This window comes from Equus asinus, chromosome 16 (assembly GCF_041296235.1).
Source record: "Equus asinus isolate D_3611 breed Donkey chromosome 16, EquAss-T2T_v2, whole genome shotgun sequence".
NCBI classification, from domain to species: domain Eukaryota; kingdom Metazoa; phylum Chordata; class Mammalia; order Perissodactyla; family Equidae; genus Equus; species Equus asinus.
Genome location: NC_091805.1, coordinates 46,101,572 through 46,349,820, shown reverse-complemented (window position 1 = coordinate 46,349,820; position 248,249 = coordinate 46,101,572). Strand labels below are relative to the sequence as shown.

Sequence of the window (248,249 nt, the reverse complement as noted above, 5' to 3'; positions counted from 1 at the left end):
TGCACAGACTTTGGCACCCTGCCTGAGGCTAACGCCTCCCCAACTCCCAACTCCCTGCTCAGTCTCTGATTCTGCTCTGGACCGCAGCTGCTCTCCATCTCTGATACAGACACTTACATTGTTGATCACAATTAATGGCTTCTAGGTTGAATTTTGGGGGAAGAGAAAGGAAAGGGAAAGAAGAAGAGCTCGGTGACTATTTTTAGCATTTATCAGTCGTAACAGATAATGTTGACTGCCTTCCCAATAACCATTCTTCCCACATCTTTTGTTACTTGCAGCCAAAAGAATTCTAGCGGCCCAGCTGGCCTTCCTGATGCCCCTCTTTCAGCATACAGCCTGCTTCTTTCTCAGAGCCTTCCAGGGCTTTTCCTGCTCTTCTCTTCCCCATCCCTAACCACACAATTAGCCACATCTCCACAGAACTCGATCTCTTTTCTCATAGTTTTGAGGCAGTGATATTCTTTCTCTTATCCAAGGCTCATCTACCTATCTGTGCTCTACATCCTATTTTCTCCCACATTCTTAGGGAGTCTGCTTTGTTAAAAAGTTTCCTTTCTTTCCTTTATTTTCACAATCTGGATTATTATTAGTTCTTTCCTTTAAGCAGAAACCTGGTCAAGTCTCTCCTTTTTTATTATTTTATTTTATTTTATTTTATTTATTTATTTATTTTAAAGATTTTTATTTTTTCTCCCCAAAGCCCCCTGGTACATAGCTGTATATTCTTTGTTGTGGGTCCTTCTGGTTGTGGCATGTGGGACGCTGCCTCAGCGTGGTTTGATGAGCAGTGCCATGTCTGCGCCCAGCATTCGAACCAACGAAACACTGGGCCGCCTGCAGCGGAGCGTGCGAACTTAACCACTCGGCCACTGGGCTAGCCCCCTCTCCCTTTTTATAAATAAAATAAATCCTCCTCTGAGCATTTGGATGAGGAGTATCATAAAACATTTAATATGTGCAAATTTTTCAATCCAATAATTTCACTTCTAAAAATCACCTATTAATTTATCAAATATTTATGAACACCTATGTGCCAGGCACTATGAATAAAATGGTAACCAGAAACAGATATCATTGCTGCTCTTGTGGAGCTTCATGAGAGTGACAGATAATCAGATAATCACACTAATGAAGGAATTACTGCAAATTGAGACTTTAATGATAAAAGGAAATATTAGGTACTTATGTTTGCTAGTCCCTATTCCAAACTCTTTCCCTGTATTAATTTAATCAGAAAACAACTTACCATATGCACTATAATACATATGTAGTTTTATTATCTCCATCACTATTATACCCACTTGCGGATAATGAAACTGAGGCAGAGAGAAGTTAAATAATTTGTCCAAGGTCACACAGCCAATAAGTGATAGAGCTGGAGTTCAAACCAGATAGTCTGGCCCTTGCTTAACCATTATACTATACTGCTTCTCACAAGTAGCTATGAAGGAAAGAAACAGGAATCTGTGAGAACACGTAACAAAGAAAACTGATCTAGATATGAGCTCTCTGAGGAAGGACAGTTTGAGCTGAGATCAAAGTTTGAGTGGGCATTAACTCTGCAAAGTGGGTGGTGGCGGTGGTGGTGGTAGGGAAAATGATTCAACTAGAGGACAGAATGTGCAAAGGCCCTGAGGCAAGAAGTAGCATGGTACAGTGAAGAAAGTGAAAGGCCAGTGTAGCTAGAATGTAGAAAGCAAGGGGAAAGTAGGACATTGTGTGGCTAGAGAGGCCATCTAGGCCAGATGATATAGAGTTTTATAGGCCCTTAAGGCTTTTGTTTTTCATCCTAAGAACAAGGGAAAGATATGGAGACGAGGGTTGGAGGAGCAGGGATCAGTTTCCCTTTGAAAAGATCACTCTTACTGCGGTTTAGACAATGGATTGCAGGGGAGTCACAGTGCATGCAGAGATGAGGGTGGTGGTATCTTGAAGGTGGTAAGTTGATTTAGGGTGGTGACAGTGGAAATGGAGACAAATGGAGGGATTTGGAGAAACATCTAGGAAGTCAAATTGACAGGACTAGGTAATAGATTGGATATGAAGAAGAAGAAGTTTCAGGTTTCGAGGATGACCCTCTCCTATATCCAATCTGTCAGTAAAATCAGTTAATTCATCTTCTAAATATCTCTCTTTCTAGTGCAAATAAATGAACAGTAACACCATTCATTGAGATACGGAATGTGGAAGAATAGGAGGTTTGGGAGAAGATTACTGAATCTTGGAGATGCTGAGTTTGGGGTGCCTTTGAGACATTTACGTGGAGTCAGTTGGCAAGATGGGTCTGGACTTCAAAGAATAGACCTGGGCTGGCTGAAGTTATATAGTTTTCTTTGGTGTGTGTGAGGAAGATTTGCCCTGAGCTAACATCTGTGCTAATCTTCCTCTACTTTGTATGTGGGATGCCTCCACAGCATGGCTGATGAGTGGAGGTCTGCACCTGGGATCCAAACTTGAGAGTTATTGTATGGATGGCAAATGAAGCTGTAGCATGGATGGATTTGCCTAGGGAAAGAAAATTCATTAAGAGGGTCTAGAGTTGGTATTTCAGAAAGTTCAATACTGAATAAGTCTGAGTGCAGTAAAGGGCAACTTAGTAGGCCTGGATCATTCAAACAAAGGCCTGTCTTTAGAACTGGCCCTTGACTGACTCCTGGGAGATAACTTCTGAGCCCTTGGAATATTCCACCTAATAAGAAGAGTGGTTTGTATGCCTGAGACCTTGGGACACACTGTATCACTTTGATAAACAGTTTATGCCAACAATGTGATTTATGATGAACACCTGTTTTAGTGTGCCTGAGGCCTTGGACCATGCTGTATCAGTTTGACCTCTGTGGGCTGGAGTCTGAGTAGCTGAGGTCAGTTTTGTGTGTGCTCCATGCCTATGGGACAGACCTCCAATAAACACCCTGTATGCCAAGACTTGGGTGAACTTCCCTGTCTGACAACACTTCACGCATGTTGTCACACATCATTGCTGGGAGAATTAATGCCTGTGCAACTCCACTGGGAGAGGACACCTGGAACCTCGTGCTTGTTTTCTCCTGGACTTTTCTTCTCGCACCTTTTCCCTTTGCTGATTTTAATCTGTATCATTTCACTGTAATAAACCATAACCATGAGTATCACAGCTTTTCTGAGTCCTGTGAGTTCTTTCAGTCGGTCTTGGGGACCCTGACACAGTCTGTAAAAGAGAAACAGCAGTTCAAGAGGTAGGAGGAAAACCAGGAGAGTGTGGTGTCATGAAAGCCAATGAAGTAAGTGATTCCAGAAAGGGGAACGGTGTTAAATCCCACAGAGAAGACAAGTAAGGTTAGGGATAAAATATGTCCACTGGATTGAAAACCTGGAGGTCACTGATGACTGTAGCAAGAGCTGTTTTAGTACAGTGATGGGAGTGGAAGCCGGGCCACTCTTTCAGAGTGGATTGAGGAATGAGTGTGATGTGAGGAAACAGAGACCTTTAGAGAAAAAAACAGAGATTTGAAAAAAAGATTGCACGTTAATTGTACTTTTTATTTACAGTAGCAAAATACATCACACACAATCTAGATATCTAATAACCTAATAGGAACCCTTCAAATTTATATATTAAAAACTTTTACCATGAGTATGCTTGTTGAATCAGCAATTCTATTTTTAGGAATAACCACAAGAAATAAATATAGACATGCAAAGATTTATTCATCACATTTGTCACGGTATTGTTTATAATAGCTAAAAAGTGAAAACAACCTTATTATGTAACGACAGCCAATACATTAAAGTACACTCACATAATGAAGTCTACTTATTGTCTAAAATGGGACGTATCTTATTGCTTGCAAGAATTAGAGATAATGTGCGTGAAAGCACTTTATAAATTGTAAACTCCTGTTGAAATGTCATGTTTATTATTGGGATTACCAGTGTGCCACTGGAAGGTCTTAGAACATAGAAAAAGCCAATAGTTAGCAATTAGACTCAGAACTCTGCCATCTGTCCCTCTTTTCTTGGTACTAGTTAGTGGTTCTCAAACTTACACAGACAACACAGCACCTGGAAGTCAAAGTGCACTTTGCACAATACCATGAAATGCTGAGAAGTGAACTTTGTTTTTCCTATGATTTTGGTTTTAATTATCTTAAGCCTTATGATCACACAATTTACAAATTTGTGCTGATGGTATATCTTCTCTAATCCTTCTAATAAGTTGGCAAAAGCACCATTACCAATCACACATATATAGGAGTTCTACAGTTTTATGTGTTTTTGAATAGCTGTTTAAAGACAATCCTGAAGGATAACTTAGTCTTTAGATAGTAAAGCTTTCAAAAACAAAGTTTAACTTGCTATTGTATCTTGTCATGCTTACTTTTAAAAGCATGTGACCGTACAATGTTCTTTGATATTATACACATACCAGACTAAAATGCCTTTCATCAAGTAAAAGGCAACATTTTAGATGCAGGAAACTTTAATTGGCATAGTTAAGACCAAAAAGATAAAGTGGACATTGCTACCTTATCTTCAGCCCTTTAACAGTCTAACGAACACAAATTGGAACATGGGTGAGTCTTGGTCAGTTCTATGAGACAAGTGAAGGGATTTCCTCAGTTTTTAAATATATTCATATAACCAGTATATAAATCTAAATATAAAACCAATCTCCTACAGTTTTGAGATGGCATTTACCTCTTTGTGAAAAGCAGAACATTACTAATCAAGTCTAATCATATCTTAAGGGGGAAACAATCATAGGACTTGCTGAACCAGAATTACTATCAAAATTCAAAAAGCTGATTGTATTAATTTAACCACAAGCCAATCTTATTTAAATCAGGACTCTCCACCAAAAATATTCTATCAGCCATTCATGATATGAACTCTTGTGTATGAGATCAATTTAAATATGTTACACATAAAAGAAGTTGAGACATTTCAGTTTTGTAAGAAGAAAGGCAGCGGCCAACTATTACTCATTAGCAGCTTTTTTGAGATAAGCTTGACAGCTGCTCTTTCTGCCTTCTTAATGCCAGTGAAGATCATTTCTGTCCTACGGATGTACTTCTTGGGGTTCTCCAAACACACCTCGCCCCAGCTGATGCCTTTCTTTTTGTCGGAGGCAGTGTAAGAGAATCCAGGGGCCTCACCCGTCTTTCACCCAAACAGACCATGGAGATTTCTTGTGCTTGCCTCCATTTTCCACGGTGTAGTATTGGGCACACTTTGGGACAAAAATCTTGCCCTTCTCAGCATCACCTATTTTTATTTCACTCTTTCAACAGGAGCATTAGGAAGGCCCCTGCTCCAAAGCCAGACGTCCCACCAAATCCAAAGACATGCTAAGTCCAAGGTACATGTGCCTATGTACCCATGTTCAGAGAAGTGAACTTTAAATCACAAAAAATGTCACCTTTATACGCCCTGGCCTCACCCACTCATGAGTGCAATTATAGCACATTAACAGAAATGCCCGGGGCCGGCCCCGTGGCCAAGTGCTTAAGTCTCGGACATGGCACCACTCATCAAGCCATGCTGAGGCAGCATTCAACATGCCACAACTAGAAGGACCCACAACTAAAAATACACAACTATGTACCGGGGGGCTTTGGGGAGAAAAAGGAAAAATAAAATCTTTAAAAAAAAAATTAAAAAAAAAAAGAAATGCCCCAAATCTCAACTGCAGCTCAGCATTCTTCTGCTCCTGCTATTGACCATGGTTGCTCTGTGCAAGAGTTGCAGAACTGGCCTTTGCAAATCTTCACGTTACTCTTGGGCTACTGCCTCACTGTTGCCAACCCCTGCGCCCAGCCGATGGATTATGCTTTCACCACTGCTCTCCTATTTATGTCACTCACTTCCAGTGCTTTCTCTTTTCTGGACAACTGGAAAGTTCCTTCACTTCTAGTTACCAGCAATTTTGGGGGGAGGGAGGGAGGTTCTCCATAGCAGAGCTGCTAGGCACCTACTGATAGCTCTCTCCTTTCTTTCAGAACTGTGTTTTTCTCATAACACTTGGGCAAGAAGCTCAGGGGTAAAAGGTAGCCTAGTCTGGGGAATGCCTGGACACAGCCTTTACCAGTACCTGCTGCTCCTTTCAGCCTATAGCATGATTCCTCTTTTTGAGATTTTTCTCCGAGATACCTTTGTTTCTCCCTTCAGGGACCTTTGAGTCTACTTTTACATTCATTTCATGTTTACCATGCACCAGGCACTGTTAGCACTTTACAAATATTTAATTGTCAAACAACCTCGAGGTAGGTCCTACTAGTAACAAACACCCTTTTACAAATGAGGAAACCGAGGCAAGTTAAGTAACTTACCCCAAACCACACAGCTAGCTGTTGGTGGAACCAGGCTTCAAACTAGGCATTTTGGCTCCAGGGCACAGATTCCATCTTCTTGCTCTGCACTCTCTCCATCAGACAGATCTGTGCATATCATATCTCAGCCTCACTAATGATTTCAGTCTCTCCTGCAAGATTTCTGGGCTCCCATGCAAATCAAGGATGTAGCTGAGTATCAGTTTCAACGTCCCCAAATATTCCATGACAGTTTAATTCCAGGCACTGCCTTTTCAGAGCACACAAATTTCACGGGAGGGCAATTTCCTCTCTATAAAATTACACAGTTTTCAAAAACACACTTTTATACTAGATTTTAATAAAGGCAAATGGCAGCTCCCATCAAAAGGTTAAGAAAAATTCAAGGAAGCAAAACTTTTTGTTGAGAAATTCAGCTCATTAACTTATTTTTTTCAAGTGAATTTGGAGACAAGTCTTGATTTTCTCTTTATTATATACACTCCATATTTTTCACCACCTGCACAGATACCATCTGGCCCAATCAACCATTATTATTTCCTTGGCTGAAATATTTTTGTATTAGCAGCCTAACTGGTCTTCCTTCTTCCACTCTGACTTCCAACAAGCGACTTCTCCAGAAAGTGTCCACAGTGACTCTTTTTACGACTTTGAGTCTTTGTTCAAACTCATCTCAGACTTTCCATCTCACTCAGCATCTTAAAACTGAGGTATGAGTACTCTTTGGGTACCCCAGTGGAGAAAATTTTTCCAAGACTACACAAGTAAGGATAGTTTTAAGGGAATTAACTATATATACATAAACTAATCATATATACACGTATACACGCATAGTTTTTTTTTTTAAAGATTGGCACCTGAACTAACATCTGTTGCCAATCTTTTTTTCTTCTTCTTCTTGTTCTCCCCAAACCCCACCAGTACATAGTTGCATATTCTAGTTGCCGGTCCTTCTGGTTGTGCTATGTGGGATGCTGCCTCAGCATGGCTTGATGAGTTGCACCATGTCCATGCCCAGGATCCAAACAGGCAAAACCCTGGGCCACCAAAGCGGAGCTCGAGAACTTAACCACCAGGCCTTGGTGTGGGCCCCTGCACAGTTTTTTAATTCAGTGCTTACATTTATAAAAATGAAAAGCGGAATTGATACAAGACCCTATCTCTTCCTAGTAATGTTATATATACCCACGATCCAGGTCTATATAAACTAATTAAAAAAAAAATTACCAGTCATTTCATTACGACATTCCCAATAACACTCCTTTTCAAGTTTAATATTTATTTAACAAACTATAACCTTTTTTTTTTTTTTGAGGAAGATTAGCCCTGAGCTAACTGCTGCCAATCTTCCTTTTTCTGCTGAGGAAGACTGGCAGTGAGCTAACAGCCATGCCCATCTTCCTCTACTTTATATGTGGAATGCCTGCCACAGCATGGCTTTTGCCAAGAGGTGCCATGTCCGCACCCTGGATCCGAACCAGCGAACCCTGGGCTACCGAAAATCGCAACATGTGAACTTAACCGCTGCGCCACCAGCTGGCCCTATAACTTTTTTTTGATTATGTACTTTTAAAATGGACAATAGCGTTTGTTAAACCACTTTAGTGTTTACTTTTCCACTGGGTAGATTTAAAATGATGTAACAATTTAAAAGTCAGTATTGCAAACTGTCAGAAATTGCATGTTTTGCAACTATACTCACGATGAAAAATTTGAGAGTCAATTGACAACGTTTGAGGGTTGAAAGTTTTTCAAACTTCTTTTCAAGGGCACAAAAGCTAAAAAAAATTGAAGACCATTTCTGTGTATACCTGGCCCCCTTAATTCTCTTATCTCATGCTCTACTACGCTTCGCCTTGTGCAAGCCACTCCAGCCACACTGACTCCTTACTGCTCACAAACCAAGAATCCTTCTGTCTCAGACTCTTTATACTTAGTTTGTTCCTTTTTCTGGGAACACTCTACTTTCTACAGGAGAGCCACAAGGCTTCTTCACCTATAACAGAGGGCTTCCTCAATCATCTTTAATCTCTTCTACTCTTATTTTTTCTTCATTGCATTTATTACTCTCTGGCATATGTTTATCAATCTTCCTCCATTACATTGTAAACTCCTTCAAGGCAAGGATCTCTTTTGTTCTCTGCTAGCGTCTCTAAAACACTACCTGACACATAGTAACAGGTTAATACTTTTGAACGAATAAGTGATAAACGTTTCGAGGTGGCTTACTTTAAGGACTTAGCTCAAAGAATAACAGTTTCTTGGGAAAACAGAAGACGAAAGCACTTCATGATCCTCACATTAAAACAGCTGTTGCGCTACATAAAAATCGCGAGTACTTGTTTTTCAAATGAAGACAATCCTTTCGGAAAACTTCTACTGCCGATATTGTCATGGCATTTGTAACTCAACTCACGAAAGGACACAAAGTGGGACTCTCAGGACATAATACTGGTTAGATCCGCGGCTCCCCAAAGTGACGCACATCAGAATCAGCTGAGGCGACTTGTCAACATCCCGCAGCCTCTCCCCCACTTCCTGATACAGGTCTGGGGTGTGGCCCCAGCACCACTGCTTTGAAAAAGCTCCTAAGTTGATTGGTTTTCTGATACGTAGCAACGTCTGAGAATCAATCACCTTAAAATGCTAAAAATAGCTGTTCAAGAGTTTCTTCCTCACCCGGCCTTTTCAGCCTATTTCTGGTAGGCTCCCAGCTTAAAAAAATACAACCTGCTGCATTGCTCCCTATGGCACAACCGCCCAAAGGAACGCGAGTCCCGGAAACCCTCCTGGGAGGTCTGCACCTCCGAGGCAGGAGGCTCAGCCGTCCGACCGCGCGGCAACTTAGGTTTCCGCGGAGACGCGCCCGCCTCTGGGGACGGCGCCGTCCGGAGACGCTTGCTCGGCAGGAACCGGCGCCGGCCTCCTATCCTTCCACACTTTCCCGCTTTTCTCCCCGCACCACCGCTGCCTCCGAGCTCGGAACCACCTCTGGCCTTAAAAGCTCACTGCGAGCTGAACTGCCTCGACGCGAACGCAACGCGTCGGCCCCGGAGGTCGGGAGGGGCGGCAAGGACGCCACCGCGCCCCCAGTTCCCGCCTCCCTCCAGGGGACGTCCGTGCGTGCGTGCGTGCGCGCGCCGCGCCCGCCCTGCTTCAACCGCGCGACGCGAGGGCGGGGGCGCCGCGTGCGCGCGCGCTCTCGTTCGTTTGCTCGGCTGCTCGCTCTCGGCGGCAGCTCTCGCTGCGGTTGCGGCTGGGGCTGGGGGCGGTGGCGGCGGCGCGGGCGGCGGGCGGCGCGGGGCGGTCCGGCGGGTTCAAAGAGGAAAACATGGCGGAAAACAAAGGCGGCGGCGAGGCTGAGAGCGGCGGCGGGGGCAGCGGCAGCGCGCCGGTAACTGCCGGGGCCGCCGGGCCCGCGGCGCAGGAGGCGGAGCCGCCTCTCGCCGCGGTGCTGGTGGAGGAGGAGGAGGAGGAAGGCGGCAGGGCCGGCGCGGAGAGCGGCGCGGCCGGGCCCGACGACGGGGGGGTGGCCGCGGCCTCCTCGGGCTCGGCCCCGGCTGCCTCAGCCCCTGCGGCCTCAGTGGGCCCTGGAGTTCCCGGGGGGGCGGTATCGACGCCGGCCCCAGCTGCAGCCTCGGCTCCCGCTCCAGGTCCTTCGGCGGGGCCGCCTCCTGGACCGCCAGCCTCTCTCCTGGACACCTGCGCCGTGTGTCAGCAGAGCTTGCAGAGCCGGCGTGAGGCGGAGCCCAAGCTGCTGCCCTGTCTTCACTCCTTTTGCCTGCGCTGTCTGCCCGAGCCGGAGCGCCAGCTCAGCGTGCCCATTCCGGGGGGCAGCAACGGCGACATCCAGCAAGGTGAGCGGGAGGCCCGGCCCCAGGTGGGCCGAGGAGGAGCTGGGGATGGAGGTGCTCGGGCCCGGGGCTGCCCGGACCGGCGCGATCCTGAGGGGTCTAAGGTGAAAGATACGGCCCCTGGGACAGTTTCCAGAGAAGCCGGACCGCCGGAGCTATGGGGAGGGTTAAGGGAAGGGTGCCGGCTGCGAGAGACTGGGGGAGGGGACACCGGCTGCGAGGGAGGTTTATGATGTGCGGAAACGGACGGAGAAGGCGTGGACTCCGGCCGAGGGCAGGTTCGGGAGCTGACAGACCGGGACTGTGAGAGAAGAGGGGGTCTGGAAACCGCTTGTGAGAAGCGTTTTGGGAGGGAAGGCCTGGAGCCGGGAGAGGTGTTGAGGAGGGAGTAGGTCAGGGATGAGGGCTGTGAGGATGACTTGCCCTAGAGGGAGAGGACTTCGTCTGTTCAAGCCTAGGGGAAAGAAGGACTAGGGATTAAATAGAGGACGATAAAGGGCACTGGAGAGTTTGGGGCTAAGACAAGGCGTCTGGTAGAAAGTAATTTTAAGATGACATTGGGAAGGAGGAACTCTGGAAACGAAAATAGCTGTGAGGGGCTTGCATGATTAGGGAAAAATCCCAAGGTCTGGGGGTGAAGGAGAAATGAACTTTGAAGGGAATTGGGAGTTAGGGAGAGCTGGGCATGAATTTCAGTTAATTGTACATTAATGAGCCCGTAGTGTTCCTGACACTTTGCTACAATTGGATAAAATACTCAATGAGGGGCTCATTCACAGTCTGATATCTGGGAGCAAATATATAACATAGAGCATTGGAGGTGGGTACTTGGTACAGTGGTTGTGGCGCAGTCAGGAGGAGATTAGAGAAACTTCACTGAAGAGGAAACCGTTGAGCAGGTTTCTTGAAGGGTGAGTAGCTCACTGGGTTGGAGAGTATTCAGGGCACAGGACACCTCACACATACATCCCTTGAGCTAATGGATGTGGAAGAGGATTGGTGGAAATTAGGTTGGTTTGATGGGCTGAGTAGGTAAGGGGTCTGCAATCTCTTATCTGAAACCCTTGACCAGGTGTGTTTCAGACTTCAGAATAGTTGGAAATTTTTCTTTTTCCTGATAAGGTCTCTAATACTCCAGTGGGATCTGAGTTAACAGCTCATTGTCAAACACATTAACATTTCTGCAGTGAAACTTAGGAATGTCACACTAATGGGCTGGATAACAAATAGCCGCCTTTCAGGGTGGGTTTTGTTGCAAACATTAAAAAACTTTAAAGTTTCAAGGCTTTTGAATTTCGGAACTGCAAGTAAGGAATTGTGGACCTATAGTAAGGAGTTTGAGATTCATCCTGTACAAGAATGTATCTTGTGCAGTGTAGACTAAAGGGAGTCCCTGAAGGACTTTTATATCAAGAGGATAAAAGGATCACATTTGTGATCTAGAAAGATCACTTGGGGCATTTTGAAGGGTAAGGGAAGGCAAGGCTGGAGGCAGGACCAATTAGGAGAATCTTGGCAATAATTTAGGTGAGAAATTAGCATTTGGAATGGGTGGTAAAGGACTGATATCAGGTATTAAAGAAGGAAGCCTTTTGGTATGGGGACAGGTATGGATTTTGTGAGATGTCTTTGAGTTTGGATCTCTACTTTATCACTTCCTATTTTTGACATGGACAGATTAATTTTTCTTAGCCTCAGTTTTCTCATTTGTGAAACAAGGACAAAATTACCTACCTCATAGGGTTTATTGATAGAATGAAATGTGTAAAGTGACATACGTGATAGTTGTTAATGAAATGGAAGCTAGTTTATTATTAATAGTAACTAATTGTAAGTAGCCATGGGAATGGAGATGGGGGTGCCATTGAGATTGGTCAGGGAAACAAACATGTCTAGGCTGAGTTCCAGGTTTCTTGTTTGGTGGATGGCAGTGCTATTAATGCAAATAAAAGCATTCAGGCACAGAAGCAGGTGAGTGTGTGTGGTGGAGGGAGGGTAGAATGGTGTCAGTTTTGGATGTTTTGGGTTTGAAGTGTTATTGAGACATGCAGGTAAGACTGTTAAGAATAAGGATTTGATTGATGGGGAAAATACTAAGTGATAATGGGTGTATAGAGGGTAGATAATGGGTGTATAACTAACTGCTCATGGCCTCATGAGTATAGTAAGACATGTGGGATTCACTGTTCTTGTGGGAACCTGGATTAAGTGAGAGATTTAGAGGGAACACAAGATGAAAATTGTGTTTGATGTGGCTCAGGGTCTGAGGTTATGAAACTGGCTCTCTGATATTTATGCAGGGGAGGGAATAATAGTCTGTAAATTCTGTCTTCATTTCTTCATCCTTTGTTTTTGAACTAGGAAAAGTAAGTAGATGGGACTAAATACTGTCAGTCTGAATGTAATATTGCTTTCTGACCAGTATCTAAAACAAATTAAGTCTGGAAGCCACCATGTTTTTAGGCAGGGAGTCTGGAAAATAATTTGTTAGTATTAACTACTGTATATATTCTTTACTTTGCTGTTTAAAAAAGCAAGCATGCTTTTCTGGAAGGAACACTGGATTTGGGGTCAGGGGGCATGGTTCTGCCACTTGTTTTCTGGTTCCTTCAGGTTCGTAATGTTTCTGTCCTTCAATTTCTTTCTCTCTAAAATGTAGGTAATAGTCCTTCACTTATACCTCAGTAAGTCAAATTAAATAATGAATGTGAAATGCTTTCATAAACTGTGAAATGCTTTGCAAATGCAACGTATTATTGAACAACCTGTGATTCCATGTCTGGTCTGGGGAACCATAGCTGGTAGTTTATCCACCATCCTAAGTGTTTCTGAAACAACGACAGGTACATTACTCTCCCTCCTAACTGGGCTGTCTTCTTTTCCTCTAACACACCAAAGTTATTCACACCTTTTAGCTGTTCCCTCTAGATTGATGGTTCTCCAAGTGTGGTTTTTGGACTAGCAGTATCAGCATCATCTGTGATCTTGTTAGGAATGCAAATTTTTGGGCCCCACTCCAGACCTGACCAGCAGTCTGTCTTAACAAGTCCTCCAGGTGATTTTGATGTACAGTAAGTTTGAGAACCACTGTTCTTAAGAGTTCCTCGCTTCAAATATTGGCTCCTCAGAAAGGCCTTCTCTGACCTCTCTTTTTAAAGGCTTTATTTTTTAGAGCAGTTTTAGGTTTATAGCAAAGTTAAAGAGGAAGACGTGGAGATTTTCCATATATTCCCTGCCCCTACAAATGCATAGTCTTCCCCATTATCAATATTCCCTACCAGAGTGGTATATTTGTTATAACTGATGGACTTGCATTGACACATCATAATCACTCAAAGTCTGTGGTTGACATTAGGGTTCACTCTTAGTGTTATACATTCTCTGGGTTTGGACAAATGTATAATGATATATCCATCATTATAAAATCATACGGAGTATTTTCACCACCATAAAAATCTTGGGGCTGCTACTCTTTTTAAAGTAGTCCTCCAGGGGCTGGCTGGTGGCATAGTGGTTAAGTTCAGTGTGCTGCTCTTTGGCAGCCTGGAGTTTGCAGGTTCACATCAGGCACAGACCTACACATCACTCATCAAGCCATGCTATGGCAGTGTCCCACATACAAAATAGAGGAACATTGGCATAGATGTTAGCTCGGGGCTATTCTTCCTCACCAAACAAACAAATAAATAAAGTAGTCCTTGAGGTCACTCTCTGACGTAACACTTTTTTTTTTCCATAGGACAGCTAAAATCCAGAATGTTTACTTGTTTTTTTTTACTTATTTTTCTTGTTTCCTCCTAGAATATTGTAGAGTGAATGTTCAATAAATAGCTTTTGAATGAATAAGAGTCACCTGGAGAACTTTTTAAATTCCATTTTGGGAGTTTGAGAGACCCTCTTTTGGGGATGACACTGGGAATCTGCTTTTTAAACTATTATCTCACATGATTCTGATTCTGGTACCTATCACCCTGAGAAATAGGGATTTAAGTATTTTGAGGAGAAAGACTGATTTACTGTTGGAGTATTTGGAAGATCAAAATAGATAAACTAGTTTATATTTGTTGAATCTCACTAGTGAGCTTTTTAAAGCACTTTTGTGAGTTTTAAAGTTCTGTTTCAAGTTGAGTGAGAACAGTTATCATTAGTGGGTGTGTGTAAATCTATAATGTATCAATAAAAATACAATTTGTATTGATGTATCTGAAGAAACTGTCAAACTCTTGAAGGAGTTGAGACTTTGTAGTAGGGCATATCTGAGACAGCATGGTGATGTGGATGAAGAACTGGATTGGGAGTAACTTGCACAGGGTTCTGCTATTAATAAGTTATGTCTCCTTGGGCAAGGCACCTCGACAGCTTTTCCAGGTGTGCTAGTGCCGAGTTCCTAGCCTGTAAAATTCTATGATTCTATTGTCTTTTACGCTAACTTTTTACAACTACATAAATTTCATATTCTTATCATTTGTGGGGAATGATGGAAGAATCAACATGGAAAAATGATTCTTGTCTTCAACTTACTGTGAAAAGTCTGAGATGGCAGCTGTCATGTGGTAAGTGAGAGGCAGTACCTCTGGGTGCAGTGTGAAGAGCACCTCCTCATACTGGTTCTGTCTCTGCCATCACTGAGCATGGTGAGTCGCTCTGGGGAGTCTTCTGTTTGAGCCCTTGGAAGTTCTTGCCCCAGGAGTACATATACTGCATGGTAGTTTGCTAGTTCTGCATGTGGCTTATCTGTTTGGGGATTTTTTAGGCCCTACTTTCTCTAATGCCCTATTTGATATAAACAAGCTTGAGTTTTTTTTTTTTTTTTTTTAAAGATTTTATTTTTTCCTTTTTCCTCCCCAAAGCCCCCCGGTACGTAGTTGTATAGTCTTCGTTGTGGGTCCTTCTAGTTGTGGCATGTGGGACGCTGCCTCAGTGTGGCTTGATGAGCAGTGCCATGTCTGCGCCCAGGATTCGAACCAACGAAACACTGGGCCGCCTGCAGCGGAGCGTGCGAACTTAACCACTGGGCCACGGGGCCAGCCCCTACAAGCTTGAGTTTTTGAATGATAATATAGTCGTCAGCAGCCGGTCGTTAAAGATGTATCAAAGAAAACACTTTTTAACAACTTGTAGCATTGTGGTTGGTTAAATGCACACAATTCAGGAGTCATACTACCTGAATTCGTGTTTAAGCTCCACCCTTTACTACTTGAATGACTATGGATAAATTACTTAAGATCTATAAATTAAGGGTAATAACTATACCTACTTCATAGTGTTATTGTGTTTATTAAATGAGTTAATACATTGTAAAGTGCTTCATATAGTGCCTGGCATGTGGTATGCTCCCAATAAATTGTAGTACAGTCCTCCCTCAGTATCTGCGGGGGATTGGTTACAGGAACCCCCGTAGATACCAAAATCTGTGGATGCTGAAGTCCCTTCATATAAAATGGTGTAGTACAGTGAATACAGTCAGTTCTCTGTATCTGTGTGTGTTGCATCTACCGATACTGAGGGCTGACTGGACTATTTCTGTTGTCTTCCGGTTGTCCCCCATTGTCTTTGTTACTACCTCTATCTCACAGTCTCACAGTAAGCAGAAAGAAGAGGCAAGAAGGTAAATTGTTGGTGTTCTTCTAGGGTTTTCTGACATCTAATGATGTACAGCACACCTGACAAGGTGATTTGCATTCCAAACCTCTCCAGCTACCAAAAAATTATAATGTAAGAATTTGTAAACTGATGTTCTGAATCCTAAGTCTTTACAAGTTTTAGTATCTGTACATCAGATATTTTAGTTAGGAGAATCTAATTGCTTTTTGTTTCTTCATATGTATTCCTCTCAGCAGACCCTAAATAAGAATGCTTTAAAGTAGTGAATCTCAGAGAACCCTGGGGGGATCGTCCCTGAGACCCTTTCAGGCGTTGGCAAAATTAAAACTGTTTTCACAATAAGACTAATTCATTATTTGCCTATTCATTGTTCTGACATTTATATTAATGATGGAAAAGCAATGTTGTGTAAAACTGCTGGCACCTTAGCAGAAATAGTGCCTTCAAACCATGCTAAAAGTCATTGTATCTTTACCACCACACTTAGGGTAAAAACAAAAATAACACCAAAAAAACCCATGCTAGTTTCACTTTGTGTCCTTGATGAAGCTGTAAAAAATTTTGTTATTAAATCTTGCTCCTTGGAGCAGGCCTGGTGGCATAGTGGTTAAATTCATGCACTCTGCTTCGGCAGCCTGGGGTTCGTGGGTTCAGATCCTGGACGTGGACCCACACACTGTTTATCAAGCCATGCTGTGGTTGGCGTCCCACATATAAAATAGAGGAAGATGGGCCCTGATGTTAGCTCAGGGCCCATCTTCCTCAGCAAAAAGAGGAGGATTGGTGGAGGTTGTTAGGTCAGGGCTAATCTTCCTCACCAAAAAAAAAAAAAAACAACAAAAAACCCCAAAAACCTTGATCCTTCATATTCTGTGTGATGAAATGAGAAGTGTGCATAAAGTGCTTCTGCAGACTGAAGTGCAAGAAAAAAAATATTTGTGCAGTTGTTTGAATTCCAAGCTGAATTAGCTGCCTTTTTTCATGGAAAATAATTTTTATGTGAAAGAATGATTAACGAACAGTGGTTTCCAGGCATAAGTATTTGGCAGCCATTTTCTCAAAAATGGATAAGTTGAACCTGTCACTTCAAGGAAAACAACTGACGTTGTATGTTGCCAGTGATAAAAACTGAGCTTTTAAATGAAAATTAGAATTTTGGAAAACTTGTTTCTGCCACCATGAGCTTGACAGCTTCTCAATATTTAAAGACTTTTCTGATGAGATTGGTAGTGATAGTAACACTTTTTTTTTTTTTGCTGAGGAATATTCACCCTGAGCTAACATCTGTTGCCAGTCTTCCTCTTTTTTTGCTTGAGGAATGTTCACCCTGAGCTGACGTCTGTGCCAGTCTCACTCTATTTTGTATGTGGGTCACTGCCACAGCATGTCTACTGATGAGGGGAGTAGGTCTGTGCCCGGGAGTGTGCTGAACTTAATCACTAGGCCACAGAGCTGGCCTCTAACATTTTTTTTTATGTTGTGCAATGAAATGTCAACATTTGGAAGATCTACATAGTGAATTAGTGTTTTCCAAATGACTGATGCATGATATTACAAAATCATGCATAGGCAAAACATTCAAAGTCAAAATAGACCAACAGATTTTTAAAAAAATTTTTTTTCCCTTTTTCTCCCAAAGTCCCCCAGTACATAATTGTGTATTTTTAGTTGTGGGTCCTTCTAGTTGTCGCATGTGAGATGCCACCTCAGCATGGCTTGGTGAGCAGTGCCGTGTCTGCACCCAGGATTCGAACTGGCGAAACCCCAGGCTGCTGAAGCAGAGCACATGAACTTAACCTCTCTGCCACAGGGCTGGCCCCAGACCAATAGATTTTAATGTAAAGGAGTAGTAAAAGTTCATCAACACAGTTTGACATTCCACAGTACAATTGATGTTTAGAAAATAGGTACACTTTTTACATTTTTGTATTATATCAAAGAAGAATATCCACACAGTTGTCTGAAATGGCTATTAATATACTCTTCCCTTTTGTTAAATACTTAGCTGTATGAGGGCAGGTTTTCTTCATCTTCTTCAGACAAAATAACCTGTCATAACAGATTAAATGCAAAAGCATATATTCAGCCATCTTCTATTAAACTAGACATTAAAGAGATTTTAAAAATGTAAAAATAGTGCCATTCTTTACTAAAACTTTTTGTTTTGGAAAATATAGTTATTTCTGATAAAAATGTTATTTAAACATGTGATGAGTTTATTTTTATTTTTTTGAGGAAGATTAGCCCTGAGCTAACATCTGCTGCCAATCCTCCTCCTTTTTTTTTTTCTGCTGAGGAAGACTGGCCCTGAGATAACATCTGTGCCCATCTTCCTCTGCTTCATATGTGGGACACCTGCCTCAGCATGGCTTGCTAAGCGGCACCATGTCTGCATCCGGGATCTGAACCAGCGAGCCCCAGGCTGCTTAAGGGGAATGTGCAAACTTAACTGCTGTGCCACCGGGCCGGCCCCATGATGAATTTATTTTTAAATGAATTAATAAAATATTTAATTCTAGTAAAACTAAACTGTTAACAATTATTTGTTATAATATTAATAAAATTTTTGAAATTCTCAGTTTTTATTTCTAATATAGTACATATTGATGGATAAAACCCATCTAAACAAAAGCTCTTTGAGGTCCTCAATAATTAGGAGTACAAGAGGGATTCTGAGACTAAAAAGTTTGAGACCTGCTCTCTTAAAGGGACAATAAGAAAATGATAATGTAGAGTCATTGAGAAGAATATCAGACCATGGAATAGTAGAAGATAGCAGATTCATACATTTAATAGTCTTTCCTTTTGGAGTTCCCATCACAGTTCTTAAAGAGCTTGCCCCCAGTAGGATGTAAAGATGAAAAACGTACTTAGTAATTGAAGTTAACCTTTTGTAAATAGCTCACTGTGAGTCTACTGATATCCCCCCCCCCCCCCAATTTATAACTGGTTGAGTTCTGTCACTTTACTTTCCTGAGGTCAAGTTCGGAGGTTGGGCTCATGGTGTTAGATAGATACATTAACCTGTGTCTCTTCTGTGGCCACAAACTGTACCTCTGTCCCTAAGTCGGCTTCTAGAATGGACCTTGATCCCAGGGGGAAGTGGGGAAAAAAAACAAGAATGAATGAACATAAATGCATCATTTGTACAAAAATATTTGAAGCCTATGCCTCAATGATGGGTAAATTGCATGAATTTTGTGGTACTAATGAATACTTTTCAAATGCTTATTATATGTGATTTGTGTTGCTCCTTCTATGAATTACTTCTCCAGATGTCTTCTATTTTTCTTTAGCTTGCTTACATTTTTTTGATTACATTCTTTGATTTATAAGAATTCTTTTTTTTTTAAGATTTTATTCTTTTCGTTTTTCTTCCCCAAATCCCCCAGTACATGGTTGTGTATTTTTTTAGTTGTGGGTCCTTCTAGTTGTGACATATGGGATGCTGCCTCAGCATGGCCTGATGAGTGGTGCCATGTCCACACCCAGGACTCGAACTGGCAAAACCCTGGGCTGCTGAAGCAGAGCACATGAACTTAACCCCTCAGCCACAGGGCCGGCCCTATAAGAATTCTTGATAAGTTCTGTATACTGATTCTTTGTTGGTTATGTAAATTGAAGAATTCTTTTTTTTTGTTTTTTTAAGATTTTATTTTTTTCCTTTTTCTCCCCAAAGCCCCCTGGTACATAGTTGTATATTCTTCATTGTGGGTCCTTCTAGTTGTGGCATGTGGGACGCTGCCTCAGCGTGGTGTGATGAGCAGTGCCATGTCCGCACCACGGATTCGAACCAATGAAACACTGGGCCGCCTGCAGCGGAGCGTGCAAACTTAACCACTTGGCCACAGGCCCAGCCCCTGAAGAATTATTCTGAGCCTACTGTGACTTTGTATGGTAGCCAGCCTCCAAGATGGCCCCAAGTGTTCCTCTCTCCTGGTATTCATACCCTCCTATAGTCTCTACCCACAGTGATTCAGGGCTAGTCTGGGTGACCAAGAGAATACAGCAGAATTAACATGACTTCTGAGGCTAGGTCATTAAAGGCATACAGCTTTCTCCTTACTCTTTGGATCCCTTGCTCTGGGCGAAAACAACTGCCACTCTAGCAGTCCTGTAAAAGAGACCCATGTGGAGAAGAGCTGAGGCCTTCTGCCAGCATTCAGCACCAACTTGCCAGCCATGTGAATGAGCCACTTTGAAGGTGGATTTTCCAGCATGGTCAGGCTTTCGATGACTGAAGTCCTGGCTGACATCAGACTGCAACCTCATTAGAGGCACAGAGCCAGAACTGCTTGCCAGGTTACTCCCAAATTCCTGACTCAAACTGTGAGAGATAATAAGTTGTTATTGTTGTTTTAAGCCATCAAGTTTTGGGGTAATTTGTTACAAAGCAATAGAAAACTAATACACTTGACTTTTTCTTTTACTCTTTAGGAAGCTGTCTTTTCATATATGAGAGGTTTTTTTTTTAAATCAGTTTCCCCACCCCATTTTATTTAATAAAATAGGGCTTTATGCTTATTATAAAGTTATAGTAAACTTTGTCATTTATTAAGATATTCTAATTCCCTTCAACATATACCTTGTTCATCTTCGAGATTATCTTGACTGATCTTGAATCTTTGCTCTTATACATTTTAGAATTGTGAAAGTTCATTTAAAAAAGTTGTCAGCATTTTTGTGTTGAATACATTTTGCTTTGAATATATAGATTAATTTGGGAGAAAATGCTATTTTTACAATGTGACGTTTGCCTCTTCACAATGTATACCTTTCCATTTGCTTAAATCTTGTGTTATTGAATATTATAGTTTTTTTTTCCTGGAAAAGTCTTGCACATCTTTTATGAGTTATTCCTATATGCTTTATGTTTGCTTTTACTATTAATGGTTTTCTTTAAATTATATTTAGCCCTTTGCTTGGTTTTTTTGTTTTTCATTTTACTTGTTTTTTTCCTCCCCAAAGCCAAAGTGCATAGTTGAATATCCTAGTTGTAAGTCTGTCTAGTTCTTCTATGTGAGCCACTGCCACAGCATGGTAACTGATGGATGGTGTGTTTCTTTTGACCAGGAAACGAACCCAGGCCACTGAAGTGATGAGAGCCCCGAACTTTAACCACTAGGCTGTCAGGGCTGGCTCTCATTTTACTTTTTCTGTTTTAAATATCTAAAATACACTGATTTTATATTTATATTTGATAATTCTCTTATCCGAAGTTCTTGAGGTCTTATTTTGCTACTACTTGCTTCTGCCTACTCTTATTTTTGGGGGGCGGGGGGAGAAGATTAGCCCTGAGCTAATGTCTGCCACCAATCCTCCTCTTTTTGGTGAGGAAGATTGGCCCTGAGCTAACATCTGTGCCCATCCTCCTCTGCTTTATATGTGGGATGCCTGCCGCAGCGTGGCTTGACAAGCAGTGTGTAGGTTCACACCTGGGATCTGAACCGGTGGACCTGAGACCGCCGAAGCGGAATGTGCGAACTTACCCACCTGGCCGGCCCCTACCTACTCTTGATCATAGTAGATGGTGTCTTCCAGTGTTTTAAAGTTTTGGATTGTGGTTTGTTTACCAGGGCTTTATCCATGAATCCTACCTAAGACCCGGTTTGCAGAACAAGCCTCCAAAGAGTATTTTGCTTTTGCTTTTTGTCAGGTGCCACCAACGCAGAATTGCTGAAGTTAATCTTTAGTTCAGTGTTTCTTAGAACTTGGAGATATTGATTTATTGTTTACTTTATGGACTGACTTGTATTTAGGAATTCTCAGGAGAAAATTTTTTTCCTCATTCTGAACCCAGGTAGTGACAGTTTTTATGCTATTGGTCAGATTTATTTTTAAAAAATTTTGCTATCGTTATTATTATTTGCTTGTGCACCCTTCTGACTGAGAATGTAATCCTTCAAGCCCACTTTACGAAGAGTCTTGCTTCTAATACTTTATGTAGGCCCTAGGCTCCCATGTCTTCCCTGCTTTTTGTTTACTTCCTTGTTTGTGTGTCCTAAGAGTTACTGAGTAAACTTGATGAGCCTTTGCATTTTTGAAGTTCTCTTTATTTTATTCTTCTGCTTAAATGGTATCTTGACTGGATAGGGAATTCTAGGTTAAAAATCATTTTTCCTCAGAACTTTGAAGGTATCTCTTCCAGTGTCTTAAAGAAATCAGTGTTGCTCATGCTAGTCTGATTTTGCTCCTTTGTGTACAACCCTGGTTGGTTTTGTTTTTTTATATACCTCTTCCTGCAACCCTTTAATATCTCTTTGTTCTTGTTCTGAAATATAGTGATGTGCCTGTATTGATTTTTCCCCCTTTCATTGTTTAAAAAACTTGTTTGTGCTTTGTCTGTTACATCTTGTAATCTTCATTTAGAGTAACGAAAATTTAGACTTAAAAGTTTTTTTTTTATGAGGTACCCCTTCCTTCATGCCCCACCACACACATTCTTTTTTGGAACTGTTACTGTTTGGATGTTGGCCCACCTGGGTTCATATTCTCTCTTGTCTTTTCTGTTTTCCTTTTCCTTGTTTTCTTATTTAATTGACAGTCTGAAAGATTTCCTTGCCTTTATTTTCTAATCTTTTTTTTGGATTGTTTTTATTTTAATCTCTTTTTGTCTCAGAGCCTTCCTAAACAGTTTTCTTGGTTCTCTTCCTACTTGAGTGAGGCAGTACAATTCTTATTGAGGGTTCTGTTCTTGTTAATTGTTGGACTTCACTTTAGATCAAGGGTTGGCAAACTAAGGCCCATGGGCCAAATCTAGCCTAGTGCCTGGTTTTATGTGACTTGTGAGCTAAGAATGATTTTTACTTTTTTTTTAACTGAGGAAGATTCACCCTGAGCTAACATCTGTTGCCAGTCTTCTTCTTTATGTTTGTGAGCCACCACTACAGCATGGCTACTGATGAGTGGTGTAGGTCTGCACCTGGGAACTGAACCTGGGCTGCCAAAGCAGAGTGCGCCGAACTTAACCACTAGGCTGCTAGGGCTGGCCCAATTTTTAAATTTTTAAATGGTTGGAAAAAAATCAAAGGAAGAATACTTCTTGACATTAAAATTATATAAAATTCACATTTGTTTTCATAAAGAAAATTTTTGGAACACAGCTATGCCCATTTGTTTATGTATTGTCTATGATTGCTTTCATACCACAATGGCAAAATGAGTAGTTGTGCCAAAGACTGTATGTGGTACTCATTGCTTCGCACTGCTTTTTGGTGCACTACAAATTGCAGTGATGCAGTTATAACTTGATAAGCTATGTATGGCTTTAGCATGACATTTACGAAAATATTTTAATTACCAGTGCATACCTGTCATTTCAAACAAGAAAAGAAAAGTGGATTTCAAGTGTCACACTTTTAAATCACAGTGAAGTGTGGGTTATTTCATTTTGAATTAGATGGCAAAGTGTTTATTATGCACTTTTACTATAGTTCTGCTGAAAGAGGACAACATACGTGGACAGTACCAGACTAAGCACTGATCATGATATTCCCAACTCACAGGAAACCTACGGACAGGAATTAGAAAATTTAAAATGGAATATCTTATCCCAGCAGAATTTCTTAAAAATAAAAAAAAAGTGAAACCAAGGTAAGTTTCTAAGTGGTTCATTCATTAGCCAGGCAAGGAAAGCCCTTTATTGATGGCGACTTAATTAAATCCTCCCAGTTAAGCAAAATGTTATCTCCCAAAAAGAATTCCAAATTCTTAGTAGTAGACCTGTATTGCAAAAAACTTTACTAAATTGTCTTTATTATTACTATATTTTGATTTTTGTGAATAAAAATTGTGGAAATCTGTTTTCATTTGTTATGTACCTACCTACATAATATCCTTGATATTGTGTCTTTGTCTGCAAAGCTGAAGATATTTACTGTGCCTTCTGATGTCCCACCTTGGGATTTGGTGGGAAGTATTGTGCATCAGTTACGAGTCAGGTTTCAAAGAGTGTAATTTGTACAGCTGGACCTGTTGTTCATGATGGATTTGGAAGAATGAGAATTTCCAGATTTCTTCTAACATCACAAATGACTGCCAGAATAAGAATTTTAGACCACTCTAGCCTGTCATCCCGTTTGTGTTTATTAATAGAATGCTAATATTCAAATTATGCAGCAGATTTCTTTTCCAGTCTGAGGAATGGCTAAAAAGTAATCCTCATATAATAAATACTTATGCAAAAAAAATTAGTGTTACTCAAAAGATCTCTCCCAGTTTTTCATTGGGAATAGAGCAGATAGGGTAGGGTTTTCACAATCGTTTAACTGTGTTACTCTGTTTGTGAGCCTGAAGAGTTTGAAGACTTGAAAGTAATGATTAAGAGAGAACACTGCATTTCAGTTGTACTCTTGAAATATGAAATTTTGCCCTTTCAGGACATTTGGTTCTGTCCAAAATGTCCTTGGAAACATTTGGTCCACGCCAAGGGGTGCTTGATATTTGATCCTGTCCAAAATGTCTATGGAGACATTTGGTCCTTGCCAGAAAGGTCCTTGAAATTTGGTCCTGTCCAAAATGTCCATGGAGACATTTGGTCCATGATTTGTTAAGTAGTACAAACATTTAACTTCGTTCGAATTTTATTTATGTTATTTTTAGTGTAATTTTTGATGAATTTTGGATTTCACATTTATTCTTAGTCTTCCTCATCATGAAGTTCAGGGTTACTCTTAAGTCATGAGCAATTGCTCTCAAATAAATATCAACTTGATTGTTATATCTGTTAACAATTTTGGTTATAGAAATTTGATTTTGTCAGGATTGTTGTGAAGTTGGTGGCTGTATTTGAGTGTGACTACTAAGAACCTGGCTGATAACTTGTTCATTGCTTTGCTGTTTGTCTTTTAACACTGCAGTAAATCTCCAGATTAAATCATCCAAACTAAAGGATGATGCGCTATCATCAGCTTTGAAATTTGCTATGCCAGCCTTCCCCTGTGGTGTTTATCCTGTGATCACCATTCAATACTGATATATAAACATTCCAAGATTCAAGTGGAAATCTTGGAGCTTCTGGTCTTCTTCTACCTCTGTCATGCCTTCCATGGACATACACTCTCTCAACATAATTCATTATGTCATCTAAATTTTCTTCTACATTCTCCACAAGGTACTCAAAAATTTTATTTACATCTTCCAAAGGCACAAATTGAAGTCCAAACAATGTGGACGCACACTTCCAGGTGTTACTTTCCATTGTCATATACTTGCATGTTAGACCCTAAGAAGATGTTTTTTTGCCACAGTGACTGTAAAAAGTGAAACGAGCATCCCTTTAATTGTGCATTTGGTGGGAGGTGTCGAATCACATTCATATTTGCAGTCTTGAAATCTGTCATACACAATGGAGGGTTAATGTCAAGATTTCTTTCCCCTGCAAATGCAAGTACTTTCCTGTATATATATCTTACAGATATGTAACTTTTTATTGTCAGTGCATAAAGCAGTGACATAGTATAACCCAGTGCTACACTGTGTACAGTAAATAACTGAGGGAATTGTGTTGGTGCTGTCTTGAAGGTGCCATCACTGAGTAATGTGATACTGGCAATTAAATATTGAATATTGTTATAAGTTGTGTAAATAAGAATTCTTTCATCATCTTGAGCACTGGAATTGTGCATAAGAAATGATTGTCTGTGTCTGGTCACTCTCTACTCCTCTGCCATTTCAATTCCATGCAGTGAAGTTGGGTTTGAAGGTTGATGTCTGTTTTGAATTGTATTTACTTGCCTCTTGAATGAGTTTCTCTCTGGTCGAATTAACAGGACCTTATCATCATGAGTATAACAGAGAGTTCTTCGAAGTACCTGTGATTGTGTTGCATTTGGTTCTTCTTCTGTGTGTCGTTTTAACCTGTTCAGGGTTTTCCTTTTCCCCTTCAACATCAACATTGTGCTGATGTTTTTCTCTCCCATCTTGAATGATAGTAGTGTTATCCAAATCCTGATTAGTTGTACATTGGGTATTGCAGATTCTCCTCTCTTCACAGTGCTAGTACCTTTTACTCTTATCTCTGTTAAAGGAATGGAAATGGTAAGAAAAACCATTGTAATATAGCACTAACTTTTCCTTTTTTGAGTATACTATTTTTGCCATATTTCGCTGAGAATTTTCAAATGAAGATGTCATATTGACAAGCAACAGAAGAAGGCTTATTTATTTTTTTGTAGCTGTCTGACCACTGGTTGCTGGTTACTGGTAGGGGAAACCTTACTAATGTCTTTTAGATTCAGCACCCTTACTGATGTCTTTTAGGTTTGGCTGAGTTGGATCAGCCAGTAGGTAGGTACCAGCCAAGGGCGTGGTCCACACCAATTGACAGGTAAGTGTGGGAGTCACACCCACTAACACTTCTCCAAATAGTGGCAGGCGCTTCTTATGGTCTACTGTGACCATACCTCTATAGGACATTGATTCAAGGGAAGCATCACCTATTAAGCCTGGGTGATGGGATAGTTTTATGGGATTTATTTAGATGCCTGGTATCACCCTCATGGTGGCTGTTACACCCGACCGCTATGTGGTAGGAGAGCCACATCTGTTTTGTGAGATGCTCTGTAAAGTGTTTGTGTTAATGCGTTCACTGCCCTTTTTACATAGTGGCTTGAGTAAGCTCTTCCTTTCAAACTCTACCCTTATTCAATGACCCAGCTGCATCTAACCCAAAGTCCAGTGACATATTAAGGCACCATCTATCATCAGATCCCTTCCTTAACTTGTCCTCTCTGCACTTCTGTAACTGTAGGACTTTTCCTCGATATGCATAGTTAATATAAATCCTACTCTTCTGCAAGATTTGAACCCCGACCCATCTACGTAACCCCGTGTGCCATTACCAGCTGGGCTACCGAGGCAGGAAGGGTTATTATTGAAAGTACAGCTACAACACAACTATTGGAACAATAAAACATGATAGTAGTTTTTATGTGTTAATCCTGTAGACCACAAGTGTAAATAAATGTTATGGGCTCTTGGAATCCAGGGATGTTTTCTATGTGTGGATGTTTTGGACAGTATCAGATATCAAGGACCATTTAGCAGGGACTAAATATGCTCATGGTCATTTTTGATAGGACCAAATATCAAGAGTCTTTTGGTGTAGACCAAATCTCTCTGTGGATGTTTTAGACAGGACCAAATTTCTGCTAATCAAATTCTGCTTCGTGTTCAACATCACCTTCGTGTGTTGTGAGGTATATAAAATGGATATATGAAATGAACCTTAAGCCATTGAATTTTACTGAAGAGATAAGACTCACATTATTAGAGAATAGCATGACATTTTATAATAAATTAATAATCAAATGTTCATTGAAATATGGTCAGAAGTAGACAGTCATGGCCGAAATTCACTATTTCTGCTCTTAACCTTGGTTTGGAGGTGTTGATCCCTCTTTTTCATGGCGTATTATTATATGATTGATTTTGGCTCTTATTCCTTTAGCTGTAATCCAGGCTGTTTTAACATTGATTCAGTTTTCTCTTTCTCTGTTTTCCAACCCCAGTTTATGTTGTATGGTTTCAAGGTAAGGTATCTTAATTAGTAACATCAGGAAAGAATTAGATGTGGACAAGTTTATTTGAATCTGACTAGACTTTGTGTTTCTTATCTGTAAAATAACATCAGCTTCAAGTTGAGACTTTTTCATGTTATCTTACTTGCTTATAAAAATCATCGCAGGTAATATTATCCTCAAATCTTTTTTCATTTTAAACAAACAAGGCCACTGAAGCAGAGAGGTAAAATTATGCTTAAGTCTGGCTTTCCCGTATGGAGATAATAGCACAGCCTCACATAGATGCCTTCAGAGGCTAGACAGGTAACTAGTGTAAGACATATGGGGTATCAAAGCTTGCCCAGCCTAAAAGCAGTAAAACTTAAATTAAAAAAATACTCCATCCTGGTCAAATAATACCAGATAGGCTGCCAGTTTTCTGCCTTGGTCCTAATTCAGAATCTGATTAGTCACTTTTGAGTTGGTTATAATTAGTTTGACTGATTGTGTAATTTTAAAAGCTTGAGTTTACTGAAAAACTTAGGTAAACTTTCCCCTTTAGAGTGTTTCAGTAAGCTATATTGTAATATTTTAATAAGAATTAAACATCATTAGCATGATCAGCATTGCTTTTACTATCTAGTTAGATAGACAAGAAACAAATGCAAGAGAGTTTTCAAATTACGAATTGTTTAGTCAAATTTGGTAAGTAGAGTGAAATGCTTGAATAAATGGTGGTTAGCAGGTTCACAGTAGACTATTTAACCTATGACATGGGTGCTTTCAGAATTTTACTAATTCTGTTCTAAACCAAGTTATAATATGCTTCTGGAATTTACCTACCTGTTCTTCCCACCTCTAAAAACACTCAAGTTTTTACATGTTCAAAATGGTGTTAGATGAGTGGTTCTCAGTTGATGTGTCACAGTAGCATGTTGCAGTTGAGCTCTTCACAGATCTACTGCCAAATTTTGAACAGTGTGTCAAATTTATTTTTGTTACAATTGTGCATTTGATACCTGTGAGATCTACTGTTGAGTCCAGTGGGTCATTTAATGTGGCATAAAACATAATGCAACTTGATCAGGTTACTTATCCTTGCAGAATCTGGGGATAAAGTCAATCTGATGCAAAAGAAACTTGTATGAAAACTTTGCCTTTTCAGTAGAGTGCATGGTCAAGGTGGTGAACACATTTATTCATACAGAGTAGTTTTGTGATGGGAGGCTAAAATATAGGTATATTTTTATTGATAATGTGTAATTTTTAAAGTAAATGTTTATCAAAATACACATAAATAAAAGTGTAAAAATCCGAAGGATATAGTTGAATGAATATGCATAAAGTAAACACACTTGTAAATCCAGCAACCAGAATGAGAAACAGTATGTTACTAGCACCCTGTAAGCTGTCTTTCTGTCCCCTTCCAGTCACTACCTATGATCTTTGCTTCTACCATAGGTTCATTTTGCCTGTTTGTGAGCTTGATTTAAATGGAATTAAACAGTTGTGTACTACTTTGTCACTGGATACTTTTGCTTAACATTGTGAAATTATTTGTGTTGCTTGTGATTATAGTGTGTTCATTCTCTTCACAGCATTTGTTGTATGAGTATACTAAAGTTTATCCATTCAAATGTTGATGGACATTTGAGTTGTTTATACTTTTTTACCATTATGAATGTTAGATAAGCTTTATTCGGGCATTTATAGTGTTGTTGGAGTTATAATGCTATTGACTTGAATCACTGTTAACGAACCAAGAATATATATTGTGTGTTTGAACAGAAATACATAATAAACAAGGTTGTATATTGATTTGTTGATGAAAATGTTGTGACCAGAGGCTCGAAGGAACCTAACCCTATATTTTCCTTAGTGTATCCACTAATTCTTTTTTTTAAAGCAACTTTATAGAACATAACTATTGTGAATAATGAGACCTGACCTTATGCAAATGCAAATAAAATAATTTTTCTCTTTTATGTAAATGGCGACGTTTAATTTAGTCATTTAAAAATGTATCTTGGAGATACTATTTGTCTTTTCTGAAATCTATTTGATCTGATAATAGAATCACTCTTTAAAAAATATATAAGAATTGAGATATGATTCATAAACCATGTAACTCACACATTTGAAGTTTACAGTTCAGTGGTTTTTAATATATTCACAGAGTTGTGCAGCCATTCACCACAGTCAATTTTAGAACATTTTCATCACCCCAGAAAGAAACCTTGTACCCAGTAGTGGTCACTCACCACTTATCCTTGGTACCCTCTCCCAGACCTAGACAACTGCTGAACTATTTTCTGTCTCTGTAGATTTGCCTATTCTAGACATTTCATATAAATGAGATCATAGAATATGTGGTCTCTTTGTGACTGGCTTCTTTCATTTAGCACAAACTTTTCAAAGGTCATACTTGCTGTAGCATGTGTCAGTGCATCATTCTTTTTAGGCTTGAATAATATTCCACTTTATGGCTATACTACATTTTGTTTCTTCATCCAGTTGATGGACATTTGAGTTGTTTTTCCTTTTTTCTTTTTTGACTATTATGAATAGTGCTGTTATGAACATTTTTGGACAAGTTTTTGCATGAACATATGTTTTCATTTTTCTTGTATATATATTTAGGAGTGGACTTTCTGGGTTGTATAGTAACTATATTTAATCTTTTGAGGAACTGCCAAACTGTTTTCAAAGTGGCTATACCATTTTACATTCCCATCAGCAATGTGTATGAGGGTTCCAATTTTTCCATAATCTTGCTAACAGTTGTTATTGTGTCTTTTTTATTAGCGCCATCCTGATGAGTGTGAAGTAGTATCTCATTGTGGTTTTAATTTACGTTTTCCTGAGGGCTAGTGATGTTGAGCATCTTGTCATGTGTTTATTGTATTTGTGTATTTTCTTTAAAGAAGTGTCTGTTCAGACTTTTGCCCATTTTTTAATTGGGTTATTTGACGTTATTAAGTTGTCAGTTTTTTTGGTATATTTGAGATAGTAGATCGTTATATCTCATTTGCAGGTGTTTTCTATTTGTAGGTTGTCTTTCTCTTTCTTGATGGTGTCATTTGCTGCACTAAAGTGTTTTTTTCCAACCCTTGTGATTCTTTTTAAAGCTTTTTTTATTGTGGAAAAATATATAGCAAAATTTGCCATTTTATCCATTATTTGTACAACTCATTGGCATTAATTACATTCCTAAGTCCAATTTCGATGAAGTTCAATTTATTTTTCCTTTTGTGCTCCTATGTTTGATACCATAGCTAAAAAAACATTGCCTAATCCAAGGTCATGAAGATGTACTCTTATGTTTTCTTTTAAGGGCTTTACAGTTTTAGCTCTTACATTTGGATCCACGATGCAGTTAAGTTAATTTTTGTATGTAGAATTAGTGTGTAAGGTGAGGATCCACCTTCGTTTTTTTGCATGTGGATATCCATTGTCCCAGCACCATTTATCAAAAAGACTATTCTTTCCCCATTGAATTGTCTTAGCATCCTAAGTGCTAAAATCAGTTGACCATAAAAGCGAGTTTTTATTACTGGACTCTCAATTCTGTTTCATTGATCTCTCTATCCTATTGCTTGTAGCAGATTTTTTTGCTTACTGTAGCTTTATAGTAAGTTTTGACATTGGTGCTAAGTCCCCCAAGCTTTTTTCTTTTGCGAGATTGCTTTAGCTATTCTAGGTCCCTTGACTTTCCGTATAAATTGTAGCATCAGCTTGTCAGTTTCTACAAAAAGGCCAGCCAGGATTTTCATAGTGACTGGGTTAAATTTGTCAGTTAATTTTGGGCAGTATTGCCATCTTAATAATATTAAGTCTTCTGATCCATGAACATAGGCTGTCTTTACATTTATTTAGATCTTCTTTAATTTCTTTCAACAGTGTTTTATAGTTTTCAGAATATAGGTTTTACACTTAAAAATTATTTCTAAGTATTTTCTTTTGATGCTATTGTAAATGAAATTGTCTTAATTTTATTTTTTGGATTATTCATTACTTTATATTCATTATTCATTCATTGCATAAAAGTACAATTGAGTTTTGTACATTCGTCTTTCATCCTTCATCAGATTCTGGGGATTAGGCGGTAAATATCTTTGACGGGCTATTATTCTGCCTACTGTAATTAGTATAGCCACTCCAGCTTTCTTATGGTTGCTGGTTAATTGATATATCTTTTCCCACCCTTCTACTTTGAACTTATTTGTATATTTGGATCTAAATTGTTTCTTTTTAGAGGTTGTATAGCTGGGTCTTATTTTTGTTTTTTTAATCCAGCCTGACAATCTCCGTTTTTTGGTTGGATTGTTTAATCCATTCACATTTAATATTACTGTTGATACAGTTGTATTTATCTTTGCCATTTTGCTTTTCTTTCTCTATATGTCTCATATTTTTTGTTTTTTCATTTTTACCTTCTTTTGTCATACTGATCTTCCCTACTGCCAGGGCTGCCAGTTGTTGTTTGATTGTTTATTTGTTTAGTGACTTGACTGGATCATTTTAGTGAAGCCAAGTCTGTTTTTCACTGCAGTGTGAAACCTTTGATGTCTCTTGTACGAGGCCCTAGCCTTGGGCATGTGTTGGTACCCTGGGGTATCATGGTTTTAGAAGGGCCCTTTTTGACTATTTCCTTGATCTCTGTTAAGCCCTCTGCCTCTGTTGGTATCATACTGAGCTGTTAGGTTCCAGTAACTACTCTACTGTTTTTTTACAGTGCCCTGGGATATAACTTTTCCCACAGTATGTTGTCATTAAATTCAGACCCATTTCCTAGGTAGTTGTTGAGGTTAACCTTTGAAGCTTTCTGTGACTGCAGAGGGGCTTCTTTTTAGGTTCGTTGGGTCTCTCATAAACTGGCTGGACGGTGGTTTACCTTATGTTTTCATGGAGCTACCAGCTTCCTCTTAATTGTTTGTCACCAAAATTTCCTTTTTTTTTTTTGGCTTTGTTTTTGTGGAAGATTAGCCCTGAGCTAACTGCTGCCAATCCTCCTCTTTTTGCTGAGGAAGACTGGCCCTGAGCTAACATCCATGCCCATCTTCCTCTACTTTATATGTGAGACGCCTACCACAGCATGGCGTGCCAGGTGGTGCCATGTCTACACCCAGGATCCAAACCAGTGAACCCCGGGCCACCAAAGCGGAACGTGCACACTTAACTGCTGCACCACCAGGCCGGCCCATCCTCTGTTTTTAAGAGTGCCCTTAGGTTTGATCTTTTGTGCACGCTGTTCCAAATAAAGTCAGTTTTCTTGGGAAGAGCTTCAGAACTCTTTGTTCTTAATAGCCTATAGCCTAACTCTCCCCCTGGGCAAATTCTCTGAGCCACTGCTCTGGAGCTGTAAGTGGGGCCACTGGTCACTTCTTGGGGTGACATCCCTGCCGTATGATCAGGGTGCTGGATGGGATGCAGTAGTCTCTGGTGTTATTGGCTTGTCTCTCTTTAGGCATGGAGCCTCTGCCCTACAAGCACGTGAGCCGGTTTCCTCATTATTTTTGCCCTGTGCATGGGAAGAGCTGTGTGTGAGTTGGGGCTGCGTGGAGGCAAGGGAGCTCCTGACCTCTTGGTCACACTGCCTTGAATTTAGTAATCCAGATCTGTGTGAGATGAGGAATGCTGGTGCCCTGTCCCTCTTGGGGAAGGTATTATAGACTTTGACTTGGAGCTTGTGGGAGAGGTCTTTTTGGCCATACCTACCTAGAGTGTTGCTTGCATCATGAGTTGGTGGGGGAAGAAGGGGAGTGGGTTATGGCTTAAGTGCCACAGACTTCCTGTGTTTTTAGCAAGATTTAGTAGATTTTCTTTAAAGATTTTATTTTTTTTGTTTTTCTCCCCAAAGCCCCCCAGTACATAGTTGTATATTCTTTGCTGTGGGTCCTTCTAGTTGTGGCATGTGGGATGCTGCCTCAGCGTGGTTTGATGAGCAGTGCCATGTCCGCGCCCAGGATTTGAACCAACGAAACACTGGGCTGCCTGCAGCGGAGCGTGCGAACTTAACCACTCGGCCACGGGGCCAGCCCCGGATTGTTTGTATCTTGGCTATTGAGTTGTATGAGTCCTTTATGTATTTTTGATATTAATCAGATACATGATTTACAGATACTTTCTGCCATTCAGTAGATTGCCTTTTTATTTTGTTGATGGTTTCCTTTGCTGTGCAGAAGCTTTTTAGTTTGGTGTAGTCCCCACTTGTTTATTTTTGCTTTTGCCGCTTTTGCTTTTGGAATCAAATCCAAAAAATCATTGCCAATACTGATGTTAAGGAGCTTACCCCGTATGTTTTCTTCTAGGAGTTTTATGGCTTCAGGTCTTAAATTTGAGTCTTTAACCCATTTTGAGTTGAGTTTTGTGTATTGTGTAAGATAGGGGGTTCAGTTTCATTCTTTTGCATGTGGCTGTCCAGTTTTCCCAGCATCATTTATTGAAGTGGAGATGTTGAGGATTTCTTTAGGTCTTAACATTTTACAGTTTATAGGTGTGAAATTATAGAACCATGACTCATTTAACTCATATTTTCAACTCCTGTCTGTGCCAGGAAGCATTAGATGATTTCTGCTCTTAACAATAACATTTTTGGGGCCAGCCTGGTGGCATAGTGGCTGAGTTCGTGTGCTCCGCTTCGGCAGCCCGGGGTTCGAGGGTTCTGATCCTGGGCGTGGGCCTGCACACGACTCATCAAGCCATGCTATGGCAGCATCCCACATACAAACTAGAGGAAGATTGCCACAGATATTAGCTCAGCGACAATCTTCTTCAAGCAAAAAGAGAAAGATTGGCAACAGATGTTAGCTCAGGACCAATCTTCCTCTTCAAAAAAAAAATCTATGTTGGAGTTTGGGAGACTTAAATAAACACTTATTTTTGCAAATGAGAAAATTTACAGGTCAGAGAATGTTGTTGGTCAAGGTTATATAGCTAAGATGTTTTTCCGCAAATTCAACTTTTATTTATAATTATTTTGAAAAAGTAACACCGTGGACAGGTTAGAATTATAAACACTATAAAATGGCTATATAATGACAACTCATTTAAACCCACAAATCTCTAAAATATGAAATGCTATCTAGATAATTTTTCCTTTTAAAGATTGACACCTGAGCTAACAACTGTTGCCAATCTTCTTTTTTTTTTTTCTTTTTCTCCCCGAATCCCCCCAGTACATAGTTGTATATTTTAGTTATGGGCCCTTCTATTTGTGGCTTGTGGGACGCTGCATCAACATGGCCTGATGAGCAGTGTCGTGTCTGCGCCTAGGATCCGAACTGGCAAAACCGTGGGCTGCCAAAACGGGGTGCTTGAACTTAACCACTCGACCACGGGGTCAGCCCTTATCTATATAATTTTTGTCAGAATATTTAAAACAACATATTGACTAGGAAACTATGAAGAGTATGAAATCTTTTCACGTAGGTCATTACTTCAGATAAGATCTTATATTATCCTTATGTAATCTCACTTAAGTACAATTTTGTTTAACACAACTGTGTCTTTAACATCTTTTCTTGAATGACACAGATGCATCTCAAATTCACCACATCTTAAATTGAACTCATCTCAACGGTTTCCAAACCTACTCTGGTAAGCCCTATCTAATTGAGTAATCATTCTAGTTTCCTAAGCCAGAAACTTGGGAATGATCCTGGGTCTCCTATTAATATACTTCTACTTTCCAGTTTGTAATTTCCTGGTGATATTTTGTCTGTGGTGTCTTTGTCTTCTTATGTCTTTGGTAGTAGGGTAATAATGGCCTCTTAAAATGAGTTGTGAAGTGTTCCATCCTCTTCTGTTTTCTAAAGAGTTTGTCTAAGGTTTGTACTGTTTCTTCCTTAAGAGAATTCACCATTGAAACCAACCGGGCATGGACTTTCTTTTGTAGAAGATTTTCAGTTACTAATCTGATTTCTTTACTTGATAGTAGTATGTTATGTTCAGTTTCTGTTTCTTATTGAGTGAGTTTTGGTAATTTGTATTTGGGAATTTTACTCATTTACGTTGTCTAACTTATTGGCGTAAACACATTCATAATATTCCCTTAATTCTTTTGATTTCTGTAGGATATGTTGTTAAGTCCTGCATTTCACTCTTGCACTCTTGATTTTGGTAATCTTTGTTCTTTGTTTCTTTCTAAATCCGTCAGTCTCAGTGTCTTTGTTCCTCTTCCTCTGTCCCCCATTCGCTTCCTTACCTGCACCTTCTCCCCTATCCAGCTAATTGTCAGTTTTGTAGATCTATTCAAAAAACCATCTTTGGGTTTCATCCCCCTTCCTTCATTGATATATACCCGGATCTTTATTTCACTCTATTTAATTTGAGCTTGATTTGCTCTTCTTTTTCTAGCTTATTGAGGGGCATGTTCACATTATTGGTTTTAGATCTTTTTTTCCCTTTCTTTTATAAATCTTTAAAGTTATAAATTTCCTTCTAAGCCTGTGCTGTCAAATGTGGTAGCCAAGACCCATATGTGGCTATTAATATTAAAGTTAAATAAGGTTGAAGATTGAGTTCTTCTGTCACTCTAGTCACATTTCAAGTATTCAGTAATCTCATGTATCGAGTGCTTACCACATTGGACAGTGCAGATAGAGAGCATTTTATCATGGCAGAAAGTTTTTTTGGACTCTAAGGACTGCATTATTAGCAGCATCTTATGAATTTATATATATTAATTTTTATTCAGTTCAAGATATGTTCTAGTTGTCCTTGTGATTTCTCCTTTTATCCATGGGTTATTTAGACGTTTGTTTTTAAATTTCCAAATATTTGGGGCTTTCCAGTTTTCTTTCTGTCGTTACTTTCTAATTAAATTTAATTGTGGTAGGAGAGCATACTATGTATGATTTCAAACCTTTTCAAATTATTGAGCTTTGTCTTATTAACTAGCCCAGGGGTTGGCAAACTATTTCTGTAAAGGACCAGATAGTATATATTTGAGTGTTTGCAGGCCACATAAAGTCTCTGTTTTGGCCCACTCTCCCTTCCCCCCATCAATTTGGAATATGTATTTGGTCTTTGTCCCTGATTTCTGACACAGCTTGTGAGACTGAGTGATAGGGGTAATAGGACCATCTTTTGTTATACATAACAAGCCATTTTCAATAATACTTGAGGTTATGGTAAGAAGATGACTCTCAGTGGGCCTTTAGATAGCTTCAGGAAGGGAGCTGGTAGGAGAAACCAATCATATGATTAGAGGGTGGGACTGAAAGTTCCTGCACCTCTGGGGAGGGGAGAGGGAGTGGAGATTGAATGTAATCACCAGTGGCCAATGATGTAGTCAGTCATGGCTGTATAATGGATCCTCCATGAAAACCCCTAAATGATGGGGTTCAGAGAGCTTTGGGTTAGTGAAGACATCCAGATGTTGAGAAAGTGGTGTGCCTCAAGAGGGCATGGAAGCTCCATGCTCCCCCATCCTCCCCATGCCTTGCCCTATGTGTCTCTTCTATTTGATATTCCTGAGTTGTACCCTTTATAATAAATCGGTAACAGTAAGTAAAGCACTTTCATGAGTTCTGTGAGTCGTTCTCGTGAATAATTGAACCTGAAGAGGGGGTTGTGGAAATTCCCTGAATTTATTACTGGTTGGTCAGAAGTGCCGGTGACAACCTGGGACTTGTGACTGCCATCTGATGTGGGAGCAGTCTTGTGAGACTGAGCCTTTAACTTGTGGAGTCTAGTACTAAACTCTTGGTAGTTAGTGTCAGAATCGAATTGGATTGCAGGACACCCAGTTGGTGTCAGAGAGTTGGAGAAGTGGTGTTGGACAAGATACCAGGTGTTTGTGTCAGGAGGTAAAAAAACCTTTCATGACTCTTTAAAAATACAAACCAATTCTTAGCTTGTGGACTGTACAGAAGCAGATTGGGCTTGATTTGGCCCATGGGACTTAGTGTGCCCATCTCTGGACTAATAAATGGTCTGTCCTTGAGAATATTCCATTTGTACTTGAATAGAATGTGTCTTGTGTTGTCTTTGTATGGAGTGTTCTATATGTCAGTCACATCAAGTTGGTTAGTATGTTGTTCAAGGCTTCTCTATCCTTGTAGTATAGTTGTTTTATCAGTTTTTGAGAGATGAGTATTGAAATCTCCCACATAAATAAATCATTGAATTGTCCATCTCTCCTTTTGTTCTGTTTTTGCTTTGTGTATTTGTTAGATGCATAGACTTTTATAATTTGTCATATATTCCTGATGTCTTGACCTGCAGATAGGGAGGGCTGACTGTATTCATTGTACACCATTTTATATAAGGGACTTGAGCATCTGTGGATTTTGGTATTTATGGGGGTTCCTGGAATCACTCTTTCTGAGTATACCCAGGGATGACTGTGTATCTTTTCTTCTCATTTTACTTTCAACCTGTTGTGTCTTTGAATCTAAAAATGTTTATTTTAGACCACATATAGTTGGATTTTGTATTTTATGCAGTCTTACAGTCTCGGCCTTTTTATTGGAATGTTTAGTCCATTCATAGTCAATGTAAGTAATGATATAGTTGGATTTAGGTTGGCTATTTTGCTGTTTATTTTCTATCTATGTCATGCCATTTTTTTGTTCCTTTCCTTTTCTAAGCCTTTTGTGTTTACCAGTATTTTTAGTGTACTTTAAAGTTTTCTCTAATTTTGAGTTTACCTTTTTAGTTGTTGCTCTAGCAGTTATATTCTGTCTTTAATTTATCACAAGCCATTTCAGGATAATACTGTATTTGTTGAAATATAGCAACTTTGCTCCACTATAGATCCATTCTTCTCCTTTGTACTGTTATTGTCATATTATTTCATTTATATGTTTAAAAAACCATCAGTACATTGTTATGATTATTACCTTAAACAATTTTGTGTTTTCTTTTAAAGAAATTAAGAGGAAAAAAAAGTCTTTTATATTTTCCCCTGTGTCTGCCATTTCTAGTGCTTCTTATTTTCTTCCTGTGGATCTGAGTTACAGTCTGGTTTCAATTCTTTTCAGCCTGATGGACTTCCTTTAGTACTTTTTGTGGTACAAATATGCCAGTGACATTCTCTTAATTTTTGCCTATCTGGGATGTCTTTATTTTGCCTTCATTTTGAAGAATATTTTTGCTTGTTATAGAATTCTTTACAGTCTTTCAGTACTGATGAAAAGTCACATATTAATGGTGATGTTGTTCCCCTGTATGTGATGAATTGTTTTTCTCTTCCTGCTTTCAAGATTTTCTATGAAAACCTGTCTTTCAGCAGTTTGATTATGATATACATAGGTTTGATCCACCTTGTGTTTATCGTATTTGGAGTTCTTCCAGCTTTTTGAATCTGCAGATTAATGTATTTCATCAAGTTTGGGACATTTTCAACCATTATTTCTTCAAACATTTTTCCTACTCCTTGCTCTCATCTCCTAGCACTCCATTACATTTATGTTGGGATTCTTGACATTGTCCCACTGGGTTTTTGAGGATCTGTTCCTTTTTCTTTGGTCTTTTTTTCCTCTTTTTTGGATTGGCTGCTTTTAATTTAGCTACCTACAAGTTCACTCAAATCTGCTTTTTTGTCTTTGTGAGGAAGATTGGCCTTGAGCTAACATCTGTTGCCAGTCCTTCTCTTTTTGCTTGAGAAATATTATTGCTAAGCTAACATCGGTGCCAGTCTTCCTCTCTTTTGTATGTGGGATGCCACCACAGCATGGCTTGATGAGTGGTATGTAGGTCTGTGCCTGGGATCTGAACCTGTGAACCCCAGGCCACCTAAGTGGAGTGCGTATACTTAACCACTATGCCACCAGGCTGGCCCCTTGAGTCTGCTGTTTAGCCCAGATATGTAACAAAATTTTTATTTTGGATATTGTACTTTTCATCTCAATGAGTTGTTATAGTTTCTGGTTCTCTTTTGAGACTTCCTATATGTCGAGGCACTGCCATCATATTTTACTTTATTCTTTGAAAAGTTTTATTTTTGGTAATATTTATAATAACTGCTTTGAAATCTTTGTCTACTAACCCCAGTGTCTGGGCTCAGTTAATTAGTTGATTGATTTTTATTTTTGCCCTGACGTTACGTCACACTTTTCTGTTTCTTTGAATGTTTGCTCAATTTGACAACTTAAACAATTGATTGTAGCAACTCTGAATTCTTTAATTTTGTATGGCTTGTTGGTATTTTTTAGTAACTTACTTAGACTTACAATGTGGAATCTGTCTTATCTACAGTGTATAACCAGATACTTCTTTTCAGTATTTTTATTTTTATTGTTTAGCCTGGCTTCCTTGGGGTTGTGCTGCTGTATCTGCATAGCTTGGTGGTCAGCTAGCAGTGCTTTGGTCAGAAATTGTGATCAAATACCATGAGCCTATGAGGCTGACTTCCACTAATGATTGATCTTTGTGGTTTAGGAAGCACATTCAAAGTTGTAGTCAGTTTTTAGTTTTACTTGATCTTTAATTTTTGCTGAGCTTTCTTGGGTCGTCTTTTTAGTTAATTAGATTTGTGTGGAAAGTTGATTCTAGTCCTTCTGTGACACTCTTATTTCAAGTATCTTATATTAATTTTCTCTTGGGGCTGCTGCTAGCTCCATCTGTAACCCTAACCTTGGTATAGCAAAGCTGTTCTTTCCTAACGACATACTTTTAGCTGGCAAAGCTTCTGTTTTCACATTTGCCCTCCTCCCACAATTGTTTCTGCCTCATATGGCAGCACAGCAGCTGGTTTTTTTTTTTTTTTTAAAGATTTTTTTAATTTTTTTCCTTTTTCTCCCCAAAGCCCCCCGGTACATAGTTGTGTATTCTTCGTTGTGGGTTCCTCTAGTTGTGGCGGTTCCTCTAGTTGTGGCATGTGGGATGCCACCCCAGCGTGGTCTGATGAGCAGCGCCATGTCTGCGCCCAGGATTCGAACCAACGAATCACTGGGCCGCCTGCTGTGGAGCTCGCGAACTCAACCACTTGGCCACGGGGCCAGCCCCCACAGCAGCTGGTTTTATGGTCAGCCCTACTAGTAGAACTACTGATCTTGCCAAGCAGACAGTCAGAGTGGGAGTGGGGATCCTAAGATCATCCTTAGGCAAGAAGACCAGTGTCTCTCACTGTTTTTACCTGTTTTACCCACCCCTCCTTTCCCATGGTTGCCACTAATCTATTCTCTTTGTCTACATGTTTAAATTTCTCATATGAGTGGAGTCGTACAAAGATTGTCCTTCTCTATCTGGCTTATTTCACTTAACATAATTCCCTCAAGGTCCATCCATGTTGTTGTGAATGGGACGATGTTATTCTTTTTTATGGCTGAGTAGTATTCCATTGTATATATACCACATCTTCTTTATCCAGTCATCAGTTGATGGGCACTCAGGTTGCTTCCACGTCTTGGCTATTGTAAATAATGCTGCAGTTAACATAGGGCTGCATGGGACTTCTGGAATTGCTGACTTCCAAGTTCTTTGGATAGATACCCAGTAGTGGGATGGCTGGGTCATATGGTATTTCTATTTTTAATTTTTTGAGAAATCTCCATACTGTTTTCCATAGTGGCTGCACCAGTTTGCACTCCCACCGGCAATGTATGAGGGATCCTTTTTCTCCACAACCTCTCCAACCCTTGTTACTTTTTGTTTTGGTTATTTTTGCCATTCTAATGGATGTAAGGTGATATCTTAGTGTAGTTTTGATTTGCATTCCCCTGATGATCAGTGATGACGAACATGTTTTCATGTGCCTATTGGCCATCTGTATATCTTCTTTGGAGAAATGTCTGTTCATGTCTCCTGCCCATTTTTTGATCGGGTTGTTTGATTTTTTTGTTGAGTTGTATGAGTTCTTTATATATAATGGAGATTAACCCTTTGTCAGATATATGACTTGCAAATATTTTTTCCCAGTTAGTGGGTTGTTTTTTTTGTTTCAATCCTGTTTCCCTTGCCTTGAGGAAGCTCTTTAGTTTGATGAGGTCCCATTTGTTTATTCTTTCTATTGTTTCCCTTGTCTGAGAAGACATGGTGTCCAAAAAGATCCTTTTATACTGATGTCAAAGGGTGTACTGCCTACATTTTCCTGTAGAAGGCTTATGGTTTCAGATCTTACCTTTAGGTCTTTGATGCATTTAGAGTTTATTTTAGTGAATGGTGAAAAAGAATGGTCAATTTTCGTTCTTTTACATGTGGCTTTACAGTTTTCCCAGCACCATTTGTTGAAAAGACTTTCTTTTCTCCATGGTAGGCTCTCAGCTGCTTTGTCGAAGATTAGCTGTCCATAGATGTGTGGTTTTATTTCTGGGCTTTCAATTCTGTTCCATTGATCTGTGCACCTGTTTTTGTACCAGTACCATGCTGTTTTGATTATTGTAGCTTTGTAGTATGCTTTGAAGTCAGGGGTTGTGATGCCTCCAACTTTGTTCTTTTTTCTCAGGATTGCTTGAGCAATTTGGGGTCTTTTTTTGCCCCATATGAATTTTAGGATTCTTTGTTCTATTTCTGTTAGGAATGTCATTGGGATTCTGATTGTGATGGCGTTGAATCTGTAGATTGCTTTACACGTAGTATGGACATTTTAACTATGCTTATTCTTCCAATCCATGTACATGGAATGTCTTTCCATCTCTTTATGTCCTCATCCATTTCTTTCAGGAAAGCCTTGTAGTTTTCATTGTATAGGTCCTTCACTTCCTTAGTTAAATTCTCCCCAAGGTATTTTATTCTTTTTGTTGTAATTGTGAATGGTATTGTGTTCTTGAGTTCTTTTTCTGTTAGTTTGTTATTAGAGTATACAAATGCTACTGATTTATGTAAGTTGATTTTATATCCTGCAACTTTGCTGTAGTTGTTGATTATTTATAAAAGTTTTCCAATGAATTCTTTGGGGTTTTCTATATACAAGATCATGTCACCTGCAGACTGCAAGAGTTTCACTTCTTCCCTCCCTATTTGGATTCCTTTTATTCCTTTCTCTTGCCTAATTGCTCCGGCCAAAGCCTCCAGTACTATGTTGAATAAGAGTGGTGATACGGGGATCTTTGTTTCGTCCCTGTTTTCAGGGGGATGGCGCTCAGTTTTTGCCCATTGAGTATGATGTTGGCTCTGGGTTTGTCATATATGGCCTTTATTATGTTGAGGTAATTTCCTCCTATCCCCATTTTGTTCAGAGTTTTTAGCATAAATGGCTGTTGGATCTTGTCAAATGCTTTCCCTGCATCTATTGAGATGATTGTGTGGTTTTTATTCCTCAGTTTGTTGATGTGGTGTATCACGTTGATTGATTTGTGGATGTTGAACCGTACCTGTGTCCCTGGTATGAATCCCACTTGATCATTATGTATGATCCTTTGGATGTATTGCTGAATTCCAGTTGCCAAAATTTTGTTGAGAATTTTTGCATCTATGTTCGTCAGCGATATTGGCCTGTAGTTCTCCTTTTTTCGTGCTGTCCTTGTCAGGCTTTGGTATGAGCGTGATGTTGGCCTCGTAGAATGTGTTAGGAAGTGTTCCATCCTCCTCAATGTTTTGGAATAGCTTGAAAAGGATAGGTATTAAATCCTCTTTGAAAGTTTGGTAGAATTCCCCAGGAAAGCCATTTGGTTGTGGAGTTTTATTCTTTGGGATGCTTTTGATTGCTGTTTCAATCTCCTTCCTTGTGATTGGTCTGTTCAGAGTGTCTGCTTCTTCTTGACTTAGCTTGGGAGATTGTAAAAGTCTAAGAATTTATCCATTTCCTCTAGGCTATCCATTTTGTTGGCATATAGTTTTTCATAGTATTCTCTTATAATCTGTTGTATTTCTGTGGAGTCTGTTGTTATTTCTCCTCTTTCATTTCTGATTTTGTTTATTTGAGCTTTCTCTTTTTCTTTGTAAGACTTGCTAGGGGTTTGTCATTTTTATTTATCTTCTCAAAGAATCAGCTCTTTGTTTCATTGATCCTTTCTACTGCCTTTTTTGTTTCAATAGCATTTATTTCTGCTCTTATTTTTCTTATTTCTCTCTTGCTGACTTTGGGCTTTGTTTGTTCTTCTTTCTCTAGTTCAGTTCAGTGCAATTTGAGCTTGCTTATTTGGGATTTTTCTTGTTTGTTAATGTGTGCTTGTATTGTGATGAATTTCCCTCTTAATACAGCTTTTGCTGTATCCCTTATGAGTTGGTATGGCATGTTATCATTTTCATTTGTTTCCAGATATTTTTTGATTTCTTCTTTAATTTCTTCAGTGATCCATTCCTTGTTCAATAGCATGGTGTGTAGTCTTCACATCTTTGTCCCTTTCTCAGCTTTGTTCTTGTAATTAATTTCTAGCTTTATAGCATTATGATCGGAGAAGATGCTTGTCATTATTTCAATTTTTTTAAATTTATAGAGGCTTGCCTTGTTTCCCAACATATGGTCTGTCCTTGAGAATGTTCTGTGTGCACTTGAGAAGAATGTATTCTGCTGTTTTTGGATGAAGTGTTCTATATATGTCTATTAAGTCCAATTGCTTTAGCTTTTCATTTAATTCCACCATTTCCTTGTTGATTTTCTGTCTGGATGATCTGTCCAATGATGTGAGTGGGGTGTTGAGGTCCCCTACTATTGTTGTGTTATTATTTTATTTTTTTTTAAAGATTTTTAATTTTTTTTCCTTTTTCTCCCAAAAGCCCCCCAGTACATAGTTGTATATTCTTCGTTGTGGGTCCTTCTAGTTGTGGCATGTGGGACGCTGCCTCAGTGTGGTTTGATGAGCAGTGCCGTGTCCGCACCCAGGATTCAAACCAACAAAACACTGGGCCTCCTGCAGCGGAGCATGCAAACTTAACCACTCGGCCACGGGCCCAGCCCCAATTGTTGTGTTATTTTTGATATCTTCTTTTAGGTTTGTTAATAGTTGCTTTATGAACTTTGGTGCTCCTGTGTTGGGTGCATAGATATTTATAAGCTGTATTTCTTCTTGATGTAGTGTCCCTTTGATCATTATATACTGACCCTGTATGTCTCTCTTTAATGCCTTATCTTGAAATCTACTTTGTCTGATATAAGCATTGCAACACCTGCTTTCTTTGTTTGCCATTAGCTTGGATTACCGTCTTCCACCCCTTCCTCTGAGCCTGTGTTTGTCCTTGGAGCTGAGGTGTGTTTCCTGGAGGCAACAGACTGTTGAATCTTGTTCTTTAATCCATCTTGCCACTCTGTGTCTTTTTATTGGAGAGTTCAATCCGTTTACATCGAGGGTGATTATTGATGCATGAGGGCTTAATGCTGTCATTCTGTCACTCGTTTTCCAGTTTTCCTGCATTACCTTTGTTTCTTGTCCTGTGTGTTTTGGCCTACCCATTGACATCTGCAGTCTTATTTCCTTACTTATTTTTTGTGTCTCTGTTCTGTTTTTAAGTTTAGTGGCTACCCTGAAGTTTGTATTCAGAATCTCATGTATAACATAGTCCATTTTCTGGTGGCCTGTTACTTCCTTCGCCTAAACTGATTCAGTCCCTTTCCTCCTTCCCCCCTCAGTTATTATTGTCATCTCTTATTCCAACTTGTGTTGTGAGTTTGTGGTTAAAGTGACAAGATTGTCTTTGGTGTTTTACTTTCCTTTATCCTAATGCTATAGTTGTATATTTGCGATCCTTTTCTGATTCTGGCTGTCTCCTTACTCTGTGTTTTGTGACCCCTTTCTCTCTTTTATTTTTTCAGTTATGAGGGCCTTCTTGAGGATTTCTTGGGGCCGGGGGGGGGGGGGGAGGGTCTTGTGGCTACAAAGTCCCTTAGCTTTTGTTTGTCTGGGAAAGATGTAATTTCTCCCTCATATCTGAAGGATATTTTTGCTGGACAGAGTATTCTTGGCTGAAGATTATCTTTTAAAGTTTTGAATATCCCATTCTCATCTCTCCTAGCTTGTAAGGTGTCTGCAGAGAAATCCGCTGAAAGTCTGATAGGGGTTCCTTTGCAGGTTATTTTCTTCTGCCTTGCTGCCCTGAGTATTCTTTCTTTGTCATTCACTTTTGCCAGTTTTACTACTATATGCCTTGCAGTAGGTCTTTTTACATTGGCATATCTAGGAGACCTGAAAGCTTCCTCCACACACATTTCTCTCTCATTCTTTAGATTTGGGAAGTTCTCTGCTATTATTTCTTTCTGCTCCATTTGCCTTTTCATCGCCCTCGTGGATACCAGTTATTCTTATATTGCATTTCCTCATTGAGTTGGCTATTTCTCGGAGATTTTCTTCATTCCTTTTTATTCTTAATTCTCTCTTTTCCTCTGTCTGGAGCCATTCAACCTATCTGTCTTCGATTATGCTGATTTGCTCCTCTGTGGGGTCCACATGGGCATTCAGGGATTCCGTATTATGTTTTATTTCTGCCATTGTGTTTTTCATCTCTAGTATTTCTGATTGATTCTTTATAGTTTCAATCTCTTTTATGAAGTAACTCCAGAATTCCTTGACTTGTTTCTCTATATTTTCCATTACCTCATTGAATTTTTTGATGATAGCCATTCTGAATTCATTGTCATTTAGTTTACTTATTTCTGAGTCCTCAGGGCATAATTCTGGGTGCTTATTTTCCCTCTGGTCTGGCGTTTTTATGAGTTGATGCTAGAACGGTTTTTGCGCAGTACTATTGCTTGGTTGCAGTTACAGCTCGATGCCACTAGATGGGGGTCAAGAGCCGCATCTTCTGAGCCCTCCGCCTTCAGCCAAGATGGCGGTGCACAGCACGGGTTGGGGGAGGGGGAGGCACTTTGTCTTGTGCACACCTGATTTCCCAATCAGCTCTATCTGCTCTCCTGGGGTCTTGGCTTGGTGAGGTCACCCCACAGGAAAGCTTTCCCCTGTTAGAGGGCTTCCGTCTGGGCTGCACAGCCCTGGGAGTCCCGGGTGATCCTGTGGATGCGTGGCCCTTCCCCCACTCCTTCCCTCACAGAGCCTCCCGCGGATGCGATCCCAGTCTCTAGGGGAGGGAGGGAAGATCTCTCTTACCCAGTTCCAGGTCCTCCAAGTGGGGCATCAGCCTCTCCGCCCTCCGTTGTTTGGCTGCCATGGGTCTCTGAAGATTCCTATGCTATTAAGATATTTTTTGTTGGAATATGGTTCCTCCTTTTTGTTGTATGTTGGAGGGGAGAGTGTCCCGGGCAAGCGCTCTCTGCCATTATGCTGATGTCACTCCAGAATCCTTATCATCTTATATATTTAATTCAGTTTTCACACTCATTTTGTTTGTTTGTTAAACTTCTTAGGGAAGGAGCTAAGTTCTGTCATTTCTAATCTTTAGTAAAGACTATTACTAGAAATGACTACCAATTACGAGTAATTGGTAACTAAATACAAAATTAAATTTTCTCAGTATTCTAGAGACATACCAAAAATGTTTCCTTTTTCAAGAATGTATAAATAGCTCTTAAGTTGTATTATCTATTTCCTTCTTTTTTTTCTTAACCCTATTTGAAAAATGTACTGACAAGTTTCATTTTTCTTTTATTTTTGTCATGGTCTTTCATTTTAATACTTTAAGATTTTATTTAGCTGTCCTTGTTTCTAGATTTCTGTTCTTTTAAAAAAAAATCTATTTTTTATATTGTTTTTCCTTGGTCATAGTTAATGGCATTCTGTATTTGTTACAATAACATTGATTTTATGTATATGCACTAATTCTATATCTGCAAACTCTGCTGTTTTTTTTCCCCCCCTGATAGTTTGTCAGCTAGGTTGGTTTGCTTATTTGTGTATCTTTTCTTTGCTTTCACTGCTTTAAAGATGTCATTTCGTTAACTTCTTCTGGCTTTTATAGTTTCTGATGAGAGGTCTGCTGTCATTGTTATCTTTGTTCCTTTCTAGGAAATGTTTCTTTTTTCTCCCCTCTGACTGTAATATTTACTGTTTATTACTGGTTTTCACCAATTTGATTTATGATGTACTTTGGCATAGTTTTATTTGGAGATATTATCCTCAGGGATTATTGTGATTCTTACATCTCTGGATTATGGTTTTTGTTAAAGTTGGAAAAAGTTTGCCATTATTTCTTAAAATATTTTTCTGAATCTTTTATTTCTTCTCCTTGGGACTCCAACTACAAATTTATTAAACTGCTTGATATTGTCGCGCAGGTGGTAAGCCTCTGTGTTTTCTCCCCAGTCTTTTGTTCATCTTTGTGCTCTGTGTTGTCTGTCTCCTTTCACTTTTACCGGTTTTTTCTTCATGTATTTTGAAACTCTTGTGTTAGGTGCACATATGGTATAATTATATGTTCCTGAAAATTGACATTTTTATCATTACGAAGCATTCAATTTTGTCTCTGGCAACTTTTTTGTGGTCTAACTATATTTTATCTGGTGTTAGTATAGCTACTCCAGCTCTTTTACAGTTAGTTTCCATGACATATTTTTTTCATCTTTTTTCTTTTCTTCTATTTGTGTCTTTGATATAAAGTGTGTTTCTTGTAAGCAGCGTATATTTAATGTTTTTTTCACATCTAGTCTGACAATCTCTGCCCTTTTGATTAGAGTGTTTAATTCATTCTCATTTACTATCATTATTGATATGATCAGATCTGTGTTGGTGGTTTTGCTGTTTGTTTTCTGTGTAACTTGTGTATTTTTTTTGTTCCTTGGTTCTTCCTTCTTTGCCACCTTTTGTATTAAATAGTTGTTCTCTAGCATTCCATTTTAATACCTTTGTCGTTTCTTTTGTATAATTTTTGAGTTAATTTCTTATGCTCTATGGATTCTCGCATGTATCTTAGTTTATTACAGGCTACTTCTGATTAGTACTAATCTGATTTCAGTAAAATACAGCAACTTCTCCAATATGATTCCTTTCCCTCCCTGCTCCTTTGTGCTCTTCTTGTTATTTATGTTTCATCTGTATATTATAAACCCAGCAATGCTGTTATGGTTGTTGTTTATACACTCTTATTTTTACACAAGTTAAGAGAAGAAAGGAAAAAGAATATAGAATCTCTTATATTTTCCTGCATATATTTACAATTTCTGGTACTCTTTAATTTCTGTAGATTTGGATTATGATTTGATGTCATGTCCTCAATTCAGTATAACTATTTCCTCTTTCCTCCTTTGTCCTAATATTGTTTTATGCAATTTTCTTTTAAATCAGTTTAAGAAAGAAAAAAGATTTATGCTGTCGTACATTTACCTGTGTAATTAACCCGACCCTGTGCTCGCTCTTTCTATGCATTTGAGTTACTGTCTGGTGTCACTTCCTTTCAGCCTGAAGAAGTTTTCTTTAGTATTTCTTGTAAGGCAGGTCGACTTGCAATGAATTCTCTCAATCTATGTTTATATCGGGATGTCTTTATTTCATTTTTATTTTTGCAAGTTAGTTTCAATGAATATAGAATTCTAGGTTGGTAAGTGTTTTCTTCCACTGCTTAGAATTATGTCATCTCACTGCATTCTGGCCTCTATTGTTTCTCCTGTCTACTGTTAATCTTACTGTTGTTTCTTCGTACATCATGAGTCACTTTTTTTGTACTTCTTTCAAAATTTTCTTTTCTTTGACTTTCAGTAGTTTATCTGTAACTGTGTATCTTTAAAAGATAAATTCACATTCATTAGTTTTTATAATAAAAGACACAAAGGCCAGATACTTTCCTTTGTGTTTTGCTTTGTGATACTTTGTTATAAAATAAAATGTTAAGTTATAAAATCTTTTCTGTTTTGGCAATTTTTAAAGATTTCACTTAAAAATTTTTTGTTTGAACCAGAATATCGTTTCTTTTTTAGCAGTTATTTCACTTTTTTTGTCAGGTGGGGAGGTCATCTGTTTATTCATTTTTTAAAGGATTATTGGATTATGTTCATATATGTGGCCAGTAAAATCTTTAAAATTTTTTTCTCTCATGACCAAATTGTATGATTAAAGTTTTATGGACATAGGAAAGCAAATATTTTATTATTTTTAAGTCAAAAAATTCCATTCAGGGAATTGGGGTCAAATGCATTTTGGGATGCATAAATGTTCACGTTTTAGAAAGGCAAGATGGTACTTAACCTTTCAACAGGGTCTTTGGTCGTACCCTTGTAACCTAATACCTTAGCATTTCTGCAGCAGTATTTACACTAAGTAGGGTAACTAAAGATATAAATAGTTTTATGCCAGTTCATGTCAGGTTTTTTTTTCACTAAATGTGGTTTGAAGCCAAACTTTCATCAGAATTTTCTGGATTTCAGAATTTGGATAAGGAAATGTGAGTTTGAGAACCCTTAAACTTTTGTTTTATTATTATGTTTGTTCATTTTCATGTATTTTTGCTTTTTGTTTGTGCCTGCAGTCCTTTTTGTTGCATAAAAGTTTATGTTTATTTGTAGATTGTATCCTTAATTGTTAAATACAATTTCTCCATGTTGTATTTGATACTTTTTGAGTTGCATTTAGATTAGTCTAATACTGTTATGGTTCTTCCTGTTTTGTTTTTTGTTTGTTTTGTCGTCCCCCCCCCACCATTTACTGGTATATATTTGTTTATCCTTTTTGTCTTCCAACCTGTGTTTTGTTTTAGGTATGTTTCTTAATTTGATCTTCCAAACTGTCATTTTTCTTCTTAGGAGTTGCCCTTCTTTTTTTCAGGTCTTTTATTTTTCAAAATGTTGGAATTATGATTATTTAATTTTACTAGAGCCTCTTTCCTTTTATTTCTGTTGTATATTCTAATTGCATTTCTCTGAGAGCTCTTTTCTTTTTCTTTCTTTTTTTTTTTTTTTTACCTCAAATTCTCTTTTATTTCTTCCATTAGTTCTGCCTCAGTAGGATGCAGCCCACTGGTTCTGACCATTCACCTTGGTCTCCCTCAAGTTACTGAACCTTCTCAAATGGGATATACTTGTTCTTTGTCTGTTCATGAGTATGACTCCCATTACAGGGTCATGTTTGGGGGTAGTGGTATGGTTATTGGTCCGTGGTGAATCAGTAGACCATGGAAGACTTGGTAAACTATGTTTCGGCTGCCCTGTACTGAATGCATTTTCAAATTAAATACCTTATTCCAAGAGCGGCAGAGCCTCACTGTTTCCCTGCTGGGGTATTACAGCTGGGGTGGAGTAGTTTTTTCATGATGCAGGGACTGATTGAGCCTCTTAGTGCAGAATTCAGATGGCCTCCTAAAGGAAGCAGTGAATAAGCAGATGCAGTGGACCCAGGCTGCCGTGGACTCTCTGGGGTGTTCATGGTAATGGCTCCACGCTCCACTGGGCCTTTACAGTTCCATACCTCCTTCCTCCATAAAAAAGAAGAAAACCTAGTTGCGTGCAAGTTTACTCTTACAGGCACACGTGGGCACAGATTGAAACCCTCCTGTGAACTATACCTACTAAGAAGGCTCAGAATTCTTGTAGTTTTGGGTTTGAGTACTTGAATTCAACAACTGTCCTAAAGTTTCTGGTTATATGGCATTGTTTCCACCTGGGTTAGTGAAAAATCGCTCATTTAAACTAGATGTTCAGTACTTTTTTTGTAAAGGACCAGATAATAAACACTTAGGCTTTGTGGTCCAATTACTATCCCTATGGCTTTTTCCTTCTTCCTGTCTTCTTTTCCTTTAAAAGTATAAAAATCTTTCTTAACTTGTTGGCTGAACTGTTTATTATTGCTTAAAATTGCCTTTTTTAAATATCTAGCAGGCTATAACTTACCCATATCACCAATTAAAAAGTATGCCATTTTTACACAAATTTCTGTTAATATGGAAAAAACGTGGGTACCTTATTTCAGGTAATGCTGAGTATTAGAATTAGGTTGATATATTTGGTAATGAACGTACTCATAATTTTCTGATTATGCAGGGTTTTTGAATTTCAATTTACACTTCATCTTAGCCAACAGACCGAGAAGCAATTGAATTTCAATTTAAAGACTGATATATATATATATATGGTTTTTTTTTTTGGTAAGGAAGATTGGCCCCAAGCTAACATCTCTGGCCAATCTTCCTCTTTTTTTTTTTTTTTTTCTTTTTGAGACTCTATACGTGCCAGGCTTAAGTGGTAGACACTGGGAATTCAGAATTTTTATACTCTTTTTATTTCTTCTTCTTCCCCCCAAAGTCCCCCAGTACATGGTTGTATATTCTAGTTGTAGGTCCTTCTGGTTGTTCTCTGGTGGTTGCCACCTCAGCATGGCTTGATGAACGGTGCTAGGTCTGCCCCTAGGATCCGAGCTGGTGAAACCCCACACTGCCCAGGTGGAGCATGTGAACCCAACAACTTGGCCATGGGGCCAGCCCCCTGATCTTCCTGTTTTCACTTGAGGAAGATTGTCGCTGAGCCTGTCTTCCTGTATTTTCTATGTGGACACCGCTACAGCAGCGGTTCAATGAGTGGTGCATAGGTCTGTGCCCAGGATCCGAACTTGTGAACCCCGAGCTGCTGAAGTGGAGTGCATGAACTCAATGGCTATGCCACCAGGTGGCCCCAGTGATATATATTTAAGAATTAAGAAGCTTAAAGACTATGAGAAAGCTTTATGATAACATCCATGCTTAATGCATTTCCTAAGTATATTTTGTTATATTTAATAATCAGTCTCAGGTCTTGCATGATCATTGTGCACATAATTGGCCATATATAAGCGTGACTTCAACTTCAGCCAGTCTTATATTTAGTGGTAATATTGGCTTGTGGAAGTTTGCTGGATACTTACCAGCATAATTTAAATACATGTTACTTGATGCTATTAAGAAGTTAAGCTAATTTGATTATAAATTATTTCAGTTATTTTTTTATATTGTATCTCCAATTTTTCCCTGTATAAAGCAATATTCTCCTTTATTCTGCCTCTCTCAGCAAATCATTGTCTCTTTCCTTTTCTTCATTGTCAACTTTTTTGGGTAAGAATGGGCAACATATTCAACATTCCACATCTCCACCTCCTCCATACTCATACTAAAACCTTTATGTTGCTACCTCCATTGCTGTAAAATTTCTGTAGAAAAGATCAGTGACATGTTGCTTCAGAATCTAATTATTGGTTTTTTTTGCCTTCCTCCCTCTTAGCAAATATGTACAGCTTCGTAGGTACCTATTATTGTTTGCACAATAGGAAGGAATAGAGATGAATGGGAGACAGGTGCAAGGTTGAGGGAGTAATTAATCTTAGGAATGGTTGGTTATTCCACTCAAACTCGGGCCTCTAGGTACTACTTGATAATCTTATTATTCTCTCCAGTCTTTGCCCCGTTCACTGGATTATCCAGTTCAGACTTTCAGTACTCAGTTCACAAGACTCTTGCTCTCGTAATTTGTTCTGGCCTCCCACTTAAGTAATTAGAGGCCATAGGTATAAATTCCCCTCTACTCCCTTCTCCACCTGAAAATGTATCTGTATTTTTTCTTTCATAATTACTTTCTAAGGGAAAGGAGAGGGGAGTTGATGGTTGAAGGTTTGGACTTACTGCTCTAGGATATGGGAAAGAGAAGTTAGGGCTGAATAAAAAGATTGTTCAGTCATACCAAGAATCAGGTGACATTTAAGGATAGTACGTAATTCTGAAAGTAAGTTGGTACAGTGATGACAAGTTAATCATAGTGGTTAATGGAAAAAGTAATTGATTCCTGTTTGATTCTCATTTACTTCAGTTAGACATATGTGTTTGTGTACTGGCTGTTGATGTAAAATGCACTTCTTGTGATTTGAGGTTGAAAATGTTTGACAGCCGTCTCCTGAATCTGAGAACTCATTTTCTTCTACTTGACCCATATATACAGTAGGCTCTCCATATCTGCGGATTTCACATCTGTGGATTCAACCAACCTGGTGGTATTCACTGTACTATGCCGTTTTATAGAAGGGTCTTGAGCATCTGTGGGTTTTCATATCTTGAGGAGTTCCTGGAACCAGTCCTCTGCGGATGACAAGCGACAGTGCTGTTGGTGTGCCGAAGGGTACTGTCCTTTGTCCCATTCTCCCTCGCTAATGATAACTCCGCTTCTTATTTGAACTACTTATGTGTTGGTGGTTCTCTACACACTCCTCAGCTTCAAAACTATGCTAGTTAAACACGGTCTATACAAAACTTAGTCATTACATTTTGGCTAAAATTACTATTCCCTCATTTTGAATAATTGTGTAATTATCTATGAATTACCCACACCAAAAACTTGTGAATTTTCTAGAATTTCTAATCCTTTCTTTGCTGTAACTGCTACTTCTCCATCATTATACAGTCACTCATTAAGTCAATCCATTATGCTTCTAATTTATCCTATTTCTGTTATTGACTGCTTTAGTTTAGTTTCTTATTTTATTACTAATGGACCAGCCTTTTGGTTAGAGAGCTAGTTAAGCATAGGTTTTAAGAGTTTGGGGTGTGGATTCCGACATAGTGGTTTCAGATCTTGCCCTCCCCAGTTGTATTGTCATATGACCTTGAGAACGTTACTTGATATTTCTCAACCTCAATTTCTGTACCTTTGAAGTGGGGATAGTAATTGAACCCACTTTACAGAGCTGTTATGAGGACTAAATGAACGAATACCTGTAAGTTTCTCAATAAATACTAACTGATCTTAGAATAAAGCCTCTATCAATGTAAACTTAGATATAGCTTCAGCATGGTACCAAACTATCAAGACTGGAAGCCTTAACTTCTAGAAATTTATTGGCCGGCTAAGAAGGCTTGCACAGTTATTTCACTTTCTAACAACTTGACTCTAATTTTGTGCTGCTGAATTTTGAGGCCCTCACGTTTTGTCAAGGCAAGGTTTTACCTTATTTTTAATTGACATTTTGTCTCTGAATTTTCCTTTCAGATTGTATTTAGAATGATCTTTTTAAAAGCTGAAGATTAATTACAGTTGAACAGATTATTGCAGTTTGATATTTTAATTTCATGGTTTTTTACCTCCCCAATTAATATTTATATCTTTATATATTTACTTTTAATTCATGCATATTTAGATACCATCGTGTTTTATAGATGCCTTTGTTAATTATTTTTTGCATCTCACTTCTAAATAGTTTTCCATCTTAAAGTAAACATTAGATTGAACTGTATAAAATTGCTGTATTTGCAGGTCATAAATGGTCAGATTTTGGCAGTTTTTTATGGTTTAATGCTTTATTAGTTCTTATAGCAATTAGTTGTAGTGTTTTGTGTCTGAAAATTTAATTTCGTCTTACTCTTGAATAATAATTTTGTTAGGATATAGATTGCTAGGTTGACTTATTTTTTCATAAAGCTTTGAAGATATTATTCCTATTATTTTTTGGCATTGTTTTTTACTGATGGGATCTGCTGTCATTCTGTCTTTTATTACTTGTAGTTATTAAGAGTTTTTGCTCCATCTTTGCTATGTTCAGGTGTGGATTTATGTATTTTTATTTATCCTACTCAGGACTTGGATTGCAATCCAAGGGTTCATTTCTTCTGTTCTGAAATTCTCATCCATTATCTCTTTAAATAGACTCTCTACCTCATTTTCTTCATGAACTTCCAGAACTTCTATTTGACTCATACTAGAATTTCTCATTAAGTTCTTTAGCTTTCTTCTTTTGTAGTTTCCGTCTCTGTCTCTGTGCTGAATTCTGTGTTTCTTCATATCTATCTTCTACCTTGGTAATTTTCTTTTCAGTTATCTCTTGCGTAGTATTTATGAGTTTATTCAATGATTCTATTTTATTTCTCTTTGATTCTTTTTCAGATCTACCCATTTTCGTATATTCCTTTGACCTTTTATCTCTCTGAACATTTTACACATATTTGAAGTCTTGTTCAAACTTCTTTATTTTGTGTGGTTTAGGTTGTTACTTCTTGGTTTGTGGTGTTTGTTGACTCACTCTAATAGTACTGAGTTTCTTCATGTGCATTGTAGTTTTATTTATGAGCTTATCTTTAGCTGGAGTCCTGCTTGTGCCCTGGGTTGGGAAGTGTTTTAATGAGATGGTTTTGTGTTTGTAAGGTTCCAGATGAGCTTCTTTCCTTTGTTGTTGTTGAATGACTATGTTAATTCTCCTAAATAGGAATCCCAGGAAGAGAAGTAGATATGAGGCAAAGGTAAAGACTTCTGCTTTGTGGACATTTTCTTTGGAGTTCTGAGTTGATTAAAGAGATTTTAAATAAGAATTTAGGATAAAGAACAGAAGAGAAATGTTGACTTCAGCCTTGGGGAAGATGATCATTATGATGGACTGGATTCCTTGGGTTCCTTCTGATTCATAATGGATTTACTCCCAATTTTCCCTTCAGTGTTTCTGAAGTCTCAGGAAAACTGGTGCCAGGACATGAAAGTGCAAGGCTGGAGGTTACATCACTGTATGAACTTCCCATAAGTCATCTAGCACTGAATAGATTATCATCTTATTATAAAAGGATGTAATTCAGGAACAGCCAGATGGAAGAGATGCATAGGGCAAGGTATGTGGGAAGGGTTGCGGAGTTTCCATGCTCTCTGAGCATGCCACTCTCCTAAAATCTCCATGAGTTCACCAATCCAGAAGCTCCTAGACAAGCTTCTTATTAGTTTCTTGACTTGGCCTTTTTGTGTACTGTGCAGATAGCGCAAACCTTGGTTACATATCTATCCATGAAACTTGTTTGGTGTCCTGACTTCTTGTGGATAACTTCAGGGCTGGCAAGGATTTTTATGTTGTAGGGCACTTAAGTCTTGCCCTATAGCTCAATTAAGGGAGTTCAGTTTCAGCTTTTAACCTTTGTCTTACTTCCCGTTCCCAACAGTGGTACCAATAACCCCTGTGGCCCAATTGCAGCCATGCCTCACCACTTGGGCTTTGAGTTCCCTTTTGTTCTGGCACTTAAAAATGTTGTTTTCTTGGTTGCAGACTCAGTTATATATTTTTCGAATTACACTTTAATTTGTTGTATTTTAGCTATTTATGTGTTTGAGTTGGGTATCAGGTGGTCTTTCCACATTTGCTTAGTCATCCATCTTGAATGGAACTAAATTCCACGTGACATGGCACTGTGGGGATAAACTAGTTTGTTGACTTGTGTATTTTGGCCTTTTAAAAAGAATCCCCCCCACCAAAATTACACATTTTAGTGTAAATTGTCATTTAAAAGACATTAATCTAACAGACATAAATGGGTCTCTCAGAACTTGAGCTTTGAATTATTGAAATCAGTTCTAGGGAAATGTATAAAACTAGTCAGCAGCTTGGGCTTTGAAGTTTGAGTTTCAGTTTTGTATAATGATCAAAATTCATCATAAGTAGCACTGAGTCATTGAGTCAGGAGCACACTCATCTGATCCATACTAATTACAAGGTGTACTTACTCATAAACTCAAATGGAAAATGGCTCTCATTTTCAAAGCAAACATTTATGTAATTTTTTTTTTAAAGATTTTATTTTTTCCTTTTTCTCCCCAAAGCCCCCCAGTACATAGTTGTATATTCTTCGTTGTGGGTCCTTCTAGTTGTGGCATGTGGGACGCTGCCTCAGCGTGGTTTGATGAGCAGTGCCATGTCCGCGCCCAGGATTCGAACCAACGAAACACTGGGCCGCTTGCAGCGGAGCATGCGAACTTAACCACTCAGCCACTGGGCCAGCCCCAAACATTTATGTAATTTTTAAATTTATTGATAAATATAAAAGCAAATAGCAAAAAGATATCTAAAGAAGCTTCAATCTCTTTTTTTTTCTCTTGGCAGTAAGACACCTTGGTGCTGGGTAATCTGTTAGACATAAGTAGTCAGCATAGGAGTGGGGTTTGCTGATGTGTGCAGACTTGAATTTATTTCCTTGTGACTTCTTTCATGTCTTAAATTCTGAATTCCAAGCTTCTCTGAAAATGTTTATGGCAAATAAGTTTTTCTCAGATGTATTGCCCCACTCTTTGTGTACTGTGGGTTGGGTTTCTTCTGCAGTGTTTTGGTATCATTTTGCATGTACATTTCTTGAACTTGCTTGTATACTGATTTGTGTGCCTTGCCCCTTCCTCTGCCTTAATTTTTTTGGATATTGTGCTTATCTTCTAAATTCCTTAATATTCTTTTAATGGGGTTTGGAATGAGAAAAATAAAAATTTGTGTTGTCATAAACTTTGATGTCACGTTGCCAGATTGAAGTAGAAATTTTAAGAATCTGAGAATCAATTTATTGAGTTCAGAAAAACCAAAACACCTGATATGACTTGTATCAAGTCATTCATTTACACAGGTGCAATGGGTACTTCTATAGTATTGAATGTTTCTTGCTCAGAACACAATGTCGCTTCATCTTTTGTATCCTTTAGTAAAAATATTCCTTCATTTAGATGTTGCAAATTTCTTATTAACTTTCTCAGTATTTTACATATATAATTATATGTATATACAGACATTTTTCTATATTTTATAAATTCCTATTCTTTTTTTCTTTCATTTGTGAACTTTGCACCTCCTGTTCTTGGTTTGCATGCTGTCCCTTTCCTAGTTGAGTTGTGAGTCCCCAAGACCACTCTCAGGCTCAGTGATTCTCTAGAAGGACTCACAGGATTCAGAAAAACTTATACTCAAGGTTGCGTTTTATTACAGTGAAAGGGTACAGATTAAAATTAGCCAAGAAAAAAGGTGCATGGTGTGACGCCCAGGAGAAAGCTGCTATAAGCTTTCAGGTGTCTCCTTTCAGGGGAGTTACACAGGGAGATGCTTAATTCTCCCAGTAACAATGTATGTGAATGTGCAAGAGTATTGCCAACCAAGGAAGCTCACCTGATCCTCTACGTCTGAGGTTCTTTTGGGGGGATTAGTCATGTAGGGATTCAGCCTCCACCTATCTGGAGGACTGACACCACCTATTTGGATTCCAGCCACCTCCAGAGGTCAAACTGAATACAGCGTGGCCCAAGGCCTCAGGCATATAAAAACACTCTTATTAGGCATAGTACTCCAATAGTTCAGAGGTCGTGTCCCAGGAACCAGTCAAGGGCCAGTATTAAAAGACAGGCCTTAGGATTATGCAGGGTTTGAGGGACCCAGGCCAGCCAAATAAACTCTTTCTTGCACACTAGTTAATGCATGTTAATTCTTAAAGACCATGTTTAAGTGTCACCTCTTCAGTGAAAACCTAACCTGATTCACTGGAAGAAGTTAGTTGCTCTCATATTTTTGCTCCTGCAATTACTTATAATTATCTTCTTTGTAGTTATATACTCTGTTTCTTGAAAGGTTTTTAACTCATGCCAACTCAAATGTGAAAATATTTATATTGTTTTCTCCTTTCTCACCATAACTGTTTCTTCCTTTGATTAGAAAAATTGTTTTTATGTATTTCCTTTGAACAAAATCTTTGTATGTGTTTTATATTATAAAAATATTTTGTTTTCAAATATATAATTATAAATTTGAGTTTAACTATGTATATGTTTACTGGGAGACTGATATTTCTACTTTGAGAATGACGTTTTATTTGTGTTTTCATTTGCCATTAGAACTATCTAAGGTTCTGTAGTTTGTGTACTCAATTCCTGGGGACTCTGTTTACTCCTGGTTCGTGCTTCCTGTAGTTGTACATGGTATAAACTAAAAATTATATACTGGTCTTGAACTTTTTCTTGAAAGCAAGCATTGTGTCATTATGCTGTATCTTCAATTTTATGGCTGACACGTAGTAATCAGTTTGTTGTATTGGCTGTGGTGCTATTTTTTTAGTTCTTAACTTTAACTTCCATATGTTACCTCAGCAGGTTTATCTGTTCTGATAGATGCTAGAACACTAGCAGGTTAAGGCACAGATGATCTTTTTTCCTACATTAGCATGAATTCAAGTACTTCCGAACCAAGTCAGAATTTATAAGATGATAGATGTATTTCTTTTGCTGCTGTAACAACGTTGCCCTAAACTTGGTGGTTTAAAACGTATATATATATTCTCTTACTGTTCTGGAGGCTAAAGTTTGAAATCAGTTTTACTGGGCTAGAGTCAAAGTGTCAGCAGGTCTGGTTTCTTCTGGAGGCTCTGAGGAGAGAATCTGTTTCCTTGTCTTTTTCAGCTTATAGTGGCCACCTGTATTTCTTGGCTTGTGGCTCTGTCTCCAAAGCGTATTACTCCAATCTCTGCTTCCATTATTCCTTTCTCCTCTTCTATAGTCTAATCTTCTTCTGCCTCCCTCTTAAAAGCTCCCTTGTGGTGACGTTTAGGGCCCACCAAATAACCCAAGACAGCATTCCCATCTCAAAAGCCTTAATTTAATCACATCTGTGAAGTCCCCTTTGCTGTATAAAGTGACATTAATAGGTTCCAAGGATTAGCACCTGAATATCTTTGGGGGGCCATTATTGAGCCAACCACATACTGTAATAAAGAAGTACCTTTAAGTTTCATTTATTAGTGTTTCACCTGTTAATGTTTGTTTTCCAGTCCTAAATAGGGTATCATTTTTCCAGAATAGAATAACTCAGTGGATTATCTCATTCATCTCTTTGTGCTCCTTTCTTTGGTCTTGTCTGTGACATATGGATGAGGAGTTTCCATATGGGCATCATGCACAATTTCCTTATTTTTTCCTGAAGAATATTTCTTAATGTTAACGTTTTGTGTTTTAGTTGGTGTAATACGGTGCCCAGTATGCCGCCAAGAATGCAGACAGATAGATCTTGTGGATAATTATTTTGTGAAAGATACATCTGAAGCTCCTAGCAGTTCTGATGAGAAATCAGAACAGGTATGCTTCTCAATTTTTCTTTATATTCCTATCTTGATATCAAAATGTAAACTATAAGAAAAACATGTTTGGATAGTTATGTAATGTGTGATAGTTCTGCTATAGTTCCATCTTTCAAAGTGAAAATAAAAGATATCTTTATTCTACACCCTCAGACCTGGTTAAATGAAACAAAAAGTCGTTACTTGAAAATTAAAATCTTTTATAGATTTTGTGTTCTGAGACAGATTTTTACCCATCTGAATGTTTGATCTGGAGGGAAAAGGATTTCGTTGAAGATAAATGGGTAACAAAATTTTATTCTAGGTACAATGAATTTGAGAGCAAGTTAGAAAGTTTTTACCTTTTTATTTTGTGGATCTATATTTTGTAAATTTAATGTAGATTAATATTTATTTCCTTTTTTAGGTATGTACTAGTTGTGAAGACAATGCAAGTGCAGTTGGCTTTTGTGTAGAATGTGGAGAGTGGCTATGTAAGACATGTATTGAAGCGCATCAAAGAGTAAAGTTCACTAAAGATCACTTGATCAGGAAGAAAGAAGATGTCTCAGGTAAGATAGAAGTAGTCTTAATGATTACTCTTAATCTCCCTGTTTTGCCCCTATAACGTTTCTACTTATTCTTTATAAGCATTGGATACCAATGTTAATAAGAATTTCGAAAGTTAGACAAAAATTTTATTTAGTTTAAAAATATGTTTTATTTTGCTACAGAGTCTGTTGGAACATCTGGTCAACGCCCTGTTTTCTGCCCTGTACACAAACAAGAACAGTTGAAACTTTTCTGTGAAACATGTGATAGACTGACATGTAGAGACTGTCAGCTATTGGAACACAAAGAACATAGGTACAGAAGTCATAATTGCTTAACAAGAAATATTGTAAAAAGTTCTTGTAACTTAATTATTCTTCCTAAAGCAAATATTTATTCCATAATTTTGTTAGCATTTTAGTTCTCAATTTTGTGTATTTTATTTCTTAAAGCAAGATGTTTTTGATAAATTGTTTAATGGTTTCCACATTCATACCTAATTGTCTTATGAATATTTGTTAAAAATGTATCATTACATGGGTTCGGGTTTACAAGAATGGAGTTGTATTATTTCTTTGTTTCTTATGCGTCTGGTTCAAATAAGCTTTTTTTTCAAGTGTGCTGTGGTCTTTAGGCTATGGGCTATCTAAAAAGGTAATATTCCCATGAGTATGGCTAACTGATATCCATTTTAATATCAAAGCATAAATATACTGATTTCATGTTAGATATACAGTTTGCAGAAAAACTAGCTATGAGCGTCTAAGTAAGCTTAGTTACTAATTCTTTAATGCGTTACTTTATATTTCAACCCTATTTTATTCTCAGAATTCAGTAGTATTCACTGGTTACATCTGAACTCTTCTGGAAAGATACTGAAATTTTTAGTCAGGTGTATAACAAAATCCTCCAGCAAATTTCCCAGTTTCTATGGCATCTGTTTATTACAATTAAAAAGATGGTCTTGCCTGCGTATAGTCCAGCATTTTCTAAAGTGTTGTTCTTATGACAGTTTTGCTAAATTGATGGAAATAGGTTTTATGAATGTCCTGCCGGAAAAAGGTAGGTTAAGTTAGATTAACCACACTTAGATGCGTTTCTTAATTGTAGGATATCTTAGAGCTTTTAATTCATTAGAGTCATTGGAATTCATTAGAAACCTCTTAAAGAGAGGATACATTAGTCCTAATTACTAACAATTATTGCATCTGTATGTCCTAGGCACTTTTCTGAATGCTGCATGTTCATTTAATTCACACCAACTGCCTGTGAAGTGTTGGTACTGATATCATGACTGTTTTAAAGGTGAGGGAGCCTGTTCACAGAAAGCTTTAGTAATCTGTACAAGGTCTTATCGTAAGTGATAGAGCCAGGATTTGAACACAGGCAGTCGGACTCCCGATCTATTTTAGCCCATATTCTCATTTTCTCCCATATAGTATATAGAGTATAGAATACAGTAGATATGGAATCTCTCAAACTTGACCACATAAAAGTAATGCTCTTTGTTCTTTTGCAAGGCACCTCTCACTGTTCCACAGAACATTTGTTTAGAAATGCTACTTTACACTTTTGTATCCTTAATTTGTTCCAAATTTTTTCATCTTACATGCAAGTTGGTTAATATTTTACTTGAAGTGACTAGTCTTGTGGATGCCTTCACCTCAGGGCCAAATATTACCATTGATTGTCTTGTAATAATATCAGTAAGAGATTACCTTTCTCACAGCCGCAGTCAGATCTTTGAACAGTTAGATTTCTTAGAGCTTTTTAAGTTGATGGTGAGAAGCAAAAAGAAAAGGATGGTGACATCCTTTTTCCCATGAAAGAATAGTTTCAGTCACCCCTCCTTCAAAGTTTAACCACGATCCTTCCCTTTCCTTCACCATTTTCCTTTACCACTTATATCCAAGTCCTAATTATCTCGTAAATGTTTCCTCCTTTTTCTTTAGTTCACACTTTATATTTTTCCTAGATAAACTATTAAAGAACCCATGTCATTGGACTTAAAAACCTATTCCTGTTACTACATTTACAGCTGGTCTCTCCCTACTTTGAGATTTACCTTGTCAAATTCATTCTGTCCATGTTCCTGCTAGGATTATTTTGCTAAAGTATAGTTGCTCTCCACCTCCCCTTTTTTTCAAAGACCCTTCAAGTGGTCCCCCATAGTCGAAGTTTAAAGTGTTCAGTATACTATACATTATTGAGTCTTACGAGAGTCTTCATTATCTGTATGAAGTTAGGAAAGAGTCCACGAGACGGACACGAACTGTAGAGTTGAGTAAAACCCAAACAGGGGAAAGCAGCATGCCGTTCAGCTCATTGGTATGATTTGTTATTACCTTCTTCAGTTAGAGTAGTGGCCTTCCAAACAGGATGCTGTTGGTGCACCTTGGAACTGCCATCCATAAACCAAGTAGCTCTCTGTTGGTTTTTCATAGGGCACCACCCATGTGCTCATAGGATTCAGTATCTCCTCTGGTGGTTCCAAAGTCATAGTTAGGGGAAAAGAGGCTTCCTGCGCATAGGTATGATAAAGACCTCTTTGCATCTTCCTAGTTGCGTGTTTCTGCATGAACTATTTTTATTTATATGGAACTCATGTGGGCGTTGCCTTCCTTATTAGAGTGTTCATCACCCAAGACATTATGAATATTTCAGGTTTCAGGGTTATGTCCTTCAGTCATAGAGTCAGTCTCAATGCCCAAGAGCAAGCCAGTAATTTTCTCTCAAATAGTGTATGTTTTACCAAGGCATCCAGAAATTTCTGGTGCAAAATCCCAAAGGTTGATATTGACTGGTACTCACAGGCTTTTGCCATAAACTCCAGTCTGTGTAAGTACGAGTTGCCAACACTTCCAAAATTAGTCTGAGTGTGGATCATAGAAGCCCAAAAGCCTTGTGAGAAAGACTGCTTATTGAAATTGAGACAAGGCCTGCCTTTCTTCAGGCCCCCATTTAAGTACACCCTTCTGGTGGGTAGTTGTATTGATTAGTGGTAGTAATATTCCCGGATGTGGAATGTGTCCTTCAAAATTCAAACAACCAAACCAAATCTTGGGCTTCTTTTTCTAGGGGTAGGTGGCAAATCAGTTTATTTTTCACTTGTGGAATGTCAAGGGTGGCTCTTGCCTAGGTTATTCCTAAGAATTGCACCAGTTTGAGGATTTATTAACAGCCTCTGTTGGTCATGTGTGTCACCATTGCATTTAAGTCAGTCCTACCGTCATCTTTAGTTTCTGTATTATCCTGGTAATATCTATATAGTGTATTATAACACTCAGGACCTGTATCAAGTCTAAGTCCCTTCTAACCAAATTATGCTAGTAAGCTGGTGAGTTGAAATAACCCTGCAACAACATAGTAAACATAAATTCAATCCTTCCCTGTGAAGGAAACTGTTGTTGGCTGTTTTTCAAGATCGAGGCAGAGAAAAAAACGTTTGCAGGATTGGTCACTGAGTACCACTCTCCTTAGCCTGCTATTATTTTTTTATACTGTTGAAACCATATCAGGGACTGCTGATGCTTTGGTGCCACTACTTTATTCAAGCTTTAATAGTCTACTGTTAGTCTTGATATGCTGTCCACTTTTTTCACAGGCTGCTGACAGGGTTATTGTACAGAGAATTCATTGGTACTACCACTCCAGCTTCTAATTTGTCGTTAAAGTGGTAATCTCTTTTTGTCCACCAGATAGCTTCTGCTGTCTCAAATTAACAACTTCTGTGGGCTTGGACAGTTCTAGTGGTTCCCATTTAGCATGTCTAATCAAGACTGAACTTAAGGTGAACTTACATGCCTTATGTTTTACAGTACCAGTCAGACATATAACACCCATCCCAATAATATATTCATGTAAAGGAGATGTAACCACTTCACATAAAGTCTGTTCACACGTTCCAGTTTTCATCTAAACTTTCACCTAATCCTATCAATCATTGCCTGTCCTCCCAATCTAACCTTAGCCCCTATTAGGACTTCAACGGGTTTTAGAATCATAATGGGCTTCCATGTCAAGGAATCCCAGAAATGTCTCTTGTCCACCGTCTGGCTGTTTTACCCACATAAGTGCATAGTGCCTTGATTCTCCAGCTGGGGGTTGAGCCAGAAGACCCTGACCTCTCCTTCAGTCTGCAATTCGATTAATCCATGAACAATCATCCCAGGCAATTCAAGGTCAGGTTTCTCATTGTCATCTTTGCCTTCTGTCTTTTAAAATTTCTTCAAACTGGGGTATAGACAGCAGTCTTATACAGGACCCTTTAATGTTGGGGACCAGCAGTGGCTCCCATTGGTCCACCCAACTTCCAGTAGTGCTGCATTAAAACCTTTGTTTCAACCCCATCAATGTCTGCTTTATTCATCCCATTTTTTTTTTTTTTTAAAGATTTTATTTTTTCCTTTCTCTCCCCAAAGCCCCCTGGTACATAGTTGTATATTCTTCGTTGTGGCTCCTTCTAGTTGTGGTATGTGGGACGCCGCCTCAGCGTGGTTTGATGAGCAGTGCCATGTCCGCGCCCAGGATTCGAACCAATGAAACACTGGGCCGCCTGCAGCAGAGCGCACGAACTTAACCACTCGGCCACGGGGCCAGCCCCTATTCATCCCATTTTTTAATAGCCATCTAAAGATTTCCATCTTCCTTGACTCCTCCCTGTGTCTTTTCCTGTTTTCTCTTGAATCACTCTAATTTTGTTAGCATCTCTAAGGCCTGTAAAGGGAAGCTGAGACAATAAATCTGATAAGCCTTCTCACATGCTTGCTAGATTTTGTAGCAGTAAGATTACATGGGGTGCCCATGTAAAAGGGTCCCCATTAATCACAGTATTTACTATGACTCGAGTAAGAGGCATGCTCAATAGATGAATATCCCGATCTTCAAAATGCCCTTCCAGCATGGCCTTCATAAGAAGCATATCAGCCACTCCTTCTGGGGAGTTCCACTTGGCATTTATAGGAGGACAGTCACCCGTTTCAGGATACATAAACTTTACAGGGCTTTTTATCCAGGTCACCCGGCTAGCTGTCCCCTTGAGAATGACCTGCCGTGTGTCCGGATTATGTATAGCCATCTGTGGTTGTTCACTGGTGAGCTGTGGGTCTTGCATCAACACAAACATTGCTCTTCAAACCACTCAAAACCAATGATACTGCCTTCGAGTAATGGCTCTCTCAATATTTTAGTAAAGATTTTTCTTCAGGAAGCAGACAACATCGACCCACAAAATGAAACACTTCCTTTGCACTGTATTTGCTGATTTCATTAGTTTCTTGGTTTTCTCTTTCTCAACCTGGACTACCTTCTTGTGACCAGAGGTGGTAGAGGTGCTGTCTATTTTCTTAGCATAATTTTTCCCTTTGGAGTGGCCCTGAGGCTGGTGGCCATAGCTCATAGTGGCTGAAATCTGAGCTTTGCCCAGTGTCAGGATCTGTCTCAACACACTCGTCTATTTTCATTTTAGTTACTGCAGATAACAGTAAACAATAAGCAGTAAGTTCCATAACTAGCTTGTTTCTTATTAGTTTGCATTTCTTTCTTTATCCATGAGTCAACTCCTAGACACTCGGGTCTACCATTTCTAAATTCCTTTGGTAATTCACCTCTAGTAACTGCAGCTGCAGTTCTATACCATGAGTGACTAGGTAGTCATCCAGGAATCAAAGGTTCCCCTGTCCTCTTATCCTTCCTCTTCCAAAACCACATTTTTCTGTGAGTCAGGGTCATGCTAGTGAATCCCACTTCTGAGGCCAACTATGAAGTTAGGGAACAAATTCCTCCTCACTTCTGACACCAACTGCAGAATTCAGGGTCCCCAAAATCACCTTCATTCTGACACCAGTTGCAAATTCAGGATTTCCTAAGACTATTCTCAGATTCAGTAATTTGCTAAAAGCGTTGGACAACTTGCTAGAATTCACTGAAAGCTGTTCTGCTGACGGTTATGTTTATTACAGTGAAAGGATACAGATTAAAAACATCCAAGGGAAAGACACATGGGGTAGAGTCTAGAAGAGTTCCAAATGTGGAACTTCCAGTTGTCTTCTCTCAGTGGAATCCTAGACATGGTGAACTCCTCCTAGCAATGATGCATGACAGTATGCATGGACTATTGCAAACCAAGGAGACTCACTTGAGGTTTGGTGCCCAAAATTTTTATTGGAGCTCTGTCATGTGGATATGGTTCCTGAGTTTGAGGTGATACCATGTGACCCAGAACCCCTACTACAAATCATGTTGTTTGCATGTGGCCCAAGGCCTGAGGTAAACAGAGATACTTTTTTCTTTTTTTTTGGAGGAAGATTAGCCCTCAGCTAACTACTGCCAGTCCTCCTCTTTTTGCTGAGGAAGCCTGGCTCTGAGCTAACATCCGTGCCCATCTTCCTCTAGTTTATACGTGGGATGCCTACCACAGCATGGCTGCCAAGCAGTGCCATGTCCGCACCCGGGATCCGAACCAGCGAACCCCGGGCCGCCGAGAAGCAGAACGTGCGAACTTAACCGCTGCGCCACTGGGCCGGCCCCAAACAGAGATACTTTTATCAGGAGAACATTTCGAGGGCTTAGAGATGCCCTCCCAGTAGCTGAGGGCAAAGGCCAGACTTCTCTTTGGGCAAGGTTAAATTCTTTACTACACAATCTATCTCTTACTTGCATTCTTACAGTAGGAAACCCCCTGTTTTAAACTTCTCTGTCTTTACAAATGCTGTTTCTTAACTTATATATCACCTTCCTTATCTGTTAGGAGAACTATTTAACCTTAAAATCAGTTCACTTCTGTGTGTTATCTTCACTAACACTTTCTGTTCCATCCTTCCCACCCCTTTTCCCTGTCTGGACTTAAGGCCTTTTAAGGCTAGATCTTTAAGAGGCTCAATTTCTTCCAGGCTTATTGATCAGGTTGGGTTTCCCACCTCTTCTTGAGTCAGTTATGCAATTGTGATAATTTATATTTTCTTAGAAAATCATCTATTTAGTAGAGATTTTAAAAACGTTTTCACTTAGAATTAAACAGCATTAAGATTTTACAAAGACTTATGATTGTACCTCTCTCTTGTTTATAATGTTATATAGCTGAGTTTACTTCCTTATGCTTTATTAGCCTGGCCATAATTTGACTCTTTTATTGGTCATTTTAGTGATCCAGTTTTTGAAGGCATTTATTCTGTTCTTTAAAAGTGTTCTAATTCTCACAGTTCTCTTTTATTTTTATTCTTTTCTTAGTTCAATTTTATTGTACTTTTCTTAGATTCTTATGTTGAATTTTTAGTTTATAAAAAAGATATGAATTTTCCTTTGGTTAAAATTTAGCCTCATTCTAGAATCATTATTGTCTTACACAGTCTATAATTGTAATTTTGGGTCCCCCCCTTTTTTAAACAGATAATTGATACATAGTGTAGTGATAAAGATGATGAACTCTGGTATATGTATGTATCTTTTAAATGGAAAAAATGTAGTACCAACTTTATAAAGTGGCTGTGAAGATTGAATGTGAATTGTACCAGTAAAGTGCTTGGCACAGTAAGTGCTCAATAACAGTATAGCCATTAATAGCTATTATGACTAACATTGTGACTTACACATTTTCTTTTTTCTATTTTTTTAAAAACTCTTTATTGAAGTCTTTGGTTTTCTTTATGACATTGGAAGTTGTTCTCAAAAAAGAAAGCGGCTACAGAACTTTATGCAATTTTGTGCCTCAAAGCATTGCATGGTTTCTAGCTAAACAGGTTATCCCTCCTCCCTCTAATAATTCCATTCACAGTAAATGAATAAAAACGTATAGACTTCTAAAGACCGAGAATGAAAGAAGAGATACCAATGAAGATTTCAGTTAATTTCCAAAAGTAGGGAAATGGGTTGAATAGTTGGTAGATCTGGTAATTGACCTAGTAGAGTTGAGTGAACTACACACAAGGGCATGCAAAGGAGCTATAAAGGAAGCCACTTGATTTATTTCCCAGAAACGTATTATGGCTCAGGATCTAGAGGTGATAGGGATCACAAAACGTAGGCTTCTCTCGGGATAAATAAAATCAAAGGCTCTGGACTGAGGATATTAGTTTTAGATGGAGAGTGGGGATTAGGTACTTGGCTGAAATTGGGGAGATTAAGTGTAAATCTGCACTCTCAGCTGTGGAACCTGCACTTCCCTTGACTTGCTTCCAGGTTGCCAGTAGCGACACTTTTCCATCTCACTAGTCCTCCCTAACACCCTCTCTGGAATTAGACACTCTTTTCACTTTAGAGAAGGTGAGTGATCAGAAGAGGTTTCTAAATGTTGACATTTGGGGTTCACTTCTAATTAAAAAGATTGCCATATACTGAAGCCCACCAGTCCATAATTCTGCTCTCTCTCACACATGATTCCAAGCAGTTTTTAAGTATATTTAATTATGAATGGATGGGAAGGATCATCTGACATTGAGGAGAGCCATTGCCATACATTATGGGATTTGTTGAGAATTCTGAACTTCTCTCTTTTCTCTGACGTTAAATATAGAGACTGGAAAGGCTAAATATTTCCTTTCTTAACATTCCTGGTGTTAGGGTGGCTCTGATCCACAGTTTATGCCCACAAAATACAAGCGGAATTCTGCTTAGTGGATGATTTTCAGAAAGCATTTGCTGATTTGTCCCTGACAAAAGGGACAAATGTTGCTGGTGTCAGCCTTTTTCTGGCTTTTCCCTTCCTTTAATTTGGATGTGATGCCTGGAACTGTGACACCATTATATGCTTAAGAGGGTAAAACCAAGATCATCTCAGAGATTCTAGCTTTGATGTTGTTGAACTGTTGATCTAACACCATCAGCTGTCTATGTTTGGTCTTATTGTATGAGCTGCTATTAGTCTCTAGAGCTGAACACGTTTTTGTGTTTTTTTTTTAAAGATTGGCACCTGTGCTAACATCTGTTGCCAGAAGTGTTTTTTCTTCTCCCCAAAGCTCCCTAGTACATAGTTGTATACTCTAGTTGTAGGTCCTTCTTGTTGCGCTATGTGGGATGCTGCCTCAGCATCGCTTGATGAACCGTGCCATGATGGGCCCAGGATCCAAATCAGCAAAACCCTGGGCCGCCCAAGCGGAGCCTGCAAACTTAACCACTTGGCCATAGTGCTGGACCCCTGAACACATTTCTAATTGACACAGCCCCCCACATGAAAGAGACCAAGGAACTCTGAAAGAAAGGGTGCAAAAGGACATAAGATAATATAGGAACAAAAGGAAATGCAAAATCAATCAAAATTATGACATCCTGAAAGATATGACAAACTCTTCGTCACAAAATAAGGACAAAATCTCTGCAAAAGGAGTAATTAAAGTAAGAAAGAGCTCTTGGAAGTATGATAGCTGAAATATAAAACTAATAGGTTTGGTAGATAAATTCTAGTTGGTCTCCTAGAAAATAGACAAAAAGAAAATTTAAAAAAAGATAAGAAAATTATAAGAGATCCAACAGCCAAATAGTATGAATTATAGAGAAAAAGACAGACATTATCAACTAAGTAATACAAGAAATTCTCCTAAGAACTGTAGAGTTGCCAGTTTGAAATGACCCTTTTAGTGCCTAGTACACTGATTGTAAAAAAAAAAAAAAAAAGACCCTTATCAAGGTATATATCATTATAAAATGACAGTATGCTATGGATTAAAATCAAGATCAACAAAATTTCCAAAGAATAGAAATATTTGACCTGCAGTGAGATGGGAATCTAAATAGGATTTTAAAAATAGCAATTATCAGGACACAGAAGATGCTGGAATAGTGACTTCAAAAGTTCAGGGGTGAGAAGGAAAGATTTTCAACCTAGAGTTCTATAGCTAAACCATTAATCAATGTGAGAGTAAAATATGGATTTTTTCAGCATAACAAGGATTCAGAAACTGCCTCCCATGTGCCTCTTTTGGGAGAGCTATTAGAGAATGTGATCCACAAAAATGGTTAATAAACCAAGAAAGTGAATGGGAATGCCCAGAAGGACAGCTGTGCGGTAGCTAGTTTAGACTGAAGTATGAGGACAGAGGACCCTATGAAGGATGTCTCCAGGAAAAAAGTGCAACTACTTCTGTTAAATTTGTTATGTGAGGTCATTTGAAAAATAATATTGACAAGTTTTTGACATATCTGATGGAACATGAGAAACATCAGGGTATTGGTACATTGAAAATTAAGAAAATGAGAACAAAGGAATTTATTAATTCCAGAAGAAAAAAAGTTCTACGAGAAAAATTATTCTTATTACAATTCTTGGCTCATCACTGGACAATATTTACATAGTCATTTATTAATTCAACAATTATTTGTATGCCTGCTGAGTGCCAGGCATGGTATATGTCACTGAACAACACAAAGTCACTAACTGTCCCTAGGGACTTAAGTTTTCGTGGGTAAAGTCAAGGAAATAGTATATATATCAGATGGTGATTGTCATAGAGAAAAATTAAGCTGGGCAATTGAGACAGGGCATGTGAGCATGGGGCTGTGAAGCTTTTTATTTTAAATAGGGTGGTTGAAAAAGGCTTCAGTGATGGGGTGGGATTTGAGAAGAGACTGAAGGAAGAATGGGAGCAAGCCCTGCTTAAATTTGGCAAGGGGGAACATGTTTCAGGGAGAGAGAAAGCAAGTGCAAAGGGCCAGAGATACTGGCATGCTTGACATTTTTGAGGAAGTGTATGGTCTGAGTAGAATGAACAAGGGGAAGAATGGTATCAGATGGGGTCTGAGGAGCAGAAAGGGCCAAATTATTTAGTGCTTTGTAGACCGTTCTAAGACTCTTGGCTGTTATTCTTGAGTATGAGCAGTGGAATGAGTTGACTGATTATTGTTTTAAAAGGATCTTACTGGCTGTGATGAGGAGGGATTAAAGGCAAGGACAGAATCAGGAGACTAGTTAGGCTGTTCTCAATAATTTAGGCAAGAAATAATGGTAGCTTAGACTAGAATGCTAACGTTGGAAATGGTAAGATGTGATCAAATTCTCTATGTATTTTGAATTTGGATTTGACACCTGAAACTGTGATGTGTGGATTTGCTGATGTATGGGTTGTATGCGATAGAAGAGGTATCAGTAACACCAAATTTTTTTTTTTTTTAAGATTTTACTTTTCTGTTTTCTCCACAAAGCCCCTGGTACATAGTTGCGTATTTTTTTTTTTAGTTGTGGGTTCTTCTAGTTGTGGCGTGTGGGATGCCACCTCAGCATGGCTTGATAAGCGGTGCCATGTCCGTGCCCAGGATCCGAACCAGCAAAACCGTGGGCCGCCAAAGTGGAGCACGCGAATTTAACCACTTGGCCATGGGGCCGTCCCCATAAGTGTTGCAATAACACCAAAATTTTGGGCTTTCAAGTCACCAAGAGTAGGTGGAAGGGTAGAATTGAATTTACTGAGGTAAGGAAGACTAAGGGAAGACATGGTTTGTTAGGTGTGTTTAGGGAATTGGTAGTTAAGTTTTGGCCATAGTAAATTTGAGATCCTATAGTAATGTGAACACTGACTGTTTTACAGTAAAGTTAGATTGGGCATGATAGGAGAAGTTAGGGAGGATGGTACGTGTATAAGTGTGAATTCTTAACTGTCTGAAATTGATTAAGCTATTTAGGCTTGTCATTTTAGAAGGTATCCCATAGACCTTCTGCCCCCATCATCACAGGTGGAGAGGGTCCTCACACTCAGTGTGCCTTCTCAGAACTCCTCAGTTCCATTAACTCTGTCAGCATGGAGCAAGATGGCATCTACACATTTGGAGTGAATTTGCTTCTCCTGAAATGAGAGTCATGAGTGAACCTGCACACTGTAAGACCACACAATTCTGACTCTTCTGTCCTCATCTGGGGCAAAGATCTGGTTGATTTGCTGGAACTACAAGTTCATCTCCGTTAACAGATTACAAGAGGAACCTCCAGGCCCTACTCCTCTTTACTAGCACTATTTGCACCCTCTCTATCAGTATGTGCTTTGAATCTACTAGGTCTAATATTATTATGTTCTTTATCCCTATTTGTTACCCAAAAAAGTCTCACACCCCCAGGTCTCCTCTCATGTGCCATACCCTGATTCCCATAAGGCTTTGCGTGTGACAGTTCTCTCTCTCTCTCTGTCACTTTGTTCTCTTGGATTCATCGTTTGTCATCAGGAGGATCTCTGTATCCTCAGCCTATTCTTTGATCCTTTTCTCTACCTTCTTTTGCTGTAGGGAGACAGAGCTCTAGGGCACTGCTTCCCCTACAACCCTCTTAACTGGTAGCAGTTTTTTCTTTGATATCTTATGTGTCACTGGGCCTTGAGTTGTGAGATAGGTCTTCTCTTTGCTAATTTTTAGACCATTCTTCCTCCTTCCTCCCAAAAAAAATCTCCAAAATTTTAATCTCATGTCATCACTTGTACCCCTGCTGGTGCTGTCATAGAAGAACCCTTGGGTCATTCCACTTCATCTCTTAAAGATTTTAGTTCCTTACTCAGTGATAATCTGTGGAACACTACTGTTGTCTTAATTCCTGGCAATTTTAATATCCACAGATTGGATCCTTCAGATACCCTAGCCTTTTTTTTTTAAACTTGGGGTTTTTTTATTTTGGCAAAATTTGTATACAACGTTCTATATATTTCAGATGTACAACTTTATAATTTGATATTTGTATACCCTACGTGGTAATCACCACTGTAATAGTGACCATGCATCACCATACAGTTGATCTCCTTCCCCCATTTCCCTCTCCCCCTGTCCCTTTCCTCTCTGGTAATCACCAGTCTGTTCTCTGTGTCACTTAGTTTGTTTTTGTTTTATTTTGTTTGTTCGTTTGTTTGTTTTTAGATTCCACATATAAGTGAAATCATACAATATTTGTCTTTCTCCATCTGACTTATTTCACTTAGTGTAATACCCTTAAGGTCCACGATTATAATCACAGTCTCCAATTTCTCCCGTCCTGTCTTAAATATACACACCTGACTGTCATCATTCTATCAACATTGTTCTTTTCAAGCTCACTGATAACACATTACATTATTAAATCTAGAGGTCGTTTCTCGGTCATCATCTTAAAACCTTATAATCAGCAACATTTGATATGGTTGATCATTCCCTTAATACATTTTATTTACTTGACTCCCAGGAGGCCACATTCTTTTAGTTTTCTTCCCTGCACACCGATTGCTCCTTCTCAGTCTCATCTCATTTTCCTGCATCTCCTAATGTTGGATGTACCAAGCCTTACTCCATTATCTACAGCTATAGTCTTATGCCTTTGAATACCATGTACATGCTGATGATGTCCAAATTTACTTTTCCAGCTTAGTACTCTCTCCTGAACTTTTGGAATTGTCTATTCTACAGACTATAATATCTCTGCTTGAGTGACTGCTTTCTCAAATATAATATATCCAGAGTTGAACTGATCACCTTCCCTAAACCTTTTTCCCTGGCTGCCTTGCCTCATCTCAGTTTGTGGCAGTTGCATTTTTTCCATTGCGTGGGTCAGAAATCTTGGCACCATCCTTGATTCCTCTCTTTTCTCATACCCAAATCTAAACTTAGCAGAACATCTGTTTGGCTCCATCTTCAAACTTTATCCCCAAATCCCACAACTTCTTACTACCTCGTTGCTCTTAGCTCCATTGATACTAGCCTGATCTCAGCACCATCTTTTCTTGCCTGGGTTATTGCAGTAGTCTCCTAAGTCATCTCCATGCTTCTAATATTGCTCTCCTTCCGTTTATTCTTAACACAACTGCAAGAGCAAATCTCAAGTCTGACTGTGTCACTCCCTGCTCAAAACCTGCAGTGGCTCTCTAGTTCAGAGTAAAAGTCAGATTTGTTAGGGTGGCTCATGCACACACCTTTCATCTGCTACTACTCTCCCCCTCACTCTGCTACAGCTACACCAGCTTTCTTGCTGCTTCTCAAATGTGCCAGGGATGCTGCTGCCTGTTTATTTTCTCTCCCTGGAACTTTGTTGCTCCACTTGTTTGCATAGCTAACTTCCATATATCCATCAAGTTTCTGTTTGAATGTATCTTTGTCAATGAGACCTATTCTGATCACTGTGTTTGAAGTTGCAGTTAGGTTGTTTACTCCCAATCCTCCTTTCCTTGATTTTTTTTTTTTTAATGTAGCACTAATCACCTTCTAAACATATTCTATAATTTACAACTTATTCATTTTTTGTGTTCTTCCTATTAGAATGTAAGCTTCATGAATATAGGTGTTTTTGTTTTATTCACAAGAGCCTGGAACGGAATTTGACACAAATTTACGCATTTTATCCATTCAACAAATATTTATTAATTTTGATATAGAAAAAAACAGGTAATAGAGTTGCCTGAATATGAGTTATCAATTATTTGTGTGTATTTTCATAGAAATCAATTGTCTGAGAGCCCCTTGCTCTATCATTTAATTGGAGGCCTTTGCTCTATTGGAACGTTTAATCTTCCTACATTTAGTGTAGTTATTGATGTGGTTAGGTTTAAGTTTACCGTTTACTTAAAAAAATTTTTCTCTGTTGTTTCTTTCCTGTCATCTTTAAGTTAATAAAACTTACTGATATTTCACTTTACATCCATGCTTTACTCTTCAAGCTATACCTCTTTATTATTTTTAGTGATTGCTCTGGGGCTAATGATACGTACTTTTAACTTAAAGACTACTTAAAATATTGTACTATTTTTCACTGCATAAATGTAGTAACCTTACAAGCGAATAATTCAGTTTATTAAACCCTCATCCTTTGTACTTATGCCATATCATTTATTCATACATACATTATAAATCTAACTTACAGTGCTTTTATTTTCCTTTTTTAATAGCTGTCTTCTAAGGAAATTATGACAAGGAAAAATAAAAGCTCAGTCTTTTATATTTACCCGTTTATTGCCATTTCTGTTTCTCTTTATTCCTTACTGTGTTTATGAGTTACCATCTCATATCATGGTCTCTTGTCCTGGAGAATATCCTTCAGCATTTCTTGTTTTGCAGGTTTGCTGGCAATGAATACGTTCAGCTCCTGCTCATTGGAAAGTTGGTACTAGTTATAGAATTCTGGATTGATAATTTCTGACCTCCTTTGTTTTTAATGATATTGTTCATATTAGCCTTCCTTGTTGTCTGGTGGTTCTGGTTGCTTTCAGGGTTTTCTCTTTTTCTTTGGTCTGCATCAGTTGACCATGATGTTTGACCATGATATGTTTCCTTCTGTTTATCCTGTGTGTGGTTCACTGAGCTTCTTGTATCTGTAAGTTTATGGGTTTCATTAAATTTGGGAAGTTGGCCATTATTTCTTTAAAAAAATTTTTCCCCATATTCTTACTGTCTTCTGGGACTCCAATTACATGTCTGTTAGACTATTTGATTTTGTCACACAGGTCTCTGAAGCTTTATTTTCCTTCAATCTGTTCTCTCTCTCTTCTTCAGACTTTATAAGTTGCATTTGTGTTCATTTTCAGTAACCCTTTCTTCATCCATCTCCCATTTGCTGCCAAGCCCATCCAGTAAATTATTTCATTCCATTTAATGTATTTTTCTAGAATTTCCATTTTTTCAATAGTTTTTGTCTGCTGAGATTTCCTATCAGTTCACTCATTAAGAATTGTTTTCAGTTAAATTTTGAGTAAATATACAATAGTCCATTTAAAGTCTTTGCTAAATACAGTATCTGGACCATCTTGTCGGTTTTTATTGAGTACATTATTCTTTACTTTGAGTCATTCTTTCCTGTTTCTTTGAATGCCTAGTGATTTTTTATTGAGATTTGAGCATTGTGGATGATACGTTATAGAACTCTGGATTCTTTTATCTACGTCTGCAGACTGTTGATTGTTGTTCTAGCAGACAGTTAAATTACTGGCTGATCACCTTGATCTTGTGTAAGTTTGGTTTTACCCTTTGTTAGGGAGGGTCTGTGAAAAGCCCAGGGTATTTCCCAAGCCTCTCTAACTTAGTGAGACTCAACTTCTAAACTGTAAATTTCTTGGAAGATCTTGTGAAGGCTTGGTTTTAGGCTTTGTCAAGATAGAATAAGCCTGGAGTAGAACTTATTCCATATAGTCGTTTCCTTTAAGGTGTGGCATTTCTAGTTTCTTAGGTAGGTGCCTGGGGAGGTGAACAAAGTGTCTCTCCCCACTGGCTTAGCTGGAATTCTGTCTCCCAGAACTGCTTAACCTCTAGTTTCTGTCTTCCAGTGTCAACTTCATATCAGCAGCTCTCTGGTAAGTCTTGTATAATCTCATCCTGTGCATGTACAGCCTCGACATTGACCAAGGACTTGTGAGGAATTGATTTGTTCTGTATCTTCTTCGCCTTCCCCTGTCACTCCCCAGCCTCGCCCTGCACAGCTCCCTCCGTTCCAGTGCCCTGCTCCATGGATTCCACCTGCTCAGTAGTCCCAAACCTCAGTTTCTACCTCCTCAGCTCAAAGAGACTTGTGCTCTGCTTGGTCTGCGATGCTCTGTGCTGGTCATCAAGAAATCGTCTACAGAAAGGCAGGGTGATAGCGGTGCTCTTTAAAGGACTGCAAAATTTTTCTGTAGTTCAGTGACTGAATAGAGTTGCCTCGTGTATTTCTGTCTTGTTTTATAGTTTTTGGTGGCAGGACTGATCTGGTACTGTTACTCTGTTGTGGCTGAGGCTAGAGGTTGCCTTTGCTCCACTGTAATATTTTTTGTCCCTGGTTGCAGTTTTATATATAGTTAGACAAGGGTGTTTGTAGATTGTTTTTGAGGATCAGGATGGTTTAAGAGAGAGTGCTTGCTTAAAACCTAACATCAGACATTTTTGTTAAAGCATAAGATAGTTTATAATGGTGGTCACTTGAATGAACTATGTAAGTGAAATTTCACTAAAATGTTTTCCTAAAGAAACAGCTTTCCTTGGAATTAGTCTTTTACATTAAAAAGATGGTTGAATGGGTTGATAAATGTATGGATAAGCTTTAGAGCAGATAGTCTCAATCCTAGGTGTATTTTGGAACTACCTAGAGAGCTTTAAAAAAGTTGATGCCTTAGTCCTACCCTAGAGTGGTTAAATAACAATCTTAAATTACATTCTGGGTATCAAAAAATTTTTACAGTATTTTAAGAATACTGGTAAGTCACCCCAGGTGGTTTTTGTGTTTCGGTGAAGGTTGTGAACCGCTACTTTAGAGGAATCTTTGCCAAACTCATCTTTTAGTTTTTACGTAAATTGTTCTAAAGTTCAAAAAGACTTTCACATGAGATCCAAATAGCTGGTAGAAATGACGTATAAATTCCCACCTACCATCGATCCTCTGAAGGAAGTAGAGTGAGAGCTGTGGTGACAAATCAAGGTTTCCTATCCAAGCATTTTGTTTTCATGAAATGTATTTATTGTCAGAGAAAAACCAGCTTCTTACTGAACTTCATTCAGTGTTCATTCAGCTCATTTGTTCAGTAGATATTTGAGAGCTTACCATGTACCAGGTACCATGCCACGTGATGACTGTCCAATCATAAAAACTGAGACTGTCCTTGCTGTGTTTGAGTCTTGTAGCCTGTATGTGACTTGAGATTGAGTATATGGTTCAGTAATAGTTCATCTCTACAATTATCTCCCAAATATAGTTAATTCATTTTGGTTTTGCTGAAAAGAGCCTTGTTAATTTCAATATGAGTTTGTGGGTCTGTCAAACTATCTGAGGATCTGTTAGGCTCATGAGTCAGTCACCTAGCAGAATGATTGGTTATGACTGGAAAGAGAAGCATTGAGTATGGCTAAGAGTTAGCTTGAAAGAGGAATATCAGGAGAGAAGATTTGAGAAAGAAGTATGTTCAGAGTGATCAGTTTTCCGTTTGGCAAAGGGACTGGCAGTTGAGAAATATGTTGGTAAAAATATTGTTATTTGGTAAAATTATTATAAAAGTAAAAACGCGATCAGTTGGCCATTTTCCTTGGCAGCAGTGCAAACCTACGTCTAATCATTTATGTTTCATCTCTGATTTCTGCATGGCTGGTTCCTATTTTTGAGGTCTTAGTATAAATGTCATCACTCTTCAAGAACCCTTTTTTGTGTACCCAGTCTAGAACTTTTAGGCATTCGTGTCCTCTCTATCACATCACTTTATTTTGTTTTCTCGTCTTTAATTGGAATGTAAGGAAAAGAAGAAGAGGACTCGATTTTATCTTGTTTACTGTGGGATTCCTACCCTTTAAATACTTCCTGGCAAATAGAAGAGTTCTGTGCATGTCAATAAAGACTGCATACTTTTTAAAAGCTTTAAAATCACAAGATACATCATATATACAGAATTACCTAAAAATACAGGATAAAGAATAACTAAAATATCTTTTAAAAATCTGGATTTGTTTTTCTTTTTTTACCTAACTACTTTATAAATGGAACTCTTAGGTATATCTTTTACTTCTCTGAAAAAAATTACTGAGACGCTAAATGGCATCATGATCCAATAAAGTTGGGGAACTTCTTGGCTGTAGTTTATCCATTCTTTTCTTGATAATAATTGTGTTGTTTCTAGTTTTGACTAGTATAAAAAAATAATATTCCTTCACATCTCCTGGGGTACATGTGCATGTGTTTCTTTAGGATATGTACTTTGGATAGGAATTCCTTGATTATGTTTGTTTTTTAACTGTAGCTTTAGATTCTTTGTGTTTCAGGTTTTCTCTTTTTTTAAAGATTTCATTTTTCTCCTTTTTCTCCCCAAAGCCCCCCGGTACATAGTTGTATATTTCGTTGTGGATCCTTCTAGTTGTGGCACGCGGGACGCCTCCTCAGCGTGGTCCGATGAGCAGTGCCATGTCTGCGCCCAGGATTCAAACCAACGAAACACTGGGCCGCCTGCAGCGGAGTGTGCGAACTTAACCACTCGGCCACGGGGCCACCCCTGGGTTTTCTATTTTTTTAATTAAAAAAATTTTTTTAAAGACTGGTACCTGAGCTAACATCTGTTGCCAATCTTCTTTTTTTTTTTTTAATTACTTTTTCTCCCTAAATCCCCCCAGTACATAGTTGTATATTTTAGTTGTGGGTCCTTCTAGTTGTGGCATGTGGGATGCCACCTCAACGTGGCCTGACGAGCGGTGCCATGTCCGTGCCCAGGAGCCGAGCCGGCTGAACCCTGGGCCGCCAAAGTGGAGCGTGAACTTAACCACTCGGCCACAGGGCTAGCCCCCAGGTTTTCTATTTTTTATGTCAGTTTTACAAAGTTATATTTTTGTATAAATTTGTTCATTTTATCTGAATTTTCAAATTTCTTGATGCTAGGCTTCATTAATATCTTTTTAATGTCCTTAGATCTGTAGTGATGGTGACCTCTCTTTAATCCCTGATAATAGTTATTTGTGCCTTCTCTGTTTTTCTCGAGCAGTCTTTTCACAAATTTAGTCAGTATTAGTCTTTTCAAAGAACTGACTTTGGCTTGTTAATCTTCACTGAATTGTGTTTGTTTCTCCATTCATCTTAATTCCTTCCTTCTACTTTCTTTGGGTTTGTTTTACTTTTCTTTTTTCTACCTTCTTGAGATGGATGCTTAGCTTATTAAATTTCCTTTTTTTTCTAATAAATAGAGATTTTCTATTAAGTACTGCCTTAGCCCTATTTCAAATTTTGATAGATGGTCTTTATTAGATCAATTCAAAATATTTTCTAGTTTCCATTGTGATTTCTTTGAACAAGAAATTACATAGGATAGGTTATAGAGTTGTTTTTGTTTTTAATTTCTGAACACATGTAAAACTCATCTTTTTTTTTTTATAGTCTTAATTTAATAGCATTATGGTTGGAGAATGTGGCCTGTATGATTTCAGTCCTTTGAAATTTGTTAATACTTGCTTTATGGCCTAGTACACCCATTGGCAAACTATGGCCTATGGGTAAATCCTGCCATGCTCCCATGGCTTTTCTTTCCACTACAAAGGCAGAGGGACAGTTTAGCAGTTGTGACAGCGATCTTAGGGTCTGCAAACATAAAAATATGTGCTGTCTGATCTTTTACACAGAAAGTTTGCTGATCTCTGGCCTACTATAAAATTAGCTTCTTTAAAGGTTCTGTGTGCACTTGAATAGGTACTGTACTTTAGGTATAGTGTTCTACACTCTAGTCTCGTAGTCCTCAGGTATGTTAATTGTATTCCTATCTGTACCTCAGTTTTTCTGTCTGCTTGTTCTTTTACTCAGAGAGATGTGTCAGAATCTTCAATTATGATTCTGAATTTCTTAAATTCTTCTTGTTTCATCACTATTTGCTCTCTATATATTTAAACTTGTTATTAAGAGCATACATACTTAAAATTATCTTGCTGGTGAATTGAACCAGTTGAGTTGATCTCTGTCTCTTGTCATGTTAACCTTGAAGTCTGTGTTGTTTGCCAGCTTTCTTTTCGTTAGTAATTGCATAGTATATATTTTTCCTTCCATTTTTACTTTCCACTTTAACTGAGCCCTTAGTTGACTTAAATTTAGTATAATTACTCAAATATTTTCATTTAAAACTACCATTTCATTTCATGATTTCTTATTTCCCTTCCCGTTTTAATTTATTTTCCTTTCCTTTTTTTCCCTTTTTTTGGATTGAAAAGTCTTTTTCATAATTCCATTTCCCCTATTTTGCTAGTTTCAAAGTTGTCCATATTGTTTCTTTTCTCTTAGTTGTTACTCTAGAAGCTACAATATATACATTTATCAAAGTCTAAACTTAATATCATCACTCACTGCCTAGTAATATTAGACTGCTTAAAAACTTCATTCCTGTGGCCAGCCCCGTGGCTCAGTGGTTAAGTTCATGTGCTCCACATCAGTGGCCCAAGGTTTCACTGGTTCGGATCCTGGGCACTGACATGGCACTGCTCATCAGGCCATGCTAAGGTGGTGTCGCACACAGCACAACCAGGACTATGTACTCTGAGGCTTTGGGGAGGAGGAGGAGGAGGATAAAAGATTGGCAACAGATGTTAGCTCAGGTGCCAATCTTTAAAAAAAAAAAACAAGGGATCAGCCCACTGGCACAGCAGTTAAGTTTGCACTTTCTGCTTCGGCCTCCCGGGGTTCACCCATGCGGACCTATGTACTGCTTGTCAAACCATGTTGTGGCAGGCATCCCACATAAAATAGAGGAAGATGGTAGGGGTGTCAGCTTAGGACCAGTCTTCCTCAGCAAAAAAGAGGAGGATTGGTGGTAGATGTTAGCCCAGGGCTAATCTTCCTCAAAAACAAAAAACAAAAAACAAAAAAACCAAACTTCATTCCTCTCTCTCCTTTGCTTTCCTTGTAGTTATGTATTTTAATTGTTTTCTTACCCCTGTCGAATATTAGTTATTAAATTTACATAGTGTTTTAGATTTATCCTGCTTTTTCGCCCCATTTTCTCTGTTCTTTTTTCCTTCTTCTCAGACCTTCCATCTTGATTCATTTTCCTTGACTGAAGTTTATTATTTTTAGAATGTTTTTTAGAAACAGTCTATAGGTAGTGAACTTGGTATCAGTTTGTCTAAAAATGTCTTTATTTTTCTCTCATTTTTGAAAGATATTTTTGCTACGTACAGCATTTTATTTATAGGTTGTCAGTTATTTTTTGTTGTTAACACATTGGTTGTGTTAGCACATTGCCTTTTTGCTCTTAAGAGGTCAGCAAACTTTCTACCTGTTCTTTTTTATTTTTTTTTTTAAAGATTTTATTTTTCCTTTTTTTCCCCGAAGCCCCCCCCGGTACATAGTTGTATATTTTTAGTTGTGGATTCTTCTAGTTGTGGCATGTGGGATGCTGCCTCAGCGTGGCTTGATGAGTGATGCCCTGTCCGCGCCCGGGATTTGAACTGGCGAAACCCTGGGCCACCGAAGCAGAGCGCGCGAACTTAACTACTCGGCCACGGGGCCAGCCCCCTACCTGTCATTCTTTTTAAGGTAACAAGGTGTCTTTGTTTTCTGATTGCTTTTTAAGATTACCTCTTTTGGTTTGTTTTTCCCAGTCTTTGGGTTGTGTCTTTGAATCAGTGATCTCTCCAAATATTGCATTTGTTGCATTCTTGTCTCTTCTTGGAACTCCAATTAGAGGTACGTTAGACCTTCTCATACCATTCTCCATCTCTCTTAACCTATGTATTTCCCATTTTTTTAGTTCATAGTGCAAAACAGAGAGGCATTTTCTTCTGAACAATCTCAGCTCATGAATATGTTCTTTAACCATGTTAAGCTTCCATTAATAATCATCCATTACATTTAAAATTTTAAAGTTTCCCTCACACCCCACCCCACTTTAAAAATCTTTTTATTTTGAGATATGAAGTTATAGATTCACAGAGTTGCCAAAAATATTTAGAGGTTCTTTGTATTCTTTACTCACCTTTTTAAATAGTTGCCTGAATATTTGCTAGCTTGTCTTTCATTCTTTAAATAGAGTGAACACAGCTGTTTTGCTTCTGTTAGTGAGTCTTTTCTTCCTCTTTGTTTTTCTGTTGATTTTTGCTCAAGCTGTCATGTTTCCTTATATATATCTGGTTATTTTGAACTATGAACTACTCATTTTCCTTGAAAAATTATTTATGCATGTTCTTTGTTCTAGAATTATGATGCTTTCCTCAATAAAGAATTGAATTTCCTTTTGCTAGTGCATGGAAGCACTACCAGGTTGAGAGCATTAAATTTCCAGAGTGAAGTTGTTTTGGACCATCAGATGGTGTACACTTTATCTAAAAATCCACATGTGGGGTGCTTTGTGACTGCGACTTCTAAGCATTCTTCCCGTCTTTCTTCCACAGTGTTATTGTAACTTTCCTTTAGTCCTTTAGAGGTAGTAGAGGAGCAGGTTGCTCTTAGCACCTCCTTACTTTGAGGTCATAGCTCTTTCAGATCTCTGCCTTATGATGGCATAGTTACACATAACGATGTTTCCCTCAACAGCGGACCATGTATACAACAGTGGTCCCATAAGGTTAGTACCATGTAGCTTAGGTGTGTAGTAGGGTATCCCATCTAGGTTTGTGTGAGTACACTCTGATGTTTTTGCACAATGATAATATCGCCTAACAACACATTTCTCAGAACGTTTCCCTGTCATTAACGATACATGACTGTATTTGTGAAACCATCATCACAATCAAAGTAGTGAACATACTTATCACCCCCACAAATTTCACCTTAATATTTGAAAGATGTTTTTGCTAGATAACTAATTCTAGATTGACAGTTTTCTTTCAGTACTTTGACGATGTTGCTCCACTCCCTTGTGGCTTCATTGTTGCCATTGAGAAGTCTACTGTTCTATCCTTATTCTTCCATACATATCTTTTCTCTCCTCTAGCTTCTTTTTAGATTTTTTCTTTATTCCTGGTTTTGAGCAGTGTGGAAATAATATACCTTAGTGTAATTTCTTAATGTTTCTTGGGCTTGAAGGATGTTGAGCTTCTTAGATAAGTATGTTTATAGCTTTTATCAAATTTGGAAAATTTTAATCTATTATTATAATTTCTTCCAGTTTTTGTTCCTCTTCCCTCTCCTTTCCCATTTGGGGAGGCTGATTATCCATATGTAAGTGTTATTACAGTTGTCCCAAAACTCACTGTTCCTCTGCCCCACCCCCCATTTTTTCCTGTTTGATTTTGGAGGGAATTAATAGCAGATTAGACATTACAGAGGAAAAGATTAGTGAATTTGAAAATAGCAATAGGAAGTAACAACCTGTTCTACTGATGAAGTCTTAGGTAACTGAAATATCAGCTGATGTCACCATGTGCCCTTTGAGATTTCGATTAAAGTTAGTTTTTGTTCTCTGTCATGTTTATGTTAATACTAATCTTTTGGGAAATCCTAATGTCTTCCCCAAGCTTTCTCTAAATTTCCACCCTTTTAGGTTCTCATCATGGTTGCTCAGAATTCTACTCTCTGTAGCTCTTCCTGAACTTTTATGGCTATCATCTCCCCTTCATATAGAGTATTAAATAAGGAAGAGAGCCTCATTTTAAATTTTTCTCGAAAACACTCTTATGAGGAACTTATGTACTTAGTAGACTTTTTGTCGTTGAAGGATTGAGGTTTTATATTGTAACAATGAAAATCTTTTAAAATTACTGCTAAAAACAGTGATGATAACTAGTTTTAAGCACCTTCTGTGCTTTAGTAAGCACGTGCTTAAGTGCTTTGTGTGTTTTGACCAATTTAATTCTTGGAACAGTCCTATAAGATAAATATAATTATTACTACATATTTTTCTGATACTGTGAAGTTAGTAATAGTACCTGTGTCATTAAATATTTCTAAAGATTTAATGAGAGAATCTATGTTAGATACTTAGCACCAGTGCCTGAAAACATGGTAAATTCTCAAAGCAGGCTAGCTATTGCTGTGTTGATGGATGATTAGATTGATGGATGCTTAGATAAAATATGATGTTTGGTATTTTTTTCAAAGTAACCTTGATAGAGTGGGTGGATGTAGTGACAAAACTGGCTATAAATGGATACTTCCTTGAAAGTGGATGATGGGTTCACTGAAATCGAATCTCTCCTTTAATATGTTTGAAATTTTATGTAATTTTTTAAAATGGAATAGCTGAATTAAAAAAGAAGCTGAGTCAGAATTACTACATATCAACTTTAAAAAAATGTTTCCCTACATACTTAGTTTGAATGCAAACTAAGATGATATGTTTCCCTAGAAGTTCCAGAGTAAAATCGTATCGATTGTTATACACACTGACAATTACTCAGAATAATACTGTATTAACTTGGCAAGTAGAGTAGCATCCCTGTATAGCTCAGGACTGTGTAAGACTCTAAATGTGCATTCAGAATTATAGTTTGAAGTTATTAGCTAAGTGATTCTCAACCTTATGAAAAACAACCCTTTTATTATTCATGTCCTACTCTTATGAGAACTATATTTTCAAAAACTTCTTAGCAAACTGCATTAAATAATAATTTATTTCTCAATAATAAAAAAAAGCATGATGATTAATTCTGATCAAAACCTGATAACCAGTATATATTTAGTATACTGAGTTTCTATAATTGTAGTCCAAAGCACAGAGAGTGTTACTTAGCGTGTCCTAACTAAATCATGGGCATGCATAATTTTTACCTAGATGTTTTGAAGTACTGAAAATAGCTCATTGTGACTAAGGAAACCCTTATTAAGAATTACTACTTCATATGCAAGATTAAAATCTAAGAAACTGCTTTCATGTATTTACATATTAATCAAAATTATGCTTAATCCATTTATTCATTATTCTTTCTCCCCATTTCTAAAGTATTTCAGCTGTAATTTTGATTAAAGAAATGCAATGTTAGTTTATTCTATTAGCTAAGAGAATCAGAAGTAGCTTATAGCCAAAATTGCTTCCATATTGCTCCTTTGTTTTTCAAGCTCCAGTTTTCTTCTAATAATACAGTTGAAGTTTATTCAAGTGAACAGAGACAAATGATTGTCACTTTTCAGTCAGTCCCTTGATGGTTCACTATTATTTATTATCATAATTCAACTTCAGCAAAATGAATAGGACTTTTAGCATCTGGTACTTCCCTACTCTTCTAGTTTTGCCTTCTTTTGCTTAACCCTGAAAGGGACAGATGGCTTCAGAACTGTGTACTTTTGTAGTCCTATTCTTTTTTTTCTCCACTGAAAGCGTTTACAGTCCTTCCAAGTTTGTCTGCCTAGAAAGCTCTTATTCATCCTTTAACGTGCAGCTCAGCTGTCAACTCCTATAAAAGGGGAGGAAAGGACACATACTTTGACCCAGGTGTATCATAATGTGTTCGCTTGCTACTTATTCACATGAATGTAATAAGATATTCCTAGAAACAGGATTCTAAAACATTTATTTTGAAGTGAGAAGAAAAATAAATTTGTACAAGGTTAAATTTTATGAATTAAAATTTTGTAAATTATGTTACTAGTTGACCTTTTTACAAAATGCCTGATTTGCTGACGTAATCAAACTCTGTGTCAGATGATCTTGCTCACTGTGTCAGGCTCATTAAATCAGAAGGGTTAGCATGGTAATCTGTTACTCCTACTTTATTTGTACAAATTTAACAAAGTAAAATTTTATTTTGGACATAGAGAAATTATGGTATATGTAATAAATCAAATGTTCTTTAATGAAAGAACAGTCTTTGGGTCACCTATCTAGTGGTAGAACCTTTTTAAAGCCTTTTAAATTAAAATACCCACATGCTTTTGTGCTGTTTAATTACTATCTTATACAAGTTATAATGTGCTAGACTTTACATTATAGACAGATTTACTTTTTGCTTTAAAAGGTATTCTCCTTGAAAAATCATTAAAATGGTGAATTTTGTTATGTATGTTTTACTGCAGTAAAAAAAATTTTAAATCCATGCACAAAGTAAAAAAGACCTCACTTGCCAGCGCTTCTCTCACACTGATTCCCATATTGCTCTATGCTTTTCCTTCTATTGCCCTCCATTTTTCCTTTACCTCTTGAACCCCACCACTAAGCAGACTTTCCTTTATCTTAACAAACTTTCTTTATGTTAATAACTTCATAGCCTTTCCTCCTGTATTTACCTTAATTGAGACCTTCCCTGAGACTCAAACATCTAGGTGCTCATAGTTTTCCTCTTCGTTTCAATTGCTGGCTTTACTTGAGTGATTTGTGTCCACATAGATAATTATAACTTTGTCAGTACCTTGAACTCCTCATTTCCAGTGACCTTTTTTTGACTATGCCTTAGCTAAGCATTCAGTTTTTAGGTCATACCGTCGACCTTGCTTTAACTGGGGCCCCATAAACTCCCAGATCACCAGTGTTGTTGATGTCTCTGACGAAGTCCATTATTCTAGCTTGTTTGTTCAGCTATACCAACTAGTGCTGTACCCTGATAATTCATATGAGCTACTGTCTTAGAGTTCTAGCTGGTCTTCCCCTTCTCTCCTCTTCATATCTTTTATATTTCTATCTGATGATTTTTCTAGAATGTAAACCTGATTATCACATCTTGGTTTAGACTTCTTCAAGGATATCCCATTACTGAGAAAATAAATCCAAAAATTAGCATGATGTAGCTGACTCTTCATAGTCTGGTTCTGGATTTCATTAGTATTGTCTCATATTTCGACCTTTGCATGTTTTTCTTTGGCTATATTGAAGTATTTGTAGTTCCCCAAATATGCCCTTGCACTTAGCAAAGGATAATCCTATTCTGACTTCTCTGTGTTCTTGTTGCAGACTATATTTTCTTCGTTATAGCTCTTATCATAGTGCAGTATCATTTCATATTTGTGCTTGTTGTAGTAATATTATTCATACTGCTAGAATATGAACAATAATGGATTTTTTTACTCATGTTTCCCTAGCATAAAGAAGCTAAAACATATTTATTGGCTTAATGAACAGTTACAAAAAGGAAGTAAAACTAGCAAAGAAAGCTGTTGTACCTTCTTAGTACCCAAGGACCAGTAGTCTTTACTATCACGTCTAAATTTTCACTCTTATAATACTAGAAAATCTTAACATAACACCACTCATGTTGACAAAGTTATGATAAAACTGATGTTGGTGATATTTTTATAGTTGTATCGTTTGACAGTGATATATTCTGAGAAATGCATGTTTGGCGATTTCGTCATTGTGCAAACGTCATCATGTACGTACACAAACCTAGATGGTGTAGCCTACTACACACATAGGCTGTATGGTCCCAATCTTAGGGGACCACCATTGTATATGTGGTCCATTGTTGACCTGATCATCCTTTTATGGTGTGTGACTGTTATTGCTATAACCCTTGTGAAGTTTGACTATATAGCATCTAGGACTGAAAAATTATTTCAAATGACAGCACAAAGAATAAAAGTCAGATGCGAAATTGTGCATACATTATAGTTACACTTGTATTTTAAAATGCGTAATAAAAAGACTAAGGAACTATATATTACAGTGGTAGCAGTGATTTTATGATGTTGGAACTTTGGGTGGTTTTCCCACCTTTGAAAGTATTTTCTATAATATGGTTGTATTTTTGATTTGAAGTATATATAACTTACCCCAATAATTAGATTTTTAAAAATGTAATCCTGAATCAAAGCTCTTAATGTATGAGCACTGGAACATTTTTTGAGTGATGTTTTTTTTTTGGTCTTAAAATGGCTCTTCACAGTCTGGTCAGAAGGGAAGGGATTGGTAGTTAAAAATTGCTGTTGAGGTAAAGTATGTGTGGCCAGCATAGAATGTTGGTCATTTAAGTAGGGTTTCAAGATTGACTCATACAGTAATTCTTCATTTCCAAAATCTGAATAGTAAATTTTCTGTTTTAAAGGTAGTTTTTGTTTTGGTTTTAAGGTATCAGTTTTTGGAGGAAGCTTTTCAAAACCAGAAAGGTGCAATTGAGAATCTGTTGGCTAAGCTTCTTGAGAAGAAGAATTACGTTCATTTTGCAGCTACTCAGGTACAGAATAGGTAAGTGTGTTGCATTAAAACCATAATTTCACTTTTAGGATTATTAAATGCAGTGGGTACAGTTTAAATTTGTTTTCCTTCTATGTTATATTAAACATATATAGAAAACTTTATTTTTTGGAGAGGTAAATTGTATAATTTGAGTTTGGATTATAATATTTATTAATTAAGCAAAATTTAATTGACCAAAATTTTGGATACTCTTTTAGGATACATCTTTGACTGTTTTATAATTAATAAGACTCTATTCTTCATAAGCCTTGGTTAAATGTGGGAAAAGCAGTTAATATGTAGGAAGTTGAATTAGAAAATTTAAACCCAAGACTGTCTAGAAGACAGTGTAGAGGAGAGACTATGAGGAGTGGTGGACCAATTTATTTTCCTATCTGTGAGACAAGCGTTAAAAACAGTACTTACCTTAGTAGTAGTATTGTAAGAGGAATGTACAGCAAGTTTTCTGGCACATCGTAAACCCTCAAATTTTAGCTGCTATTATTTTGTTAGTAATGCCATCAGTATTTAAAAATTCTATTTTAATTCATTTCTAAATAAATTAAACATATTGGTAAAGCAAGTAGGAGTAAATTCCATAAGTGAGTAGATTAACAAGATTAGGACTCTTAATGTAGAAAGACAAACACTTGGAGCTAACATTGTTAAAACCTGTATGTTCCTGGAGGTTCGAATAGGGATAATAGGCCTTCATACTTAAGGTTCACAAATATTGGGACTTTTACGTGCTTCTAGAATATTAAAATTTGTTAATTTATGATGTTTAAAATAGCACATAGTAGATAAACTCAAAAAATGTTAAATAGATGAAGAATGAAAACAGTGCATTATACATCAGACAGTAAAGTGGTAGAACTTTCATTTTAAGAAGTGATACCAAAGGGAAATAAAGGCTTCTCAGAGGTTGTAGATAATATGTAAATATATACACACACACAACTCATGGATGGTTAGTTCTTATGGAAATGTCAGGAGGTTTCAGATTATGTTGCTGATATGTTGTGGGTGATGTTGGAGAGGATAACTGTGTCTTTTCATAAATTACAGATGGATGTCCCTTTCAGAGAAAAGATAGTGAGTTGGTTCATATGTCAGTCCCATATTTTTGTACATAGGTTTTGTACATATTTTATATTGTGTACGTATTTTGTATGTATGTTCCTGAATCTGTAGAGAAGTGGAACAAGAGGTTTGTGTGTTATAAGATGGCAAAGGGTTGGGGAAATTAATGATGTCATCTTAAGAAAGCTTTAAAAAAAAGTGTTAAAATCTCTAAGGATACTCCCCCTTTTAGACACGTTCTTTGATCTGTCTCTATTTTTTAATGTACATTCATTTTTTTCCCCTTCACAAATGAACATAGAGTAGACATGCTTAAATCCAGTGAGAGTCTGACTGGCTGATTGTTCTCTGCTTTCAGCATGCTTAATGATTTCAGTCTTTGACTGAATCATTTTAAGTTTGAGTCCTATATTTCTTATTACTAGTAGTCAGCACTCTCATTTTTAAAAAGTGTCTTCCACTCACTTTAATAAGGACAGAATTGAATAAAATTTTCAAATAAGTGCCCAAACAAGCACTGATGTACACACATAGGAAGGAAAACTACGTTATTATGGCTCAGTGTATTAAAGTTACTCAAATTTGAATTTGGCAAATGAGAGGCCATCTAGGGGTTTAAAAATGCGAGTTATAGTTTGTACCGAAGTAAAATTGGGCTACCTTCTTATGGTTGTTTGTTAACATTTTATATATTTGCGTTGTTTCGATTCTCTCCTTCCTGTTTTGTAGATAGCAAGGTATCACCTGTATCATATTTGCAACCAAAACTTTCATAGCCACAATGGGAGTTTATACCTATTTGTCAAACACATGACAGCTATTTTAAAAAATGGATTGAAAATGTTTTATGCTCTTAACTGTATACAATAGGAAATTATTTTGGGAAGAATCTATGGAAGTCGTATATCAGAACCCCCATTTGAAGTGGTTAACTTATAAGTGAAAATAAACCCTTCTAAGTTTAATTCCTACTATTTCAAAAGATAATTATTGGTCGCAACATTGTTCTTTTGCACCTTGTTCTTGAAAAGCATTAAGATTAAATACAACCAGTGTGCCAGATTTGACAATAACCAGCAATTGTTGATGTCAGATATTTGTCTATCACATTCACGTTATAGGAACTAAATGAGATTGCCATCCAGATTAATAAACCAGCCTTTATGAACTTAATTTAAAATTATCAGATATTTAATCCATTATGAACTCAATTTAAAATTACGAGATATTTAATCCATTCTTTGTCTATATACATAACTTGTCTGGACCAAATTGAGTGGTTGGGTCTACCGAAACATAAAATGGTACATTTTGACACAAGTTGAACTTTAGTTTCTCGGTTAAGTGCCCAGTTGGATGAATTTCTGTAACAGTTGATGATTCAGAGACATAGGATAAGTTGGTAACCTAATGATGCATTTCTCTTATTCAGGATAAAAGAAGTAAATGAGACTAACAAACGAGTAGAACAGGAAATTAAAGTGGCCATTTTCACCCTTATCAATGAAATTAATAAGAAAGGAAAATCTCTGTTACAGCAGCTAGAGGTACGGTTCAAAGACAAAGTAAAACAAAAATTGCTTCTCTTGCTCTTTAGCTGTTTTTAATGTTTATTGATAGCTCTTTTAGATTGATGGGACGGGGTATGGAAATAAGTAAATTTAAAAAAATTTTTTTCATTTTCTATCAGAAAGTAGACCTTTTTTTCGAGTTAGTTACTTTGCAGCCCAATTTAATAACACTGATTTTGGCTGTATAAATTAGAAGATAGTGTTGTCCTTTCAAGAAAGGAAGAATTATTACTAAAATGGGATATAAATGAAGACAAAGCCACCCTGCCACATTTTCCCCTCCCCCTCAAGATAGGGCCTCAATTTAACTTTTATTTATGAATGTGTATTGGGATTCTGCTTGAGTCAGTTCTGTGTTCCACTTTATTTTTGAAATATTCCATAGTTTTGCTAAAAATGCTACTCATTTTGAAATTTATAAACTTTTGAACTTAGTAATAATTTTATTGTATTAGGTCTTTGTGTTGCATATCTTTAGATTAATATGTAGATGCAAATCCAATTTGTGAAATCCAAATTAAGTTTTAATCAAAAATTTATCTCTCCTGTCCACAGTTGATTGGTTCTCAAAATTTTGTGGTCTTAATTAGGTTTAGATGATATGGGATTATGTTTTCTGCACCACTGAGTAGTAAGAATTTAAACTGTGTATTTGATTATTTAACTTCCATTATTATTAACCTCAAATTTTCCGTAGCAGATATTTTCTGTTCTGTTCCTTCATAGAACATTGTAGAAATATTAGATGCATAGTTACATACAAATGAAAGAAATTATGTGAGTTGAGTGTTATTTCTGAATTTCTGTCTTTTGAAATCTGTCTTTCCGTAAAGACACAATTTTGTCACAAATCTTTCCATGAGACACAGTTGTGAGATTAAAAGTACTCTTATACATATCGTTAAAGTTGGAGGTCTCTTTCCTGTTGTATAGCCAGCCAGTTGCATTTAACCCTAATAGATTTTTGTTTTCAAAACGATGGTGTGAATGAAGAGCATTTAGCAGCAACTGTTTTTGATACCTTTTAACACTTTTTAACTGTAGGTCTTAAATAATGCTCTTAAACCATTTCAAGAACTTGTGAATTAAAAGCCCCTTAGTGCTAAACTATACATAACTATCTAGTAATGAATCTGTCACATGCTCCTAACATGCTGATAATTTAACTAAATGTTTTCTAGTGTAATATGTTCCTAAACTTTGTAATATAGAGATTTTCCTAAGCTTTATAAAAGGGATGATTTCCAGGGAGGTTGTAAATCAAACTTCTGTCAGTTGAATACTTTTATCTATTGATTTACATTTTTATAAAATGAGCAACTTTTTTTGTTAGGGAAAACATTGTCCAGTAAACCAAACTGAGTCATTTTTGTAAGAAAGTGATTAAGAACTAAGTAGATTGGTTGTTTGGTATGCTGAATATCAAGGTACACAAGACTATCCTTTCTGGGAGTTTTAGTTTCTAGAAGGCAGTTTATTTTTCCTGTGTAGCATTTCCCCCACATTGGTCTTTCCTTCAACCCTTACTTACTCCCTTGTTCTTTATGAAGTTTTGTCATCTGAAAAGATTCCCTAGCTCTATTCTTAGAACTCTGGGATTCATCTTTCTCATTTTGTGTTAAGTGTTTAAAAGAAGAGAGTTTAACTTCAGCCTCCTGCCACACCAGTAGGTGGCACTGGTAACACAAAAGTTTCTTTGGCCTGAAAGTGTAGTGAGTTAAGATTATTTAAAATTATTTCTGAAGGTTAGCTCATTATGCCATAGACTCTATATATTGCATTAACCTAATAAAAAGACACTATTTTAACAAAGACATTTCATCTTCTGAAGGAAAAAAGAGACATCAGCTAACATTGTTTCTGTATCTGGAATGTCCTTTTTAGCCTAGAGAACTAACTTTTAGTTCTACTTTTGTTAGTGACTTTTCCTTTGATATTAGGCTCATTAAATAATGAGAAGCGTGTCAATTTATCCGTTTTTAAAAAGCAATTTAGGTATTGTGTTCATTTGTGTTAGAAATGAGTTGATTTTTTTCATATAGAATTCTTCAGTGAGCCTCTTGTTCTGTTGCAGAATGTCACAAAAGAAAGACAGATGAAGTTGCTCCAGCAGCAGAATGACATCACAGGCCTTTCCCGGCAGGTGAAGCACGTTATGAACTTTACAAATTGGGCGATTGCGAGTGGTAGCAGCACAGCACTACTGTACAGCAAACGACTGGTGAGATACGTAGTATCTTTATTTTTTCTTTAAATTGACTTTATTAAGATACTGTTTACATTCAGTGAACTGCACCTGTTTAAAGTATAGGTTTTGAATTTTGTCAAATGTAACCACACCACATCAAGATAGAGACCATTTCCATCACCCACAGAAGGTTAATTGTTCCCCTCTACCCTTGGCCTTAGGTAATCATTAGTCTGATTTCTGTCATTTTCTAGAATTTCATATAAATGGAATCATATGGTGTTTACTCTTTTGAAGATATCTACTATCATAATGCAGTCAATGACCAGAAATGGCAGAAATTCAAGCGTGTGCATTGGATTGCTGTTAGAGATAGTCTTTTAAACACTGATACTGTCTCATCTGAGACTGACACTGTGGGGCTACATGAGCTTTTATGTCTTTATATTGTATGTTTTCTCAAGTGATACTTAATTTTAAGACTAATGTGAATTTTTTCCCTTTAAGATTACTTTTCAATTGCGCCATATTTTGAAAGCACGGTGTGATCCTGCCCCTGCTGCTAATGGAGCAATACGTTTCCATTGTGATCCCACCTTCTGGGCAAAGAATGTAGTCAATATAGGTGAGAAATAATTAGTTTTATGAATATAACTTGGAACACTGAATAAGAGAGAAAGCATCTAAAGCAAATTTTAGATAAAGTTTTTTAACTTCACTCTAACATAAACTTCTTGGAAAATATGTTCTTCATTGAAAACTCACTTGAGCTATGTTCATTACATCTTTAAGAATGTTGAGAGTCTCCTCTATAAATTTTGAAAAAATGTGTATTATTTCTAACTTTCCCCCTACATTTTAAAAAATTGATACTGTTTTTAATCAAAATCTTAGCATTCGGGTCTTAATTCTCTGGAAGAATTTCTCAGATGCTTAGTAGTCTGTATATTAATTGTACCAAATTGTCCACTAGAGGAGGACCTCCAGTATGCTGATTTATCTGAAAGTCGTGTCCTGAGGAATGGTTGAAAACTAAGAGTAGCTCTTTTAATAAGGAAGAGAAATGGACTTTGCTTTTGTTACTCCACAGTGTGGACCTAAGGACTATAGGTTGAAGTTACAGAGAGACAGACAAACAGCTCAATTTTAAACAAAACCAAACTCCAAAAACTTCCCAACAATTAGAGCTGTCTACAGATTAAGTAAACTCACTTTCAAAGTAGTCAGGTCCTCAACGTTGGAAGTTGTAAAACCAGAGGTGGATGGCCTTCTGTACAAAAAGTAATCTTTTTGTATATTCAAATTTGGCTACAGTCTAAGATCAGACATTGGCAAACTTTTTGTGAGGCATGATAGCTAACTTTCGTTTTCACATTTTAAAGGGTTGTAAAAACAAAAACCAAAGAAGATATGACAAATTTTCTGTGGCATCAAAGCTAAAATACCTGCCTTATTACAGGAAAAGCTTGCCAACTCTACCTTTGATCAAACCTTCCTAAAGTTTGCCTTCTATTTCTAGAAAGCACTAGGCTCTGTGATAAGCAAGGAAAATTGTCATTTCTAAGGACATAAGTGGTTTAAAACGTTCAACATTTCCACAGAAGACAGTTTTGTAGCAATGTAGTACTCTGCCCTGCACATTTTGGCAATTCTAAGGAAGATAGAATCAGTGTTAGCAGTTTGAGTATCCTTGGATCTTGTCAGGGGAGAATTGATTTAGACTGACTGGATTGGCCTTTTGTAATATTTCTTTCAGCTCTTTAGTTTTCTGTACACGTGTGTAAATAAAGAATACGGACAGGTAATATGTTGTTCTGAATAATCAAAAGTCGGTTGTTCTTTGGACTATATTAGGTTTTTGATCTTCATCATCTTTAAACCTAGCTCCCATCCCTGCTGGAAGCTTGGAGTGATAATAGTTGTCAGAGGAAAAGAGGAAAAGATAGTGATTAACCCACAAAGTAGATGATTTAGTCGATTATATGCAAATTATTCTCATTTTTTAAATCCTTCAGGTAATCTAGTAATAGAGAGTAAGCCAGCTCCTGGTTATACTCCTAATGTTGTAGTTGGGCAAGTGCCTCCAGGGACAAACCACATTAGTAAAACCCCTGGACAGATTAACTTAGCACAGCTTCGACTCCAGCACATGCAACAGCAAGTGTATGCACAGAAACATCAGCAGTTGCAACAAATGAGGATGCAGCAACCACCTGCACCTGCGCCAACGACAACGACAACAACACAGCAGCACACTAGACAAGCGGCCCCTCAGATGTTACAACAACAGGTGAGTATTATATCACTATAGTGTTGATATAAATTATTAAGACCTCTGTCCTATGTAGATGAGTTACACATTTCAGTTACTAGCAGGGACAGAGCTCAAAGGTCAGAGTTTAAATTTGCTCTGGGTATGGCAGGGATGTGGGGGAGATGTGAGGAAGGGGCAATAAGTAAATACTTACCATGGGAAACAAAATTAACTCACTAGTACTCTGGAGGTACACAAGTTTTTATCCCTCCATCCCAGATATTTTTTGTTTTCCACCTATGGTTTTGGACCAAAGAACCAGATTGTTTCTGTCTAAGATCTGCTATGTTCTTTAGGCATTTGTTCAAATCATTCCCATCGCTGTCTCTCTCCTGCTTTCCCCTCCCCCATCCAAATCAAAACTATTAATCCAAGGTTGGGTAAGTTAATATTGATATGCTTTAAACACACGCATATACTGAGAGAAGGGGCTGGGGCTAGAGATGAGATTAATGTACACTTTTTACTTTATGCCCCTCTATCCTGACTGAATTATTTTTACCATAACATTTTATAATTGAAAGATAAATTTATTTAAAAATTATACATATGCAATTTCTACCTTTTGTAGCCTCCAAGATTGATCAGTGTGCAAACAATGCAAAGAAGCAACATGAACTGTGGAGCTTTCCAAGCCCATCAGATGAGATTGGCTCAGAATGCTGCCCGAATACCAGGGATACCCAGGCACAGCGGCCCTCAGTATTCCATGATGCAGCCACACCTCCAAAGACAAGTATGCCTAGAGTTACATTTGTAAGAATCATACAATTTTAAAACTAAAAGACACCATTTTTCTTAATCAGTTGGTGGGGGGTGGGTCATTGATACCTTTGGAAATTGATTAATGCTGTCTATCTTCTTGCTCCAGAAAAGTACACATACGTATAAAATTTTGTATTCAATTTTAGGAGCTTTTTTGATCCTATAAACCCATTATGTACTATGGGTTGAGAACCCCTGATCTAGTCCAACCAATTCATTTTACAGAAGTGAAAAACAAAGGAGCTTGTCATTTACCCACAGTCACAAGAGAATAATGGTAAAATCAAGATTAAAACCTTAGTTTCCTGAAATTGTTCCTCTGATCTTTTAATGCAACATTTTGAACCTAGTATGTATAAAAAGGACTTTGAGAACAATAGAACTATCCTATATGTAATTTTATTATTATTATTTATTTATTTATTTTTGGCTTCTCTCTACTCAGTATTGTTCTTTTTGGGATATAGACATGCCTATTCTTAAAGATAAGTATATTTAGGGGCTGGCCTAGTGGCATAGTGGTTAAGTTCATGTGCCCTGCTTTGGTGGTCTGGGTTTCGTGGGTTTGGATCCCAGGTGTGGACCTGCACACCGCTCATCAAGCCACACTGTGGAGGCATCCCACATAGAAAATAGAGGAAGGTTGGCACAGAGGTTAGCTCAGGGACAGTCTTCCTCAAGCAAAAAAAGGAAGATTGGCATCAGATGTGAGCTCAGGGCCAGTCTTCCTCACACGCAAAAAGTGTATTTAGAAACATTTTTCCTAATCTTTGCTTGAACAGTAGACTATATTTGTATAGGATTTAATGATTATAAAATGAGGCTACTTTTACATAGGTTTCTAGTTATAAAGTAATAAAGTTCATTTTATGACGGTTAGAGTGATGTTTCTCAAAGCATGCTTTAAAGACCATCAGAATGACTGAGGGGCCTTGTCAGAAATAGATTCTAAGCCATATCCACTGAATCAGTGTTTCCAGGAGGGGAGTACTCAGGCATTTATAAAACTTCTACTAACTATCTGAGGTCAGTCTGCATGCTAAAGTTGTACAAACACTGTCCCGGAGCAGTAGTTCTTCAGCTTTTTGGCTCAAGTACCTCTGGAAAGACTTTTCAAAAATACACACTCTTACATTTGAAGGTTGACATTTAAAAGTTCCATTATAAGTTTAAGTAGTTGCAAAAGACATACTTTCTGGCATGTTGTAAATATTGATGTTATAAAGGAAAGCACTTACATCACTGTTGTGAACGAATCCACTGGAATCCCAAATACCATAGCAAGCTTGTTTTTGAAAGTCAAAATTTCATACTCCCTTTTCTCTTTGGACTTGAATTTTCCCTTCTACTTCCTCTACAAAATTTTATCTAAATATATTTATGTTTAATAGACATATAGATAGTCTATTGCAACTTTCTCCAGGAAAAATGTCTATTTTAATTTAAAAAGTTTTAAATTTCTAGTGACGGTAAAGCTATCATTAAGCTTTAGAACTTTTTCTTTGGATCAAATTATCATTACAATTATTCCTGTATAATTGTTTAAACACATAAATATATTTATGGATTTAAGAATATTAGGACACATCAAAAGTAAAATTCTTTTAGTATACATTTGTTTATGAGATAGATGGAGGCTTTTTTCACTTCCTACTTATGTATGTTTGTTACTTCTTGTTAGAGTAACTCAGAATTCATCAATTTTTATTACTAGTTCTTTTGGTTTTTGTTTTCATGTGATGCTCAGGGAACTTGTTCACAAAAATATTTATCTGGAAATTAAAAGAATTTTCCTCAATTCATTGAACTTTTTCTAGGTTGTAAGCTGAAACTCACAATGAGCTACCAAAACTCTTGTAAAGATATTAGATGATAGCTTCTTTAGGTCTTTATTTTTGTTGATCATCAGGTATCAAAACCCACTCAAACATTTGTTACCCAGTTTTTGGAGCCAGTTACTTTCTCAACAACTTTATTTCCAATTGTACCTTTGCTTGTCTGTCCAGGAGTTTTTTCACCCTGGGGCAATGTGCTAAAATAAGGTTAGGAGTGGGTCAGAGGTGTGCTTGTTTTTGTGGGAGAAGGGCAATTGCAAAAGAGTAGTAGAAAAGGAGCACCTGGCACAGTCTCAGGTAAATGAGGTTTTCTTTACTAAAGAGTACATATGAAGGTTGAGGATCTGGACATTAATTTCCTTAAAAGTGTTCACATACCTGTGTACACCATAGCACATGGAAAGCCTTCAGGGATTACCGGGGGTAAGTACACCCTTTAGAAGAGTGTGGAAGCTACAGAATCAGACTAACCAACCATCTCAGAACATTGTGTTTAGACTTAAGGGTCCCTAGAGAAATCATTGAATGTTAGATTTTTTTTTTTTTCTCTCCAAAGCACCCCACTACATAGTTGTAGATTCTAGTTGTGAGTGCCTCTGGTTGTGCTATGTGGGACACCCCCCCATCATGGCCTGATGAGCAGTGCCATGTTGGCGCCCAGGATCCAAACCGGCGAAACCGCCAGCTGCAGAAGCAGAGTACGTGAACCTAACCATTCGGCCATGGGGCTGGCTCCAAATGTTAGAATTTTTAATTTTTAAATATTTCAAATGATTTCTTCATATGTGTATAGTAATTTATTTCCCAAAGGTTTTCATCTGTGTTATCTTAAATGATCCTCATAACAGCCCTCACAGTGACTGACACAGGTGAGATATCATTATCCACATTTCTGATTTCCGAGATTATGTGATTTGCCTAAAGTCATACAATATTAGAGTCAGGGATTGATGTCATGTTTCCATTTGTAAATTCATTGTTCTTCCTACAATATCAATTACACAATTATTTCTATTTTCAAAAAAGACAGAAGAGTCAAAGAGGAATATGGATAGAACAGTGGCTTTCCTGATGTTTGAAAACTTGGGAGCTTCCAGATCATTTATTTATATATATCTTTGTTCTGAAATAAGATTATATCACCAGGCTGATAGGTTGAAAATTATTGGCAAGCCTCTTTTTTCCTAAATCCTATACAGTCAGTCAATAAAAAATGAAAAGGCTAAGTTTGAATTATTATTCTTTTCCTATATTACTTTGAAAGGGGCTGCTTCTTGATTTCCCAGCCACAGATATCAAACACTTGTGTATCCTTCATAAACTAAAAATTGTTGTCAAGGTATAGTTCCTATTAGGATATCCTGACAGGTCAAGATGTTAATGATAACATCTTCTTTCCTAACAGCACTCAAACCCAGGGCATGCTGGACCCTTTCCTGTTGTGTCGATGCACAACAACACCACAATCAATCCAACCAGCCCTACTACAGCTACTATGGCAAATGCAAATCGAGGTCCCACCAGCCCATCTGTTACAGCAATAGAGCTAATCCCCTCAGTTACCAATCCAGAAAACCTTCCGTCGCTGCCAGATATTCCACCCATACAGGTTTGTATTTAAGTTGAATGAGAGATTTAAAACCTTGTGTTAATTAGGCTGTTTTTTAAAATTCAGGAGCAATGTGTTTTTGAAATTTCCAAAGAGCAGAGTATAAATATTTGAATTGTAAAAAGTTATCTGTACTAAAACTGGAACTCCTCAGTATTTTCAAGTTATAGGGCGTCAGCTTTGCTAATCTTTCTACCACCTGCCAGCAGGCAAACCTTGTATTAGATGAAGCACTCTTGATGTGAATTGGGATCCAGAGATGACAACAGGACCAAAATGTGGTCAGATCTTTGTCAGTCCTCTGTTAGGTCCATAAGGGATAGCTAACCCCTTTGCAAACGGGTTGGACTGAAAAAGGAAGTGGTTGGAAGGTCTAGATATCAGTATAGTAAGCTATACCATCTTGGTTTGTATAGGTATGCTCTGATCACACAACGATGAAATCTCTTGACAGTGCATTTCTCAGAACTATCCCCATTGTTAAGTGACACATGACTGTATATAGAATGGAAAATTTTGAAATATATCTATAAAAATAAAATTTCTAATTTGTAAGCTTATTTACAAAGCACTGTCACAGGCAGTATATCAGTTAAATGCTTGACATCATCTCATATGGTATGTAATATCCCTATTTTATGAATGAGAGTAAGAGAGGTTAGTGACTTTCTCAGAGTCACCCAGTAGATGGAAAAGTTGGAATTCAAAACCCAGAGTCCTGATTACAAGTCCAGTTCTCTCCCCACTATCTGTAGAGATAGCGGAGAGGTAGTTTTGTGGTTGTAGGCCTGGAAAGGTATAGTACTGAGAGGCTTTGGGGAACCAGACAGAGGTATGTACAGTGTGAAAGGAGTCATTCAAGTTTTATTAAGCACTTACTGTCTGCTAAAGTCCTTGGGCATTGAGGGTAAAAAGATAAACAAGACTTGGTTTCAGTTCTTAAAGTTTCAAAGGGAGAAGGAAGGTTGCTAATATCAAACTTAGCATAATTTACTAGGGCTACTCTGACCTTGGTTCAGTATGTTCTTACGTAGACCAGATGGAGGAAGTGTAGATGCTTCACATCTTTGAAAAGTGTGACATCAAAAGGGGAGCGGGCCCATATTAGACTTTCCCTGTCGTCTTGCCTAGAAGAGCTTTAACATCAAGACAAGAAACTCTGGAATGTGTCCCTCCCCATCTTTAACTGTTTAAAGTGAAGTAGGGGGAGCAAAATCCATGCCTTTGCCTGTGAATTTCTCTTCATTGCAGACATGTTGTCTGACTTTATTTTTGTTTACTCATTTATTAAAAGCATCAACTTGTAAAAATTGAGATGTAATTCACATACCATAAAATTCAACTTTTAAACATATACAATTCATTGGTTTTTAATATATTCACAAGATTGTGCAACAATCACCACTATCTAATGCCAGAACATTTTCCTCACCCCAAAAGAAATTCTTTACCCATTAATAGTCACTCTCCATTTCTCTCTTTCCCAGCCCCTGGAAACCGTCTGTTTCTATGGATTTGCCTATTCTGGACGTTTTATATGAATGGAATTATACAATATGTGGCCTTTTCTTTCTAGCTTCTTTCACTTAGTGTGTTTTCTAGGTCCATCCATGTTGTAGCATATATCAGTACTTAATTCCTTTTTATGGCTGAACCTTCTATTGTATACATATACCACATTTGTTCATGCATTCATCGGTTGATAGACATTTGACTTTCCACCTTTTGGCTATTAGGAATAATGCTGCTGTGAACATTTATGTACAGGTTTTTGTATGAAGATAGATTATCAGGTCTCTGATAAATTTCTAGGAGTGGAATTGCAGAATTGTATTGTATGTTTAAGTGTTTGAGAACTGCCCAACTATTTTCCACAGTGGCTGTACCATTTTACATTTCCACCGGCACTGCATGAGGATTTCAGTTTCTCCACATCACAACATAAGTTATTGTCACCTACTTTAAAAAGCAGTTAGAAGTGGTTTTCACAAAAGTACAACGACAGTGAGAAGTAGTTAACCAGATGAACCAAAAGTAGAAAGGGAAGCAAACCTATCATCTTTTGAAGCATCACCTCAGTTTTTCTCCTATCCTGAAGTTTCCATGGTATGGTAAAAAGAAACCCGGGTGAGGCCTCACAGGAAGCAGATAAGGTAGCAATAGCTGTGCAGTGCAAACAGGACACAAATACAAAGGCATTTTGGATATTTGTTGATATACCTCAATGCTGATTATTACAGCCATCTAGTACAGAGTAGAAGTTGATTTAAATAGAATTCTTTCAACCTGAATTAGTTTTTATTTTGCTCTACTGTCCATCTCCAACATAGTGATAATGCATGTTAGTAATTTTGACCTTAGGGGCAGTTATATGATAAATCTGAATATTTTTTTAATAGATACATGAATATTAGGTTCTGTTCAGATTAGATTATAATTAATAGAAGTAGTGTTCTAATGATTTATTAAATTCTTTGTAAACAATTTTCCATATATAGCATACTTAATAATTTATCTTCTACTCTACTGGATATTAGGAACTCTTGGGAAAACGGTGCTTCTGATAGTCCATGTAAATTTAAATGTTATAGAATACTCATTTCTATACTCTGTTCCCAACACAGGCTAAATTAATCAGTCTTTTCTTCCATCTTTATCATCTGATAGGTGAAAATAATGCTGATTTCATTTACATTTATTTGTGTGGTTGGTTATCTTTTCTTAGGGTCATTGATTATTTGTATTTCTTTGTATTCTTTTTTCCTTTTAATTCACAGAAAATTATTTGTATAACACATGATCCATGCAGTTTCTCAAGGATGCTCAAAAACCAATGGTTTAATGAATAATGAATTAATATTTTTCCAGTTAGACTTGTAGCTTTATTTATTTTGACTCTTGATCCATGTCTAGTGAAACCTGGAGGTGAATGCTTCAGCTAGTTGTTGAGGATGTATGGCATCAGGGAAGCCCCTTATGTACTTTTGGTTTGTCTCTTCCTAATCTGTCTACTCCTCTAGCTTTCAGGTTGTCTCTCTGGCCAGAGACAAAAATTGCAGGTGGGAGAGTATAAAAGGAGTGCGAGAGGAAGTAGATAATATGGGACTTTCATGTCTGTTTTGAATCATCCCTCTTCCTCCTTTATGTTTAGGTAAGATATAACCTAGCTTCCATCTGTTGTCCACATTAGGAGCCTACCCCTCTTCACAGATCTCCCAGTTGACTTTAGTTGCAGCTAGGGATTCTCCTGTAGTTACATCTTATAAGTGAATCCTTGGCTAATAGCTGTGACCACTGAACAGGGACAACTACTGATAGCCCTTAATTGTTCCTCTAGCTAGCCTATAGCCTACTCTCACCTTCAGAGACTAGACTGTCTATCTCTTAACATGAGGTTTTTTAAAGGCTTTAATGGAGACGACTTATTGAGAGAGGCCTGTTTACCTTTTTGGTTTTTTTGAAGTGTAATTGACGTAACATACTAGTTTCAGGTGTAGAACATAGTGATTCGATGTTTGTATACATATCAAAATCACCACAATAAGTCTGGTTAACATCCATCACCATACATAGTTATAAAAAAATTAAAAAAAATTTTTTTTTCTTGTGATGAGGACTTTGAAGATTTACTCTCTTAGCAACTTTCAAATATGCAATAAAGTATTATTACCTATATGGTCATATGCTGCAAAATGACGTTTGAGTCAACGACAGACTGCATATATGACGGTGCTCCCATAAGATTACTACCAAAAAGCCTAGATGTATAGTAGGGCTCTACATAGAGGTTTGTGTGCATACATCCCTGATGTTCACCCATTGATGAAATGGCCTGGTGATGCATATCTCGGGATGGAATGTATCCCTGTCGTTAAGTGACACATGACTGTAGTCACCATGCTGTACATTACCTCCTCATGATTTATAACTGGAATTTTGTACTTTTTGACCCTCTTTGCCCATTTTGCCCACCTTACACCCACTGCCTCTGACAACCAGAGATCTGGTTCTCTGTATCTATGAGCTTGGTTTTTTGTTTTGTTTTCTTTTCTTTTTAGATCCCACATGTAAGAGAGATCATACAGTATTTGTCTGTCTTTGTCTGACTTATTTCACTTAGGATAATGCCCTCGAGATTTGTCCATGTTGTTGCAAATGGCAAGGTTTCTTTCCTTTTTTATGGCTGAATGATATTCCATTGTGTGTTTATGTATGTATGTATATTTATTTATGTACACCACATTTTCTTTGTCCGTTCATCCATTGATGGACACAGGTTGTTTTTATATTTTGGCTATTGTAAATAATGCTGCAGTTAACATATGGATGTCTGTCTCTTTTTGAATTAGTGTTTTTGTTTTCTTTGGATACATACCCAGTAGTGGAATTGCTGGTCATATGGTAGTTATATTTTTAATTTTTTGAGGAACCTCCATACTGTTTTCCATAGTGGCTGCAGCAATTTACATTCCCCCCAATGGTGCCCAAGGATTCCCCTTTCTCCACATCATCGCCAACACTTATTATTTCTTGTCTTTTTAATGATAGCCATTCTAATAGGTGTGAGGTGATAATCTCTTTGTGATTTTGATTTGTATTTCCTTGATGATTAGTGATGTTGAGCACCTTTTTGTGTACCTGTTGGCCTTCTGTATGTCTTACTTTGGAAAAATGTCTACTCAGATCCTCTGCTCATTTTTTAATCAGATTATTTTTTTTTGCTATTGACTTGTATGAGTTCTTCATATATTTTAGATATTAACCCCCATCAGACATATAATTTGCAAATATTTTCTCCCATTCAATAGGTTGCCTTTTTATTTTGTTGATAGTTTCATTTGCTGTGCAGAAGCTTTTTAGTTTGATGTAGTCCCACTTGTTTATTTTTGCTTTTGGAGTCAGATCAAAAAAGTCACCAAGACCAATGTCACGGAGCTTACTGCCTATGTTTTCTTCTAGGAATTTTGTGGTTTCAGGTCTTACATTCAAGTCTTTAATTTGTTTTGAATTAATTTTTGTTTACGGTGTAAGAGGGGTCCAGTTATATTCTTTTGCTTGTGGCTGTCCACTTTTCCCAAAAACCATTTATTGAAGACTGTGCTTTCCATACTATGTATTCTTGGCTCCTTTGTCTTAAATTAATTGAGAAAGGAGCCAATATGTGTGTGTTTATTTCTGGACTGTCTGTTCTGTTTCATTGATCTACTTGTCTTTTTTTATACCAATACCATACTGTTTTGATTACTATAGTTTTGTAATATAATTTGAAATCAGGGAGCATGATGCTTCCAGCTTTCTTTCTCAGATTGCTTTGGCTGTTCACAGTCTTTTGTGGTTCTGTATAAATTTTAGGATTGTTTGTTCTGTTTCTGTGAAAAATGCTATTAGAATTTTGATAGGGATTGCATTGAATCGGTAATCAATGAATTTTTGGGTAATACAGACATTTTAACTGTGAATTCTTCTAATTCATGAGCATGGAATATCTCTCCATTTATTTGTGTCTTCAATTTCTTTCATCGGTGTCTTATAGTTTCTAGTGTATAGGTCTTTCATCTCCTTGGTTAAATTTATTCCTAGGTATGTTATTCTTTTTGATGAAATTGTAAATGGGATAATTTTCTTAATTTCTCTTTCTCATAGTTTGTTAGTATATAGAAACACAACAGATTTTTGCATATTGATTTTGTATCCTGCAGGTTTACTGAATTCTTTTATTCTAACAGTTTTTTATTGGTGTCTGTAGTGTTTTCTATATATAATATCATGTCATCTGCAAATGGTCACAATTTTAAGCTGACTCTAATGGCCTAGTGGTTAAAGTTTGGCGCGCTCTGCTTCAGCAGCCTGGGTTCTGTTCCCAGGCGCAGAACCACACCACTCATCTGTCAGTAGCCATGCTGTGGTGGTGTCTCCCATAGGAGAACTACAAGACTTACAACTAGAATGTACAACTATGTACTAGGGCTTTGGGGAGGAAAAAAGAGGAAGAGTGGCAACAGATGTTAGCTCAGCGAGAATCTTTACCAGCAAAAACAAAAATAGTGATAGTTTTACTTCTTCCTTTCCAGTTTGGATACCTTTTATTTCTTTTTCTTGCATAACTGCTCTGGCTAGGAATTCCGATACTTTGTTGAGTAGAAGTGAGAGGCATCCTTGTCTTGTTCCTGATCTTAGAGGAAAAGCTTTCAACTTTTTACCACTAAGAATGAGTTAGCTGTGGACTTGTCATGTATGGCCTTTATTGTGTTGAGGTACATTCCATCTGTACCACTTTGTTGAGAGTTTTTATCATAAATGGATGTTGAACCTATTTACTTTTTAGAAGAGTCCTCCCTTGCCTCTGATATGTTGTGAGCGACTCTATTCTGGTCATTTTCCTATCTTCTTGGTTCTGCCTTGGTTTATATCTGTAGTTTTCTCTAAAGTTTCTACTTTGTTGCCATCCTTTCCTGTTTATAGCCATGAAAATCTGTAACTTTGAGAGGAAAGGAGAGCAAGAAGTGAATGTATGTGTTCAGTTTTCTGTCTTGAATGAGAACTAGATCTGCATAAAATGTAATCTTGTCTCTAGCAGGAGAGATTAAAAGGGACAAGTGTGGGTATAAGCAGATAAGCATCAAGATTAGGAATTATTTAAATAAGAACAATTTGACCGTCTCTTATATGAAATAATGTAAAATTTTAGTTTGGGTAATTTTCATAATTAAAGAGTATCTGTTTACTATTTCTTACATAAACACTTTCTCATTTCCTCATCACTGTTCTTCATTGTAGGTGGGATGTTTTAAAGATAAGAAACTGATGTTCAAGTTGGGAACCAGCCCAAAGTCATAGTGCCAGATCCTCTGGCTTTAACTTTATGCCTATAAGTGAGAAAAGGATTCAGTTCTCCTACTGACTGCCCCTTTTTTTGTGTGTAATAAGGGACATTGTATCTCAGGCTAAGGGGTTTCTGTTGAATATGAAAACTTTTCAAAGCTTTAAAGTTTAGGTATTGATGATTAAATTTCTATTTAGGTGAATGATTCTGGCAGGACTGTGTATGTTGAAATAAAGGGATGGACTGGGGACAGGGATGCTGGAAAACAGGGTCCTGCATCAACTTTGAGAAAAGGCAAAAGTGTCAGAGTGTGTCAGCTAGCGTCATAGTAGAGCATGAAGGATTTAGCAGATTATTGGGTTTTTTTTTCTTGAGCTGCTGGGTATTTGTTGAATAATACTAATTATAACTTTATTCACATAAACTTTATACTATGTGGGTCCTCAGGGGAGCCTAAGAAAGCAACATTTAAGCCGTTTGATATAGGATAATCTGTTTATTAGTAAACTGTGAGCATAAAAGCAGTTATACTAATGAAATTAATAACTTCTCTGCTTTAATCAAAGCAAATTTATCTTTTCTTTCTCTTTAGTTGGAAGATGCTGGTTCAAGTAGTTTAGATAATCTACTAAGTAGATACATCTCAGGCAGTCATCTACCCCCACAGCCTACAAGCACCATGAATCCCTCCCCAGGACCCTCTGCCCTATCTCCAGGATCATCAGGTAAAGTCAACTGAGGTTCTGCCTCGTTTCTTTTATCTTTTCCTTATTCTAAAAAAAGTCTCTCTCAGTATATGTATTAGTCAGAGTTCTCCAGAAAAACAGAACCAATAGGAGGAATGTGTGTGTGTCAGTGTGTGTGTAGAGAGAGAGATTTTAAGGAATTGGCTCATGTGATTCTTAGGGCTGGGAAGTCTGAAATCTGTAGGGCAGGTCGGCAGGCTGGAGACTCAGGGAAGAGTTGACTGTAGTCTTGAGTCTAGAGGCAAAATTCCTTTTTCCTCTGGGGACCTCAGTCTTTTCTCTTAAGGTCTTCAGCTGATTGGATGAGGCCCTCCCACATTATGGAGGTTGATCTGCTTTACTCACAATCTACTGATTTAAACATTAATCACCTCTAAAAAAATACCTTCAGAGCAACATCTAGACTGGTGTTTGGCCAAACAACTGGGTACTGTATTCTAGCCAAATTAACACATAAAAGTAACCATCACAGTGATGGACCATATTTTTTTTCCTGATTGTTCTTTCTAATTATTTTTCTTCAAATACTGTTGACAGTCTTCAGCTAACTGAAGTAATATTAGTGTGTATCTGTGGTGTACACTGTTCAGAACTCTAATGTATGCCTCCCCCAGTCTTCAGCTGTATTCATGTTCTTTGCTGAATTTGTACATGTATTTTCTCCCTGTGTCTTGTGTTTTACGATACAGATGGTCAGTTGAAGAGTTCTTTGGTTTCAGCCCAAGGTTGAAACACTTTGTAAAATAATGAAAAATTGAAAAAATTTTTAAAAAGAGTTGAGGAAAGACAAGTGAACTTTCAAATTGTAATTTCAAAACAAAAACTTAAATTTGTTGGAAAGTATTAAAATGTGACTAATCAAGTCAGTGAGATACAGATCTCTTCCAAAATCCCAGCTGTTTTATTGACCCTATTACCCTGAATGAATGATTAAAGCAACTCCAAAAAGATTAACAGTGCAGAAGTGGTTATGGAATATATTTTTCTGGTGTAAATTAAATGTTATTTCTTTCTTACTAAAAAAGATCATCTCGTTATTTCTAGAGTGAGAATAGTTCAAATTTAAATATAGGTTTTGCATGAGATGCATCATTCATACAGCTTTTGAGTCATATAATTGTTGAGGTTTAATGTAATTATTCCAGAACGTCTGAAAAACAGGATAATTAATAGAAATTTAAGTAGGATATTTTACCAGGTGACTTGGGGTGGGACAGCAAGTAGCTTTCTTTTGATCTGGTAGTTTTCGTTGATTGAGTACTGTTTCTTTGAGGAGGATTCTGAGAATAGCGTCTGGGCTCAGCTGAGAGAATCTAGTTGATGTCTGCCAACAGTTACACGTACCATCCCTGATTTTGAGACTAAGACTAGGTCTGATTCCAAGAACTGCTGAATTGCATTAAAATAATCTCGAATTCTATAAAACTAATGGGTAAAATTCTGAATGTTCTTATCTGCATTGATATTCATTTTGACTTATTATTTTTCAGGTTTATCCAATTCTCACACACCTGTGAGACCCCCTAGTACCTCTAGTACTGGCAGTCGAGGCAGGTGAGTATTACATTATTAACAGCGCCTTTTTTCTGCCTTTTTATTAAGAAAAATTTCAAATATGTATTTAAAAAAGAATATTACAGTGAACTCCCATATGCTTAACAACTAGCTTCAACAATTATCAAGTTATGGCCAATCTATTTCTTCTGTACTCCCACCCATTCCCCCTTGGTCTGGATTATTTTAAAACAAATCTCAGCCATCTTATCATTTCAGTTGCAGCTATTTCAGTATATGTCACCTAAAGGTAAGGATTGAAAAATTTTATAACCGCAGAACCGTTATTATACCTAAAAAAATTTAACAGCTAATTCTTTAACATTAGTAGAGATCCAGTTTATTTTCATATTTCCTAATTTTTCCCATAAATGCCTTTTTTTAAATAAAGGGTTTTTTTAATGCCAGATTCAAATAAGCTCTATACATTGCCATCAATAGATATATTGAGGTCAAAATCAATGTGTTTTTTTGAAGAAATGTGTTACTTCTCCTGCAGAATTTTTTCCATTTCCCTATCATGTCATTTAAATACACCACCTATTGTCTTTTCTCCACATTGGTATTTAGATCAGGAGGTTTGATCAGATTTAGGTTTGTTTGGAGGAGAATACTTGGTTGGTGGTGGTATGTTCTTCCATCAGGGGCACATGCTGTCTTGTTGCTTTTCTTTGTTTGTTTTTGTGATAGCAACCATTAATGATCATTGCCTAGCTCTGTTATTTTATTTACTGGTTGAAAAATGATACTTGAATTATTGTATCATTCCTTTTTTTTGTTAGTTTAGAATATTTCTGTGAAGAGAAACTTTCTGTCATCAACTATTTGGTTATAGGAAAGGCACAATAAATTGTTTCTTTCTCTTTATTTACCTCTTTTCATAATAATGAGTTGATTCCCAGCACCCTCCTCCAACAGTGACCAGTGAGGTTTTTTATTAACCTTATGAAGTCATATACTTAAATATATTTTATATGTTCTAAACCATTATAGATGTTATTTTTATTAATGCTTAAATTGTTCCATCTTTGGCCTGTCAGAGCTTTTTCAGATTGGCTCCTCAGTCTTTTTGTTATAACCCCAGTAGTGTTTGAAAACTTGTTTCCTGTTATGGAATGATGTTCCAGCTTTGTCTTGTACATTTCCTGCCTCAGGCCTGGAAGCAGCCATTTCCCTCAGAAATTCTGGTCATCTTAGTGGGGAAATGGTGCTTGGAGACAATCTTCTGGGTACTAGGGGCACTTGTTGCTACTGAGTTGTTCATTGTTTCTTACAGCTTTTTGGTGGACAGAGCTAAGAAATAGTAAGAGAGAGAGAGAGAGAGAACGCATGTTTTGTTAGGATAAAATACAATAAATGTTGACAAATTTTTACTTAGTTTGAATAATTTAGTACAATGCAAGAAAGATTTTATTTAAGATATATGAATGTTTTTTGTGTATATATGTATGTATGCAATTTGAAGACTGGTCCTATTAAATGCTTGCTTGACTTTAATTATACTTTAAATAATCAGTACTTTTAGGAGAAAAGTACAAATTGAGTGAAAAAGGTTGTTCATTTTCAGTAACAGTACAGTCTTACAGTTATTCACTTCTCTTGCCAGTGGTTTTGCTTTGTGGTCTAGATAGAACCGATTAGTCATGTACCTGTCACCTTAGCCTATCAATACAGTGATTCAAATAAGGACGTTCTAGGTTGTTTGCTACTCATGATCCCTTCTCCCAATCCCCTGCCCTCAAAAGCTGAAATAGTGATTCCTTTGAGGAGGCTTCATGAACCATGATTATTGCTGTCGTTTTTTTTTCAGATGTTTGTGGGTAGAGAAAAATTGAAACTACTTTTATAGAGAGAAGCCATCGCTGACATTCTATAGTACTGGCCTGGGAAAATGATGGTTTACTAGACTCCTTAAATTATGTAGTGTAAAGTACCTCACACCGTACAGTATGTTTTTAGGGTCTTCAGAAAGTTTAATCTATACTTTTAAAGAATTTGAATTTAAGTTTATACCACATTCCTCTTAACTGCGTTATGAAGTGTCCTTATCTTTTGTAAAGTTAATAAATTGTCTATTGTTTTCACTTTAATGAATGTTACTTTTCATATAATTGTTTTTATGTACACCATACAAACATATATGATCTTTATTTGTTGTATTTTTATTAGCTGTGGGTCATCAGGAAGAACTGCTGAGAAGACAAGTCTTAGTTTCAAGTCTGATCAAGTCAAGGTCAAGCAAGAACCTGGGACTGAAGATGAAATATGTAGCTTTTCAGGAGCTGTGAAGCAAGAAAAGACAGAGGATGGCAGGAGGAGTGCCTGCATGGTAAGCTTCTGCTGGTGTCTGTCAGGGATTTAAGGAGGTTACGTCACTGATTCTTTCATCTCTGAGTATATGAGGCTGAATTGTGGTTCTAAGGACATTTATTTATTTTTGAATTTTTATGCCTGGTACATCCAGATATCTCTTTTCCTAGCTCAACTTTTATGTCCAAAAATTAGCTGTTATTAATCAGGAAAGACTTAATTTTATTAAGGACTCATTTCAAATTATCTTTTAGTTTGTAATTGGTGAATATTTTTGCCATGATTCTAAGTTGGGTTCTATCTTGCTCTGAATTTATTAATCGTTTTAGTAGTCACATTGAGTCTCGGGCCACAAAGATCCATGGCTGATTTTCTAGACCTGTGAGCTCAGGATTAAGATTGCCCTCATGAAAGAAGTTTAAAGAGTTTTGTGATGGGAAGATTGCCTTTGGCTTATGAGTTATTAACCATTTTACAATTACTCGGATGGACCATTTTATAAACTTTATAATATAGAATGAAGGAAAGCCCATGTCCGTCTTTGTTTAGAAATTTTGATCTTGGTTTTTCCTTCCTGCCCAGGTTTATGTCTCATTTTCTACATGGTTGGCACATAGAAATTTTAGCTCAGAATATTAGTATATTCAGCATAGTATATGTAGATTTAGAAAGCAACAGATTTAGTCTTGGGTTTGGAGCAGTGTCTGTCACCTTTTCATCCAGGATTTAGTTTAGAAAATACCCCCAAAAAACTGGTTGCAAAAGGGTGGTGAAAGATTTCTTTTACATTGTCACAATCTTCCTACATTAGTAGAATGATAAGTGGGCAGAAGAATATTTCAGAATACCTCTCAAAAGCTATGCAACAGATTCTTGAGTGAAAAATAGTGTACCATACTCAGCTCTCTGTGGGAAGAGTGTAACCCTTTACTCACTTGCTTGTCGGTGTCCTTATTGGTTTAATTAATTTCCTTATTATCCAAGTAGACCAGTATTAGACTGCTCCCTAAAATCATAAATTAACATGCCTAAATAATTTTGGGGTTATTTTCATTCCTTTATGTCACTAATATAATTTCCAAAATAATTTTATGTCAGTATATCTGTGTACATGTTGACATAGCTTTTAAATATACACACACATACACACTGTGTATAATAAGGATTAAATGATTCTTCAAGAATTTCTTCTTGTTTTGTTTTAGTTGAGCAGTCCTGAGAGTAGCTTGACGCCACCTCTCTCAACCAACCTGCATCTAGAGAGTGAGTTGGATGCATTAGCAAGCCTGGAAAACCATGTGAAAACTGAGCCTACAGATACTAATGAAAGCTGCAAACAATCAGGGCTCAGCAGCCTTGTTAATGGAAAGTCCCCAATTCGAAGCCTCATGCACAGGTCGGCAAGGATTGGAGGAGATGGCAACAGCAAAGATGATGATCCAAATGAAGACTGGTGTGCTGTCTGCCAGAATGGAGGGGATCTCTTGTGCTGTGAAAAATGTCCAAAGGTCTTTCACCTAACTTGTCATGTTCCAACACTTCTTAGCTTTCCAAGGTACCAGTGAAATAATTGATTTATTTTGTTGTTTGTTTTTGTAAGCTAAAAAAATAACAAAGTTATTCAGGGCATCTGGCTTTCTTAACCAATCCACAGTATTTCTATTAAACAGGGAGCCTATTATTCCTCTGGTCTTAGCTTCTAGAGAAAATAACAGCTGAACAATAAAATGTCCAAGATCTAAGGGGTGTGTTAATGGTAAAATAAAGATAGGCTGTTTCCTAGCCTTCAGTTTATACTTAGTGTAAGCTAATTAGATAAAACTCTAAATTATGAGAGGCAAGGGTCTGGGGTGTTGGAGAAACTTAGTTGATTTCCTCTTGAAGCTGAATTTTTTATCTTTTCCATCAATCTTAATAGAGTCTACAATAGTGATTTTATTTGTGAATACTATTTATTTTGAGCCAACTCTATTTGATATTAGCCAAAACTTACTTTCCTAATGTTTGAAAGCTCTCAGAAGTCATTTTAAGTAAAAAAACCAAGTACTTCATAAGAACACTTTCAGTGTCTTGAGTATTTTTAGGAATAGCTTCCTCTTGACCACTGGGAGCAGTTAATTGGTAGTGCCTGCCCAAAGCACTGTATGCAGATTTCTCAGACTTTTTCTTCCATCATGCGGTTGGATTGTCTTTTAGTCATCAATTTTGGAATGGGCAGTTACTGAATTCCTTATTTAGAAGAGAAAAACTTGGGGGTAAAGATAAAGAAAGATTGGGGGAAGATATGAACATTATCTTCAGACTGTTTGATCCCATGGCAGCCAATTCTGGTTTCAAGCATTAAAGCATTCATTGATGAGCACCCAGGGCAAGCTGATGATACCAGCTAATACAGTGGAACAGATGCGCTAGGCTGGGTTATGAAACCTGCAGTCTGGTAGTAATTCTGTGGTGAACTAACTTAATTAGCTTGGGCACGTCATTGATTTTCAGGGATTAGTTTCTACATCTATAATTGTAGAGTTTGGAGTAGAAGAGCTCTTTTCCTTCCCTTCCATTTAACATTTTATGTTCATGCAATTCATCTCCAATTGATTTCAGAGACCATAAAATAGTAGGTATACTTTTTCTTTCAGCCTTCCCCTTTCTGCAACCTTTACCCCACCCCCCCTTTTTTTTTTAGTGAAATTAAACCAGTCTTCTTAGGAAAACCTAACTTCTTTCTGCCTATAGATAAAAGCCTCATGTGTTTCCTCTCAGATTCCTGAGAAAGCAATGATTTTATAGTTAAATAATGAATGATATCCTTTTTGAAAAATTCAATGTTTTGGATTAGAAAAGTGGCCAGAATATTTTTCTAAAGAATTGTCATTCTTACCTAAATCTTAGTAGGTATAGTCATTTGTCAGAGATGTAATAAGGGCCTTCTTTTTCTTTTCTCTTTTAGAAAAGCAAAGCATTGGCATTTTGGTCTTGAAGTTAAGACTTTTCGTATTTTTTTCTCTTTGGATAGTAACATCAGCTGGAACGTTAGAATTTTGCCACTGAATGCTTTCTTTCAAAGGCAGATGCTTTGGAAGGAATTGAAACTTGATACAGATAGTGTAATCCCTAGACTTAGAATTTATATATGGTGGGGGAGGAACGGGGAAGAATGAATATGAATGAATCCTATTGGAGTTTATGGTTTGATAGAAATCCTGATGTAAATAAACTATAGATTGAGCAGATTTAAAAGATAAGTATGTGTGCATGTGCTTGCATTTGCAGGTGTGTATGTGCATGTGTATGTATTCTAGGCTTTTGACTGGCCATGAAAAAAACATTGTTTTATCTTTGGCATCTTTAGTACAAGCCAAAACTATACAAGATAGCTGAGGAAGTCTATATCTTGTACTCTTTTCTTATTCATGAATATGAGGACGTTGTGATGGTAATACTGGGGTCTGAGAATTAGTCTTATGCTGCAAATACTGATAATTAACTTTGTGCTATGAAGAAACCTCTTTTGAATGCAGAGATACTGGTTTTATAATGCTTTACAGAAGGTTAATCAATTGAAGAATGACTGGGAAAATTTTTGGAAAGCTTTTCTCACGCAACTTCACTTTATGAAATTTGGCAAGAATATAGAACCTCCCTTCCCCCAAGAAAGTGGAAAGGAAAGGAAACAAACAAACTGGAGACTTGCTTCTAGGGAACTAGCTTCCCTGGAGCAGGCTTTGTTATATAATTACGTGGACTAATTGCCTGTTTCCCTGTTTAGTGGGGACTGGATATGCACATTTTGCAGAGATATTGGGAAACCGGAAGTTGAATATGATTGTGATAATTTACAGCATAGTAAGAAGGGGAAAACTGCACAGGGGTTAAGCCCCGTGGACCAAAGGGTAAGTGTCAACTAAGTTGATTTATTGTTAGAGATTCTGTAGTTGTCTGGCTATGCATCTTATTTTTTTTTCAATTGTAGTATACATATAAGCTGATAAATTTTCATTTTTAACCTCATTATCTGATGGTATGTTGATGGCTTCTGAAATCTTATCTCTAGCCTTCAGTTCAACTGTTTTATCCAGCTTCCTCATACTTAACACATCCCAACCAAAGTCTTGGTTTCTAATCCTCTCCTTCAAAAAGCAAAAGCAATAAACAAGCAGATAACAATATAAAAAACTGTTCTCCTTCCCTGATATTTCCTATCATTAAATGTTACTGCCATTCATCTCTGTTCCTCAAGCCGGAAATCTATTAGAAATAAAAGAATCAGGAATGACTACTATAATATTTTCTTACTTCCCCTCACCGTTATCTTCTGAGACAGCCGTCATAGTTTTCATCTGCACTGTTAGAATAATCTGCTTGCTGGACTCCATGGTTCTACTCTTGCCCCCTTACAGTCCATTTTCTTAACTGTACATAATGTTCTTTTTCAAAATGTAAACAAGTATATCACTTTCTTGCTTAAAATCCTCTAATAGCTTCCCATCATATTAAAAATGAAATCCAAAATCCTCTCCTCACTTGGCTCACGTTTCTGCTGACCTGGTCTGTAGGCTAGTCTCTAGAGACAAAATGTCGTTCCCATAGTTCTGTGGTCATTACAGTTATGTTTGGCTCTAATCTGATGTTTATACTCGCAAAATCTCTCCTCCACTATCTATGAAGAGAAAGAATGTGTTTAGAGTATACAAACTTACATTAAGTTTAAGCAAATGAAAACTATAAATGTAAAATGCATTTCAATTTACTTCTGATTGTGTAAAAAAATTCTAGAATTGGATTGAGAAGATGCAGTTTTTATTAATTTTGAAGCTGAGTGGAATCGTTTCAAGAAAAGAAAAAACAATGTATGTTGTGCTTGCCTCAGAGAATTGCAATGAATAGCAACAGCAGTAATTTATAGATTACCAGGTAATCTGTAAATTTCTGCACAAAATATTGTATGTTGCTTTTATGACCCCTTTCCATTTGTATAAATAGCTAAGAATTAATAGTAGATAAATTACTTTAGTTATCAGATAAGAACAAAGGCTCTACTTTTGATAAGTTTATTTGAAGTAGAACAGAAGATAGTCTCAAAACGAAATGGGAAACAAGGCAGTTTTCTTTGGGTGTATGTATTTAAGTGGATAGCTAGTATGTAGGAGGCTTATGTTCAATTTGTTGTAATAATACTTTGTAGTGGCAAAGTTCTCCTTCTCAAGAATACCTTATTAGGAGAAAAACATTTCATGGGTTTTCCTTTCTTTTCTTGGGCCAGAAATGTGAACGTCTTCTGCTTTACCTCTATTGCCATGAATTAAGTATTGAATTCCAGGAGCCGGTTCCTGCCTCGGTGAGTCATTTACTGTAGTACCTCCCTGCTGACGTTTAGTTGTAATGTTTGAGACTGTGGGCTCTGGCCTTAGACCACTTGAATTAAAACTCAGGCTTCTTGAATAATCTCCTCAACCTCTCCAAGGTGCCAGTTTTCTTTTCTAATACTATTTCTTTCCTTATTGGGTTATTCTGAGGATTATATATGTAAGCTTTGTAAAATGTTTTAGCGTGGTGCCTGATAATGTCATAAGTACTTCTTAGTAATCGGGAATTTTCTTAGGGCTAAATGGATATGAGATCCACCTGTTAAAATTGCAGTCTGTTTTTAAAGATTTTGTTGCTGTGATGAAAACTTAATGAATTTAATTTCCATGTCCTCTTTTAAGACGGACATAAGGGATACATGGTATAATGGAAAGAATCTTGAACTAGGAGTCAGAACACTTCTCCTCTTAGTTCTACCATTAATCAGCTTTATAACTTTGAGGAAAATGACATAATTTTCTGCCTGTATTTTTTTTTAATTGTACAGTGGGAGTATTTGACTAAATTATTTTTAAGATTCCAGTTCTATGATTCTAGGCTTGTACCTTGGGGAGAAAACAATCGCTATGTAAGTATTAATTTGAATAAAAGTGTAAAATTGAATCTTGCACACTGACTCTGCCTTCTTAAGCCCTCTTTTATGAACAGTCAAGATTAAGAAAAGACTGTGGGGAAATTTTGCAGTTAAAGGCTCTGAAATCCCATAGTAAAAGGAATACCAGGGGTGCTCAGTGCCTGGTAAGTGGGATTAGAATGTGCTACGCACATTTTATTTGTTCACCACCAATTGTTGAATTAAGATATTATTGAATACCATGCCTGTGAGTAGGCCTGTTTTAGAATATAAACTAGCCTTGTTTACTGGGTAGGCTCAGAAATGAATTTTAAAGAACAAAAAGTCTGCACACAAGGAAGATGTTAAATAGTAATCATCTGATAGGAAGTCTGTCTGGTCTTCAAGTTCAGGGACTTTAGAAAATGACTTTCAGATAGTTTCTTTTCATGAACTATTTAAATTGCTTCTCATGTACACCTGAAATTTATATAGTGTTAGAAACCAATGTTACCTCAAAAAAATAATAGATTAAAAATACAAAAAAATAAAATAAAACTTCGAACTCAAATAAATAAATAGCTTCTCTATGTTCAGTGATTTCCTAAGGATACAAATTTTTGGCCAAGAATGGGGGCCAGAACTCCCCCCAGCGTGATCACTAAATGATTAATAAAAATATTTCCTATGTTATTTACAGTCTTTCTCCCTCTGTTGCTATGTCTAGAGTTCTTTGTGATAGAAAATTATATCCTCTGAGAGATAGCATATTCTAATAATACATTTTGTATTCATTCTTTTCCTTTCTTTCCAAAAAAAATCAAAAAATTCTGATGAGCCACATATGTCTTTAACAATGGTGGTTGGCTACCCGTGCTAATTGCTTTTTTTCCCAAATCTGCTTATTAAAGATAGAACTTTGGGGCCTTCACTAACCATGGAGACTGCCACATATTGTGAATATGATTTGATTTTCATGATATGATTGGAGCATAAGATTTAAAGTACCATTCACTGTACCCAGAATTTGCAAGCAGCTGGCTCAATAATCAACACTTTTTTTCTAAAATTAATATGCTATGCATTTTCAAGTTAAACAGTTTGTCATTTTTGGAGAATCCTTATCCATCCTTATTTATTTGTTTCTTTAGATACCAAACTACTATAAAATTATAAAGAAACCAATGGATTTATCCACCGTGAAAAAGAAGCTTCAGAAAAAACATTCCCAACACTACCAAATCCCAGATGACTTTGTGGCTGATGTTCGTTTGATCTTCAAGAACTGTGAAAGGTTTAATGAAGTATGTTAACTTCCAAACTATAATGTCTTGGATTATTAGTTTTTGTTTGCTTGCTTCTTTTGTTTTTTGGGTTTTGTTTTTCCTGCCAAGAGATTTTTCTAATTAGATTTCAAATATTTTTTCTGCTTCAGTTCTATTAAAAGTAAAATTTGATTGCATCTACAGCTCCAAAGAAGAAAATTTACTGTGTATAATCTGAACTATATATACTTAAATATAATAAATTAGGAATATTATTGAATATCCCTTCCTCAACAAGTTAAGGGTTGAGATAACTGTAGAAAATAGTCTATTGTTAAGTGTATTTTGTGGGTACTGATTATAAGCAGCCTATATTTTGGGTACATTTAGGCAGGGCATTTGCACTGCTGGCTTTTATTATGGACTATATAAATGTAGAGCCTTCAGATCATAAACTAGTCTCTGGTAGCTCATCTTGAATGGCAGCCCAGAGCAAATAATGGCGAGTTTTCTGATCTCAGCAGTGTGACTTTCATTAACTTTGGTTATATATTGTTTTGAGGATAAGGATGAGCTATCCACACCTTGAGAAGAAATGTGATGTATGCCCCCATCAAGGAAATTATTTTTGTATCTTTGGGAAAAGTCAAGTCTCTTATTGTTAAGGAAGGTTTTGATTATTATAGGAAAAAAAAATGGAATTGGATGAGAATCCACAAAATCTCTGAGAAGATTAATACTAAAATCTCTTCATTATGCTGATGAAATTTGGGTGCCATGTGACTAGTACTAAAATAAAATCACATCGAATCATTTCACGTGTACTTATAGCTGTCTCTGGAAGGATCTAGGTGACTTTTTAAAATTGAAAAAAAAATCTTTATTGGGTGAAAATTCTAGTCACCTTTACAGTAATGTGCCACACAGAGAAATACAGTAAAACTTCCCATTTGAAGTTAGTACAGTCCCAAGTTTTTTGTCTTATTTTCTAATCCAGTTAGATTATTTTCAAATAAATACACTTTCATGAACTAAAATTTGCCAGGAAGAAGACCCATTTTATCTGCTTTAGTAATAGTTAAATAATTTATGATTAACAAATTACCATATAGATAAAATTCTGTTTACGTGGTTTGTTGAAGGTTTGGCAGTTTTTTAAAAGCAGTATTTTGTATTTGTTTCACAGATGTTTTTCTCTTAAGTAGATTGATACATTTAGACCAACTCCTATTCAGATTGACTTCACTAATCAGAATTTGAGGCAATTATTGAGGTTTTATAGTAGCTTTAGTTACAGAACTTTGTAAGAAAGTGGTTCCGTGTTCTTTAGAATTTTAAGAAGCACTTAATCTGGTCATAGCAATTTGTTCTCCCTAGTATGGCTGACTTTCGTCGCCAATCCTATGCAGTCTCATAACTTTAGAAAGGATTATAATTTCCCTTTTTTTTTTTTGACTCTGGTATCCTTTTTAGATGATGAAAGTTGTTCAAGTTTATGCAGAAACACAAGAGATTAATTTGAAGGTAAGCTTTTCAGACCATGCAAACTTGGTGAAGGAATATGCATTACCAATAGGTGAATATTCCTATCTTTTGCTTGCAGGCTGATTCAGAAGTAGCTCAGGCAGGGAAAGCAGTTGCATTGTACTTTGAAGATAAACTCACAGAGATCTACTCAGACAGGACCTTCGCACCTTTGCCAGAGTTTGAGCAGGAAGAGGATGATGGTGAGGTAACTGAGGACTCTGATGAAGACTTTATACAGCCCCGCAGAAAACGCCTAAAGTCAGATGAGAGACCAGTACATATAAAGTAAAATGACATGAACTTAAATCAATTGTTTAAAAAAAAAAGAAAGAAAGAAAAGAAAAAAAACTTTTATTTAAGTGTTGCTGGAATATCCTGCCTACAGTGGGCACCTCCTTGAAGAAGAAGCTGATAGCTTTTACACAGTATTAGATTGAAATAATGGACAGAAAACAGTGTCTTGTCAAGAAAGGGGGAGAGAATTCTATTTGCAACTTTATAAGTAAAAGCAAAAGCGAAATGATATGAAGATTTCTGTTATTAAAGAGGATGGTTCTGATATTAGAATGGGCAGATGTTGATGATCATGTGGTATTGATTGGTGCAGGATACTGGGTGTACAAGTAAATGGTTGAGGGTCATGTCGCTTGATAGATTGTCTCTTTGGACTAGAGCGCACACTTATTAAAACAACTTTTATGCCTCCCCCTTCATACACATACATACTGGCTTGTTTTCTAGTTAAAAACAAAGTTACTCAGATTCCACTTTGATGTAAATGCAGATATGCATTGAATCATGCCGTTATATTTTTTCTCATTTTGATGCTACTGGGCCTTAGTTTTTATATCAGTTTAAAGAACTCAACAGTAGTTTTATTTTCTATTCATATGTAGAATCTAGGAAACATGACCATTGATCATCATTTAATCAACTTTAATGGTCTACTGAAATAAATATGGTAACTTTTCAGTAGTAGATCATATAGTTACAGCAGTCATTTCCAGAAAACACTTCCACAGAATTGCACTTCCCAGTCAAATCATCTGATCATAGTTATTCCCATCAAAGGCAGAATATTGGTTTCAAAATTAATCTAGTTTTCTGTACATTTAAATTTGATTGAGAAGGGGACAACTGGCTCTTCTCCAGTCTTCCTTCATATCAGTTTTCTGATAGACCACTATTGGCAAACAGTAATCTGTCAACTACCAAATGTGTAAAATTTTCTGTATTTCACTTTGTCTTATTTGTAAATAGTGAACTAAAACTTCTGGCAGATCAGCAACATTTGCTGAGCCTGTTTTTTAAGCTAATGTGTATTCTTACTAATGTTCCTATCAAGAATGGATTTGTAATATATGCTGTCTATTTCTAATGTTCACATTCATATTTTGAGGTTCTATCTTATTTTAATAGAGAACAGACTTCTCAGAAAATCTTCAGAAGCAGCTTATTATTAAAATATCAAAATATTGAAATAAACCCGGTGGGGTTAGATTACTCATCTGTCCACCAAGTGGGACATTTGTATGGACTGGGGGCTTAAAGGACTTAGAAGAGAGCTGTAAGTAAATCCTGAAAATGAGCCAATCCCCACTTGAATGGTTACTGGAGTAAACCCACCTTTACTACCCTGATTTCAGCACCTGAGGCAGATAAACCACCTTGACTTTCTTTCTTTCTTCTCTTCTTTTGTGATGCTCAGATCCAAGATGTGTGTTCTAGACTGTGTACAGGCTTCTCTTTTGTTGGATTAAAAATTTTAGTCCTACTTTTGTATGGACATGTTAGAATACAAAGTGACCAAAATAGAAGACTTGCCATTAGATATTTTTCAGACGTCAGCAGATTTGTGGCAAATCATTTGCCTTTTTTAAAATTCAGCTTAAGTGGTTCAGACAGTAGACTACTCAGAAAAAAATTATTTGACATAATTGTCTAAGAGGTAAATATTTTTTAGTGCATATTGAATCAAATAAAATGCTCTAAAGAAATTATTGTACAAGTTCTTTTGGGTTGTTTTTCTTTTCTTTAACAAGTGGTGGGGGTAAACATGAATATGATTCAGGCCCTCTGATGGTGTACTTAAACAGTATTGGTTTTATTATTGCTATTGACTTCCTTCATTCTGTGGCCTCCTTTTAACTTCTCTTTCATTTTTATTAAAATTAAATTTCAAACTTCAAAACGATACCAAACTGTTTTATCATTTTACTCAAATTTCAAGTTCATAAGAAGAGTTTTCTTATAAGAGGGAGAAAATTGTTTAAAAATGCTGTTATGTATGTGCATTTCCCTCTTGCCCACAACATGATTTCAACTGATCAGGAGACATACCTAAGGGCGGCACGTTTTGGAAAAGTGATGAGTAGCAGTATAACTTCATTTTGTCAAGCTATTGAGTTCTGATATTTTATAACTGTTCTTCATATGAATTCTTTCCACGATTCTTAGCTAATAAGTCATATATAGGTTCTACCAACAGGGAGAAAAACAAAATTTTAAATAAATATTTCTTGATATTTGGGGCCTTGAAAGATAATGTGTTCCCTTAGAAATATTTCCATGTTAGATGGAGGTTTGGGATTTTTTTCTTTCTTTTAATTTAAGCTTGGTTCTTAAAAAGCTATTTTATTGTCAACATTTAATAGGCTCCATTTCTGTTAACAAAAGATAATTCATACTGCTGAGGAGTTACCATTAAATTAATAGCTGTCAACAAATCATCACTAAAATGAAGGTGTTCACTTTAGATTTCCTTAAAGCTTTTCTCTTACACTATGATCACCATGCTTCTAAGCTTATTTGTTTAGCACTGTCTAATGTAACTGTTAAAAAGTATAAAAGCTTAAATTGATATTCAAATAGCTTACTTGTTTTTCTGTTATGTTTTAGAAAGATAAGTAATGATTCTTACTCCCTGCAGGCGGTTTGTTTTGATACTCTCTTGCGTTTATATTCTTTGTTAAAAGACAGTGTTTTAGATTTGGAGATGTTAATGTTTCCTTAAAAGCTTGCAAAGTTTTTGCCACACTTCAGTTTCCATCTCCCATCAGAACACTGAGAACAAAGTGTTCCTCAGTCTGTTCTGCTGGCCTTCATTTGTATTTTTTAGCACTTGGCTCAGCTGACTGAGTGAAGGAATTGCTTTGCAAGGTGAAGCCTGTGCATGTTCCAAAGTATGGTTGGATTGTAGATTGTGCTCTGTATAGAAACATCAAATCATTACCACAGAGAAGTGATAAGGCATTGGATCCACTGCTGAAGTAATTCTTTTTGGAATCAATAAGGTACTGTCTGACTTTGTTTCTCATGGAAGGGAATTTTAAATACATTTTAAAATCAGTTAATTCTCACTTTCTGTTGTAAGTTTTTGAGATTTTTTAGTTTATCCAAAGAAATAATGCTTTTAAATAGAAGCAAAAGGTTTATAGTGTGCAAATTGTAGATTTATCAATTACCTCAGCAGGTATTCTGCCATGCAGTTATTAGTGATTTTGTGTTAATAAGCCAGTAGATTTAGGTCTTTTGACTATGCCCTTGGATTGTGGCCTACCATATGTTATTAAACAGTCTATTAGAATCCGAAAGGGGAATAGATGCTGTGGCCCCCTCTCCCTTGGCCTTTTAAGACCCTTTCCCACTCACATACAACACAGGAAGTATAAAAATCTCATTTTTGTTGAAGACAGCACTGTTTGTTTGCAACTCAAACAAGCATTAGATCATTGAGTAGTTTTATAAAATCCACCCACTCCATCTCCCGTAGTTAAAACAATCAAATTCTTAATTCATACCATCTTTATTAGTAGTCTGCTAAAGGTGATCCAAGGTTTTCAAGGTGTCTCACAGTTTGATCGTCTACCAGACCTGGATGTTTTCTTTTATTTCTCTCACAGTTATCTCCCCCTTGATAAAGCAATAACACTGCTTTAAGTCTGTTGCCTAATAGCATGTCATAATCCTCTCCTGGATGGTGATTTTATAGGAAAGTTTGTATGCATATTGCCCAGTCTATCTTTTAAAAATTAAGAAATTTAAATGTATGCTGGAGCTAATGACAATATATTGTGGCATTTTATTTTAAAAATTGGGGAAAGTTGCATATTTTTTTAAAAGTAGGTGTTTGAGTGAAAAATTGAAGGTACTTTTTTAAGAAAAAAAATTTATATGCCACAGTTTACATAGACATTTCAGATTTCAATGTGTACTCTTGGATATAATGGTTTCTTTTACTTGGTCAAAATGCACGTATAGAATTTCTTCCATCTTAGTTCCTTGTGTTTGCCTTTGTGGTCTTTTATATATTTTTTATTGTATTTGAGAAACAAAATTATCTTCAAAAACAAGTCAATTTGGATATATTTGTCATAATCAAACTACAAAAATGTACAAAATTAAGTTTAGCCCTTTTCTAGCAAGTGATCTTGAAAATTAAAAATGCTGTTCTTTTAAATTCACCAAATTTGTGTGTGGGAAGGCCCTGAAATGATTTTCTAAGTGCCACTGCAATATTCCCTTTCAAGTGTGGCCTAAATTTCAATCTTAAGAATGAAATGCATGTCTGCTCCTGGTCTGAAAAATGTAGGCATTTACTATGTTTTAAATCATAGGGAAACATGTATGTAAGCCTATAAAATATTGTGCAATCTGAAAGCCTGTTAATTTTCTATGTAGATGTACCTACACACGAAAGGGTTAAATTCACAGCCTTACTAGTTCCTTGCTTCCAGTATTTCAACTGGTCTCCTCCCCTCATCATCATCATTATTACTCCTAGTACAACTACTATTATTTTTGCACATAGTTAACTACCCCTGAATATGATTCTTAACGAAAAAGTGCTGTTTCTGTGGTATTGTATTCTCTAAATAATCATATTTAATTTTTTTAAACAAGGTTGCAGTTTCTAATTGTTTCGTTCCTGTGTTTTTTGCTGGTGTGTAATAAAAGCAAGGTTTTCTTTTCATGGTTATTTAATACATTAGCTGCCTGTAAATATTTCTTGTTATAATGCTCTGGAATGTGTTGTAGAAGTTGTATTAGATTAGTTTAAAGCCTTGTTTGAAAGCCACATTGTTTTGGTTATTTCTATTAAATTAGAACATTGAAAAAGGTTTCAAATGAATTTCTTTTTTTCCTTCCTCTTCGAGTTGAGACTTAATCATTTAAATTCATTGGAAAAATTTATACTTTTTGCCAGGCCCTAGAAAGAGGAGTGAACAAGGTAAAATACAGCCTCTGCCCTCACAAATATTTAGACTCTCTAAGAGAATGATGAGTGCTATGATAGGGATTAACACAGAATATAGTAGCAACACATAGGAACAGATCTAACCCCAAACTTCGTTGGTCAGGGAAGTGATCTCTTCCACTTACAAAAGATAGAACTGTGGACCAGGCAAAGAGAGAGTGAAGAGAATAAAGTATACAGAAGCCTGAAAATAAAAGAGAACATGTATGTATTCTAGGACCTGAGAAGTTCTCTTTGGCTGGAATAAGTTATAAGTTGGAGTACTAAAATACTAAGCTGGAGTACTGAGCAGGGTCCTTTTCAAGCAGTGTCTTGAAAGTCTTGTTAAAGGGTTTGGGGCTTACACTGAGGGAAAAAAGGAGCCCCTGAAGAATTTTAAGCAGGAGGAGACTTGGAGGGTCGACATAATCAGACTTGCCTTTTTGAAAGATGATTTTAACTGTGAAGAATGGGTTATGGAGAAGATTGGAAGCGGAGAGACAGTTAGTTGTAGGCTGTGAGTAATTCAGGTGAGCCCTAAACTAGCTATCTGGCAGTGGAGATGGAAAATAGTCAAATTTTAGAGATTTGGAAAGTATAATAGACCAATAATTGAGGCCATGCGGTCACCTAAGGCATGTTTTATATGGCACCCGGTGAATATTAAGAGAAGGAGAAATGAATAGATTATGGATAGATGAGAGTGAGTTCAGTTTGGGGATATGTTGAGTTTAAGGTACCTATGGAAAGTTAAGGTGCAGATGTCCATGGTTCTGGTGTCATGAGAAATCCCTAGGCTGCAGGTAGAATCTGTAAGATCCATCAGGAATCATGTCTGTTTTCTTCATCACTGAATATGCCTGGGACATAGCAAGCCCCCAGTAAACAACCGTCAAAGTTGAGCTACTACCATAGTACTTGGTGACTAAAACAGTGTGCGAGTATGATACTCCCTAGGAAATTTATAGAATGAAAAGAGTAGAATACTTATGATAGCAAAGGAAACCACATTTAAGGAGTAGGGGGAAGAAAAGACTCCACAAGAAGACTGTGGGTTAGTCATGGAGGAAAGCCAGCAGAGCTATATTGGAAGACAGGAGAAAGAGGTTTCAAGAAGGGGTGTGAGGTATCAGTGGTATCAAGCATTAGAGCAAGAGATGAAATAAAGTGGCCATTGAATTTAACAATATAGAAGCCATAGATGACCTTGGTAAGAGCTATTCAGCAAGAGTACAGTGGGTTAGACGAATGATTGAGTATAGTCTGTTCTTTCAAGAAATTTGACTTTGGCTTTTCTTTAGGTTATGCAGAACTTATGGTGATGAATAAGCAAGTAAAACTTCAGAACAGGACTTCCCAATTATCTTTTCTAGGTGCATCTGTCTAGATCATGGAAAAAGCATGAGTTTTGGCCGTGGGGCAGACTTTGGTTTGAACTGGTAAACTTTGATTTACTAGTTACCTGTATGGACTCTCTTGAGTTCCACTTTATTTATGAAATGAGGATAGTCATATCCAGTTCATGGAATTAATATGAACACAAGATTATTTACAGCACAGGGTTGTCACATAGTAAGTTCTCAACAAACAGTTTCCTTTTTCCTATTTCTTCTTCCTGCTATTGCCATGAAATGGGCAGGTTAGAAATGTAATCTCTCCCTTTTCACTGATGAGATGAGAAAATACTTCAGTACAGAACCCCAAAGCTTTTAAATTTATCCTTAACTCTTAAATATTTAGCTTGTCCTTCACTAATTTAATTGATCCTTAGACTTCTAGACTCAAACACCTGTATTAGGCTCTAGTTTTTTAGGGAATAGCAAATGCGGAAATGAATTGGTGGGATACAATACCTAAAGTAAGATTTTGTCTCAAGCTTTTCCTTTTCATATTACCTGGCCTCACGTGGTGGTAAATGTATCACTATTATTTCTTTTATAAAGATGTTACTGTTGGTGATCTGGAAAGGCAATACATAGGGACATCTGTTTCTGACAATATGGCAGACTGCATGCCCTGAGGAACCCTCCTATTGGTATAAAAGATCTGAAATGCTGGACAAGATTCATTTAAAAGAAAAGTCTTTAAACGTTCATTGCTGAGCTAGCGAGGAAGAAAGATACCCTATCACCTGTAGCATTTTTCCCAAAAGTATTTGACCTGAACCTAATCATGTGGAATAATTAGACAAAAGTGGAATATAGGACATTTACAAACATGCCTGGTGTGATTTCTTGAACTGTTGTGTAAAACAGGTGGTGAGACTGTTCTAGATCAAACAGCAACATGAAATGCATGAACTTAGATTTGATCTTGAATTAAATAAACCCAACCATAAAAGACATTTTAGGGACATCTGTGGAAATTTGTATATGAACTCTTACATGATATGGAGTATTTAATTTTCTTAGATGTGATAAAGGTTTTGTGCTTATATGGAAGAATGTCCTTTTTCTTATGAGGTCCATTCTGAAATATCTAGGGATGAAGTGTCATTCTGTTCTTTTCAAATGGTTAGGCAAAATGTGTATGTGTATAAAATATGTATGAGAGAGAGTGCAAATGTGGCAAAGTAACAACTTGTGAATCTTAGTGAAAGGTAGATGTGTGTTTATTGTTTCAAATATTTAGAGATTTTAAAAATTTCAAAATAAGGTTTGGCTGTGGGGGGGAGAGGTGGACAAAATGTGTGAATCCAGAGAAGTAAGTGATTGCTCCAAGGACTCTGACAATCCTTGTGTCCTAAAGACTATGGACTGAGCTAAGCTTTAAAAGAGAGACAGTGTAGGGCCAACATAGGAGTGAGATACTCTTTCAAAATCTGGGACCCCAAAATATGACACACTCAGTGAAAGAATGAACCAGAATACCCTATCTCAGGAGAGAAAGAAAACTGGGTGGAGAGAAGAAAAATATCTCCTCTGAGAATTTGTATCCACAAGCTGACACTTAAAACAGGTTTGAAACTGGACTCATACTAACTATATCATTGTCAGGAAAATTAAGAATTTAACATCGTTTCAGGTTAGAAGTGATTCCAGGTGCTTAACAGAAACAAATGTTAATACTGTCTTAAAGAAAGTACTTTAAACCCAATCACAAAGAACTTTCATAGTGTTCCAGTAATCTTGGACTCATATTCAAAGTCACAAAAATTGTCATTGTTAAAAAAATCAAGAGAAACAGCTGACTCTGACCTGTACTGAGTGCAGATATTGGAATTATTGGAAGAGTGTGTTCAAAGAGACACATTAAAAAAGAAAACTTGACATCTCTAAAATTGGGATGACATTATAGTAGTATATTGGCTGTGTTAGTGGTACAAAAAATGGTGTGTCCTTCAATACTTGATGGCTTAGATTCAATGAAATAACAATATATGTAAGGAATAGAGAATATAAAAAAATTGAGAGGGAATAAAAAACTCTTAAAAATGGAGGTGGAGGATAGCAAGAGTGCATGTGATCAGATCAGAAAACAACAGGTCAAAATCAGGAGACCAAGATGAAAAAATTATACAGAATGCAGTACAATACAGAGAATGTGTGAAGGGAAAGTTAAAGGACATCAAGAACATATGGAAAAGGTCAGTGAACATCTAATAAAGTACCAGAAGGAGATTAAAGAAGGGTTAGGGATGATATTTAAGGGTGTTTTGGATGAGAACTTTCCAAGTTTGATTAAAGTCATACATCCTCAGATTTGTGGAATCCAGGAAATAAATAAATATCTAGACCTACTGAGCTAAGTTCTGGAAGATAGACAAAATCTAGGACCTCCAAAGGGGGAAATCAGAGTGGCACCCTTATAAAGCAAACTACCAAAAATAGAGGGTCTTTAAAAGAGCAAGAGGAGACTTTGCCTACAAAGTAACAGTAATTAGTGTTACAGCTACTTGAGGACAGCAGTGAAAACCAGAAGACAGTGGAATACTATTTTACATACTGAGAGGAAGCTGTCAATCCAGAATTCTGTACCCCACAAAACTGTCAAGGGTAAGGCCATTTTGGATAGAAAGTGAGAGCTTACTTACTACCAACATATCCTCATTAAATGAATTTGAGGGTTTGTCCAGGAAAAAGAAAACGAAGAAGATCTAAGACAAGAAGGAATAGTGACAAAATGGTTAATGAGGGTAAACTAAACTTATAAAAGAAAAATGATGTTAATTTTTGCAAATTAGAACTGAATGACTTCCAGCATGATAGCGTGAGGAATTCTGCTTCCCAGAGAAACTGGTGAAAATTAACAAAACAAAACATAAAGCCTCTGGAAATGGTCGTATGTGCAAACAGCAGATGATGAAACATCTCTTCAAGAGAACCTAAGAAAATTCTGTAGCAATGGTGAGAGTCTATGATATTTGAACCAAGACCTCTCCCTTGCCCGCCCTTCCCAGTTCCGTGACATGGAGACTCCAGACTGCTGCAGCCAAGAACACAAGGCTTTCTCTTCCTCAGCTCCTGGTTGGAAGGCACTCTTCCTGGGTAAAGCAGGACGTCAGCCTTTATCATCATATCCCCAGGTGCCTGTTGCTGAGGTTAAGTCTCAAGTGAGTGGAGTTGAGAAGTGAGGACTCTGTTCTTTTTCTCATCCCCTGCTCAGAGACTGGAGTCTCTGCTTTGGGTATGGCATGCTTAGAATGCTGGGACACTGATCACCTTTGCCCCGGCTCATGAGGTGGTGGTTCCAGGCCAGGGGAGACAAGTTGAGAAGGCCTCAAGATTGCTTCCCTAGCCCCTCCACTGAACACTCAGCTTCTAGAGTAAAGTTATCACTCAGAAGTTTGATATTGTCCCAGCTAAGCCCTGGCTTAGAGATTTTGCCTTGAGGAAGAAGCAGTTATGAAACTGATAGCCCCTAATCTCTTCCAAAAATCCTCACTTCATTTGCAGCAGAGCATGGATAAATTCAAACATAAGGGCACACAACACTGGAGGTTGTGGCAAAAGGCAACTGAAAATATTCAAGATACAGTCTAAACTGTAGATTAACTAGTTTGCAGGGGACAACCAGGCAATAGCACACCTCAGAGGAGTCATCCTGGGATTACAAGAAATATCAAACACAGATCTCAGTAACTATGCCTGTAAAAGAGCCAGAATATGATTGAATTAGTTTATAGATCTCCAGTCCCCAACAAATAATAATCATATGAAGAAATAGGAAAGTAGAACTCAGGAAATAAAGCATGCAACAGAAACTGGCTGTGAGAGTGACAAGATGTTGGGTTTGTAAGAGAAAGGCCTGAAAGCAGTCATTATAAACATGTGCCCAGAACTGAAGGAAACAATGGTTAAAAAGTAAATAAAGGTGTTACAGTGTCACATCAGGTAGAGAATATTAATAAAGAGATATTAAAAAGAACCAAATAGATTCTGGAGTTGAAAAGTACAATAACTGAAATAAGAAATTCGCTAGAGAGGTTCTACAGTGGACTTGAACTGGCAGAAGAAACAACAAATGAATTTGAAGATAGGTCAATAGAAAAAATGAAGAAAAATGAACATGGCTTGAGAGAAATGTAGGACACTGTTAAACACACCAATATATGCACAATTTGAGTACCACAAGGAGAGGAGAGGAGAGAAAGGAGAAGTAAAAATATTCAAGGAAATAATGGCTGAAAATTTCCTGAAAGTATTGCAAGACAATAACTTACACAGCCAGGAACCTTGGTGAACCCCAAGTATGATAAAAACATATCCTCAAACTGACACATCATAGTAAAAAATGCTGAAAGTCGAAGACAAATAGAACATCTTGAAAGCAGCAAGAGAAAAACAACTGCTTTCAAGGGAATAAAATTAACAGTTGACTTCTCAACAGTAGCAGTGGAGGCCAGAAGGCTGTGGATAACATTCAAAATGATCAAAGGGAAAAAAATATCAACCAAGAATTCTACATCCAGCAAAGCTGTCCTTCAAAAATGAAGGTGAAATACTTTCTCAGATGAAAAGAGATGGCAGAACTAGTTTCTAGCACACCTGCCTTGTGAGAAATACTAGAAGAGGAGTTCAGGCCAAAAGCAAGTAACACAGTCAGTAATTTGAATCCACACAAATAAAGGTGATTATGTAATTATGTAAGGCAGAATGAAGCATATTTCCCTCTAAATTGATTTTAAAAGCAACTGTATAAAATAATATGTATATGATATACAGAAATGTAATATATGTATATTGTATTTGTCAATAATAGCATAAAGGAGCAAAGTTGTATTCCTAAGGAAATTACTGTTTTTGGTAAAGTAATATAACACTACAGACATGCACCTTATAACAATATATTGGCCACCGATGGACCACATATATGACAGTGGTCCCATATGATTAGCACACCACATAGCCTAGGTTTGTAGTAGGCTATACTATCTAGGTTTGTGTAAATGTGCTTTATGATGTTCACACAATGATGAAATTGCCTAATGATGCATTTCTCAGAACATATCCCTGTCATTAAGCAATGCATGACTGTATGGTTGGGTTTGTAATATTAATAGAAGTTTATATATAACAATAATATCACAAAAAAGGAAATGAGAATAATGCTATTGAGTAATGTTCTTATACGGAATATCGTAAATATCCTAGTCTAAATGTGTAGCTGCTTCTGACAAGATGTATATGGTAAAGCCTAGAGCAACTTCAAAAAATCAAAAATTACAGTGAGAATTCATTAAATAAGTTAAAATACTATGGAAAATATTCACTTAAAGCAAAAGACAGCATCAAAGGAGGAATAGAGGAATAAAAAAGATGAGCTAGTGGGGCCGGCCCCATGGCCAAGTGGTTAAGTTCGCATGCTCTGCTTCAGCGGCCCACAGTTTCATCAGTTTGGATCCTGGGTGTGGACATGGCACCGCTCATCAAGCCATGCTGAGGGGGCATCCCACATAGCACAACCAGAGGCACTCACAACTAGAATATGCAACTATGCACTGGGGGGCTTTGGGGAGAAGAAGAAAAAAAAAGGAAGATTGGCAACAGATGTTAGCTCAGGTGCCAATCTTTAAAAAAATAAAGCAAAAGTAAAATTGTAGGTATTAATCCAACAATAATAATAATATTAAATATGAATTAATTAAACAATCCAGTCAAATGGCAGAGATTGTCAGACTGGATAAAAAGACCTAATCCAACTGTATACAGTCTATAGGGGAGACACTTTAGATTCAAAAGTACAAATAGGTTGAACGTAATAGGTTGCAAACAGCAACCACAAGAAAGCTGGCGTGGCTATACTTTAAGAGAAAATAAACTTTAAAACAGAAAATGACATGGGGGATGTTTTATAATGATAAAAGTGTGAGTTGACATCAGGGAGATTTAAAAACTATAAACATATATACACCTACTTACAGAGCACCAAAATACATGAAAGTGAAAACTGGAAAACATGAAGGGATAAATAGACAATACAACAATAATGGCTGGAGACTTCAATATCCCACTTTCAATAATGGATAGAACAATTAGAAAGTCAATGATGAAACAGAAAATGAACAACACTATAAACCAGCTGATCTAATAGACATCTGTAGGACACTCCTCTTGACAGACAACAGAATACACATTCTTCTCAAGTGCACGTGGAATATTCTCCAGGATAGATCAGGTACTAAGCCATAAAACAAACCTCAATAAATTTAAAAGGCTAGAGATAATGCAAAGTATGTTTTTCATTAACAATGGAATAAAATTAGAAATAGCAAGAAAAAGTTTGAGAGAATCACAAATATGTGGAGTTCTTAAACATAACACTCCTAAATAACCAATGGGTCAAAGAAAAAAAGGGAAATCAGAAAATACTTCGAGATGAATGAAAATGACACAATATAACAGAACTTATGAAATTCAGCTAAAGCAGTGCTTAGAGGAAACATTATAGCTGCAAATGCCTGAGTTAAAAAAAAGAAAGATTTCAAATCAATAACTTAACCTTCTACCTTAAGACCCTGAAAAAAGAGCAAACTAAGCCTAAAGCAAGCAGAAGGAAGGAAATCATAAAGACCAGAGCTGAAATCAATGAACTACATAATATAAAAACAATAGAGATAATCAATAAAACCAAAGCGTGATTCTTTGAAAATAAAACCAAAAGGTGATTCTCTGAAAAGATCAACAGAATTGACAAACTTTTAGCTAGACTGACTAAGTTAAAAAAAAGACTCAATTACTGAAATCAAATCAAAGTTGAGACATTACCATTGACTTTATAGAAATAAAAGAATTATAAGAGAATACAATGAACAACTGTATGACAACAAATTAGATAACCTAGATGAAATGGATAAATTCCTATAAAGACACAACTGCTGAAACTAACTTAAGAAAGAATAGACAATCTGAATAAGTCTACAACAAGTGAAGAATTTGAAATACTAATTTAAAAAACAAAAAATCATCCACAAAGAAAAGCCCAGGCCCAGATGGCTTCCCTGCTGAGTTCTACCAAACATTTAAAGAAGAATTAATACGCATTCTTCACAAACTCTTCCCCAAAAATAGAAAAATAAGGGACACTTCCCACCTCACTTTATGAGGCCATTATTACCCTGATACCAAAACCAAACATCTTCATCATCACAAGAAAAGACTACAGACCAATATCTCTCATGAATATGGATGCAAAGATCCTCAACATAATACTAGCAAACTGAATGAAGCAACATAAAAAAGAATTATACACCATGACCAAGTAGGATTTATCCCAAGGATGCAAAGTTAGTTTAACATCTGAAAGTAATATATTGTATCAACACAATAAAAAAACAAAAATTACATGATCCTCTCAGTAGATGCAAGAAAAACATTTGACAGAATCCAGTCATGGTAAAAAACACTCAACATACTAGGAGTAGAAGGGAACTTCTCAATCTGATTAAGGGCATCAATGAAACACCCACTGCTAACATCATACTTAATGGTTAAAAACTGAATACTTTCTCTCAAACATTAGGAAAAAGACAGGGATATCTGCTCTTACTACTACTCAACATTGTACTGGAGGTTCTGCCCAGGGCAGTTAGACAAGTAAAAGAAAGAAAAGGCATCCATCAGAAAGAAAGAAGCAAAAGTATCTCTCTTTACAGATGACATGAGCTTACAGAGAGAATCCTAAGGAACCCACTAAAATCTACTAGAGTTAGTCATCATGTTCAGCAAGGTTGCAGGATAAAAGATTAATGTACGAAAATCCATGTGCAGTGAACGATCTGAAAATGAAATTAAGAAAATTCCATTTACAATAGCATCAAAAAGAATAAAATACTTAGGAATTAAATTTAACAAAACAAATGTAAAACGTATACTCTGAAAACTATAAAACATTAAAAGAAATTAAAGAAGATTTAAGTACTTGGAAAAACATCTCGTGTTCATGGATCAGAAGACTTATTGTTAAGATGAAAATACTCAAACTGATGTATGAATTCAGCGTTATCCCTATCTCAATCCCAGCTGAGTTCTTTGTAGACACTGAGAAGGTGATTCTAAAGTTTATATGGAATTGCAAGGGACCCAGAGTAGCTAAAACAATCTTGGAAAAGAAGAATAAAGTAAGAAGTCTCACACTTGCCCCATTTCAAAACTTACTACAAAGCAGTGATAATCAAGACATTGTAGTATTGGCACAAGGACAGAAATAGATCAGTGGAATAGAATTGAAAGTTCAGAAATAACCTCATAGATCTATGGTTATCTGACTTGTTAACAAGGGTGCCAAGACCATCTAATGGGGAAAGAACAGTCTTTTCAATGTGGGGTAGTGGTTTAACTGGATAGCCACATGCAAAAGGCTGAGATTGGACCCTTGTCTCATAGCATATACAAAAATTAAAATGTATTAAAGATGTAAATTTAAGAGCTAAATTATAAAACTTTTAGAAGACAACATAAGGGAAAATCTTCATTACTTTGTGTTTAGCAAAAGTTTCTTGGATATGACACCAAACATACAAGCAACAACAAGGATAGAATAAATTTAACATATCAAAATGAAAAATTTTGTTCATCAAAGTACGCCATCAAGAAAGTGAAAAGACAACCTACAGAATGGGAGAAAATATTTGCAAGTCATATCTGATAAGGGACTTGTATCCAGAATGTATAAAGATTTCTTAAAACTCAATAATAAAAAGACAAATAACCCAATTAAGAAATGAGGAAAAGATCTAAATAGACATTTCTCCAAGGAAGGTATACAAATGGCCATTAAGCACATGAAAATTTGCTCAACATCATCATTCATCAGGGAATGCAAAGCCAAACCACAATAAGATACCACTTCACACCCACTAAGATGGCTAGAAGTAAAAAGTCAGATAATAACAAGTGTGAGTGAGCATGTGGAGAAATCAGAAACCTCATACATGCTGGTGGGAACGTAATATGGTGCAGCTGCTTTGGAAAGCAGTCTAGAACTTGTTCAAACTGTTAAGCATGAAGTTACCATATGATGCAGCAATTCCACTCCTAGTATATAACCAATAGAAATGAAAACACAAATCCACACAAAAACTTGTATACAAATGTTTATAGCAGCATTATTCCTAATAGCTAAAAGGTGGAAATAATCCAAATGTTTGTCAATGACTAATGTATAAACAAAATGTTGTATATCCATGCAATGGAAAATTATTCAGCCATGAAAAGGAGTGATGTACTGACATACACTACAACATGGGTGAACCTTGAAAACGTTATGCTAAGTGAAAGGAGCCAGTTACAAAAGCCACATTTCATGTGATTCCATTCATATGCTTCCATTCATAGGAAATGTCTAGAACAGGGAAATCTATAGAGACAGAAAATAGATTAGTGGTTACTTAGGGATAGGGATTGACAGCTAAAGGGTATGGAATTTCCTTTGGAGGTAATGAAAATGTCCTAAAATTGACTGTGGTGAAGATTGTACATATCTGTGAATATACTAAAAACCATTGTGTTGTACACTTTAAGTGGGTAAATCGTGTAGCATTTGAAATATCTTAATATAGTGAAAAAATAAAGAAACCCCCTCATAAACAATAAGAGAAGTAAAATACTGAACCAAAACAGCACGTAAGTAGGAAAGGGAACTCAAAATCAAAGCATTTTAAGGGCCTTGAATTGTTTGACAGTAGGGTCAAGCTATTAGTCATTGTTAGACCTTAAGTTAAATATGCATGCTAAAACTTCAAAGGTAACCTTTTAAAAACAATAGAAATAGAATGCATAATGATACATGCAAGGAAAAGGGAAAGGGGGAAAATCTAAGAGAAGGGAAGAAAGGAAGGGGAAAAGAAAAACCAGATGAGTAGCAAGCACAAAATAATATAGAAATAAATCCAAATATTAATAATGAGTTAATGTAAACAAACCAAACTGCTTAGTTAAAAGGAACTTTTTAAAAATCCATACTTATACTATTTACAAGGGATATACCTAAAACAAGCATTCTTAGGCTGAAAGAAGTTTTAAAAATGTGTAGCAAGCAAAAACTAACATTCACCATATAATGATAAATCATAAACACAAATAATAAACTTGTAAACCCCTAATAAATTCAAAACATAAAGCAAGGGTTGATAGAACTACAAGAAGAAATGAAAAATTCCACCATTTCACTGGGTTACCCATAACTGATAGGTCAGACAGACGAAATATTATCAAGTTCAATGAGGATTTATGAAACAGCATCCAATAATTGGAAAATGTATATTTCTTTTGAATAGGTTAAACTAATTTATGGTAAAGGAAATTAGATAGTGGTTGCTTCTGGTGGTGGGGGTAGATTTACTGCAAAAAGTCGTAAGAACATTTTTGGGTAATGTAAATGTTTTGTATTGATTAGAGAGGTGGTTAAAAATGTATAAATTTGTTACAATTCATTTAATTATGCACTTTAAGTGGATGAAATTTATTTTATGTAAATTATATCTCAAGTTTATTTTAAAAGAATATTTTTGTTTATTTTGCTTCCCTAACTATTCTACTAAAGAAGTCATTATATCCAAACTAGTACAAATTCCTAGCTCATTATGTGGTCTTGAAATTCTATTCCCATTAAAATTAATCAGATTTTCAGTAAGATGACTGACTCCAGTTTTGGGTTGGGAAATGTGTAAGATGAGCCTGAAATATCTTGTTGCACAAGAGAATAAAGGAAGCTAACTGCTACTATTGTCATAGCGCAAGGACTCGGGAACCAACGTGAAGAGGTTTCCACTTTCCCAAAATGGTACAATTCGTATTTCAAAAAGAATAATAGTTGCAATTGATTGAAGCCCATAAAATATATTTGTGAGTTCATAATATAAAAAATTGGTCACCTTTAGAAGATGATGGTTCACATTAGCTTGAAAAATAGTAAATATATGGAAAGAATAAAATACTTATCCTGTCTTTGCTATACAAACTGTATCAGTGAGTAACCAAGTAGTACATGAGGGAAGCATTCCTTTATAAAATTATTCCAGCTAATGAATGAAAACCAAACTATAGAATCAAAATATCATTTTGCAACCCTCAGTGAATTAATGAATCTATGCAATGAGCAATCTATGGTGGGGGGCAGGGGGCAGGGGGAGCATATGCTTCCTGATGAAAGAACACAACCCAACCTATAGTCTTGCCAAAGGAATCGAACATGAATCAATGATCCAACTGCCAATTTGTAGAAACGACAGAGCACAGAAGAGCACGTTGAACTGCACTATGATTATGCTGTCAGCAAAATCCAGAGTGTGTGAAACTCTATAGGTGACATACCTTGTCTTCCGCAGACATATTGGGAGAAAAAGAAAGTAATGGAAGCTGAAATCTGTACATTAAAAGGGGCTTAAAAGACATACCAGTTTAAAAAGAAAAAACTGGCAGGTCTCAATTATATTGTTTCAGGATGCACTCTTGGGTTAAAAAAAGTTGAAGAAATTTAAAGAAATGATTGATCTAACCCAGGATGGTGGTTACTTTTGGAGAGAAGAGCGGGGCTGTGATAGGAACAGGGCATATGGAGGAACTTGTGGGGCAGCTACCAGAGTTCTATTTATTGTTCTTATTGGCAGTTACAGGGTTAACCTTATCAAAATTCACTAACCTACACATTTGTGTGATTCTTCTGTGTCTGTATTTTATTTTACAATTAAAAAGTTAAAATGAACTTTAAAAATAAACATGGACAACTTTATGTCAATAAATTAAAAAATTTAGTTGAAATTAACAAATTCCTAGAAAAATAAAAACTTACGCAAATTCTTATAACTTTTAAAGAAATCGGGTCTATAATTAAAAATCTTTCATTAAAGAAAACTCCAAGGACAAAAGGCTTTATAAACTAATTCTAATCATATGAGGAAGAAATAATTATTTTACCAATTTCTTCCAAAGAATAGTAAAAGAGGGATTACCTATCAACTCACTTTCTATTGACTTTTTTTAAGACAAGAAAACCCACTGAAGGAGCGTGTCATGTAACACATTTCTTTCAACACTCATTTTCTTTCTTTTCTGTCTCCACACAACACCTGTTTTCTTTCTTTGCTGTCTCCATATATTCATATAGACCTTTCGTATACATTCTCCATTTAGCAGACCTCATCATCCAATGCCTCATCACAATCTGTTCCATTCCTCTACTTTCTGGATGCACATTCTCTTTCTCTCAAGTCAGACCAGACTACATGAGGCAGTCAGTACATGAATAATGTGCTAATTTGTCCAAGAGGTCACCTAGTTGCTGATTTGTTGGAGTGGAAGTAATAGCCAGGGACTTGGGGGAGGCAAGAGGAGAGGGTACTTTGAAACCAGGCTGTGATATACTTTATGAGAGATGCCTCACTCTTGGGGGAGTTTGGCCATGCTCATGATGCTACCAAAATTTATAGTAGAATCTGGTTGGTTGGCGATGGATTCACTAATGCTGACTCCATAGTGCCTGGCAGGAGCATTCATAATGGTGCTTGGGGAACTTCTGTCATCTCTTCTCCTGAAATTATAAAGGGAACCTGAGCTCCTGAGTGATTTCAGAGAGATGCAAAACCCTACAGGCAGTGAGGGTGAATGTTCAATGTATGGATGATAAACACTTTCCTAGGTTTGAGGCTGCCACAGCCACCAGTCCACATGCTGAAGGGTGTTAGGAGGAGCCCTGCTACTGCTTTGATACAGAAGGTTTCTGTTCCACTTGAAGAGGCTGCTGAACCTAAAACGTGGTACCCTCCTTGTTGGGAGAAGTAAATGAGTTGTTACGTGAGAAGCACGTAGAGAAGTGCCTGATACAGTAAGCTGTTAACAGATGTTAGTTTTAGCTCTTTATTTTCTCTAACATTGCTCAATCAACTGAGGGCAGGCAGAAGGATAGCAGATTTATCCAGGGTTGGGATTTTGCCAGACTGGTGCATAAAAAGACAGAAGGCTGAAATTAATGATGTCATGAACCATAGACCAAGATGAACCACCAAGCAGGAGGGAGGTGATGAGGAAAGGAGGTGATAGATAAGGAGAATATTACCTGGATGGACAGCATATTTTAACGATGTTGAAGACCTGTTGTAGCCGCGTTAGCTGAATAGATAAGCTGGGAAGATGAAGGTTGTGATCACATGATAGGGTCTTAAGTTAGGCCAGTCTAACACAGGCCGTCTCTCTGAGCGTTGGGAGTTGTCCCTCCATGCCTGCTCTTTCCTTTCCCACAGTGAGAGAGGTTCACCTGGGCACACGGACCAAGAACCTTTCCCAGCCCTCCTCACATGAACCCAAGTCCTGCCAACAAGATGTGAGCTGAAATAATGTATCCTGTTTCCCAGTCTCGCACTTAAAAGGAGTGTGTCCTCCCTGCTTCTCCCTTTCCTGTTGGCTGGGGTATTGGCAAGAACCACATTCGCCACTTGGACCTACGAGTGGAAACCACGTGCTGAGGATGGCAGAGTGCCCGCCTGGATCACCTGCCTACTTCTGGACTGTTACCCAAGACGCAAGAAACTTCTACCTTGTTTAAGCCCTTGTGCTTTTAGATCTTTTTGTTATAGCAGTTAATCCTATACACTAGGGGATTGCCTTCCACTTGAAAAAGGAGTGAAGCAGGAACAGCTGGGAGTGATGGTCTGATGCTTCAACCTGAGCCAGGCTGACTGTGTGAGGGACTGGCCTCAGCTCTGGAGCTGGAGCCCCCATTTTCATGTGCGGGATTTATGCACCTTGTACCAGGCATACAAACACGACGTTCACTGTGCCCGTAGCCCTCAGGAGGGCCCATGATTCCCTCTACTTAGCCCCAGCTCAGGGGACTTGGACTGGGAGAACCCAACCCAAGGATGCCCAGTGCCTGAGCTGGCCCCAGCCTGCAAAGATAGGAAGGGCCAACCCAATCCTCCTTTTGGACTGAGAAAGTGACAATCTGCCTGGATACTGGACATGGATAAAGGAGGCTGCAAAGTTAACAGAAAACTATTTCTCCCAAGGACATGCTCTAGCTGTAAAATGTCATAATTGTCTCCTTTGAGTGTCTACTGTGTTTTCACTCACTGAGAAACTTTGCTCTCTGAAATCATAGATTATCAGAAATTTCACTGCTTGAAATTCCATCAGTACAAATGAAACATGCCCGTCTTGTGTGGAGGGTCTAAGTCACTTTAACACAGGGAGGCAGCCCCAGCTCACGGCCCAGGTCCAGAGCAGCAGATAAGGGCTTTTGGACACAGCAGTCCACAGCTGTCCTAGCTTTGTCGCTTCCAAGGAAAGAGGACCTTGGTTCATTCTGCAGCCCAAACCTGATTTGATTCCTTCTCACTCAGCTTGGCTTTGATTCGAGCCTAGCAAAATATGGCTCATTTAAATGTCACCCCAACATCCCATAATAACTCAGTTTCTCCTGCATTTGGTGAGATGCTTCATGGGTCCTCTGGTGTTGGTCTCCCTCATTGCTACAGGTCAATAAAACTAGCTTTGTCAGGTCAAGACCCCAGGTTTGTTCCTGGTGGTCTTATGTTGGTTGGTGTAAGAGGCATTTGAATTTGGGGACATGGAGAAGATCAAGCAGCATGGGGACTGCACCTGAATGGTCGTGTTGTGGGGCAAGACGATGAAGTTGAGTTAGGGCTTTGAGGGGTCTTGGCAGGCTGAGTTATGAGGAAATAGAAACTGTGAAGGGACGGAAGTTAGAGAAGAGGGAAACAAGGCAGAGGAAAAGCAGCAGCCGTGAGTCTGAGTTTGGCGAACAGAGCAGATAATTCAGAGATGAGCCTCTGGCCCGCGAGCAAGGCGGAGTGTTTGGCTGGTCCCCAGCGCTGTTCCTTCCCCTTCCGGCTCCAGGGTCCTAGATTAGTCCACAAGTCTCTGTTCTTATAACCCAAGCAGCTTGACTGAAACCTGTTACCTCTCCTGTGCTACCAAAAATCTCAGGTGTGAGGCAGGCCATACTCCAAACAGGGGCAAGGCTGGGCCCACACACAACCTTGCCCAAAGCTCTTTCTAGAAGGCACCGTTCATTCATTCATCCATTCAATCTGTGTATTAAGCAGTCTCCTAGACATGAGCTTTCTTAGCACAGACCCTTCAAAATACTTGCACCATGGGAGAAATAACCACTTTATCAGCCGACATCTTCACCACAAGTAATGGTTCCACCGAAAACCAGATCCAGATATTAAATTAAGGAACTCAAGGGAAAGGGAAGAAAAGTTCTAGCAAGACAAGGTGGCCAGGAAGGTCGACCTGATGATAGGAAAGGAGGACACCCTCAACGTGTCCGCTCAGGAAGGGCACGAATTGTCCCACTCAGAACCATCCTGGCGGCTGATGGGTGAGTGCATTGGTTCTGAAGGAGTGCAGTGACTCTTGGGTTTCCAGGCGTGACCGGGCCTTTACCCCGCATCCAGTCAAGAGCAGACTGAAGGTAAACGGATGCTAGGAGGCATGTGGCTCTGCAAAGAAAGAGGACAACAGCCTCCAGGAAGTGGCGGGGAGAGGGAAAGGGAGGAGGTAAGAGAAGCAGCCCTCCTCTGCAAATCCCTGGGCAGCTCTGGGGAGTGGAGCACGAGCAGACAGCGAGAGAGCCCATCCCAGAACTTTGTGGTGGACATTCCCTGGAGCTGCCCTCGTGTGCGATGCCTGAGGCTGCCACTGAGTGTGGACTTGCGTGGGGCTCATTAGGGGCCTGTTGTCTCCGCGGCCCCACTGGCCCCCTCCTGGGTCTCTCCCCTCTCCTCTGAAAACGGTTTTTATTTAGCACTACACGTAATTTCTCTGGGCACTAGTTAGCTCATAACTCATATTCTAACTCTCACATGTCTCCTGTTTTGGTGACACCTCTTCAGAAGTGTAATCTAGTAATTAAGAGTGTGGGCTCAGAGCCAGATTGCTGGGGTTAGATCTTAGCTCTGTGGTCTGGGGCAAGTCACTTATCTTTCCTCTGCCTCAGCCTCCTCATCTGTAAAATGGGAATAACAGTCATAATAACACCTGCCTCATAGGTCCTTATGAGGATTTCATGAATAAAAACAGTGGCTGGCACATAGGAATCACTCAGTAAATGTTTAGTGCCATTCTTAGATAAATTGTGTGCATTCTGTAGTCTCAGTTCTAGAGATGTCCCTAAAAGCGATTTCTTTTCAAATAAGGCACGTATTATAATAACTGGAGGTTTAGGGGAAACATCATCTGGCTTTGTGTGTGGAAGGGGTGTCCTGCAGCGTTGCTGTGCCCGACCTACCAGGGGCTGCAGCCACCCTCCAGACTGACCCTGGCAGGGTCAGCCTCGCTCAGGTGGTCCACCCAGGCCCTCTTGAACAAGGGTGGCACTCAGGGTCCCTCTGAGTCCCTCTGAGGGGCGGGCCTGGGAGAGGAGGAGATGGGCAGCTTCCACCAGCTTCCAGGACTTCGAGTGAGGAAGTGAGTCCGGAGGTTCCTGGCTGTGCAACCTCAGACCTGGGTAACCTCATGAGTCAGAGAGTCCTTATGAGTAAGGAACACAATGGGCACTGTCTTACCTAGTTCCTTGTTCATGAGGACAAAGAAAGAAAACTCTTTGAGGGGACGGCCTTAAGTTCCTACCTTCCCCTTCTTGGCGGCCCACGGTTCGCCGGTTCGGATCCCGGGTGTGGACATGGCACCGTTTGGCAATAAGCCATGCTGTGGCAGGCATCCCATGTATAAAGTAGAGGAAGATGGGCATGGATGTCAGCTCAGGGCCACTCTTCCTCAGCAAAAAGAGGAGGATTGGCAGATGTTAGCTCAGGGCTTATCTCCCCGCCCCCCCCCCCAAAAAAACCAAAAAAACCCAAGAAAACTTTTTGAGAAACCAGAAATGAAAAATTCAGCATGGCGAAATCTCATTGGTGGCCTCTCAACCCTGCTAACTTCACAGGCTGCCTGGGGCTTCCAGGAGAGGTCAGGCTGTGAGCCGGGACTTTGCTGTGCAGAGCTGTGTGGGTGGGGGTGGGGGAAGAGCTCTGACCATCGACTCCTGAGGGCTGGGAGGGTTTTGGGCTTGCCCAAGATAAGCTTCTTGGAGGCTGTGGAACAAGCCTGGAGGCTAACGTGTCTGCCCCTCAGAGGAAGACCCCCCAGGGGAGACCAGGGGTGTGAGGCTGGAGGGGTTGCAGCAAGGCAGCACCTGGCTGCTTCAGGTTGGGCCCCTTGGGCTGAGAGCAGGCACTGCTCCTGCCGTCAGCAGCCCCTCAGGAATGGCAGCCACACACATCTCCATTTGGCCAGGTTCCTGTCCCTGCTCAATGAGTCCCAGCCCAGCCTGGCGGGGACACTTAGTGCCCAGCCCACCAGATGGGCCACCCCCTCAGGGCAGTCAGGCATGACTTGGGTACCTTGCCAGTACTTAGGACCTGACAGCCTGACGACTGGCCACATGTCTGACTAACCATCCTCCCACCCGGCTGCTGGTCAGCCACCGGCCCAGCCACAGGCCAGTCAGGCTCCCAGCCTCCTCCAAGTCCACCTTCCTCCTGCGTTTACAAGAGAGACACAAGTCAGCTACAGGTGCAGGGGAACCTTCTCTTGACGACAAAAGGAACCAAAGCAACTCTGACAAAGAGTTCTTAAAGCTGTGAAGGAAAACATTTGAGATGGTGCGCGATGAAAGGCGCTATGTAAATGCAACACATTAGAGCGATTATACTTTCAGAAAAAAATAAATGAGCAAAATTTTTGGAAAGCCACCTGATTTGAACCACACTCACGTGCACCAGCAAAATGCAAATAGTGTTGGTTCTTGGAACCTGTCCGCTTTTGTTACTGAACCAGGTTCGTTTTTGCCCACCGCCCAGAAAGCCGGACACCAGGACAATGAGATTGCAGCAGAGAGAGGGTTTACTCACAAGGCAGCCACACGAGGAAGCGAGAACATGAGCCTCAAATTCGCTTCCCGAAAATAGGGACTCAGGGATATTTATGGGATGGGGGGCAAGGTGGTCAGAAATGTGGAGAGAGGTGATTGGAGGTGATAGTCTGTGTAGTCAGACTTCTTGCCTCTTCATAGGACCCATGTTCACAAAAGGGCGGCGTTAGCATGATCTGAGGGTGGAGGTTTTATTCTCTTGTCGTCAAAAGGTTGCCTATCGGACATCTGCGCAGGCCCAGTCGATGAGTTGGTGGTCTCAACCAGCCTGAAGTGGACAAGGAATTCTAATTCCTGAAAAACAGGTCACACCCCCATTACCATGGTGACCCAGGCTCCAGGATGATGTTATCTCTAGGAGCCTAGTGGGAGTCAGACAGCACATCACCTAAGCAGCCAGTTAACGATAGGTGGGTTAAACAGCTAAAAACTATAATCAGTAATGGCAAAAAGGAAAAAACTTTAGTACCTAGACACTTAATTATCAATGACTAACTCTTTGCCGGTTTCACTTTCCTTTAATTGTGAGACCATTGTTAGATGAAGCTTCCTGGAAACTCCACAGTCTTCTCTCTTCCTTTAGTAAAAAGACAATTTTTGTAATTAATCTGATCATTACAATGGATTCATTTATTGTGTTTCAAAGTCCTCAGGTGTGGCATCTTGGGAGAAATAAAACAAAGGGAGCAGTGGCCGGCCAGGTGGCGCAATGTTAAGTTGGCACGTTCTACTTCTTGGTGGCCCAGCTTCACTGGTTCGGATCCCAGGTGAGGACATGGCACTGCCTGGCAAGCCATGCTGTGGTAGGCATCCCACGTATAAAGTAGAGGAAGATGGGCATGGATGTTAGCTCAGGGCCAGTCTTCCTCAGCAAAAAGAGGACGATTGGCAGCAGATGTTAGCTCAGGGCTAATCTTCCTCAAAAAAAAAAAAAAAAAAAAAAAGAGCTGGGAGCTCCTCTACAGTAATTGAGGATTGAGTTCTCCCAACCCTGTGTGATGGGAGGTGAATGTAAGACAATGTCAACGGCAGGAGGCGGGCAGCATCTGGAACTATTCACAGCCACAAGTGGTTGCCTGCAGCTCATGCTGCACAGGGATTCCCCAATGTGGGTCTGACCATTCAAATATTTAGTTCTTATAAGTAATTGTCACACCAAACCACCTGGTTTTGTGCTTGGGAAATATGGCTCCCGAGAAGGGATTTGCTGGCCATGATGGGGAAAGGGAGAGGACAGAGCTCAGAGCTGGCTTTGGTGAGAAGCTTGGTGCCCAGGGTTGACTACTAAATGGAAACACCCTCCATTTACCCTCACACAGCACATGGCACTTCCTCCTTAGGTGAGGGTGGCCCTGTGTTTTCCCCACTTCACTGTCCAGAAATGTTAGAGCTGCAGGCGGCCTCCTCAGAGGTACGCAGTCGGCCCCCCTCCTGTTTACTTCACGAACTGCACCCAGGGGTTAGTGTGGTGCCCAGGGTCACACAGGTTGTGGGAGGATGAGAACCAGAACCTGCGTCTCCAGACGCCAGTCTGAAGAGCTTGCCAGCACACGGCCTCGTTTCTACACCCCTTCTATGGGGAAAGGACCTGGTGCTCTCATCCGTGCTCCTCCATGTGTAAGAGTAGGTGTGATGGAAAATGTCGAAGAAAAGAAGTGCTAATTTTGGCCTGTTAAGCACAGCAAGCGAGTTAGCAAAGAATTTGGGGAGGCAAAGGGAGCCAGGCCTTGGAGACAGAAAGCCCAGGTTCAGGTGCTGCCCACTAGCTGAGCGAATCTTTCCAGGAACAGTTGTAATGACCTCTCCAAATCTTTGTTCATCTTTAAAGAGGGAAACAAAACATTTTGTGGGGTCTAAATGAGATTTTTTTTTGAAGATTTAATTTTTTTCCTTTTTCTCCTCAAAGCCCCGGGTACATAGATGTATATTCTTCATTGTGGGTCCTTCTAGCTGTGACATGTGGGACGCTGCCTCAGCGTGGTTTGATGAGCAGTGCCATGTCCGTGTCCAGGATCCGAACCAACGGAACACTGGGCCCCCTGCAGCAGAGCACGCAAACTTAACCACTCAGCCACGGGGCCAGCCGCCAAAATGAGATGTTTTTGAAGAGCACTTTAAAAGCTAGACAAGTATGCAAATACAAGACATTATTAATTAAAATTTTGCAAATAATTGAGAAAGAGGTAATAGTTTAGGTACGCCGTTGTCAGGAGCAGCCAAGACAAGATTGTTCTGGGCCAGAAAACCCTCTGGGCAAAGGGCCATTACAAATACATTGTTATTATTACTATTATTATTATTATTTATTATTATCTAGGAGGGGGTGCCACAAGGGATGTAAAACGGGTTCAGTCTAAAAAAACAATCTCTGGGCTCCTTGTTGAGGTAAACGCATGATCTTGAAGAAAGGCGGCCGTTCCGGACCTTGCGCTCACCGCCTCTGTATCCTCATTACAGCTGGGGCTGCAACCGGGAAGACGGCGAGGCGTCCCTCTTCCGAGGAGCACAGGCGCCCTCTGGTGGACACTGCCGAGCGGGACACCGCGGCGCCGCAAAGGCGCGATGCCTGGGAGGCCGCTAGGGGCGCTGCAGAGCCATGTGAGGGGCTCCCAGACATTTAGACAGATGTTGGAGACAGGCAGTTAGCTTTCTCTCCGCCTATTGTGTGTTTAGAAGGGGGCTTAGAGGTTTTATAAATACAGGAAAGTTTTACTGGTTCAGTCCTGATAATTTAAAACATGCAATAATCCCTAATTATCAGAGCACAGCTTCTCTTTGTTCCAGGAGTAGCAAAACATTTGCTCAACAAATTAAACCTAGTGTTCCTTCACACTCAGGAGTCGATCAATTCTTAAAGTCCCTGAATGCCTTGAGAGGAAATTTGGAAGCAGCAGGTGGAGAGAGAAGGAAAGGCATGGAGAGGGTCAGGAAGTCCCCTGCCTGCCCTCGGGCCTCCCTTCCCAGCCCCCTTCCCTCCCTCTCCCAGGGTTACTCTCTGGATGTCCAGAGAGCTCACATGTATGGCATCCCCAAATTGGTTCCCTTCTCCTTGAGCGAAGGAAGGCTGGGTCATTCCTTCCTGCCGCTAGAGCGGGCTGACTCCTGAGGCATTCAGGAAAAGAAGTGAAAACAAGACAGCTGATTTCCAAATTAAACCAGATGGAAATTCATGCTAAGCTACCCTATTAATAATGAAAAAGAAGCTCTCATTTATTGAGTGTCTACTATACACCAAGAACTTTAAATTCAATATTTCTTATCCTTATGAACAGCCCAGCAAGTTGTTTTATTTTCTCTATTTTCTACATGAGAGAACTGAGAATCAGAATCAGAGGGGTTAAATGACTTGCCCAAAGCCACACAGCTATAGACATCAATGGAAATAGGGAGGTCATGCTTCAGTGATAAATAACCCCCATATTCCAGTAGCTTACATTAAGCTGGGATTGGTTTATTTCTTATAAACATTCCAAGTCCATCACTGTCCTCTGCATCGTCCTCACTCTGAGGCCTAGACTGATGGAGCCGCCAGCTGCGGGGCATTACTGAGTGCTGGGTCGGAGACCAGAGAGCTCTGGAGGGTCTCAGCCAGCAACAGCATGCTCTGGCCCAGTGGAGTTTGACGGCAGTCGGCTCAACTCTCTGCCCCAAGTAAATCAGCCCCACCAACTGCAAGGAGACCCCCCCACCCTCCACTCCAGGTGCAGTTTACAGGTGTTCAGGAGTCAGAGGCTGGAAATGCTGGGGATCAGCATTTAAGACCAGGACCTGGGTGTCTATGCCTCCCCTCCCTTCTCTGGGTCCTCATCTGGCTCTCAATCACTTTCCCCTTCCTCTCTCTCTCCCCTCCTTCCTTCTTGTGTCTCTCGGCTTCTCTCTGCATCATAAGACTTCACAATTTTCTCATGGATTAGCCAAGAAATAAATACAAGTCTCAGGGTATATCCAATTCACTCTAAATATTACTAAGTGAAACTAACAGTGGTTGAAAATACACTTGATAAAATTTGTCACTGACTGAAAATTAACAGAGGAATAAATCTACTTGACCAAATTTACAAAATCTGAATAGAAAAAAATGGTCACAAAAGAAAATTCACAACTGCAGATGCTCTAATTGGGAGAATATATGGATCAGAAGCTGATGACGAATTAACTTTATGATGTAAAGTTTAAGTGGAAAAGAATTGTTGCCAATGAAATAATTTCAAGACTATAGAAATGAAAAATAGAAAAAATTGGAAACTGTTTAACTGCACGATAGGGAAAATGCATTAAGAAAGTAAATTGAATTAAAGGAATTTGCTCTGAAAAATGTTTGCCCAGTGAAAATTTATCCATGTTTCCATCTTCTGTGACCTCCACGTCCATGTCAATGACCCTTACTGGCTTACAGCCCCTGGTGGCCTCTGTGAATGTCACCGACTCCCTTTGTACCTTATTTACACATAGAACAACTTCAGCTCCAAACACTGAACTTGGAACTCCATATCTTTGCACACAGTCTCTTAATTTTCCACTTGTTCCGTTCTCTATCATTTCTCTTTCATAGATCTCTTTCTTTCCCTCCCTTAAGAGTTTCTGTTCCCATGGGCTCCGTCTCCAGCTCACTTCTCTTTTTCCACGCTCTCCCTGGGCAATTTCAAACCATCTTGTATATTTCACTACTGCTTTTATGCTGATGACTACAAAATTGGTTCCTTTAACTATAACGGTCATGCTTCTCAGCTTCAAATAACAACAACAAAAAGACTGCTTCACTTACGCAGGAAAAGGAATTTATTGGAGAGATATTGAGTTTCTCAAGAAATGACCAGAAAGCTGAAAAGACTAGCTTAGAAAATGAGCAGGAGGGTGGGGAAGCAGAAGCCAGAACCCCCACCAGGGTCACACCACAGGGGTGATCTGGTTAGGAGCCACTGTTCTCTCAGGTGGCTGGTACCGCTGCCACTGGACATGGGCAACACCACTGAGCTGCCTGAGGGAATTCTAATGGCCTTGCTTCTTTGTGTCACTTGCCCAAGAATTAGGCCACATTGAGGTCACCTGCTCATGTCTGGCTGCCAGAGTGAGGGGAGAGCAAGTATCTGGTCTCCGTGGGAGGAGGAGCCTTTCCTCTCACCACAATTCGGACGGTGGCAGATTCTGCAAACACAGGAAGTGGGTTCAAGGCCACAGAGACCACAAAGCCTAAAATGTTTACCAGCTGGCTCTTTACATAAAAGGTGTATTGACCTCTGCTTTAGAGGTTGAATAGTCACAGACTTTAAGGTTGACTGGTCACAGGATTTTTCAGGCCAGGCTTGTGTTGTCTTTGGCCTTCTGTCTATTTGCTTCTGGTTGGTTTCAGGTGCAAGTACCAACGGCCAACTATTTTGTCTAGACATAGATTTTTAAGCCTGAAGACTCTGGCCATTGGCTTACTGACCTTTGTGCTCAATTCATTCCTCATCCCACACCCAATTTAATGGCAATCATCTTGAGGCCAGGTGAAACAGCTGGCTTGTCAGGGAAATCAGCAACCTCAATCTATCTGGGCCACTGGGAGCACTCTCTTGTCTTGGAGAGAGATCTTAAAGGGAGGTACTTGAGAAGGGTTAGGGCCATGCCACAGACTTTTCCAGCTACAAGTCTATCTCCTAATTTATAAATGCTTCAGTTCTGTGACTAGAATCAGTTGGCTTAGCTTTTTCACCCACAAAAGCCCCACACTCTTGGATTCTCAGGCATCTTAGATTGCAGGCTGCAAGCGGAGAAAGTAACTTCTTCAGCAGAGCTGTTCTCCCATCCATCATTGCAGACCGACTAGGTTTCCCTTAGATTATTCTAAAAGGGGCAAAGAGTACCCCCAATATGCCAATATTCTGATTGTTTTCTCAACCATTTCCTGCAGAACCACAGGCATGTTTCATACCTCCCAATCTATTGTAGGTCACAATTCGACCAAATGTTTTGTGATGGCATAATAAGTGTCACCAGTTTTCCTGATTCTGATTCTCTCCTGCCATCTGCCAAGTCAGTGCCAAACTTTTAGGTGCCAACTTCTAGATGACATAGGATGTAGATTTTTCTGGATCTAAGAGAGACCCCGAATAACAATGACTTAGATAGAAGTGACCTGTCTCTCATGTCATTGTTCGAAGGTAGGCAGTCTAGGGCTGGTATGGCAGCTCTGCTTTAAGTGGTTGTCCGGGGACCCAGACTCATTCTATCTTGTTGCTCTACCATGCCTCAGTGTGGCCCTCCCTGATGCTGACTGTCTCCCATGTCCATATTCCGTGCAGCAGGAAGAAGGGAGTGAACATGCGTCCTCCCTTTAAAGGCATGCCGTGGAAATGGTCTACCTCCCTTCTTCTCACGTATCACTGGCCCAAAGTCATTCATATAACCACATATAGCTGAAAGGAGGCTGGGGGTGTAGTCTTTATCAGAGGGAACAAAGAGAGTCAATGTTGGCGGACAACTTTTGCCTCTACCCCAGACTCCATAATCAATTAGTCCCCACCAAATCAGGTCAGACCATTTTGATCAGCACTCCAACTCTGCAGTCTATCATAACTCCCATGATTATCTTGCCTTTGGCAGTTGAGTGCCTGAAATCAGCTTCTTCCATTCTGGTATCTTTCCTTTTCCATTAAAATCAAGGATCCCATTTCAGCTGCATCCAATTGCATCATTGGTTTATGGAAATCAGTCACGAAATTGCTTTTCAAGATGCTGGTGCTCTCCTCGCCAATGCATTTTGGTCTTCTGGGCCCTCCTGAGGATAGAATGAACAGATGTATGGGCAGATCCTACATGACAAATCCTCTACAGCACTTCTATATCCCTAGGTTTTTGGCTTCTTTCCTCCATTATCTCTATAGAATTTCATTTTGCACGAGTCACTGTTGAGTCCAGGTTTCAAACCAATAACCGACCTGAAAATTAGGACCACTCACCATGGCTGGAGCTAGCACACTGACTTGATTTCTGGTGAACGTACTCCTGGTTAAATAATGATGTAAAATTATGCACTAGTGCCAAACACTGAGATGTGCCACCCAGCCCCCCTCTCGGGAATGACTTACTCCCTCAGCTGCTGGCAGCATTGCTGGCAGGCACTGGCACTCGGCTGGTAGCCCACTCAGGGCTGCCTCAGATGAAGAAAACTGCATTGCCCAAGGTCACGTCCCCTTCCTGGAGCAGCCACATCCAGTGGCTGGTCAAAGTTGGGTTATAAAGGCTTGGACCTTTGGACCCAACTTGAAAAACTCTGAATGGCCATCCCAGCTCCCGAGCTCACAGTAGGGCTGGCTGAAACCTTTGCTGGCAGTGTGTGCAGCTCAAATTTTCCCTCTGCATAATTCTGCTTCTGTCCCTTTTATTCCACAGGCGTGGTCCCAAGAGAACTTTCTAACTAAGGTTCGGCATGCTAATCTCCATCTCAGAGTCTGCTTCTCTGAAATTCATTTGATGAGGATTTAACTTTATAAGTAATTATGTCCCACCCCTCAACCCACTGCTCCCAGGTTGGGCTGAGGTCTGACTCTAGTTGCAGACCTAACAGCAATGAATAATGGAATGAGGGAAGGAGACATGAGTAGAATTGCTTCCTTCTGCAGGGAAACGTGTAAAGGGAGTTACAGCATCTTCAAACTAGGATCAGACAAGGCAGGGAATGTGTTTGAGCTGGCAAGGGACACCTAGTGCAGGTTCAATGTTCGCTCTTCTGAGTCCTCCCGATCTTCCCAAATAGCCCCAAAATTACAACTTTGGGAGTCCTAGTCTTTCCTAAAAAATGCCCTAACCTTCACATAACATACCTAGGGAGTTTGCCAATTCAATAGATGTTTAAATTTGACAATGCAACTCTGTGCTTGATTTTCAGCTATTTTAGCCTTAAAAGACTGCAAATGATAAGATATTGTTCTAGCAGATTATCAGAAATGTGCTTTGGGTTGAAAGTTTGGAGATTTAGGCTTATCATTTTCTTTTTTTAAACTGTGCGGTGCTCTTGGGAAAAGCCATGTACAACAGTCCTCATGACTCATGCTCTTCATTTTGTTCTAAGCAAATAGCAGTATGGTCATCAAAGTTTTGCTCTAAGATGTTCATCATTCTAGGTGACAACTTTATTTTAACAATTTACCACCGAGGGCTGGGGCTGCCAGACTCCCTTCCCTGGACATTAACTGGATTTCGCTGCTCTCTCCTCTGACTTGCCAGAGAACCAATCCTCCAGTGAACTCTCCAGTTTCCTTGCATCTCTCTCCTGTTGTTGATTTCTTTACTAGTCGGAGTTCTTGACTATGAACCAGAAGTCAACTCTGGTTGACTAAATCAGAAAAGGAATTGATTTAGAAAGGATATTGGATAGTTCACAGAGTCTGCAGGAGGGCTGGAGAACCAGGTTTAGAGAATGAGCAGGAGCTGGGGTAGGGTGGAAGGAGGGGTACCATGAACACCACTGCAGGACACAGACATCCTGCTTGGACCAACATAGGATACTGGATGTTACTATTGGAACTGTCTGAATGAATTTTCAACTGTCCTTGCTTTTTGTTTCAGCAATGAAACAAAGTATTGAGTAGAATTAACTGATTGGTTGCACTTGGGTCATGTGACCCATGACCTCAGATGTCAAGGTGAATAAGTATTTGGTCTCTTGGACTTTTGAAGGCTCAATGGAGTGTTGCCTCCCATCAAACTCATATGATGGGAGATCTTCCAATATAGAAAGTGGGTTCAGATGCTGGGCAGCAAAAACAAAACAAAACAACAAAACCAGGATCATTACGCTACTTCCCACTCCTTCTTGTCTAGCTGCCTCCTGGTCATCTCCACCTGGACACCCCACAGGCTGCTCAAGTTCCCCATATTTAAACTAAAGTCATCATCTTCTCAGCTAAACATGCTTCTTCTCTCACACACCCCAACTAAGTTGATGACATTTCTTTCCATCTGCGCAGTTGTCTAAGCTAGAATCCCATAAGGCTTTTTCAACTTCTCTTTTATTCCTCACATCCAGTAAATTACCCCATTGCTTAGATTCTGCCTCCTAGGGAATTCATAAATTCACCTCTTTCTTGTCCACTACCACTATCCTATTTCAAGCTTTCCTTATCTTCTCATTGAATTATTTCAATAGCTTCTTAACTGGTTTATCAATTACCTATTGAAGCAATAATTCTTGTAGCAAACCACCCAAAACCTCAGTGGCTTACAACAACAAGCATTTGTTTCTCACTCAAGTTCCTATAAGTTGGCTGTGGGTCAATGATCTAGGATAGACTTGGCTGGACTTGCCTCAGCTTCAGGTTGGGTTTAGGTCTGTTTCAATTATCTGTCATCCTTCTGGTACTATTGGCCACAGAGGAATGCAGAGGCAAGCTCTTTTCATGGTGGAAGGCAGGAGCACAAGTGGAATAGCTCAAAAATGCAAGCACATTTCCAATCTCTACTTGTGCTGTGTTTACTAACATCTCTTTGGGCCAATCAAGTCCAAGGTCAAAAAATGTACTGCACCCACCACAACGCTGTGGAAAAGACATGGATGTATAATGCTACTAAAGTGAAGTGAAGAATTGGGACCAATAATTCAATCTGTCACAACTGGTTTCGTGCCTCCAGTCTTGTGCCCCCCTAGATCCATCTTGCAAACTGCTTTCAGAGGTGTCTATCCAAAATGCCAATCTGACTTTGTAACTTTTCTGCTTAAAACTCTGGTTTTTATAAGAAAAGTGCAAAGATGTATTAATAGGTCTTTCATAATTTGGCTGCTGACTGACTCATAAGATTCATCTCCTGCCATCTCCACCTCATTGTCCGCTCCTTAACTTGATCTTTAAGATCCAGAAATACAAAGTTGCTGTAGTTTTGCTGTCATGCCATTGCTTATATTGTTCCTTCTGCCCAGGATGCCTCATTGCCTTCTTTTAACAGGCTAATTCCTACCCTGCCTTCAGCCTTTAACTGAGGCATCACCTCCTTGAAGTTGCTTTCTCTGCAAACCAGTGGCCCTCTCTCCTGGCCTTTGTTGCTGAGCCCTCATTATGGACTGAATGTTTGTGTCTTCCTAAAATTCATAAGTTGAAATCTAATCCCCAATGTGATGGTATTCAGAAGTGGGGCATTGGGAAGTAATAAGGTAATGAGGGTGAAGCCCTTATGAATGGGACAGGTACTCTTATAAGGCAATGAAAGGACCAGAACTCTCTCTTTCCACTGTGTGAGGACACAAGAAGAAGTTGGCAGTCTGCAACCTGGAAGAGAGCACTCACCAGAACCCGACCATGCTGGTACTTTGTTCTCAGACTTCCAGCCTCCAGAACTGTGAGAAATAAAATGTTGTTTAAGCCACCCAGTCTATGGTCTTTTGTTATAGCAATCTGAGCTGACTAAGACAGCCTCACAGTAGCACCCCAGACGTATTTGTTGATTTACTTATCCTTCTTTCCCATCATGCCGTAAGCCCTTTGGGTCTTCATGCTTGGCGTGGTGTCTGGCTCCGAGAAGGTGTTCAGTAAATGTTGATCTGAACTGAACTGCCTCACACCTATTGACTCCTTATCCCCTAGACTGTCTGTCTTATTTTTTTGAGGCCACTAGACCTGGAAAGGAAAGAAAGGAGCTTTGTGACTTCTTCAGGAAGAAGAGAAAAAAGAAGGGAGAGAGGAGTCCTAAGGTGACTGGAGGATAACCCATTGGATAAATTACGGCTTGTTGTATGAAAGTGTAATAATAAATTTTGATTTGGGAGGTTGGGTTTCAGATAATCGTAGCCTAGTGGGAATGACCATGTGGAAGCCAGAGATGGGAAATGTAGTGTTCTAAAAATAGGTCAGGGCTAGGTGCAGCCACTATGGAAAACAGTATGGAGATTTCTCAAAAAGTTAAAAATAGAAATACCTTATGACCCAGCCATCCCACTAGTGGGTATCTATCCTAAGAACCTGAAATCAGCAATCCCAAGAGTCCCATTCACCCCTATGTTCATCACAGCATTATTTACAATAGCCAAGACGTGGAACCAACCTAAGTGCCCAGCAACCGATGATTGGATAAAGAAGATATGGTATATACACACAATGGAATACTACTCAGCCATAAAAAAGGGCAAAATTGTCACATTCACAACAACATGGATGGACCTTGAGGGTATTATGTTAAGCGAAATAAGCCAGACAGAGAAAGACGAACTCTGTATGACTCCACTCATAGGTGGAAGTTAACATATGGACAAAGAGAACTGATCGGTGGTTACCAGGGGAAAGGGGGGGTCGGGGGAGGGCACAAAGGGTGAAGTGGTGTGCCCACAACATGAAAAAAAATAGATCAGGGCTAGAGATGTATAATTGGCATCTCTGTTTTTTGGGGTGATAATGGAAGCGCTAGAGCTACCTAGAGAGAAAAGCAAAGCTCAGAAAAGAGGGCTTTGCAAGCAACAATTCTTTGCAATGTGATGAGGACTGAAGCCTAGAGAACCGTCAACTGATCAGATGAACAAATATGTTCTAGTGTGTTAGTAAATCCTAATGTTACCTGTGCAGAGGTGGCAGGTGAGCTGTAAGATGAGCCTTCCTAGGAAAATGTCTCACTCAAAGGAGTAACTGACGGTGGAAAATCTGCTTCTGTGATAGGAGTTTTGTGGCCCTCTTAAATCCCATCGCCTAGGTAGCTGCCAGCCACACACATCCATGGAGCTTCCTACTATAATAGGATGTGGTGTTTAAAGCTCATTCCATGTGAAATTGCTTTCAATTTATTTTTAATGAACTTATACATCCAGTATGGGCATTGGAGACTTCCAAGAAGACTGAAAACAATCTAAGGCTAGCAATAGATTCCTCCAGCAATTGGACCATAGCAATTTACTGAAAAAATAAAATCCCAAAACTTTTTATTAACATGAATGTTTAGGGGAAACCCTGTGAATGCTCTGTGTTACAGTCTATGGATCTATATCACCAGCTATTATTTCCCATAACAGAAATAGAAGATGCCTGAAAAGTTCAAATGAAGAAAAATCACACTTAACCTTGCACTTGGTTTTCTCAGAGTGCCACGAAATTCTCCCCTGAATCTATATTAGACTGAAACTCTTGTTAAAGTTGCATCGATTGTACTCACAGTTAGATGCTCTAGTCAAAAGAGTTTGTCTGCCAAACCTGCTTTATTAGCCATGAAATGATTTTCTTTTCATGCATTATTGAAAGCCTTAAGTTTAATAAAGTCAAAGGCACAAAACTCTTCGAAATGGGTACAGCTGATTTTTGTGATTCAAGGGAGAAACTTTCAGAGCAAGTGTGGGGAGCAGGGAGAGGCTGCATTGCTGCATCAGGGATGAAAGTAGGGGAGGGGTCAGCCTCTTGGTTACACCTCTCCTTTCTGTGTTAGAAGAAATAATTTTTTTATTCTTTATAATGCTACTTTTCTAATTTATTTCAGCTCAACACTGAGATTGGAGAATAAGAGAGAGATAAAAATGTGAGGGAGAAATGTCAAAATGCTAGAGTTTAAATAGTGCTATTTTACCTCAGTTTAAGAGAGAAGGACATATCATATAAAACAGACTTCAAGACAAAAAGTATTACCAGAGATAAAGGAGGGACATTTCATAATAATAAGATCAACACACCAGGAGAACATAACAATTGTAAATGTTTATGTGCCTGATAACAAAGCTTCAAAATACGTGAAGAACAAATCTGTCTCTCAACAATTGATAGAACCTCTAGACAAAAAAAATTAGTAAAGATATAAATTATCAGAACAATACTATCAACCATCTTGACCTAATTGGTATTATAGAACACTACACCTTAAAATTGCAGAACGCGGGGCTGGCCCCATGGCCGAGTGGTTAAGTTTGCGCGCTCTGCAGCAGGCGGCCCAGTGTTTCGTTGGTTCGAATCCTGGTCGCGGACATGGCACTGCTCATCAAACCACGCTGAGGCAGCGTCCCACATGCCACAACTAGAAGGACCCACAATGAAGAATATACAACTATGTACTGGGGGGCTTTGGGGAGAAAAAGGAAAAAAATAAAATCTTAAAAAAAAAAAATTGCAGAATGCACCTTTTTTCAAATGTGTGTGGTATGTTCACCAAGATAGATCATATACTAGGCAATAAAACAAGTCTCAATAAATGTCAAAGGATTGAAATCATATAGAGGATGTTCTCTGACCATAATGTATTTATATCAGAAATCAGTAATAATACGATAACTAGAAAAATTCAAGATACTTGAAATTAAACAACATACTTCTAAATAAGCTATGTATCACTGAAGAAATCAAGAGTGCAGTTAGAAAATACTTAAAGTGAAACGATAATGAAAATGCAACATATCAAAAATTTTGGGATATGGCTAAAGGAGTACTCAGAGGGAAATTTATAGCTTTACATGATTACATTAAAAAAGAAAAAGTCAAAAAAGTGTAATAGGTGTAGTCCTATCCTCATTAATTTATTTAATAAATTAACATTGAGCACTTAATTGTTGGGTATATAATACTGAGCAGGACAGTCATGGTCCCTGCCCTCCTGGTGGCCACAGTCTACTGAGAGAGGCAAATGATAAATAAGCAAACACAGATAAATATAAAATTAAAATTATGATAAGTGCTATGAAGGGAAAGAACAGGGTACCATGGGGGAAGGTGACCTAATTTAGCTGGGAACATAAAAGAAAGCCTCTTAGAGAAAGCAACATTTAAGCTCAGTGGGGCTTGTGTTAAAAGCAGGAGATAGTCAAGCTTTGAATGAAGGGAATGTTCCAGGTGGAAAGAGCTGTGTGTGAAATAGGCAGTTGGATATATGGGTCAGAGGATCAGAGGAGAGCCTATAAACCATCTGAACAGGCAGGATTCTGAATTGCTGATGTAGCTAAGAATTATATGAAATAATCTATTTTCTGTGCATTTCCCAACTCCTCTGTTTTGGGTTCCCCGGGGGTGGTTCCTCTTCTTCCAGCCCACCTCAAGTATGAGCAAAGACTCAAAGATGCAGCAGGGCTAAGGGCCAGGCAAAAATGTCTGGTGAGTGCTTGCAGAGTGAGGTTTTGTGGTCTCAAAGACTAGTTAAGAGCAGGGTTGGAGGAAGGGTGAGCAGAAGATGAAAAGTCAACTTGGATGGGAGAGGAGGGAGTGGAAGGACTAAGTGTCTTTTGTTCGAGGGAGAAAGCTCTTCTCGCATCATGCAGGGACCAGGGAGTGAGAATATAGACCTGCCTAGAGTGTGGACCCTCCGCTGATGTGGGGGACCATTCATGATCCCCAGTAATGGATGCTTGTTAACCCTGTGAACACAAGTCTGGGGACTGGGACAGAACGTAGGGCAGCACCCTGAAACTTTTTGCTCTCCAGTCCCTTTTCACTCTTAAAAAGTATGGAGAATCCCAAAGAGTGTTTTTTTATTAATTATATCTATAGTAGGGTTGCCAGACAAAATATAGAATGCCTATTAAACTTGAATTTTAGATAAATGACTTTTTTTTAAAGATTTAATTTTTTTCCTTTTTCTCCCCAAAGCCTCCAGATACATAGTTGTGTATTTTTCGTTGTGGGTCCTTCTAGTTGTGGCATGTGGGACACTGCCTCAGCGTGGTCTGATGAGCAGTGCCATGTCCGCACCACGGATTTGAACCAGTGAAACACTGGGCTGCCTGCAGCGGAGCGCACAAAGTTAACCACTCGGCCACAGGCCAGACCTGATAAGTGATTTTTTAATATAAGTATGTCCCTTGCAATATTTGTAATTTTTTTCTTTTTTACTAAATCTGGCAACCCTAATCTATAGATATTTACTGAATTAGGAATTAAAACTGAGAAATTTTAAAAAATTACTTATTAATTAAAAATAACAATAGTAAATCCACTACATGTTAACATAAATAATATTTTTTTATTAAAAAACTCTTATTTCCTAAACAAAAAGTTATTGAGAAGGGCAGCATTATTTCACATTTTTGCAAATGTCTTTCACTTCTAGCTTGATAGAAGACTATTGGATATCTGCTTCTGACCAATCTATTGTGATATATTGTTTTGGTTGAAGAATGTGAAGAAAATCACCTTTGCTCAGGAAAAAAGAGGAGACAGTTGTGGGTATTCTTCTTTGATACAATAATAAAATTTGCTAGGGGGTAATTTATAAAATTACTTGCAATGTGGAATCTGAATCTATATCAATGAACTTTTCATACTCAATTACATTCAAATCTATTGATCAATCTTGCGCTTTGAATAGCTCTTTTACTCATGCATGATTTTATAACATCATGCATTGGTCATTTGGAAAATATTGGTTCACTCAATTGGGGAGATTTTCCAAGTGTTGGCACATTTCATTTTATAATATCAAAAAATCACATTTGTTAATATTACCACCAATTTCTTAGAAAGGTCTTAAGCATTAGGAAACTATCAAACTTAAGGTTGAGGATACAAGTTTTCCAAAACTCTAATTTTCGCTTGAAAGCTCAAATTTTGTCATTGGCTACAAACACTGTTTTCATTGAAAGGACAGGCTCACTTGTTCATTTCCAAAATTTTGTCTTCCAAATATGCAATTCTGAATATCTATGGCTTGTCAATAAGTCATTACTTCAAGTAAAAATGGTGTTCCATGAAAAGAGTGTCTAGTTTAGCTTGCAACTCAAATAACCACACGAGAGCTTTGCTTGGAAGCAGTCACCACACTTGAGGATGCAGCAGAAGTGCTTTTTGGGTACTTCCAATTTCGACACATAGAATTTTTAAAAAATGTGTGTTTGTGTCAAGATTTAATAAAATTTTAATAATTCTTACTCTTTCAAAAAGCATATTCTTAAATGAACTTGGCTCTGTTTTTTCCACGAGGACATGGTGGTGAAGAACATAGTGCTCTGTTAGTTTGGTGCCACTGCCTCAGTGCAGGCTTAGGCACCAGCCCTTTCACTCACTGTTGCTTTTGTATCATTGGGGAAAACGTCAACACTGCAAAAAACACAAATAATGTCTCAGTAAATTTATGAAAATAATTTTGACCTTGTGGACCTCCTGAAAGCATCTCAGCAACCTTGAGGTGTCAGGGGACCACATCTCGGAAACCACTGATTTATGGTAACTAGAAAGCCTTGGCCCCTGACCAAGGTGGAACAGAACAGAGCTGGGTGGAAAGGCTCCTCTGAGTAGGGCCAGTGGTGGACACACCACCATCAGAACAGAAACGACTTCTGGCTTATTTAAGCAGAAAAGGGATTACTGAACAGATATTGGGTAGAACATAGAATCACCGGGAGGCCTGCAGAGCCAGGCTTATAAATTGGGTAGAAAGAATCAAAAGAGGCTACGAGCCCGGACCCTGAGCCAACATCTCAGCTGCAGTCAGGTGAGGGGAGGACACCGCTACTGCTGCTGCAGCTGCTGGTGAGCACAGCGGGTGGCATCTTGCATCGCTGGTACCCCAGCCCTGGTCCCTGGAGGCTGCTGCCACAGCTGTCATCTCATTTTTGTCACCTGGGAAGAGTTCGACTGAATCCCTGAATGCAGCTCTGAGTGGTTGATCCTGGGTCGCCTGCCTGTGCCCTGGCTGCTCAGGAAGCTGGGGAAGCTGTTATGACCCTAGACCTCCAGCTTCTCTGGCAGAGTGGAGCTCTGCTTCCAACCAAGACTTATAAGAAGGGGACTCTCCATGAGCAGGAAAGAGGTTTGGACGCTAAGCAGCCTAAAAATGACAATTGCCAGAGCCCGTTTCAGCTGGAGCCACACATTTGGTAGTAATCAATCAAGTGTTGATCACTCTAGAGACAGGGTCAAAGAAATTTCCAAGGAAGAGAGAATTGAGTGAGACAAGAATGGGGCCTGGGAATGAGCCTTGAGTCCTCCCAGCATCTAAAGGCTGAGTGGGAGAAGAGGAACCTACGAAGATCAAGAAGGAATAGCAAGAGGAGAGCAGAGGAGTGTTGTGTTTCAGAAGCCAAGAGGGAAGTGTGCTGTGAGAAGGATGGAGTGGTTAAGGGTGTGGAATCCTGCCCAGAGGCCCAGAAAACTGTGATCTGAGAAACGTCCATCAATGATGAATTACAAAATGTCTGCAGGTATGCTCCCTTCCCAACCCTCCCTTCTCTATCGCACTGGAATGTGAATTATTGTCACCTCTCAAAAAGTCAGGGAGATGGGGTGTTATTTATTTCATCAAATGTAGTTGTTCCAGAAAAAAGAATGTGGGCATCATTTGACATCATTCTCTAAGCTCTAAGCAATCCCTTCTGCAGCCGGGTGCCCAGGCTGAGTCTTTCACTGACAGGAAGCTTGACAGACAGCACACGGAAGCGACAGAAAGATCTCTCTGCCTTAACACATTTGCAAATGGTTGTAATCCATTCGATGACACTTTTCGGAGCATTGCACTGCCTGTGCTCACTGAGCTCTGTGTTTGCTATTTAACAGAGGATAAAACAATAATATATGAGATAGAAGACATATAAAAACTTAACAGCACATACAAAGCAAAAAGAGGCATAGGGGCTGGCCCCATGGCCAAGTGGTTAAGTTTGTGCTCTCTGCTTCCGAGGCCCAGGGTTTTGCTGATTCAGATCCTGGGCACGGACATGGCACTGCTCATCCGGCCATGTTGAGGCAGCATCCCACATGCCACAACTAGAAGGACCTGCAACTAAGATATACAACTATGTACCGGGGGGGATTTGGGGAAATAAAGCAGAAAAAAAAAAAAAGATTGGCAAAAAAAAAAAGAGGCACAAATGATTGTAGCCCCACCTCGTCTCTGGCACTTGTTTCTCTAGGCTGTGGTCTCTGGAGCCCCTCAGGCTCTCTGCGTGGGGCACTCCCTACTGCCCCGACCTTCCCTACTCTACCCCGGACCTGCCTACCGCCTGCTCATCTTTTAGGTTCCAGCTTAGACCTCAGTGCTACCATGCAGACTCTGACTCACAAGTCGGCTTAGGAATCTTCCTGTGTGCCTTGGTGACATCTTGACTTCTCCATTTTATCCCTTACGTGACTGTTTACTGATCTTCCTGGCTAAGTGGAAAGTCTTAAACTTGGAGCCTTGTTTTTCTTATTTACCAATATAGGGCTTTCTTACAATTGCATCTCCAGCCCCTGGCACGTAGTACATGCTTGATAAATATTTACGGAATGAGTAAGTGGCTCAATGACTGAGAGAATAAATCAAGAGCCTGTAAGTACTGACAAGCCACAGCCCAGGGGAATAACCTGAGCTCGGTGAAGCATCAGAAAGGCCTGTTGGAAGACGAAGTTCTGTGCAGGCTTACGGAGGCAGACGGACCCAGATTAGCAGGGGCCAGAGATGCCAAATTAGACAGTTGATACCTTTTGAGTGGGATGGGGAAGGATTTGCGTTGCTGGAAGGAAGTATCTATTTTGGGTAGTAACTAGTTTTCTGAGTATTCTAGCTGCTGCCGGGAGAACGCACTCCTTCCAAGCCGGTGCCACAGTGTGCTGTGTAAACGCGCGGGCAGAACAAGCCCCTACCCTTCTCTGCCACCTGCCTGTGTCAAGGCTGCAGCCCTGCGTGGCAGTGGTGGTGGCTGGAGTGGGGTGCAGGTGCCCTACGAGAAGGGTCCAGCTCCGTTGGCCGAAGGGCTCTGCGATGTGAGGGAGCCAGCCAACCCTTGGCCCTGTGACAGGAGCGCCATCTGCACTCCGGGTGCCTCGATTTTGCAGCTGCCACAGCCTTCTCGGGCAGATTTGACACAAGCTTAGCAAATAGCTTTTCCAGGAGGTTTGTAAATTTCCAATCTGCTGTGCTACGTTTTCTCCTACAACTGCCACCAGCCAAATGTTAATTTGGATCCAAGACCTAATCAGCGAACGTATGGGCTCATCACAGAACTGGAAAGGAGACTGGGCTCAGGTGGCCCTCTGAATGGACTGTTCCTAGAAGAAAATTTACGTAATTGTCAAACCTTTACCAGTGTGTCTGTGTTTACTCAAAGATGTATTCCTCAGACATTGCATGTAAATTGAATTTTTGTTATTTCAATTTAATTTTCAGTATAAAATTAATGCAATCCTTAATGTCATTTTAAGGAATTCTGCAATGGGTATTCTTTTTGCTAAAGTGAAAAATGACCCTCAATTTGTCTTTTAGATAAATTGTATATAAATGTGAAGGTATTTCTATTTGTATGTTTGTGTCTTCTGTGCGCCTGGATTGAAGATCATATCTCCTTTGGAAAAATGCAGAAAATGTTGGCTCCAGACTAGCTTTAAGATTCCATGCTTAATGTAAAAGAGAGGGAAAGGCTGAGTTATATGCACAAAGTAGCTGGCGCCCAGATTTCATCTTCATTGTTATCCATACACATCATCCACACAACAAAAGACATACAAGCAAAATTGCACAGCATGCTGGGATGAATACATTCCAGCTCAGAACTGCATTTCAAATACAGCTTTCTGATATCTTAATACCCATGGAGGTTAAAAGTATTTACTAACTGAAGAACTAGGGGATTTCCTTGCTATTCCCGGACAAAATGCAAGATGGAAAAGACAAGTTTATAAACATACAATAGAAAACATCCAGGTTGAGTGGAGTGTCCCCAGCTCCTGCTCTGACTGCAGTGACCATCCCTTCCCTCATGTCCGTATGAGCTAACAAGCAGCTTTTGCTGGAATTAGCCTTTCAAATGATATTGAGTGTAACTTAGGGAGCCAGAGTAATAACACCTTAGAGTAAGCAGCTAAATATCCAAGTTCACACAACTGTGTGGAGGCAGAGAGACCAGTCAGTTGGGGCTCCAGGGAATCTGGGGGCACCCCTAGAATTGTGAGCCAAGAGAAAAGTGAGTGTATTTTGAAGTTCTTGGAGGAATTTGTGTAAGTGAATATTTTTTCTCTAGGACTCGTCTCCACACTGGTGCTCCTGGTGGTCCCACAGACGTGCCCCTAATGGTGACAGTGCATAAACTGTAGATGGCAGCTTATGGCAGGAGCTGTATCTAATCTTGTATCCTGGGCACCCAGTCCAGGGCATGGCACAGTGCAGGATGCTTGTTGAACAAATGAGCGGAAGAACAAATGACCATATGAAGACTAGTTTAGGCTGTGACAGCGCGATGCAGTACTCTCTAAGAGGGAGAGGCAAATGCATACATATTCTGTTCAATTATCGTGAGGGAGATTACAAAGGTAATTGGTATTTTTTCATACCCCTGGCAGCAGAGAGGGTTGAAGGGACTTGACTCAGGCAGAATCAGTCATTCATTTTTCTTGGCCTGATATGCAAACTTTGGGAAAGGTGCTTGTCTTTTCACTCTTGTGTTGCTAAACGGAAAGGTGTGACTCCTGGGTGGCTGTCCTCCCTGGGTGCCTGGAGAAAGCAGTGGAAAGTAGGTAACAATGTAGCTCACCCACAAAATGAGGGATGTAGAGCTGACAGTGGAGAGTGATGGAACCTGGACATGTCACTTGAGCCTTGGATCCAGCTGTTCTTAAAGCTATCATGCTTCAGGATGAGCTGGTTAGGTGGCCTAACGATCTTTTGATTAAGCTATTTGAACTGAGTTTCTGCCACTTGCAACTAATAAGCTCTGGATAATTAATTTGCATTTTCTGATTTTTAGGTAGTGAACATACATTGATTTTATAAAATAAGAAAAACCCCCACAAAAGTGAACACACATACCCACAGACCCATACTTAGATCAAGGGCTCTGTTCCTCTGATTTCTGAGACAAGGAAAGTGAGTTCAGGGGGCATCCTCACTTGGCTTCATTATCTAGCTGTGTAAAATCTGATTTCGGGAGTGGACAGGCATCAGATTACTGGATGCCCCTGTACCTTTGCAGAGAGATAGTGACCAATCTTCAGAAAATCCAAATTGAAAAAAGTCAGGGAAAAACAAACCAGGAAACTACCATATAGAAACTTCTTCCATTGGATGGGAAAGCTTCCTGAGTCATAGCCTTAGTAAACTTACCTTTGGAACCTTCCCACTCAAGACAGTTGTTTTTATTTTCTTAAGGGAGTCTTTTGAGGAGCAGAAGTTTTAAATTTGATCAAGTCCAATTTATAAATTCTTATCTTTTATGGTCAGTGCTTTTTGTGTCTTATCTAAGAAATCTTTGCCTACCTTAAGGTTGAGAAGGTTTTTCTCCTGTGGTTATCGTTAGACATTTCGCTGTTTAACTTTTTATCTTTAGGTCTATGATCCTTTTCAAGTTAAATTTTTTGTATGACGTGATGTAAGAGTCAAGGTTCATTTCTTTTCCCATATGAATATCCATTAATTCCAGCACCATTTGTTGAAAAGATTGTCTTTTCCTCATTGAATTACCTTGCCAACTTGCTTGAAATTATATTTCTGATTCTATTATATTCCATCATTCTGTACGTTTATCCTAATGCCAATAGCACATTGTCTTGATCACTGTGAGTCTTGAAATTAGATAGTGTATGTCTTCCAACTGTTTTCCTCTTTTTCAAAATTTCTTCAGCCCTTACAGGTCCTTTGCATTTCTATATAAATTTTAGAATCAGTTTGTCAATTTCTAAACTCTTTTGGTAGAAATTGACAAGTTGATTCTAAGACTCAGCTCGATTCTAAAAAATTCATATTGCATTGAGTCTATAAATCAACTTGGGAAGATGTGAGCTCTTAACAATATTGAGTCTTCTGATCCATCTCTTGATTTATTTAGATCTTTGATTTCTCCAGCGATGTTTTATAGTTTTCAGTGTACAGGTCTTACACATATTTTGTTAAATTTATCCATTGGCATCTTATACTCTTGATACTACTGTAAATGGCACTTTTAAATTCCAATTTCCAGTTGTTAGTTGCTATTTATAGAAGTATAATTGATTTTTGAATATTTATCTCATATCCTGTGACATTGCTAAACTCACTTAGTTTTGGAAACTTTTTTTGGTAGATTCCTTAGGATTTTCCATGTACATGATCATATCATCTGTGCATAAAGGTAATTTATTTCTTCCTTTCCAATCTATATGCTTCTTAATTATTTTTCTTTATTCTTATCAGTTTGGAGTTCCAGTACAACGTTGAATAGAAGAGGTGAGAGAGGACATCCCTATCTTGCTCCAATATTTGAGAGAAAGCATTCAGTATTTCACCATTGAATATAAGTTAGTGGTAGGTTTATCATAGATGTTCTTTATCAGGTTAAGGAGGTTTTCTTCTATTCCTAGTTTGTTGAGTTTTTTTTAAAATTCATGTATAGGTGTTGAATTCTGCCAAATGCTTCTTCTGTATCTATTAAGATGATCATATGAGTTTTTAATTCTGTTAACATGGTAAATTACGTTTTTTGATTTTTAAGTGTTCAATCAATTTTGCCTTCCTGGGTTAAGCTCCACTTTGTCATAGTATATTATCCTTTTTTTATTGTTGGATTAGATTTTCTAGTATTTTATTAAGAATTTTTACCTTTATGTTCATGAAAGATATCGGTCTATAGTTCAATTTTCTGTTTTTGGTATCGAGGTAATGTTGACCTCATAAAATGAGATAGAAATTGATTTTTTCTCCTTTTTTTCCCCCTGAAAGATTTTATGTGGGATTGGTATTATTTCTTTTTTAAATATTTGAAAGAATTGGCCATTTGATCTGGAATTTTCATTATGGGAAGGATTTTAATTATGAGTTACTTTTCTTTGATACAGATATTTTCATATATTCTATTTTTCTTGTGTAATTTTTATAATTTGTATCTCTCGAAAAATTTTTCCATTTCAACTAAATAGTCAAATTAATTTGCACATAGCTGTTCATAATATTCCCTTATTATTTTTTAAGTGTCTTTAGGATCTTTACTGATGTCACCTCTTTCATCTTTCATGATATTGGCAATTCTCTCTCTCTGTGGAATTGGGTTATTAGAGTGAATTATCTTTGAAGATAGGAAGCAGGAAGTAGTGAGCACAGGATGAGAATGTTTGCAAATGCAAGCACTGAGGGAGGAGGAGTAGGGATATTGGTAATGACAAGGAATACAGCCTTGGGAGTGATTGGCAGAGGTTTGGTAGAGGAGAAGGTCATTGCAGAAAAGGAGGTCGAGGAGCTGAGAGGCTAGAGTATTGGAAGGAAATTTCTGAGAATAACGATGGGAGGCTTCATGGAGATGAAGATAGTGAGCCCAGCACTGAACTCTTTAAGGAATGAAGGGCGTGACTTGGAGGTCTGTGTGAGGGGAGCTACTGGGTAGTATATTCTGGCATGAGAGTCAAAGGAGATGGAGGTTTTAGGAAGGGAGTGGGGAACAATTGCCTGGAAATGCTAATGAGGAGTGGGAAGGACTCCTCTCCCTCCTCCAGGCCCAATGGGAGTCCATATCCTCAAGGGAGAGCCAGGTGTCCATCGCAGCAGGAGGGTGACGGGGCTGTTTACAAAAGAGGGTGAGGACCTAGGGTTGCTGGCTGAGGGCAGCTGGAGTCCCAGAGGACGCAGGGGACGATTTGGGGATGGACAGCGTGACAGAAGGGAATGTAACAGCGAAAAGGGGATGAGGGTCTGGGGGCTTAGGAGTGACCCGGGGTCTTGGCTTTTTGTGGTGGCCAAGGTAAACAGGGGTGGAGGCTTGGTGGGACCAACCTTGCTGGGCACTGTGATGGTGAGCCTGTGAGTGCTGAGTGGAGCTCTTGGGCCCTCTTTGCTGGTGGTGGAGTTAATAAACATTTGAGTGACAGGCACCATGCTAGGAAAGATTTTCCCTTCATCGCCACATTTGTTTCAACCTTTAGCAGATTAATAAAATGAAGCTGCAATTGATTTTCTGAAGATAGTGTCCTAGGACCCACTGAGGCCCCACAAGCACCTAAGACTGGCCCATTGAGTTACTGTTTGAACAATACAGTGCTCTGTGGCACACAGGGCCCTTAGCTGCCTCTGCCGGGGGAAGCTCCCTAATGCCTAGCTCCTCAGGGCCCATCTTCCCCAGCTTTTGGATGTTCCAGCATTTCTTTCTGCTACATATTTTTTCATACAGATATGATATCTGCTGGTGGTGTTTCCATTTGCTTTGCTGTTGTCCTGCTCCTCTCGGGAAGGCTCAGGGAGTCTCTAAGAGTTTAACCTGTATCCTAAATAGTTTATTCCCTTCTCTAACCACCTAGGGCTCGCACTGCTTGCTGGAGTTAAATGCTTTCCTCTTTCTTTCTTTTCCTTTGCTTTATGTCACAGACTTTTAAAAAAATGTATTCCTCTTGACTTTGTCTTTGTGATCTCCCAGAGAGAAAGATAGGAAATTAATGAAGTCTGAGTGTGCTCAAAAACAGCCATTGATTACACAAATCATGACCATCCTCACCTTCCTGTCTCAGATCATCTCACCCAGGAGAGCCTCCCTTCAGGCCAGCATCCAGTGCAGGCCTGGTCTCCGTGTGTTATCGGCTTGTCTCACTCTCCTGTAATTGGTCTTGTCTGAGCTGCACCTTCCCTTAGTCTCCCATAAGTAACAATTCCATAAAATGATGTGTGTATTTCCTCAGGACACAAGCCCCATCTCATCTCCCTTCATAATGACTGCATCATCCTGAAACTTGGTATTTTACACAAATTCCTGGTGTTCCATCCTTAAATTGATCCAGATTTCCCTAGCTCCTTGGTCCAGTGGTCCCAGTCTGCAAGGGCACTTCCTCCAAATAGTCTCGTTAGAGACCTGTGAGATTAGGTTTCAGAGGTCACCTCTCAGGAATTTCCCAGATCCCAGCTACTTCTGGGAAAGTGTTTCCAGGCTTCTCTCTGATCGTTCCTCACCTTTTCTCTTAGGTTTCACTGGGTGCAACTGATCTAAAAAACCTTCCCCATTTCCATCATCCTCTATGTCAGCCCATCCTGTGTTCTGAGATCTCAACTTTCCTTCAAAGGAAATCTGTCTCTTTCTATAGTTTAATTGGCCTTTATTTTTGCTTTCATTCTTTCACTGCTCATGTCCTGAGAGTAAGAATGAGGCATGTTTTTCAAACTACTCCACTTCTTCCTTGATTTCTTGAGAAAATCTGGTTCCCAAAGTCAGATTCCATGCATAGGTTCTCTTGGTTTCTTCATGAATAAACTCTGTCACTTTACTGTGGGCGAAGCTAAATTTGGGTCTCTGAAAACTCAAGCCATAGTTGGAGTTTACATCAACAAATCAGAGCCAACTCGAGGCCACATTAAGCCTCTTGAACCTGTAGCAATGCCACAGGAAGTTAAGTCTGGTGCTTTCACAATCTAGCCTTTTGGCACTGAGGACAATTTGATACAATCTAAGAAGAGAACCAAATGCAGGGCAGCTGACCTTGTACTTGATTGTCTATGTCTGGTACACAATTTAAAGCCGGAACCACATGGATGCACTATGATGACAAGAAACTCAGCCATTCAGTGCATGTGGGGAACTGAGGACCCCCAGGCTCTGCTGGCTTGGGTATACACTGGCACAGCCTTTCTGGAGAGCAAAGTCACAGTACTTGGTGAAATTAGTGTTCATCTGCCCTTCAACACAGTAGTTGCTCTCTAGAGAAATTCTCATGTAAGGGAACATTAAAGCATTGTCCCTGGTGAGGAGTTGGAAGTAACAAGGATCCTCCATTAAGCGATGCATAAGTCAAGTGCATCTTAAGAAATATTATACTGCAGCTAAATCTGCACATTAAAACTAGAAGATTATAAATGCAACATGGATGCATCTTTAAAACATAGTGTTGAATGAAAAAAGTAAGAAACAGAATGAGATACTAACATTTTAATACTATCCATGCAAATTAAAATCACCTTATATTTTATAAGACTTTGCATTTTTAAGGATATATATCAAATTCTTTAGGATGGGTTGGTATTGGGGGAAAGGGAGTGAGCATGGAAATTAGGGATTGTATTAAGCATCTTTTTACTCTGATGTTTGAGACAGCAAACAGCTCACCAGGGAGTGTAACTTTCACATGCAAACTGGCCAATTCAGAGCCCATACCCCATCCAGCTCCTTTGTGGGGCTGTCACAGGGCTCACACTCGGGATCACTCTCTATTTACCTCATTACTCCAGGGCCAGGTACCAGACACTAGAGACAGCTCCTAAACTTCAGAGCTTGCTGAAATTATTCAAACTAGCCAGTCCTAAGCTTGCTTATCCTGCTTTGCCTCCCCACGAAAATCACAATAAAGGCTCTTGCCCACATCATGCCCCTGCTTCCTTTGCCTCCCGATGGACACTGGTGCTTCCCGTTTGGCCCTGCACAGCATGGCATGCCACCTGTTTCTAGGGATCTATGAGTTCAAAAACTTCTTCCTTCATGATAGTCATTTCTGTGTCTATGTATCTTACCATACCTGATTAAAACAAACCCCACGTAAATTTTAAAACAGGGATAAATTAAAAAGTAGCAGAGAGGGGGTCTTGCTTTGACCGTTGTGAAAATGAGCCATGTTAAAAAAAACTCCTGTGTGTCTCCTTTATTTTCATATTACACTCCATACTTCACTTCTGACCACCAAATGTGTGGGGTTTTCCCCACACCAAGCAATTCTCAGATTCTCTGCACACAAGCTGGGTGTCCTCCAACTCAATTCACTATCTACCTGGAGACAGTGTCAAATCCTACAGATTAAGGACTCAGTCCAACAAGACTGCCCTGCCACTAACTCCCCCACTTCAGATACCAACCGAAAGTCCAAGTTGTTACCTGTGCTTCTGACTAGCTAAAAATCGAAAGTTCCCACAACCCCTTCTTCAGGTTCAATTAATTTGCTAGAGCAGTTCACAGAACTCAGGTGTTTTACATTACTTACTAGATCATTGGCTCATTATAAAAGTATTTAACTCAGGAATGGGCAGATGGAAGAGACGCATATGACAATGCATGTGGGAAGGGGCACAGAGCTTCCATGCCCACTGTGGGCACTCCTCTCTCCCAGCACCTCCACGTGTTCACTAATCTGGAAGCTCTCTGAACCCCATCCTTTTGGGTTTTTATGGAGGCTTCATTACACAGGTGTGCTTGATTAACTCATTGGCCATCTGTGATTAACTCAACCTCCTGTCCCCCCCCGGAGGCTGGGGAGTGGGGCTGAAAGTTTCGACCCTCTAATCACATGCTTGGCTCCCCTGACAACCAGGCTCTGTCCTTAAGAATTTCCCAAAAGTCACCTTATTCACATAAACTCAAGTATGGTTGAAAGGTGGGCTCAGGTGGGCTTGATATGAATAGCAAAAGATACCTTGATCGCTCTTATCACTTAGGAAATTCCACAGGTTTTAGGGGATCTGTGCCAAGAAGGGGGTTGAAGACCAAATACGTATTTTTTGTTATAAAGCACAACATCGTGGTCATGAACTGAGAAGTATGATTTAACCCAACCCTCTGCACTTAAAAACCAAAAGAGAACAACTCCACCAAGGAAACCCCCCAAGAACAGTCTGCTGACCTGCCCCCAAATGCAAATTCTAGCTCTATTGTCTGCAACGTGCTTGTCCACATGCATCAAAGCAGACCGTCCAGAGTTCACCAGACAAACCTGTGGTTCTGGCTATGTTCGCAGAGCACTAAGACCAGGTTAAGAGAATCAAACAAGTTCATTTACCGCAGGGCTGCTCAGAGTCTGTGGTACATTGTGCATCTCCAGGAGGTCCACATAATAGGAAGTATTTCTGGAACCAGCTGTATCTTGAAAGGCTTCATTTTTGTGTAAATCTAGCATGCCGTGAATCACAGTTTGGGGACTATTGTGCTAGATGAGGGTAAACTGCTGCATGAAATGAGCGAGAAGATCTTGCCCCACACTGGAGAGACTTTAGGCAATCGTCTGGCCAATCCTCAACTTTCATTAGGGGAGGCGTTGTAAATGACACAACTCAAGACACGTAAGAACTGAAAGACCAAACTAGGACCTTGGTCTTCTATTATGTAGGATAGCACTCTATTGCATGGTGATAAGCATTGTGAAAACTGTATTAACTAGACTCTATCAACTCTAGTATATAATCTGTAGCATTGCATTTGATGATATGTTTCTGACAAAAGTTTCTGATTTTTTGATACAATAAATACAACCTGGTTAGCTTATATGGTTGGAAGTTAGCCTGTTTTTATACAAATTTCTCAAACTACAAGCTCTATCAGAGTTAAATATTTACTTTTTGGGACACTTTTCTGTTGTCATTTCTCCACTGATATTGATTCCAAAATCATGTTTTAAAGGTTAACTCTCTGTTTTTCTTCATTTCTACCTGCTTGGGATGATCCTAAAGGACAAAAAGACTTGAATTGAAATGTTAGTCCTATCCACATCAATAATTGACTGTTATTTTAAGTTTGGGGGAAAAGAAGAAATTATTGGGAAAATCTTGTGTGACTATCGTGAGGATTAATAGAGTTAATGCATGTAAAGTGCTTGAACAGGGCTTAGCACAAAGGAGGCACTGTAGAGAAATGTTTGTTAAGTAAATGAAATAAACATTTAAAAAGCAAGGTAGACATTGGCGAAGTAAGGACAATTTCTTTAGTCTCCAATGAATACAAGTTCCACAGAAGACTCTGAGAGAATAAGCAGTTTTCTCCTTTTTCTAGTAAAGAAAGAAGTAAGAGTCTTTCAGTCCTGACTTTATTTTATTTTCAACCAAGGAAAAACCTTTCAACAACCTCAAAGCTTTAAATAAAACTAGTTTCTTTGAACAAGACTTGTTATTACTTGGACAGAAAAATCGAATGGTTTTCATTACTCACCAGCAGAGAAACCACATGATTGGAGGGTATAAGTATTGCCTGTTAATAGGCTCTCTTACTTTGAAGATGTTGGCTCAGGCAGCCTTACAAACCACATCTTCTTCCTCCAAGGAACGTACATTTTCTTCATTTGTCAGAAACGAAATTGAGTGGAAAGCTTCTGGAATTTACTGTATCCGGTCTTGCAAGCTATGTCCTAAACTATCCTATCCAGTGAATTCTAGTCCCAGATGCATCAGTTCTTGAATACTGTGTGTTTATGGCATAACTAGTAATTGAGAAGGAAGAAAACTACAGACTTTATTTTCTATACAAACAAAGATTTGTTGAATGTTGAAAAACTGGACTGGGAATATAAAACTTGTAATGTAAATCCGTTATTTTTGCCAGCACCTAGGAACTTTTTTGTCACCATCAGACTTTTGATGGCAAGTTTTCATAAATAGATGTTGGGAGATCGACAGGCAAGGTTTGATGAATATTTTATTCTGTACCCAAAAAAGGCATTTTTAAACCACCAATTTTTTCTGTGAGAAAAAATTCTGCTCTACCAAAGAGAAAGTATTTCAGAGAGAATAATTTAGGGATTCCAGGGGCCTCAGAAACCATCAAAAGAGGCAAAACAGAGTTATATAGTGGCCACAGAGCCCTTCATTGCCTTGGAGAAAAAAAAGCAAATGCATTTTATAAGGAAAATTAATTTCAATATGACAACTGCATCTTGCTTATTTTTCCATGTTCAATGTTTTATGGAGGTAGGCCTGCACAACAGCCTTTCTTATGTGCATAATATTTCCAAAGTCTTTAGGGAGAGAAAGAAGTTATTTCTGACCCATGATTCTAGGTCCAACATTCCATTTCTCATATGATACTAAATGTGCTTAAAAATAGAGATCTCAATCTTTTTGGAGATGGTACACCCAATTGGTTGACTTTATATCTGTCTCATGCCTTGCCACTTAAATCTCTCATGGAAATGCTCTCTGATATTTTAAGTTCATTTTGTTTGGGTAGTCCCCCTGATAAAATATCTTTTAGAAAATCGTCATTGTAATTGTTGAATATATCCTGAGTAGTTCCCAAGATTAAAACTGGAATGACTGGACTACTTAAACCAATGCTTTCCCTACTTATTCGCCTTGGGGAACTCTGATTTCTTCAGCGCCAGCAGCCTTCATTGTGGGTATTCTGCCCCTTCCTTGGCAAAACTATTTCAACTGGAACTTCAAGTGAAGAGCTGGCCTTCTGAACATTTCTGCTATATTGGAGACTTTTCCTTTTCCTTTAAAATCCTGTGGTACTATTTTGGTTCCTCCTCACCACCATCATGCCCCCCTCCCCCCGCCCCCGTTTTTAGGAAGATTAGCCCTGAGCTCATGTTCGCCACCAATCCTCCTCTTTTTGCTGAGGAAGATTGGCTCTGAGCTAACATTCATGCCCATCTCCTTCCTCTACTTTATATGTGGAACACCTGCCACAGCGTGGCCTGATGAGTGGTGCATAGGTCCGCACCCAGGATCCAAACCAGCGAACCCAAGGCCACCGAAGTGGAATGTGTGAATTCAACTGCTGTGCCATGGGGCCAGCCCACTATTTTGATTTTTAATAGCAATAATGAATTTGTATTATTTTTTCAAGTCCTAGAAAGTAAGATTTGTGGTATTTCCTTGGTTCTAAGATGCCCCAATCATTTCGTGGAAACTTTTTGGGAACTGTATGTCTCAAATAGGAGATATCTCCCAATTTCAGAAAAGTTAAATTGTGGGGGAAAAAGTATGTTTTATAAGAAATACAGCATATGTCCTGACATGGGAAAATGTTTGATGGATATTTTTAAGTGAAAGAAGCAAGTTGAAAGGCAGTATTGTTAGCTAGGATAACAAACAGACCCCAAACGAACACAGTAGAACTATTTTTCTTCTTCACATAACAATCCTGAGCAGGTGAACGACTTCTTGAGGTGACTCTCCTCCACGTTGTCATGCAACGCTCAGACTGAAGGAAGCTCTGTCATCTTCATCATGTGGCTGCCTCCATCCCAGCCAACCAGAAGGAAAAAAGAACTTGAAGCAGCGTGTATGGGAGGTTTTCATAAGCAGGCCTCGAGGAAGTGCACAGGACTTCTGTTCATGTTCCATTGGCTACACTTAGTTACATGACTACATCTAACTGCAAGGCATGCTGGGAAGTGTATTCTAGATGTGTTCTTAGGAGAAAGAGTGAACACAAATTGTACTGTAGAAGTCTCTGATGTGTGTGTGTGTGTGTGTGTGTGTCTTATCTTAATTAAAAATACAGAAACGTTAGCTGTATTGGTCAGGGTTCTCCAGAGAAACAGAACCAGTAGGAGATATATACATTATTGTGAAGAATTGGCTCAGGCAATTAGGGAGGCTGAGAAGTCCACAATCTGCCATCTGTAAGACGGAGACTGAGGAAAGCCTGTGGCATAATTCAGTTCAAGTCTGAAGGTCTGAAAACCAGGAGAGATGGAGATGAGTAAATCTCAGTCTGAGGGCAGGAGAAGATGAGATGTTCCAGCTCAACAGTGAGGCAGAAAAATAAAAGAGGAAATTCCTCCTTCCTCCACTTTTTGTTCTATTCAGACCCTCAGTGGGTTGGGTGATGCCCTCCCATGTTAGAAGGGCAATTTACGCTACTGAGTCCATGGATTCAAATGCTAGTCTCATCTGGAAACACCCTCACAGACACACCCAGAAATATTGTTTAATTTGGCACCCGGTGGCCAATCCAGCTGACACATAAAATTAACCATCACATTAGCATATACATAAAATAAATATGGAAGAATATGAATGAAATTACTTATGATTTCCTCAAGCAGGTGGAACATGGGAAATTTTTATTTTTATTTTTTTATTAAAGTCTTAAAAAAATCCCAAACATACTACTTTTGGAAGCAGAAAAAATTGATAGTTTTTTTTTGATAATATAGAAGGCTGCAGGGACCCTAACAGTGAAATGGAAATACCTTCTCTCTATCTAAAGTTTCTAAGGCTTAGCATCTGGTTAAGACTGCAAACACGTTTAGCTATTTTCAAGCAATATTCTGGTCCCTGTTGATTCAGTAGGAAATACCAACGTTAGTCTTCCATAAAACTTATTAAGGTATGTGTATTTATTATTCCTCAACTTGATTCTTTTTTGCCCCAGGAATGAACTTGTCTCTCAGAGTTGTGTGAAGAATTAACATGGGGTACTGGGCAGTATAACATGGCAGCTCAAACGCAAGCTTCCAGGTAAAGAGATGACCTGATACTAAGAAGGGACCAAGATTACAAGCCACTGACACGTTCTAGTTCAGTGACCTCAGACAAATCACTTAACCGGATTTCTCAACCTTGCCACAATAGACATTTTGGGTCAGATAATTCTTTGTTGTGGGGAATGTCCAGGGCACTGTAGGACGTGTGGCAGTGTCCCTGGCCTCTACATACTAGATGCCAGCAGCACATACAACCTCTTCCCCAAGTTGTGACAACAAAAATGTCTCTAGACATTGCTAAAGGACCCCTGGGGCTCAAAATCACTGCTGGTTGAGAACACTGACTTAACCCCTAAGAATCTCAATTTCCTCATTTGCAGACTGGGGATAATAATACTTTTCTAGTATAATCAGTAAGGTAAGCAACACTAGCTTTTATAATAAACAATCCCCAAATCTCAGTGACTCAGCACAATAAAAGTTTATTTTTCCCTTGTCTTCCACCAGTTTGAGTATTTGTGGTCTGGTGGCTTTCTTCGTGGAAAATTCAAAGACTGGGCCCCTTCCATCTTGTGGCTCTGCCCTCCTCTATCTAGGTCCTTGGAGTCCTCTGCGTTCAGCTGAGGGATGCAGAAAGAGATGAGTCATAAAGAGCAGGAGATTATTACGGGCCGGGCCTGGAAGAGGCACATACTTTTCCTGCTTACATTGCACTTGCCAGGGCCGGGTCACGGGGAGATGCCTGACGGCAAGGGGTGCCAAGACGTGGAGTCTAGCTGCGTTCCCGGGAGCTGGCCTGTCTCAGCAGAGAGGTTATGTACTGCTTGTGGAGCGTGTACGTGTCTGAATGTCTCAGGTTTCACTCGGCAGATGGAACAAGAGGTGACATTGACCCTGACATTGGAAATTCTCTAGATGAATAAAAGCTTTCAGTCCAACAGCCATTCAAAGTCTCTCCCAGGTGTTTTGTGAGTCTCTAGGGAGAACTCACAGCTACTCAGGAAGAGTCTCCTTAGTTCTTTTGCTTGATCTTCTCATGGAGCCCAGGCCGCACAAGCCCCTGAGGGAGGCCAGTGGCCTCTGCTGTTGCTGGTGACCCTGAGGGTCACTGTAAATATTCAATAAGATTACCTTTTGGCCTTGTTCCCAACACAGACATAGATGAAAGGAAGTTAATCGTGTCAATTCTCTGTTTTCTTGTTTAACCTGAGAGATGACTCAAGGGTCATAAGGATTTAGGAGCTTGTTTTTCAGCAGAAAAAGAATGCCTTCAAGGGTCATCAGATAACCAGCCCCCAGCTGCCAGCTGAGGCCCAGAAGTCAGATTGCCCAAGGGCTTATCAGGAGTGAAAGAAACATGGATTACTCCTTTGTTTCTCTGAAACTCCTCCTGCCAAGCCCCTTAGCTCTATAAAACCCCCTGCTTTCTTCTCTTGTTAAGGCAAATTTGAGAGATCCTATCCTCCTGCCTTCTCATTTTGGCCAATTCAAATAAATGTTTCTCTGTCTCCAAACACAGATGTCTCAGCAATTGGCTTACTGCACATCGGGCACATGATCTGAAGATTAAGAGGTTCAGCATCAAGACCAGGACCTCTGCCACTGCAGCTGCTTCCTGCAGCTTTACAGCCCCTGCCAGACCCTGCTGCTGTGCTGTGATATGGACACAGAGGCAAAGACTTCTCTTACCCAGCTTGGCTATTCTTGGGTGCCTCAATCTCAGTTGTGTCCAGAATCTCACCTGGACTTTTGTTCAAGCTGCTCCTTTGGTTTTTAATCCCAACCCCTCCCCCTACAGGAGGTCTAATCTAGTCTGTCAGCCTGCTCAGTTGGCAGGAGGTGGCCGGGGTGAGGAGAGTGTAGTGGGACAAAAACTGGCCCTTTTCCTTTCTTTGTTCTGCTACACAAGTACCTCTGGCACCCAAAACTCCTCTCCTGCCATCAGCTCATGCAAATAGACACCAAAGGGGTCACTGGCCCACCTGGTGACTGGTGGTTCTGCAATAGCAACCTGGGTTGCCTCAGCCAGGACTGCTGCATATATGTTAAATTTAGCAGCATCCTTCCTGAGATTCCCAGAGTGCACTCAAAAAGAAAGATGCTGCCATAAAGAGCATCTAAATGAAGCAGAAGACTTTATGGGGTAAGAAGGCGGCGTCTATTGTGTCTGCCCAGTGACACAGACTTATTGCTGTTTTAGTTCACAGGAACTTGAGGGCTCTTCAAGCATAGTGACACTTTGGTTACAGCAGATGAGGCACATGTGATACGTCAGATGCTATTCACACTTAATTAAAGACAGCTTTCTAAAATAAATCACCACCAGCAACGGATCTCAGGGAAATTAGGCCACCCACCCCACCTACTTGCTCACTCACCCGTCCTCCAACTTCAAATGGGTACTTATCTCAGTCACCTAATTAGATTAACAAGTATTTTTAATGAACTCAGCTTCCATCAGCTGGAATAAAGATCATATCTGAGATTTACAAAACTCAGAAAATTTGGAGTTTGATTTTGTAATGATTCAAATATTTTTAGTGGACTGTAAATTTAGTCATTTGGTAAGAAAAGATGAATGCAATTGGTTACTCTCCTGTTCTCGCTCAGGCTGGTTTCTTTTGACCCCTGCAGTTGGCTGTCCTTGCATTTTAATTGAGTTGGCTACTTTCCAGGCCACTGCGATAACAAATAGGATAACATTTCAGAGTGTTTCTGTGACTGAGGAGATACTGCTCCTTGATGCCTAAGGGCAGGAACGACTTTTTTCTTTTAGTGGGGAGAAGAGTTTAACAGGAATGCGTGTATAAGTGAATGAGGTGTGTACGTGTGCATGCGTGTTGCGTGAGTATACGCGTATGACTGTGAGTGTGCGTCTGCACATATGTGAAGAGCGTGAATGAGTACACATGCGTAAAATATGCGCATTTGTGTAAGTGCGTGTATGACTGTGAGTGTGTGTCTGCACATATGTGAAGAGTGTGAATGAGTACACATGTGTAAAATATGCGCGTTTGTGTAAGTGTGTGTATGACTGTGAGTGTGTGTCTGCACATATGTGAAGAGTGTGAATGAGTACACATGTGTAAAATATGCGCATTTGTGTAAGTGTGTGTATGACTGGGAGTGTGTGTCTGCACATATGTGAAGAGTGTGAATGAGTACACATGTGTAAAATATGCGCGTTTGTGTAAGTGTGTGTATGACTGTGAGTGTGTGTCTGCACATATGTGAAGAGTGTGAATGAGTACACATGCGTAAAATATGCGCCTGTTTGTGTAAGTGTGTGTATGACTGTGAGTGTGTGTCTGCACATATGTGAAGAGTGTGAATGAGTACACATGTGTAAAATATGCGCATTTGTGTAAGTGCGTGTATGACTGTGAGTGTGTGTCTGCACATATGTGAAGAGTGTGAATGAGTACACATGTGTAAAATATGCGCCTGTTTGTGTAAGTGCGTGTATGACTGTGAGTGTGTGTCTGCACATATGTGAGGAGTGTGAATGAGTACACATGTGTAAAATATGCGCCTGTTTGTGTAAGTGCGTGTATGACTGTGAGTGTGTGTGTGAGAGAGAAAGAGGATAAGTGCTTAGAGAACTTAAAAAAATCAAAGAGCTGCCTGGCCTTAGCTGGATCAGTCAATGCTCCTTTTGGAATCATCCCAATCTAAGGCTTTATTTTAGCTTTCACACACCTTTGAATCAGTTTCCTCATTGTCTTGGGAGGGGAGTGAAGTCTGTTCACTCTCAGAGGCTCTCGGGTGTGTGTGACTCTCAGGGCTCTTTAAGAGACAGGAAACAAGGGGCTGGTGTGGATTAATCTGGATTCACATCAATCTCTACGCTTACCCTGCATCCCTGTCCCTGGAATAAACAAACAGAGGCAGCTTTCCCTCCCCCTGAGTCTAGCCAGTCCTGACACTGAGAAAGCTTAGGAGAAAAGAAAGAAGAGGGAAAGAGACTAATATTTCCCAGGTCCTGTGTTTATTATTTGACAGGCATCATGTTACTTACTTTGTAGGTGAAGAAATTGAGGCTGCATGAGGTTAAGTGCCTTGCTCTAAATCATACACCTAGAGAATGATGGGGCCAGGATTCAAATCCAGTCTATATCCTTTCCACTAACCACATTGCCTTGCAATATCTTGGGGGAGACTCAGGGATTTTTTATTTCGATTGTGGCCCAAAATCTTGGTCAACACTTTGGTTAGATCAAATATAGCTGAAATGATCATAAACATCTTTGGGAAAAAAAGAAGAAAGAAAGAAAGAAAGAAGAGAATTTTAAAAAAGCAAGATCACAGACTCTTCCTCTGCACAACTTAAATGTAAAAACCAGCAGAAACTGCAATAACAAAACAACTCACCAACACACTAAGCAATGATGGGCTCACAAGTTCATGCCACGAGCTCTACAATGAGATGATCAAAGAAAAAAATGGGAGATTCTGGTGCAGCTCAGTGAGGCTCTGTCCCAACCAGCCAGAATTATTACTGGGGAAAGAACGTGAATCAGTGCCATTCTGAGAGCTGTCTAGTCCTCCCCCGAATCTGGACAAAAGTGGTCTGAGGGAGTGGAGAGGAGAAGTACGGAAGCGTCAGAGAAGGAGCAGAGTCATCTCCAGCCTGAGAGAAAAATAAAGGAGGAGTCAGAACAGTCACAACCACACGCAGCTGCTCATCCCAGAAAAAAGAGGGACTTAGCACTGTTGAAGACAAAAAAGAAAATAAATTAGACAAGATCAAGGCTCAGGGGGATCAGGAAACCAGCAGAAGAGCATGGGGATATCTGAGGCAAAGTTCCTCTCTCCCTGTCTGGTTTCTCACGTGGCGGGTGGAAAGGCATGTTGAGTAGATAAGTGAGTAAAGTGAGGAAGTGAACTATTGGGGGTGGATGGTGAAGCATAGGCTCCAGGAGTCCTCCCACCAGGGGCAGGATACTCCCACTAGGTGGAGGACAGCCATGGTACAGATTCTTAACAAAAATCTCAAGAAAAAAAATTAAGAGTACAGATTCTTTAATGGGATAAAGAAAAGTTTTTCCTAAAGGCCAGGCATTCATATACCACAGATTTAATTTTAGCCATATTCAAGTACCATCTGCTCATTATATACTTAGTATTTTCTTTAAATTAGTTCACCTTTTAAGCTAAGAAATTTATTATAAAAGAAATTTTAGGGGCTGGCCCCGTGGTCGAGTGATTAAGTTCGCACACTCTGCTTTGGCGGCCCAGGATTTCACGGGTTGGGATCCTGGGCGTGGACGTGGTACCATTCATCAGGCCACGCTGAGGCGGCGTCCCACACGCCACAACTAGAAGAACCAAAACTAAAATACGCAGCTGTGTACTGGGGGGATTGGAGGAGAAAAATGCAGAAAAAAGAAAAGAAGATTGGCAATAGTTGTTAGCTCAGATGCCAATCTTTAAAAAAAAAAAGAAATTTTCTATCACTACAGTAAGTGGAAAATCAACATAACTTGTCAAAAATGGAATATCATAAATATAATGAAAATAAACTAACATGATTCTGTTCCAGTTCTACATTGTTGCCCGTTAAAGGTGCTGCAACTTAAGGCCCACCTTGTCTGTTACAGAGGATGACTAGATACATTTGGAAAGATGTTGACGATGTACTAGCACTGAATTGAGACTTTCTCCTTGATTTAAATAGAACTGAAAGAGGGTGAAAAAGAAATAGCTTTCCGCCATGTGATTCAATATTACTTAATTTTATCTCCATGTACCAATTGGGAAAAGTCGACAGAAAGGAAAGGCTTGAGATAACAGCGCATACAAAGCAAAAGGACAGGGAGAGCAAAACAATTACAGAAACAATATTTGATAGCACTCATTTTTTTTGGTGGGGGGGCACCTGAGGTTAAAATCTGTCAACCAAGTGACGAAACCAAACAACAGAAATTAGGAATTGAGACGATATGGTGAAAAATCTCTTAGTAAACATTTTACCATTTAAATATGAAACTAAGACTAAACAACCATGTGATTTTTTTTTAACAGCTAGAGTCAATTGAGATTTTCTAAAAGTGAAGTACATAACTGAGAAACTCCAACTCTAAACTTATCTTTTTTTCTTAACTATAGAGGAATTTTGTTTCAGTTGTCTATTGTTACATAAAAAGCTATCTCAAAACTTAGTGGCTTAAAACAACAATACAGTATCACTCCCACTGTATCATGTATTTGATCACAATTTGGGAGTTTGGGCAGGCTCACAGTAGGGGCAGTTTGTCTCTACCACATCTGGTATCAAAGGGGCGGTTCAAATGGGGCTGGAGGAGTCACTTCCAAGATGGCTCATGCATATGCTGGGCAAAGTTGATGCTGTCTGTTGGCTGGGAGTTCAGCTGTGGCTGTTGACCAGGGGCCTCAATTTTCCCTCCGGATCGATGCTTGGACTTCCTTGCAGCATGGTGGCTGGATTCCAAGAGGAAGGAAGTAGAAACTGCTAGTTTTCTATTCAAGGCTAGGACGAGATTTGGAACAGCATCACTTCCACTGTATCTATTGGTCAAAGCAGTCACGGGTCCAGCCCAGATTCAAGGCCAGGGAGAAATAGATCCCGCGTCTCAGTAAGAGGAGTGACAAAGAATTTGTGATGACATGCCACTACATCTGTCACTACAGATTTCTTGTGATAGGGCATTTTCAATTTCACTTCAATTTCTTTTTTATGTTAAATTAAAAAATAATGTTAAATTTGAAACTTTCTCCAAAATGAGCATATGGACTATAACCCCATTTTTGAAAAATTATTTCCATCCATCTATCCACCCTTCTATCCGAATACAGGTGCAAAGAGATGTCTAGAATAACATTTAACAATATTAATGATGTTTGTATCTAGATAAGAGTATTTAGAATGATTTAAAAAAATGTTTCTTCACATGGATAAACACAACAGATTACTAGTTACCAGAGGGGGAGGGGTTTGGGGGGTGGGCGAAAGGGGTGAAGGGGCACACATGTATGGTGATGGATAAAAATTAGACTTATGGTGGTGAGCATGATGCAGTCTACACAGAAACTGATAAATAATAATGTACACCTGAAATTACACAATGTTATAAGCCATTATGACCTGAATAAAATAATTGGAAAACAAAAACATTTCTTTGGGGTACTGTTCTATTTTGTTTGAATTTCTCATATGTATCATTTTTTTGTTTTTTGTTTTTTTTAAGACTTTTTTTTTAAAGAGCAGTTTTAGGTTCACAGCAAAGTTGAAAGGAAGGTACAGAGATTTTTATAAAACCAGTAAAGTCATTATTTTAATAAAAACCAGAAGGAGACAAGTTGTTGGAAAATAAATTTGCTCCTAGTCAGCCAGGCAACACTCACAGTGTCAGTGAATAGGAAGCATCCTCGTGAGCCATCGAGTGCTGCTTTATTGTGTAGAAGAAGAAAACACTGGCCAAAGAGTGACTTGCTCAGTCTCATACCTCTAACTTCCAGGGAGGCGTGTGGGAGCCTAATGGTGTGACTGGTGTTGAGTTTTGGGTCACATTCTTTTCCAGAATGAAGGAGCGAATTGGCCTGGATTTTATCTAATATGAACCTATGCATTCGGATGTCATGTGTGGAGCCATGAACATGTTGTGTTTGAAATCAGAACAGAGGAAGAATTTAGTTACCGGCTTGATTTCTGGGCACTATTGCGAAAACTCAGACAGGTTTCTCCTGATCCTTTCAGTTTACTGGATGCCCCCCTAATGCATGACCCATCTAGAGAGGCGGTCTACCTGTGGCCTGAGGACCTCCCTGACATACAGAAGAACGTTTCCAGGTGGAAGAACTTAAAAACCCTTTTGAAAATGGAAGGCACTGAGGTGGGAGTTCTGGCCATCCTGACAAAGGGAAAGTAATTTTTGGGGGGCGTGGTTTAAGTAGAGCAGTGTATTTTAGATCAGGCTCCATATTGCAAACTGCTGCTGCTCCTCTTCTGTCACTGGAAGAATCGCTCTTTGGGTTTGCTGGTAATTTCTGCGAATTAAGAGCAAACAGAATGCCTAGGGCTCTTGCTGTGGCTGGACTGCCGGTGGTAGGATGATCATGATGCACTCACTCTCCCAGGCCTCTCACTTGGTGGGGAGGCTACTCTTTGCCCACCAGGACTTGGTCTCCCAGGCCTGGTCCAGCCTGCCCTAGTCTTTGCGATGCAGCTCTGGGCTCCACATGTGTGGTCTCCGCCAGCTCTGCTCTGTACAGAGGGGCACAATGCAGAGTTCATTTTCACTAAATCGTCCCTGACATTTTGCTGAAGTTACTATTTCCCAGCACTCGGCAGCTCTCTGACGACCTTAGTGGGAAAGGAGCCAGCCTCCAACAAATCTCTTTTTGAGGAGAGAGCAACAGGACCATGAAGCAGGCAGTAAATAAAGGCCCGGTGCAGTGAGTGGAAACCTGCTGGTTGGTCCAATTGCATCAAGAAATAAAAACGTCCAGGGATCTATCTTGTCTGATTTGGTTGCCGTTTCTTTTAGAGGACATTTCCCTGAAGAGGCTTATTTTCCTGTTTTCACTCTTGCTTCTTTCTGCCACCACAAGAGGGTCAGAGAGGTCTGCCTCTGTAATCCTTCCCCCTCTGTCTTCTTCAGTGAACGGCAGAGATTACATCGGGAGCTAATACGCTGTCTTTGGAAAAGTTGTGCCTCACTCAGAACATTTTTGAGAAACGTGACAAGGAAATACGATTAGGAATGGTTTTGTGTAGTTCAGGAAACAACCCATCCTTTCAACAAGCAACATCCTAGACACTTTAATTGAGCGCCTTCTACATCCCAGGTATTGTATTCAGTGCAGGGCAAAGCAGGGAGAAGAGCAAGGAGGTGTGGAGAGCCTATGCATTTTGGAATTATAAGTAGTTCTGAATAGCAAGAACAAAGGGATGCACATGATTTTTCTTTGTTTTCAAACATGAAAAAGACAAAAGCACTTTTCCTCATGGAGTTTGCACTTTAATGAAAAGAACAGAGAACAAAACAACCAATATGCTACGTTCTTAGTAAAGTATGTGCGTGGTGCTATGGGAGCTTAAAAGAAAGAAGGACTGGCATAAATCAGCGAGCGGGGGTTGGGGGTTGGCCTGGGAGAGCTGGAAGTTGGGGGAAGGGTAGGGCGGGTTTCAGAGCACAGAAGAAGCTTGAATTGCGAGTCGAAGAGTGAGGAGACTTTTCTCAAGTCAACAATGGATGAGAGGGAACTCCAGACAGTGGAAACAGGACATGCAAATGCTTAAGGGTGTGAGGAAACATACTGCTGCGGGGAAAGTACAACTACAATGGGATGGTTCTGAACAGCCAGCACATAGATTGTGGATCCGGAAGGATCTTGTGTGACATGGGGCAGAAAAAGCCGTGGCTCTAGGGACAGCACCGAATTCACACCTGACCCATCAGCTGAGTAGCTGTGCAAACTTGGGCAAGTGAACTTTCTAAGCCTTAGTTTTATCCTTTAGAAAATGGGGACAATAGTGTCTACAGGTGTTGTAAGAACTAAATGGATGCTGTAAAGTATTGCCTCTGTGCCTAACTCCAAAGTGTGACTTCCCTTACCCCCTTCTCTTCCCTGGTAGACACAGGGAGGCTTTGTGGGGCCCAGGTTGTCCCTGATGAAGGGCTGGGCTTGTGGCAGTTTTCCCTCCATGGTCAGGCTGGGTCCAGGGCTGGACCTGCAGTGGGGGGTCCAGGGAAGCAGAAAGGAGGCTGGGCTGACACCTCCACTTTGGGCTTCTAGGGGCCTGTGGATTGACCAGGACCCCTGGCCACTCCAAACTCTGTCATCTCAAAGCTTTCAACACTTACTCTGGTGATGTTCAGGGTAATCCAGAGGAGAAGCGACGGCAATGTTGCACTTTGAACCACACAGCCTACTCTGCAGATCTAAGGAAGCCACACGTTGCCCCCCAGGTAACTGTACACTCACACCAAAGCTTGAAGGTAATTTCAGGGAGTTGGCAGACCCTTCTGAAGCCCATCCCTGTGCCCTAGATTAAGAAGACCACTTGAGGTACCCTCTGATAACTTCATAAGGAAGCAAAGAATCATCCTCCAGGAAATGTACGCGTGTTTCCCAGTCAGGGCAACACTTTCCAGGGGTTGCAATAGCCCTTCCAATCTCCAATTTTCCTCGACTCTGTCACCCAAGAAATGCAGCCCTGGAGAGCACTTGTTTCCCCAGGCCCCTGAGGCTGCCGCTTCTTGGCCTCTCTATTCAGTTTTCTGAGTGGCAGAAGTGCACGCTAGGTCATTCGAAGTGATTTCATTTGTGCCCAGCAAGTGATGGGCAGGAAACTGGTGGGCCGGCGGCAGCAGCTGCACGGGGTGCCCGCGCGGGCGATCGACCAAGGCAGAGCCAGGGAACTGACCTCCCTTCGTGAACCGAGGCGCTGCGCTGGAAGGAGTTTTAATTATAACACTGAAGCATATTTGTCTTATACAACACATCAGGGATAAAATATTAAAAGGGCAAATACTCTTTTCCAAGAGAATGAGTTTTTCTGCCAGTGTATTTTATTGGAACAATAATCTGACACAATCAAAGTAACACCCGAGCTCCTGCCAGGGGAAGGTGATGAGAGGAAAGGCCTCTTTGTCATACAACAAATATCCTTTATTCAGCACCGACTGTGCTGAATTCCATGCCAGCCAGATTCTACATTTATTGGTTCATTTAACCCTCCTGATGACCCTACCAGGACCCATCTCTCATTCAGGGAGACTGAGGCTCAGAGATTATAATCGGGCGGCCCTGGCTTAAATTCCGTATCTGCCACCGAAGGGCAGATCTCAGAACTGGTATGTTACTTTGGTCGCAGGGGAAGTCCTGGTTTTGGCTTGGCCCCGTGCAGCTTTATCCCTGGTAGTGTGAAGTCATCTTGAACCTCTGTCTAAATACTACTCTTTCTTTTCCCCCTTGTTGTTTGACAAGCTTCCCATTCAGGCTCAGATGAAATGCCAACCATTCTGTCACACTTCCTCTAGCTCTCATCTCCGTGTTCTCAGGGCGCTTTTTATGGGGCACTGTGATAACCTTTTCTATAGGTTTGTGTTCACTTGCTTATCATTTGCTCTCTCTTGTTAGACGGTGAGCTCATGGAGGGCAGACACTGTGTCTTCCCTCTATCTCAGAGCCTATCAGGGTGCCTGACTCGTACACAGTGGCAGTCAATGCATATTTGTTGACTGACTGCGTGAAGGGTCCTCTATCAGCAGAGTCTGTGCGTCCTTTTGCCAGGACTGGTGATGGATTTCTATTTATCTACCATTTGGCTCCACATCATAACCTCTAGAGTCAACTCAAGACTTGGCAACACCCCCTCCCTCAACTTCCCTGCTGGGAGAAGGGACTTAGATATGAGTCAAGAACAAAATAACATATCAAGACACAATTAGCTTCTGCGTTGGGGGTGTCCTTCTAGAAGAAGGATAGGAGCCTGAGGTTCACACTCTTGGCTCTCTCTTTGGATCCTCGTCCTTTGGAATGTGGCCTGCTCCCCTGTTGCTGGTGTGATGAGATGGGCCCAGGTCCTCCTGGCTCTCTTTGTTCTGTGCAGTGATGGACTGTGACCTGCAAACATCCTACATCCAATGGAGGTCATCAGTCCTATGTATCTACTCCAGATGGGCAATTTCTTTATTTCAAGGCATCACATGCTGGAAAAGTAATGATTTCCCTACTTTAGCATTTGGGTTTACCTCTAACAAGGTATGCCTGTGTACAGAATCATGATGGACCGTCTGCTGTTATGTTGGAAGAGGTCGTATTTTCACAGGGACCCTGCAGAATGTATTTCAAGGGGCCCAGCTCTTATTGCAAAAGAATATTTCTGGTAAAGATTAACAAAGAATGTCTTCAAAGAAATGGGATCAACCTCCTTTATTTGGAACATTTGAAAAAAGAAGCCACAAAATAATCCAAGTGTTCATCAGCTGGTGAATGGATAAGCAAAATGAGGTATATTCATATAACAGACCACTACTTAGCAACGAGAAGGAACCACTACTGATACATGCAACAATGTGGATGAATCTCAAAATCACGCTGAGAGGAACCAGAACCAAAAGACTTCATAGTGTCCATTTATATGAAATGCTACAAAAGACAAATCTGTGGAGACAGAAAGCAGATTAGTGGTTGCCCAGAACTAGTGTGAGAGTGGGCACTGACTGCACATGGGCACGACATTTCTATTTGGGGGGTAATGGAACTGTTCTAAAAGTGGGTGCGTGGTGATGGTTGTGCAACTCTACTCTTGTAATGGGTAGTTGCATGATACATAAATTATATGTCAATGAAGCTGCTAAGTGTGAAAAAAAAAAAGTCAGACCAAAAAAAATTACTGAAAAACTCTTTTTCCAACTTAGGAAATGGATGGAAAAGAATAGTTGGGGTTCCAGAGGGCTCTGTTGATCTAGATTTTAGGTGTGCGTCAGACTTAAAATCTTTTCCCTTTTCGTTTAACTATTCTGTCTTCTTGCCCTTGGAGAGGAGGAAATGGCACAGAACCCTCCTTCTGCTAAAGACAGTAGAACCAGAAAAGCGAAGTGAGAGGAACACATTTGGCTTCCTCAAGCTGCCTCCCTGACATGTAACCTCTTCAGCTCACCCGGCCCTGCCTCTTCATCTCCTCTTTTAGTTGCTACTTTAATCATCCAAGCACAGAGCACAAAGACCTAAATTATCAGTGTGAGCAAGTTCAACCTACGCATTTCAGCTCCAGTCTCGTAAAGACGTTGTGCTTCCCTGTGAGACAGTCCTGAAGGGGCAGCTCTCAACGAGGACATAAGGTTTGGGGGCTGGCCAGCCTGAGGTAAACACTTTGCTGACCAGTCACTGCTGTAACTGTCCAGGCAACGGGTCAAGAACCCGGGTCCATGAAATCCAGACCACCGAGCAAGAGTCAGACCCACTAGGCTGGAGAGGTGAATAGTGATAAAGGAAGACTAGAATAGAACATATTCTCATGATAATAGCTCACACCCGTCTATACTTTTTTGGACTTTGCAGAACTCTTTCACATTATCTTATTTAACCCTCACAAGCTCCAGGCAAGATGGCCATTAACATCCCCAGGAAACTGAAGGAAGAAGGTAAAATAATCAGTGACAGAGCTGCGGACTCAAAGTCAGTCATTTTGAATTAAATTATATATACTATGTTATACTATATATGTGTATATATGTATATGTGTGCATATATATGTATAGATCCATCTATCTATATATATCTACCCATCTTATCTATAGATACGTACATATCTATAATACATGTGCACTACCAAGTACCCATTGTGTGTTAGACCTTGTTTTAAGCCCCTTACATTGGGTCTTTCCCACAACTCCATGCAGCAGGTGCTTTTTAACACATGAGGAATCTAAGGCACAGAGATTTCCCAGAGAGTGCCCAGGTGATGGAGCTGGGATTTGAACCCACACCATCCAGTGTGCTTTTCAAGATACCACGCTGCCTGCCTCTGAACCCGCCATGTTGGTGAGTTTTGGGTTTGATTTCAGGGTACAGACTGCACTCAACTACTGGCTTTTTTACTCAGCCAGAGGTGCCTGCACTGCCTTCATCTGCAAGGACTTGTCTTCCTGCTCTCATGGCAGCCCTCCTACCATCAGTCTCTGGAACGCTGAGCAGTTTCTCTCACTCCCAGGCTTGGCTTCTGTTTGTGCCACTGCCAGTCTCATGGTACGGTCCCAGGAGGAACGGGAAAAGCATGTGGATTTTGTGGGCCTGTGGATTTCTGCAGAGATATGAATGTTGATTTATTATTTTCTCTGTGTGCTGAAAATGGGCTTCCAAAAACTTTATGGATATATTTACATGGAAATCTTCCAACTAAAGAATGTACTGTAATACAAAGAAATTTGCTGCCAATATTGTTTCATTTCAAAGTGACATTGAATCGAGTCTGAGTAAATATTTATGATTTCTCTTGAAATGTGACAGATTCATGACATGGTAATTAATTTTACTGTAGGCTGAATTCAGAATGACTTTGATAATATATGGGTAGGTGTGTAAAATGTTTATAGGGCTTTCAAAATAAGCCCAAGGCTTAAACGAAACCTTAATCAGACAATTGAGGAAGAATAAAATTGCAATTCTAATTTTGCTGATAGAATTTCTGTGGGAAGCAAGAAGTTTTAGAGAGCGATATTTATTGCTGAGAATCAGCACACATTATATATTTTATGTACCGTTAGGCTATTTGGAAACTTCAAACACACTTACTTTTCAAGAAATGCGTGCGTTGAGCAATGGTTAAAAAAGAAAGGCTATATTTAGAAAACTGGCTTTGGTTTAGGGAAAAAGTTGCAAGGAGCACATATTTTATAACTCTCTACAGGAGGCTAAAGGGTAGTGTCTCATCCAAGGCCTCCATTTTTGGGTGCTTTTTCTCTCAACCCCACATTTCATCTGTCAGCAAATCCTGCATTTTCTACCTTAAAAATATATCCAGAATCTGGCTACTTCTCACCACTTCCACATAGCCCAAGCCCCATCATCTCTCCCTGGGTTACTGTACGTCCGCCACCTGGTCTCCCTGCTTCCCATCACCCCTTGCCCACAGAGTCCATGGTTGACATGGCAGCCCTCATGATCCAGGTTAGAACGTGCATGGGTTCATGTCACTCTACTTCCACTGGCTTCTTGTCTCACTCAGACTATAAGCCAAATAAGCACAGAGCCTACAGCCCCTGCTAGATCCAGCTCTGATGTCCTCTCCTGCCATACTCCCCTCTGCTCACCCCTCCCGCTCACAGGTACCCTGCTGTCTCAGGTCTCTGCTTGAGTTGTTCCTTCTTACCATAAGCTCTTCCTCCAGTATCTTCCTGGCTGCATCTTCTCCTTCAGGTCTTTGTGCACATGTTGCCTTCTCGGTGAAACCTCACCTGACCACGCTTTTAATACATGCAACCCACCCCCTTCACTCCACCACACTCTTTGTCCCCCTTGTCAGCTTTACTTTTCTCTTGAGGACTTATCACCATCTGATACTGTATATTTTACTTGTTTTATTTAGAATGTAAGCTCCATGAGGTCAGGAATTTGTGTCTGTTTTGTTCACTGCTGTATGCCCAGCACCTACAATGATGCCAGGTGTATAGTAGGAATAAGAGACAACATTTCATTTATTAGATGGATGGATGGGTGGAAAGGAATTTTTATCACTGCTGTGTGAGGGGTAGAGGTTCTGAGAGAGGAGCCCAACGCTTAGTGGATGCTCTGAAAGGGATTGTTGAAGGGTGTGGAGACCTCTGGAAGGAATCTGAGTGGATAATGGGCCACTGGTTAGACAATTTCTATAGAAAAATAGCAGATAGATCAGCACCAAATCAACCAAGAAGGATGCTGTAAAGCTGATCCCAGAATTGGGGGTGCAAGGGTAGAGGGAATAAAATTATACACATCTTACACCTTACCAGGGTAAAATGCCTTCTAATTAAAAGTGGCTTACTAAGTACAGAGACGAGCCCTGGGTCCGAAGCCCTCTTACCCCACAGAATGACAATGGGGCCTGTGCACGCTCAGGACTCTCAATATTTCTCAGGAGATTAGTTTCTCCAATGGAAAATGGGGAGAGCAAAACCATAAATTAATGTACCATTTCACAGCTTACAAAGTATCGTTGGAAAAATATCATAACAAAATTGCTCACTGATTGAGCAATTATATTATCTTGTGCAATAATATGTGTATTTATTGAGCAATTGCCCTGTGCTAAGTGCTCTACTTATAGCATATTCTTTGATCCTCACAAGTTATTAATATTATTCCCACAAGTGTATTCATTCAACAACATTTATTGAGCAACTACTATGCCAGGCACTATGCTAGGCACCAAGGCTGCAAAGCTGTATTGGTCCTGCCTCAAGGAACCTACAATCTAGTAAAGGAGACAAACAGAAGTATCAACTATTGCAGCCCATGGTGATACGTGGCGTGGAATGGGAGGAGACACAACTACATCACAAGACCAGAGGGGAAAATGAACAGCAGCTTAAAAAAAAATCCCATTATCCCCTTTTTCAATCTTGTATGGCTCTTGGTTGATTTCCTCCTTTGCCTGATGAAAGGCTTTTCTAGGGAAGTCATTAGTCTACAACCACTACTTTTATTCACAATGACCAGAAATTGGGTTAGAGGCTGTCCTGGGGCTGGTTAAAGGGAGGGGTGATGGAAAATCTTGTGCATCGCCTCCTTCCCCTTCTAGAGTCTTTCCGAGGGAGGCTTTGTTACCATCACGCAAGGTCTGAGGTCTCTTCCCAGGTGGCCTGACTCAGAGGGGGATCAAAATCCCACCAATCTACCCACATACGTGGACCCCAAGAGCACCTGAGTCTATGAGGACATAGCCTTGATACCCCAGAGTGGAGAATGGGCAGCACAGGAAGTGCAAAATGATATATTGGGAATACAGGAAGAAAATATTGGAATGTCTGCTAACATCTAAAAATAAGAAAGGAGTCAGGCTTTACTTAAATTTGATATACAGATTGATCCATGCATGCTTGTTTGGTCTGTATGTCTGTTGGTTCCATGTCACAGACAGACCTCAAAGAGTGTTCTGAGGCACACTGAATGTCGCACACACACACAGGTTGTTGGTTGTATTTTCCTTAACTCACCTGCTTTTGTCACCAGACATGAACCCTAACCCGCTTCTCTTGTCCTGCCTAAACTCTAACCTTTGTGTTTGACCTAATTCTCTTGTCTTCTTGAAAGGTGCAGGTGTTCCTTTACCTAACACCTTGGGGCCTTGAGCTTATGTGGTTTTCAGCTACGTTCCAAGAAGAAGCTCTACCTGACAACCGCCCTGGACCCAGTTGCTCTGAAACAGACCAGACGGGCCCAGACCACAACCACAAGACTGACACCTGCACAGATGGGTAGAGAGTTGTCCTAAAGTAACCTGTCCTCATTAACATTGTAGATTCCCCTTCTCTGGGGGGGCTGAAGCAGCCAATTTTAGGTCATGTGATATACATAAAGGCGTGATTTCAAACCACACACATGCAAGCTTATGCCTGCCTCTACATGTGATGATGAAACATCCCCTTTGAACATTCATTCCCCACCCCAATAAAGATACCCACCGCCCCGTGCTCGGGGAGTCGCAGCTTTGTGAAATTATTCCCTGTGGTCTCCATTTATCTTTGCTGCGCGCCACAAATAAAAATTCTACTTTGTGAAACAACTACTTCTGGTGCAGTTTGATTTAACTCCCAAGAAGGGACTCACGTTTGGTCTGGTAACATTTGGTCCCATGTCACATACAGACCTCAGGGGGTGTCTTGAGGCACGCTGAGTTATCATAGCTCATTTGTGTTACTTGAGAAGATGTACAGATGGTATTATTTCATTTTAACTAAATGAACCCTCACAAAACGGAGCAATGGCTTAAGAAGAACCCTGCAGAGAAGAAAGAATGTATTGAAGATAAGACCAATAACACAATCCAAGTAAACAACGAGAAAATGGCACTATCCCTAATCTGATATACGCTTATTGTTCAGACATATTACGAGACTAGAAACAACGGCCATCTAATCAGATCAGACAAGAAGTTGGCAAAAACAAATTTAGAAATTATCAAGGGGCCAGTGCCTTTATCTCCACTGACATTTATGATAAACCTCACCCTAAGTGCATATTAAGCCTTGAGATATTAGCTAATAATAGAGATGCCTTTATCTATAGTTTATAAATAAATAAACATATGTATATTGGGTACATGTCCAAAAATTTTTACTGCTGGGGTTCTGCGTTGGGGAACTAGGCCTGCTTTGGCAAGTCCTGGCCCTTTAAGATAATGTTCCCTGTCGTTTGCGCAGAACCAGAAGGCTAGTCTGTGGAGACCTGAAATCAAGGACTTGTTGCTAACTCACTTACACGCTGCCTTTCTCACAGTGCTGTCCGCGTGCTGGCGTTTCCTGAAGAACCTTCGGGTGTACAGGGAGCCTTTGGAAAAATAATTCCATATTTGATAGCGGATAACCATTTTATCCTGTACAGTAATAAGAAATACTAAAGTGTAGTTTTACATAATTTTTTCTTCATCTTGTGAGATTTAGTTTATAGTTTTAAAGTCCCCTGTCTCTTACATGTATTATTTTTGTTTGTGTCTTTTCTTAGTCTGACAATGATTTTTCTTTTTGTGGAAGAAAATTTGCATAACCGCTCCACATGTAAAACAGTGTTGCTTGGTGAGTCATGGTCACAAAAAGTTCCTTTACAGCGTGTGAATAAATCTCTGCCTCAGCCAAATTCTTTTTGCAACCCTCTTTGACACCCCAAGCTGGCAGGCTCCCATTGACCTGGTCCCTGCTCGCTTTCTAAAGCCACACTGTGGGGCCAGGATCCTCCTCACAGATTAGGGCTTTTCCCTCCTGCCTCCGTGCCCTAGAGGATGAGAACTGAGAACAGAGCCCTGAGGACGCGGTGAGAGGTCACCCTTTGAGCCATCTCTGGACCTCATGAAGCAGGTGCCACTCAGTTCTCGGAGTTGGGAGGGAGAACTACACTGTAGGTTGGCCAGTCTCCTGGCCTTCAGCTGTAGAATTCTTGCTTGTGGGCTCCTGACTGGGGTGTGGAGCTTTGCTAGCAGTCTTCTCAAGACATCTTTCCGTGGGAGGTGGGTAGCGCGGTGGGGAGTCACTCAGATCAGGCTCTGCTGTTTGGGCAACATTTGTGTCAGTTTTCTTATCTGTTAGATGAGGACAATAATGCCTACTTCTCGGACCTGTGAAAGATGAAACGAGAATCCATATAATGCATTTAGCCTGATATATAGTAAGTTGGCAAAAAACGTGAGCTACTGTAGTATATTTATAAAATCATGTATTTTATACCCAGACTCAGTCCCCAGCTGAATAATTGGGGAACATCATGACTGAAGTAAAATTGGACTTTGACCACGGTCATTTAGAGGATGACCATCCCCCACTCTGAAATAAAAGGATAACAGGATCTCATACTATTTCTCCCGCTTAAAACAACCTAAACATAGCTTATAGGGACCAGCCCTGTGGCCCAGTGGTTAAGCTCACGTGCTCTGCTTTGGCGGCTCAGGGTTTTGCTGGTTCGGATCCTGGGCGCGGACATGGCACCGCTTGTCGGGTCAAGCTGAGGCGGCATCCCACATGCCACAACTAGAAGGACCCACAACTAAAATATACAACTATGTAAGGGGGAATTTGGGGAGCAAAAGCAGAAAAAAAAAAAAGAAAAAGATTGGCAACAGTTGTTAGCTCAGGTGCAAATCTTTAAAAAAAAACCCCAAAAAACCCATAGGTTATAGAAATGGGCTTTGGGAGCGGATAGACTTGGATTAAAACACCACCTGTCAAATACATGATCTTGAGCAAGTCACTTAGCCTCCGTGAGCCTCATCGGAAGTACGGAGTTTTCACACAGTAATATTGAATTGTGAGAACACGATGTAAGCATAGCATCCAGATAAGTGTCTGGCACTTACTGGGATCTCCATATATAGTCCTCCCCACCCCCTGTTCTTAATAACCGCTAAATAAATCAAGTAATAAATATTTAGGCTATGAGAAACTAGGATAATTTTATTGTCCAGAGTCTTGAGGCCCATTGTAATATTGTGGTATAATAAGACATATACATTCGTTTTTTGTCCCTGGTAAAGCATTTCCCTGAGTTCTGTAAGCCATTATGGCAAATTATCGAATCTGAGGAGGGGTCGTGAGAACCTCTGATTTGTAGCCAAGTTGGGCAGACACGTTGGTAACCTGGGGATCCACTCCGTACTTGTGATTGGTGTCTGAAGTGGAGGCAGTTTTCTGGAACTGAGCCCTTAACCTGTAGAGTCTGTACTCTCTGTAGTGGGTGTCAGAACTGAATTAAACTGCAGGGCACCCGGCTGGTCTCTGCAGAGAACTGGAGAGTTGGTTGGTGTGGAAAACCCTCAGAAGTGTTGTGAGTAGAGAAATGGTTTTCATCTACCTATGTAAGAATCCCCCAGTCAGACGGAGACATCCATAGACACTGATAGCAGAACAAACATGTTTTGAATCCCTGCTATGTGCCATGCACTGGTTAGGCATTTTGCAACCTCCTGTATTCTTTAAACCTGTGTGAAGTATGAAGTATGTATTAATAACAAAACATTATGGATGAGAGAACTGAAGTTCAGAGAACTTAAGACCTTGTCCCAAGTCAACTTGACTGTGAAAGTCCACACTGTTCCTACCCCCTGCCACCTTGCACCACCCCAGACCTCTGGACCAGTGGATGCTATATCTCTAAAGGGAAGTACTTGGTTTCCCCTGTAGTCACAGGCATTGGTAATTAAACCAGAACCAGTGTGATGAGGTGGTTGTTTGGAACCTTACACCAAGCCTGGAGGATACTTGGTGTCACCAGCATAGCCTTGGGCACCTGGGGTCAAGAGAATATACTTTAGTTTCTCCAGCCCCCAATTACTGTGACTTCTAGGGCATATTACCCAGCCAAAGCTTCTATCTAGCTCTCTTATTACCAGCCCAGTGATGGCCCTGTCTGTTTGATCCTTTAGGGGTGTAATTCGGGGCCAGTTCTCCGACTAGGGAACGGAATCTTGCTGTCAGGACCTGAGACAGCAGTTCTCGGGATTTTGGTGATGAAAGTTCAGTTGGCAACTCAGGGCAGAGGAAAGATGGAGAGAGAAACCTCTGTAATGACCACTGGCTATTAAATCTGACCACCATCTGAAATCAATAACCTCTCAAGTTAATCCTAGACTGGCTGGATCAGTTATAGTCAACCATAATTTATGTCACACAGGAGCCACTGGGAAGTAGAGAGAAGAGGGCATGGGAAGGTGATGAGCACAGAACCACATAAGGACCCAGGCAGACCATTTCTACACTCCTGGGACTGTCACAGGATGGAATCCCCAGAAACCTTCTTTTAAAAAATGATAATAGTTTTTTCTTTTGATTTGAAAATAATGCATTCACGTTATTATTATTATTGTTTTAAAATCAGACAATATGAAAGATTTAAAGAAGAAATGAAAATCCCACCCTTAATTCTGCCACCTGGTAATAACATTCTGTGTAAATCTTTCCAGACATTTTTCTGTTCATATACCTCCAGCTCCCCACAATTGTTTTAAAAATGAGACTATATTTTGGGATTTGGTTTTATCACTTCTAATATACCATAAATATCTTTCCAAAAGAATATAGATCTATGTTGCTATTTTAATGGATTTATGATACCACATTGTAGAGACTACCATAATTTGTTTAGCCCTTCTCCTCTTTTAAATTGTTTCCAATCTGCCATGATTATAAACAAAGTTGCAGCAAACACCCTGGTACACTTTTGGTAAGTATTTCATCCTGTGGTCCTTAACCCCGAGGCTGAGCTACTACAAGACTCAGGAATCTCAATCCCACCTATGTGCACCCTCCTGATGAATTATGGCTAAAGCAGCCATCCAGCCACCCATCCATTCATTCAACAAATATTTATTGGTTAACTGTGATTTTCCAGACGCAAGCCTGTGCTCTGTGGACATAAAAGAAAAAAAACAGAAAAAAATCTCTGCCCTCAGAAAGCTTTCAATTAGGGAGAGGAGACAAGTGATAAACAAAATAAATCATAGCCTGCTAGAAGGTGGTAGGTGTTAAAGAGAAAAATAAGGCAGGTAAAGAGGGTTTTCTTCTGTATTCCTTCAACATTTATTCTATCATCATACTATTCAGTTTAGTTCACTAAACTCCTGTTGAGCTCCTACATTATGCCGTCAACTGTACTCAGTGTTGGGAATGGGGGTGTAGAGTTGAAAGAGTATGAGCCCTAGTGTGGGTATGCTTACACTTAATTATTTTCTCGCTTGTGATTTAACCATTCATGTATGTGTATTTTGTCTTCACAACTAGATTAGAAACTCGTCAAGGGCAGGAGTCCATGCTTTATACTTCTCGAGTATTCTCCTGAGCTTTTAGGATCATGTTTCTATGCAGTGAATGGTCAATAAATGTTTGTTATGTCCTTGTGAAATAGAAATGATGGTCGTGGTTTTGAGAGATGGCAAACTGGATTCCGAAAAGCCAAGAAAGACTCAAAGTGAGTTAGTGCCACTTAAACTTTGAGTGAAAAAAAGCATTGGTTAATATCCAAGGTTAATGAGAAAGATACTTATTTAGATCATGGTACTGGCATTTAAACAAAGCTTGCTCTAAATCATGTATCACCTAATTAAATATAGTAAAATAGATATATTGATACTAAATATAGTAATTTTAGCAAAAGTTGTGCAAATGTTGTTGAACAAATAAACAAATAATACTCTTTTTTATAAACAGCCCTAAACTGAGCGGAGAAGCGTGCTGGGTTTTTGTCTGGCTGTGTGGCTCATTTAGCTGCCCCAGCATCCTACGAACATGCACCAAACTCTGCCTGAAGGGGGAGCTCTAGCACTCATTTGAGGTCAAGGCCTTAGTTCTGCGTGACTCCCTCAACCCTCCCTCAGACCCTGGTTTTGTGCTCCTTCCCGCCTTCCTGCCTCCAGTTGGCTGTTTTGTCTCCCATTAAAAAAAATCCGTGCTATACAAACATAGGTAACTCTAAAAGGATGGAGTGGTGGAAGATAAGACTGGCTTTACACCGATCATGATTGAATGCCTAATGTCTGTCAGGGATTGTATCTTGCATGCTGCATATATGTATGATTTCTAATTCTCAAAACAACCTTACAAGAGTAGTAGTATTCTCCCCATTTTGCAGACAAGGGCCCTGAGGCTGAGCAAGGTCACCACGGAAGTGGTAGAGGCAGGTCTGCACATTGCCTTCTGTAGTTGCCTTTATTTATTTATTTGTGTATATACTTATTACTAGTGTCATCATGTTATTGTTACGGTTGAGGTCATTCTAGCAGAAGTAGTACAGTTTTAAAATATTTCCCTTCAAATTTAGCACTTAGTCTCCCCCCCTTTCCTCCCCTCCCCCAGGGCTCGTCTCGAGAAAGAATCTGTCCATCCAGGCTTGGGAGGTTTTAGTGAGGACTTGTGGCTCTTTCTGGTCTTTTCTGGCCTCGGGCCCTTTGAGCTGAGCAAGACCTGGCACCGGGAGAGCTCCCGCCAGGCAGCGCCCAGTTGCCCAGAGGACCAGGCTGGGCTTTGGACACAGTTAATTCTCATCTGAGCAAGCCTTCCTATTTAAAAAAATGTTTTTACCAGCTTTATTGAGATATCATTGACATAAAACATTGTGAAAGTTTAAGGTGTACAACGTGATTATTTGATACACGTATATATTGAGAAATGATCACCACAACGAGGTTAGTTAACACCTCCATCACCTCACATAATTATCATTTGTGTGTGTGTGTGTGGTGAGAACATTTACAATCTACTCTCTTAGCAACTTTCAAGTATATTATACAGTATTGTTAACTATAATCACTATGCTGTACGTTAGATCTCCAGAACTTACTCATTGTATGGCTGGAAGTCTGTACCCTTTGACCAACCTCCCCCATTTCCCCCACCTCCCAGCCCCTGGCAACCCCCAATCTGTTCCCTGTTTCTATGAGCTTGGCTTTTTTAGATTCCACATATAAGCGAGATCATACAATATTTGTCTTTCTCAACTTATTTCACTCAGCATAATGTCCTCAGGTCCATCCACGGTGTCACAAATGTCAGGAATTCCTTCTTTTCTGTTGAGCCTTCCTTTTTGATTCCAGTTGTGCTGGCACGCTCAGGTTGCGGGAGCACCTGGAAGAAGTAAATACTTAGCCTTTCAAGCCCCCGTCCACAGAGAGACGTAAGGCCTCGGAAAGAAATGGGCCTCTTCCCAGGGCCGCCACAGCACCTGGGGCCCTGTAGGCACAATTTTTGAGTGAATAAATGACATTACTTACAGAAGTCTTTTACTACTGTTGAAGGCTTTCCCTACAGAATGCAAAGATAAGTTTCAGAGCAGCTACTGTCAGGGCTAACATGGAAAACTATGAAGACAAAATTATTGAGTCAAATCGGCAAAGTGGCTGACTATGCTGACTATAGGCCTAATTAAAGGGAGAGTTACTAAAAAAAAAAAAATTAGCAAAAAGAGTTATTCTCTTCTTCCGCCATTTCCCTAGAGCAGATCGTGGCACCAGGGAGAAGTTGACTCCCTGTTTTTTATCTCTATGGTTCTATTATCAAATCCCTCTTTCTTTAAAATTTTTTTTAAAATTATGTAAATAATATGTGTATTATAAAAATAATAGAAAATACTGACAAATATGAAGAAGAATTAAACATCACTAATAATTCCACCACCTAGAAATCATCAGAACTATTTTGGTGTATTTCCTTCTAGCATTTTCCCATGTACATAGAATGTATGGGCATCACAACAGTGAAAATACACACACAATTTTCACTTAATATTGTGTAGTATTTCCCCATGTCATTAAATATCCTTAAAATCTTGATTTTAGTGGATATAGAATATTCTATTGTATGAATGTCAATGACGTAGAGACCCCACAATGGACAGCTCTGTACATAATTACTGTACACGTCTATGATTACTTCCTTATGATCTTCCTCTCATTTTTAAACTCCAGACTTGGTTACTTTTAAAACAGTGTCTTTTAACCAGTGAGGCTTGTCCCCTCAGAGCGGATGGAAAAGAGCAGGACATGCGTAATTTGAAAAACCTAATTCGAAATATCCATTGTATTAAGATAAAAACCTTCTATTAAGATTTTTAACTGTCTTGAAATTATATAACAAAATGTAAGGTTTTGTTTTTCTGAAGGGAGAATAGCTTTAACTGTGCATTCGCTCAAAAATATTGATTGAGCACCTGCTACTTGTGAGGCCCTGTGTGAGCCCTGGAGATCCAGCCATGAGCAAGACGGACAGGTGAGAATCACACACTAAGGTTTATATGTAATACTTTTTAATACTAATGGCCTGGACAGGTCATTTTTTCCTTTGTCAATTTTGTTTGGAGCAAATCATATTTGTGCGAGGTTAAGAGGGATGACACACGTCCAGCGTCTGACACAGTGCCTGGAATAATACGGTAGGTCTTCAATAATAGCAATTGCCCTCAAAATGATGTTTTCATTCATGCTGATCATTGTGCCAAGCCGTGAATCTCACCTGAGACCCAGCATGCATGTGACAGCTGCTGGCCAGAGTTCTTCACGATGAACACAGAATCTTGGCATCATTAACACCAGACTCTCTCTAAGCTAAAACCAATGTGACTTGGTTTGAAGGGTCATTTACATACTTTGGGGTTCACTACTAACCTGTAAGCCTGGATGGTAGGCTTTATGTGAAACGTTCTCTTTGAAGGTTTAATGGAAATTTTGGGGTCATTCAATGTTACCTTCGCATTTTACATCACTCTTAACTGTCCTCTAAGCCCTGTCAGAGCCGCTGATGCTCGGTTCTCAAGAATCACTTCTTGCTTTGGGAACAACTTCTTATAACGTTGAAAGAGACTTGGCCATTTGGAGGAGGAAGTTAAGGCGACGTGACGGGAAGGTGGAAGGACAAAGCTGTCCTCCTGTGCTAGGCCAGCTCTTCTCCCCACAGAACTCCAGGGGACAAATACAGGATTATTTGGGAGAGTAAAGGTCTTATCGTGAATTGTCTTTCTTCTCCGTAAGCACAAAAACCATCCATTTTCTCAGATGAAAGCTGGTCTTTCAGCATGGGTCTGCTGCAAATCCAGTTGCACAGCCAGGGGCTCCCACGGAAGTTCATATAGCAGGTCGAAGGCTTATTTTGTGAAGGTTCTAGGTGGTCCTGGTGACCCAAAACTTCTTGAAGACATTGTCCTCAGAGACTGAAACTTTAAAAAATCATTTTCTGGCCTTAATGACATGAACCAAAGACATATGTTTAGAGAGGTTGGTAGAGCTCCGAGCTGGGTAGTAAGGAGTAATGTTAATTACCTCTTCTTACCTCCTCTACCCCCCTTAGTATCTTAGATATATTTTTCTCTCTCTCTCTAGGGCATTTAAAATTAAAAAATCCTTTTTGGAAGTGCATTATAATACTATGTTTCCTAAAGTAAATCAAACCTCACATGAAGAAATGATTAGCCAAGTTTCTTTTCTCACATTAAAGAGTATTTGGAACATTGATTTTCGACCACCCTTGATAAATCATGGCCATCTGATAAGTCTCCAAGGTGGATTTACTATGAGTCAAATACATGATCTACTGTGTACTTCAGCAGCGCAAGGTTGGACACACACATAGCTGTAATGGAAAATGAAGCACGGGATTTATGTGCCTAATTAAAAATAGCAAACTCTCAAATCCAGACCCATAAATTGACCGTTAAGAGTTCTGATTGTGGAAAGAGTTGCAAATAAAAGCTATTTGAGGTGAGAGTGCATTTTTCCTGAATCGGGTGAGCCTGGTGCTTTAAAAATTAAAGCTTTCACTTGATGTTAATTTCACTTGCAGTAAGAGTATAAATGTAATCTGAATTATATGACTGTATGACTGCATATAAATCTGATTTATGAAAATCTGTCAAAGGAAGCATAGACTCTAAGAATCAGTGGCGTGGGGCCGGCCCGGGGGCACAGCAGTTAAGTTCGCACGTTCTGCTTCTCAGCGTCCTGGGGTTTGCTGGTTCGGATCCTGGGTGTGGACATGGCACTGCTTGGCACGCCATGCTGTGGTAGGCATCCCACATATAAAGTAGAGGAAGATGGGCACGATGTTAGCTCAGGGCCAGCCTTCCTTAGCAAAAAGAGGAGGACTGGCAATAGTTAGCTCAGGGCTAATCTTCCTCAAAAAAAAAAAAAAGAATCAGTGGCAGATATAGCTTCAGATGGAGAATCATAGGATTATTTAGCTAATAAGCTAAATATTTGTTTATTTAAATAAATTATAAAATAAATAATTTTAAGTAAAATTATAAATAAAAATAAATTATAAAAATATGTATAATTTATTTGTTGTGTTTGGATACAGTTATATATAAATTAAAAAAGGAATCTGGAAAAATACCAGATCTCAAACAAGAATAAGAAGCTGAATTCACTGGTGTCATCCACATAAGGCCATAATAAATTTGTTTCCTCTTTTGTTTTGTTGTTCTGAAAATATTTTTCTGAATTGATAGCTGGTTTTCATGCCCTTGTGTTGCTCCATTTTATTATCATTCTGGGCCTTCCAAAGGACAAAAAAATTGCTTTTTAATTAGATGAGTAACACAAACCATAAGGACATATTTTTTCCTTCACAAATACCTTAAGACTGTGAGTGCCTTAATATCCTCCGAGCTCCTTGAGGATGGGACCATGCCATTCCGTCTGGCGCACCCAGCTTCAGGATCAGTGTGCGGCACAATTGAGGGATTCCGTAAACGTGAGTTCACGTGAATTATGGAACCCAACACATTCAGCCCTTGGTCGTCCCTGAGCCTGAGGAAAGCAATCGACTGGGTTATCTCCTTGCCTGGGAAGCATCAGAAACCGTGCTGGGGACAGTTGTGGAATTTGCAGATTTCAGATCTTTGGTATCACAAGGGCCTCATTTTTTGGGACTTGAAGTGAGGAAGAGATTTGGAAGCAAAGAACCTGAATAGGCAAAAATGTAGAACACAGGAAAGATTCCTAGAGAGACTCTGAACTCTGTTTCAGAAAAGAAACAGCTAAAAGCCTTCTCCTTCAAGGTTGAGCGATTCTCAGCCTGCCAGAGGGAAGAAGGGCACCTAGGGGGAGCTAATGGGCTCCCTATTACTAGCTGTAAACTAAGTGCTATATTCGCTTCTATAAATATTTGGCACATGAGTAGTAAGCAGGGAATAATGATTCGGTCCAAATTACTAATTTGTTACTCTGTAAGTGGCAAATTTAGCTAGAATCAAGTCTGATACAATCAGCAGGGTACAACCCCTCAGTGACTGCAACGAAAGGTTCAAGGTGGCCTGTTTGGGGTGAGAAGAATCCACCTGAGAGGGCCCTCTTGCCCTTCAGCATTGTTCCCACTGTAGTTAACCCTCAAACCCACTCTAAGCCCTGCGGTCTGCAGCTCCTTAAACCACCCCATCCTCCTCCGCAGCACTTTACAGCTACTTCCCATCCCACTGGCAATTGTACCCAGGGGCCACTTGCTGGGATATGCCAAAGCCTTTATCAGAGCACCCTGGACAACCCTACTTCCTTTTCCTCCAATGCTCCAGTCTGTCCTATTAATACACTCGTTCCGTACTCTAGACAGACTTGGAACTGAATTTGTAAGGCAAGTTGGAGAAAGTAACTAATCTCTTTAAGACTCAGCGTCTTCATCTCTAAAATGTAGTGTGACTAACCATCCGGGGTTTGCCTGGGAAGCAGCACTCTTAGTGTTAAAACCTAGAATGTCCCAAACAAATCAGGATGTGTTGGTCACCGTATTAAAAGAGGAATAATAATGATATCGACCATGATATCAGTTTCCCCACATTAAACCCAGCATATATGGGGTTGAAACCAAAACACTCATTCCCTGCTTACTCTCTGGCTTCCTGGCTCCAGAATCCACTATCCTCCATGGAGACAGACACCGTCAAGGACAAGCACCTGAACTATCTCCTCCCACAAAGAGATACGGGCTGGTGGGAAAGCTGCCGACCAGCAAGGCCATATGCTCCCCCTCCCCTACCTAAAGCCCCAAATAAAAACCCTTCCTTTTAGCTTTTCGGGGAGTTTGGGATTTGAGCGTTAGCTGCCTTCTCTCCTTGCTCAGTGCTGTGCAAAAATAAAATTCCTACTTTCTTCCACCACACCCGGTGTCAGAGATTGGCTTGCTGGGCAACGGGTGAGCGAACTCACTTCAGGTTCGGTAACAATAACACTTTACTTCTTGTGCGGATGAAATGGAATATTGTTTGTAGAGTATCTACAAACAGGGAGTTTGTGTTCAATAACTGCTAGTTCCCACTCTCCCTAATCAATTAAATGTATTTGTGAAATAAAGGTTTGTGGAACATCTGCAGGTACCCGACTAGGTGTTGAGGGGCTGTGATCGAGTGAAGTCTGTAACGCAATTCCTGTCTTCAGGGTGATCACAGTCCAGTTGGGCATGTAACATTAATACACATGGAACTGAAATTTCATTTACTTATACTTTTATACTCCATTTTTTCCCCAAAAAAGATTGGGAGAAGCTCAGAATAAATGGTACAGATACATGAAAATAAAAGTTGAAGGACAACAGCCACGTAGTAAGGAGATGTTGGGGGAATAACTATACCAGAAACCCAAAGCTAAGGAAAGCTACTATAATTGAACACAAAACAGCCGAGAACAAAACAAGAATAACACAGGGCAGACTAAAATGTAACAGTAAATTATATGGTGTCAGTTTCAGAAGTTCAAGGTAGCGCTCTAGCGGTTCAAGGTGGCGTTCAGTGATGATTTCGCTCAAACCAGCTTTGTGATTGTGGGTAGGTTATCTGCTGCATGCCTCAGTTTCTTCTTCTAGAAAACAGGGAGAATACTTCTTGTGACAAGACATCAACTATTAATACATTTGCTTTCCCAAACTCTTCCTTCTGCTGCCCATTAGGGAGGCTGTGTTGCCCGGGTTTCTCCCAGGGTGCAAGAAGAAGAGCAAGGGCCCGCACCGGGGAGGAGTTCAGGAGAAAATTTTTCTCAAGAAGCTGGGGGGAGAGCAAGGACAGAGTGGACTGTGGTGGGCGAGGAAAATAGATGAGAGAGGAAAGAAGGATTTTTAGGAAATGCTGCCCAGAGCCACGTATTTCCTTTGTAGTGCTTGAGAAAAGCAAGTCAAGAGCTTCAGTAATTTGGAAAATTCCTTTTAGCTGCTAGACTGTGTTTCTTTGGTCCCAAAGGCCCTCTGAGATATGGGTCAGTGAGATAATGCAGGAGAAAGCACTTTGCAAAGGCCATGTTTGAATCTGGATCTGAATCCCCTCCCAGCAACTCAGACCCTCTGCTTTCACTCTTCAGTCAAAAAGGAAAAATGCAGAAGACTTGGACATTGGGATTCTGGCTCATTGGTTTCACAGGTGTATGACTTTGGGCAAGTTCCTTACCCAGACCAATACTCAAGTTCCTCTCCCATAAAATGGATTGTTGGAAGGGAAGTGAGATAATGCATTTGCTTCTAAAGCCTTTAGCACAGTGCCAGGCAGGTAACAGGCCCTCAGGAACTGTTAGTTCCCTTCCTTCCTTTGCCCTCTGCAATCCTATCTTTTTCATGATGAGTAATTGACAGAAGGTAGAAAGTTCCTTCCTCCTGGACCAGCCCTGTGCAAAGGTGAAAGTCCCATGACTCTCCCTGACCTAACTCTCCATCCAGCTGCACCCACACCTCCCGGGTGCACCTGTCTGAGAGTTTACTTATCTAAAGGGCTACCTCTTTGTTTTTCCTTTGGGTTTGAGATTGCTCCTTCAGGATGGTGACCACAGCTTTCTAAATTGATGTCTAGTATAGAGCATGCAAGTCAAACAGATGCTATAACAGAATAAACCCCTCTATTCTCCTCCATCATTTTATGACTCTCATCTTTGCATCTAGGATCTAACACCTAGAATTGCTCCACCTATGAAGCTTAGTATCCAAATTTCTTTCTGATAGCAACATCCCACCCTTGCAGCTCATTCACTCCCTTAACATACACTTTCAACCCCAGTGTGAACTCTGGTCCCAGAACTGCTCATTTGGCCCCCAACACTTTGCTCCTTTTGGCTTGACTTGTTTTCCTACCATGATCTATCACTTCAGTGGCTCTCTCCCCATTTCCCTTTACCTACTTACCCCACTGTCTTTCAGTCCATCCACCCCAGAACACTCCAGCCCTGGATTAGTTCAGCTGCTTGCACTCAGGCCAATGAACGCTGCTAAAGAAAATCATGTCACCATACAAATTTGTGCTTTTGATCTCCCAGGACTTGGGGCTGCCAGAAATCCTCCCATGTATCCGAGTCTTTCTCTCATCTCCTTAGCAACTAGTCCATATTTTCACCTCTTTCCCTAAATCTACACTTTGTCTTCCTCTGTTCCCTCAATGATATTGCCTCATAGTTCTATGGGAGAAACTGAGGACTTTCTTCAGGGTCTTCCTTGGGCCCCTTGGCTGCTCAAAGATTTCAGAAAATACCCTTTTCCTCTTCCTACTTCTCTCAGTGGAAGATGTGGCTTTTTTCCTTCTTAAATTTCTGCTCACCTTTGTGATGGACCCACTCCTCACCTCTGCCATAGACTTCACCCCCTCCTCCCATCACCTCAATGATCTCATGGCACCAAACACCCCAGATCTCTTTATTAAATTTCACATTGTTCTATTCCATTGGCCCTGTTTCTTCAGTGTGTAAATGTGCTCAAATTTTTCTCCTCAAAAAGTTCCTGTCTCCACATTACCTACCCCTATCCCAATTACTGTACTATGAGACGGGAGCAAAAATACTAACAAGTGAGTAACCACAGACTCTTCCCTTAATTCCCCCTCTAACGAGAATTCTGTCATTGCCGTTTTAGCCTTTCCTCTCCCCTCCTTCTACAGGGGAAGGATTTTTCTCGTCTTCCATGCTGTGCAGAATCTGGGCAATGAGGCAGGAGGAAAGCACAGCAGTTCCCCCTTATCTGTGGGGATACGTTCCAAGACCCCCAGTGGAAGCCTGAAGCCTCGGATAGTATTGAACCCTATATATGTTATGTTTCTTCCTATATATAAGTACCTATGACAAAGTTTAATTTTATAAATTAGGTACAGTAAGAGATTAACAAAAACAACTAATAACAGAATAGAACAATTGTAACAACATACTGTAATAAAAGTTACCTTAGATCTTAGCAACCTCAGTATACGATTTTTTTCCTTTCTTTATTAAGGTGAGAACTTCCACCTTTTCATTTAAAGGAAGAAGCACTTTATAGCTTTCCTTTGGCATATCCGAATTGCCAACATCGCTACTCTTATGTTTTAGGGCCATTATTAAGTAAAATAAGGGTTACTTGAACACCAGCACTGCCATACTGTGACAGCTGACCTGATAACTGAGATGGCTACTAAGTGACTAATGGGCGGGTACTGTATACACTGTGGATACACTGGACAAAGGGATGATTCACATCCTAGGCAGGACAGAGTGGGATGGCATGAGATTTCATCATGCTACTCAGAATGGTGTGCAACTTAAAACTTATGAATTATTTATTTCTGAGTTTTCTTTTTAATATCCTCAGATTGCGGTTGACCATGAGTAACTGAAACTGTGGATAAGGGAGGACTACTGTAGAAAAAAGTCAGAGTAACTGAGGGGATCTACATGATAAGAGCTGTAGCAAAGATGAGAAGGAAGATGACAGCTTGTTTGAGCTGGATTTCCTTACACATTTTAGACTTACTGAACTAGAATATGCATTTTTTTCAGAATATGGATTTAACAAGATCCCTGGGTAATTTGCACATTAAGGTTTGAGAAGCACAAAAATTAACTAAAAATGGAGCATAGACAAAAATGTGAAAACCTAAGAATATCAAACTTCTAAAAGAAAATATAGGAGAAAATCTTATGACCTTGAGTTGGGCAAAGAGTCCTTAGGTATGGAAAAAAAGCCAAAAAAATATGATCCATAAATGAAAAAAAATAGATAAATTAGACTTCTTCAAAATTAAAAACTTTTACACTTCAAAAGACATGATTAAGAAAGTGAAAAGATAAGCCACAGATGGGGAGAAAATATTTGCAAATAACATATCTGATAAGGGACTTGTATCCAGAATATATAAAGAACTCTCAAAACTCAATAAAAAGAAGATAAACAATCCAATTAAAAACTGTGCAAAAGATTTGAATATACATTTCAGTGAAGAAGATATATGGGCCTGGCTGGGGGCGCAGGGGTTAAGTTTGCACTCTCTGCTTCGGTGACTCAGGGTTTGCAGGTTTGGATCCTGGGCAGGGACCTACTCACCGCTCATCAAACCATGCTGAGACAGCATCCCACATACAAAATACAGGAGGATTGGCATCCATGTTATCTTAGTGACAATCTTCCTCAAGCAAAAAGAGGAGGATTGGCAATAGACGTTACCTCGGGGCCAATCTTCCTCACACACACACACACAAAAGATAGATGAGTGGCTAATAAGTGCATGAAAATGTGCTCAACATCGTTAGTCATCAGAGAAATTCAAATTAAACCACCATAAGATACCACTACGTACCCTCTAGAATAGCTGTGATCAAAACAATAGACGACACCGAGTTTGATGCTGGTAGGAATACAAAATGGTACAGCCACTTTGCAAAATAGTTTGGCAGTTTCTTAAAAAGTTAAACATAATCTACCATAGAACACAGAAATTACACTCCTGGAATTCTACCCAAGAGGAGCAAAAACATGTACCCACATAAAGATATGTATGTAATTCTTCACAGCAGCATTATTCATTATAGCCGAAAACTTGAAACAATTCAATTGTTTATCAAGGAGGAAATGAATGAACAGCTATTGCTTCAGTGGTCGTTGTAGTCAGCCCTCAGTCAGGACAGGTGCCCAGCAGTTTCCAGCATGCCTTTTCTCTCCTCCTCTCCGTGTCCAGCTCTTCTCCCCAGCTGTGAGCCCTACTGACCAATAGCGGCCCGAAGTTCTCCATCGGGTACTTGACTGGATCCATAGAAGCACCAGTCACACGAAGGCCAAAACTCCCCATAGACCTATCCACTAGTCTCCCTTCATATGTGGCTGGGTGAGTCTTGCTTTTCAGATGGATTGAGTGATCATCCAGTACCGCTTCTGGATCATCCAATACTGCTTCCACACCCTGACCTCTCCAGCTCCTTCCTCAGTTGTGACTGGTCTTATTCCTGTTTTAAGTCCCTCAGCCCATTACACCCACAGTAACTCTGCTCCCCTTACTGAACCCTGACTGATACAGTTATTGATACCAAAAGTGGTTCCAGGGGAGCAGAACCTTGAGGATGGGAATATGAAATTGGTTCACAGATCTGGCTAGATTTAAAGGTATTGGAGCCTCTGTCGGTAATGGTAAATTGGACTCTGGTAGTCCATGGAATGCAGTGGCAAACTTTACTTCAATGACCACCTACCTGTAGTCACTTGAAATCAAGCTCCTAGGAAAGCAAGGCCTTGAATAACAAGTGGCTGCTGCCACATCAGATTTTAGTGTAAATAAAAATTATAAAGAATTTGGTTGCTTCTAAGTACACTGGAGAGCTTGGATAAGGAAAATGATGAGCTCAATGCCCTATATGAAGGTCAAGATGCAAGTGATAGGGGGCTGGCCCCGTGGCCGAGTGGTTAAGTTCGAGCGCTCTGCTGCGGCGGCCCAGGGTTTCGCCAGTTCGGATCCTGGGTGCGGACAAGGCACCGCTCATCAGGCCATGCTGAGGTGGCATCCCACATGCCACAACTAGAAAGACTCACAACTAAACACACACAAGTATGTACCGTGAGGCTTTGGGGAGAAAAAAGAGAAATAAAATCTTTTAAAAAATTAAAAAAAAGATGCAAGTGATAAACCAGAAAGCTTCCAGGCCCGCCCTGAAAGAAACTCCTCTCTTCTGTAGGTGCAGGGCCAAGATTTCTGAAATCCAAACCCAAGGTCCCACCTTGAAGATGGTTGAATTACAACGCAAAAACAATTTACGTCTTTGAATGTACTAAAAACCATAGCATCGTACACTTTAAACAGGTAAATTGTATAACGTGTGAATTATATCTTTAAAAAAACTTTACCAAAAAAAAATATTTCACAATCTTGCAGGGTTTTATGTTAAAATCAGGGCATTGATTGGGAAGAAGAGGGATCCTGAAAACTGAGATGGGGACATATGGGCAGTTTCTGACGAAGTTGAGGACTTCAAACTCTAAACTCCGCCAAGCCTCCTTGGTCAGTAGAAGCTGTCCTTCCTCCCCTGGCTGAGGAGGCTAGTCTCCCCTCATCTCAGAACCCATAACGATCTCTCCTAAAGTGGGTAACTTGCAAGGGAGTGTTGATTCCCTCCGGAGCTCCCCTGCCATAGACCCTTTCCCTGTCCCATCTACCGTCACTGATGACCTCATCCAAGCTCATGGCTTTAAGTGCCATCTATAAGCTGAAGACTCGAATCTATAGCTTCAGTTCAGACCTCTCTCCTGAACTCCAGACTCATATATTCAATTGCTCTCTTTAAATCTCTGCTGGGATGTCGAATAGGCATCTCAAAATAAACTTGTCACAAATGAGCCCTTTTAGCTTCCCAACTTTCTCCATGGCGAAAATCCTTGGTATCATCCTATCTCTTCTCTTTATCTTACCTTACCCACACCTAAAACATTAGCCAATCCTTTAAAAATATATCCGGAATTTACTTCTCACAGCAGCAGCTGCCATCATCCTGGTCTCAGACTTTATTACTTTCCGCCTGTGTTGCTGGAGTGGCCTCCTAGCTGGCCTCTTGCTTCTAGCTTTGCCCCTCTTCAGTCTATTTCCAACACAGTAGCCACAGCGATCCTGTCAAAATATCAGTAAATGACATTACTCCTCTGCTCAAAACCTTGCAACGGCTTCCCATTTCCCTTAGGGGAAAAGTCAGAGTGGTTAAAATGGGCTGCACGACCCTAGATGATCTGCCCCGCTTCTCCCCAAACCTCATCTCTTTCCACCCCCCATCACTCCACCCAGCCAAGCTGGTTGTTTCACGGGTTCTTGAAGGTGCTGGGTTTCCTTCACTTCAGAGCCTCTGCTCAGAACGCTCGTCCCCCAGATAGCCACACGCCTCGGGACTCAGTGCTTCTCAGTCCCTTTCCCAGGGAGGCCTTCCTGGTCACTCTGTTTAAGATTTCTAGCTCTCTCCACTCCTGATGTCCCCATCACCTTTCCCTGCTTCATGTTTCTTCCCTATTACTTATCACTCTCCTACACACTATACCTGGCAGGGATTTTGGTCTTCTTTTTCTCCCTCCACCGCAGTATCCCCAGTGTCTAAAACTGTGCCTGGCACATAGTAGGTTCTTGGTAAAAAATTGCAGAATTAACGTGTGCAAAACACTTAACATGGTGTATAGCAGGTACTCAATTATGTAGGCTGTTACTATTTAGCTGATTATTTCAACTACAAAGTTGGGAGCTATTCTAGACTTTTCCTTCCTTTTCTTCCTCTCACTCCTATATCTAGTCACAAAATCCTATAGCATCTACCTTAGCTTCACTCCTCATCATTTCTCACCTTGATTCTTGTAATAGGCTTCAGACTGAATCCTGTCCTTTTTCTTACCTTCTTTTGTCTTTTTCTAAACATGGCTGCTAGAGTTTCAAAATCACAAATTTGATTAGGTCAGTCCCCTGCTTAAAATTCTTCAATGGCTCTGCGGACCTGTCAAGATAAAATTTATGTTCTTTCGCTTAGTACCCAAATCGTCTCCTCACCTAGCCCTTTGACCCTCTTTCTGGCCTCTTCTCCTGAGATTCTTCCTCAGATCCTCCACTCCAACCGAACAGAGCCACTTGCTTCCCCAGATTGATGCTCTTTTGCACCTCCTTGCTTCTGTATACACAGTCCCTGCTGCCTGCAATGACCTTTTTCTTCTTTTCTCTCTTTTTAAAATCTAGTGAATCATACTCATCTTTCACATCTCATCTCAAGTGTAACGGACTCCAGAAAGTCTTTCCGGACCTCTCAGTCTGATTTAGATAACACTTTTCCATGCACGCCCCATCGTAGCACCACAGTCCTGCAGTGGAACTGGTAGGGTGCTGGTCTGTCTCCCCCACTAGTGAATACAAACCTGGAGGGTAGGAGTGGTGTCACACAGTGCTTACACCTCCGTGCCTAGCGTGGAAATGAGGGGCTGGAAGTGTTTGCTGAATTTGTGATAGTTGTAAGGTTAAGACTCTGCTAGCTTCTTGAGGATGCCTTGTCTGAAGAAGAGAGGCAGGCTGGAAGCCGGGAGCCAAGACATTCATACAAGAGGCATTTAGAGCTGTTTCTGCTCTTGGGGTTAGAGAGTAAGGACTTCAGAGAGAATAGGGGATGGGCCAGGCTCTATAAAACAGCAAGGGTAGGATAAGCTCTCTATACTGTGCTCTCCTGATTTGAAAATGTGTCTGATATTTTCTTTGTGTGTTTCCTTTTTATTATCCCTTAGTATTTAACGAAGTCTAATGGAAAATTTCAGCCTGCCTCAGCTGTTCTGAAACAATCCATGAGGAACAGTTTGGGTCCATGATTGAGTCATAGTATTAAAGGGGTAGCCATGTCCCTCCTGACGATGGCAGCAAGAATTTTTCCAAACAGAGAAGAATTTTAAGTGCTCTGTCATTTTGGAGGGCTTACGATTTCCTTCTATGCCTTCACCAAAGAGAGGGTAAGATTTACGATACGTAGAGTCCCCACTCACAGAGTCTCCTTCCTGAGCTGAAAGCTTGAAGCCTCTGTGTTTTCTTTTATGAAAGAGGCTTTTCCCCTCACAGATGCTCAATAAATGTTTGGAATGAGGACGTTCTCTGATTGGTTGTCCAGACATAGAGGGGCATTCCGATGGATCAGTGCAGAGATGGATGGAGTGGGTGATGGGTAGGAGGGTGGAATGGAAAGGCGATGGAAAGGCCCAGAAAGCTCCCTCTGCTCAGAGCCAGCACAAAAGCACAACCGATGGGAGTACATAAATACGTCATTCAATGTGAGAGTTTCATTCTTTTGAAATAAGCTGTTGTAAGAAAGGGGGAAATATTTAAGCAACAGTTAGAGTGTTTGCAACAATTCCCACTGAAGAATTTAAGATGGTAAAAGGGCGACAGAGGACGTTGGCTCAGAACCGTGTTAAGATTTGGTGACTGGGGCTGGCCTGGTGGCACAGCAGTTAAGTTTGCACATTCCGTTTCCTGGCGGCCCGGGGTTCACTGGTTCAGATCCCGGGTGCGGACATGGAACTGCTTGGCAAAAGTCATGCTGTGGTAGGCGTCCCACAGATGAATATTTATAGGAATGGCTGACACTTTTAAAGGAAAGAAACTATATAGATGTGCTTTATACCCAGATGAAACAAATAGCAGGTTAGAATTGGTTAGTTTTTCTGTTAGTTTTTCTATTATACTTTATTTTTGTTACTCGCCTCCTCCTCCAACATCTTCACTTTTCCCATCAATGCTTGCTGTTCTGAGAGAGTCCCTTCCTTCATCTTCCGCAGCCTCCATCTGTTTTTCAAGATTTATTAATGCTGGTTTCTTCTCAGTGATTATGAGGTGGTCGTTATTGCCTCTCTCCATTATTTATCCATTTCACTTGCTTGGTCTTCCATGCCCTCCAGGACCTCAACTTTGACATACTGCTTTCAGTCACCAAGTCTTTTTTTTTTTGCTAACTACTGCCAATCCTCCTCTTTTTGCTGAGGAAGGCTGGCCCTGAGCTAACATCCGTGCCCATCTTCCTCTAGTGTATATGTGGGACGCCTGCCACAGCGTGGCTTGCCAAGCAGTGCCATGTCCGCATCCGGGATCCGAACCGGCGAACCCCGGGCCACCGAAGCCGAAGGTACGCACTTAACCACTGTGCCACTGGGCCAGCCCCCAGTTTCCAGCTTTTTAAAGTAAAAAGACCTCCTTTTTAATGTTGCTCTCACATGATCAAAGCTGTGCTTTTAGTATCTACCGATTACAAAATTTATATGCAGTAATGATAAAAAGCTGCCATGGTTTCAGTAAAGCTTATACAGTATCTTGTACCATATTGATCACGAGAGCATCCATGGATGCTTGAAAATGCAGAGTGCAGGTGCCAGCCTGGTGGCGCAGCGGTTAAGTGTGCACGTCCCGCTTCGGTGGCCTGGGATTCGCCAACCCGGATCCCGGGTGTGGACATGGCATCGCTTGACAAGCCATGCTGTGGCAGGCGTCCCACATATAAAAAAGTAGAGGAAGATGGGCACAGATGTTAGCTCAGGGCCAGTCTTCCTCAGCAAAAAGAGGAGGATTGGCAGATGTTAGCTTAGGGCTAATCTTCCTCAAATAAATAAAGAAATAAATAAAATAAAAATGCATAGTGCATCTATGAGTGGCACACGATAGTTTCAGTCTCTAGGCAGCCTGATGCTCAAATGGACCGTCACCTTGAGGCTTCCCAGGGCTGGCAGCTTCCAGGTTGGGAACAGGGCCCTGCACTAGGATGCACTGGCTCTTTCCAAACCAAGAATGAAAAAATATCTCCATTCTCTTGAGAACAAAGAAAGTATCAAGTGAAATGGAGTACCTCAATTTGAAGAGAATCTCATGAGGCCTTTGGGTGATTTCAGACACAGAGCAAGAGGGTCCTAGTCTATGAGCTCCTCCCAGGCTTTGGTCTTGGCAAGATCATCACCAGGGGCTCTGTGGGCAAGTGATCTGTGACTAACGCAAGCAGAGGGGCAGGGGCCACCCTCTGACCTTCACAGGCAGGAAGAAATTCATTCCGAAGTGGGAGAGCCTCAGTACTGCAGCTCAGTCCTGGGACTTGGAGGAGGGCTGGAGTGGGAGGCAAGGCTGAGGGCTGCAGTGGTCTGCAGACCAGGAGACTGCTGAGTCGGGGGAATCTGTGTGTCACACCAGTGGGACACTCCGAGGAGAGACCAGGGTCAGTTGCCATTTACTGAACACCTGCTGTGTGCCAGGCTCTCTGCTAGGTGCTTCACGGGCTCCGTTTCATTTCATAATGGCACTTCAAGGTGGAGGCTATTATTATCCCCATTTTACAGTTGAGGAAAGAAGGGCTTAGAGAGGCTTTGTAACTTGCCTAATATCTCGGGGCTGGAATTGGAACGCAGACAGCTTGCTTCTGAACTGCCTGTTCTTAGCCACAACTTAACAAGCGAGAATGTAGCAAGTGGCTGTAAGGCTCAATGGAGGTAATCCATGTAAAGTGCTTAACACTGTGTCTGGGCATCTAAAAGGGGCTTATTACGTAGTGTGATGACTATCAATATTTTCAGCATTATTACTTTGGAAGTGCAAATCACATAAAAAGATTGAAAACATTGGGATGTTGTAAGAAAATCAGAGTGTGAAATCTCCTGAGATGGGGCCTAAAAACGAAAAAAGAATCGTGCTCCCGGTTTAGAGAGGGAAACCACCTCCCATATCAGTGTGGTGACTGTGAGCCCAGAGGCGTGCCCAGGGTACAGATGTAGACATTGATACCTGCCAGGGCTGACTAGGCTGCCTCCACCAGGATGACGAGAATGGCCACCAACACGCAGAGTGAGGCCGTGGTGCAGGACACGGTGTGGAGAAGGGTGTGACCGGGGGATGGAGCTCCTGGGATTTGGTTCTCGGGGTTCAGAGACAAGATTGCTTCATCACCTTTTACTCTAATTTATTATTTCCCATTTCCTTGTGTCCAGGTGGATGTGAAGGGGACATTTTCCAGCAAGTGACATCATAATAAAAAAAATAGACATGGCCAGAATCCAGAAGAGTTGATCTTCAAAGGTAGAAAGAACTTGACTAAGAGTCAAATTTAGGGGCCGGCCCAGTGGCGCAGCAGTTAAGTGCCCACGTTCTGCTTTGGCGGCCCCGGGGTTCACTAATTCGTATCCCAGGTTCGGACATGGCACCGCTTAGAAAGCCATGCTGTGGCAGGCGTCCCTCATACAAAGTAGAGGAAGATGGGCACGGATGTTAGCTCAGGGCCAGTCTTCCTCAGCAAAAAGAGGAGGATTGGCAGCAGTTAGCTCAGGGCTAATCTTCCTTAAAAAAAAAAAGAGTCAAATTTAGCTAATCTACTTACTAAATCAGGAGCGGCCCTTTGGAACAGTTCTTTAAAATATCTGTTTTGAAAAACATGGAATATTTCAAAGAAAGTTCTGCCATGGTGTGTAAGGAAGAGGGCATAGTTTGATAGTTTGAATTTTCAAAAACTATGTTTCATTTTAAAGATTGGCACCTAAGCTAACAACTGTTGCCAATCTTTTTTTTTCTTCTTCTTCTTCTCCCCAAAGGCCCCCCAGTACATAGTTGTATATTTTAGTTGTGGGTCCTTCTAGTTGTGGCTTGTGGGATGCGGCCTCAGTGTGGGCTGATGAGCAGTTCCCCCCACCCCACCATGTCTGCGCCCAGGATCCCAACCCACGAAACTCCGGGCCACCAAAGCAGAGCACGTGCACTTAACCACTCGGCCACGTGGCTGGCCCCTAAGTTTCATTTTAGAGAATTAAAATTGTATATATGTAGCAAAAATAACTTTCTTTAAAATTTCAAGTAGAGCTTTAAAAACCTCACACCTAGTTGAGTTTATTCATTTCCAGGGGAGTAAATTTCTTTTGCAAATAACGATTTAATCCATGAAACTGGCTCTTACAGTCCCAGTTAGAGAATAAGATTTTCTACTTAATCTGACCACTCGATTGAACAAATTTTGTGGAATTTGGCAAATTTTCCTCTGGAAGTTGTCATTTTTTCCTTTTGTTAACTGAAAACAGGGAGGTATATATGATAATATCCACCAAAGAAAACGCATCATTTGAGGTAATCGGTTAATTTGAGGAGGCTCAGATGTTCTCCCAGAAGTTGCTCAAAGATGAGACTGGTCATCCTGAAAAGCCCGACGAGGTGGGAAGTGCGGCCTCTTGAAGGCCTTTTTGCTGCACTGTGTTCAAGGTTTATTGTGAGAAGGAGGAAATATGTTAACACAACGGTATTTTCAGGGGACAACACCACCAAATGTCTAGAGAATGAGAAGAGCCAGCACAGCATATAAAAAGACTGTTCCTCTGATGGGCAAGACTCCCAAGCAGAAATGTATCATAATAGGGACAAATGAGTGTTAACAACGTAAATAGTCTGGCCAGGCGCTTCACAATAAATAGGGTTATCACAAAGCCTGATCAGGATGTCAGACTGGTGAGGACAGAAAATGTTTCTAATCCTTCCACGTCATACTGAGGAAGGGAAGTAGACCCCTGGGGGAGTCGGCTGTGGAAAAGAATTTGTGCATTTCTCTCCTAAGCCAAGATTCTCAAACTTTATCAGTCCGGGGTCTGCTTTGCAGAACAACAGCTTCTCCTGTGACTCAGCCTGTCCTCAGCCATGAGGTCACTGCAGACGTCAAGGGCTCCGGGTTGCCTGTGAGGCCTAGTTGGTGTCCCACACAAGGAGCCCCATCCCCGCCAGTAGCTCCATGAGACACTTCTGTTCTTTTGAAGAATCCTAACAGACATTGGAATCACTGTCTGTGATGATTAACTTTGTGTGTCAACAGGGTGCCCAGATATTTGACCAAACATTATTCCGGGTGTTTCTGTGAGAGTGTTTTTGGTTGAGATTAACATTTGAGTTCGCGGAATGAATAAAGCAGAACGCCCTCTCTAAGGTGGGTGGGACTCATCCAATCAGTTGAAGGACCAAATAGAACAAAAAGGCTGACCCTCTCTTGAGAATTTTGAGAAAACGAGAATGTTTCCTGCCTGACTGCCTTCCACCTGGAGCATCAGCTTTTGCTTGCCTTTGGCCTTGAAGTGAAACATCAGCTCTTCCTGGGTCTTGAGCCTGGAATTTACACTCTCGGCTCTCCTGGGTCTCTAACTTGCTGACTCACGCTGTACGTCTTGGGATTTGCCAGCCTCCATAATCACGTGAGCCAATTCCTTATAATAAAGCTCTTTCTGTATGTGGATATTTATATAGGCATCTTATTGATTCTGTTTATCTGGAGAACACTGACTAATACACTGCCCACCATCCAGTTCTGCTCTCTGGATTTGGGAGTTTCCCAGTGAATTAGTCAGAGTCCCCCAGAGAAACAGAAGCAATAGCACATACATAGAGGAAGAGACTTACTATGAGGAACTGGCTCATGTGATTACGGAGGATGAGAAGTCCTACGATTTTCTGTCTGCAAGCTGGAGACCCAGGTGAGCTGATGGTGTAATTCAGTCTGAATCTGAAGGCCTCAGAACCAGAGGAGCTGATGGTATAGATTGCTCTCCAGACCTGAGAGCCAGGGGAGCCAAGGGTAGGAGAAGATTGACGTCCCAGAACAAGCAATCAGGTAGGAAGCGCTGAATTCTTCCTTCCTCCTCCTTTCTGTTCTATTTAGGCCCTCAATGGATTAGATGATGCCCACCCACATTGAGGAGGGCAAATTGTTTTTCTGGGTTCACTGATTCAAACGCTAATTTAATCCAGAAGCATTCTCACAGATGCACCCAGAAATAATGTTTAGCCAAATACCTGGGTAGCTTGTGATCCAGTCAAGTTGACACATGAAATTAACCATCATACCCGGTGAGTATCATTTCTATGGGTGGCAATGCGCCTCTTCCTGCTACAGAAAACGGAGTCAGGTGGTCCCTCTCCCCACACCTTGGCTGCAGGGTGCAGGCACATGACCTGTGCTGGTCTACTCAGCTGCTCCTGCCTGGGACTTTGGATCTGGAGAGGGTGAATCAAGAGGAAGGGACACTTAGAGCTCACTTCCAGCAGCAGGAAAGAGTGGCTGATAAAGATGGTTGTAGGCGCAGCGGTTAAGTTCGCACGCCTGGGGTTCGCCAGCCCGGATCCTGGGTGTGGACATGGCACCGCTTGGCAAAAGCCATGCTGTGGTATAAAGCAGAGGAAGATGGGCATGAATGTTAGCTCAGGGCCAGTCTTCCTCAGCAAAAAGAGGAGGATTGGCAATAGTTAGCTCAGAACTAACCTTCCTTAAAAAAAAAAGATGGTTGTCTTGGCTCTCTGGACATGCTTAATTTCTTCTCATTTTCCAAGCCTGGTTCTTCTACCACCAATGGCTTCCAAAAGCCCCCTGTATCTTTTCCATAGATGTTCTCTTCAATTGGAAATCAAAAGTTGTACTGTTGTTTGTAACCAAGGACACTGACTGATACAGATGTGAGGCCTGGCTTTCACGCTGGACACTTGGAACCAAGACAGCTCTTTCTCCTGTTTTGTGTCATGTGGAAAATTACAGGCAGTTGCCTCTGACTGTAATTGAATGGGTGGGCCATGGGAGGGGTGCTGAAGCCAAAGGTAATAATAAAATCAACAGCAATAACCCAGTATTGAGCCTTTCCCATGTGCCAGGCACTTTCTATGAGCCTCTCTTGCATTATCTCATCTGATTATCACTACAGCCATCTGTGGTTGGTAGTTTTATTATCTCCATTTTGCAAATGAGGAATCTAACAGAAAGATTTAGGAATTTGTCTAAGTTTGTACTGTCAGAAGTGGCAGAGCTGGAGTTCAGAGTCAGGACTATCTGAGTCTATAGTTCGTGCCTCCAAAGTGTGACTGGTGTGGTGGGGGTAGTGAGACTCTGTGAGTCCCATCGGGAAGGACCGGAGGAGGAGCGGCCAGAGGCAGGAGGTGAGGAATCAGCCAAGAAAGACAAGGGCCAGGCGTGTTGATAAGGGCCATCTAAGAGTCTGCTTTTGTTTGTGTTTCTTGGCCACTGTCTTCAGGCAACTGAAACTATGTCCACGAGTTTAAGCAGGAAGGGATTTATTAGAGGGTATTATTTAGCTTGTAGAATTTCGAAAAGGGGCTCAAATCAAGCTTGGATGCTACAAATTCATGACTCCTGCAGCCAGGGGAAATAAGCAGGCAGAACTCCACGCTGTTCTAGAGGAAACCCACTGCTACCATTGATGCCCACCCAGTGCCTATGATGCTAGGGACAGACCCATCATCCCTGCTGCTCAGAAAAGCCAAATCCCTCTGCCACCGCCCTTGCTGGAAGAGCCAACCTCCTGACACATGGCCACTGACCCACACTGCTCACCTTCGCCTTCCAACTCTCATGGGAGTGTCTTGGCTCAGTGGACCTGGGTCACATGTGGAACACCAGCTGCAAAGAATCTTCAAAGTGTAGTTTTTTAGCTTTGTTGTCTCTTTAGTTCAGGAAGGCACTTTAGTAGGGGATTCGAGTGGTGCCAATGACCTGATTCCAGCTTAAACATCTGCCCAAGAGAAGCCTGCCTGGCCAAGCCAGTTCTCCCTGCCATGTGCATTCTTGGAGCCTATATTTCTGCCTGGTGGCACTTAGCACAATTATAATGAATAATTTAATCATTGTATTGCTTAATATCTGTCTCTCTTGTTAGAACGTAAGTGCCACAGAGTAAGGACTTTGTCGGTCTTGCTCACTGCCACATCTCCAGAATGTGATGGCTTCCAGGGGACAATCCAAACAGCAAAAGAGGGTAGAAGTCAGGGCGGCTAAGTCTAAGTGCTGCCTGCTTCCCCAGGAGGAGGGATCGGTGACGTGGCATAAACGCGGGCTACGGAGTGAAACAACCTGTGTTCAGCCCTCATGTGGGTCTCCACCTCCTTACTGTTAAATAGGCCTAATAATTCCATTCTTCTTTACTGTTGTGAGGAGGGAAGGAGAGAATGACTACCAGTTGGACCTGAACTTGGGCACAAATTTCCCATGGCCAGTCAAACTACGTTAGAAATTGTCATCCCTGCCTTGGTGTTCTGAAGCCTATGGGAAGACTAGCCAAGAATGGGAGGACTGAAGTTGTTCTTGAGATCCTTGGAATTTAGCTCTTTGTTTCTATAGTAACTTCTTTTCTATATTCTGATTGAAAACAATAGTAAATTGTAGGAAAAAAATAGAAAATACAGATAATTGCAAAGAAGAAAATTAAAAACCACCTGTGATCTCATGATCTAATATTAATATTTTGGCATGAATCATCCCTGCCTTTTTTATATTCATATTTATATGTCATAATTTATGCTGCTTGTAACTTGCATATTTTCATTGTACTTCATGAACATTTTCACATTTTAGGTGTTCATATATAATATGATTTTTGCCATATTTTCACTTTTAGTTTTTTTTGGGGGGGGGAAGATTAGCCATGAGCTAACTACTGCCAATCCTCCTCTTTTTGCTGAGGAAGACTGGCCCCGAGCTAACATCCGTGCCCATTTTCCTCTACTTTATATGTGAGATGCCTACCACAGCATGGCGTGCCAAGTGGTGCCATGTCCGCACCTGGGATCCAAACCAGCGAAGCCCGGGCCACCAAGAAGCAGAACATGCGAACTTAACCGCTGTGCCACCGGGCCAGCCCCTCACTTTTAGTTTCGATTTGGTACCTTTTCTTTTCTAATGTAGGCATTTAGCGCTGTACATTTCCATCTTAGCACTGCTTTAGCTGCATCCCACAAATGCTGATATGCTGTATTTTAATTTTCATTCAGTTCTATGTAATTTTGTTTCTTTTTCTGAGATCTTTTAATTTTGCGAGCTAGCCTTTTTTAACTTATAAAGTTAATTTACTCATATGATAAAGCAATTCAGACAGTGTAAAGGTGTTCAGTAGAGAGAAAGTCTTTCTCTCATCCCATATCCCAGTTCCTTTCACCAAGGTAACTATGGTGAACAGTAATTTTGTGCACCTAACAGAAATCTTCCACTTAGACCATGGGTGTTTGTGTGTATGTGTGCGAGATCATGTGTTTTATGTTTTATCTTTTATTGAGAAAACAGGAGCATACAACACACATCGCTGTGGACCTTAGATATGTGGTAGACTGATTACAAAATGGTATCAATTACTCCGCCCTTCTCATATCTCTTCCAACATGGCTTTCAAGCTACTCTGATCAGGAGAGGGAGAGTATTTCTCTACTCCTTAAATTTAGTTGCTTTGGCCAGTAGAATGTGCTGGACGTTATGGTACGCCAGTTTTCATTCTAAGTCTCAAGAAGCCTCCCATGCTTCCACTCCCTCCCTCCCTCCTGTGGAATTCTACCACTGACACGTGAACAAGCCTGGGCTAGCCTGTTCGAAGAGGAAAGTCCATGTGGAGATTAATTGTTCCAGCCAAGTCAATTCTAAACCAGTCTACACTGGCTGACCACCAAATGTGTGAGAGAGCACACCCAAGATCAACAGAGCTGACTACCCAACTCACCTCTGACTAGAGAGTCAACCAAAGGCCAACCAAAGCATAAAAAATGTTCTTTGTTTTAAGTCACTGAGCTTCGGAGCAATTTGTTATATAGCAGTAGCTAATAGATATGGAGATGTTTTTGTATCAGTATATTAAATAAATTAACATGTATAAAGCACTTAGAACAGTGCCTGGGCCGTAGTAAGCTTTCAAAAATAATAGCTATAATTATTATTATGTACAAATAATGCCTACAAATTCCATTGTATGGTGTACCATTATTTATTCAAGTAGTCTTCATTTGTTGAACAATTATTTTGTTTCCGCTTTTTTTCTGCCACAAAGAATGTTGCAATCAGCCTAGTATATGCATTTTTGTCTATTAATGGGGAAGAATTCTTAAAATTGTAATTTGCTGGGTCAAAGTATATGCATATTTTAAATGATGATGGATAATAAGAATTCGCCTTCCAAAGAGGCTACTCAATTTGTTTCCGCTAATAGTGTATGAAATCATCATGTCTCCTCACCGTCATCATCAGATTATTATTTTTTTTTTTAAGATTTTATTTTTTCCTTTTTCTCCCCAAAGCCCCCCGGCACATAGTTGTGTATTCTTCGTTGTGGGTTCCTCTAGTTGTGGCATGTGGGACGCCGCCTCAGCGTGGTCTGACGAGCAGTGCCATGTCCGCACCCAGGATTTGAACCGACGAAACACTGGGCCGCCTGCAGCGGAGTGCACGAACTTAACCACTCGGCCACGGGGCCAGCCCCCATCATCATCAGATTATTTTAATGACTGCACAATTGTTTATCATAATATGTGCCATAATTTATTTTAACCACTCTTCATTGTTCAACATTTAGGTTGTTTCCTTTTTTCCTCTATTACAAACAAGATTGTGATGAACATTCTGGTAGATAAATCTTTTCACACATTCATGATTATTTCTTAAGGATAAATTCCTAGAAGTAGAATTTGTGAGTCACAGGATTTACACATTTTAAAGGATTTTGAATATATAATACCAAATTATTCCTCAGAAAAAGTATACCAGATTATACTCAAATGCAGCATTTTCAAAAAACTTCATAATGAAAAATTTCAAAAATATACAAAAGAATAGAGAATATTGCAATGGCTGCCCCGACATAGCCATCACTCAGAGTCAATAATGATCAATTTGGCTGGATTATTTTGAATCAGATCCAAAGGAGACGTTTTCAGTGTACTTTCGTTTGAGCAGTTGGGGATTCAGAAGACAAATGGAAGACTCCCTTTTCAGAGTGGGTCCTGGTGGGAATCTCACGTGATCACAGTGCAAGGCCCTTGGCCAGGGGAGGGGCTCACTGAGGTGCACAGGGACCTGCGGGAAGCCCTGATATGTTGTGCTTATTCTCTGCCAAAATGGAGCCAATGATCCTGCAGGAAAAGACTAATGCAGCCAGCTTCTGAGGGTTTCCAAAGCTTTGTCTGAGTCTCTGCATTCCCCAGCTGCATGTCATTCTTCATCTGAATGGAGCAGAGGTGGATAATGCAATGCCTCTGTGGCTCACGTAAGAGCAAACATTATGATTTGTGTTTACAATGATTGCTGCTGAGTAGGAGGCTCTTCTTTGGCCTCTGCTAAAATTTTCCAGGCTGATTGAATTTTCTAACACTAGTTGGTCGCATTGCATCAACAACAAGTCGGCACAATCTTGGGACGGAAATACAAGCAATTTCCTTTAATGAGAAAGCACGCTAATGGCTCAGTCTCTGCACTGGGAAGCAAATTGCTCTATTGCTGAGGTGTTGCTTTGTGGGGAAGAAAGATACAACTTGAAGACTAAGTCAGTTACTACAGGTAAAGAGCAGGATGAGACCCATCTTCTACACTAGAATAGTCAGTGGATGGATGATGAATACTCAAAGCTGATTTCAAAATGTCAGATTCAAAGCATCTTCAAGAGCTCCAGAGTTCATCCAGCCTTGTTTTAAATCATCCAATGGCGACGCTTGTGTCATCAGAGTGCAAAGAAAGGCCACAGGTTGTGAGGCAAATAAGGCTGAGTTTGGATCCCAACCCTACCATCTAATTGCTGAGCAATTTTGGACAAGTTACTCATTCATTTCTTCATTCATTCACTCACTGAACAAAAATGTTTTGAGCATCTGCTGTGTGCCAGATGTTGTGCCTGGCACTCAGGACTCCGTGGTGAGCAAGGCATTGTTTCTGTCCCTCAGGAGTTTACAGTCTAGTGGGGGACAATGCCATACTGTGAAAGGAGTAAGAACAGAGTGACAAGGGACAGATAGGAGAGAGGTCAGGGGTCTTCCTAGCGAAAGTGGCATCTCAGCTGGAATCAGAGACGCAGTGGGAGTCAGCCAAGTGATGTGAGGGGAGGGTGAATAAGGAATCAACATTTGTGGGTAAGAGGATTCCAGACAGAGGGAACAGCCTCCAAAGCTTTGGAGGAAAAAATGAGAAGTGCACTCTGGGAATTAAAGTCATCAAGTGTAGCTGGAGTGTGCCGTGCAAGGACTGGAGTGCAGGGTGACACTGAGGAGGTAGCAGGAGCCAGATTTTGAAGGGGCATCCAAGGCAGATTCAGGCCAATTCGGGAAACTAGCATTTCAAGCTGGGCAGCAACAGGTTCAGGTGGCTGAGAATGATCTCTGGCTGCAGTGCAGAATGGATGGGAAAGCGTGATCCGTCAGGAGGTGGTTGTGGTAGTGATGTAGTCTGAATCAGTGCAGTGGCAGGGGGATGGTGAGTCATGGGCGGTGCCAAGAGCTATTTCACGGGTAAATGACTGGATTTGGTGGTTGTGGGATGTGGTAGGTAAAGGGAAGAGGGACCCAGGGGTGACTCCTTGGCTTCTGCCTTGGCCTCTGGTGGGTAGTGGTGCCATTCATAGAGATAGGGACCGTTACAGGGGGTGGCACAGAGGAAGACGGGGAGTTTGAGGCTAAAGAGTTTCCAGGGCAATTGTGCAAATGCACTGGGGACTCAGAAAGATGATGGAACTTGATTGTGAGTCACCAACACATAGGGGGTCATTGAAGCCACATGAGCAGAGGTGAACTCCAGGAAAATCACTCAGAGAGAAAAAGGTCCTCATGGATGAAATGGCTAAGGTCAGAGATGCAAGGAATAAGCCAGCTATCATATGTAATGTGCCTGGGAGGGTGCCTGGCATAAGGTATGGTGGCAGTCGACGGCAGGGCTCTTCTCTGCAGCTCCCTGTGCTGAGATGGGGCAGTCTTGTCCCATACCAGTGCCATTTGACACTCTTACCTGATGTCACTCTTCTTGGCTGCCTCTCTCTTTGATTTAACACTAGCTATGAAAGTCCAAGCCTGCCCTCTCTCCCCGTGTCCCAGAAAACGAAAATGGGCTGCTTAATACGTAAGCCCTGACCTAAATCCCGTAGTGTTCAGACTTTTCCCAACCAAGCAGGATTCGAGTCAGAGACTGTGGCTGCCTGCCACTCCAGGGAGGAATCTCAAAGCCATGGCTTGCTTCAGGATACATAGGAGAGAAATCTGGTCAGGAAACTCCAGAAAATCATTTCTCGGCCATCTGTCTTCCCCTGAACAGCAGCCAGAGATCGCTCACCAAGTCGTGTACGGCAGCTCGGCAGCTCAGTGGGAAAGGAACGGGAGCCAAGGAGCCAGGGTGCTTGTGTTCTGGGTTTGGTGATGGCAGCTGGCTGGCAGGCTACTCCCAGGGTCAGCAGGACCAGATTATCTGAGGACAGGAAAATTAGCTCCCTAGCCTTCTCAGATAGTTCATTATTGAAATTTACTTTCCATCCGATGGAATGTGGCGGTTCTGCATTGACAGCCAAGCCCTGACTCCAGGTAATGGCATGCTCCACGGGTGCTATCTTTTCAACTTAGTACTAGTTTGAGAGGAAACGTGACCTGAATAGACTCTTCCCCAGTGCTGGAGGAGCCTCCTAGAGATCCTTCTAGGCTCAGCCGCCCTGAGGGCCTCAGAGCAGGAGTTAACTACTCTTCCTGGGGATCTGTTGAAAGCAGGCATGCTCAATGGAATGTCGGAATCAATGAACTGTGTTTTCAAGCGAGTAAAAAAAAAGGAAGGAAAAGAGCAAAGAGGTGGTGCTCTCCAGGAGAGGAAAATGTTTGTATTTATTGGAAGAAACCTTTCTGACGTCCTCCTCACCACTCTCCCCTCCCCACCATCCAGGCTGCAGCAGTGCTGACTCTATTCTTCTTGGCGCAGCAAACGCCTTCAATTTAGAACAACGTGGAGAAGGCAGGCATCCTCGGTTTATCTAACTGGATCATTTTCGTTAAACGTATCAAGGGGCAATTTTGGTTGAACTAGAACCCAGTTATTGCAGGTGTTATTATCCCCCTCCATCTATTTGTCTCCATTCGTATGCTTGGGGCTTATATTTTGTAGTTGGAGGAGAAAGAAAGCAGGGGTTTCATGGATTTGTCTTTCTCCTGCCCCTTGGCCTGGGTTTGATCTCTAGAGGGATAGAGATCTGAAACTGATGGAATTATTTTCATGGATGACTCTATGAGATTCTGGGTACAATCTGGGATGCTTGGGACCTAAGTGACAAAGTGTGACCTGGAAGTGGGATGAGGCCATTGTCCTCCCGCTGCACAGAATTCAGTGCCATGCTGAGGACTGATGGCCTTGGAAGTCTTCTCAGGCACGGTGAGTGGAAGCTAGAGGAAGAGGCCATGCAGGGAAGCCCTGAGTGGTTGCTCCAGCTGGAAACCTGGCCTGTGGGCCAGCATGAGGCTCTCCTACCACAGTTCCTAGAATTTACCACGTTGCCTGTTGAAAGGGGCTGGATTCTGCTTGGGCAAGTGAAGGGTTTACTCAGGGTTGTTGTATCTGGTGCATAAAAGTAAATGTGGCCCTGTTTTATATTCTTAAACTTGGAGGCTATGGGTCACTTGGGAGAATTTACATAGGCAGAGTGTTAGCATCGTTCTTTCTTGCCACCTCTCTGGCTCCAATTGAACTTAGTGTTGACTGTCCAGGACCTACTCTGGAAAAACGGGAGACATTTCCTCAAATCACTCAAAGGAGAGATTTCCTAACCAAGGAGAGGACCCACAACCCTGCTCCTTTGTGGGAGGTCTCAGGATGTAGGGAGGAGGCAGAAGCAGAGAGGCTGGTGCTGGCGGCGGGTTCAGTCAGAGGCGGAGGGGAAGGAGGAGGGAAGAAGGATGGTCTTAGGTGTTTACTTTGAGCAACAACTGTTGCCACTGACAGAATTTCCTTTTCTTTACAGCAGAGCAAATTGACATGGAGAAACGTCTCAGCTTCCAAGGAGAAATCAGCAAAGCCAGGAAATCCACCTCTAGGAAGCGCTTCTTTTATTTCAGAATTTCGATAGTGGGAGAGTTAACACAAAAAGTTCTAGCTTAGGGACCAAAATATTTTAAGTCAAAAGTGGCATAAGATGAATAACTCCAAGACACCCAACACCCCTTTAATAGTAACTCTAAACGTGGTCCAAATGCCAACCTGCAGGAGAAGCTCTTGGGTGTTGGTTAAAAATGCAGATTCCTTGGGCCAAACCCACTGAATCAGAGTCCCTTGGGGAGGGCCTGGTGATCTATTTTTATGACAAGTACCCAGATAATTGCTATGCACACTTAAATTTAAGAATACTTTGTCTATACCTGCATTGTCCAATACAATAGCTATTAACCACGTGTGATTATTTAAATTAATTAAAATTAAATAGAATTTAGAAATTCACTTCCTCAGTCACACTAACCATATTCCAAGTGCTCAATAGCCCCATGTGGCTACTGTATTGGACAGTGCAGAACATTTCCCTCACTACAGAAATTTCCATTGGACAGAGGAACATTGAAAATATGATTTAGAAGATTACAAATATTTTTTTTTTTTTTTTTTTTTTTTTTTTTTAAAGATTTTATTTTTTCCTTTTTCTCCCCAAAGCCCCCCGGTACATAGTTGTGTATTCTTCATTGTGGGTTCCTCTAGTTGTGGCATGTGGGACGCTGCCTCAGCGTGGTCTGATGAGCAGTGCCATGTCCGCGCCCAGGATTCGAACTAACGAAACACTGGGCCGCCTGCAGCGGAGCGCACGAACGTAACCACTCAGCCACGGGGCCAGCCCCTAGATTACAAATATTTTTATGCTAATCTGTGACATTTAATCAATTTTTCTACAGAAATGCTGTTTGCTCCTAAAGAGTGAGCTTTGCATTGGTTAGCATTGATCTGTGAGGATATGGCTGTCCCTATGGGTCACCTCTTTTCTGCCTTTTGGCTGGGCAATACAGAGCCTCTGCAGGAATTACGTGGGTATAGCCGAATGCCTAATACACCTCTAGGCGGGTATAGCCTCAAGACCATCCCTCAGTGGGGCACTGAAGTCTTCATGAAGGTAGAAGTCTCCCATTGCCCTAGGCTGATATAAGCCTGGGCCAAGGCATGTGACTGGCAAGCCAATTGTAGGCTGGACTTTAGCCCCTACTCTCCTCCTCAGCTAGGCACCTTTGTACAGTGCACAACCTAAAAAACCCTATGCAGCAGCCCTGAGTGGGGAGAAGCTTTAGTTGAGATTGCAGATTTCCTTATCCAAAAAATACAAAGCTTTATGTCCTATTTTAAAGCAACTCCTGAGACTGGGCCCCTTGCTGGGTACTGGCAGCCCAACAGCCAAAGAAAGAAGGTCACTGCCCTCAAGTTGTTTGCAGCTCAGCTGGAAGGTGCACTAAATGGAACATCCAATGCAGCATGATGGAGGGATACCAGGAGGTGTCCATTACTTTCATATGGGGAAATTAAGCATCTTGGAGGGGGCAGGAAAGTCTTCCTGGATGCCTGAGATGACACAGAAGAAAGACTAGGAGCCAAGTGAACAGGATGGGAAAAGGGTGTGGGCAGAGGGTCCTCAGGATGGAAGGTAAGGGGAGAAAGAGCATGGTGTTAGGGCAGCTACACATCCAAGCTGGTATTGCTGGAGCTGACGACAGGAGTCAAAGAACTGCAGATGCGGCGAGAGAGTCAGGCAGGGGCTGAGGCTGGAGCCTCAAAGCTGGGACTTCATCCTACTTCCAGTGGGGGGTCATAGAAAGGCTTTCAGCTGCTCAGATGGTCATTTTAAATAGATTGCTTTGAAAAATACATCAGAAGTAATACTACATCTGTAGGTCACAGTTTATTTTATCTGATTGCATTGGACCCTTACAACACCCCCTAGAAAAGCAAGATGGGCGTCAACTTACCAATTTACAGAAGTGGAAAGTGAGGCACAGAGAGGTGGTGGCATTTGCCCAAGGGTCACATGACCCCAAGTCAAGCAGTTTTTTTAAATTTAAAAATCATATCATTATTATTTTCTAATTATAAAGGCAGTACATGCTCATGAGAAAATTTGGAAAATCATATAAAAATATGAAGAAAATAAAATTCACCCATAAATCCGCATTCACTCTTACCATTTTATTGCATTAACTTTTAGTCAGAGACATACACACACGCTACTATTTATACACAAACATAAAAATTTATATCTAGATATAAGATATGTAGATATTATACATCCTATATATGCTATATGTACTATTTTCATATTCTAGGATTTTGTGTCCTGCTTTTTCTACTTTATATTTTATCATAGGCAATTTTCCATGTCCTTAGTTTTTGGAAGTAAGATTTTTAAGGGTCACATGTATTGATAATTTCTTTAGTTAATTCCTTGTTGTTGAACATTTTTAAGTTGCTTTTGCTTTTTTGCTAGTATAAATGTACTTTAAGGAACATTACTATTACCTTTGGATAAATTCCTTCAAGAAATTACTGTATCAAAAAGTATGAACCCTTTTTTTTTTTGGTGAGGAATGTTGGCCCTGAGCTAACATCTGTTGCCAATCTTCCTCTTTTTGCTTCAGGAAGATTGTCCCTGAGCTGACATCTGTGCCAGTCTTCCTCTATTTTGTATGTGGGATGCTGCCACAGCATGGTGTGACAAGTGGTGTGTAGGTCCACGCCTGGGATCTGCAGAGCATGTGAACTTAACCACTATGCCACCCAGCTGGCCCCTGTATGAACACTTTTAAAGCTCTTGATACATCTTGCCAAGCTGCCCTTCAGAAATGTGGTACCAGTTTGCTCTTCTGCCAGCTGGGTGTGATAACGTCCTCTTCACCGAAATGTTGCCGTGCTGCAGCCTCTCTGTCATAACTCAGCTCAGTGCAAGCTCTTCACATCATCATTGTTGGGATGCTCTGGAACAGGGTGAGAGACATGAGCACAGGTCAGGAAGGGTATCTGTGGGGCAGCTGTCTGGGTGGAGGGTTGCCAAAGCAGCTCGTAGACCAGGAAGTGGGGGTAGAAAGGTGACAATGAAAGTAACCGACCCTGGTCAGGACTTTAGCAGGACGTGCTTGGCATGTGGTAGAGGACACAGGACACACTGCCTTTCCTTTCAGGCATTCCATGACAGGTTCGGCTTTCTGCCCCACATGTTCCCAAAGCCAGCGTTCCTTAGCTCTTGTTGCTTCATGGGGGGGCGATTTTAAAGCTTTGGATAAATGTAGGAAACAGAGGTTTGTGTTCCGAGCTAGAGAAAAGCTCTTTTTAACCAATAAGTTCTGTGAAATGAAACCCATCCATCCAGCCCTAAATCCTACTTAAAGTGATTTTAATGGACTTAAGGGTGTGTTTGATCATTGCATCTTACTTTGAATGAGCAAAAAAATGTAGTTACCAAGGAAAAGGGGGAAAAAAGAGCTTGCACTGAAATGTGGAGAAGACACTCCCAGGCTGCCCAAGCCACGCTGTGGGTGGGGTCTGATTCTGTAAGCCCCAAAGCCAGTGGACTGGGGTGGAAAGACAAACTAGAGGGAGCATAAATGTCCCTACCGAGTTGTCAGGAGCACCAGCAGACAAAGTGAGCCTTGGAGAGGTGCCAAGGCCTTTAGAGTTGCCAGGAGGTGAGAGGTGGCAATGCTAGAAGGTGGGTGGGTGGAAGGGGTAACTGTGGACATTGTGTCGGCCACCTCAGGGATGCTGGTGGACAGAAAGGAGGCAGTCAGATCTCATGAGGATCGGAGAGTCAGGACCCTAGGCCTCCATCTCTGCTTCCCAGTAGCTGCTTCTTTCTGTATGCTCTCTCTCTTCCTTTCCACCCACCCCAGTTTCCTCTGTTTAATTATCCTGCATATAGCCCAACACGAAACCCTCAACCCCTAAGGCAGCCTGAGCTTTCAGCTCCAGGACTCTCCATGAAACTGATAACACCCTCTGGATCCCTCAAGTCAACTTCTCAAAGGAGAGAAGCCAACTGGCCCAGAACATCTAGGAGTGGTCTCTGTCTCTAGGTCAAGTGACCACCCCGGTCTCTCGGTCCCAGGCAGTCATTATGGGAGACAAATGGGTCACATGGCATCTAGGGCTGCAGACTGTTGGTAGAGCTGCCATAGTCAATTACAGAATGTTTGAAGCAGAAAAGGAATTTCAGCTTCTCTTTTAAGACAGACTCACTTTGTCCACGAGACCAAACCAGGGGAAAGATCAGAAAAGAAGAGAAAGGGACCAAGGCTCATTTTGGGCACAAAGGTAAGGTGCACAGGAGCAGAAAGAGCTCTGGGCTTGGAGTCAGAGGACCTGGGTTCGAGTCCTTGTCTACCTGGTAGCTGGGCTGGAACTAGGTGTTTCACCTCTCAGAGTCTCAGCTCCTCCTCTGGGAAAGACAGACCCTGCTGCCCTCCCAGAGAGGGGTTGAGAATAAAATTATATCATACACATGAAAGTGAATTTTAAGTTGCAAACCATAACTCTGCTGTAGTCCCCTTACAGTAGAGCTTAGTGGCTCTTAGTGGCTGTGGTCTTTCTCTCCAGAGAAGCAGAGTAAGACAGGTATGACTTATTCTAGATCAAAATGGTTCTCAAAACTCAGTCACATGACCCTTGTACACTCTTAAAAATTGAGGACCCCAAAGAGTCAATTTATGTGGGCCACGGTTCTTTACTAGGTTCAAAATTAAAACTAAGTATTTAAAAAAACATATACTTAGTAATTCATTGTAAGAAAATGACAAACCCATTAAATGTTAATATAAATTCATATTTTTATTTAAAAATAGTAAAAATAGCTGCATTTTTCAAAGCAAAAATTATCAAGCGAGAACAGTGGCACTGTTTTACATTTGTGCAACTCTTTAATGTCTGGCTTATTACATTCCATCTGTTTGGATATGCTGTTTTGATTGAAGTATATAAAGAAAATCTGGCCTCCATATATGTATAGTTGAAAAAGAGAAGGTTTTTAATAGCCTTTTCGGGTAATTATGGATGTTCTTTGATACCACACCCACTCAACAAGCAGTAGTTCCTTAAAGATAAGTCGCAATGTGGAATCTGAAATCATATCAATGAATTTTTCACTCTCTGTTACATTAAAATCCATTTCTCTACCTTGCACTTTGAATGGATCTTTTCTTCTTGCATGGTTTTGTAAAATCATGCATTGGTCATTTGGAAAATATTGGTTCAATGAGTTACGCAGATCTTCTACATGTTAGCACATTTCCTTATATGAGATATAAAAAAAATTCCACCTGTTAATTTTACCACCAGTCTCATCAGAAAAGTCTTAGAACATGAGGAAACTGTCAGGCTTACCGTGGTGGATGCAAAGTTTTCCAAAAATTTTAAATTTTTGTCTAAAAGCTCAAATTCTATCATTGGCAACAAATACTGTCAGTCGATTTCCTTGATGTGACAGGCTCACTTTGCTCATTTTAGAAAATTTCTGCCAAATACCCAAGACTGAAGAGCCACATTTTGTCTATCAGTGATTCTTCTAAGTAAGAATGGTGTTTCATTAAAAAAAAAAGTCTAGTTCAGCTCCCGCTCAGATCCATCACACAGTGCTTGTCTTCAACCGTGCTTTGCCATAAGGCAGCTTGCTTCGTGCATACTTCCCAGTTTGCCACACAGAATATCAAAGTACACGCGCTCAGTGGTCAAGATTAAGAAAATTAATAATTTTTACTGCTTCATCAAGAACATTCTTAAGTGAGGCCACAGCTTTCCTGCGAGTGTGTGACGGTCACGGAGGTCCTGATGCTGGTGTGTGGCCTTGAGTCAGAGAGAGGGGCCAGCACGTTCCCCCACTGCTGCTTTCCCCCATCAGTGCCACTGTCAACACAGCAACACAGTAAATGACATCTCAGTATTACTAGGAAAATGGTTTCGACTTCAAGGGCCTCCTGGAAGTGTCTCAGGGACTTTCAGGGGTCTACACCCTATACTCTAAGAACCACTGTATAGGGTTTTCAGGTTGAAAGAAACGACACATTTCTTTATTTTCTAAATAAAATTAACTCTGGCTCAAGGAAGTCTGCTGTGCTTAATTTTCTGGGATTTTTTCCTCCTTTTTTGGTCGGGCAACAACCCTCACACAGAAAACAGGCCAGGGCCTTGGTCTCTCCTGGTTGATGTTGACACTGCTCCTGGCCCAGGCCCCGGTCTGTGCAGAGGCAGGTGGCTCTGCCAACAGCTCCACCGTCCTAGAGCCATGCTCAGCAGTGGGATCTTCCCTGACCTCCTGGCTCTGGCGCTTGGGGCTCTGAACTCATAGACCTTTGTTGTGAGATCCTGCCTCCTGAAGGGGCTGCAGCTTGCGCTGGCTCAGGTCCCTACCACTCTGGCAACTGCAACTCTCCCTCTCTTCCTGGTTCCTGTGTCTCCAACCTCCCCTGGGGAAAAAGGCCTTCTGCTTTTCAATCCCTGGAGTCAGAAGCCTTCAAACCCTTCCCTCTCAATTACTCCTGTAGAGTTCATTGAATGGGCCTAAACCAGAGGTCCGTGGCCCCCAGACTGTGCATGAGCTTGACTACAAATGTTCTTGTTTTTAAAAATTTGAATTAATTGTCAGTATTTAAAAATCAGGATATTCACAGACAATTGTGATATATGTCTTCCTTTGAAGCATTAGACGGTCTGGCAACCTTAGGTAGGCCTGCTTTTTCATACGGTGGCAACTGGCTGAAGGTGAGAAGATTGCATACTCCATTTTGTCAAAAACACTACCACTCCCTATTACCTTACAGCAGCCTGCTTTGCTCACTCCCTTACCTGCCTGACTTCATTAAAATTGGAGTTTGTCATCTCTGTCCAGCCCTTTGAAGAACGAAGGCTTTTTAAGGTTTATCTTCTCCTACTTGGCAAACCATATACAAATTAGCTGTTTAATCCTGCTATGGCCAAGAATACAGAGATAAGACTGCCTGACAAAATTCTATGAAAAGATGACTGTATTGTCTTAAGCCCAGTTTAAAAGTGAAGCTTCTTATGTTTGTAGGGGGTTCAGAGTGTTTCCCGCTCAGGGGCTCTTGAGCTACCTTCATGCGGTCCATGGGGTTCCATGGGGCGCCGTTGAACAACCACAGGTGTAGCTTATGCAAAGCTCATAAGAGGAAACACAGGGAGTCCTTGATTCAGCCCAGCCGAAGATAAGGGTGTTAGGTAGCTGACAAAGTGCCATTGAGGAAGTCCACAGCTTGATGAATGTAGAACATAAGTTGGAAATAATTGTTGACTTCAGGGCTCTGCCTTGCCAACTGGCCACCCAGGGTGGACCACCCCAACCCTGCCTGAGCATGTTGTATTGAAGCCTCCTCAACACCCATCACCACTCACAGTAGAAGCTGTTCTTACCATTCAGGTGGGACTGTGGGGAACCATTTTGCCAGCTCCTCTCTGGGTGGAAGCAGGCCCTGGCTGGGTGGTTGTGTACTGTGATCAATGTTTTGGTGAAACCACAGGGTGTTTCTGGCCACCAGGTCCTGCCGAAGTCTATGCCTGGGTCCAGGCCAGAGCTCAGGCCTGACTTCAGCCGCCAGATGAGGCAGTTTAGGGAAATTGGAGGGGGTGGGGGAGAAGTTCAAACTCAGCACCACTGTTGCTTTTCTTTCTTCTTTTGTATAAAAAGATCAATCTCATGTCTAATTCATTTGAAAATTCCCCACTTCTCTGTGTGTGTTTTTGGTAAAAATAGAAGTCTCTGAGGATTGCAGGCTCCTGCTGAATTTTATGAGCAACTTTTCAAAGCTTGGTAACCAGGTTTTTCTAATCTTTCCTTGAGTGAGTTAAGTACCAGCAGGAGGCTAGCTTTCCGGGTGACTGGTTTGAATAAAAGATTTCCTGGGTTGGGGGTAAGAGGCTTTTAAGGTCATCTAATCAATTTGTAGACCACAGAAAACAGAGTGGACAAGTTGGCAGGAAGTTGGCCTCATGGAATTCTGCTCCCATCCCTCTCCCCTTCCTTCCTCCCTCGCTGCCACTTTTCTGGTCCCAACCATCACCGTCTCTCCCAACTCACCTCCCTGCCCGCTCTCTTGCCCTCTTCTAAGCCAGGGAATGCTTTTCAAAGGACAGATAGGATTGTATTTCCTCCCTGCTTTAAACCTTTAGTGCTTCTCAGGTTCAAAAACTTCTCCAATGTTCGCTATCAGGATAGACGTCACCTTCGAGGAGGAGAGTGGGCTTGGTGACGGAGGAGGGTGTGAGGGAGGCTTCTGGAGGGTTGGCAAGGCTCCGTTTCTTACCTGCTGCGGTGCTTCCCTGGATAGTCATGTTGTGATAGCTTACTGAGCTGTGCCGACATGATGTGTGCACTTTTTGTACACAAGTTATATGACTGTAATTTTTGAAAATTGGTTCAGTGTTCAATGTCACCCTCATGTGCTTTCTGAGGTTGGGGTGAGGAATGGCTTTGAATGCTGGGAGAGGGGACTATTGGGATTCTTAAAGGGGGTCACTGAATCTTGTGGCAGCTTTGAAGCTGGAGTATCAGAAAAACAAGCTAATTTCAATGACCACTGGTGTGACAGATTTGGAGACTCTCTGATTAATGGTGCCATGTAACTGCAGAGTCCTGGGATCACGATGATCCAAAGAAGCCTCTGGAATCCTTTACAAAAGGTTATGATTTGGGGCTGAGCAAGGAAGAATTAATCTTGCCCAGTTCCCGTCCGAGAAAGGATTTGTTTCGGATGAAGCCTGGTCAGGCACGGGCTTGGTGCCGCTCTTAGCACGGGTGTGAGCTTGCTCCACAGGAAAGCTTCCCTGAAGTTTGTGATCAGGAAGCTGCCAAGGGGACAGGAGGCCACAGGACCTGGGACAGACGCCAGGCCTTCCTCAGAGGTAGGCTGCAAAACTGTCCCTGAGAATGACTCTAATGGGTGGGCCGATGAACGGGCTCTGGAGGAAGCCTGAGATGCTGGCTTCCTCCAGCTGGTCCCACGGAGGAGCTGGGGGAATGTGGCAACTGTAGGTCTCAGAGTGAAGAAAGAGCTGGTGTGCAGTGAGCAGTGAGGAGGAGGCAGAGAGGGGCTGGCTCCCCTGCCCCTCAACCAAGTCACCAACTTGCTGAGCTTTTGCAGTCATGGACTTTCTGTTCATTGCATTAAAAAAAAACACAACTCTTCACAGCCTGGGTCTGTCTCCACTTAGCACTTTGCGCATCACGTTGCCATTCACCTTCTCGTGCCTTGGCCCCCTTGCTGGCCATGAGTGCCTTGATGGCAGAAATGGCCCTTTATAACATGGTACCCATCCCCAGTACAGCGTCCGGCAGGTGCTCAGTGAGCGTTTGTAGAACAATCGGAGGTGTACACGTTCTCAGAGGAGAGCCCGCTCATACGCCACAACCTCCCTGAGGAGTGGGATTTTCTATCTCCTGGAAAATGAAACTCAGAGAAGTTTGTTCAAAGCATATGGCTCATAAGCAGTAGAACTGTGATTCAAACCTTGGTCTGTCTGTCACCAAAGCCCTTGCGCTGAATCTCCGTGCTGACTCCCATCTACACAAGCTTAGCTAGTCTCCCTTCAGCAATCCTAGGGGTTGCTGACTTTTTTATTTTTATTTATTTGGTGAGGAAGATTGGCCCTGAGCTATCATCTGTTACCAATCTTCCTCTTTTTTTTTTTTTTTTAAGGAAGATTAGCCGTGAGCTAACATCTGCTGCCAATCCTTCTCTTTTTGCTGAGGAAGACTGGCCTTAAGCTAACATCCATGCCCATCTTCCTCTACTTTATATGTGGGACACCTGCCACAGCATGGCTTGCCAAGTGGTGCCATGTCCGCACCCGGGATCCGAACCTGTGAACCCCTGGCTACCAAAGTGGAACGTGTGAACTTAACCCCTGTGCCACCAGGCTGTCCCCCCAATCTTCCTCTTTTTGCTTGAAGAAGATTGTCACTGAGCTAACATCTGTGCCAATCCTCCTCTATTTTGTATGTGGGATGCCACCACAGCATGGCTTGATGAGTGGTATAGGTCCGTGCCTGAGATCCGAAGCTGAGAACCCCAGGCTGCCAAAGCAGAACAGGTGAACTTAACCACTATGTCACCGGGCCAGCCCTGATTACTGACTTTTTATTCAGGGTAACTTAATTCTCCTGTCAATAGATCCCAAATATCCCAAACATCAGGTTCCTAGAAAGTGTACAAATCCCCCTGAGATCTGGCCTTCTGCCTACACCTCTGGTCCCATCCTGAGCCACATGGCATCCTGACCTTCATGTATTAGCCGTACTGAAATGTCTGTAGTTGCTTGCACCTATCATGCTTCCTTGATGGGTTCCTCTTTCTAGAATAATACTTTCCCATCTCTAGTGGGCTGAGTAATTATAAATAGGTGTAGATAGATACTATGATGCTTTTGACTGCAGGCAGCAGAAAACCCAATCCCAAGTGGTGTAAGCAAAAAGATTTATTATCTCACATAGTAAGAAGTCCTGAGGGAGGGTAGGCAGCTGGTGCAGGGTGCCAGGGCTCTAGCCCCTCTTCTCTGTCCTTCTCTCTGCTCTGTCCCTCTCTATATTGGCTTCATCCTCAGGCTGGTAGCAAGATGCCTGGGGTGGTTCCAAGTCCCACACTCAGACACATCACCATCTTGCACAAAGAAGATGGACTGTTTCTTCCTGTGTCTGCCCTCCTGACCCCCAGCACATCACCTGCATGGCTCACTGGCCTGGCCTGATCACAGACCCACCCTAACCAAGGGGAACAGTGTTGCTGAGATTAGTTTAAAACCCTCAGGATACACCCCCTGGGGTTGGGGATTGAGTCGTGTTGGGACAGGTGGGCACCCAAAAAAGTGGGACTCCATCTGCCGGGAAGGTCATGGCAGGATTGGAGCAGATCTTAAAAGGTATACAGCCCACCTTTCTAAGGAAGTCTCCTCCAGCTAGCATTTTAGCCTCCTCACAACCCCAGTTCTCACTTCACCAGCCTTTTCCCTGCTGCCAACAATCTCAGCTTCGCCCCTTGCCCTTCAGCGCAGTGGCCCTCTCTGCTGGCCTTGCCTCTCTGCCCCACCTGACCACATCTGCTTGCTGTCCTTCCCATGTGCCTTGCTAACTCACTGCCTTGGCACACTGCCTACCCAGAATACTGTGCCTTCTTTCTGGCCAATCTACGTGCATCTTGTCTAGAAGGGACGCCTGGATTAACCCACCTACCCGTGTTACTCCCGCGCTTCTGCAGCTCTAGCCCTGGGGGATTCTCTGCGTAATTTACTTGCCAATGTTTTGTTCACAAACCTTCCAAGTTCTGAAGTCACTTCTCGTGCATTTCATAGGCATGTTTTTCTCCCAAACAAGAGTGTTTGTTCCTTGACAAGAGTGATGTTTTCTAATTCTTTGGCAACTGCAGGAACAATGAGCCTCAGCCTGGCGCGTGCACACACATACACACACAGATGCATACATTCATCTCTTCTGATCTCCACAGCCACCTGGGGAGGGTGGGCAGCCAATCAATGGTGCTAATTAACTAATTACCCAGGGTGCCCTCAGCCTGGCCTGTCGCCTTCGCCCCCAGTGTTTGCGGGGATGGCCGCTGCCTCCGTACATTGAGATTTGTGGAAAGGCACAGCTCCGGCGTCTAGGCCAGAAAATCCTGGGAACAATTGCTCTCTGGGGCTAGGGTGTGACGTCCCTAGGAACACTTTTAGCTGTGCTGAGTGCCCGCCTGTCACCTGCTGGGATACAGTTGAAGGAACGGGAACCCATGCAGCACCTACTATGTGCCACGTGCTGGTTCCCGCCTAGATGCTTGTCCCTTCTGGTTGTGCGTTTACCAGGGCTGCCTCTGCCCGTCCTCCGCCTGCACCTGCCTGGGGGTGCTGCATCCCTGCACGACTGAGCTCAAATAGCACCCCGTGGTGAAGCTGCCCTGGAAGCCCCCGGAAAAAGCTCCTTCTCCCCCTCCTCTGCTGTCATTACACTCTGTGCAAACCCTCTGCGTGGCCCCAGCCCTGCATGGGAGTCCGCTACTCACCTGCCCGCCTTTCTGCTGGTGGCGGAGCTCCTTCAGGCCAGGAACCTATGTTTTTTTTCAACTTTGGGTCCTCTGAGGACAGATCTTGCCTATGAGGTGATAATAAATAAATTCCTGTTGAATTGAACCAAATTAATTGTTTGTTTAGGACAACAGAAAGCAAGGATCTGAGAAGCGGACATGGAACTCAGCAAATACAATGACTCTTAAGTATGTATTTCTCTCCTTTATTATGGCTCATGGATAGAGAAAGGATGAGAAAAAGGGAAGGAGATGGAGGAAGTGGGGATTGACAAGACCTCTCTCCCTCTCTAGATGAGCTTCTTAAGAGCAAGTACTGTTTTATATCCCATGGCCCAGTCAGTGCCTGGAATAGAGGAGATGATCCATAAATGCTTGTTGAATGACTGAATGGAAGATAGGTCAGGCTGTGCTTCGGGGCTGGATTCTGAGCACTCATGGGGGAAGGGCTGGAGGACCCTGGAATCTAAGGTGGGATAGGGAAGCCCTCAGGAGGGAATAATCAACTTGGCCTATTTTGCCGAGGGCCTGGCTGTGCCTCAGACCTGCGGTTGGTCAACTAGCTCCACTCTCGTCAACCTCCCCCAGCCCCTGCTCTCTAACCCAGCTCCAGCACCTGCACAGTCCCATTTAAGGCTCTGAACTGAGGCCTCAGGTCAAGGGGGTGAGACCAGGCCTGGTCCTTACATGTGCCAGACGCCCTGTCAAAAGGACAAGTGGAGGCCCAAGGGCCGTATGTCTACGTATTTTAAAGTTCTAAGTCAAGTGAATAAACCGGTCAATAAAATATATTCTAGCCTCCTACTTTGACAAATATATCTTGAAAACAACAAAATTTTAAAAATGTGTAAAGCTATACTTTTTATATTTCTGAAATTCAGCCAAATATCAAAGATGACTGACTTAAAATATTATTTAAGTCTTCGCATTCTGTTGGTGAGCCTGTGACACTGGGGTGAGTAATAAAAGACACAGAATTCATACATTATTACACACTTATTCCATTAATTTTATTTATCATGTTTTCATTTCACAAAATCACTAATTGTGTAGTTATACACATATGTTGTTATACCCCATCAAGATATTCATATCATGTGTGTTCTATTGATGGTAATGATCTGGAATAAAAAAGTAAAATGTGGTCATATTCAAAGTGTTCAAAATCTCAATATATTTTCATCATAAAGTGTAGAATCAAACTAAACGTAAACTATTTGAACATAAAATTTTATATATATTTTCAGAAAAGTAGTATTTCTTTTAATTTCTTAAAATTAAGCATAAAATACAAATTATAGTTAATATAAAATATTTGATCAAAATTATTTAAATCAAGCTAAATGAAACTATTCCCACAATTCTAGTATGTAACAGCCGTGTAATTGCCAGTGTCAAAAACAGTATCACTCTTTACGCACATTGTCTCTAGATCAGTGGTTCTTAACCAGGGGAATTTTGTCCCCCAGGAGCATTTGGTAATGTCCAGAGATAGCTTTGATTGACACAACCTGCTACTGATATCTAGTGAGTAGAGGCCAGGGATGCTGCTAAACATCCTACAATGCATAGGACAGCCCCCACAACAAAGAATTAACCAGTCTAAGATGCTAACAGTGCTGAGGTTGAGAAACCCTGGTTACACACACACACACAGACACACACACACATTTACACGTGAGAGTAATAAGAGCTGTTTAATATTGCAAAATGTTCCTTAACTGCTATGTGCAATTATTGTGAATGCCACACTAATTATGGGTAACTCCAGAATCACAAAGTAGAACACAAGAAGAGGAAAACGGACATGCGAAACAGATTGTATTATGCAGGAATCTATTGCATTCTTGCTATGTGAGAAGAAGGATTTGACATTTTAATTAATTTCTTTTATTTTACCTAAGTGCTTCTGCCAATCAATCACCTCTGTTCCCCAGCTAACATATATTCTGAAATAATGTCCATCTCCAACATCAGAAGTAACACAACCCACAGATCCTGTTGTTCAGACGAATTCACCTTTTCTTTCAAGGACGTAAGACAAGAGATGTGGAGAAGCGTTGTCCTGGGGCCTGAATGGTGTCATTCCAAGGGAGGGTGTTTAAGGTTATGGGTCACGCTGTACTGGAGTCGAGCAGTTGATCCCAAGTAACAGAGGTGCCTATGTTTTCCTTTGTAAATCTAGTTTCTGTGTGTTTGTGACATGGGGGCAGGGCTCTAAAGCATGAGGCCCAGGGCAGGGGCTGGGAGACTCCACGTCCCATTATCAACCTTAGGTTCTGTGCAGGAACACGGGAGAGCTGAGAGGCTGTTAACATCAGATCATTAGTAGTTTCCCAACTCTTTTTGCAGAACAGCATGCTGTTTGGCTGCCAAAATATTAGGATTGAAAGCAGCTGGCAAAAATGTTCAGCGAGGAAGTGAGCCTGCTTGGAGAAGCCAAAGGAAAAATTCCTCTTAGACTGTGACCCGAGATGGAACATGTCTCTCAAGTCCTCTTTTGGAAGGCTTTGGTCAGTCAGGTGGGGGCCCCTTGGAACCCCGGGCCCCCAGGGCTCCTTTGAAGAGGTGTGCTGGACCAGTGCTTATTGCAGGTCCTTTCTGGGGCAATGCGACTGAGGAGACTGTGTCACAGCTCTAAAGAAATTCACACCTAATAGTAAATTTATTCTCAGCATATGTTTAGTGAACTTGGAAAATAAAGAGAAGTAGACAGAAATAAACCACCTCCACAAAACTTCAGCTAAAATTTCTAAAAAGAGATAGGTCCATGGAGGAATTAGATGACAGCCACTTGCGTAGGTGAGTATTTCGAGGAGAGAGAAGACACATGGCTTTACTAATCCTTCATCCTTGCATCCGTTTACAGGTCCCTTCACAACGGTCTATCAGTTGATCCTCATGGCAACCTCAGCACAGGTAGCCAGGCAGGTTTCCTATTTCCATTTCACAAACGAGGATATGGACTTTGAAAGACAGAGTGAATTGCTCAGGATGGCACAGCCAGTAGGTGGCAGAACCAAGAGTGAGACCTGGTCTATTGGTTCCAAGAACAATGCCCTTTCCAGGGACATCAGTGTTTCCATCTGTGGACCTGGCAGATTCAGTGATTGTAAGGAGTTTGTGAATCCAAGTGTACAGTGAGTGCCCTTCAGAGCCTCAGTCAGTGGATAAACGACTATCACCTGAAGAAGGCCTAGAATTTTTGGACACTGAAGGAGAGTTCTGTGGAAGAGTCTGGGAGCCACTACGTCACTCGTGCTGTACCAAAGACCTCCTGGCACAGGTATGACATCCTTTATCATTAGAGATACTGGACACACAAATTCCTACAAGTAGAGGTAACTACGATTGTGGCACAAATGTTTGGTTTATGTTTTGTGGAGTGCAGTGGACCTATAATTCAGATAGAGAAGACTAAACATAGCACATAGTAGTTGCTCAAAAATTTTATCAACTGGCTAAGTGACTGGCTGAATTGGAGAAGAGGAGAAGTCAAATGCCAAAGGGACAACCAGCCTCCTGATGGTGATTAGGGTGGGGAAATCAGCAAGTGAATCCCCTCTCCCATTAGGGAAAAAGGAATAGAAACAAACAGCGAAAGCATTTAGCACATTGTTAAACACTGGAAAGCTGTTACTCTTGGAATAATAACACAACCATGCAGCCTCATTAGAAGTTCTAATGGGAACAGAAAAGAAATACTCATGGCCAACTTCCTTTCTGTTCCTGTAATTAGTAGCACATTTTTAAAGCACAGAGTAGGGTGTTAAGTCCTTTTCAATCACTAGAGTTCATTCATTCATTCATTTATTCATTCATTCAACAGCTGTTCACTGAATGCCTCTCCTATGCCAGGCACTGATCTAGGGTTTGGGAATAATACAGTGAACAAAGCACTCATGCCCTCATGGAGCTTACATTCCAGACGACAAAGAGATTAAAAGGTAAACCACACAGTATGTCAGATGGCAAAGAGAGCCACGGAGACGATGCGTCAGGGAAAGGGGATGTGGGCGGAAGTTGCAATTTTAAACAGGATGCTCAGGGACAGCCTCAGTGAGAAGGTGATGTTTGAGCAGAAGCCTGAGGAGAAGAGGAAGCAAGTCGGGCAGGTGTGTTCCAGGAACATGCCTGGTGTGTTCTAAGAACAGCCAGGAAACCATGTGGAGAGAGCAGCGAACAAGAAAGAGAGAAGTCGGATGAGGCTGGAGGAGGAACTGAGAGCCCATGTGCTACCAGAACTTGTAGGCTATTGGAAAGACCTGGGCTTCTATTCTGAGTGAGATGGAGACAAGAGAGATGATCTGACTTGCAGTTTACCAGGTTGCCCTGGCTACTGTGTTGAGAATAAACACAGAGAGTCGCGGGTGAGATTAAGGAGACCAGTTAGGAGATTCTAGAAAAAATCTAGGAGAGAGAGGATGGTGGCCTGGAGGAGGGTGGTAGCAGGGGAGGTGCGAAGTGGTTGGGTTCTGGATATATTATGAAGGTGGAAGAGACAAGATTTCCTAATAGATTAGAAACAGAGCGGGAGGGAAAGAGATTTATTAAAGGTGATGCCGAGGTTTTGAACCTGAACAATGGTAAGAATACAGTTGTCATTAACTGATGTGAGGAAGGCAATGGAGGGAGCATGGGTTTGGGGAAGAAAATCAGAAGTTTGGTTTTGATTGTATTAAGTTTGATACGCCCAATATAAATATATTTCAAGGGAGAGGATCATGTTTGAAATATAAATTTGAAAGTCTTGGCATAGGGATGATACTAAAAGCTTTTACTAAAAGAGTATTTGGAGAGGAAAAGAGGTCAGAGAATTGAACCCTGGGGATGAGGAGGATGTAATTATCCAAAAGGGACCGGGAATGCGTGGCCTGTGAAGTAGGAGGAAACCAGGAGCGGGGAGGCTCCTGGGAGTCAAGTGAAGGAACTGTTGCAAGAAGCATCAACGGCATCAAAGGCTGTGACAGACTGAGCAAGATGAGGACTGAGAACTGCCTGTTAGATTTAGCAACATGCAAGTCAACTGTGAGCTTGATAAGAACAATTCTAATGGAATGGGCTGAGGTTTAAAAGAAAACAGAAGGAAATGTAATCAGCGAATATAGACAACTCTTTTGAGGAGTTGGACGCAAAAGGGGGCGTAGAAAGGAGACAGTGGAGCTAGGGGGGCTGTCAGTCAAGAGGGGTTAGGGTTTTTTGGTTCGTTTTTCAATTTTTTAATGTGAGAGATGGCATAGCATGTTTATATGCTGACGGGATGACCCAATACAGAGGGAAAATTGATGAAGCAAGATAGAGAGGAGTTGCTGGAGAAAAGCCCTTTCACAGGGAGGAGGAGGTTTGATGCAGAGCACAAATGTAGAGGCCGGCCTTGGCACAGGTGAGTCTTTGTAACAATAGGAGGAAAGCCAGATCCGTGGGCACAGATGTAGGTGGGAGGTGAGGCAGCGGTGGGAGATTGTGGATATTTTCTTCCTATTGCTTCAATTTTCTCAGTGAAATAGGAAGCAAGGCCATGGGCTGAAAGTGAGGGGAAGGGAGAGGTGTGGGAGGTGGAGAAGGGACCTCCCTCCCAGGTCTGTTGTGAGGATTAACTGAGACGACACAGCACGGGTCCCGGCACATAGGGGACACTTATAAACGTTCGTGCCTTTCCCTCAAGCTGAAAGGAATTCCTCTACTGTCCTTGTGATTGTTGTTTATAGCAATTTCGTTTTTAAAATTACATATATTGTGTTTATTATTATAATACTACTTCATGTTCAAAATAGAAAATTTAGAAAAATATACAGAAAAAATCACTTATAATCTTTCCCCCAAGAAAACAGCTATTAACTGTTTGATGTATATCCTTCCAGCCCCTTTTTCTATGAATATACATTATATATACACTTTTTTGTATGCAGCTTTTTTCATTTCACATTGTATTTCACTATTTTCCTATGTCATTTGGTAGTGTCCAAAAATAAGATTTTTAATGGCTATACAGCATTCCATCATGTGATTGTTTCACCATTTATCTAAAACTTCCCTATTTTGGATATTAAAGTTAATACCAATTTTTCACATTTATAACACTGCAAGGGGCATCCTTGCAGAGAAATCTTTATGCTCTGATGAATTCTTTAGAATAAACTCTTAGAAATGGAATTACTGGGTCAAAGGGTAGAAAGACTTTTAAGGCTCCTGATATATGTTGCCAAACCTTTGAGAAAGGCTACGCTAATTTACATTTCTTCCAGCAGCATAGGAGAGTGCTCTGGCATGATCATTTTAAAATCTTTGCCAAGTTGGAATTGATTTATTGTTTTAATTTGCATTTCCTTGAAGACTTGGGGAGTTAAACTTCCTTTTGTATGTTTACTACATTTGCATTTCTCTGGCATGCCTCTGCGCAGGGGAGCTCAGCTTGAAGAAAAGCCTCTCAGGGGGAATACTTCTGAAGCTGCTGGAGTTGTCTGGGCAGATCCCCTTCCAGGACGCCTCTCTGGATAAGGACGCAGCTCCAGGAAGCTGGCTTGTGGCGGCATGACACAAGCCTCCAGCCCCTTGCTGCCCCTAGATGGCACCTCCGTATCAGGGTGACTTTAGCGGTTTTTGTAGGATTCATTCCAAACCCTGGGAGACCCAAAGTCCCTTTTAATATTCCACCAAGAGAGAACTTCATCCCCTCCGTGACCTGGCAAACAGGAGCCATCGCAGGAGCGGAGATGAATCTGCAAAGAGGGCGGTGTGCTTGTTTCATTTCCCTCCTGCTGTAGTGCTTGAGATTTAGCTTGTTTTAAAATTAAATATTCCTTCTCACCAATGTAAGGAAACGGAAACCTCTGCATTGTTAGCACTGTTTTAGTTTTTTTTTTTAATGCTTCTCCCCAAAATATCTTTAACACTCATTTTATTTGGTTGCGACCCAGCTTGCCCTTTTTTATGCAGAGCATCAGAGACCCTCTGAACAGAAGCTTTAGCCAAAAAGGAAGTCATTCTGGCAAATTTCTAGGGAATAGAAAAACTCCCTGTACAAACAGCGTATTTTGTTAGAGATGCCTTCACTCTCACTCTGTCCCTTTTCCCATGCACGTGTGTGTGCACAACCCCCACCATAACCACCACCACATCCTTAGCCGCCCCGCCATACACACATCCCTTCTCCCCCCATTCCAGCTCTCCAATCTTGCACTGTTAAAAACATACGTGGTTCTGTGACTTCCTTGAGGAGGAAGGGACGTGTGCTGCCCTGGCTACATTTCCTGTCACAACAGGCACCACGTTGCCCCAGTCATCTTTCTTCCTGTTTGTGAGAGGGTGGAGAAGAGGCAGAATATGCTCAAGCCAGGGCT

The 248,249-nt window shown here is 40.1% G+C and overlaps 1 protein-coding gene and 1 pseudogene across 2 annotated transcripts; one reads left to right on the top strand and one right to left on the bottom strand.

Annotated features, from left to right (window-relative positions):
• Nucleotides 1-4,826: 4,826 nt before the first annotated feature.
• Nucleotides 4,827-8,706, bottom strand: LOC106828570 (cytochrome c-like; annotated as a pseudogene).
• Nucleotides 8,707-9,501: 795 nt separating this feature from the next.
• On the top strand, nucleotides 9,502-125,370 carry TRIM33 (tripartite motif containing 33). 2 transcript variants are annotated; one of them, XM_014837130.3, is made up of 20 exons: nucleotides 9,502-10,168; nucleotides 59,709-59,827; nucleotides 60,236-60,380; nucleotides 60,543-60,675; nucleotides 88,635-88,751; nucleotides 91,258-91,372; nucleotides 93,471-93,617; nucleotides 94,092-94,209; nucleotides 95,600-95,874; nucleotides 96,470-96,634; nucleotides 99,904-100,107; nucleotides 107,523-107,655; nucleotides 109,167-109,230; nucleotides 111,400-111,559; nucleotides 112,746-113,095; nucleotides 115,307-115,430; nucleotides 116,801-116,875; nucleotides 118,609-118,761; nucleotides 120,196-120,246; nucleotides 120,326-125,370. In XM_014837130.3, the coding sequence occupies exons 1-20, from the start codon at nucleotides 9,643-9,645 to the stop codon at nucleotides 120,536-120,538; spliced, it is 3,387 nt and encodes a 1,128-aa protein (XP_014692616.2). In that variant the 5' UTR covers nucleotides 9,502-9,642; the 3' UTR covers nucleotides 120,539-125,370. The 2 variants fall into 2 exon arrangements, with proteins under 2 accessions (XP_014692616.2, XP_044604811.1); XM_044748876.2 differs by lacking the exon at nucleotides 120,196-120,246 and having other exon boundaries at nucleotides 9,540-10,168; nucleotides 120,326-122,260.
• The last annotated feature ends 122,879 nt before the right edge of the window (nucleotides 125,371-248,249 follow it).

Coding starts and splice junctions, on each gene's coding strand:
- TRIM33 (XM_014837130.3), top strand. CDS start 9,643: ATGGCGGAAAACAAAGGCGGCGGCGAGGCTGAGAGCGGCGGCGGGGGC. Junction 59,828..60,235: donor CTGATGAGAAATCAGAACAG/GTATGCTTCTCA, acceptor TTCCTTTTTTAG/GTATGTACTAGTTGTGAAGA. Junction 88,752..91,257: donor GCTACTCAGGTACAGAATAG/GTAAGTGTGTTG, acceptor TCTCTTATTCAG/GATAAAAGAAGTAAATGAGA.